We start from the raw sequence: 280,130 nt of genomic DNA on the forward strand, positions 1-280,130 counted from the left end.
TGACTCTGAATTACAGTTCAAATACCCTCTGATGTCTGGACACATCCACTATATCTGCATAAAAATCTCCTCCTTTACCCCAGTTTCTCTAACACTTATCCCCCTTCAATCTCTGCATTTTTTTTTAATGTGACTGGTTTTAACCTGGCAGGTACCCTTGATATAGTATCTTAAAGAAATTTTATTTTATTGTGCTATAGACTGAGGTTGCTAGTCCTCTTTTCCAGATCAAACCCCTTTCCTCTGGTGTAATTTGTCTCTCCAGATCCTTTTTCCAGAGCGTCATCGTGAAGGGGAACACTCCCCGCCAGTGTCACCTAGTGGTCAGGCAGGGGTGTGGCAAGTTGTATTCCACTAGGGAGTTCCCCTTTCTCACTATATCTCCACCCTGTGGTGGAGATATCCTTTTAGCGGCCTAGGCCTCTGGGCAGGTCATGCATGGCAAGGTCTTTAGAAGTCAGCAAAGGCTTGACAGCATCCCCTTTGGGTCCACATCTTGGCATCGGGACCCTTCTACCTTCAGAGTGGTCCTTGCCAAGGGATAGATTTCTGTTGTTGTCCCCTCTTTAGGGGTTGGTAGGGAAGCCCAGGCCAAACCTTTTCACCACATTCCCATCCAGGGCCCAATGGTAGGCGGCTGAGTGCTGCACCTTGATGTACTATGCAGCTGCTTCCTTGGCTCACTTCCTACCAGTGCTCTCTCTTCCCAAGGGGTAGAGTAAATAACTGAACACATACAAAGTTTCTGACCTTGCAGATGTCACCGGTGCTTCCTTTGCAGGCTTGGTCAGGTCAGTAGCACCATGCTTCAGGCAACAAGAGCCCCTGTAGTGCTCCTTCCCAGGAGCTCAGCACACAAGTCAGCTCACCTCCCCTGTCTGCTTGCCATGGAGCTGCTCTGCCTCCTCCTTTTTAAGATCCTCCAACAGCCTCTTCAGGCTTTGCAGTGGGGTGGGGCCAGGTGTGCCACAGCAGCTCCTTAACCCCTTCTTCTCCAGTGTGGGGTCTGGATACCCCATCCCGGTCATATACAAACATTTTTTTGTTAGGAAGGTTGTCTGCAGAGATTGATACACTCATGTGCAAAAAAAAAAAAAATGCAGCATACCAGTCCAATTTGTGTGAGTATTAACATTTGATAGATGTCCCTGGTTTGTTAAATATGTGTAATCGGAGCTTTCACTCCATTTAACAAAATCACCAGAAACAAATGTCCTGGGTAGTGAAAAGAAATTCACTCTGTAAATGCGAACACTCAGTTAAGCACAGAGATCTGATGATAAGATTAGTGCAGAACGGTTCTCTAAACAAATTGCTCACCCTTGTAATGATTCTCTTGTCTCTGATACTTACATGGCAAGGAACTGTAAACCTGTTACCCTGAAAAGTGAGTTTTGGGGTACAGCTACACTAACCTGCCTACTGCCCCCTTAATCTGTTCTTCCCGAAGTCAAAGTTCCCGGGGTTGCTAAGGAAATGCTAAAGGACATGGATATAACCTTCTGATAAAGTAATTGACACAGGCAATAATCCTTCCAGAACAAGGTATCTTTTTATTAAAGTAACTAATAATCCCTAATATCGTGTATCCTAAAAATCCTAAATAAGGCACAAAATTCCAGAGACACAAATCCCTTATTGCATGTTAAAGAGCACTTATACTACAATAGCACGAAGTTCAAATATATTAAGTGAAGCAATTTGTTGCAAGTGGCCAGTTTGCAACAAATGGCTGACAGCAGATTTTAAATTGCTTTAAAGTTTACATAGATAAAAAACAATTAAAACACACAGACACATTTCATGCACATACATATGAAATACTACAATAAACTAACCTAAACTGTACATATACTAAAATGATAACTAAAAGAATATTATTAAGCTTAATCTATAAATTTGTTGCTGCTTTCCTTTAAAAATCAAATGATTACTGCTGCTGTTCAGCGCCTGGTCAGTCAGTTCTGCTCCACTCCAGCTTTCTTTTCTCACTCTGCAGCCGTTTTTCTTTGGCTTCTCTTCCTGGCTTACCGGCTCTCCCTGCACGGCTCTCTGCCTCTCAGATGCAGCTTCTGGACTCCAAAAATGCTGCTGGCAGCTGGCCTTTTATGCTACGTTGTAGCTCTTTCTTTATATAGATTCCTATTCCTAGCTAGTTACCTCACTTACACATGCTCAGTCTTGACCATTACCTCAGAATTCTGATTGATAGGTCTGACCTTTAAAACAAGCTGTGACTGGTCTGAGTGGGTTCTGACCAGTTAGAGGCTTAGCTGAGGGACCTCTCTGTCACCTTACTGCACATGTTCAATACTTGCCAATCTTGCACATGCTCACTGATGTCCTTCACCTCAGAGCTGTGGTTCTGCTGAGCCACACCCACTTGGCTCTTTGCCGGGGCACTTTTTTAAAAGAAATCCTAAATTCTTACTGAGCGTGCTCAATGGTCTGCAGCATCCATCTCAGAGTGGAGTGATTTCTGCTCACTAAGAATAGAGATCAGAGATACAAAGTAGAGACTGGAGAGTTTTCTCTGGTAATAAACCCCTTGAAACTTCCTGAATAAATAAATAATTAAAAATAAGCAGCAGCATTTGTAACCAACTATTCTCCTGCAGTGTTGGAAACTGAAACAGAGCAGCATTGGGCTGGTATACAGTCACTAGAAAGTGAGACTAACTAAAGAAAGTCGCCAAATCCTGCCTTGTTTTAAGGCAAGTTTGCAATGTTCTTGTGGCCCAACGCTGCCCCAAAGCTTGCATACCTGGTGCCTAGACAGAGGGTCTCCACTTGTGTAGTGGCTTTGACACCATCCCCTCCCTACAGATAGTGTAGGGGCATGGCTGGAGGAAAGGGGTTATAATTGGGGTGTCTTTGTATCCTGTGCTACCAGAACAAGGCCTGGAGGCTGTGTGTAGCCAGTGAACAACAGAGCTGCCTGAAGACTGCTCTAATATGCACTGGTGCTGAGTGATTCCAAGATTGGGAGGTTCCAAGGTGGCCTTTGTGTCCTCCCGCAAAACTACGCCTAGTTCTCAGCCCCAGATAAGAACCTGGACCAGAAAATGAAAACAGAGAAGCACATCAGTCCACTTTCACTGTCAAGGCTGAGTCAAATGCAACAGGGAAACAGCAGAACTGGTGAAAACAATCAACGAGATTTTCAAATTCACCCTGGTAGGGTTTTTTATGATGATTAATTTTCTTAGAGAAACAGACAATGAAAAGTACAAATGTATACAATTTACAGCTTGTGTAAATTCCCAAATACTGCATGCTTCACAGGACCACCAAGAGAATTACATATCTATGCAATTTTACAACTCATTGAAATTGCAAGACCAGACAATCCTACATAGGCATAACGTGCTAGGGTGGTTGTACCAGTAACAAAATAGGGAAAGACATACATGAATAGGCAGAGGAGGGAAGGGGGGGGCAAGGTGGAATGGAAGTCTGGCATTCTTTGAAATATCTCAATGTTTTTTATGCAAATTTATCTAGAAACAGGAACCCTTTACAGTCCAAGAAATAAAAGTGAGATTCAGGTCCATTTGGTTGTGATAAGAATTTTTTTTCCAGTGTTGTTGCAGCTGTGTCGGTCCCAGGATATTAGAGAGACAAAGACCCGAAGAAGAGCTCTGTGTAGCTTGAAAGCTTGTCTCCTTCACCAACAGAAGTTGGTCCAATAAAAGATATTCCCTTCCCCACCTGGTCCCACTAAGAATTACTGTTGGCATGAGCAGTCTTACAAACGAGGGTGATGAATGTGTGTCATCTGCTTGATAGCCTCAGACTACTCACCACACAGAATCCCATGAGGGAGAGAGAGTCTCTGGGCGGAATGATTCAGACCCTGATTCCATTTGGTTTTGGATTTTCGGTTTTGGATTACCTTGCCAAATGCTCACCTCTTGCCACACCTCCAGAGGATAGGGGAGTTGCAAGAGAATTGTGGGAGGTGAGTTGCAATCACCTGCAGTAGTTTGATGCAAATCACAATCATATAGGGCATAGTCTTCTTGAGCACTGTGGGTGTAGAGCAAGGCATGGAAGACGAGAGGTAAAGAGATACAGAAGGCTCTGGAGAGGACACTCTATTTTAATAATCTGCAGTGACATGACTCAGTAGCAAGGCAAGAACTTCTTTCTTTAACTATCAGATGTGATTTTTAACTTTGAGGTTATCCCTATAATTGGCAGTTAAGTTTTGTTCTTTTCACTGTAGTGGAAGGTTCAGTACAGACACTCTGGTGTCATGGAGCTTGTGCTAAAATCACAAGGAACAAGCAGCAGGCGTGTCTCCGGGGGCAGAAACAACATGTCCAACAAGTCCCTTCTGAGGAAGTTGTTTCAAACTTTTGCCTTCCTTTCAGGTGAGGTTCTTCACCATCTGGCAGGACCATCCTCCAAAAGAAACCGCAAAGTCTGACCTAGATTGCTTATTACATGTTCAAGTAATAAAAGTTTTGGAGAAAGGCCCTGATAGCAAGCTCAGTCTTGTGATTCGTAAGAGATGTCACTGTCCTCACTCCAGTGCTTGCCTGTCCTTTTCTTCCTGTTCCTCTCAGCCATCACAATAGCTGCCACCACAGTAATGAACACTGTGAAGGTAATGACGAGAACCGTCACAGTCTCTGCGACGCAGAGCTGGGTGTCCACTGATGACAGGGACAGGTTTCTCAGGACTTGCGGCTCCATGCATGTCATGTTGTCGTAGTCATCCAAGATCAGCCGCTTGACACTGTGCAGCTTCGCAAAGACTCTCTGCAGGTCACAGTCGCAGATCCACGGGTTGTAGGAGAGCAAGATGTGTGTCCCAGGGGTCTGGATTGTTAGGAAGGTTTTGAATCGGATATGTTCAATTTCATTGTGCACCAAGTTAAGTACCGTTAGGCTGTTCAAGGATGTAAAGACCCCAGGAGAAATCGTCTTTATCCTGTTGCCCTCCAAGTTAAGAAACTCTAAATGCTGCAGCATGGAGAAGACCCCATTGTGGAGGTTCAAGAGGTGATTATTTTGAAGATGAAGCTGCCTCAAGCGGGTCAGACTCCGGAAGGCTCCCATTTCTATGGAGGAGATGTTGTTATTTTGGAAGCTGAGCTTCTGAAGGTTCTCAAAATGCTGGAAGTTCCTGTAATATAGTTCCTGGAGCCTATTATAGGACAAATTCAGCTCTCTGAGAGAGGTGAGCCCTGTGGAAAAACTGCTTCCAAGCACTGTAATCTCGTTTCTATGGATATCAAGCTTCTGGAGTCTCTCTAAAGAGCTAAATGCTCTCTCTCCAACTTCGGTGATGTAGTTCCCACTCAGAAGTAGAACTTGTAACTTCCACAGGGATCTCAGAACTTTGCTTGGAACAGAATACAGGTTACTGATGGACAAATCCAAGTGCTCAGTCTCAGGTGGGAAGATGAGGTTGTCAGTCACATTGACTCCAGAGCAGTTCACAAACTTGGCCCCCTCTTTGCAAAGGCAGATTTCCTGACATGGGTAATGAAATTCAGACTCGCCAAAGGAGAAGTGAATCCAAATCCAGATTAAAACGTGGACACGCATCTTCCGCCTCCTTGCATGTACTCTAGTGTAGCTGTACAAGAGGAATAAAAGATGTAAGCATATGTTACAACTATATGTAGCATATTGGGCATAATATAGGAAGGAAAGCACATATTTCAATGTTACAGGCTTCCACGTGGCTTCCATTGCCTTTACTAGGTTAAAACTATTACACCTCTGCCAGGGGTGTATAGACCCTGTTCTACCATGGCCCATGCAGGGGTTATCAGGTTGGCTGGCTATCTCCTCAGCTGCAGTTAATTTCTGGGCCAGCAACAGCTGGGGGATAAGAAGGCTGCAGATTAGAGGGGAGGGACAAACTGAGGGACTAGGAGAGAAAACTCCTTCAGCAGTAGACTGACAGGAAGCTGTCCAGCATGTTGGACTTCCAGTGAGGGAGAATCAGAGAATGTGAGTCTAGAAAAGGCCTACAGGAGAGGTGAGGTAGGAAGCAGCCCAGGAAAAAAGCAAGCAATGGTGAGGGGCTGGTCCCAGATGAGTAATGCAGGGTCCCTGGGCTAGAACCCAAGGGCATGGAAGAGTCTGGGTTCCATTACCATCTCCCACAAAGGTGATAGTAAAATGCCTTGAAGCAAAGGGGTCAGGACTCTGCAGGGCCCTGCAATTATCCACCCTTTGCTAGGACTCCTGGTCTATCAGACTTTTTATTGTCCCAAAAGGGGAGAGACAATACATGACTTGGCCAGAGAGCTGGAGTCAGAAATGGAAGCTACCTGGCACAGGGCCAAATAGCTGTTGGCATGGTGGGGGAAAACTGAGGCAAAGTCACTGCGACACTTCCCACAGCCAGGAGAGGGCGCTGGCTGGGAAAGGCACCCCTGGACAACATCTTTGACAGCTAGGTGAAAACAGCAGATGCTAATGGCTACATCAGATATTTCTCAAGATGGACAACACACAGTGGTCTTTCAAAGGATTCCATTTAAGCATTTATACTTAATGAAAGAGAAGGTGGGGGGAGGGGGAGAGAGATATTGTTCATTTTGGATTATACTTATGGTGATTTTCAATTATTTCTGTCTTATGCTATGCTTTTTGGTACATCTGAATTCATTTCTGGCTTAGATTTTTCCACAGATATTTGTAATAGTTACAACGACAACTAGAGTTGCCAACTTTCTAATCGCATAAAACTGAACACCCTTGCTCCACCCCTTCTCCAAAGCCCCACCCCCACTCACTCCATCCCCCCTCCCTCCATCGCTTGCTTTCCCCCACCCTCACTCACTTTCACTGGGCTGGGGTGGGAGGTTGGGGTCCGGGAGGGCTCCAGCTGGCGGTGTGGGCTCTGGGGTGGGGCCAGAAATGAGGGGTTCAGGGTGTGGGAGGGGGGCTCAGGGCTGGGGCAGGGGGCTGGGGTGTGGGAGGAAGTTCGGGGTGCAGACTCCAGCCAGGCAGCATTTACCTCAGGTGGCTCCCGGTCGGTGGGACAGCAGGGCTAAGGCAGGCTCCCTGCCTGCTCAGGCTCTGTGCAGCTCCCAGAGGCGGCCAGCATGTTCAGCTCCTAGGTGCAGAGGTGGCCAGGTGGCTCTGCATGGCGCATGCTGCCCACGCCCGCAGGCACAGCCCCCAAAGCACCCACTGGCCACGGTTCTCAGCCAACGGTTGCTGTGGAGCTGGCACTTGGGGCGGGGGAGCAGTGCGTGGAGATCCCTGATTGCCCCTGCACCTAGGAGCCACAGGGACATGTTGGCCACTTCCAGGAGTCACGCATAGCCAGAGCAGGCAGGGAGCCTGCCTTAGCCCCACTGCACCACTGATCAATGGTGCTGACTGGAGCCGCCAGGGTCCCTTTTCGACCGGGCGTTCCGGTTGAAAACTGGATGCTTGGCAACCCTAACAACAACAACATTGGTGTAAGAATCAGCAGGCCTAATGGGGTTAGCTGCACTATAACACACAAGGCAAATGTTGTAGACCAGAAATTCTCAAAACTTCGTTACAACATTTCCCAGTCACCATCACACAGAATGCATTTCCTTATATAACATTTCTCTGGGAACTGCAGCAACTATTGACATGGAAAACAACATCAGGAAAACATTTCATTTTATATATCATATATTTGTAGGTATGTCTTAACTAATGCACTTCACCAGCTGCAAACGAGACAAGCCAGCACCCTGTAAACAGCTGGCTTCTAGTTTGAGAAAAAATGTCTTAGACAATCATGAATTAGGCCTTTGAAAGAGCTCCAAGCTAGGGCCAGTAGCTGGGTAGTCAGAGCTCGAACCTGCAGATCATAGCTGGTACTCAGCACAGCAGACCTGGGGGTCAGTGCTGTCTTAGGGAACTGCGACTCCCAATCCCATTGCTTCTCACCCACTTGGCTACAAGGGTCTGGGAATACTGCTGTGGCAGTGTTTAACCCCAGGCAAGGAATGCCTTATGTCACTCAACCATGACCCTTTGAGCTAATTAGGGAGCAGCATAGACAAGCTCCAACAGTCACCTCTCCTTCTACCATGCTGCATTTACTGTCTTTGGATCCACAAGTCTTGAGATCTGGAATCATTGGAGTGGCCAGGGTCAGAAACACAGCTTTCTATGTAAGTCATATTGGGATCTCGGAGCAGGAACCATCACTACCTAAACAATTACTGGAGGTCTCTTACCTACTTATTGGAAAGAATGTACATTGTGGTCTTCTGCTTGCTAACATCAACAGAGCTTATCAGCCGAGCTACAGCTTCATCTACTTGAAGGGAAATAGGTTACTCAGCACTTAGCAAAGACATAATGGTTGCATTTAAATATTAAATGAAAAAATATCTGAACACCAGGGTGTAATCATGGTAATCCACCTTTCCACCTGCAGTTAAACCTGCAAGAGCTCCCCGCACCTCAGGAAACCCGTTTTTATTTTTCCTCCTCTCTCCTAGTTTTGTTAGGGGTGGGAAAACCTAAAGTTGTTTGGAGTTTCATCTAATTAAGCAGATCTTTTGCAAACTCTTTAGTGATACTTAGTACAAATATTTTCTCTCCCTCTTCTCCATTCTTGTCTTCTGACGACCTGGTAGGTTGGTTCTCAGGGTCCGAAAGGGGTTTTATTGGAGGTGTAAATGTAATCTTTATTGTACACTGTGCCAACTGTGTACTCCAAAGCAACACCCTGGAACCCCCATATTTACTAGTGTTATATAAATGCAACAAATCTTGTACAAAATATGATGTGTAGGGTGTCTACAAAATACACCTCTACCCCGATATAATGCGACCCGATATAACACGAATTCAGATATAACGCGGTAAAGTAGTGCTCTGGTGGGGTAGGGCTGTGCACACCAGCGGATCAAAGTAAGTTCGATATAATGCGGTAAGATTTTTTGGCTCCCGAGGACAGCGTTATATCGGGGTAGAGGTGTATGTTATGGGTGTCACATGGAAAAGTTATGGTTTGCTGAATATGATTACCCCATTTGTATGCATGTATCATTTTTGTATCTGAAATTATGAATATTGATTATGTACCTGCATTTCAAATGTGTTTGCTCCTGAGTAACACCCACAAGGTAGTTTACATCCAATCTAGCCAGCACATTGTGGATGAACCATTCAGGGTGATGGCCCATTAAAAAAACACAATAGGCTATGGAAGATTATCCCCAGCTGATGGGTTTTCCTGTGGATGCTTCAGCCAGTATATGGATAATGGCTGCTATGACTCATTGAAGCATGCAAGGGCATGTGACCAGATCATGTGATACTGGACTCCATCTTGTGCCTGTACTTTTCCACAAACTGTGCTGGGGACTTTGTTTGAAACAATGAAGTTCCTTTCACATGGAAAAAGCTATGAAAGGGGGAAGTGACATCATCACTTCGCCTCACTCCCCCTCCCCCAGCTCAACACCTGGAAAGACGTCTGGAAAACAAAAGACTTTAACTGGGAAGGTAGTCCCAGGCAGGAAAGAAGGAACGGAAGATTGGTGAACTGTTGTACCATCAGAGTGAGACACTGCTTGATTCAAATCCTGTCTAGTTTATGGAACTTAGATTGCAATTTTGTTTTATTTCTTAGGTAATCTACTTTGATTGCAGATTTCACAAAGCTGGGGGGAGAGGTAGATATGCTGGAGGGTAGGGATAGGGTCCAGAGTGACCTAAACAAATTAGAGATTGGGCCAAAAGAAATCTGATGAGGTTCAGCAAGGACAAGTGCAGAGTCCTGCACTTAGGACGGAAGAATCCCATGCACTGCTACAGGTTGGGGACCGACTGGCTAAGTGGGAGTTCTGCAGAAAAGGACCTGGGGATTACAGTGGATGAGAAGCTGGATATGAGTCAGCAGTTTGCCCTTGTTGCCAAGAAGACTAATGGCATATTGGGCTGCATTAGTAGGAGCATTGACAGCAGATCGAGGGAAGTGATTATTCCCCTCTATTCAGCACTGGTGAGGCCACATCTGGAGTATTGCATCCAGTTTTGGGCCCCGCACTACAGAAAGGATGTGGACAAATTGGAGACAGTCCAGCAGAGGGCAATGAAAATGATCAGGGGGCTGGGGCACGACTTACGAGGAGAAGCTGAGAGAACTGGGATTTTTTAGTCTGCAGAAGAGAAGAGTGAGGGGGGATTTGATAGCAGCCTTCAACTTCCTGAAGGGGGGTTCCAAAGAGGATGGAGCTCGGCTGTTCTCAGTGGTGGCAGATAACAGAACAAGGAGCAATGGTCTCAAGTTGCAGTGAGAGAGGTCTAGGTTGGATATTAGGAAAAACTATTTCACGAGGAGGGTGGTGAAGCACTGGAATGGGTTACCTAGAAAGGTGATAGAATCTCCATCCTTAGAGGTTTTTAAGGTCCGGTTTGACAAAGCCCTGGCTGGGATGATTTCGTTGGTGTTGGTCCTGCTTTGAGCAGGGGGTTGGACTAGATGACCTCCTGAGGTCTTTTCTAAGCCTAATCTTCTATGATTCTATGATCTGTACACTTATTACTTACAATCATTAAAAATCTATCTTTCTGTAGTTAATAAATCTGTTTTATATTTTTTACCTAAAACAATATGTTTGAAGTGCAAAGCGAAATCTGCTTAGGAACAGGGGCTGGTGCATAGTCCTCTCTACACTTGGGGAGGGGTGGACTGGGTAACAAACTTACACAAGTCAGGCTTTTGACCAGCGCAAGACGGTACAGCTCTGCGGTACACAGCTTAGCCAGTCGGTCCCCAATCTGTAGCGGTGCAGGGGAGCTGGGGGGAACTGGCAGGAGCCTCTCTATTGTTGGTTCATGAGTGGCTGGTGAAAGCATTCATGTAACTGCAGCTGGGGGTGTCCCTGCTTGTGTGGGGCTGTGTAAGTGCAAGACCTGGAGAGGACTGCAGTTGGTCACAGCCTCAAAGTGTGAGGGGGGGGCCAGATTGGTATGACAGAGGGCTTAGCGGTACCCCAGTTCCAGGTTGCACCCCGGGGAACTATGTCACACACACACCATTAAAGGGCCCTTTATGCTGCCAGCATGGCGTAAAGGGGCCTTAGTGCAAATGAGAATGTGCCCTCTAGAGTCCAGGGCTCAGCACTTCACAAAAGCTACAGTGAATTCACAGTGTTTCCAGACACACTAACAATCTGATGAAGAGCATTGATTCATCTGCTAGAATTTTCTAACTGAATAGCAGAGAAGATATATTTGGAAAGAAAGAGACAGATGTTAATGAAGGATTAGCACAATTAAGTTATTTTCATTCCCACTGCTGCTGAACCAGCATTTCACACAGAGAGGTGTCTGTTGTGTTTGGCACCGCTAGCAGATGGGACGCAACACTGTTATTCTGTTATCTTCTACGTCTCAGCCAGCTGTCTTCAGCAGGATTAAATGTACCTAACAAGTTTTGCAGTGGATGGGGTTCAGAGGAAGGATTCAAGAGGTCTTTCTTCCTAGTTGTGGAGATGTATTGTTTTCAATAACAGCGCTGCTATCTCCGTACCTTCCTAACAGCTATTGTTGATGTTTACGATTTGTTTACGGTAGTGCTCACAATGTGGGAAGTGCTTTCCAGACAGGCATTCAAAATAAGACAGTCACTATGCAGAAGAGCTCCCAATCTGGGGGTTATTACACTGTGGAATAGTCCCCCAAATGAAATAGCAGAAACCTCATTAGTTCAGCTATTTAAGACTTCACTGGAGAAGACACTAAAAATGTACTGGAGGATACAAGGCCCAGGAACACGGGAATGGGTATGGTAACCTCAGAGAAATTAGAAATGGAAACGTCCCATTTGGTTATTATCTATGGAAAAGCAGAAGGGGTGAGGATACTGCTTTTCTATTTCCATAACAATGAGGCTAAACAGAAGAGAAATGCAAGCAGGCTCTGTCTTCGTCATAATCAAATGATGTTCCCAACTCCGGTAAAGCAATATTTCACAGGCTGATTTCCACTGACTTGCACACTTTGTTTTTTAACTCTTAGAATCAGTTGCAATTGTTCTCTCCCCAGCTTTAAAGTAGCTCTTCTGCATCCTTCACTCTTTTCCACAAGAAAAGTCTGATCAGCCCAAAGCTACTAAAATCTGGAATGCCCCCATTTTGTGAAGTTGAAACTATGATGCTTGTTAGACACCTCTTCAGCTTGAGCTGTCTTTTAAAATAAAAGGCACAATTGTTTTCTTGGCTCTGGATTGCCAACATTTTTTGCAAATAGAAGCAGAAAGAATGGTGCATGCTGTGGGTATATTTACAGTGCAAGCCGTGACACTGTAAGGGACAGTCTCTAACTCTGGTCCCTTTCAGCATCTAGCACAATGGGGCTCCCAAGTAAGTCAGCGTCTCTAGGTATTCTGCAATGCAAATGAGCATCATCATAATAAATGTTCTGCAAATGTTGAAGTCTTGATGCCACCCTCATTGGATCAGAGGAGAACGTTTATAGGAAAGCAACCTATTTTCTCATGAAGCCAAAGGACCCCCATGCCTCACAGAAAATAATTCACCCGTATATGAATACTAAATAAATCTGTGTTGGTACCCTTGTTTTCCCCCAGCCAACATTCAAGGCTAGACATTACAAATAACTTTGTCATAAATAAAAACAAACACAAACACACTCGTTTTGCCTTTCCAATGCCTTCTGAGGAGTATGGCACCTGGTAACAGCAATTAACTAATTAGCTCCTGCTGGGTACAATAATAAATATAACCCCCCATTAGAGATAATAATCAGAATTATTAAATTTCATCTTCTGGATCTGAAATCTTTGCCTTGTAAGCCACATCCTTCACAGTTATGCAATGTGTTTTACCCCACATTGGTGCATGCTAGAAATTCAAAGAGTCCTTACCTTTCTAGTTGCCTGATACTCTGTCTGCTGTGCCTGTCAGGTGTCTTTCATCCAGCAGCAAGAGCTGATGGAAAAAACAGAGGGATGGTGGAAGTGTTGAATGCTGCTGTACTCAGAGACCTGTTGAAGTGTATGTGTGTGTGAGAGAAGGGTTTGGCTAGAAAGGAAAGTGTTAATAATTCAGACAGCTGGAGGCAGGAAACTAACAAAATGACGCTTGCCACCTGCCTCTCCCTGCAAACAGCTTTCATCTCCTCACCAAACAGGTGAGACCTTAATATACACAGAGCTTTCAGAACTTCCCAGCCATCTTCTCTTGCTCCACAGTGTACGTTTCCATATAACTTGTGTCAAGCAAGCAGCTCCTAGACTTCAATCTAATTCAAAAATATACGTATATCCCTTTCCTACTCTAATATATACCTTCCACAAGAGGAGTACAAGCCTGAACACCAGGCACAAAAAACACTCCCTGAGCCTTTTAAGCGTACAGATCACACCTCTATGTTATATACCATGGCCCTGATCCAAAGCCCACCGAAGTCAATGAGGTCTTTTCCACTGACTTCAGTGGCATTTGGATCAGCCCACAAGGGTGCAGGAGTGTATTAGGACATTAATTAGAAAATGCACATAGCAAAAGATTTTTGGCTAAATCCTGTCCCACCGCAAAATAACTGGGTGCAACTCCTGCCTTGATATGTTCTAAACATCTTACACTGGATGTTTTACTATTGAAAACCTTGCTTTGGAAATGTACCAAATGTGTAAAAATGGTAGGTTGTAGCCTTGGTATCATTCTGAACCTTTCGAGTAGACTCGACGATTGGCTTTGCAAAATAAGGGAACATAACAGTGGGAAGGCTAGCAAGTATCGGAGGAAATTGTGTCCACTCTAGCTCAGCAGTACATTTGTTTGAAGTTTGTGGAGCACGCTCTTTGAATAAGCTTGCAAATGACAAGATTGTATTCCATGCAGAGCACATTCATGGATGTGAGCTAATTGTTGAGGACCCAAGTCCCGCTCTGCCGTAAGCTTGATATATGGGGCATTACAACTAACTGGGAATCATTTCCCCCTTGCTCCAGGGAGAGATGCCCTGTGGAAACTGTATACCCAGGCACCATATATCCCCCTGGTGGACTGTCCCTGCTGTGCTGGCTGGTGCACTGGGAAGAAGAGCTAAGACACTTTCCACCCCCCAATATGGTAGTGGGATAAATAGCCTTGCAGACACTGCTTCCATGCTCTAATGCCTGCGATGTGGGTTGCTGACACAGGGGAATGAGGGGGAAACATATGAACCTATACTGGCATGTAGGATGGACCACAATCTAGTTGCAGAAGACATTAGGGATAGGATATCGAACTAGGGCTGTGCTTGGAGCTAATGTTATCTGCATAGCTGAGTTCCAGCTAGGGCTTTCTCTTGCTGGTAAATATTAGCTTATCTTCTAAAAAAGGGCTCTGTACACAAGGTACATTTGTGCGGTGTCTAAAGGCTGCTGAGCAAACAAACACCTGACAATGACAGGTGCCACATTTTGGGGACTGGCACTCAGTGTGTCTAGTTGACGCATAATGTGACCAAATACATTTTCCTTTGTTTCTACGGTATGGTTCCTAGTGCTCGCATGAAGGGCAGATATAAACCATCAATCTAGCAGTTATAAGCCATGTGCGGTGCTGAACTCTTGCTCTCACTGCAGTTCACGACCTTCACCACTCACTTGACTCAAAGAGGATAATTAGAAATCATCCTATCTGGTTTCAGAGGCTTACTTTCCTTACCTTCCTTTAGTTACACTCCTGTAATTCAAACACAATGGGCCACTGCTGTTCCTCCACTGAAGTCAGTAGGATTCCATCCGGGAAGACTTTGGTCCAATCGGTCTCATTGCACTGCCCTTAGTCTGCACATGCACAGATTGGTTCCTCTGGTTAGGATGTGTGGCTCCCTCAGTTACATATCTCAGTGCGCAGATTAAGAGCTCCAAGCATGTATCTGTGCTGGGCTGTGGGCCAGGCTGGATTATCTGGTGCATATATCCCGCCTTTCCACATGACACACATGGTCTCAAACCCAGGTCATAAGAACATAAGAACAGCCATACTGGGTCAGACCAAAGATCCATCTAGCCCAGGATCCTGTCTTCCGACAGTGTCCAATGCCAGGTGCCCCAGAGGGAATGAACAGAACAGGGAATCATCAAGTGACCCATCCCCTGTCACCCATTCCCAGCTTCTGGCAAACAGAGGCTAGGGACACCATCCCTGCCCATCCTTGCTATTAGCCATTGACAGACATATTCTCCATGAACTTATCTAGTTATTTTTTGAACCCTGGTATAGTCTTTGCCTTTACAACATCCTCTGGCAGAGAGTTCCATAGACTGACTGTGTGTTGTGTGAAAAAATACTTCTTTCTCTTTTGTTTGAAACCTGCTGCCAATTAATTTCATTTGGTGACCCCTAGTTTTTGTGTTATGAGAAAGAGGAAAGAACACTTCCTTATTGACTTTCTCCACACCAGTCATGATTTTATAGACCTCAATCATATCCTTCCTTAGTCATCTCTTTTCCAAGCTGAAAAGTCCCAGTTTTATTAATCTCTCCTCATACAGCAGCCGTTCCATACCCCTAATCATTTTGTTGCTCTTTTCTCTTGTTTTCCAATGTGCATTACTTTGCATTTATCAACATTGATTTTCATCTGCCATTTTGTTGCCCAGTCACCCAGTTTTGAGAGTTCCTTTTATAGCTCTTTGTAGTCTGCCTGGGACTTAAGTACCTTGAGTAGTTTTGTATGATCTGCAAAGTTTGCCACCTCATTGATTACCCCTTTTCCCAGATCATTTATTAATATGTTAAACAGCACGGTCCCAGTACAAACCCCTGGGGGACACCACCATTTATTTCTCTTGATCCTGAAAACTGACCATTTTTTCCTACCCTTTGTTTCCAATCTTTTAACCAGTTACTGATCCATGAGAGAACCTTCCCTCGTATCCCATGACAGCTTACTTTGCTTAAGAGCCTTTGGTGAGGGACCTTGTCAAAGGCTTCCTGAAAATCTAAATACACTATATCCACTGGGATAACCCTTGTCCTCAAAGAATTCTAGTATACTGGTGAGGCGTGATTTCCCTTTACAAAAACGATGTTGACTCTTCCCGAACAAATTATGTTAATCTATGTGTCTGACAATGTTATTCTTTATGATAGTTTCAACCTGTGTCCCCGGTACTGAAGTCATGCTGACCAGCCTGTAATTGCCGGGATTGCCTCTGGAGCCCTTTTTAAAAATTGCTGTCACATTAGCTATGTTCCAGTCATTTGGTACAGAAGCTGATTTAAATGATAGGTTACAGACTACAGTTAGTAGTTCTGCAATTTCACATCTGAGTTCCTTCAGAACTCTTGGGTGAATACCATCTGGTCCTGGTGACTTATTGCTGTTTAATTTATCAATTTGTTCCAAAACCTCCTCTAATTACACCTCAATCTGAAACAGTTCCTCAGATTTCTTACCTAAAAAAAATGGCTCAGGTTTGGGAATCTCCCGCACATCCTCAGCCATGAAGACTGATACAAAGAATTCATTGAGTTTCCCCACAATGGCCTTATCGTCCTTCAGTGCTTCTTTAGCATCTTGATCATCCAGTGGCACCACTGGTAGTTTAACAGGCTTCATGCTTCTGATATACTTCATTTTTTTTTGCTATTACTTTGAGTCTTTGGCTAACTGTTCTACAAATTCTTTTTTGGCCTTCCTCATTATATTTTTACACTTCATTTGCCAGAGTTTATGCTCTTTTCTATTTTCCTCACTAGGATTTAACTTCCACTTCCAGAGAGTTCCTGCAGGGGGGTCATCACACTCCAACCCTCCAACCAATGGCAAACTGGCATCATCTAGAACCAGGACTCCTTGAAACTCAGCTCAGATAGGAGGTTCTACCCCAGTACCCAATTGGTGGAAGGCCAGAGTGTTGCACTGGTCCATTCCCCCTGCTTAAGATAGAAGGAGGAACAAGAAGTTATCCATGAAATTTAGCTCCACCCTGCTTTGGACTGCTTAGCAGTGCTCACTTCCTGATCCTGACCTCATGGTTTCCTGACTTGTCCCTGATTCCTGGTATCTGACTCATGGCTTCTGATCTCTGGTTTGTCCCTTGATCTTAACCTCCTGGTATCTAACTCTCAGTTCATGATCTTGGCTCCTTACCTTCTGGTTCTAAACCCCAGCTGGCATGGGACCCCCCCTGCCCCTATGCTAAACACTAGGCCTGGCTGCCTGTGTCCTGGCCCTGACACACTGCTCAACAAAGAGATAGCAGAAATAGAAGATATGAACAATGGATATGATTAGCAGCATGGAAAGATCTCCACACATGGAGAGACCGAAAAGATTGGGGCCATTTAGTTTAGAGAGAAATAAAATAAGGGGATATGACAGAAGTAAACAAAATAATGAATAAGCTTTCAGATACTATGGTGATGAGCATGATGTAAGAACCAATATAGAAGAGAAGAAAAGAGAAGAGGAAAGGTAAATCTCACATACTTTATTACACACCAAATAGCCTATGGAACTCATTGCAACAAGATATTGTGGAGGACAAGAATTTTGCAGGATTACAAACTGAATTGTATAGAATAGCCATTTGCATAGATAAAAAATGTATGAGGGACAGAAACATTTATGCTTTAGGACCAGCCCCTAACTGACAGAAGTTAAGAAGCAATTTATAGGTAAGTTATTCCATAATTGTCCATTACATCGCTTTTTACACCTTATCATAGAATCATAGAATATCAGGGTTGGAAGGGACCTCAGGAGGTCATCCAGTCCAACCCCCTGCTCAAAGCAGGACCAATTCCCAACTAAATCATCCCAGCCAGGGCTTTGTCAAGCCTGACCTTAAAAACTTCTAAGGAAGGAGATTCCACCACCTCCCCTAGGTAACCCATTCCAGTGCTTCACCACCCTCCTAGTGAAAAAGTTTTTCCTAAAATCCAACCTAGACCTCCCCCACTGCAACTTGAGACCATTACTCCTTGTTCTGTCATCTGCTACCACTGAGAACAGTCTAGATCCATCCTCTTTGGAACCCCCTTTCAGGTAGTTGAAAGCAACTATCAAATCCCCCCTCATTTTTCTCATTTGCAGACTAAACAATCCCAGTTCCCTCAGCTTCTCCTCATAAGTCATGTGCCTACTTATACAGCCCAAAATGCCATTAGTCTTCTTAGCAACAAGGGCACATTGCTGACTCATATCCAGCTTCTTGTCCACTGTAACCCCCAGGTCCTTTTCTGCAGAACTGCTGCCTACCTACTCGGTCCCTAGTCAGTAACAGTACATGGGATTCTTCCGTCCTAAGTGCAGGACTCTGCACTTGTCCTTATTAAACCCCATCAGATTTCTTTTGGCCCAATCCTCTAATTTGTCTAGGTCCCTCTGTATCCTATCCCTACCCTCCAGCGTATCTACCACTCCTCCCAGTTTAGTGTCATCTGCAAACTTGCTGAGAGTGCAGTCCACGCCATCCTCCAGATCATTAATGAAGATATTGAACAAAACTGGCCCCAGGACCGACCCTTGGGGCACTCCGCTTGAAACCGGCTGCCAACTAGATATGGAGCCATTGATCACTACCCGTTGAGCCTGACGATCTAGCCAGCTTTCTATCCACCTTATCGTCCATTCATCCAGCCCATACGTCTTTAACTTTCTGGCAAGAATACTGTAGGAGACCATATCAAAAGCTTTGCTAAAGTCAAGGAATAACACATCCACTGCTTTCCCCTCATCCACAGACCCAGTTATCTCCCCATAGAAGGCAATTAGGTTAGTCAGGCATGACTTGCCCTTGGTGAATCCATGCTGACTGTTCCTGATCACTTTCCTCTCCTCTAAGTGCTTCAGAATTCATTCCTTGAGGACCTGCTCCCTGATTTTTCCAGGGACTGAGGTGAGGCTGACTGGCCTGTAGTTCCCCGGATCCTCCTTCTTCCCTTTTTTAAAGATGGGCACTACATTAGCCTTTTTCCAGTCATCCGGGACCTCCCCGATCATCATGAGTTTTCAAAGGTAATGGCCAATGGCTCTGCAATCACATCCGCCAACTACCTTCCGAAGTAGTATCTGGTGCTGGCCACTGTCAGAGAGAGGATACTGGCTTAGATGGACTTTGGGTCTGAGCTGGTCTAGCTATTCCTAACTTTCTATGCTAGCAAGAAGACTTGAAAATACAGGGCTAGATTCAGCTGTGGCACATGTCCACTGAAGTAAATGGAAGTGAGTCTGCTTATAAAATGGAATATGGCCCTTTCAGCTGACACAGAAGTTTCTTTTTTTAAATTTTACCTGTTTTCAGCCCATCTCTGCCCATCCACTCCTTCCAGGGCTGCTGCACTGCAGTTCTCAAACCCTGGTTTCTGGTTGCTCCCAACCTGTCTTGAGGCGGTGTTAAAGGTAGATCATATATTGACAAACTACCGTCTTTTTAATTTGCTGGTATTTTTCCCTTCTATTTAACTAATTTGCCTTTTTTTTTTAAATGGAAAAGGAAAAGATCCTGTTGCTGCAAGGTCCCGTTGTAACAGATGGCAATTTCCTGCAATATCCTGAATTAACCCTTTCCTGCAATATCCTGAATAAACCTTATTGAATTAATTTTAATAGCTTTGGGGTCCTTTGTATTAAAAGTGCAGTTGTTTGTGTGTTCTTGCAGGGTTGTATGTAACTTTTCTAAGGACGTGAGTAATGTAAATGTTAGGCGAGTCAAAGAACTTTTTGGACAATACATGTGAAGTGGGTTTCATAGGAGGTACTTGGGAGGCCTTTTTAAGCTATGCCCTGGGGAGAGACCCATTGTCTACTGACTACTTGCTCCTGGAAAGGAGCGACTAAACTTTTCATGCCATGTGCCAGTTCTGAGCTGAGGCTGTAATCATAGAATCTTAGAATACCAGGGTTGGAAGGGACCTCAGGAGGTCATCTAGTCCAACCCCCTGCTCAAAGCAGGACCAATTCCTTGACCCCAGGAGACCTCAGGGGGGAGCAGCATGGGTTGAAGTACTTACCTGCCAGAGTCCAGGTTGGGAACAATGGGGTAGGGGGAGGGGAGAATCTCTGGTAAGCTTATTAGCATGCAGGTAGGTTCTTTTATTATTTTAATATGTTTTCTCTGCAATGCTTATAGCATAAGAATAAATAGGCTTTGCTGTGTGGTAACTTAGAACTGGGTCATTTGTACTGTTCATCACCTGAGGGGAAAGGCAAAGCAGGTCTGCTTAGGCAGCGTGACTTTGCTGGTGAATTCACAATATAATCAGGGAGCTGTGCAACCTGGAAATACCCTGATCAGAAGGGAATGAGATGCTTGTCTCCACCCAAGGGAGGTGACAACCAGGGTACCCTGGCTCAATTCTAGTTGCCCTGAACCATGACGCCCAACAAGCAGGGATTTTAGAGGTACAAAAAGCAGGATATTAAAGTTTGAGTTCCCTTAGTGTCCACAACTTGAACACTTTGCACAAGGATATTAAAGCAGAACCGACAGAGAGTAACCAAGACAATGACATAGGCCAACAAGGGATCAGCTGAAAGAGTCTATTCCAAAAACCAGAGCTGGATCTCCTGGAGGACAGGACCATCTGCACAGAGACCATGTACCCTTGTTGTGGCCCCCACTGTGTGGCAGTGTGCTCCCACAAGAGCCGTGCTATGAGGGACTCCTGCTGGTGAGAGCCCTGGAGGTCCTTACTGGTCAGAAGAGATATTTAAAAGCAGATTGGAGTTTGGTAAATCCCATGGGGTAGGGAGGTGAGTGTGCCCCCAGGTGATGTTACAGCACTATCCTGCACTGCAGATGAGGCACAGACTGGGCACAACACCAGGTTATTCCCTAGCTTCATTCTCGGAAACTGCTGAGCCATTTTGACCAATCTTATAAAACACAACAGCCTATAGGTAGACACGTGACATGGAACATTCAAGCCTGGACAGTTAAAGCCTGGCAAAGTTATAAGCAACTTAAAATAGGGTCTCATCATGGGAAGTGTTGGACAGCCTTAATAAAGGTACAGCCAGTCTGCTTATCGTATATGTAACATTCTTTATATCACATGCAAAAATATGTTAAAATAACTTTATTAAGATCGCAAAGTCAAGCACTCAAACATTAGGAAGTACTAGAATTCATGTAGCCTCTACAACTTTAACTTGGCCTCTTTGTGTGTGGGTCGTTAATTACATGGTTCACATACTATTTTATCCAGAGGACCCCTGCCTCCTTCAGTGCCCAGGATGGATAACTGCTCTTTGAATGAGCAGCTCTTTGATGTATATATTTTTTTAAATCCTCATTGCTCAGTGTTTGGCCCCAGGCCTCATGTGGGACACACTATTCAAGCCATCCTTTGAGTACAGAATTATTAATTTCCTTAAAGCTTTTCTATGGTGCTCATCACTATAGTATCTGAGTACTACACAAATTAATGAACTTATCTTCACCACACCCCTGTGAGAGGAGTGTGTATTATCCCCATTTTATAACTGGGGAGCTGAGGCAGAGATGAAGGTCAAAAGTTTCTACTAATTTTGGATGGCCAATTTGAGACACCTAGGACCTGATTTTTCAGAGTACTTAGCATTATATAGCACTTTATATGTTCAAGCCACAGCTCCCATTGACTCCAGTTGCAGCTATGAATGTTCAGCACTTTTGGAAATCAGCCTCTGGCATATCAAATCAGAAACCCAGAAAATGAGGAAAACTCCATTGGTAACCATCTGTGAAAAGTTTGGTTGAAGTGACTCGCCCAGCATCACACAGGAACTCTGCAGCGTATGTAGCAGAATCCAGTTCTGCAGAGCAGCATTCAACTGCCTTAATCATGAGACCCTCCTTTTTTATTCCTGCCAACCCCTGTTTAATTCATTACCCACCTGCCAACTTCTGCAACAAATCAGGTAGATGCCCTATAGACAGCAGTCTCCTTCACAACACAACCCTGATTCACCTCCTGAGCTGGTCCACCCTGAGCACTGAACGAAGCAGGGGTCCTGTGGCAAAATTAGCAGGTGGGCATGTAAATAACTTCTGTGTCGTAACACCTATGCACAAGGGGGCTGAATTAAGGCTGCACAGGAAACCATAATCCTGGCATTTCTTGCTTGTAAGTGTTTGACTTTGCAACCAAAATTACGTTCTTTTAATGTAATTTTTTTGTGCAATATGTATATATATTGTATGAATGTCTGTACATACACAACTATTATAACACATATTATACACATAGAACCTATATACACACACATATTAGACTATCAGAGTACAAACTACATACATAGAAACTAATGTATTATAACATGCATAATGATTAAATATAGCATTTATAGTAAGAGAGCTTAAAGTTCTTGTGTGATATCATAGGATTTAAAGTAGCACAAACACTGTTCAATTCTACATTAGCCATATATTTAAAACGATCACTCAAACATACCATTTGACACAGAACAAATATATGGAATATATACGTATCTACTTAAAAACAAATTCCTTTTTTAATGAAGGAATATTATCTAAATAAAAACAGATTCATGATTCATATTTCTCAGATGAAGGAGCTGAAATGCACAATGACAAAATTCATAGAATCATAGAATATCAGGGTTGGAAGGGACCTCAGGAGGTCATCTAGTCCAACTCCCTGCTCAAAGCAGGACCAAGCAAGACTATAGTGTGCTATATATTCTATATGTACATTAGACAGTCACTGGTACAGTCTTAAATGTGCACTAAGAATGAAAAATATTACTTACTTCTCTCTGCATGGTTAGGAGACATTCATATCCTTTTCAATCAGTTCCGTGAACTATGGAAGGAACATTTCCCGGCTAGCAAAACAGACAGTAATTCCTATCAATCTGAATCTGAAATCCAGATTAAATTGAAATCCTCTCTCTGTGAGGATTAAGTGACCATTAAGTGCCTTGAAAATGGTGGTGTTTCAAATTCTGCTGCACAATGGATAATATCTGTATTTTAAATACCAACCAACAAACACTCGTCATTTCAATACTGTATTGAGATGCAGGTGATAATTTCCCGAACCAAAATCTATTCTCCTCCCTTGTAACATTCGATCTATCGGATAAATGTTATTGTAATCGGTTTTGTTTCTCTGGCTAAATCAACCCATGCACTCCACTCCCTGCCATTATAATTTTTCGATACCTGCAAAGGTGGCACCTGTGACTGTCCACCACCTCTCATCATGGAAACACTGACTCATGGTCAACATGTTAAAATAATAAATGGAGATATACCTATCTCATAGAACTGGAAGGGTCATTGAGTCCAGCCCCCTGCCTTCACTAGCAGGATCAAGTACTGATTTTGCCCCAGATTCCTAAATGGCCCCCTCAAGGATTGAATTTACAACCCTGGATTTAGCAGGCCAATGCTCAAACCACTGAGTTATCCCTCCTGCTGTAAGTCATGCACAGAAAGGAACATACATTATTAGGAACACAGAGATTGCCAGACTGGATCAGATCCAAGGTCCATCTAGCCCAGTGTCCTGTCACTAACAGTGGCCAGCATCAGCTGATTTGTAAGAACCCCACAGCAGGAGATGAGGGATAATCTGATTACAGCTGAAGCACCAGGTTTAATATCCCTTCCAAGATTTTTGCTGTCACTTGTTAAGACAACTCCTGATGTTCTTGATATGGGCAACTCTTTATCAGTATTCTACCACTTAGGAGTGCACTGGAGTTTAGTAGAGTGCAGGGGCCCAGCTACAGGCTGGTTGGGAGGCCAAATGTGAAAATAGAGGACATGCAGCAAAGGTAGTAACTTCCCAAGCAACAGATTAACAGAACAGGGCAGCCAGGCAAAGAGGAACCACAGAGCATTTGAACCATACCCTGAAAGATTCCTTGGCCAACCAAGGAGAAATAGGCAGGAGTTAGGGAATGGAGAGGTCCTGAGATGCCCCAAATATTACAAGAAAATGACAGGCCTGGGTCTGCATTTCAGTGATCCAGTCACTCACAGAGGCCTTGTTTACATCCGAGAGAAATGGCTTCAATCACCTTGCCAAGTACAGATGGAAAAATGGTATCTTTGGCTATCACCACCATCTAAGAAGTGAGGGTCGGAGATCCAGGAGAACCCCTCATTGTGACCCACTTGGACCAAGTGAGCAAATCCCATGAAAGAATAGCAGCAGGCACCCCAGCATCCTGCCCCCCAGATACTTTCCCTCACCCACCCAGCACCATTCAGTCCCTCTCTGTGAGGCACTGGGAGAGGGAGAGGGAGAGGGAGCTTGATAATAATATGGTTCCAAGAGAGGAATGCTAAGAAAAACAACAAATATTGCGGGATTTGTGACAAAAATCACGAGAGTTGCTACAGTACTTTACAGTGGTCTAGGGACTGACGATATAAGGTTTGAAAAGTGCTATGAAAATGTGAAATGGTCATTATTATTCGTCCATTTTTCTTATAAAATGTCCCAATTAAATAAGAGCAAACTGCAATTGCTCCTCTTTTCCAGAAGGTGGCAGTGCAGGTTTGGAGAAATGGTATATTCACGATGGTGACACTTATATTGGATGTGTGTCCCAAGTCTTAATTCAAGGGACAGCTATCGATTTGTTCTGGAATCGCTATGGGCATAATATAAACCTGACCTATATGTACAGCTATGGGCGATGGTTCACACAATAACAGGAACATTTTTGACTTGTCTTCATTGTTACCTCCCTCCCACCAAAGTGAATGCAGGCACTGGTGCAATTCCCTAATAAACTATCAATAGCAAACTTGCTTTTCTTTCTATAATAATGAAATCTGTTCAGCCCATACAGGAGGGGTGAAGCTGTACAACCCTGGGGAAGGTGCTAACATAACAGTAGGCTTGAAAGGATTAGATTTGTGTCGGTAAAGGTCGATTTCACTGTTGATTGTGCAAACTGACAAAAGAAATATTTCCCTTACTATTAATTGAAATTTACAAATAACCAAAGTACAAAAAATGCAGCTTGAGAACTTAGAGTCAAAATCCAGTTTTTAGACTTTTGAATTAGGCTTATTACAAATGGACCAGAAAATGAATAGTAAAAACAGGTATGATTTCTTTATTTAAGGATATTTATTTTGTATATTTTGACATTTGATGTTGACAATTTGTGCTTTAATGATTTATAAAGCATGAACTTTTTGAATCTCAGTTTCTACTGTCAATAAATAATTGTCTGATTCCCCCCCATATTTTCATGCAACTGTGAAAATGTAAATTGATACTAGAAAAATAAATGCTTAAAAATAAACATTGATGTCAATTATAAAAAAAAATTGAATTCTACAAGCCCACACAAGAATACTACCACTATGAAATGCCTTGAGTGCTGTGGATGGAAGATGCTAGAGAAGTATGAAGATAATTTGTTATATACCATTAATAAATAATCTATGTCTTGCCTTTGAGGCTCCAAATGGTAATGTGTGAAAAGCAAGGGAAACGCTACTAGGTAAATGATCATGTTAACAAGTACAGACATGAAAGATAAGCTAGAATCTCACAGGCCATTTCAGCCACAGCTGCAGTACATTTCTCAAAGACAGTTTGTATAGGAGTTTGTTCCTTCCCCCTCTTCTAGAAGTGCTACTCTGGAGTTTGTGACTTAGCACTTCTAGAAGAGGGGGAAGGAACAAAGTCACAAACCCCAGAATAGCACTTCTAGAGAAGGGGGAGAGAACAAACTTCTATACAAACTAGCTGAACTCAATAGGCACCTACTAAAGGAAAGGGCATGACGACTCTGCAGGGCGTGGGCTGAGTAATAGGAGGATTTGGGCAGGTGGGGGATCTGCAGCAATCTAGTGCACCAAACCCGTGTTTTACGGAAGCCTTGTTATGAAGCAGGAGTAGGGATTGGTCATCAGTCTCAGGAGAAATAGAGGGAGGCCATGAGAGATGCTAGTCCACGAGGTCCCCAATCCCAGAGATCCTCTTCAATGTTGTGCAGAGTGACAGGCCTACTGCCAGACCCACTCCACAGCAGGGGCAGGGGCAGGGCCAGGGCGCCAGATTTAGGGTGTTCACTGCACCAAGAGTACAAGGACTGAACGGAGGCTGCCCCTTGCACTAGCATGCCAGTTAGCGAAGATGCAAGGTGTGAGGCCTTTTTCGGCAGTCACGTTAGGAGAGCAGCAGCCAGGAGTCAAGAAGCAGAAAGTCACATCCCCACATTCCATCTAAGTTCCATTAAAACAATGTACTACCGGGCTGTTAAGAAGGCAATCCTGTCCTAATAGTACCCACCATCACCAGAGAAAGAAACAGATCTTAAGATGTTTGAAGAAAATTTTGATAACATTCTGTCTGGCAAGGATTCACATATTAACAGTTGTGATTGTGAAATCGACACTTCTTTATTGGTTTGCCTTTATGGTTCCTACTTCTCTATTGTTTATCTGTATGGTTTCAGTCTGATCCTTTGATTGTTTCTGTCTGTTACATAACTCATTTTGCAAGGTTTAAATCGGCTAAGGTGATGGGGTATGATTGGGTGAAGAATTGTTTCACAGTATGTTAGGATTGGTCAAAGAATTATTTTGCAATACTTCAGTAACACAGTTGGTTACGGTATAGCTAAGCAGGACTCAAGTTTCACTATATAAACTGGGGTCCAAAAGGAAGTTCTTTGGGAACCAACTCCAGGACACAGCCCAAGATCAGAACTGCCAGACCTCAACACCCTGTCAACTATATCTTGCAGAAGCTGGAGTCCCTGGAAAACCTGATCCTGACTGGCCACCATGAAAAGTTTTTCTGCCTTATTGGGAGTGATGATCATCGTATGCTTAGCATGTGCGTTCTGTTTTGGTAACTGTTAATAAATAGAGGTTAAGGATATTACCGTGTAAGGCTCTTTCACTGGTAAAAGGTCCTGTAAGCCCATAGAAGGTTACGCCTTGAGCCCTAGAAACAGGGTAAATGTGGGTGCCCTAGAGCGTGCAGGTAAAAAAGGAGGCCTCAGGGCACTTGCCTGCCCGACCCCAGCTCTTGTGCACCTGTTCAGCGGCTAGGCTGTGCTTGGCACAAGCATTACACATACCGGAAGCACGGATACATCTGCTAAGTCTGAGTTCAGGTTAGCCCCCTTTATTGCTAAGCATCCTACTTAAAGGCAGCAGAAATTTTCCCCATATCAAGTTGGAAAAAAAAAAAAAAAGGCGAAATCCTCGCGCCACTGAAGTCAATGGGAGTTTTGCCAATGACCTTCTGGGAGCCACGATCAGCCAAACCTGCGGACGCGGCAGGTAAACAAACCGGCCCGGCCTGCCTGGGGCTTTCCCTGCACAAGCGGTGGAACAAGTTTGGGAACCACTGGCATAGGGAAATGGAGTATTTTCATATGCAATTTAACTTGCTAGGGTTCATGGTTACATGGAAAAGTGCTTTTCTGTGCACAGTTCTAGACTCTGTTTTGTTTACTGGGCTCAGCCTGAGTTCAGTCTTGGACTGGAAAGTGGGACACCACACTCTGTCTCAACCAGGGATTGCTTTCCGAGCACACAAACTTGCTGTCGTGTGTGTTATGTCGTACAGAAACCTTGTACAATGGATCCATGACATGGCCTACAGGGCATTGAGCGGAGATCTCCAGCTTTGATTTACCATGAGGCCTTGGGGGCTGGGCGGGGGGCACTTGGAGTTAAAAATCTATTGGGTTCTGCTCCTAAAGACAAAAGCCAGTGCTTTCCTGCTAAGCCAGCCACACCCTTTTCATCTCCTTCCTCCCCTCGCCCGTGGACTGAGCTCCTTTAGTCTCATCTTCTAGTCCGAATAAAATGTACCAACACGAGCCTGTCAAGCTAACGCTCTACATGGCAGTGGACTGTATTACACGAAAACTGGCATCATTGAAACAGAAAAAGTTTCAATGGGGTGCCTGCTGCTATTCTTTCATGGGATTTGCAGTTCTTACTGTGTCCAGAGAAATCCATGCAGCGCCCTGCCCAAGTGTGCCAAAAGGCATCTGCTAATTGCAGACCACCCTAAGGAACAGACAAGCTTTTGTACATTTTCCCCCCAACTCAGAAAGGATTAAAGTCTTAGTCATTCCTTCCCGGCAGCTGGCTAATTAGCTACCAGTGTTACCCTAGTGCTGCAGCCGCTCGACTTGCTGAACCCCGCTCTGTCCTTTCTCTTCCCCCATCCACCCAAAGTCCAAGACCTCAGAATTAGATTGTTCTCATGCTACCTGGCAAATAGCTGCTCTGGAAATATGAAAGCAGATCCAGCCCCAGTCCCTGCAGCCTGAAGGAGGCAGCATTGCCCAGTTCAAAGGGTGCTTGCTGGACTGAGATTCAGGACAGCTAGGTTCTAGTCCAGGGGTCGGCAACCTTTCAGACGTGGTGTGCCAAGTCTTCATTTGTTCACTCTAATAAAGGTTTCACGTGCCAGAAATACATTTTAACGTTTTTAGAAGGTCTCTTTCTATAAGCCTATAATATATAACTAAACTATTGTTGTATGTAAAGTAAATAAGGTTTTTAAAATGTTTAAGAAGCTTCATTTAAAATTAAATTAAAATGCAGAGTCCCCCCCCCCCCCGGATCAGTGGCCGGACCCGGGCAGTGTGAGTGCCACTGAAAATCAGCTCGAGTGTCGCCTTTGGTACACATGCCATAGACTGCTTACTCCTGTTCTAGTTCCAACCCTAGCACAGATCTGCTGGGTGACCTGGGGCCAATCTCTTGCCCTCTCTCTGCCTATCTGTAAAGTGACAATAATAATAATGATGCCTTCCTTCAGAAAGCTCTTTGTGATGCGTAGATGTAAATCACGACATCAAAGCATGTGTGACTCTCAGTGAAAGCCAGGTCTTTTAGCCAGAGCTGGTTCCAACATGCTGTAAAATTCTGCTGATGTGGGGCTGGATCTGAGCCAGCCGCCTTGCTTTGATTGTGGCTAAATCAGAGCCCCTCTCACTCACAAACGGCTTCCCCCTGCTCGCGCTACTGATCGTTGCCATCCTGAGCTGTACTTCTGTTCAGTCCTTGTGCAGGGACCCTGCTGCTCAGCATGCTGGAAACGGGCATCACAACTGAAGAGGGAAACAGAAGAACTAGAATTGAAAGGGAAAAAAATCCAGATGGGCAGAGAAAAAGAACATAGATTAAAAAAACGAGAGGAAGGATGGAGTTTAGTGCAAACATGTAGGGCGATCTAGTTCAGAGAAGATTTCAGAGTGGTAGCGTGTTAGTCTATATCAGCAAAAAGAGCAGCACTGCTATGGGTACCTGCAGGCCCCACAGTATGCCAACATTTTTATGGCTGACTTAGAACAACGCTTCCTCAGCTCTTGTCCCCTAACGCCCCTACTCTACTTGCACGACATTGATGACATCTTCATCATCTGGACCCATGGAAAAGAAGTCCTTGAGGAATTCCACCAGGATTTCAACAATTTCCATCCCACCATCAACCTCAGCCTGGACCAGTCCACACCAGAGATCCACTTCCTGGACACTACAGTGCTAATAAGTGATGGTCACATAAACACCCCCCTATACCGGAAACCTACTGACCGCTATACTTACCTACATGCCTCCAGCTTTCATCCAGACCACATCACACGATCCACTGTCTACAGTCAAGTTCTAAGATACAACCACATTTGTTCCAATCCTTCGGACAGAGACAAACACCTACAAGATCTCTATCAAGCATTCTTACAACTACAATACCCACCTGCTGAAGTGATGAAACAGATTGACAGAGCCAGAAGACTACCCAGAAGTCACCTACTACAGGACAGGCCCAACAAAGAAAGTAACAGAACGCCACTAGCCGTCACCTTCAGCCCCCAACTAAAACCTCTCCAGCACATCATCAAGGATGTACAACTTATCCTGAAGGACGATCCCTCACTCTCACAGACCTTGGGAGACAGGCCAGTCCTCACTTACAGACAGCCCCCCAAGCTGAAGCAAATACTCACCAGCAACCACACATCACACAACAAAAACACTAACCCAGGAACCTATCCTTGCAACAAAGCCCATTGCCAACCCCGTCCACATAACTATTCAAGGGACACCATCATAGGACCTAATCACATTAGCCACACCATCAGGGGCTCGTTCACCTGCACATCTACCAATGTGATATATGCCATCATGTGCCAGCAATGCCCCTCTGCCATGTACATTTGCCAAACCAGACAGTCTCTACGCAAAAGAATAAATGGACACAAATCAGATGTCAAGAATTAAAACATTCAAAAACCAGTCGGAGAACACTTCAACCTCTCTGGACACTCAATTACAGACCTCAAAGTCGCAATTCTTCAACAACAACAAAAACTTCAAAAACAGACTCCAATGAGAAACTGCAGAACTGGAATTAATTTGCAAACTGGACACCATTAAATTAGGCTTGAATAAAGACTGGGAGTGGATGAGTCATTACACAAACTAAAAACTATTTCCCCATGCTAATTCCGCCCCCCTACTGTTACTCACATCTTCTTGTCAACTGTTTGAAATGGGCTATCCTGATTATCACTACAAAAGTTTTTTTCCTCCTGCTGATAATAGCCCACCTTAATTGATTTGTCTTGTTAGAGTTGGCATGGCAACCCCCATCTTTTCATGTTCTCTCTCTCTCTCTCTCTCTCTATATATATATATATATAAAATCTTCCTACTGTATTTCCCATTCAATGCATCTGATGAAGTGGGCTGTAGCCCACGAAAGCTTATGCCCAAATAAATTTGTTAGTCTCTAAGGTGCCACAAATACTCCTTGTTCTTTTTACAAAAGAGATTGTATGCCATTTTTTCTAGTCCATCAAATGATACTACAGGAGCTCAATGTATTTAGCTTATTGAACTGAGACTTGATCTCGGTCTGTAATTACCTACACTGAGAGATACAACCAGAGTCTTTGACCTAGCAGACAAAGACAGAATGGGAGCCAACAGCTGGGAGCTGAAATCAGCATAATTCCAATCGGAAATAAAATGCAGTTGATGGTCGGGAGGATAATTAACCATTGGAACAAATTGCTGAGGTATGTGACAAGTTTCCCATCACTTTAGGTCTTTCTAAAATATTTGCTCTAGTTCAACCAGATTGTAGGCTTGATGCAGGATTCACTGGCCTGTTTTGTACAGGAAGTCAGACTGGTTAATGGTATGGTCCGTTCTGGCTTCCTAATCTATGAAATACCATTAATCATCATGCTTAGCACACTGATGGGATTCAAATTTAAGAAACAGAGGTTTATAGTTTCAGGTCCAGGCTGCTCCATTGAATATTCAATTATATAGGCAAACACAGGGGTTTCCACGCAAAGCTTAACCGGTACCACCCCATTTAGGCACCAGTCCCCTGCTATCTGTGGCATCCCACATTCCCAGTATAAGAAGACCATTAATACTGTGGCAAAGCTCATTTTATCTGCAAATGGTAAGTGCCAAGTTTTCAGGGGTGACCCATGTACGCTGCTCCCATTTCTACCAGGCTCTGTGCTGTAGCAACCTCCCACCAGGCGTCACAGTCTCCCCTCCCTCCCTCCCTGGTTGCTTCAGGTGACTCCAGCCGTGCAAACTTGGGTTTTCCTTTGCCCCACTGTCACTGCCCTGCGTCAGGAGCCTTTGGCCTCCTCAAGGCAGCAGCAGTAAAGCAGAGGCCCCTAAGAAGCCAACTGCTGCTCCCAGGGCAATCTGTGAACATTCCTGTTCGCTTACACCCTGGAGTCTAGCTGGTGCCGGTGGAGTTTAGGGAGTAGAACTCCAGAATAGCAGGTGAGCAGCCATCTGTGATGAAGGGGACCATCTCCCTCAACCCCCTAATGGTCAGTGCACTGGCTAGTGGTTTAAGTCCTGGGATTGGCAATAGGGGAACCTGGACTTTCCCACTCTACTGGGTTCCACCCAAGCGCCCTGGGGCAGGCAGTTCAGTTGTATGACCTGGGCAAGGGGGCCAGCCAGCCTCCTTCCTTTGTGAACTCCCAAAATACTACAATAGTTTTATAATGGAGTCACAGTCTCCCCTTAGACACTCCAGTCTATCTTGTCTGCCAGGGAAGCTGAACTGTGTGATAAATGGTGGTGACTTCTAGCAAAAAATCACAATGGCTATAGTAAAGTAGTGGGAGACAGATATATTACCTCCTACCACATCCCTGCCTCTCCAGAAGTCCAGCAAAGGCCTGGCTAATGGCCCACAAAGCATCTTCTCAGGAGGGGGTCTGGAGGTTTCCTCCCCTACTCATGAGCAGATGCTCTGCTGTCCTTTCTGCACTGATTTGCAGCTGAGTTGAGGCAGACATCAGGATGGCATGGGGGTCCTATTGGATTCCTACAGGACCTACCAGTGCAGGTCTGCGCCCTTGCACTGACCATCCTTAGTGAGCTGCGATTGCCTTTTTAAGCTCCATCTCCACTGAGAACATGGAGGGCGGAGCCTCCTGTGATCAGAGCTGCTCCTTAACCTGCGCTCCTTGTGTGGGGTTTCTACGTCCCATCACACCATCCCTTGCCAGCTTGTCTGGGGTGAGGGAAAGCGACTCTTCTGACCAACTTAGCAAGACAGTTCAAGAGAACCCTACTGCCAGCTAAACATTATATAAAAAATGGAGTGCCCCCTCTCTCAGAGCAAGAGGCATATAGAAGTCCATTAATGGCTATTAGCCAGGAGGGGTAAGGAATGGTGTCCCTAGCCTCTGTTTGTCAGAGGGCAGGAGAGAGATCACTTGATCAGCACCTGTTAGGTTCACTCCCTCTGGTGCACCTGACATTGGTCACTGTCGGTAGACAGGATACTGGGCTGGATGGACCTTTGGTCTGACCCAGTTTGGCCGTTCTTATATTCTTATGTACCTGTGGGGAAAGAGGCTTGGAAATGCCCAACAAAAGAGGCAGGCCATTGTTTGTATTAACATTTGCAGTGTACTTTTCCTTAGAGAAGTTTCTGGTTCCAAAAACACACAGGTTGCTCCCTACTAGTGCAAAAGGTTGTTTTAATATCAGCCCACTATTACTGCTGATTAGAGCTGATCAAAATAGTTCTGAAAAGTGTGGGGGTGGAGAAATTTCATGGGAAAATATAGTTTTTAAAATTAATTTTTGGATGGAACATTTCAAATCAAATTCAGAGTTTTCAGTTCATTTTGCTTATTACAATTTGTAGTACTTTCAGAATTTTGGATTTTTGCTTTCTTTTCTTTTCCCATGCTAACTCTTCGAAAATCCTCCAACTTGGAAAAGTTGCATGGCAGCAAAAGGAAAAGTGGAATTCTGAAATTCTGCCACTCAATAACTGTTCAACCTTTTTAAAGGATGTAATAGGATTACTTCATGGCAGGAGCACCTCTTCATGGCCAGGTATGGCCTAACAGCTGTCTTTTACTCCCATGCCCCCTGCCAATGGTCACTCTATCGCAGTGGTTCCCAAACTGGGGTTCACGAACCCCTGGGGATTTGCAGAACGTTACAGGGGGTTCGCCAGAAAAATTTCACTAATGGCGGACAGAGGACCCTGGGCATTGCAGACAGCAGGTGGGACCCGGTTGCAGGGCAGACACCCTGAGCCCCAGAGAGAATGGGGCCAGGCAGTTGGGGCTGGCAGCCCAAGTCCCGGCGGTCAGCGCGGGAGCTGGCAGCCCGAACCCCAGGGAGAGCGGGGCCGGGCAGTTGAGGCCAGCAGCCCGAGCCCTGCCCCCGTCAGTGGGGAGCTGGCAGCCCGAACCCCATCGCTCCCCATGCAGGGCTGGCAGCCCGAGCCCCAGGGAGAGCAGGGCCGGGCAGTTGGGGCCAGCAGCCCGAGGCCTGCCCCTGTCAACGGGGGAGCCAGCAGTCCAAACCCCAGTGCTCCGCGCAGGGCTGGCAGCCCGAGCCCCAGGAAGAGCAGGGCCGGGCAATTGGGGCATCCATCACACTGAGGAAATTTAAACTTAATCCCTGAACATATTCATTTTTCGAAGGGGGTTCACGAGATTTCACAGTTTAGTGAAAGAGGTTCGCAGGCTGTTAAAGTTTGGGAACCACTGCTCTATCGCTACAGTGGTCCCTTTTCTGTAACTTGGCCTGCTAGTCAGGTCAATATATTTATATCCGCCCCTCTTGGGGTAACAAAGTTCAACAGTCGAAAGTCTAACACATAATTCCAAAGCCTTGTGTTCAGTCTCTTGCCCACTGGCCATCTGGGCTGACTGTCATCCCTCCCGGCTCTGAATTGTCCTTATCTTGCATCAGGAAAAAGAATTAGAATAAAAGAAGTAAATGATGGTGACGCACCTACTGCTGATGAAACGTTTTCTTCAAGAGACAGATTTCGGGTGAAATCCTTTATCCCTATAATGGATGCATTTGAAACCAATTTGAAAATTGCAATCATATAAGAAAATGTTGCAATTTTTTTTTTTCATTTTTGGTTGATTTAGATGCCTCAGAGAAACAGCTAAATGAAAGAGTAATGGTCCTAACGAAAAACTATCCTGAAGATGTTGATGTTAACCTCGCTGGGGAAATAAAGCACTTCCATGCCTATATGACGGAAAAATTAAGCATAAAATTACATCACTATCCAAGGTAAGATTCAGCTGGCATTCCCTAACGTAGAAACAATTTTGCGGCTTTTTTTTTTTTTTTTTTGAGTCTAATGGTAAGAAACTGCTCAGGAGAAAGGCCATTTTTGCAACTGAAATACATCAAGAATGAACTGCGGACAACAATGCTGCAAGAAAAGCTATCGTCAATGACTTTGCTCTCCAAAATCACAAAAGAAAACGTTTTAAATTTCAGTGTTAAAATTAATGTGATGTGCAAACAGACATACTGCAGATTGTACTGCTTCCATTAAGTAAGCTGCTCTGTGCAACTGTAACTGCTTTTGTGTTGTCGTAGATATAAAGTTTTCATATCTACTAATTAAGAAATCATAGACATAAAATATGTTCATTTGAAACTATTTTATAATGTAAACCAGGCATATTGCAAGACGTGTTTTAGTTAGACTATTATTCTATTTTTACAACTTTGCCTTTGTATATATGCAAATGTAAAGGTTTTGTGTTTATATATTCAATGTCCTTTCTGTGAAAATAATAAATTCATTTTTTTATGGTATGGAGCCTCTTACACTTGACATAATTTAGGGCCTCAGAATGTCATAATCCGGCCCGGGTGGGGTGGGAGGGAGTTCAGGTCTTGCTGCCCCACGCTCTGCTGGTGGCTGCTGCTCCCTGTCTCTGGGTGGCCAGTACCTCCCAAGCAGGGCCGCCCACGGGGGGGGGGGGGGCAAGTGGGGCAATTTGCCCCAGGCCCCGCAGGGGTCCCCATGAGAATATAGTATTCTATAGTATTGCAACTTTTTTTTTATGGAAGGGGCCCCCGAAATTGCTTTGTCCCAGGCTCCCTGAATCCTCTGGGTGGCCCTGCTCCCAAGCTGCAGATGGGAAGCTGAGTGGCAGGAGGTTAGCTTGTGTAGTCACAGGCGCCAACTTTCCCCCACCCCAGCCCCGCCCCCTCCCTGCCCCTATTGGATCCCTCCCCAAATCCCCACCCTGGCCCCGCCTCTTCCCCAAGCGCACCGTATTCCTCCTCCTCCCCCTCCCTTCCAGCGCTTGGAGGGAGGGGGAGAGGGATAGGATGCCGCGGCGCGCTCAGGGGAGGAGGTGGAGGTGAGCTGAGACGAGAGGGTGGGTCGGGGAGCTGCCAGTGGGTGCAGAGCACCCACCAATTTTTCCCCGTGGGTGCTCCAGCCCCGGAGCACCCACGGAGTTGGCGCCTATGTGTGTAATGATGGCTATGAGAAGAGACCCCGCTTCCTCAGGGCCACAGTGAAAGGGCCTCAGAATCTAGGTGTGCCCCCTCAGCAGCCCCCTCCTTTGCAGCTTCTGCCGTGGTTACTCTCCTGTGCTGACTGGCTTTCTGCTCTGCCTGCTGCTCTCAGATTGGCCGAGGCGTTCCCCAGCAGCTGTGGGAGCTCTCTGCGAATGCCCTGTGAAACCTTCATTGTATTTAAAGGGATAGTTAGCCACTGCAATTGGAAGAGGGCACCTGGAATGATGGGTCCCTGCTGGAGCCCCAGGACCATGTCCACGGTTGAGACAAAAAAATGCCAATTGGTTTGGGGGGGAATTTCCCCAAACCTTCATTTAAAAACAAATTTCCCATGAAATTTGTTCACGTTATCGGCCGAAAACAGAACCCATAAACCCAAAAATGTCTATTGCTTTGGGTTCCTCCTCTCTCTGCCTACCCCCTTTTCCAGTTGCAAAATGGAGACAGAAGAGGGAAAATGAAAAATTTCAAACGGAAAGGAAACGCTCTGGGAAAATCTGGATGTTTGAAGCAAAGGCCATTTTTCACAGGGACGTGAGGTTTTTCACATTGAAAAAATGCTGAAGGGCTCTTGGGTTCAGATCCCCCTTCTACCCCAGCCCCACATAACTAAGGTGACCAGATGTCCCATTTTTAAAGGGACAGTCCCGTTTTTGGGGACTTTTTCTTATATAGGCGCCTATTACCTGCCACTCCCCGTCCCATTTTTTCATAGTTGCTATCTGGTCACCCTACACATAACACCAACCACCAATACCCTGCATTGGGCGCCTCTCTGAGCTACGCCCTGCTGCTGCTGCCGCCAAGAGGGGCTATGTACTACCAGGCCACATCCCCTGCAGCTTAGGGAGCAAATGTGCTGACCCAGTGGCACAGCCAGCCTCTCGTCCTGATCACCTGCATTATGTCTAGGCAGCCATGCTGGCCATGTTCAGTTAATAATTCCCACTGCGCTGAGCCGTTTCCCTTCCCAAAATGACCAGCGCCCATTACTCACATACCAGGGACAGGGATGGGTCAAAAGAAAAGGATTCATGATGTGATCTGTAACTGTGAGCAGCATTAACCAGTGTGGAACAGCTCTCCCCATGGGATTTGACTTTCTTTCGAGCAATTTTAGGTGCAGAAGAGGGAATGGAACAGGTGCAGAGAAGGGCTACTAGGATGATCCGAGGAATGGAAAACCTGTCATATGAAAGGAGACTCAAAGAGCTTGGTTTGTTTAGCCTAACCAAAAGGAGGTTTAGGGGAAGATATGATTGCTCTCTATAAATATATCAGAGGGATAAATACCAGGGAGGGAGAGGAATTATTTAAGCTCAGTATCAATGTGGACACAAGAACAAATGGATATAAACTGGCCATCAAGGAAGTTTAAACTTGAAATTAGACAAAGGTTTCTAACCATCAGAGGAGTGAAGTTCTAGAATAGCCTTCCTAGGGGAGTAGTGGAGGCAGAAGACATATCTGGCTTCAAGACTAAGCTTGATAAGTTTATGGAGGGGATGGTACGATGGGATAGCCTAATTCTGGCAATTAATTGATCTTTGACTATTAGCGGTAAATATACCCAATGGCCTGTGATGGGATGTTAGATGGGGTGGGATCTGAGTTACTACAGAGAATTCTTTCCTGGGTGTCTGGCTGGTGAGTCTTGCCCACATGCTCAGGGTTTAGCAGATCGCCATATTTGGGGTCAGGAAGGAATTTTCCTCCAGGACAGATTGGCAGAGGCCCTGGGGTTTTTTTGCCTTCCTTTGCAGTGTGGGTCACGGGTCACTTGCTGGAGGATTCTCGGCACCTTTAAGTCTTTAAGCCTCAAGTTGAGGACTTCACTAGCTCAGACATAGGTCAGGGATTTGTTACAGGAGTGGGTGGGTGAGATTCTGTGACCTGCGTTGTGCAGGAGGTCAGACTACAAGATCATAATGGTCCCTTCTGACCTTAAAGTCTATGAGTCTATGAATGCATGCGTCTTGGTCATGTTCTTCTCTGTTTGCAAGGCATAAGCAGCTTACCCTAGCCCTGGAATCTGTAGCTGCTAAGAGGATTCCAGCAAACCCAGGAAGATAAATGTACTGTAAAGTAAACATGGGCCTAGGCTTCCATGCAAAAGCAGACTAATTCTGCACCTACTGCAGTGTGTAGAGAGGCAGTGGGAGTCAGGGGTGGCTGGAACAATACAGGCCATTGTGTGGGTCTGTGGGTTTGGAGTATCCTGCTTAAGGGAAAAGTAAACATTGGGCACTGTGACAGCCATCACTGCATTATGCAGGGCAGTGGAGGTGAGTGGTGGAAATGCAAACCAGTAGGGCAGGATGGAAGCCAAGTCTGCCAGCCAAGGGCACAAAAACAATCATAGTCCTGAAAGACCCTGCTGGGGGTCCCACTGGGATGGGGAGCTGGGATGGTGAGCACAGCCCCAGCAAATGCTGTCACAGCAAGTTCAGTGGCCTCCCTATGCTTTGTTAAGGTGAGGAACCCCATGGGGTACCAGAGGGAGAGGACACGTGCTCAGCAAGGGTGAAATCCTGAACTTCTGGAAATCAACAGTAAAACTCCCATTGACTTCAGTGGGGACAGGATTTCACCCCAACCTTCCTGTTGTCTCTGCAGGTGACTCTGCTGGTGGCAGAGCAATAGAGGGGAACGATGGGCTTGTGGTTCAGGAGATAGGAGCTCAGTTCTCAGCTCTGCTACACCTCTCTCTGTTGACCCCGGGGCAGTCACTCAATCTTACCGTGACAGACTGTGAACCCTGCACTCCCACTGGTGAGCCATTAACTCCCATGTGCATTCCTAGTCACTAAAATGGGATTCCTCCTGCAAGTGCTTCCCAGGGGAGTAAGGAGCTCACAACCTGGCCACCCGTAGCTTAGTTCTCCTGCTTCCTTTGCCTGGTCTACTTCAATCACAAAGTCTTTAGGGGCAGAGGCTCTCTGTGTTTCTGCAGTGCCAGCCCCCAGGGCCCCAGTCCCAGCTGGGTTCTCTAAATGCTACCGCAATATAAAGAATGATGAGCTATAGCTAGAGGGGTGAAACATGAGCACGGCTAGACAAAGAGGGGATCCCTGATACTGTGACTCCCATGAGGATTTGCGTTACCTTTGGGGGGGTGTTGGAGAGGGCTGTGAGAGCCGCACGGAGCGCTGCAGTGTGCTGTCGACAGTTCTGCTAGCAATAGGGACTTGGCAAGGAAAGCGAGAGCCTTTCTCCTTAACTTCCCACTTCCCTGCCTTGGAGAGCTGCCGTGCACGGGCTGCGTCCTGCCACCACCGGAATGGAATTTTTGTTGCTCATAGAACAATGGGAGCACCCACACTGAGGTGCACACTACACGAAAAGACAACTGTACAAATGGCAGCTTCTCACTCAGTTGCTCTCCCCTCATGGGGATTCTGTCATCTTTGCTGACTGTATCAGCTACAGTAAATGTTTAGTGGCTGTTACACCTGTTAGCCCTGCAGAGCTAACACTGCTGAGAGAGCGTCAGCTGGAGTCTCTTTTGGCTCATCGAGAGATCTGTAGAAAAATGCAGAAATAACCTCATTTGTTATAGGTTATTTCACCTTTTGGGCATCATAGAATACACTGGTCTACAATTTTTGAGAAGTCGTCTGCTTCAGAGATAAAATGTGCTATTTATTATGTATTTTGATGTGCTGAATTCAAATATGACAATTAAAACAACTGATTGGCTACTGTTTCTAAGATATTTAAGTTTTTACATTTTAGGTCTATGTATATTGTGTAGATAGTAGAGTTTTAATCATAAATTGTAAACCTAGGTCTTTTCATGTGTTTATGGTTGCTTTACATGATAATATTTCACCTGTTCTATTTATGTAACACTTAAAAATCAGCAAAAGGGTTATATAAATAAAATTTATTATGAAACAAAAAGGCAAAAAACTATTATGTACATAGTTTAGTCCTATTCAGTGTCTACTCGGCGCTTCTTGGCTTGTCTCTTGTATTCATTAAATGGAGCATCTCTTGTCACTGTCCAGCAATAGTCTGCAAGCATTGATAGGCACCATTTGCCCTGATAGCGTTTGTCCATTGTTGCAATGTCCTGGTGAAATCGCTCGCCGTGCTCGTCGCTCACTGCTCCGCAGTTCGGTGAGAAAAATCTAGATGAGAGTGCAAAAAATGTATCTCTAGTGACATGTTGCAACCAAGGCTTTTGTATGCCTTGAGGAGGTTTTCCACCAACAACCTGTAGTTGTCTGCCTTGTTGTTTCCGAGAAAATTTATTGCCACTAACTGGAAGGCTTTCCATGCCGTCTTTTCCTTGCCACGCAGTGCATGGTCAAATGCATCATCTCGAAGAAGTTCATGAATCTGAGGACCAACAAAGACACCTTCCTTTATCTTAGCTTCACTTAACCTTGGAAATTTTCCACGGAGGTACTTGAAAGCTGCTTGTGTTTTGTCAATGGCCTTGAGAAAGTTCTTCATCACACCCAGCTTGATGTGCAAGGGTGGTAACAAAATCTTCCTTGATTCAACAAGTGGTGGATTCTGAACACTTTTCCTCCCAGGCTCCAATGACTGTTGGAGTGGCCAATCTCTTGCACAACTATCCCATTCGTAGAGAAAACAGCAATACTTTGTGTATCCAGTCTGGAGACCAAGCAAGAGAGCAACAACCTTCAAATCGCCACAAAGCTGCCACTGATGTTGGTCATAGTTTATGCACCTCAAAAGTTGTTTCATGTTGTCATAGGTTTCCTTCATATGGATTGCATGACCAACTGGAATTGATGAAAACATCGCCATTATGCAGTAAAACAGCTTTAAGACTCATCTTCGATGAATCAACGAACAGTCTCCACTCACCTGGATCGTGAACGATGTTGAGGGCTGCCATCACACCATCATTGTTGTTGCAGGCTACAAGATCACCTTCCATGAAGAAGGATGGGACAAGATCCTTTTGATGGTCACGGAACATGGAAACCCTAACATCACCTGCCAGGAGATTCCACTGCTGTAGTCTGGAGCCCAACAGCTCTGCCTTACTCTTGGGTAGTTCCAAATCCCTGATAAGGTCATTCAGTTCACCTTGTGTTATGAGGTGTGGTTTAGAGGAGGAGGATGGGAGAAAATGTGGGTCCTGTGACATTTATGGTTCAGGACCAGAAGTTTCATCCTCTTCCTCGTCTGACTCAAGTGAGAAGGATTCTGGTGCATCAGGAACTGGCAGTCCTTCTCCGTGGGGTACTGGGCGGATAGCTGATGGAATGTTTGGATAATGCACAGTCCACTTTTTCCCAACTGGAGGCACCATGCAGAAGTAACAATTGCTGGTATCATCTGTTGGCTCTCTCCAAATCATTGGCACTGCAAAAGGCATAGATTTCCTTTTCCTGTTCAACCACTGGCGAAGATTTGTTGCACAAGTGTTGCAGCATATGTGTGGGGCCCACCTCTTGTCCTGATCTCCAATTTTGCAGCCAAAATAAAGGTGATAGGCTTTCTTAACCATAGTGGTTATACTGCGCTTTTGTGATGCAAAAGTCACTTCACCACAAACCTAGCAGAAGTTATCTGCACTGTTCACACAAGTACGAGGCATCTCTGCTCACTTTGGCTAAACAGAAATGTGTCCCTTTGCAAAATCAAACACTGACAAATAAGAGAGCACGGCACTGTATGATTTCTAGAGCTGATATAGGGCAATTTGTTCAGCAGAGTGATGTAAGCTTCGTTATGATTGCATCATCCATGACTTCTAGGAATAACACGATGCAATTCATATCATGTATGACGCAATACCAGCTTCAGATTGCATCATTCATTGTTTTGCTTAAAAAGCAAGTACTGTCCAAACCCAGGCATAGATTTATTCATAGATCCAGTCAACGATGTATTTTAGTCATTTCTGGTTTAAATTGAGATCCCCTCCCTTTATAACTCACTTATCCTCCGCCATTCCCAAGTCAAGGGTCATATATACTGACCCAATAGCATATCTTGAAAACTAGAGCCAATCAACAATTTTAAGCATCATTTTCGTTCTCAGTGACCCAGAATTAATACAGTTTGACTACATTTATTTCAGAAGCATTTTGGCTGTAGAGCAGTGATATCAGGGTTGGAAGAGACCTCAGGAGGTCATCTAGTCCAACTCCCTGCTCAAAGCAGGACCAACCCCAACTAAATCATCCCAGCCAGGGCTTTGTCAAGCCTGACCTTAAAAACCTCTAAGGATGGAGATTCCACCACCTCCCTAGGTAACCCATTCCAGTGCTTCACCACCCTCCTAGTGAAATAGTGTTTCCTAATATCCAACCTAGTCCTCCCCCACTGCAACATCTCTTTACCCTTAATGTTGCAGTCATTTCCAGAAGGATTCAATGTAACTCAGAGAGCAGGCTAGAAATGAACACAGCCCATTTGGAGCGCCATCTGTTTAGTTTATCGACAAGCCATTGGAGAGGTTATTATATATTATTATCTATTATTTGTACTGAGGCAGCGCCTAGGAGCAGTCATGGAGCTGGTCCCCATTGTGCTAGGCACTGTACTTACCCACACTCCAAAGTATAAGAGGTGACTTGATGGTGTTTCGATAGTTCCTGGGGAGAAGATACCGGGTGCTTAGGCTCTTTAGTTTAGCAGAGAAAGAGAACAAGAACCAATGGCTGGAAGATAAAAATCAGACAATTTCAAGTAGAAATAAGGCACACATTTTTAACAGTGATGGTGACTAGCCATTGGAACAGACTACCAAGAGAATTGGCAGATGGGATCTCTTGATTAATCTTCAAATCAGGCTCAGAAGATATGCTTTTGTGAAACACAAATTGGGCTTAATATCAAAGTAAGTGGGTGGCACTCTCTGGCCTGTGTTATGTGGGAGGTCAGACTCACTAAGGGTGTGTTTACACAGCAATATAAGCCCAGGATTTGAACTGAGTCTCAAGCCTAACCCTGCACACCCCTTTCTGTCTACACACAAATTGTGCTGACCCAGGACTTGGACTCAGGGTTCCAGGACCCCATGGAGATGGAGTGTCCGAGCTGGAGTTAAGCTAGAACCCAGGGTTCAAACCGTATTGCTTTGCAGTGTAGCCACAGCGCCACTGGACTTGTGCTCTGGGAGTTGGTCAAAAGCATCCCACACATCCATGGGCCAACTTTCTTTGTCCACCAGACTGTCAAATTTGGTAGACAATCAAATTTTCCCAGGCTGCACCATGAACAATGGGCTAGAGCGGCCAGAATTTGAGAGGGCATTCGGGAGTCTAGTGGTTGGACTTGGGCCTGCATGTAGACGCTGGAGCCCCAGGTTGGGACCCAATGTGCATCAATTCCTCACAAATGAGGATAGCTGCTCAAGCCCTAGGTTATCAAAGCCAGGGTCTGCTAACTCGAGTTCCACTAACCCTGGGCTTACATTGCACTCAAGCTCCATAGGACTCTTCTTCAGGTCAGGCTCCCAAACCCACACCTGAAGAGGAGCTCTGTGGCACTCAGACCTTGTCTCTCTCACCAACAGAAGCTAGTCCAATAAAATATATTCCCTTCCCCCACCTTGTCTCAGACATATTGACTGGCATTCCAATGTTATGCCCAAGGCCTCATATATTCCCCGGTCACAGAATTTGCTGCAGGATTCCCCCATTGCTGCAGAATCCCAGATGCGGAGATGCCCTTGGAAATACAAATGGAGTATGAACGGATGATGATGCCTGCTGCTGTAGGGAACAGTGCCGCAGCAGAGGTCTGGGGAGGAAGGGCCAGATGCTAGCAAAAAGCGAGTGGTGTAGGTGGAAGAGAGACTGGGCGCTCTCCAGTTGCCCAGATCTGAAGGCAGCGCCACCACCACCAGCAGGACGTAGGGCCCCAGTCCTTGGGTCTAGCCATGCTGTGCTACCACAGGAACCCGGGAAGGGGGCACAATAGCTTTACACTGCCTTTGCGATTCCCCCTGTCCTGAGAATAGCCAGCACAGAGCAGCCTGAGTTTGGCCCACAAGCAAAGGCATCGACTCCGTGGGTGCTCCGGGGCTGGAGCACCCACAGGGAAAAATTAGTGGGTGCTCTGCACTCATTGGCAGCCAAGCTCCCCCTGCCCCCTCCTTGCCTCCTTCTCCCCTGAGCGTGCCGCGTCCCCGCTCCTTCGCCTATCTCCCAGCGCTTCCTGCCTGACTGCCACCAAACAGCTGTTTGGCAGCGTTAGCAAGCTCCAGGGGGGGGGGGAGAGGAAGGAGTGGGAACATGGCGTGCTCAGGGGAAGAGGCGGGACCGGGGTGGGGATTTGGGGAAGGAGTTGGAATATTGGCAGTGAGGGGGCAGAGTTGGGGCGGGGACTTTGGGGAAGGGGTTGGAAGAGGTGGGGCAGGGGCGGGGCCTCATGGAAGGGGTGAAGTGGGGGCAGGGAAGGGTGGGGCAGGGGTGGGGCCTCATGGAAGGGGTGAAGTGGGGGTGGGGCTGGGGGCAGAGTGGGGGTCGAGCACCCAGGGGAAAGAGGGGAAGTCGGCGCCTATGCCCACAAGGAAATGTAGGGGTTGTTTACACAAACATTTAGTTAAGGACAAGCTGGAGTGTGAATCTTCCCTCTCCCCCCGCACAAGCCTGCTGTGAGCTAGCTGTCCGTGTGGACCCCGCTGGCCTGCCTTAACAGTTTGTTCATGCGCTTTCATCTAGTCCTCTTTGAAATGGGACTATAGCGATGTGCATTAACTCACTGTGCATGAGCATCAGCAGAGTCCAAGCTAGTGTGCGGCAGGCCAGGGAGGGGTAGCTGCACACCCCGGATTGCTGCAAACTAATTGTTTAGGTAGAATAATTGCTGATGCTCCCCCTGGAGCTGTTACAGCAGCGGGCAGTGTGCCCCTTTTCACTAGCCGCGCCCCTAGCCTGCGAGAATAGTACCCATGGCCCACATCCTGAGAGGTATTGAGACACTTAACTCCCATTGAAATCAGTGCAAGTTAGGTCCCTCAGCAGCTCGGAGGATTTGGGCCCACAGGTCCTAGTTCTACAGAAATGATCCTGGTTTTTCATATAATGTCCCAGGAGCATCTTTCAGGCCACTCGCTGTGTCCTGGTTTTACATTTCATCCATCAAAACATTTGGGTTTTTGTGGCAATAAAGTAGTCTGCAATCCTGTAATTACAGACTGTATCAGATTCCATGCACACATATGGTGAGAATTAAGGTTGCCCCTTAAAATTCTTTTAGTGTCGGGTTTTTTTGTATGTCATTTCCTAAAACAAACTTAAAAAAGCAAAACCAAATTCTATTATTTGCAACTGTAACAACATCCATTTTGTGATTCTACGGTAGGATTTGAACCCTTAGCACTGATCATTACTAATTGCATCAGCTGGTACCAGGGAATGGCTGATCCCCAGTGTGGACCAGTCACAAGAGGAGGGTGCAGAACTAGGGCCAGATTTCACGGCCATAAAAAACGTGTCACGGACCGTGAACTCTGGTCTTGTGTGTGCTTTTACCCTATACTATACAGATTTCATGGGGGAGACCAGCCTTTCTCAAATTGGGGGTCCTGACCCAAAAGGGAGTTGCAGGGGGGTCACAAGGTTATTTTAGGGGGGTTGCAGTATTGCCACCCTTATTTCTGCACTGTCTTTAGAGCTGGGTGGCCGGAGAGTAGCTGCTGTTGGCCAGACACCCAGCTCTGAAGGCAGCGCCCCGCTAGCAGCAACGCAGAAGTAAGGGTGGCAGTACTGCAACCCCCCCTACAATAACCTTGTGCCCCCTTCACAACTTCTTTTTGGGTCAGGACCCCTACAATTACAACACTGTGAAATTTCAGATTTAAATAGCTGAAATAATGAAATTTATTATTTTAAAAATCCTATCACAGTGAAATTGACCAAAATGGACCATGAATTTGGTAGGGCCCTATGCATAACACACTGAAATAGTGGGTACATATGTACGGCTAGCCTCATTTTCTAGAGATTCCCTAGGACAAACATTATGGTCTCTTTCTGAGAGGCAGTCCGGCTATCAGGGTGGTGTTTGCATCTACTACATTAAAGATGTGGACTGTAATCACAGCTTGTGTAACTTTGTATGGGGCCATGTATCCAGCTGATTGTAAAATAGCATTTGGACAAAGTGGAAATTTTCACACCAAAACTTTAGCTTTCATCACAATCTATTGGGATTTGTTGAAAAACTGAAAAGCAAAACATTTTTGGGTTTCAGGTTTTTTTAAATTGATTTTATTTCTTTATTTACATTAGGTTTTCAATTCTTTGGGGGCTGTCAAGGCTGAATCCCCACTCTGGCACTTTGAGTTCAGAAGGTGGGGGCCCACAAGGATTTTAAAAATTAATACTGGCCACTCCAGGCTTGTATTAAACTCCCAAGGTTACAGCTTTTCTCTGACCTTGGCTTGGTAGATGCTGTCACCACCCAAATGCAAAAAAAACCTTGAACCCAGGAAGGCGCACTTGGGAATTCCTTCCTGTGGGGTATCCTCAAGCCCTTTCACCCCCCTCCGGGGAAGAGCTGGGAAAGAAAACAAAGGAAATCAGCTGTTGCCACCAGCTAATTAAACAACATGCACAAACCTCTTAGGACACCAAAAATCCAATCCTGTTCTTCAAAAAGGTAAATTTTATTACAAACAAAAAGGAAGAAAATACATCTGGAACTTAGGCTTTTGCTAGATTTTAAAAGAGCAATTCCAAAAATTAAGCACCCAAAACAGCTTTTTTGGGGTTTCAGCTTAAAGGTTACAAGCACAGAGGAGTCCACAAGCCAATAAGAAAGAAAAGAAATAACCCTAATCGCATCTTTCTAAACATTTTTGATCTACTTACACATTTGGAGTTTCAGCTAAGTAGAGTTGAGGTATGATTTGATGTTTTTTTATACCAGGTTTTAAAGCTGCTTATAGCATTGCTGCTCTGTGTCCCTGAAGTCCAGAGAAAACAACAGACAAAAGGAAGTTTTTTTCCACAATTTTAAAAAGTTCTAGCCCTCCCATTGGCTCTTTTGGTCAGGTGACCACTCCTTTTCTTTCACCTGTGGGCTTGTTAACCCTTTATGGGTAAAGCAAGTAGAGAACCACTACTAAGAGGAATTTTATAGCTAACTGGCTGGCTGGGTGTCCATCAAAGAGAGATCCCTCCCCCCTTCATTTATCACAGGGGTGGGGGTGGGAGGGTTATGAATACCTGAAAATACGTGATTTTGTTTTGTTTTATCTGCAATTTTTAGTAGAAAATAAAATCCTTTTTGACCAACTCTAGATAGAAATCTTTGCTCAACAGTGAGGTGTGTGGGAGTGTCCAGAGTTACTAGCATCCATCAGTGGAAAAAGGGACTCTAAAAATCCTGGTCTCCTTGTGCAGCTCAAGTTTCCTTTGGCCAAAGCGTAGTTTGATGCCAGAACGCAGCAGGTGGAGGATGCTGCCGTTGCGTCATTTTGTCTGTGAGCTGTGTGTTATTGCTGGCTGGTGCTGGGTAGCGCTACAGAACTCTGGGGATGTTTTATAAGCTGTCAGAAATAAGATGTGCTGTGTGAAACAGAGAGAAAAGAGAGATTTTTTCAACAGGTTACAACATGGCCAAATCTGAATGGATTTTCATGAGGCTCTTCCCTGACTCCTGGAATATTCCTCTTCCAAATTTCAAAGGCCTGCTGCAAGCTATGGGTGCTCTTCAAAAAACGGTTGCAAGAAATTTTATTGTTGGGGAACCTTAATATAGGAACCCTGCTGTGTTCCAGTGGGGAGCCTGCCGAGGTCACTCAATTAGGGTGAACTGCAAAGAATGGGGCAGACAAACCCCAAAGCTGGTGGATAATTCAATACTTAGATTTACCAGGCCAGCACTAAACAGCTTCTGTTATATCTTACTGGTTACTCAGAAGTCCAAACAACACAGTTCCCTCAAAGTAACCCAGCCTCAGGCCTCCATCCAGGTACCCAAGTCAAATATGATGATTTCTGAAAATCTTATTCCATCATATAAAAGAAAAGGTTCTACCAATCCCAAAGGATCGGACATGTTACCTCCCAGGCTAATGAATATTCCAGATCTTACCCAAATACACACATGCATCCAACTCGTATTAACTAAACTAAAATGTATTTTAAAAAAAAGAAAAGAGAGAATGGTTAAAAGATCACTATACATACAGACATGACTTCAATACTTGAGGTTCAGACTCATAGCAGAGATGGTGAGCTTTGTAGTTGCAAAGAATTCTTTTAGATTTCAGTCCATAGGTTATAGTGCAATGTCTAATATCATATTCATGGCAGAGCAGTCAGCACTGGGATCCCAATCTTGTGGCTTACGCTTCCCCTGCACTGAAGCATTACGCAGATCTGAGATAACAGGATCAGGACCCAAAGATCTTTTATACAATTTCATGTCTTCTTTGACCAGTTGGAGTCCCTCGGGGAACAATAGGCCCTCATTTCCTAAGCATCATTGTTAATTATTCACACAGATGAATTAAGGCAATCTATCCATCAGGCAGTCTATCACCGGTACTTAGCTGTCTGAATTAACATAAGACAATAGCCTGTTCCTCCACCATTCACTATACATTTCAAAGAGAGATGAATGCAGTGTCGGAGAAAAACACAGTTCTCACTCTTTGGTTGGTTGCAGCAAAGTCAGATACTTTATTCTCAAGCAATTGCGTAGAGGGAGAGAGTGCACTAGGACACAGGGTCTCCCCCTCCTAGACAGGTCTTTCTCCAGGTAAACAATTGCAGCAAGCATTTATACCTTTTGTTACAGACAGCTGCATTTTGTTTATACATAGGTCATCCTGATAACTTATTTTTCTCACTTATTTAGACTCTAGTCTACATTCCATCTTATCTACACAAGATCGCAACAACTTCTCACACAGTTCTTTCCCAGTCGCCTCACACAATCCTCGCTTCTACAAATCTCGCGTTATTAGGCTAAGAGCTAGCCTGACTCTTGCTCCCAGAAGGACTGTTTGCATTGAAATCCCCTTCAAATCCCTGTCAGTTCTTGCTCTACTTCCACAGCAGAGATATCCCATGTTTACAATTCATTTAAATGTTAGGATGTTCTTTTGTTCTTTTGATACAGCATAGACAGGGACTGTTGATTACATTGTTGACCATTACCCATATACATGTAAATACACAAAAACACAAACATTACCTCCCCACATGTCTTTAAGGGTTGAATATGAGTCATTTATTTTGCAGGATGTTTAACCCTTTCTGGCCATGCGTCACACCTGCTTTCTCTAAAGCCAAGCCAGCTCCTAGGAACAGGGGTCTTAGACTTTGACAACTGGGATTTTAGCTTTAAAATGCGAGGAGTCAGAGAATAAATCCCTAAGGTCCTCAAGCCATCAGGCTGGCTCCCGACATTTTAATGGTATTAATATGTCAAGTGGGGAATGTGTCAAATGCATTTAAAGGGTGGGAAGTGATGAATGCCAATTAGAGACATATTACATGCCCCATCCAATGGCCAGGTTTGTAGACATCCCTTCAGTTTATTGATTTGATTTTCCTCCAAAGTATGGGCCAATGTCCCACTGAAATCAATGGAAGTATTTGTGTGAGTGAAGGGCAGGATTTGACCCCCACATCTAGCAATAAGGAGGATGTGTTATATGGGCATGATCGAAAGCCCATTAAGTCAATGGGAAGACTCCAGCTGCCTTCAATGGGCTATGATCTGGCCTCTGTTGTGGTACATGATTGGTATCTGCTGCTTGGTCAGTTGTTTTGCCTCTCAGGATGAGAGAAAGGTGAGGTCCAGCTGTGAGATTCTGGCCCCTGAAAGCCAAGAGAAGCAGAGTTCCTGATCAACGGAGAGAGACAGCAAAAGACCATCTGTTCCGTTATACAGCTGTCTACAGCATAAACGTCGGACACACTGGAATCTATAGTTATGAACAGGGTTGAATGACTGGTGAGTTGAAATAATACTGAACCCTTTGGCTCTTCCATACCACAAAGAGAGACTGCTATTCACACCCATACACACACATGGGCAAAGCTATGGGGTGCATGATGTAAGGTCCCAGCAGCTATGTACAATACAGCCCTGATTTATTCGCACTAGGCACATCCCTTGAGGGTGTACTATACTCCTCACTGTGCTTTGGCAGGGGGGAATCCCCCAGGCCGAGAGTATGGAAAAGGGATTGCCACATGGCTGGCTGGCTGACTGGCTTTCCAAAGGCTGTGCTGCCTGGTGAATATCCATGGAAAGTAAGCAGACTTGCATTCTCTTCCCTGTTCTGGGGCTAGGCACAGACTATAAAGCCGGCTGACCCTTGGCTCCATCTGGTATTTTCTTCACTCTGCTTTGGCACTGGGAGATCTGGCGCAAAGAGTTTCCAAAATTTGCTGGCCCTAATTTTCTAACCCAACTCCCCAGTTTTCTCAATACTTTGAGTGTGCCCTCTACCCCTGTCCAAAAATTGGGGTAGTTTTGAATATGGCCCTGATGTGGGAAAGCAGCCCTATTCAGTACAGCACTTAAGCACATGCTTAACTTTAGGCATGTATTAAGTGTCATTGACTCAAGCACGTGCTTACATGCTTTCCTGAATCGGGGCCTATATGAAATAAGATCCATCTCTTTTGGAACTCCATTTGCATTGCTGACATTTGGGCAAAACCTGTTCCTTGAGGCTGAATGCAGCAAAGCATCTAAACACCCACTCAACTTTGAGCACCTGCTTAAATCCCATTGAAATGAATGGGACTTAAAATTAAGCACATGATTAAGGGCTTTGCTGAATGCAGAAATGGATTGAACGCACCCCTGGCAGGAAAGAGAGTAGCTCTGGCTGGTCCAAAGGCACCCCAGAGAGAGCAGGATCTTATTAGATAGCTTGTATTTGAAAACCGATGTTTTTTGTTTATTTAGCCCTGTATGTACTGCTTACTTATTTGCGTTTCCAAGGACAGACAAAATGGTGATTGGAGGGATTGTGCTTTGGAGGGATTGTTCCTTTCATAGTTATCTTTGGCTTTGTTTCCTCCCCTGCTAGCATGGCTTTACATCTCATAAATCCAGCAGTTAGCCTTTGCTCTTTGTACAAGCAGAGAGCTTCCCACATCTCCTAGGAGTGATTTGAGTCACTTGTTATTGATGTTAACTTGTCCTAGGAGTTTGCATATCCTTCACGTAGCAGATTTCAAAGAAACTATGGCAGCGAAGGAACTATGACTTTTCCTGTTCAATATTGATAAGTGTATCTTTTAATTTCACCAAGGGTCAAAATTGTCTGAGATGTCGATGGAGGAGATGAGCTTTTTAATATCCCTGAGTCCTCCCTGCTGGTGCCTGCTGGAGGTTGGGCTGATGAGAGAATGGGCAGAGATGGAGCCTTTCAGGAAGCCTTCATTTATTTAAGCTGGTACAAGAATAATGTCCACTGGTCTCAGCTGGTACTGAGAACTGATACCTAATATAATACAGCCAGTGAACTGTAGAGCTTGTCGCAGCTGTAGCTGAAGGGGGAGGGGAGAAGGATGGAAGCAGACATTTTGCCTGTAATTGACTTCTGGAGACAATGCTAAAGCACTCTGCTGTCACATTGAATCAGAGAAATGAACTGCAATTGTCATTCCCTTCTTTCCAAAAGGAAAAAGTGCTAGCTTCTTGGATCTAGACTTCTTCTTCTGAGGTCACTGCCATAAGAAAGATGAATGGAGTTGTTTAATTGCTCCAGTTCTTCAAAGTCATCCTTCAATCAAGCCTGGAAGGGTTGTGTTCTGTACTGGAGCCTTCCATCACCTTTTCACATTTACATAATCAGGCTGTTTTTTCTAAAATACTACTACTAATAATACAAAATTTGATATCATTGAAGAACTCAGTGTCAGAATATTAGCCTACATATAGCAATACCACAATGATATACCTGAGATAGATCGATGATATTTTCATCCTTCTGGACAGATGGCTTAAACTCTTTCATAGATTTCCACCACAACTTTAACAACCACCACCCATCCAGTAAACTCTCTCTAGAACACTCCCACATCAGCATCAATTCCTAGACACCACAATCCGCTTCAGCAATGGAACCCTACAAACAACTATATACAAGAAACGCACACATCCCCACACCTACCTTCATAGATCCAGTTACCACCCCAAACACACCAAGAAATCTGTTATCTACAGCCAGGCACTCAAATACCACAGAATATGCTCTGAGGAGAAGGGCAAGGATACACACCTTAACACACTTAAATCTGCCTTCACCAAACAAGGACACTCCATCAGAGAAGTAGATCACATCATGAAATGGGCCACACAAATACCCTGAGGGTATGTCTACACTATGAAATTAGGTCAATTTTATAGAAGTCGATTTTTAGAAATCGATTTTATACAGTCAATTGTATATGTCCCCACTAAGCGCATTAAGTTGGTGGAGTGTGTCCTCACTACCGTGGCTATTATTGACTCATGGAGCGGTGCACTGTGGGTAGCTATCCCACAGTTCCCACAGTCTCCGCTGCCCATTGGAATTCTGGGTTAAGCTCCCAATGCTGATGAGGCAAAAACATTGTCACGGGTGGTTTTGAGTACATGTCGTCAGTCTCCCCACCCTTCCTCCCTCCGTGAAAGCAATGGCAGACAATCATTTCACGCCTTTTTTCCTGGGTTACACATGCAGAGGCCATAGCATGGCAAGCATGGAACCCGCTTAGCTCACCGCTGCTGTTGCGAGCATTGTAAACACCTTGCGCATTATACTGCAGTATGTGCAAAACCTGGCTAAGAGACGCAGCACGAGGATGATTGTGAGGATCCTGAAATCACGGAATGTGGCAATTGGGACATCATAGTGGCAGTGGGTCTGGTTGATACAGTGGAACACCGATTCTGGGTCCGGCAAACAAGCACAGACTGGTGGGACCGCATAGTGTTGCAGGTATGGGATGATTCCCAGTGGCTGAGAAACTTTTGCATGCATAAGGCCACTTTCCTGGAACTCTGTGAGTTGCTTTTCCCCACCCCGAAGCGCAGGAATACCGAGATGAGAGCTGCACTGACAGTTGAGAAGCGAATGGCGATAGCCTTGTGGAAGCTTGCAACGCCTGACTGCTACCGGTCAGTCGAGAATCAATTTGGAGTGGGCAAATCTACTGTGGGGACTGCTGTGATTCGAGTAGCCAACGCAATCACTGACGTTCTGCTATCTACAGTTTTGACTTTGGGAAATGTGCAGGTCATGTGGATGGCTTTGCTGCAATGGGATTCCCTAACTGTGGTGGGGCAATAGACGGAACCCATATCCCCATCTTGGCACTGGACCACCTTGCCAACCAGTACATAAACCACAAGGGGTACTTCTCAATGGTGCTGCAAGCACTGGTGGATCACAAGGGCTGTTTCACCATGGGATGGCCAGGAAAGGTCCATGACGCTCACATCTTTAGGAACTCCGGGCTGTTTGAGCAGCTGCAAGAAGGGACTTACGTCCCAGACCAGAAAATTACTACTGGGGATGTTGAAATGCCAAGAGTTATCCTTGGAGACCCAGCCTACCCCTTGCTCCCATGACTCATGAAGCCATACACAGGCATCCTGGACAGTAGTAAGGAGCAGTTCAACTATAGTCTGAGCAAGTGCAGAATGGTGGTAGAATGTGCCTTTGAACGTTTAAAAGCTCGCTGGTGCTGTTTGCTGACTAGATTAGACCTCAGCACAACCAATATTCACATTGTTATACTGCTTGCTGTGTGTTCCATAATATCTGTGAGAGTAAGGGGGAGACGTTTATGGTGGGGTGGGAGGTTGAGGCAAATCACCTGGCTGCCAATTTTGAACAGCCAGACACAAGGGCGATTAGAAGAGCACAGGTAGGAGCGCTGCGCATCAGAGAAGCTTTGAAAACCAGTTTCATAACTGGCCAGGCTACGGTGTGACAGTTGTGTGTGTTTCTCCTTGATGCAAACCTGCCCCCTTTGTTGATTTTGATTCCCTGTAAGCCAACCACCCTCCCCACTTCTATCACAGCTGGCAAAGGAAATAAAGTCACTATTGTTTTGAAAACATGCATTCTTTCTTTATTAATTAAAAAAAAAAGGAAGATAACTGATAAGGTAGCCCGGGTGGGGTGGGAGAGGAGGGGAGGAGGGAAGGACCAGGCCACATTGCTTATTGTACCCACACTACAAATCAAAACTGTTTGAATGACAGCCTTCTGTTGCTTGGGCCATCCTCTGGAGTGGAGTGAGGAGGATATGGAACTTGGGGAGGAGGGCAGGCGATTGTACAGTGGATACAGCGGCGGTCTGTGCTCCTGCTGGCTTTCCTGCAGCTCCCCCAGACGCCAGAGCATGTCCGTTTTCTCCCCCATTTGCCTCAGCACTGCATCCTGCCTCTTCTCATCATGCTCACTTAATGCTTTCCTGGACTCTGCCACTGAATGCCTTCATGAATTCAGCTATGCCCTATCAGTGCGGGAGGACTGCATGAGCTCGGAAAACATGTCATTGTGAGTGCGTTTTTTTGGCCTTTTAATCTGCGATAATCTCAGGGATGGAGATGATAGGGGGAGTGTAGAAACATTTGCACATGCGAGGGGATAAAAAGGGAGAGTAAAATTTAAGATGATACATTTCTGAGAACAAAAGGGAGACTCTTTCACAGTGAATCAAGCAATTCACAGCAGACAGCACATGTGCTTTAGGTACAAGGTCTCATTTTGCCTTTTATATTGAGCATCTGCCGGTATGGTGACACATCACACACGGCTGGGCAACAGAATTCGGTTTTCAGGCAGCCATGGTAAGCCAAAGTGTATGTGGGTTTGGCTTCTAACGCCTTGATAACATGTGGGAATGTTTTCAAACTGCAGCGCCCGCCTTTCCCATAGCAAGCAATGCCGGTTGGGATTGCCATTTAAAAGGAGGGACTGCGGTTTTCAGGTGGATGTGCAGCACACACCTCCCTCCACCCTTCCACGTGGCTATTTGGGATGATCCCTTCACCCCTCCCCCCACCGTGTGGCTATTCTCAGGGATGAGCCCTTTTAGCCAAGCGCAAACAGCCCAGCATGAATGGGGTACTTTTACTGTTCCCTTACAAAAATTCCCCTATTTCAACCAGGTGACCATGAATGATATCACTCTCCTGAGGCTAACACAGAAAGATAAAGACCGAATGTTGCTTGAATGTGACCAAAACCCAGAACCATTCGCTGCCATGCTTTGTGCTGCAATGATTCCAGACTACTTGCTACTGGCTTGGTGTGGTAAAGTGTCCTACCGGGGAGGATGAAATAAGGCAGCCCACTCCAGAAACCTTCTGCAAAGGCTTTCAGAGTACCTCCAGGAGAGCTTCATGGAGATGTCCCTGGAGGATTCCTGCTCCATCCCCATACACGTTAACAGACTTTTCAGTAGCTGTACTGGCCACGAATGCATCCTAAGTCTTCAGGGCAAATCAAACAATAAACACTATTGCTTTTAAACCCTATACTGTAGTTACAAATGTGCACTCACCAGAGGTGCCTTCTCCGCCTTCAGGGTCGGGGATCCTGCCTTGGGAGGATATCGGCTCCCGAGTGATGAACAGGTCCTGGCTGCTGGGAAGAACGGATTCACCACTTGCCTGCTGCATTCTCCTCCTCCTCCTCCTCTTCCTCAATCACAAAATCCTCTGTGTTTGTGAGACTCCCCCCTTGCAGGTGTCCACAGACAGTGGTGGGGTAGTGGTAGGTTCCCCCCGAGAATGCCATGCAGCTGATCATAGAAGCGGTATGTATGGGGCTCTGATCCAGAGTGACCGTTTGCCTCCTTTGCCTTTTGGTAGGCTTGACTGAGCTCCTTGACTTTCACGCGGCACTGCCATGTGTTCCTGTTGTAGCCTCTGTCCATCATGCCCTGTGCGATTTTGACTGGAGTTCTGCCTGCACAGGTTCTTCTCCCCATACAGCAATCAGATCCAGTGTCTCCCGTTCGGTCCAGGCTGGAGCTCGTTTGCGATTCTGGGGGGACTGCATGGTCACCTGTGCTGCCGAGCTCGCCACGCAGACCAAACAGGAAATGAAATTCAAAAGTTCCCAGGGCTTTTCCTGTGTACCTGGCTAGTGCATCGGAGTTAAAAGTGCTGTCCAGAGCGGTCACATTGGAGCACTCTGGGATAGCTCCCAAAGGCCAATAACGTCGATTTGCGTCCACACTACCCCAAATTCGACCCAGCAAGGTCGATTTTAGCGCTACTCCCCTCGCCGGGAAGGAGTACAGAAGTTGATTTTAAGAGCCCTTTAGGTCGATGGAACGGGGTTGCTTGTGTAGACGCATTGCTTATAAAATCGACCTAATGCGGCTAAATTTGACCTAACCCTGTAGTGTAGACCAGGGCTGAGACAACCTACTCCAATGCAGGAAAAAACCTCCCTTCAACTGCACACCCCTAGTTGTCACCTACCACTCTATACTGGAACCCATATGGGGGTCTCATTAAACAGTTACAACCCATGCTCAACGGGAATCACATCCTGAAAAAATCTTTCCCAACCCCCCTCTTCTGGCCTTCAAACAACCCCACCCCACCTCAGCATCAGACGCAAGCTCCCACAGACCAGGACCCACCAACTCAAAGTGGTGCCAGACCCTGCCAGAACAAGAGCTACAAAATCTGTAGACATAGCTCCACTTCTGTGATGAGCAATACCCCCCCACAACACACCTTTCAAGATCCTTTGGCCCTAAACAGGTCTATCACAACATGCCGCATACCTCACCCAATGCACTAAATGCCCCAATAACAACTATATGGGTGAAACCAGACAATCACTGCGCTCTTGAATGAGCTCACCCAGAAAAGCAATAAAAGACAAAGTGATCACTCCATATCTGACTTCTCAGTCCTCGTTCTTAAAGGAAACCTTCACAACACTTTCAAAAGACGAGCCTGGGAGTTTAAATTCATAATGTTGGTAGACACTAAAAAGTCACAGTCTTAATAAAGACATTGGATTTAGGGCTTATTACAACAATCTGTAACCCTCTAACCTCCTCCTATTTTTGTCCTATGACTGTAGAGGTTTTAACAAACCACTTCACCTTGAATAGCCTCTTAGAATATGTGCTAACTACTTATGCTAAACAATCTGTTCCACCTGTGATACTAGGAGTACCTTTCCAAGACCTGAAGAAAAGTGCTGTGTAGCTTGAAAGCTTGTCTCTTTTGCCAACAGAAGTTGGGCCAATAAAAAATATTACCTCACCCTCTTTGTCTCTCATGCATACGTCAGGCACTCAGCCCTGTTCTAGTTGAGAACCACTGATGTAACTGAATTAAGCAGTAGAAAATTTCCCAGAATATGGAACAGTGGCCGAGATTTTTGAAAGTGACTAATGGTTTTGGGTGGCTCAGTTTTTGGCTAGCCAACTCGAAACCCCTTAAAAGGGCTGGACTTTCAGAGAAGTGCTCAGCCCTCTCCTCAGAAAATCAGGCCCCTTTAAAATCACTCAAGTTGGGCACCAAAAACAGAGCCACCCAAAACCATGAGTCACTTCGCAAAATGTTGGTCAGTTTTCTTTCTCCCTGCCCCTCTCCCCCAGTCCCCCTTGCATGTATCAGCCAATGTCTCTTTTTAAAGAGACCAGAGTAGTTACTAATGAACCAGGAGACTGCGTGCTAGGTGTCACATGGGTCTCCTACAGGCACCCCCCTATTCATTGCATGATTTGTTTAAAGTCGAGAACACAGACGTGCACATAACTGCATTCCTGCCATTGCATCAAACACTGCTCTGATAAAACAACGCTCCTCTGCCAGCTGGTTCGCTAGGCCCAACAGAGAACTGAACTTTGGGTGGGGTCTAGACTTGGGGTCTCTATTGGAATTCATGACAACTTGGCTGGAGTCTAATGCCAGACCCCCTCTGTCATCCTTGTGCTCTTTTTCCTCTTCCTCTCCAATGGCTTTGCCAGGCAGCCAGATCTAATGTTCCTCACTCATAACCCCCAGATTCTCAGTGATGGACACCATCTTCCTTTCACCCTTTGGCTCTGGCACTCTGCCCTGTAAGGAGAGGTAACACAGCAATGGCTGCACATGCTCGTGTCACTCCCTCACACACTGGGGCACTGCGTGCCACACTCAAACCACAGCTGACCTTCTGCTCTCTGGCCCCATCTCCTCACTATGTGGCAATGGGAAGTGGAAATCCACCTGGCCGTCCCAGTCCTGCACCTAATGGCTAGCTGTTAGGCACTGATCCATTCTGTTTTCATATTATGCACATTTCAGGGTTTCTATTAATTATTAATAATTACTATGATTGCTCCTAACCCAGAGGGATCCAGCAATAATTCATTTAATTGATTTCCATGAACAAAGCCAGGGAGGAACAGCTTTTCTGTTTAATGGGCACCATGTTTTATTCATGTGTCTGCCTGGAAATATGAGAGTTGGTCAGGTGCACGGTAGGGAGTGGGTGATTGTTTTGCCGATGCCTTCGGCATGGAAAGCCCCTGCCCGGCTGATTCAGAATGAGCAATTAGCCAGCCCGCCCCATGAAGGAAATGCCCTTGGTGAGAGCGCCAAGCCAAGCCATATGTTCAGTGTCTAGCTTATTAGATTTGATTGGAAGCCCAGTAGAATTGATGCTTTGAGGCCTAGAAGAGTGGGGCCTCAGGGCAGAAGACACTCAGCACATCTTGTGGAAAAACCAGCTTGTGGGAAATCTCACACTGTAGGGCTGTGAATCAAATTAGAGAGTCCATGGGAGCAGTGTTATCCCATAGCTACTGCCTTGTCCTTGTCCAGCACCCCCACAGCTCAGGCCACTGCCTGTACCCAGGAAACACTCCTCAGATGGAAGGATTATAGATCTGTCAGAGTGAATTTGTCCTGCTGGGACCGAGGAGTCAATTTCTCATATCCTAGAGGAAGACTGGATAGTTCTGGGGATGGAAGCCTGATGTACAGCTGCAGGCCAGTGTTTAGTTTTCCCAGGTTTCTGGGTGAGGGCTTGAGTTGGTTCTGTTTTGTAACGTTGAGAGGCACCCCTAGACATTGAGCCCTGCCCTTATTGCTGCTGACACATGGCATAAGAGTTACAGAAATACAGACTTCTAGAGTGTGGCATTTCCATCCATGTCACAGTTACAGACCCAATCTGATGTCAACAAAAGGAGGGTTGTAACATTGGTTTGGGGTTGCTGCTGGTAAAAGACCATAAGTAATACAATTCAGCGGTAAGCTTTTCACCCTGCCCTTTTGTCTTTCTCTTGTACTGAGGGCAAATAACTCAGTGTGGCCTGAAGTACAGATGCAGCCCCGGTATTCAGAAGAGATATGCTCACATACCCAGTAGAGAGGAGACTTTTATGGCCAAAGTTTTCAAACATGACAAGTGATTTTGGGGCATCCAACTTGAGACACAGTTTTTCGGGGCAGGGACCCTCTTTTTGTGACCTCTTTGTACTGTTCCTAGCACAATGGGTCCTTCTTGGCCTGTGACTAGTCTTCCTAGAGGCTAATGCAATAATGATAATAAATCATAACTGTGAGTGCTGTGACCCATCTTCTGAAAATGAAGCTCCTTTAAGGTGTCTAGTTTGGCAGGCAAAACCAGACACACCCAAAAATCCCTAGTCACTTTAAAAAAATCTCGTCTTTATGTCTATACTGTATGGTCAGAACTGATGTTTGTATAGCCTTAAATTTTTTCACTTGCACACTATGAAAACTTACAATTTATGATTGATATAGATAGGAGTCTAATCTCTAGAGTTGATTAGAAAACAGAGGGTTTGTTCGTTTGTTTTAAAAAAAATTCAGTGTTTCAAAAAAGGTTTTAGTTGAAAACAAAACATTTTTGCTTTTGGATTTTTCACAGAAATCAGACACGTTCTTCAGAAACGGTTGTTTTGTCGAAAAGCCAATTTTCCATTGAAAAACAATTTTAATGAAAAATTTCATCTTACCCTATTGATCTCCCTTTTGTTCCCACACACATCTCTTCTGAATGTGAACAACTAAAGTGGGCTGGGAACTGGAATTTCTGTTCCATGGGAAATTCTGACATTTCAAAATTTGTTTTAATTATGAATTGGTATGAAAAGCTAAAATTTAGAAATTGCCTGCAGACCAATAATTCCAAGATACTTTAATTCAGAACCATGAAAATATTTCATTTCAATACAGACTTATGTAATTGTTCCATTCTGGAAAACCTTGCGTAACTCGAATTTTGGGCAAGTCGGAAATGTATACTCGTATGTTACGCAAAAAATTCCGCAACTCGAAAATCCTATTTCTGGATTATGGAACTTTTTCTGTAAGTGCGAATTTGCATAAGTTGTGTCTTGTGTAACCAAGGGAGCATCTGTAGTGTCAAAACATTATAAATATAATATTTATATTATATTAAATATGCATTTTAAAGATTAAACTAATCAAATTGAAACAATAAAGGCTGAACAATTTATTTATCAAAATGAGAGAGTTGAAATGATTCATTTTTGACTCTTTCCCCATAGAAAGTTTCATCAAAGTCAACATATTCCCATGAAAACTTTCTATTTCAATGCAAGTGTTTTTTCTGATGGAAATCTGTTCCATCAAACGTTTGGAGCAGCTCTATTAAAACTATTCTCATTCATGTTATTGGGAGTGGCTTGTAGTCACTGAGGTGCACACCTGAACTCTACTGGCCCACATAAGCACATTGGTGGTCTGCTGAGGAGCTCTTTGGGGAATGCAGGGCAATTAATGGCAGTGGAAACATTTGCTGGCTGCGTCTGCAGACTCAGGCATACTGCAAGCCTTCTAGCTGCTGCAGTCCCCCTCTGTGGGGTTGGAGGAGGCTAATGGAGGCATGTATTTCCAGATCAACTAGCTCCATCTGCAACACCCTCTACAGGTTGCATTCTCTGTGGCAAGCAGAGGATGCAGGCCACCTGAGTGGGCTCTCTGCACCCATTCCCCCAACTCCCCAGCACTTCTCTACACTCTCGGTCCACATCAAGGAAAGGCATCTTTTCTGCTGCTTTCTGACCAACTGCTGCCAACCGGGGGCAAGGAGGGGTGGCAGGATTTGCTGTCCAAAAGAATAGTGCCCATGTTCCACAAAATGTACTAAGGCACTGCATGATTCCAGTGATTCATTTCTCTCATTAACAGTACTGGAAGCAAGTTAATGGTCTCATTTCCCAGCTGATAACCCCGCTGATTTGTCAATGCTTTAATTACCCCATACATTCTCAGCTGCACCATTCTAAGCTTGTGTGACATCTGACTCGGATACCCCATGACCAGGGTGGGGATGGGCTAAGAAACACCAGCGGCACCTATGGAAGACATACTGCTTGAGCAGATTTGGCCTAGATTGTGCTGAGCTCTGTGCAAAAGTCAGAGAGGGCACAAGGGACTTCCTTTCTGTGACGTACCAGGGCACAATCCAGACGAATGAGAGGCTGTCATCCCGGCCCTCTAATCTGGCGTGCCCTTTACAATGCCTTGTTGCTGTAGCCTAGACTGCTCACAAACAGCCTCCAACATGCAAGTCACTCCCAGCTACATCTGTCTGCACATGCACTAGTCAGCCAGCCCCATCTTGGCTCTTACCAGCCTGGGTTATACTGCAGGGTGACCCCAGCACTCTCCCAGTCTTAGATTTGCATGTACTGTACTGCCCAGCCCTCTCCTGGAGAGTATACATTTATTTAAAGCCTGTTATTTGATCCATAGAAATAATATGCACACAACTTGCCGCCTCAAATGGAGTTTCCCAGACACTCCAATTTAAACACACTGGATTAGATAAAGCAATAAAACAAGTTTAACAACTACTAAGAGAGAGATTTTAAGTGAGTACAAGTCATAAGGCACAAAAGTCAGAAATAGTTACATGAAAAATAAAGATAAAACACAACTGGTGCCTAACTTAACAAACTATATTAGATTCAAGCAAAGTTCTCTCACCACATGCCCTCAGCAGTTTTACTGACCAAACTATCTAGGTCAGAGCCCCTTCTCCCAGAATCCAATGATGGCTTTGTTTGTTGCTTCAGGTGTATAGGCTGTGATGAGCAGAGGCGGGGTGGGGGGCAGGGTCCTCTCTCCTTTTTATAATTTCAGTCCCTCTCTTGAAAACATTTCCAGCTCAGGTTCAGAGACAAAGAGTCAATGGGGAAGGATGTTCCCTACTGCTTTTCCTCACCTTTTTCAACTTCCTTTGTCTCCCTTTTCTGCCTGAGGACTCTGTTCACTGCTTAAACGCAAGTTAAGTGGCACATGCATTCCTTTGTTTAAGGCAAACCTGTTTGGCACATGTGTTAATAACACCACACAATGGAATCTTATAACTTCACATATAATGTTGCCACACATATTTTACCAGGATAATAATGACTAGCAAATTATGAGTTTTTCAAATGACACCTCCTTTGGGCAAAGAGTATTACAATAGTGTGTAGGGTGTGGACACAGAGGTACACACTTTCCCACCCACCCAGGGCCAGGCAGAATCCAGGCCTTGCACTCCTGTACCATAGGAATCTAGCCCAGAGAATGGTCCAAGATTGCTGTCCCATGTGCTGGGAGAACCACATAGGACAACGGAGTGAGGCAAACAAAGAGTGTATGTATGGGCTGTGCTCTGCAAGCCAGTATTGCAGGCCTGCATCCCCTCAGCACTCCGAGGGATTGTGCAGCTGTCTTGGGCACGGCATGCCCAACAATGAGCCTGGCCCTGTGTGCGCCCTGCTTCCCACCCTGGGGAGTGGCTCAAAGCCACAGACCTCATTTTTGTTTCCTCCTATTTTTCCTTGGAGGAAGGGAGAGGCTCTAAGCTCCTCCAAAAGCTCAGGGTCCCGTTCCTTTTTCACTCCCTCCCTTTCTCCAGGCCCAGGCGTGTGACTGGGGTGATGGTGGGGAATGGGTTATTTGTATTACATGTAGCCCTGAGAGCCCAGGGTGCTGGTGTGATACAAACACAATGAGCGACAGCCCTGCCCCAAGATATTACAGTATCAATAGTCCGTGGGTGGCCAGGGTATAGAGCAGTGAAGGGATTTGCCCAAGGTCTGTGGCAGAGGGTAAACCAGACCTCCCAAGTCACAGTCCAGAGCGCTATTCACTGGTTTATGCTGCCTTTCATCTGCAGATCGAAACCCAAAAGTGCAAGTGCTGTCTGTGAGTGGGGCACTAAGCATGATTGGGAGTCTCCAGGACACCCCCTTTTCCTACATGCACTGGGTCCTGAGTCACTCTCACTGTCTGGCCAGTGGTGCTGTGGGCTGTGAATTCTGGGCTGAGCCAGGGGGTGCAAGAAACAGGTAGGGCACAAGGAGAGGGCCCATCTATCCCCCAAGGACCAGGCAGAATCTCGGCCTTGCACTACTGGTAGACAAGGACCATGGGAATCCAGCACAGAGAGTAGCTCAGGATTGACAAGGGAAAAGCCTTCTGATTATAAGGCTAATGAAGTAATGGAATAGATTCCTGGGGGAGGTTGTGGAGTCCCTGTCATAGAATATCAGGGTTAGAAGGGACCTCAGGAGGTCATCTAGTCCAACCCCCTGCTCAAAGCAGGACCAATCCTGACAGATTTTTGCCCCAGATCCCTAAATGGCCTCCTCAAGGATTGAACTCACAACCCCGGGTTTAGCAGGCCAATGCTCAAACCACTGAGCTATCCCTCCCCCCGTCATTGGAAGGTGTTTTAGAACAGGTTGCACAGACAGCTGCCTGGGATGGTCTAGGCTTGCTTGGTCCTGCCTCAGGGCAGGGACTAGACTTGATGACCTCTCGAGGTCCCTTCCAGCCCTACAGTTCTATGAAGCCTTGCAGATAACCTAGTCTGGAACACAGTGGGTGGATCAGGAAGGCTGAACAGCAGAGACAGTGGCCAGCAGTAGCATGGTGGGGGCCAGCATAGGCCTCGCTGGGCCCTGGATGCTCCACTGTGGTACAGGATAGAAGAGCACCATTGCCTCTCTATCCGTACTTCCTGCTCCCTCACAATGGGCGGCAGAGCCTTCTCACCCATCCCAACCCTGCTGTCTTTCTGCCCCTTCCTATAGCAGGGACATGCTGCCAACACCTTAATGGGCTCCCCTGCGAGTTTTTCCCTGAAGCCTGCAATGACGCCCTGTTCGTGAGGTGCTTGTGCTGGCTGAGAGGGAGGTAAAGAACAGAGGAAATTTATTCATTAAACCAAAATGCTTTCAGGACCGTAACCAAAGCAGCACCCACTGGGCAATCAACCTCCTGTTCAGAGCGCTGCCTGTGCTCCTAGAAAACACACAGTTCTGCAGGGCAGGAGAGGTTGTGTGCATGTGTGTGTGCGCGTGTGTGTGCGCGCGCACAGCCTTGCATAATGGGGTTTCAATCCTGCTTTGGACTGTTGGTGTCACTGCTGTCCAAACAGACTCTTGCTGAATAGTGTCTTACTCTGTGAATAGTTCCAGTGAAGTCAATGGGTCCCTTGTGCAGAGTGGGGCCATCCAGCATGAGGGTATCAGGACCTGGCCCCTACTAAATAATAATCCTCACAGCACAGCGATTGCTCAACGTGTATCAGTTCAAAGAGGGGGCAAAGAAAGGCTCAGAGGTGCCCACCCTGGGAATGATTTGAGAACAGCTGCCACTCAGGGTACGTCTACCCTGCAATTAAAATCCCACAACTGGCCTGTGCCAGAGGGCTCGGGCTAAGCGGCTGTTTAATTGCAGTGTGAAATTTGGGCTGGGGATGCAGCCAAGCTCTGGGAGCCTCCCATCTTGCAGGGGCCTATAGTTCGGGCTGCAGTCCAAGCCTGACCAGCTACACTGTAATTAAAACAGACCTAAGTCAGATCAAGGCTGCTGGGGGGGAGGGGGAAGTGGGGCAATTTGCCCCAGGCCCCACAGGGGCCCCCACGAGAATATAGTATTCTATAGTATTGCAACTTTTTTTTTTTATGGAAGGGGCCCCAGAAATTGCTTTGCCCCAGGTCCCCTGAATCCTCTGGGCGGCCCTGAGTCAGACGGCAATGGCCAGCTGCCGGTTTTTCATTGCAGTGTAGACATACCCTCAGTGCAGTCTGATTTGTTCCAGAGACAAGAAATTTGCTCTTAACTCATAACTCATCTCTGCTGTAGCTGAATGTGGAGAAGGAGGCAAAGATACCACAACCAGAGACGCCACAGCCCCCCTCCAGCTGAGAAAACATTTCCCGCAGGCAGCTCCAATCCATAACTGTATGGTCAATAAAGATGCATGCAGAACAACTATAGCTTCCATCTCTGTAATAGACACAGCGAGTGTCTAGCGAGACTAGTGGAACCACAATGGCCAATTCTGCTGCCCACATTTTTTTCACCAGTATCTTGGGGTGAGGCAGATTTCAGGTCACAGCTTCTTTTGTGTTCATGCCTTTGTCATAGAGTCACTTAAATTCGGAGCACAGACCAGCTGAGCTTCTTTATTACAGTGTAGCCTGGAGAGAAGTAAACAAAGTTACTGAGGAAGCAAAGCAGTCTCAATATTGTGATAGAAACGTGCATTACGGTGGTCTCTGCTGAGTTCCTTCCCTGAGATTTCAATGGGAAAAGGCCAAAAATAAATAGAAACGGACCCTAACTGAACAAATCACTAGCTTTTCCCCCTGCCTGGGGCACTGTAAAATTAATGCAGATGCAGCTAGTGCCGCTCCATTATGAGCATGCCTGCCCATATTTTCTCCTACTGTCTTGGCAATAGAGTTCATTTGTTTCACTAGAATGTGCATTGGCCCCAGACACTTTACTAATACGTGGAAGCCCCCTCCTTTGCCTGACTACCTCGCTTTTCCTCAGTATCCTGACATACATAATGTTACAAGCCTAACCACCATCAGTCATAGAATCATAGACTATCAGGGTTGGAAGGGACCTCAAGAGGTCATCTAGTCCAACCCCCTGCTCAAAGCAGGACCAATTCCCAACTTAATCACAAGTCCCCACCTAAGACAAAAGCATATGCAAGCCCACCCAGAAATTAGCATTGTGTGGGAGGAAGGCTCCGCTGGATATTGTTTGACCGGATGAGTTTGTGTGTGATGGAGAGACAGATTGAAGTGGGGAGAGAGAGAGGAAGCCAAGCAGACACTGCCGGGAAGTACAGTAACGTGGCCCCGAGATGAAGCTAAGTGGAAAAAGTGTTTTGGCTGGAAAGGCAAGCATGGAACACCCAGCAAACAACTATTCCATTCCTACTGTGGTCAGCGAAACAGGACTTTGCAATCTTGTTTATATGCAAGGAATGTACATCCACTAAATGCCTAACACCAGTTAGTCATCCTAACTGGAACAATCTAGGAGAGTCTGAATTTCTGGCTAGCCACTCACGTCAAAAGGGGTAACGAGAACTTTGCTGCTTGCTTTAAAAGAGCTACTGCAACCATAAGGAAGGCTGAATTATGCACCCCTCACTGCCCCATTCTTGACCACCTCCACCTCATTCCTTCTCCTGGGAGAGAATGAAAGCAATGGCAGCACTGCTTTACCAGGAGGGGATGCTCCCATTTACACCTGTCACTTCCTCATCCTGGGCTACTATGCGTGCCAGTCCATCCCCAGGACAAATTAGAGAAGCCAGAAGGTGGCTCTAAATTGTGCTAGCTGCCAGTAGCCATAGATCACCATTATTGCAGCTGGGGTTTTCTGAGCACTGGGCAGCTCTGGTTACACCCCATTTCTAGCCTTCTATGCAGCTGCAGGGAGGTGCTACAGCTGCTCAGTTGGTGCCTGAGGGTCCCCCTTGTACTGCAGTGATGCTCCTCTGACCAGCTAAGCCAACTTTGTGGCTTCTCTGAGATGGAACAGTGTTAAGCTCTCCTAATGCAGAAGAGAATCTGCCCCATTGTAGGGAGAACTTTTCATCGAAGAAATTTACGAACAGGAACTCTTCACTCCCCATCTCTATTTTACCAGGGCCCAGAGAGCTTTAGTGATCTGCTCAAGAGCCCACAGGGCATATGAGTTTGGTACCTAAATACTTGTGAGGATTGGGGCCACAGTTCCTGTGACCTAGACAGCCCTTCCTAATACTAAAACTTAAACTAGGTTTGGTTCAATGTGAAATCCTTTACCACATGTTCCCACTAACATTGCTGAACAAATTCTCAGGCCAGGACTTGCTCCCAGAGTCCAAAGGCTGTTTCTTTTGTCTTCTTAGGCAAAGGGGAGAGAGAGAGAGATGGATAGGGAGCGAGAACTTGGGGTGTTTGTGCCCCTCACTTTTATAGTTCAGTCATCCTTTGAAATGCATTTTTCTGAGGGTTACCCCTACATAAAGTTCAGTCCCGCTGTGCAGATGGAGACAAGGTATCATGTGGTGAATGAGGTTCCATGCTGTTGTTTACTAAGATGCGTCTGTTTGTTTCTGCCCCTCTTCCCTGCCAAAGAATGGTCATGTGGCAGGTGCTTGCCCATCAGCTTTGATGACACCTGGCTAGAGGCGTCAGCTTGTCCTTTGTCTTTGAGAAACAGGTTTACCCCCTTCCCAGACTTGTCTGGTAAACACACACCAGTCATTATTTCAGCTTATGTTATTATATACATCTCACCATGGTATTACTGATCAACAAGCTATTAAGTTTTCAGCTGAAAACTTACGAGGCATATTTTATACAAAGATTATTACAAAGGTGTGGAGTGTGTGAACATGGGTGCGTTCAGTCAGTTGACACAGTTATGTTAACACTTCCTGAGACAGGCAAAACAGGAATGTTGGCATCCTTTCGTCTGTGAGAGACGGTGGGAATTGCAGCCTGTGATGTAGATGGTTTGCAATGTCTCATGTGACTGACTAGTCCAATCCCAGATTTGCATGATCTTTGGCAGTTATTGCAAATGTTGGTTGGGAGCTGCTTGCTTAGGCAAAACTAAAGTTGAAAAATTTGACTGGAATCATCCAAGAATGAGAACACTTGTAGAGCTGTCCATCCCTGGTGCTAGTTCAGATTGATCCTTGCTACAGATGTCCTGTTTACAGCTTTCACTAGAAAAAAACAGCCCAATATGCTCCCTCAACAGTCCTTTGATTGAAGGTGCTTGGTCCTTTTTACGTCTGGAAGATATGCACTGATGATTGATTGCAAGCTGTCATCCAAAGAGTTTGTATTCGTTTCTAAGAAAAAGATGCACAAGTTAAAGCATCCTGTAGTAACCTGTGAATTTTGTGCTCATACATTCAGCATTATCCGGTGCTCTGGGACTCAAATGGGTTTTTACAGGGCTGGATTGTATATGGGTATTAGTGAATGGGGGAACAGTTAGTATATGGGCTTGTGAGTAAGGCAGTGGACCGAGACTCAATTCTTGGCCCTGCCACAGACTTTGTGAGAGACCTTGGGCAAGTCACTTGAAATCAATAGCAATTAAAAGGCCTAAATACCCTTGTGGATCTGCACCTTAATCTCACCTGTAAAATGGGGAAAGTAATATACTTCCTTTTTGCCAATCTGTATTACCTTGCAATGATTTCAGATGAGTTGTGCCTGCCATGCAACAGATGGATCCTCTAATAGTCTGAGTTCATCTGGAGTGCCTCACATTCCTTCCTAGTTTTTATTAACCAGAACCTTTGATTATCAGTCTTCACCAACTTGCTGTCCTCTTCCAAATCATGAATAGACACAAACACCATTGATCCAGTTCCCACAAAGTCTGGGCCCATAATCACACCACTGCTCTCCCCTTCTGCTGGCATTTACATTGTCTGCCCCATGGAAGAGAGAGAACACGTGGTAAAACCACATTGGCTCGCTAAACTGAGTTGAACAAAAGGACATGGTGGCAAGGTCAGTGCAGTGTGCCAGAGGCGATCAAAGCAATGCATTTGGTGTTACTGACTCATGACTCATTGTAGCCTTGACCTGAGAATGTCATCACCAGTACAAAGTCATCAGTGATGCAAGAGTCCACAGTGAAACTTCAGGCTCCCAACAAAGTACTTCCACAGCCCACATTCTCTATTGGCGTGTTGGGCACTTCAGGGGGTCTCTAACACCTTAGGATGACTGTGCATCATCTGTTCCTGTGTCTGATCTTCGAACATACAAATGGTGTGATGGCACACCAGTCTCAGCACTCTTTACCTCATTGTTATGTCCCTGGTGTACACACAGAGAAGTTAGAGTATTTGGAGGTTTTTAATCTTTCCGGAAGGTAGCAATGTAACTCTCCCTTACTTCTTAGAATCCAGAACCCTAACGCACAAGACCCAGAAAGCACAGTAAGACAAAACAGGCTGCTTCCTCAGGCAGAGAGGCACAACTCATCTCACCTTGCTCTAGGGTGGATCTTTGCAGACTGACTGCTAAGGACACAGATTGGAGGCTTCCATCAGAGGCCCCTAGCCTGAAGGCAGGACCAGGAAACCTATGGCATTTAAAGTGATAGCTTGTCCTTTTAACACAGTTTTCAATGCCCCACACTCACCATGAATTCTTACTCTGTTCACAGATCCAGGCATTGGGAGGAGGGGTATGATCACACCTTCTTTTGTAACAGATCTGTGCTCCAGTCACGTATATTCAGCTACCTATGATGCGAATAACAAACATATATGCACATTAACACGCATATCCATACGCACACCTATGTGTGTTATAGGCAGAGCTGGGAGCACCACCTATATTAAGATTATCCAACACTTTCCATGTCAAGACGTTATTTCTCAGTTGCTTATAATTGTCCCAGATTTTACCCATTCAAGCTGAAGTTTTCCATGCCTGGGGTATGCCTCAGGGTGATTGTTTGGGAAAGCTTCAGCCAAAACCGTTCAAGTTAGGGAAAAAATACATTGTTTCGGCCGTTAAAAAAGAGAGTCTTACAGCAGTTTTGTTTCAAAGCTGTAGCGCCCCCATGCTTTGGAGCTGGAGCTTGAAATGTGGCAGCGGCGTGGGGAATAGGGGTCACCCTGGTGTTGGGCATGTGCCTGATGCTGTCCCTGTGACATATGCCCGAATTGGACCAAGCTATAGGTCTGGGGAGAGGGGGTGTGTGGAGGGAAGTTTGCACAGGTTCAATAGGGGCTTTTAAAATGTGGCAGCATTATTCTCCACAGACTATATCTGCACTGGGCATGCTCCAGCCCAGGGGTTGCTGGGACTGAGCCGGATTTTCTCTGCAATTGCTCCTACTGCCTCTGTGTGTGTGTGTGTGTGTGTGTGTTGGGGGGAGGGGGGGATACTGGGACACTGGAAACTTAAACTGAGAAGAGGGGACTGTCTTTCCTGTGCTGTCAATGCCCCCTTGCTGCTGCTAAGGCACGAGGAGGTTAATGCCTTAGGACCGAGCTGGACAGGCAGTGAGAGATGGTGCAGGAGCCATGAGAGGTGGTGGTATAGTGAGAGGTGGTGCAGAGCCTTGGAACTGCAGGGGGCAGCCCTTCCCCTAGGTGCTGGAGATGGACCTGCCTGTGTGCACCCCATAGATGCCGGAACTTTGCTAATCCCTGACAAATTCGAGTGCAGGGCAGCAGAGAGGGAAGTGTGGAAAGCTGTGTGCGAAAGGGATATTTGTTCACCCGATGTTCACACTGGCTGGAGGGGAAACTCGAGGCAAATTGCTACTGCTGCCCAAGATATTGGAGGGTAGGTGTTTTACTTGTTATTTGTACAACTACATTATTGGTTGATTGTTGCTGTGTTTTACCAAATTAACATGGTCTGCCCTCCCCATCCCCTCTCCTCAATAAAAATGTACTTTTTCAAACAGACTCCGTGCTGGCAAGAGGAGATGTATTGCCTGTTAAGCAGAACCTCTAGATATCTGATACCAGGCCCTCTTTGCTGCTACTACCACCACCTGGCAGAAGGGTTAAATATAGATACACATCTATGTCTATATTAAGATTAATATATATTATTTGTATATATTCACTTTATAGATCACTTTTGTACAAAATAGAACATAGATATACACATACACAAGCAAATATATGATGCTCTAGCAATATTTTGTTACAGTAAGAGAGTTCATCTCCATTGTCTAGTTCCATTTGCACTACAAAAAAGGGGTGTATAAAGTGAAACATAAAGGGTGGCATGAATTAGGCATGGGCTGGACTACTTTTTGATAACAGGGAGTGGTGCTCAAGGGCTGGATCAGCAGCTGTTTCCCCCTGGACAAAGTCATTTATTCTCCCTCATCAACATCACCTCGTGTTAGGAATTCATTGTAAAAATTTCAACCAACCAGAACAACGAGTCTTCTGCCAGAATTCGTAAGAAAGAAAAAAACAAGTTTGTAATTGCCTCTGGCAGCCATTTGTCCAATGTTTATTTTAGATAAACGGCGTTTGCGCTGCCATCACTCACCAAATGCTGCAGCTTATTAAATGTTAGCCAGTTTACTTATGCAAACAAGGAAAAGGCTGTTTGTATTACTGTTGTCTACATTTTGTGAATAAGTTTAAGCCCCCTAGACTGCTGCTTTATCATAGAGATAGTGAGAGATATTACATTAGTATAATATCTGGATATACCAGCTGTGTACAGCTCTCTTAAGAAGTCTTCTATGTTCTCTTTGAATGGAGATTTTTTCACCGTCTATAAAAGGCTCGCTTGTCCCTAGTTGTGTCTCACCTCCACATAGGGGAAGTGGATTTAAAAAAAATACAAGTTTAAACAAGGGTCAGCCAATCACTATAAAAGAAAAATGACAATTCAAGGAGAAGTCAGCTGTACAAAGAACCTTCCATTTTCATTCAGGCAAATACCGTCCCTTTTTGGGGCTTTCTGACTGGCTGAAGGTGATGTATAATGCATAATATTATTCCTGAGGGGAATCACAAGAGCTACATGCTTAAAATGACTAGTCAACATCCTGAGAATTTCCAAGACCAGAGTAGATGGCAAACTCACAGCAACAGAGTGTGCTACTTTTTTCCTCTTGAAATTTGCTAGAGAAAAATCTATTTCTCTGTTGGTATAGGCCACAGATCTTATTGATCACGTGATGAACACTTTTGATATAAAAACAAAGTAGAGAGTTTAAAAGTTGGATGGAACATCACTGAAAAAGTAGGTTCTGAAACATACCAACGGGCCTGCTTGGAGCCATCTAGATGATGTGGTGATTAATATCAACAGCTGCTACCATACCACCTATATTAGTGCTCCCAACCCAGCTAGTGGTGGACCATTGGAGGCGATGGTGGGAATTTAGGGGAAAAAATCCTAGTGTAGCCAAAACCAAATGTAGCAGACACCTGGAGCATATAGTGCTCTAGGGACTGATACTATTGTGTGGATCCTGCTCTGTTTAGCATTTCCTGCAACATAGTGGGCACCCACAACTCTTTGTGAGTTTAGTGGGAACTAAAGGCACTTGGCATCTTGAAGGAGGTGTTCAGGATCTCACAGGACCAGGCCCTTCAAGATGAAAACCAACATAGTGAATTTGTTTCGATATCAGTTAGCTCTTTGGGGCAGGGACTGTGTTTGTGCAGTGCCTAGCACAGGGGTTGGCAACGTTCAGCACCCTGGCGGGCCGGGCCAATTTTATTTACCTGCTGACGCAGCAGGTTCAGCCGATCGCGGCCCCCACTGGCCGTGGTTCACCATCCCAGGCCAATGGGGGCGGTGAGAAGCTGCGGCCAGCACATCGCTGGCGAGCCACGTGCCAAACGTTGCCGACACCTGGCCTAGCACAAGGAGGCCCTGATCTTGGTTGGTCCCTAGGCACTAATACAATAAACATAATTAATACTAGACAAGAAATCTGTTCAGTGCACGGGGCAACATGTGCTGTGCTCAGTGGCTATAACAGGGCCATGTTCACAACAGAGTTTTTCAGCCAGAAATCTAATTGCAAAGAATTAATGAACTGAAAGGAAAGGGCTATTTTTTCCTTCATCCAACCTTCCCATACATCTTGCTATATGTCTGTGCTGGGAGATTCCTTCAAAAAGAAAAAAAATAGTAAATTTTAAAAGGAAGTTAAACACTGCAGCAATGGGACGCAAAGCAAACTCTAGCATTCGTCTAGGCATTCCTAGTGAGCCCCATTCAGATAGGAACGGTGTCAGTTGGAATCTCTGCAAATGAAATCCTCTAGGCAAATTGTTCACAAAAACTAAAGTAGCTTACTTGACTGCCAGAGACATTAACATGAAGGAGGCAGGAGGCCTGCTTGCAAAGTGTTGTTTTTCCAGCTTTAACTGAATAATGCTGTGCCCGCCAATGAGAGGAGTGACTCACCATTTACAAAGCATCTTCTTCAATTGTCATGGGACATGTGTGCTGCATGCAGGGCCATCCTTAGGCATATGCAGCATACGCGGCTGCATAGGGCACCCAAAAATTTGGGGCACCCCGGGTTCTTAGTGTCCACCCTCCTGCCTCTTCCTATTCCTGTTGTGACCCTTCCTGCAGTCTCCCCCCCCCAGTGGCTGCTGCAGCCTGGTGAGTTGAAGTGTTCTCCTACAGGTTTTTGTATATTGCCATTCCTGATATCTGACTTGTGTCCATTTATCCTTTTACGTAGTAACTGTCCAGTTTGGCCAATGTACATAGCAGAGGGGCATTGCTGGCACATATTACATTGGTGGAATTGCAGGTGAATGAACCGGTGATGTTGTGGCTGATCTGGTTAGGTCCTATGATGGTGTCACTGGTGTAAATATGTGGGCAGAGTTGGCATCGAGGTTTGTTGCAGGGATTGGTTCCTGAGTTAGAGTTACTATGGTGCGGTGTGTGGTTGCTGGTGAGAATATGCTTAAAGTTGGCAGGTTGTCTGTGGGCGAGGACTGGCCTGCCTCCCAAGGTCTGTGAAAGTGAGGGATCGTTGTTCAGGATGGATTGTAGATCACTGATGATGCGTTGGAGAGGTTTTACCTGAGGACTGTAGGTGATGGCCAGTGGAGTTCTGTTGGTTTCTTTCTTGGGCTTGTCTTGCAGCAGGAGGCTTCTGGGTACATGTTTAACTCTGTTGATTTGTTTCCTTATTTCCTTGTGTGGGTATCGTACTTTTGAGAATGCTTGGTGAAGATCTTGTAGGTGTTGATCTCTGTCTGAGGGGTTGGAGCAAATGCGGTTGAACCTCAGCACTTGGCTGTAGACGATGGATCATGTGGTGTGTCCGGGATGGAAGCTGGAGGCATGAAGGTAGGCATAGCGGTCGTTTGGTTTTTGGTATAGGGTGGTGTTAATGTGATCGTCACTTATTTGTACCATGGTGTCTAGGAAGTGGACCTCCCATGTAGATTGGTCCAGGCTGAGGATGATGGTAGGGTGGAAGCTGTTGAAATCATGGTGGAATTCTTCTAGAGTCTCCTTCCCATGGGTCCAGATGATGAAGATGTCATCAATGTAGCGTAGGTAGAGAAGGGGCGTGAGTGGATGAGAGCTGAGGAAGCATTATTCCAGGTCAGCCATAAAAATGTTGGCATACTGTTGGGCCATGCGGGTGCCCATAGTGGTGCCACTGGTCTGGAGGTATATATTGTCACCAAATTTGAAATAATTGTCCGTGAGGATAAAGTCACAGAGCTCAGCAACCAGTTGTGCTGTGGCATCATCAGGGATACTGTTCCTGACAGCTTGTAGTCCACCTGCGTGTGGGATGTTTGTGTAGAGAGCCTCCACATCCATGGTGGCTAGGTGCAAGGAGATCTTTAAATTCACAACTCCTTTCAGGAGATCATGAAGAATGTAATTATAGTGCAAGGAGTATTTTAGGAGTCAGATGTAAATTGTGAGCACTCTCTTAACTGAAGTGGCAAGGATGTTGAATATTTATCAAAGGCACCTTTTCTTTCAAGTATCTCTTGGGTGTTTCAGCTAAGTGGGGGTTAATAAAAGCAAACAGATACCCAAGAAGTGTTAAAGAGTCTGAAACTTTCTCAGACAATCAGGTTTCGCTTGCGTCCATCTGATGTGATTGTCCCACCAGTTTTCTAGACGTACATAGAGACTTCCTGGGAAAAGATTTTCCACTTAAAATCAGAATTAGGGATTCAATTAAGGAAATCATCTGCAAACACTTGGAAGGTGGTAAGGTGATAGGGAACAGCCAGCATGGATTTGTAAAGAACAAATCATGTCAAACCAATCTGATAGCTTTCTTTGATAGGATAACGAGTCTTGTGGATAAGGGAGAAGCGGTGGATGTGGTATACCTAGACTTCAGTAAGGCATTTGATAGGGTCTCGCATGATATTCTTATTGATAGTCTAGTGTCAAGGCTGGATCCCCACTTTGAACTTTAGGGTACAAATGTAGGGGCCTGCATGAAAACTTCTAAGCTTAACTACCAGCTTAGCTCTGGTTCGGCTGCCACCATTTCAATGGATTCCATTCCTGGGAAACCTTGAAAAACCTTCACCAAATCCCTGGTGAATACAAATCCAAACCCCTTGGATCTTAAAACAAGGAGAAATTAACCATTCCCCTCCTTCCTCCCACCAACTCCTGGTGAATCAAGATCCAAACCCCTTGGATCTTGAACAAGGAAAAATCAATCAGGTTCTTAAAAAGAAGGTTTTTAATTAAAGAAAAAGGTAAAAATCATCTCTGTAAAATCAATATGGAAATTAACCTTACAGGGTAATCAAACTTAAAGAGCTCAGAGGACTCCCCTCTAGTCTCAGGTTCAAAGTACAGCAAACAAAGATAAACACTCTGGTAAAAGGTACATTTACAAGTTGAGAAAAACAAAGGAAAACTAACACGCCTTGCCTGGCTATTTACTTACAAGTTTGAAATAGGAGAGACTTGTTTAGAAAGATGTGGAGAACCTGGATTGATGTCTGGTCCCTCTCAGTCCCGAGAACGAACACTCTCCCAAACAAAGAACACAAACAACAGCCTTCCCCCCCCCCCCCCAAGATTTGAAAGTATCTTGTCCCCTTATTGATCCTTTAGGTCAGATGCCAGCCAGGTTACCTGAGCTTCTTAACCCTTTACAGGGAAAAGGATTTTGGAGTCTCTGGCCAGGAGGGGTTTTATAGTACTGTACACAGGACAGCTATTACCCTTCCCTTTATAGTTATGACAACTAGGCAAATACAATTTAGATGGGGCTACTATAAGGTGGGTGCATAACTAGCTGGATAACCGTACTCAGAGAGTTGTTATTAATGGTTCCCAATCCTGCTGGAAAGGCATAATGAGTGGGGTTCCGCAGGGGTCTGGTTTGAGACCGGCTCTGTTCAATATCTTCATCAACGACTTAGATATTAGCATAGAAAGTACGCTTATTAACTTTGCGGATGATACCAAACTGGGAGGGATTGCAACTGCTTTGGAGGACAGGGTCATAATTCAAAATGATCTGGACAAATTGGAGAAATGGTCTGAGTTAAACAGGATGAAGTTTAACAAAGACAAATGCAAAGTGCTCCACTTAGGAAGAAAAAAAATCAGTTTCACACATACAGAATGGGAAGAGACTGTCTAGGAAGGAGTATGGCAGAAAGGGATCTAGGGGTTATAGTGGACCACAAGCTGAATATGAGTCAACAGTGTGATGCTGTTGCAAAAAAAGCAAACATGATTCTGGGATGTATTAACAGGTGTGTTGTGAGCAAGACACGAGAAGTCATTCTTCCACTCTACTCTGCTCTGGTTAGGCCTCAGCTGAAGTATTGTGTCCAGTTCTGGGCACCACATTTCAAAAAAGATGTGGAGAAATTGGAAAGGGTCCAGAGAAGAGCAACAAGAATGATTAAAGGTCTTGAGAACATGACCTATGAAGGAAGACTGAAGGAACTGGGTTTGTTTAGTTTGGAAAAGAGAAGACTGAGAGGGGACATGATAGCAGTTTTCAGATATCTAAAAGGGTGTCATAAGGAGGAGGGAGAAAACTTGTTCACGTTAGCCTCTAAGGATAGAACAAGAAGCAATGGGCTTAAACTGCAGCAAGGGAGGTCTAGGTTGGACATTAGGAAAAAGTTCCTAACTGTCAGGGTGGTTAAACACTGGAATAAATTGCCTAGGGAGGTTGTGGAATCTCCATCTCTGGAGATATTTAAGAGTAGGTTAGATAAATGTCTATCAGGGATGGTCTAGACAGTATTTGGTCCTGCCATGCGGGCAGGGGACTGGACTCAATGACCTCTCGAGGTCCCTTCCAGTCCTAGAATCTATGAATTTCATGCCAAAGCTTAGAAAATATCAGCATCTAATGTACAACAGTAGAATCACTTCTCCTTTCAATGTTTTGTTTTGTTTTTGTTTTTTTTAAGTCAGGCCTTATTTATGTACCACAGAGAAACAAAAGAAGGTCATGTCCCCTTTCCTTTTCCCTTTGCGGGTCACCTATGTGCACTTCTTCCTCTCCACAGTGTTTTGGTATATTTCTGTTTTCAAGAAAGATACAGGGGAAGATTAGCGCAAGACTTGCCCTCGAGTACATCTGGACATGCAGTTCGCTGCATTGATTAGGAATTCTGAAGCTAACAATGAGCTCAATGACTTATTTTAGCCCTAAATGAAAGGAAGAGAGCTGGGGGGAAACAAACAAGTTGTTCCTGCCCTGTAGTGTTTTTGTGCCCGTAAATTGACTCTGTGCCATCTGCATTGGTTAACTGATCCACATCCCAACTCAAGCAAACAATTTGTTCTCCATAACATATTTTGAATAATAATAATAATAAAGACTTCTACATGAATGTATGCCTGGGGGGTACTTTAAAATGTCACAGTATATAAGGCTTCCCTTGAAATCTGTGCATTTTGCAATGTGGAGGCTCAACAATACACAGAATATATGGGCATTCCTAGCCCCTGGAGTCACTTTCAAACATATCAAAAGATTTCTCCTGCTTAACTGATGTGATTGGAAAAGCAAAATATGCATTAAACCAATTCCTCCCCCCCCCCCTAAAAGAAAGGACTGGGGGTTACTTTTTCATTTTAAAAAGAATAGAAAGCTAAGCAGCAAATAGGGCTGTCTGAGCCAGCCCTGACAACCCATCAGACTATAGAGAAATCCAGCAGAAATGGGGGGAGGGGAGCTGGAAGGACTCCTGTCATAAGAGGGCTAGTGCTTAGCTGCAAATACAGTTGACAGCTTGCTTTCTCTGCTCTTAGAACACTGCAGACAGAATCAATTAGGCTGGCTCCCAGAGGCATGCTTGTAGATGAACCGGGACTTGTCTAAGGTCATTTGGGACCCTCCTGACCTTTCTTCCTGACTGAATAATTGCTAGTCTGAGTCAGAATCCCCCAGCAGTCCTGTGATATTTCAGATAAGCTCAGGTGGGTTTGGAGATGGGGGCTTTGTGTTTATTTTAGCAATTGTGTAGCTGGACAGGAGCATTGGAGCCTGTCAGCACAAACTGATGGTTCACAGAGAGCTCACTGCTGCTGTAAAGATGTAATCCTGCACATCTTGGATTTAAAGCATTCCTAGATTGGAGGCGGGGGGGGGGGGGGGAAGGGCTGCAGAATGAATGTCCCATCTTGTGAAATACAGAGTGAAACAAAGGGGTCATATTTTGTTCTCAGTTACACCTGTGGAAAAACCAGAAGTCAAAGGAGTTAGTCTGAACTTATACTGGTAGCATCTGGTCCAAGGTTTTTGCCCTGAAGGTCTCGTCTACATTACCTGCTGGATCGACGCGCAGCGATCGATCCAGCAGGGGTCGATTTATCGCATCTAGACACGATAAATTGATCGCCGAGCACACTCTCCCATCGACTTTGGTACTCCACCAGGGCGAGAGATGCAGGCGGAGTCGACGGGAGACCATCAGCCGTCGATTTACCACAGTGAAGACACCAAGTACATCGACTTCAGCTACATTATTCACAGAGCTGAAGTTGTGTAACTTGGATTGATTTCCCCCCCCCCCCCCCCCCAGTGTAGATGAGGTCTATTTAGTCATCTGATAGTGATCTTGAGTTATTTGGCTTTGTTGCTATTGACTCCCTCCCTTGCGAAAGAACTGCTTTGGGCAAGTTAATCATATTCCAACAAACAGTAAAGGAAATTCCTGAAATACATAACAGTTCCACAAATGCCTCATCATTTATCCACCTGTTTTTCTTGACTTCTGTATATAGATTTCACACTTTCTTTTAGCACCATTTTTTTTTTTTTTTAAAAACAGCCATCGAAATAAGGAGGCAAAATTGAAGCAAAAAATAATCCTGCAGGCATGGAATAGAAAGTGAACGGCTAATTTTGGATCGTGTGAGCAGATGAAGGGGGAAGTCACAGAGAACACTCTGTTGCCTGCCCCTTCCCATTTACAGGAGTTAGGGCTGTGAGTTTAGACAGCTGAAAGTCCTCCCAGCTGCAATACTACTACATTAGGAGAGAAGGGGTCTCTCCCAACAGCATGCTGTGAACGCCCTTGCCCGATGATGCCTGAGACCATTGGCTTGAAATGATACCGTAGATCAAACATGGATCAGACCTATATGTTGATCCAGGGGAAGAGGAGAAGCCTTATAGTGCTTAGAAAAACTACGGGAGCAGCGGGATCAGTGCTATTGGTTTGCTAGTCCCCCAACATAGCCACCAGGATTCTGTCAATCAGGGCTTTCTATGCCTCCTTTCCAGGTGATGGCCATTTCCCCCATTTTAGTGTAGAAATACAATCTTTGTGATGAGTAGATGCCAGAGAGCATTTAATCCCCAGCAACCTCAGTTCTTCCTTTGTCAGTATGCTCTATGGAACATACGTCTTCTTCCCAGGGCCTGTGAACCTTTGACTGCATGTGCAAATAGAAAGATCTTTTGAAGTGCACCCACTGTATGTGGAAGGCAAATACAATTAATGTGACAGCATACACGGAAACCTTCCCCTCCTGCAGTCATGACAAATCCACCACCTGGCATTTTTTGTCCAAAAGGATTTTCCATTTACTACCGGACCATCAGAAAGTCGAGCGTTTGTCTCTCTCGATTTAATGTTTACAATGTTGCATGTGAGATTTGCAAATGCAACTAGAAAATTTGGAGGGTCACTCTAAATAAAGCAAAATGCCTGGAGTAGAACCTGAGGTTTTCACTGTATTTTGTGGAAACCTGCAGAATTACTGATACACATAGTAACCTACAGCAGCCATGTGGAAATCCTTTAAAGACTGGCCATTGACACGGCCAGTTTCATAAGTCAGGAGTATGCTGGGCAAGAGGAGGGAAGGCGCATAAGAGCAGGAAGCTGCCCCTCCTGAAACAAAAACAACCAAATCAAACTCCAAAAAACAAGGCCAAACCAGAACAGTTAAATAGATCATTGAAATTACTGAAGAGAACAATGGATGGTAACTGGAACCCTCTACAGGGCTACAGCTCGATGTACTCTGCAACAGTTCCGGGAAGTGCTAGTGATGCACCCGCATTCAAAGTGAAAAAGAGACTAGGTGCAGAAGGTACTAACCCAGCTGCCATACAAACAGTTTTCATATTTCAGGGAATAGGCCACAATTGTGTAGCAATTGGCCTGCCAAAATGCTTAACCCCAGATCACCTCTAGAGAGACAGTAACTCAGTTTCCAAGTCTATAGCTTGTCTGGGCTCTCTCAAGTCTGCACGTGGCAGACTGGTGGAGCTGAGCCAGGCTCTGTGTCACAACATACTACCCAAGCGGTATGTTCCCCTGATGAGTGACACACTGCAGCAGAGCACAGCAGAGCCCCCTTTGGCTCCTGCCTTTGCTAGGTCCACAGTCACTCTGAGACCATGGGGTTAGTAACCACTGGTGCAGTTTATTTACAGGCTTGTTCTCACCATGTACAGTTGGCCCTTCACCATCTGCAGGGGGGAAAGAAGAGCTACTTCCACTCCCTGCCTTTTCCCTTTCTTTCCGCTCCCCCTTTGGCTTCCTTTCCTGAGGCTTTTATACAGTCCCAGGCTAATTAGGCAGCAACTGTCTCTGCTTCCCCAAGTAGGGCCAGGTTATCCCCAGCCAGCTCTAATCTATCCTCCTAAATGGGAGCTGGTGAGCCAGGAGGCTGAATCAGCAACCCTTTGCCCAGCACCCTGTCACACATACACTAACTGCAACATTTTCTTGTCATGCCACCACTGGCTCAGCAGGCATCCAGGTGTTGTCGCTTATGGAAACAATCTGTTGGCCTGGGTTACTGTGGACTCCAATAGCAGCCCCCCCCACCCCCTGTCCATCTCATACCTGCTGCACAGATCATCCCCTTCTGCGGAAAAATATCCCTGATGGGCTTGTGTGTACGCCAAGAAACAAAGTCCGGGAAGGTCCTGAAAATCCTTCCTTCAGGGGGCAAGAGATTTTGCCTCCCTTTTGGGAGAAGGAGGGGGATCTTTGGAGTAAGATATGCTAAACTTGACCATCCTCATGGAAGCCCAGTGATCTGCACCAGGTTGAGGGCTCCCAGCCCCCCTCCAGATACCAAGCAAAATAGCCCCAGCTCAGAGAGGCTCAGCCCAAACTTTAGCATGGTCGGGGGCTGTATTTCCATTGGAACTGGGTCCCAGTGCCGTGAGTCAAGGGGATGAAATGCATCCCTGTGGTGCACCCCAAGCCCCCCTCCCAGCACCTCTCCACATACCCTGGACTCTGTGGAGAGGGGGAAAAATGGTGCCGCAGAGGGCTACAACCCCACCCCTTCTGCATGGCCTAGGCATGGAGGATCCCTGCGTGCAGAACTCTAAGGTAACCAGGCCCTCACCATGCACTACTGCATATCTTCATATCATGGCAACTGTGACTTCTTTTCACTGGGAGTCCAGTTCATAACATAAGAATGGCCATACTGTGTCAGACCAAAGGTCCATCTAGCCCAGTATCCTGTCTACCAACAGTGGCCAATACCAAGTGCCCCAGAGGGAATGAACAGAACAGGGAATCATCAAGTGATCCAGTTCCTGTTGCCCATTCCCAGCTTCTGGCAAACAGAGGCTAGGGACAACATGCCTGCCCATCCTGGCTAATACCCATTGATGGATCTGTCCTCCATGAATTTATTTAGTTCTTTTTTGAACCCTGTTATAGTGTTTTCTGAACCTTTTCCAATTCTAATATATCTTTTTTGAGATGGGGCGACCACATCTGCACACAGTATTCAAGATGCGGGCATACCATGGATTTATATAGAGGCAATATGATATTTTTGGTCTTAAAATTCACAATGAACTAAGAGCAGTCTAACTGTAACCCAGCCTGAAGTGGATCTTACTAATGTTTACTGATGCTCAAATCATCACAGGAATCCCTAAAAGCCGTGCAGTATCTCCGCCTATGGAGCCAAGCTGCATTAAACAGGTAGACACTGGAATCGATTCTGACAGTTTTATAGTGCTTCTTTCACTGGCCCTGACAGAATGTGTATTCAAGAGCTTTTAGACCTGTCAAACACACTTACCAGGGCAGTGCTAATACAGCGTTTCAAAGTACAGTGGTACCAATGACACAGCAAGCCTGCTCCTTTCACACTGACTGGGGAACCAGCACAGGGCTAAGTAAAAAAACAGCAATGCAGATCAGGTTTTCAGGCGGTTGGGAGAAAAATGCAGTGCCACCCTCTGCTCAGCCTGGGGTTTAGGACCAGATTCTGCACTCTTGGGGCTTGTCTATGTAACCCTTCTGCCCCCTGAGTTGGCAGCAACAAGGGCCGGGTTCAGTATCTAGGGGTTCCGTTTCAATAATGCAATGCAACACTGGCTTGAGCCCCCACCCAGTGACTTGGGACAATTACATACCACCCCCCGGGTGCCTCTAGAAGGCAATACTTCCCCTCTCGCAAGCACGGAGTCTGAATGTAGCAAAAAGCCTTTTAATAAAGGAGGGAAACAATCCGGCATTATGTTGGGTAAACACCACAAACAGGATTCATAACACAAACCATGAGCAAAAGACCCACCTCCAAGTAAGTTTGGCAGTTTCCTTTTCCCCTCAGGGTCTTAAGTCCAATCACCCCAAAGTCCAACAACCCAAAAGTCTCTGTCCCTGGTCAGTGCCGCCCCAGTGTTCAAAAGTTTATCTGCAGTTTTACACCCCCCCAGCCTGGGTGAAAATGGGGGGGAGCACACAGGGTGTTAAGGGGTACCTTACATGGTCCAGGGCCGACTGCCCTGCCTCTCCGTGGAGTTCTGCTGCAGCCTTCACCATGAACGGCTCCGCTCCACTAGCCGTTCCTCCAGCCATCCCGTGAGCTGCTCCAGCCGTCCCTGCAAACTGCTCTGCTCCGCTTGCTGTTCTGTGGGCCACTCCAACCATCCCACAAACTGCTCCGCACTGCCAGCCGCTCCACTCCACCAGCCGTCGCATGAACCGCTCTAGCTGTCCCTGCAAACTGCTCAGCTCCACTTCGCGTTCCGCTCCAACCATCCCACAAAGTGCTCCTCTCTGCCAGCCGCTTAGCAATATATCTTCAGACTCCCCCACTAGTTAACACAGCACTCAGTGATCTCAGCTCAATAGTTTTAGCTCTGTTAGTGATTTCAGCTTGTAGTAGGAGAGCCCCAGTGCTGGTACACCATTGGCCCAAAGTGAATTCAGCTCAGCAGTCTCTAGCTAGACTCTTAATGGAATCAAAATGAGCTCTGCTATTCACCAGTGGAGAGAGGAGGCTGTGCAATTGGTGTTCCAGGCCCTCAAAAGGGACCCATACCATCAGGTACACATGCCTTTCCCCAACCTCTCTCTAGTCCCTGGGTTTTGGAACCCATATCCTTTGTCTAGTGAGTGCTACTTAGTTGATGGTGAAACCCTCTGTCATAAAACAGTTTCATTGTCCTTGATTCACATAATCAGGGTAACACTTTATTCCTCCTGCCCCAATAACAGAAACTGGGGATCACACAGTAGCCAAAGTGACCATTTGGGGGTGCCCAGGGCTCATGCTAGGCAGGGTGGGTGTGCCTATGCAAACAAGATCAGCCCCTGAAGTTCTTTTCCACGCTCGCCACAGTTCACCACCAGATGTCAGGGTAGAGCTCATCCTGACTCTGCTTACATCTATATAAGGAGATTTGTGCATGGCAAGCTGGGGTGCAAGTTTACTGCTCTAAATATTGCACAGTGTACTTTGGTCTACCCCTCTTTCAAAGTGGGGTAGATCTGAGTGCACTATGGAATGGTTAGTGAGTGGCAGCAGGTTCCACCTGGCCTGTTAGTGCACAGTGGGTTAGCAAACTGTAGATTTACACCCATGGAATCATAGAATATCAGGGTTAAAAGGGACCTCAGGAGGTCATTTAGTCCAGCCCCCCTGCTCAAAGCAGGACCAATGCCCAGACAGATTTTTGCCCCAGATCCCTAAATGCCCCCCTCAAAGATTGAACTCACACCCCTGGGTTTAGCAGGCCAATGCTCAAACCACTGAGCTATCCCTCCCCCAATCCCACACCCTACCTTGCTGTGCTGTATAGACAAACCCTTGCTCCCAATCAGTAGTAGCTTCCTGCAGAAGTAGCCCCGTTGATTTTAATGGAATGGCTCATGGAGCAAAATGTAAGTGTGGCCCAGATCTCCCCATTTACACATTGATTCAGCAAACCACTTGCACACTTGCTTACCATCAGACGTGTGTTACAGTCCTATTGAAACCTATGGTACTTAAGCGTGAGGCTTAGTGCCTTTCTGAATAGGGATGCTTGACTGAATTGGGGCCCTAGGATATCAGCCATGGATCCAATTCTGCCCTTGATTACACAGGTGCAACTTCCACCCAGTCCAATGTTTAAAGTAGTCCAAGCCAAATATGCAGTTGTCCAGTAAGTAGCGGTCACTCAACTGGGTTAAAAATCAACATCCTTCAATATTAGGGGGTGATGGAGTGCACTATAGAACACCTTGGATATTGCTCCCTGATCCAGGCCACTGCAGATGGAAGGTGCACTTACCTGGCCAGTAACCACTCAATTCTCAGCATGCAGGCAATTCAGGCACAAAAGTTTTGTTGACAGTTTAAGTCATAGTAGCTTCAGAGTCATGGAAGAACATCAGGAGATGCACAAGAGATTAGTCACTCTCTACCTGCAGCCTATCTGCAAATGTAGTAGGAGCCTCCTGGTATCTAGCCCCTTGTACTTTTGAAGCTTATATTAAAAAAAACCCACACATGATTGGGAGCTCTTAGCATCACTGCCTGCAGTACGGTGCACGGAAAGAAGTGTTTCATGAAGTGCAATCGGTGGACGCTGGATCTGCATCCATGACTCAGGAGAAAATGCATGTGAAAGGATTTTGGTGACATTTCAAAGGCATTTCACCAGAAATAAAGCAATAAAGAGAAAAAGAAAACCATCCCTGGTGCTGGGGATGTCTGTGAAGCCTGCCGTGGAAATAGAAGCCAACAGTTCTCAGTGATGGACAGAAGAAGAGCTCCCTGAGATGGGAGTGGGAAGGGTAGGAACTGGGCAGAGGGACCTGCTTCCTGATTTCTCATCTCCCACCCACCTTCTCTCTCTAATATCCTGGGAATGACATTGTTACAGCTACACAGAACATAACATCTATTTGAGTTACAGAGCATGCAAGCAGCCAGGCCGACTCCCCTCAGCACTGCACAGATGCTCCGCAAAGGCCTGGCAAGTTCTGACAGCGCAGACCGTAGGCTGCATGGGGTTTGCTTATGGAGAAAAACACCCTGCATTTCTCAGAGCTTGGCTCCACTACACAAATACACAAGGCACTGGGCGTGAAAAGAAAACATGCTGCAAACACGCACAACGAGATGGGACATTCCGGAGCAAGTCTAACATTGTGGCCTCAATTCCCTCTCACCGATTTCACTGTCATTCTTTCTATTTAATTGAACAAAAGTACTGGGCTGTCTGTTTATTCACTCGGCAGGAAAGCTCACTGGAAATAAGTCCCATTTTCTGGAGAAACCTTGGTAAATGCACAACATGACAGTTTCATGTTAGGGCAAATCCACAGCCAACTAGAAGTCCATGAGTAAAGCAAGCACCGCTTGGAAATTCACAGGAACAGCATCATCTAAACCTTGGTTCTAAGGCCCTAATCCAATGCCTGAGTCAATGGAAAGACTCCTGCTAAGTTAGGTGACCATTGGATCAGACCCTCCTCGGAAGGACTCTCCCAACTCGGACACCTCCTTTTGCTCCAAAACATCAACCCCAGCAACCAACAATGTTATCCTGAAACAAGTCAATTTAAGAAAATAAAATCTAATAGATCAAAACCAACCCCCCATCCAGAACCAGATTGAAGAATCAGGGGGCCCTGTGTACTATGGAAATTGCTCCCCACCTTCCTTAAAGTGCCCCTGCCCCCACAAACCCCACCCCACTCAGACCCCTGAATGCCCCTCCCACCCCACAACACCCCAGCTACTCTCCACTGGCCTCCACTTATTCTGACAGCCTCCACGTACATCCCAGCAGCCTTGACAAACATCCCACTCACAGCAACACCCTACACCTGACCCCACTAGCTCCACCCCCAACATTCCCCCACTCACCCCAAACATCCTGTCCCCCAAATCCACTGCCCCCAACACCCCCATACTCTCCCCCACATTTTGCACTCACCTCAACCCTTCCACACTCCTCACTCACCCCAGAGCCCACCAAAAACTCACCCTCAGCCCCTCACCCACTGCCCCTCTGACCTTCCAGGCCACCCCGGCTCAATACTCTGCTCCCATCCCTGGCTAGGGTGGCTCCTCCCGACCCCAGCTCCACTCACTCCTATCACCTGACTTGCACTCTCACACAGCCCCACACCATTCGGGTTTGCCTGGCCACACCTCTGTCAAAAATGAGTGTCATTACAGTCTGGCGCATGGGGTTGCAGCACCACTCCGTTTTGTTTTTTTCAGGTGGATAATTTAGGTCTGCCTCAATCCCAAACAGAATTTTTAACCCCAAAATTGGAGAAGGCCAGAAACTCTATGAAGCCCACTAGGGACTTTGCTATTGCAGTCAATTTAATCTTGGGGGAGCTCAGATACCATGGCGATGGAGAGCAGTATATGGGCAGGTCTTCACTACCCCCCAGATTGGTGGGTAGTGATCGATTTATCACGTCTAGTGTAGACGTGATAAATCGATCCCTGGTCGCTCTGCCATTGACTCCAGAACTCCACCACTGCCGAGAGGCGGAAGCGGAGTCGACGGGGGAGTGGCGGCAGTTGACCCCGCGCCGTGAGGACACGAGGTAAGTCGATCTAAGATAGCGTAGCTGAAGTCGACGTATTCTCGTAGCTGAAGTTGCGTATCTTAGATCGATTTCCGCCCCCCCCCCCAGTGTAGCCCAGGGCATTGGTAGCCACTGGAGGTGGTAGCATGAACCACACACTACAGCACAATGGAGTAGAGGAGACAGACAGCTCCTAGAATGGCCAGATGCCCACAGGTTTTTATTGACCGAGTACAGGACAAACTCCTAGCACTGGGGTTGTCCCTTAAAATTGGGCCACAGGGCATTGAGTATTTCCTACATCATCCAAACATTTCAGGACAGGCAGCCAATCAGATCTCCTGATTTGCTGACCATTCCTAAGCCCAAAGGTGTGGCTTCTGTTGTGTCACATGTTACTGGAACTAGTGTGGAGAAAGTGGAGATGGAAACATGCTGGAAAGTTTCAGCATTTTAAAACAAGTGTATTTTTAGCAGCAGATGGGTGGTGCTGAGGTCCAAAGGTGCTGTTTTCACACCTCCATCCTCAGGACTGCTGTGTCCTAGAGATGGGTGTCAAGGTTGCCCATGCATCTCAAGTGAGTGGGTGAAAGGTGACAACATCAGTATGATCTAGAATGTGCCATAACACTATATAGAGAAGCTCCCCGACTTATGCAAATGTTCTGTTCTGGAACGCCTTGCATAAGTCAAATTTTCCATAAGTTGGGAACGTATCAATTACACGCAAAAAAAAAAAAAAAAAAAAGCTTACAGAACTAACGGAACTTTTTCCATAAATCCGGATTTCCGCAAGTCGGGTTTGCGCAACCTGGGGAGCATCTGTAAAACCACTGTGGCCAGCAAGCTCAGTGTGGACTCAAAGAAAAGGGATTAACTCAGACTGTTAGACTGAACCGTCTACAGCCAAGGCCTAAGGTACAACCGCATTTACGCCAATCCCTCAGACAGAAACAAACACCTACAGGATCTCTATCAAGAGTTCTTAAAACTACAATGCCACCTGCTGAAGTGAAGAAACAGATTGACAGAGCCAGAAGGGTACCCAGGAGTTACCTACTACAGGACAGGCCCAACAAAGAAAGTAACAGAATGCCACTAGCCGTCACCTACAGTCCTCAACTAAAACCTCTCCAGCACATCATCAAGGATCTACAACCTATCCTGAAGGATGATCCCTCACTCTCACAGACCTTGGGAGACAGGCCAGTCCTCGCTTACAGACAGCCCCCCAACCTGAAGCAAATACGCACCAGCAACTACACACCACACAACAAAAACACTAACCCAGGAACCAATCCCTGCAACAAACTCTGTTGCCAACTCTGTCCGCATATCTATTCAAGGGACATCATCTTAGGACCTAACCACATCAGCCACACCATCAGGGTCTCGTTCACCTGCACATCTACCAATGTGACATATGCCATCATGTGCCAGCAATGCCCCTCTGCCATGTACACTGGCCAAATTGGACAGTCTCTACGCAAAAAAATAAATGGACACAAATCAGACATCAAGAATTGTAACAGTCAAAAACCAGTAGGAGAACACTTCAATCTCCTCGGACACTCAATTACAGACTTAAAAGTGGCCATTCTTCAACAAAAAAAACCCTTCAAAAACAGACTTCAATGAGAAACTGCAGAACTGAAATTAATTGCAAATCAAATTAGGCCTGAATTAAGACTGGGAGTGGCTGGGTCACTACAAAAAGTAATTTTCCCTCTGTTGATATTCACCCCTTCTTGTCAACTGTTGGGAATAGGCCACTTCCACCTTGATTGAATTGGCCTCGTTAGCACTGACCCCCCACTTGGTAAGGCAACTCCCATCTTTTCATGTGCTGTAATATATATATACTGCTTTCTGTATTTTTCACTCCATACATCTGATGATGTGGGTTTTAGCCCACGAAAGCTTATGCCCAAATACATTTGTTAGTCTCCAAGGTGCCACAAGGACTCCTTGTTGTTTGAACCGTGATGATTTTCCAAGCTCTGTGATGAGGGCATAAGCTGCCATGGTAATGAACGTGATGTTTCTTGAAACAGAAGGGATGATCACTGGACACTTGATATTGACAATTCCCCTCCTGGATGGGGACTTCTGTGATCAGCTGCTACCAGCAGGAACTAAGACCAGAAATCCGTTTTGCCATTTGGATTCTAAGAGTTATTTGCCTGTGAACTTTGGGAGGGTATTCCCAGGCCCCAGAGGAATCAGACCAGCCCAATGAACCATGGAGTACATTGATAGTCATTGGCACCAAGTCTGTCAGGTTCAAAGCAACCTTTAGGTTCATTTGAAAAATATACCCATCACTTTCTGTCCATAAATTTTGTGTAGTGTAGCTATGCCATGTTAAAGAGATGCCACATTTCATCCCAGAGGTGGTTTCCTTCATGGCTGGGTAATGCAAACCCCCTTGTCTACTTCGTCATTTTCACTAAACACTTTGAGATCCCTTGGTTAAGACCCTACTCAAAATGCATGACTGTCACCGCTAACATCATTTAAAATGCTCTCATTTTGTCCATGGACCTGTGAGGAACCCACATACTGGTAGAGGGCGTACAGTACTGATACACCCTTCGTTCAGTTACTCTTTCATTGCCACATGATGTCTCCCCTTTCACATAGAACCCTTTATCCTTCAAAGTGAATGCAAAAGGTATTAATATTGTTTATAGTACAGTAGTGTCTAAAGGTCCCAACCAAGTTGGGACTTTATTGTGCTAGGGATTGTACACATATAATTGTACAGGGAAAGCTTGCTCTGAAGAGCCTACAGTCTAAATAGGCAGGAAAGGAGTAGTGTCATTTTACAGCTGGAGAAATGATGGCACAGAGATTGAAGGCCAGATTTTTGAAGAACCTTTACTCCTGTTGGAAAATCAACAGGACTTGTCCAAGGTCACAGAACCAGGAACTCTTCTTGTACAGCTGGTTGGGAATTTCCTGCTGAAACATTCTTCCTCCTCTCCTCAAAAATACTGATTTGCTGAAACTGAAACAGTTTGCAAAATGGCATCAGCTTTGATGAAACACCCGACTTGAAACGTGTTGGGTTAAAAAAGTTTCAAGAGAGTCCAAAACATCCCATTTTGTTTTTTCTGAGTCAAAATGACTTTGTTTTGAAATTTTAGTGAAATTGCACTAAGGTTTTTTAAAAAGTCTAAATCTAAACAAAACTTTTTGACCCTGTCCCAGGGCACATCACTCACCACGGACTGGTGCCTCCTGCTGGTACTGTGGGGATTAGGTCAAGGCTGACACCTCCCCTGTCCACGGTTCACACACCATCACTACTGACGCCTGCAGCCTGCTTCGCAGCCTCAGGAACTGCAGCATCCTTTGTGGCTCAGCCCTCTGGCTGTGTTACTCTCCATGTTCTCCCCTTCTGGAGGTGGGGTGGGGTTAACACCTCAATAGTCCTAGGCAGTCTTCCTGCTCACTGCCTCAGTGACACTCGCCCAGTGGCTGGTAGGAGGACTCAGGCCCACCCTCTACTCTATCTTCCAGTCCAGGGACCCTCAGTTCAGCCGTCTGGGCCGTCTCTCTCTGGCCTCACTAATCTATCTCTGGGCTGCATCCTACTACTGGTTCCCCTTTTCTTCCCGGGCCTACCAGTTCCCAAAGCCTCCTCCCTCTTCCCAGGGAGTGACTGCAGTCTCCACTCACTCCTCCCTTTTTCCTGCAGCCCCTTCTGCTTTCAGGTCCTGGGCTTTATAGGCTCTCCTATTCCTGCCCAGGTAAGCCTTCTTAATTAACCCACCTGGCCTGCATTAAACTTAGCAGGGTGATGGTGGGGTAGACACTCCCAAACAAACAAAAATTTGGTTTGTGAATTTTTTGAGATTTCAACTTTTTGTCCCAGTTCAGGAGGGACAAATTTTTTGAAATTTCTTGTGGGACAGGAAGACCATTTCTCAACCAGCTCTTAACTGCCAGGCCATCCTTCCTGTCTGTAAGGCATGACACCTTCAAGGGAAAAGGAACGTACTCCTCCATTTCCCCTTGTTATAAAAGGCTACCGTTACTAGTAATGTGCGACTATCAGCATAAGCATATGTGACTATCTTGAAAAAACCATGTATGCCGACTTGGAATTTTTCTTTTCCTATGTATATTGATTGTGTTTAAAAATGTATTTCATTTCCCCTTGGGTTGTCATCCCCCCCACACTGCCTCTCCATGTCCAGATGACATCCTATGGCGTTACCCCTGGCCCTCTGCTGCTGTTCAAATGTAACCCAAATGGACATCCGGTGGGCGCTCTTTCCCCCTCTAATGGCTGCTCCGCATGGAGGTTTGAGTCTGACACAGGCTTAGCTCACAGAGCTCAGTATTTTAGCTCAGGCAAGTTCATGCTTTTAGTTCCAAAGGTTCAGTCCGTGCAGATGAAGACCAATTACAGAGTGGTGGCCTGACCAGGGATTTGAACTTCACTGGCCCTCTGAATCTCAGCATGAGCTTCCTGGCCAGTGGGAAAATAAACCCGTAGAGGCCCTTGGTCTTAGATCCAGAGATGTTGGGTTTAATTCCCACTGTCAATGACCCAGACCTGAGCATCTCCTTACACAAGAGCTGTTCCTTCCAGGCTGGAAGGTGCTATGATGTCCCTGTGGCACTAGCTGAGTTGGCAGGAAGACTAATGATTACTGGCTCCAAAGGGCTGTAAAGCATAGGGCTGGCTCCAGGCACCAGCCCAGCAAGCAGGTGCTTGGGGCAGCTAAGGGGAAGGGGTGGCACGTCAGGCTGTTCGGCGGCAATTTGGAGGGGGTCCCTCTCAGAGGGAAGCACCTGCCACTGAATTACCACTGAAGAAGAAAGCAGCGTGGTGGTGCTGCCGATTGCAATCGTGGCTTTTTTTTTTTCCCCCTCCTGCAGTTTGGGGCAGCAAAACCCCTGGAGCCGGTCCTGCCAAAGCACGTGATCTAGGCAATGTGTTTCACTGCACCAGGGGATCAAGAGGCAAGACAATTTCCCTTTCACTGGAGCCCCTTGTGCTAAAGGACACAGAACTTCTGCCGTCCATACATTTGAGCCTCACCATTTCTTTGCTTAAATGTTTCATTGTTTGTTTGTTTGCTTCTTCCCGAGTGTTTGTTAGATACTTTGCTGCTAGACTTTGGCCTCTGTGGAACATTTCAGCTTATTGATTTTGCGCAGGGTGATGTGTAAATTGTAACATGCGGCATTGACACAAGGCATGGGCAGCTTTTTTGCTTCTATTACAGTTCACACTTCACTCCCAGCCCTGCGCTGTCCCCAGGAGGAATTTTCCTGTTGAAAGGCAGCAGCAAGCATAGAGATGAAAGCCTTCCTCATGCAAACTTTCTACAGCAGTGGCCTTCTTTAGAAGAACAAAGACCAGGGCAAAGATCAGCAGAGGTGGAGCCGATCTCTATAAGTGGAGGGACCTGTAGGCTGTGCCAAGTAGTTGTGGCATGTTACAGAGTTAAATAACAATATGTAAATGGCCAAAAATAAAATGGCAAATGCCTGCTAATGGGAGAAGCTGGAAAGCACAAATAAGGTGAACTAGAGTGCCTGGCAATGGAAAAGGAGCTTTTGCATAGCAGGCATTATGGAAACATGGTGGAATGCAATAAATAAATATCAAATCAATGGGATGCTACAATCCCTGGCGTTCAACTACACAGGGAGGGCCACATTGGGCCTGTAACACTGTCTAAAAAATTCCATAAAATCCAATGAAGTCACATTCCGAGTGGGGGGAGGGATAGTTCAGTGGTTTGAGCATTGGCCTGCTAAACCCAGGGTTGTGAGTTCAATCCTTGAGGGGGCCACTTAGGGATCTGGGGCAAAATCAGTACTTGGTCCTGCTAGTGAAGGCAGGGGGCTGGACTCAATGACCTTTCAGGGTCCCTTCCAGTTCTATGAGATAGGTATAGCTCCATATATTATACAGAGGATATGGATATAAATCCCATAATATAAGAATGGGGCTCTTAGGGAAAAAATACAGAGCACTCAGTATCTTCAACAGGCAACAACATTTAATGAAGCATTAATAATGGGAGACTAGTTATCCCCATATGAACTACCACAAGATTTGGTGTAACAATTATGACAAAGTTCCTGCTCTATCTTGGTAGGTCCCACACTTATTGGCAGATTTTCTTGCCTCAGAGATTCACCATGTGGGTTGGGGAACAGCCCAGAGACCTTCCCCTCTGGAAGAACCCACAGTCCAGGTCAATGGGAGGTTTGGGGGAACCCAGGCCCACCCTCTACTCCGGGTTCCAGCCCAGAGCTCTGTGGACTGCAGCTGTCTATAGTGCCTCCTGTAACAGCTGCATGATAGCTACAACTCCCTAGGCTACTTCCCCATGGCCTCCTCCAAACACCTTCCTTATTCTCACCACAGGACCTTCCTCCTGGTGTCTGATAACGCTTGTGCTCCTCAGTCCTCCAGCAGCACACCCTCTCCACTCCTTGCACCTCTTGCTCCCAGCTCCTCACACTCACACCACAAACTGAAGTGAGCTCCTTTTAAAACCCAGGTGCCCTGATTAGCCTGCCTTAATTGATTCTAGCAGCTGCTTCTTAATTGGCTCCAGGTGTCCTAATTAGCCTGCCTGCCTTAACTGGTTCTAGCAGGTTCCTGATTACTCTAGTGCAGCCCCTGCTCTGGTCACTCAGGGAACAGAAAACTACTCATCCAGTGACCAGTATATTTGCCCTCTACCAGACTCCTGTACCCCACTGGTCTGGGTCTGTCACACAATGTATTGCTTCTTCTTGGAAAATCTAGTCCTAGAGCATGCAAAAGGTGAGGCTACACAAGCAGAAATGTGTCTTATATGGCATGTAAGAGTTGGCTCAAAAAGTACCTATAGTTGAGTTGCAAACAGTAACCCTAAAATAGTTAAGTTCAACAATCCTCCTTGTGGGAAAAGTATCAAAAACTAGCACTGAAAGCAAAAAGTTGGCATAAATCATTCCCCGCATGGCCAAGAAGCACCACCAAACTGGAACTAGTATTGTTTAATGTGCTTATTCAAGATCTGGAAAAGGTAGTAACATTTGCAGGCATGAATTATTTTGTTTAGTGATGACTATGAAGGCTTTCAGACTGGTGAATGGGCAGCATGAGGGTACAATACAAGAAGATACACAACTGAAGGAATGATCTGATCTACTCATACATTACTGGGTTTTAAATTAACTGTTACCACACTGGGGAAAGATGAGTGTCGCTGTGGACAGCTTAATTAAAAAAACTTGTTCTGTGTGCACCAGCGGTCAAAAAAGCAAATGAAATGTTATCATGTATATAGTGAAAGGGATTAAAAAATAAAACAGCAAATATGATATTGCCACTTATAAAACAACAGCACTCCCTCGAATGAAGCATTTTCTTCAGTTCTGGTCACCACATCTAAAACATGCTATTGCAGAACGAGAAGGAGTCCAGAGATGGGTCACTAAAATGGACAGAAGCCTGGAAAGCTGCCTTCTGTATGAGAGATTGAAAAAGCTGGTGAGTTTAGACTAGAGATATTATAGAAAGGGGGCATGATAGCAACAGAGAAAATAATGAATGTGAGGAAAAGGTCAATCAACCGTTCCTATTTACTAGTCCCCTTATAGAAGCACAAGCTGACTCAATGAAAAGGGGAAAAAAACTAATGTAACAGTGATAAAAGGAAATACATTTTTACACAGCCCATAGTTAACCTATGGAACTCATTGCCACATGATATCACTGACATAAAAAGCTTAGAAGGATTCAAAAAGATGGGAAAGTGAGGCACAGAGTGATCTGGACTAAGATTTTCAAAAATAGGCATAAAGATAGGCTGCTAAGCCCTGATTTAGCCTCCTAAATAAGGGGGTTGTTTTTCAAAAGCACCTTTGCAAATCTGCTTATTTAGGAGCCTAACTTGAGACTTCTATTTTTGACTTAAACCTCAGTCTAAGTGACTTGCCCCAGGTCACACAGGACTTTGTGACAATCTGCTGAAGCCCTCCATGCTCTTAACCACAAGAGCATCTTTCCTCCTCAAACTCACCCCCTCCTGGGGGTTTGACTGCATTAGTAGCTCAGTTAACAATAACAGTGTTAAACCCCAGCCTGAGCTCTCACCCCAGGATGGGCTGTTCCAATGATCATCTCTGACCCTCAGAAGTTCCAGCCTTCTTATATCCTGGTGGAGCTGATTCAAGCCGGCTGATTGCATGACTCAGCATCAGTTTCATTGTGTCTTTATACAGGGTTGAGGCCCTCGGTAACAGGATGACTTAGCACCAGAGCTCTGCATCCCAGAGTCTGCCACCCTCTTACACTCACTATGTGGATATATCAGGCCAGCACGGGAGGGGCAGGCAGGGCCGGCTCTGGCTTTTTTGCCGCCCCAGGCAAAAAAGCCTCCCACTGCCCCCCGGTGGGGAGCACGGCAGGGGAGGGCGCCGAGCCCGGCCGCAGCTCCGCTCTCCCCGGCCGGCCAGAGGGCCACGGGGAGAGCGGCGAGCCCGGCCGGGGCCCCGCTCTCCCTGGCCGGCCAGAGCATTGCGGGAGGGCGGCCCCGCTCTTCCCGGACGGCCGGAGTGCCGGGGTGGGGGCGGCGAGCTCGGCCGCAGCCCTGCTCTCCCCGGCGGCTGGAGCGCTGGGAGGAGGGAGGAGAGCCCGGCCGCGGCCCCGCTCTACCCAGGTGAGCGCCACCCCACTCCAGGTGCCGCCCCAAGCACGTGCTTGGAGGGCTGGTGCCTGGAGCTGGCCCTGGGGGCAGGTTTCCTTGATGTGCATGGGCTGATGCTCAGCTGTCAAAGTGAACTATAGCTTCGTGTGCATCGAGGAGAGACAAGGGATTCTGTTGCTTCGATCACCAAGACTCTGGTGTAGTCCCCTCTGGCTGAAGTACGCTGTGTTTGTATGCAACAAGCCACCTGCTAAAGAATAACTAAACAGGTCCTGTTGGCTTATAGCAGCTTTGGAAACCTGGTTGGCCATTCAGTTCCCTGCTACATTGAGGGTGTTGTGCATCTCTCTGTCTCTCAAGCAGCTCCACAAGCAAAGCTTACTTAGATGATCCATGCAGGAGAACTGCTGGATAGCCACATATACTCTGTCACCTTGTAGATCACAGCTGGGACTTGGGGGGACATATAAGAAGAGTAGATATATAGGCCACAGATAGGGGAATAAAGTGACCAAGAAGAACCAGCCCCTTTGTGACTAGCATGAATTCTGAATGATATGTGGCTGATCCATGAAACTGGCCCCAATAAAACCCTGTGGGGATGCTAGGCTAATCCTTCTCATTCAGAAACAATGGGAGACACGCTGCTGTACCCCCTACCAGAGAAGTGTGAAATGCTTCCATGTCTTGGTTCCAACTGAGAATCTCCCTCGTGTTGCAAAATTATCTTCTATTGCCAATGCTGTTAAAGCATGGCAGAAACTAAAGCAGCCAAGCAGCTGTTCTGGGCTGTAGAATGAAGAGAAGCAGAGGATGGGTTTCCCACCCCCGCTGGAAGCCTTGGTGGGGTGCATGGACTGGCGCAGATAGTGGCTCTGATGTTATTGAAGAGCTACCTAGGAGAGCGTGAGGGATGCAGGCTGGGGAGGCTAGCGTCACATTTCCAGGCCTTTGTTCATTTTTTTTAACGTCTGAATAATAAAGATCTGTTCTGCTTCATGGCCTGTGACTCAGAACCCCTCTCTATAATGTATGAGATGCTTCACTGTTGTCGGCAAACATCAGGCTGAGTTTTTACAAAATATTTATCCTGACCTTCACTGCCTAGCTCAGTGCTGTTGGAGACATCTGCTCCCTGTCTCCAAAGCTGTTGTCTGGGGACCAGCGTGTCCTGCCACTTCACTGCACAGCAGCGCCGGCCTCGCCCTGCAGTGGATGTGATCACTTCCAGCCCAGACGCAAAGACTCTCTCTCCATCCTTGCTGCAGCACAAGGGTATTGAAACTCAACCTTCCTTTTCTCTTTTTGCTTCTGACTGGGGCTGGGGAGGACGATTTCGAAATGGGAGAGCAAAATACTGTCAAGTCTTTCACCTTCCCTCCACTCCTAAGAACAGATGCACCCCACTAAAGCTATGCCAAAGGATAGATGTGCTAAATCCATTAAATAACCAGAACCACAGCAGATGAGAGTTAGAGGTTACAGGTACTGGAGTTAGGAATGGCCATTAAGCCAATCCCTGGCTAAGAGAGCAGGACACACACCATTGATCCTGTTCTTCCCGTCCTCCAGGGACTAGACTTTGCATGGGAGCTGAAAGGTCCCTCACCGACAGGGCCGGACTAAGGCAGGGGCTTTAGGGGCTGCAGTCCAGGGCCCCAGCTCAAGCGGGGGCCCTGCAAAAATAAATCACAGGCAGCGATCTCCAGGCCACTAAAAGGGGCGCTCAGGCAGGCTGCCTGCATGCCGTGGGCCTGGGCCACTCCCGGAAGTGGCTGGCAGATCTCTGCGGCCCCTGGCCGGGGGCAGGGGGGAAGGTGGCTCTGCATGCTGCCTCCGCCCCCAGCACTGTCCCTGCAGCTCCTATTGGCTTGGAACCAACTAATGGGAGCTACGAGGGTGGCACCTGCAGGCGTGGGCAGCGCACGGAGACCCACTGCCCCCCAGGGGCCACAGAGATGTGCTAGCAGCCAGCCGCTTCCGGGAGTGGCGTGGGGCTATGGCAGGCAGGCAGGCAGGCAGCTGTCGCTGGCTGGGAGCTGCCTGTGGTAAGTGCCTCCTGGTCGGAGCCTGCGCCTTGCACCCCTCCTGCACCCCAACCCCCTGCCCCAGGTCAGCATCCTCCTCTTGCACCCAAACTCCTTCCCAAAACCGCACCCCCTCCTACATCCCAATCCCCTCCCCCAGCCCCCTCCTGCACCCAAACTCCCTCACAGATCCCACACCCCCTCCTACACCCCAATCCCATACCCCAGCCCCCTCCTGCACCAAACTCCCTCCCAGGATACATTGTATACAGGGGCCCCACAAAGTCTAGTAGCCCCGGGCCCACAGGAGAGTTAATCCGGCTCCGCTCACAGACAGCCCCTTTTTGCTGCAATACCTCAAGCACGGCTGGGTGAGTTAAGGACATGTCCTTAGCTCCAGAATATCTCTATTGGATTAGCTAATACTAGCTGACTTCAACAGCTAAACCCCCTCCTTTGGAGCCCGTTGCTTTTTGTGGATCTGAATCTGAAATGCCCAGTTTTCCTCTCTCCTCTAAAAGGGAGTGGGGCGGGAGGAGGAGCAGAAGAACAATCCTTACACTTCCCAATTGCCCCCTGGGGTCCACCTCTCTCACACTGGTTTTAACCCCTTCCTTTCAAACTCCCACATTTCAGCCAAAATCAAGGATTCAAATTCAAATCAAATTCACAGCCAGAGGGGTCACTGTTGCACACTCCACATCGCTCCCTTCCCCTGATGTGCTCTTACTGCATAAACTACTCATAGCCTCGTGAGCAAAAATACACACACTGCATCTAGTCTGTCCTGTGTAGGTGTAACACCGACGGGCAGGATCGAATCTTGGACCTCCGGAGCTAAATGCATGAACCTCTACTGCATGAGCTAAAAGCCACCTGACCCTTAGCTAAGGCTGTTGCTGACTCATTAATCTCTAAGTAGTCTCGGTGCCACTAGAGGGGACAGAGCACCACACCCAGGAGGTGTGTGGGTTACATAGGTTCTTACACTGCACCCATCATTGTGGTGTTTGGGCACTTAATCGGTGTCACCTGTATGACAGGACAGAGCGCTGGCTACCAGGCTGTCTCCATACCAGGAGTGAGACCTTGTCATTGGTATGGTGGTGAATGTCAGCTGACACACAGTTTTAAGAGACACCTCACAAAAATCAGCTTCCCCAATATTTCACTTTCAGGAACTTCAGTTTGTTGAACATTTAGAAGCTCCCCAGTCTGAAGAGCCTGTCATGATCTTGAGTGAGTGCAAACTTCAGTGAATCTTGGGAGATGCTTTTCCCCCATTCTTGTGCTATTAGTTGCATTACGATAGTCCCAGTCTCTAGCTCAGTGTGCTAGGCACAGTACAAAGGCACCAGGAAGGATAATCCTTCCCTGAGAAGTTTATAATCTAACTGAACAGACAACCACTGGGAAAGGAAACAAGTCAGAGTCAGGACTGGAATCCATGTCTCTTGAATCCCAAGTCAGAACTTTCCTTCCTCCCTTGTAAGTGTGCTACTGGATGTCATCAAATTATGCTGCTTCCCCAGTGGGGAGCTCCCATAGCAAGAGCATCCTACAACTGGTTCTTCGTCAGCATCGTCCCATTTCCCACTCTCCCCAGCCTTTCACCAGCACCATCCCTCAGTGGAGAATGCATCACACACCAGGGGCAGCAGGATGAATATGGGAAGATGGGACACCCCCCAGTAGTGGTGGCTGGAGGAAGATCCTTCACTGGTGCAAATTCTCCTAGCTACGTTGTCTTCACTTGAGTACCAGGCAGGGTACTGCACCTTTGTTCCTGCAGGAACCAAGGCAGCCTGAATGCCTCTGCGTACACTGGGCAGGAGAAGGGACTGCTACACCATTTACAATGGGGAAGCATGAGCTTCCCCTAGCACTCTCCCAGGACCACTAGGTTGTGTGGAGGTGCAGGAATTAGGTCCATTGTGAAAAGTGCTCAGCGTCAGACCTCAAAGGAATGATGCTGATATACACCAGCTGAGGCGCTGTCCTTCTATCAGAATACCTTTGTCATTGAGGTATACTCAATGACCCAGATGATAAAGGACAATCAAGTGATCTCCCATCAATTGTTGAGTATGGGCCATCCACCCTGATGGAATTGGCATCGTTAGCACTACAAAAAGTAATTTTTACTCTGTTGACATTCACACCTTCTTGTCAACTGTTGGGAATGGGACACACCCACCCTGACTGAATCATTGACCCCCGCACTTGGTAAGGCAACTCCCATCTTTTCTTGTGCTGTATATTTATGCCTGCCTACTGTAATGTTCACTCCATACATCCGAAGAAGTGCTCATAGCCCACGAAAACTTATGCTCTAATAAATTTGTTAATCTTTAAGGTGCCACAAGACTCCTCGTTGTTGTTTTTCTTATCACAGCTAACAAAAGCAAGAATTCACCAAATCCTAGTTTCTAGGTTAGGCTGGCACTTCTTAACTCACTACTGTATGGCTTCTGGGATAAAGAGCAGCAGCCAGTCATCAGGAGTACACGGCTGGAGAATGAATTATGTAAGCTCCAGACTCTTTGGAGAGTCCTTTCTGGGAAGGGGAGGGGAGTGGTGGAGCAGTTTGGCTACAGAAGGCTTATGTAAAGATTATGGTTTTTATTCAATAGATCTCAAAAGGAAAAAAAAAGCAGATTTTAGCTTTTGTTCACTGAGATGCTGGCCAGTTTAGTTCTATGATGTATCGGGTTAAGGTATTGCAGAGGTAAGGTCTATAGGAGACCTGGGGGTGTCTTAGTGATGGGCAATTTTAATTAGTGCCGGGGAAAAACTCTCATATGAAGACTGGAATCATTACTTTAGAGAGGAGACAAATAAAAGGAAACATGATTAAAGTGTGCAAAATAATCAACAGTCTGGAGAAGGCTCTATGCATCCGAAGAAGTGAGGTTTTTACTCACGAAAGCTTATGCCCAAATAAATCTGTTAGTCTTTAAGGTGCCACCAGACTCCTTGTTGAGTCTGGAGAAGGGCGGTCAGGAATTTCTATTCACCCTGCCTGGAACAAGATGATGCAGGTACCAAAATGGCTAATCTCATTCAGGGGTGTATTAACAGGAGTGGTGTATGTACAACACGGGAGGTAACTGTCCCACTCTACCCTGTACTGGTGCGGCCAATTCTGGCACCACCCTTAAGGAAAGATGTTGGTAAAGTAGGGAGAGGAGATCAGAGGAGAGCAACAAAAATCAGAATCATAGAATATCAGGGTTGGAAGGGACCTCAGGAGGTCATCTAGTCCAACCCCCTGCTCAAAACAGGACCAATCCCCAACTAAATTATCCCAGCCGGGGCTTTGTCAAGCATGACCTTAAAAACCTCCAAGGAAGGAGATTCCACCACCTCCCTAGGTAACTCATTCCAGTGCTTTACCACCCTCCTAGTGAAAAAGTTTTTCCTAATATCCAATCTAGACCTCCCCCAACTGATGAAAAATGATGAAAGGTTTAGAAAACCTGACCTTGGGAAAAGGTTAAAAGAATGGGCATGCTTAGTCTTGAGAAAAAAAAGTCTAAAGAAGGGACATGGTAACAGTCTTCAAATATGTTAAGGGGTGTGATAAAGAGGACAGTGATCGGTTGTTCTTCCTGTCCACTGAAGGTAGGTCAAGATCAAGAAGTAATGGGCTTAATCTGCAGCAAGGGAAATTTAGGGTAGGTATTAGGAAAAACTTTCCAACTATAAGTCCAGAGCTCAACTATACTAGGCTTCCAAGGGAGGTTGTGGAATGCCAATCAGAGGAGCTTTTCAAGAACAGGTCGAACAAACACCTGTCAGGGATGGTCTAGGTTTACCTGGTCCTGTCACAGCTAGGGGAGCTGGAGTAGATGACCTCTTGAGGTTCCTTCCAGCCTGACATTTCTATGATTTTATAACTATAGCAAGGCACCAGCCTTTGCTATAGTTAAGGTTAAGACCAGCTTTCTGGTTAAAGCTCAACTTTTCTACATATTCTAAAACAGGGGTAGGCAACCTATGGCACGTGTACCAAAGGCGGCATGTGAGCTGATTTTCAGTGGCACTCACACTGCCCGGGTCCTGGCTACCGGTCCAGGGAGCTCTGCATTTCAATTTAGTTTTAAATGAAGCTTTTAAAACATTTTTAAAACCTTATTTACTTTACATACAACAATCGTTTTATATATTATAATATATAATAATAATATATTATAGATTTATAGAAAGAGACCTTCTAAAAACGTTAAAATGTATTACTGGCACGCAAAACCTTATATTAGAGTGAATAAAAGAAGACTCGGCACACCACTTCTGAAAGGTTGCCGACCTCTGTTCTAAAATCTGCAGTTACTTGGATTACCATAAAATTTGTTGCACATCATGGAGACGCAGGGTAGGGTTAACTGGTCCAAATTCAGGTCATTTAACGAAGGGGTTTCTGACCGAAACAAAACAAAACAGAGTTTCTTACAGTTGATGGATTCCACCCAATTTTTTTTTTTTTTTTTGCCCAGATCTGGAAATCAAACCATGGCTCTTCTCCTGGCACAGGGGTGTCTATTGCTGACCTTATACCCCAGCTAGTGACTGGCTTCTGTTGCCCCTTTACTGGAGCAACTAAACATGGTTTTGGCAAGTTAGACACGTGTCTAATGCTCACAAGCTAAATGGAGTACACTGAGCATGCACAGACAGAAGAGGGTTTCTAGTCAGTTTTCACTCTGTTCCCGATTAACTTTTCTCAGCTGTTCAGGCGAAACCATTTCTTCTAGGCAGTATTGACTCCCCTCACTAATGGCTGGATCCTGCTCCCTTTGAAGTCAATTGCAAAACTCCTTTTAACATGTAGTTTGTAGGATCAAGGACCCAGCCCCCCTCCTGCAGTGAGCTCTGTGTGGGCCTGTGCAGAACTGACTGCAGGATCAGGGCCAAAGGCCTGATCCAAAGATAACTTAAGTTAATGGAAAGACTCCCATTTACTTCATTGGGGGGTGGGGGTTGGAACAGACTGTTAGTTATTAGCACTATATTGTGGGCCTCTTGGAATTCACTTCTACAGGCAATGGGTAGATGCTAAAATGTCAGTGTATCTCCGCCTTGTTTGCAAACTCCTGCTGCCCAGTGATCTCTCATGGACTGTTACTTCACTAGGGATCTCTTTAATAAGGCAAAACTTCACTTCCCAGCTTGTTGCCTTTGAAACTTAATGTTATGAAAATATTCAACATGAACTTTATTATTTTTTTTTAAAAAGCACCTAAAAGAAATACCCAAGATTAATAGGAACCTAAATTGGAACCACATTGATTCATAGAGGTAACAAATACTATTCCTGAGGGCATTCTGCACCAAAAAATTAAAAATTCTGCACACAGTATTTTAAAATTCTGCAAATTTTATTTGCCAAATAAATGTAGAGGCTCCAGCATAGCATTGGGAAGCACAGGCCACTGGCTGCACAGAGGTGGGAGACCACTGTGCAACTCCCCCCGGAACACAGACTCAGCGTGAGGCTGCACTCAACCCTGACACAGTGCAAGGACCCAGCCTGCCCCAGAAACACCCCAGGGCCCTGCCCCTCCATGCCACGTGCACCAGGTGTGGGCAGGCAGGAGCTTAGTGAGGGGGGAATCCAGGTGTGGGTTCAGAGGGTTCGGTGTGGGGCAATCTGGGTGCAGGCAGCTCAGTGGGGGATCCAGGTGGGGGGATCTGGATGCACAGGGGCTTGATGGGGGTTCTGGGTGCAATGGTGATGGTACTGTGCAGGGGGGTCCAGGTAAAGGTGGTTGGGACTCAGTGGGGGGCTCTGGGTGTGCGGGGGATAGAGCTCAGCAGGGGGATCTGGATGTGGGGAGCTCAGTGAGGAGCTACAGCTGGGGGAGAAATCTGGGTGTGAAAGTCATTTTTCTGCAGGGAAGCAAAGAAATCTGCAGGGGACATCAATTCTGCCCATGCACCGTGGCACAGAATTCCCCCAGAAGTAAAACACGGAATTAATATGAAAGCTCTCTGGGAAAGTGCTGCAGTTCCATGTACTGCTATGTGTCTTTCTTAGGCTATGTCTACACTGAACACCTTACAACGGTGCGGCTGTGCCACAACAGCCACGCCCACGCTGTTGTAAGGTACGCAATGTAGCTGCTCTTTGTTGACAGTAGAGAGAGCTCTCCTGACAAAATAAAACCATCCCCAAAGACGGGCAGTAGCTTCATTGGTGGAAGAGCACCTCCCACCAACAAAGCACTGTCTACATCAACACTTTTCATTGTTAAAACTTTTGTCGTTCAGGGGTCTGTTTTCCCCCCACGCCCCTGCATGACAAAAGTTTTAATGATGAAAGTGCAGTGTAGACATAGCCTTAATGGTAGGTGGGTAAGAGCACCAACCCTGTTAAATGTTTGATTGCCCAGTTTATTAAGCTTTCTGAAACAGTGGCCTATGCAAAGTCAGCTGACAATGTACCACCTTTATTCCTCGAGGCTCGGATTGTCCAGGGTTCTAAACCGGCATACTCCACTGACTTCTAATCATGCTCCAGCAGAAGTTTTCAACATATTGGCCCGCAAAAGCAGCAGAAAAAAATTCAAAGACCACTTCCAGCATACAGTTAGTGCCTGCAGGAATGATTACAAAGAGATCTCAGTACCGAGCTAGTTACCTACTGAGTTTATAAACGCAACAATGTAGAGGTGCCGTAATTACCACAATAAGATTCTGTGGAGTCAACACTGCCTAGACAAAAGAAGATTTAGCCTGACCAAAGAAGTAAGCTTGTTAAAGAGATCAGGAAACTAGTGACGTTGACTTGGCTGGAGCAAAGCCAGTTTATATACACACACCACATGAGGACCTGGCCCCTTGACTCCAATGGCACTTTGCCCATTTACACCAGGTGGGGATCTGGACAACACACTTCTATTTCCCCCCCCCCCCCAGATTTATTTATTTAAATCCAAAGGGAACCAACTGTATGGTAATAGAGTTTTCAAGCCCCACCACAGCTGAACATGTTGGGGCATGGGGTGAGTCCCACATGCATCGGTCCAAACATGTTAGGGATCCCTGCTGCAGAGCAGCGGGGGCAGAGGGTCTATAGTAGTGATTCTGCAGGCACCATGCCCAGGGGCCTCAGAAATTCCTTGGACAGGAAACTGCACTAGAGACATGGTAGCTCCCCCTACCCAGGCACTCATTTGGAGCAGACTGGTGCCTGGGTGGAGCTGGAATGTCTCGCCCTTAGCTTGGGTAGTGATGGGATCCTGTGGGTTTGTTCCCCTCCTTGCCTGGGGTTTCTCTCCCCAGTCTCAGGCTACATCTACACTACAGGGGGGAGTCGATTTAAGATACGCAAATTCAGCTACGTGAATAGCGTAGCTGAATTTGACGTATCACAGCCGACTTACCCCGCTGTGAGGACGGCGGCAAAATCGACCTCTGCGGCTTCCCATCGACGGCACTTACTCCCACCTCCGCTGGTGGAGTAAGAGCGTCGATTCGGGGATCGATTGTCGCGTCCCAACGGGACACGATAAATCGATCCCCGGGAGGTCGATTTCTACCCACCGATTCAGGCAGGTAGTGTAGACCCAGCCTCAGATCCCAGGCCAGCTCCCATTGCAATCATTGGAGAGGCTTCCACTGACTTCACTGGGACATGAATCAGGCACTAAGGCCTTCTCCCTGGCACCCAGTTTTTGGGGATCTTCATCCTCAATTGTCCTGCATTTCCCCCCTCCCCCTGCTCCTCACCTCATCACTAAATTACCTGCCCCACTCGAGGTCTGCACCCTCCAGAGTCAGTTCTCACAGCCCCTCCCAATCATCCCTTAGCTGAGCTAGTTACTCAGGTCTCCCCAGAGATGACCCCCTTCCTTCAGCCCCCTGTTCTTCCCTGTTGCTTTGCCCTGGAGCAGACCATGGAATCATGGTCCTCTTCACAGAGGCTCCTCACAGCTGTAAGCTCTAGAGAAGCTCTGTACTCAGATGATCCCTGAATCCCTCTAGCTGGCCTGATCCTGCCTTCCCTACACGTGGGGCTGTCCTAGTGGGTTCCAGCCCCCTCTATCACCCGCAACTCCCCACCACTAAAGGCCCCCACAGGTCAAGGGAATTTGCTGCTTAGGCTGCTCCCAGCTCCCCGTTCCCTCCTCATCTGGCTCTTTGGTTCTGGCAGCTGCAGATGAGAGTGCCATGCTCGGGTGCAGAAGAGTGTCACACACACCTTTATCCAGCTGCTGGGGAATCTGATGAAGGACTGGAGGATCTAAGTACAGTTCCTCTGCAGACTGTTCCCTGTGCAAAGTGCTTTGTGCCTTAGAGTGTGGCCCTATCATCTGCTGCCGACGCCACTTGTCACCATCAGCGAGTCTGCCACCAGGTAGGAGTCACCTAGGAAAGCCCCAGGCTGCAGGCCTGGGAAGGCCTATTAGGTACTTGGTTGCAGGGGGCAGCAACGGGTAGGCAGAGGCAGCAGGTCCAAACCCCTTTGCCTGTGATGAGGGGCTGATACGCTGCAGTCTGCCCAGGGAGTGGGGCTAAGTGAGGACTGGCAGTAGCCAAAACCAAGGCAAAGTGGGGATAGTGGGTGGGGAGTTCCCCTGGGTGGGGAGACCCTGAGACTGAGGGGTTACTGCCAGAGGGGCAGCACCCCAGAGAAAGGGGCACTGGGTCCTGGGAGGGACACAGGGGCCAGCGGTAAGGTGGATCACCGGCCTGCAGAGGGTGCTCCGGAAGCTGGATAAGCTACTTCCCAGAAGTCACCAGCAGGAGGCGCCGCAGGGGTGAGTCCCTCACCTTTACACACCCCCAGGGATGCTCACTGAGACGCAAGGAGGAGAAAGAAGAACAAGCAAGGCCCTGAGAGATCTCCAAGCAAAACTCCAAGATTTTGCCATCTACTGAGAGCTGCTCCCTGAGTATCTGGCTGGACACTTAAGCCCAGATACCCAAAGCTTGCCTGAGTTCCTCATTATGTTGCTGAGCCTCAGACTTTGTGTGTTTGCATATGTTTACAAATACAGTAAGCACCACTAGATGGTTCACAAGCTATTTAAAGGGATACTACCTTATTCCTATACAGTAACATGCTCAATATCGGACAAAAATTAGATCTGGGGAACTGCTGATGGCTCAGGAGAGCAGTGCGGAGCACTATCACAGTATGAATCTGCCCGCGGTCAGTGGTGATTCGTCTCAGCTGGTGGCTGGTTGGCCTACGTCATTTAGCTCTGTGACTACAGGACTGGTTTCCACATCACAATTGCAACTGTTGTTGTAAGCAAAGAGGGCAGGGCCAAACACCCCCTGCAGCCATCCACAAAGCTACCTCAATAGCCACCTTCCAACTCTCCTTTGCTACAATACCTCCACAAATACTCCGTGGTTATTGAGTCCAGTCACACTGCTGGATATTGTCTCATTGCTTCCTCGTACTCGGTGTCTGTATCCATGTCTTGTCTTATACAGGGACTGTCTTTTTGTTCTGTATTTGTACAGTGGCTATAGAGTCCTGCTCCAGGACTGGGGCTCCTAGGGGCAATGGTAATACAAACCATTTCCCACAAAAAGTCACTGTGGTTTAATGCAATCTGCACCATCAGCCACCCTAGACCTTGTGCAATTGTCTCTACTTGCTTAAAAAAAAATTAAGGCAAGGCTCTCGCACTGTTTGGAAGAGGATGGTGATCACAAGTCTTCCACATGCCTGACTGGTCAACAAGCCAATGATTTTTGCCTAGGGGGGACAGATGGGGGTGGGGAAATCTGCTCATTGGTAGAAAGGCAAGCCTGAGCTCTCTATTCAGCCTCAAGACCAAGTTTTAACTCAGGATTACAGACTTGGTGAAATGACGCTCTTCTGGTTGCCAAAGTGAAGCCAACAATGCCAGAGACCCAATTAGGTAGTGACAGAGGGAGTTCTCATGGCTTCTTGTGCCAAATGGCTGTTCACAGCTAGAGTTTCTGTTACAAGCAAACATATTTTAGCTTTACATCAGTGACAAACCCATCAGGGGCAGGGCAAATCCTCTAATGAGGGGATGTGCAATGGGATTGCATGTACATCACTAATTCATTTGACATATTTTAGCTACTTACATGAACTTGATCATTAAGATGGAGGATGTATATGACTAAGGAATGACAAGATTGAAACTGGCCTTCTGTTAGAGAGCTCAGTCTTGTGTATTTTTACTAGAATACTAGAAATTAGAAATAAATTCAGGATGCAAGATGCACATTCCATAAAAGAACAGGAGTACTCGTGGCACCTTAGAGACTAACAAATTTATTAGAGCATAAGCTTTCCTGGGCTACAGCCCACTTCTTCGGATGCATATAGAGTGGAACATATATTGAGGAGATATATATACACACATACAGAGAGCATGAACAGGTGGGAGTTGTCTTACCAACTCTGAGAGGCCAATTAAGTAAGAGAAAAAAACTTTTGAAGTGATAATCAAGCTAGCCCAGTACAGACAGTTTGATAAGAAGTGTGAGAATACTTACAAGGGGAGATAGATTCAATGTTTGTAATGGCTCAGCCATTCCCAGTCCTTATTCAATCCTGAGTTGATTGTATCTAGTTTGCATATCAATTCCAGCTCAGCAGTCTCTCGTTGGAGTCTGTTTTTGAAGTTTTTCTATTTTAAGACTGCTGAGCTGGAATTGATATGCAAACTAGATACAATCAACTCAGGATTGTATAAGCAGGGCCGGCTCCAAGCACCAGCTTACCAAGCAGGTGCTTGGGGCAGCCGTTTCTGAGAGGGGCAGCATGTCCAGCTGTTCGGCAGCAATTCGGCGGACGGTCCCTCACTCCTGCTTGGAGCGAAGGACCTCCCGCCGAATTGCCGCCGCAGATCGCAATCCTGATTGCGGCTTTTGTTTGTTTGTTTGTTTGGCTGCTTGGGGCGGCCAAAACCCTGGAGCCGGCCCTGTGTATAAGGACTGGGAATGGTTGAGCCATTACAAACGTTGAATCTATCTCCCCTTGTAAGTACTCTCACACTTCTTATCAAACTGTCTGTACTGGGCTAGCTTGATTATCACTTCAAAAGTTTTTTTCTCTTACTTAATTGGCCTCTCAGAATTGGTAAGACAACTCCCACCTGTTCATGCTCTCTGTATGTGTGTATATATATCTCCTCAATATATGTTCCACTCTTTATGCATCCGAAGAAGTGGGCTGTAGTCCACGAAAGCTTATGCTCTAATAAATTTGTTAGTCTCTAAGGTGCCACAAGTACTCCTGTTCTTTTTGCGGATACAGACTAACACGGCTGCTACTCTGAAATCTGATTCCATAAAAGAAGGTTCAGGAATCAATAATTCACTGGTTAGCAATATTTGTGCACTACCAGGGAGACTTTCAACAGCACAAATGGTGAGGAGGCACCTAAATCCTTTGAAAAACTCCCCCGTAAGAGAATCATGGTTAAACTCCAGGTTAACCCAGTGTAGACTCCCCATTAGAGGGGCTTTTGAACTTAGTTGCTCGTGAGAGGCAGAGGGAAAAAGCCTGAGCCCCAGTGAAAAATTCTATAGTCGCTTGAAGGCGGGCCAGTTCCGCTTTCAGTTACACTGAACGTATGCTGGGGTGAGCGATAGCCAAACTGAGACTTGAATTATGCGATCATGCGTAGTGGAGCAGTGGAAAGGGTTGTGCTTTTATGCAGATGCACAAATGTTGAAATCCTGGCTAACGGGCACTTCAAATGCGATACTGTGGCCAAAAGGGCTACATGCACTTACTGTCTTATGCTGCTACTCTCTGCACCTTCATGCTGCACATTAAAGAAAATTGTTTGCCTTCACACCTTTGGGACATCCATCCCTCTGACTGGTGACTTTAGCTCTGGTTATGGCCCTGGTGAGACTGACACTGGAATACAGAGCACAGTTCTAATGTCCCCAGTTCAAAGAGAATGTTGAAAAAGTGGAGGGGGTACAAAGAAGAGCCCCAAAAATTATTCTAGGACTGAAAAAATGTATGGCAGTGAGAGACTAAGGAGTTCAATCTGCGTAGCTTATCAAAAAGATCAAGAAGGGACTTGATTACGGTGTATAACGGGGTGGGCAAACTTTTTGGTCTGAGGGCTGCATTGGGTTTTGTAAATTGTATTGAGGGTCGGTTAGGGGAGGGGGTCATGGCCCGGCCCCCACCTCCTATCTGCCCCCCCGGGACTTCTGCCAGATCCAACCCCCACTGTTCCCTGATGGCCCCTCTGGGACCCCTGCCCCATCCACACACACCCCGCTCCCTGTCCCCTGACTGCCCCGGAACCCCTGCCCCTAACTGCCCCTTGCTGCCCCATCCAACCCCCGGCTCCTTCCTGATTGCCCCCCCCCCCGGGACTCCTGCCTCCATTCAACCCTGTTTCCCCTCCAACCACCATCCACACCCCCGTCCCCTGACCACCACCCCAAACTCCCCTGCCCTCTATCCAACCCCCCCTGCTCCCTTACAGAGCTGCCTGGAGCACCAGTGGCTGGCGGTGCTACAGCCATGCTGCCTGGCTGGAGCCAGGCCACTCCACCACTGCCGCCACCATGCAGCACAGAGCACCGGGTCTGCCCGAGCTCTGCAGCTGCACTGTCCCAGGAGCTCACAGCCCCGCCGCCCAGAACATTGCGCCAGCAATGAAGCAAGCGAGCTGAGACTGCGGGGGAGGGGGGACAGCAGAGGAGGGGCCGAGGGCTAGCCTCCCAGGCCAGGAGCTCAGGAGCCGGGCAGGACAGTCCCGTGGGGCAGATGTGGCCCACGGGCCATAGTTTGCCCACCCCTGGTGTATAAGCATCTTCACAGGGAGAGAACACTGGAAATGAAAAGGCTCTTTAATCCAATGGAGAAAAGCAGAACTAGAACCAATGGGTGGAAGTCAAAGCCTCACAAATTTAAGTTAGAAACAAGGCCTGCATTTTCAAATAGTACAGATGATTAACCATTGGAACAAGCTACCAAGGGAAGCACTCTCTTGCTGGCTTCAAGACTGGACACTTTTTCGGAAGATATTGCTTAGGTCAAACACAAGCTATTGAGAGCAAAACAAGAGTAATTGTTTTGGGAGAAAATTCCTGATCAGCTCTAGTAATTAGATGTCTGCAGACTCCCATTTGCTCCAGCAATTAATTGCCCCTGTGCACAACTGTAGGCTGGGTTTAAAAAAAAAATCAGGCCGCTGACATCTTATTCCTAAGCTTAGTGTGCATGGTTGTTTTTCCTCCTTTGTGCACATACACTAGTTTACGATTGGAGGGTTGCCCATGAGGTCTGAGCTGCTGACTCTCAGTTTTTAATCAGCAATAAGCTAAAGATAATTTAAGCACTGGTTTGGGGAAGAAGTGTTTGTAATGACTTAGCAGCCTGACACGTCGGACCAATTCTGTGGGTAGAAATTCCAGAAGTGGTGTGGCCTAGCAGGTAGGGCATCAGCCTGGGACCCAGGAACTATGGGTTCTATTTCCCACTGACCTACTCTATGACCTAGGATGCATCACTTCTCTATTCCTTTCCCACCTCTTGTCTATTTAGTCCGGGGAAGTCCTCTGAAGCAAGCACTCTCTCACTATTTGTTTGTACAGTGTCTAGCACTACAGAGACCTGATGTTTCAAGTCAAATCCAATGGACAAATTTCTTTACAAGTCTTCACCCATGCACAGGTATTTCCCCTGCTCCTATTGAAGCCAATGATAAAATTACACTGGTAATGTTTAAACGAAAAAAATCAACCCCCTCATCACATGTGTGGAATGGTGTGGCTACAGGATCAGGGCCCTAATGACACAAAAGGACAAGAAGTGAAAGTCGAACTTCACTGTGGTTGTTTATAATAAATAACAAGAGCAGAAGTCAAGGAAGCGAATCACAGAAGTGCTAAGAGCCAAAACCTTTTATTGAAATAAAAAAGATGTAAGGTTAATGCAAAATCAAGGCTGATCACACAGAAAGAATGTTCTTTTATGGTAGGTTTCTGACAACAGGTAGCCATAATTTCTGATCCTTTGAGTAGTCTATTTTTCTTGTTCCAAAGGACATTACTTGAATACCTTGGGAAGATAAGATATGTTTTTCTCTGCTGGAGTAGCATAAAAATATATCTGTTGGCTCATATTATATACATATGTATTGGTTGTATTTCTTCTGTGGGAAAATATCACTATGTCAAGTATTTTAAATTAAGTATCATTATACTTATTTTCTTTATCGTATTGCAAACTTCTCTGTACAGTAATCTGACTCTTCCTCTGAACTAGACAAGTCCTCTACTTATTTGCAATCTTTTTAGGCACAGATACAACATATGGCTTATATGCCAGTCTGCTCCTAATTTTTTATAATTAAGTACCTACACATGAGCTCCTGTGGTTTTGAATAGTCTTAGTGGTTTAGATCCACTTTCAGACAGAATATATGGCAGGTACTCTGAGAATCAAAACCAACCAACTTGGGCATATCATACAGAAGACAACAAAACGACACTCAGTGAAATTTACTACAATACCTAAAGCTCTAATCTGTGGAATCAGTTACTGATAATGTCTCTTATGAATGTTGCAGTCTGGCTGTGAAAGGACCCACATAATATGAGAATATAGGTCAGTTGTTTGCAGACTTAGTGGAATGTGACTTTAGAGCTATGTTTGGAAAAGCAGCAGCTCGGGTATTCGTTCATGGCAGTTACTTTCTGACGAGCGTGATTGGTTTCATGGTCAACCACGTCATATGGAAATGTGGGGTTTTTTTAAAAGCAAACTGTCACAAACCAAAAAGCTTTGGCAAACCCAGCAGGAAGAGATTCATTACAATCTGTGCACAGTTAGTGAAATTCCACATCTTGCCTTTTTTACAGTGGTGTGGCTTCACCAAAACAATATCTACACTGTTGAACCTCTGAGCTCAATGACAGAAACAAAAATGTCCTAAATTGTAGAGACTGATAAAATGTGTTTAAACCGATGAAACCACACCAATGTAAAAAAAACCAACCCAACAATCTTACGTAACAGTAGAACTAAAAATTAGTGTAGTGCAATAGAAAACTCTTTTCATCAAAGTGCAAGACTTGTTATGTCAATGTCACATCTTCAACACGGTTGTCTTTGTTCAAGTTAAATAGTAGTTTTCTACAGCAAAACATTAATTCTGTATTCAATTTAAAAGACTGCTACAAAAGAAAGAGATGAGGCTGGGTCAAGATATTTCCAAGCCAATTTTCCTTTGTAGCTGGATGTCTTTGCCTTTCTGCAATGGATAACCCTACCAGGGAAACATGAAAGAAAACAGATAGGGCCCTGACATTTGGAAACTCCCAACTGATGAAGCAAAGAACACAAAAAACTCTTAGCCATTCCAAGATAATCTCACAAATGAGACTTTGTGTACATAGCTCAAGCCCTGACTATTTTTACAAATGCATTACAGAGGGGTTGTGAAGAATTAAAAGTTGTTTCCCCCTGCCACGGCCTCTCTAGTAGACTGTTGTAGGTGGAACATCAATGCTCAGATCGGTAATATCTTTGTGAAAATTAAACTCTACCATGTAAAGTTCCTTCTCACTCCTGGCCAAGCCCTCTCTGTCACAATCACTACCATGTGAGGTTGATAAAAATAGCCAGAAAAAAATAGCTGCTTGTTTTCCATAACTTTAACACAGCTTTTTCTCCATATGGTCTGAATAATCCAGGTTTGGGCAATCTAATCGTCCACTCTTAGAGATAAAAGCCACTGCTGGAGGGTTTAGAATGATTTTGAAGCAGTTCTGTGCAGGAATGCAGCTCGTCTGAGGAAGCAGGGTTTCTGTTGGGCAGGAGGCAGTCTCGGGGGTATCCCACATTAGCGTTGGTCAAAACACAATCATTTTCGGGCTGAGGGAAGACAGAGAGAAAACGTTTAGGGATTCTGGAGGATTTAATGTTTTAAACACTGAAGGTAAAGATGGGAAAAGTGTCATCTGGGACCTGGGAGAGACAGGTTCAATTTCTAAAAGATCTGTTCTAGGGATTATTTTGGGGCAGTTCTCTGCCTTGGGCTATCTAGATGGTCAGATGAGATGGTCACAATGGTCCCTTCTGGTCTTGGAATCTGAATCGATGAATCTAGGAATTCCCTGGTCTGCCACAGACTACATGTATGACCTGGGGTAAGTCAATTGCTGTCCCTGTGCCTCACTGGGGTGCAACAAGGAGAATCCATTCTTGGCCATAGTCCTGGCCTGTCTTGGACGATCCAGTGGAAGGGGAAGGGGAAAGTCTCAACTGGTCTCTGTCACCCAGGGCCAGTCCTTGAAGATAGGGAAGAAGCATGGGATGGAGCCACAGCTGAGGACGGGTCAAAATGCCACTCGCTGGCCTAACCACCTCTCCACCTCTCATGTAGGGGAGGGGCTTTGCCCCATACCACCCGGCTCTAGTTACTGCTTCTCCATTGGCAGAAGTGTGCCCTACCCTTGCCCACTGCTGCGGGGGGAGGGGAGGGGAGGGAGGATGAGGGAGGGCTGTTCAGAACCTGATTGGCTCTCAGCTCCCAAATGGCTAACCAATGGGGAGGCAGTGAGTGGAGCTGGTGGCATGGGGCAGAGTGGAGCCTGTGTTGATGGGGAAGCAGCACAGCATGAGGCAGTGGCTTTAATCACTGCTCTCCCAAGGCTTGTGGTGTGACCCTGCAGAAGTCATTTTAGTCTCTCTGTGCTTCAGTTTGTAAAACACAATCATCATTTTTGGGCTGAGGGAAGACAGGTGGGGGGATAGCTCAGTGGTTTGAGCATTGGCCTGCTAAACCCACCATTGTGAGTTCAATCCTTGAGGGGCCCATTTTGGGATCTGGCGCGAAAATCTGTCTGGGGATTGGCCCTGCTTTGAGCAGGGGCCTGGACTAGATGACCTCCTGAGGTCCCTTCCAACCCTGATATTCTATGAAACAGGGGCACATGAGGCAACTTGTATGTAAGAGCATGAGGCACTCAGATACTACAGGTGAGTACCACTGACAGATAACTGGCCTATAGGAGCAGAGGTGAAAGTAAGCTGATCCAGTCCAGTACGGTGTACCGGCAAGAGCCAGTATGCTGTGCCGGGCTGGACCAGCTTCCATGGTGGTGATTTAAAGGGTTCAGGGCTCCAGCCGCTGTGGGGAGCCCCGGGCCCTTTAAATCCCCACCAGAGCTCCAGCAGCCAGGCTCCTGCGGTGATTTAAAGGGCCCGGAGCTCCATGGCGGCTGGAGCCCCGGGCCCTTTAATTTTCCCCGGGGCTCCCAGCCACCTCTGCAGCTGGTAGCTCCGGGGTGATTTAAAGGCTCTGGGGCTCCCAGCCAGAGCCCCAGGGCCTTTAAATCTGGAAAGGCCCTGCCTCTTCTGGTTGAGACCACGCCTCTTCCAGTTGAGGCCACGCCCCCGCTCAGGACTCCGGCGTACCGGTAAGTCCTTTAAGTTACTTTCACCCCTGTATAGGAGGCATTGTTCTAAAGGCACTCTGACATCTTTGCTGCAAAATCAGTCCTTCACCTTTGTTTTGCCAGAGCAATACCAACGGGCATATTGCAACAATCACTCTTTCAGCATTTCTGTCCATAAATACAGAGGTGAGGATTTTGCCGCACACTGTGTGCCGTGATCCCTATGGAAACTTGAGCCAGGAATGTTCACCTGTTAAGGACAGGAATCCATGCAGCATGTTCTCCATTCTTTTGTTCTTCAATTCATCATAGGAGAAAGGGTTAGCAAAGGCCCATTTTTCACCGCAGGGCACCACAATTCAATAGGACACTCTGGCAGGCTAACTCAATGCGTGTGTATTTGCAGACTAAAGGAGAAGCCTAGAGTTTCAAAAAGGGCTAGTGATTTCAGTTGCCCATCTTGAGACTCCTTAAAGGGGCCAACTGTTAGACACTGCTGGACTCCCACCCTCTGAAGAGTGGGCCCCTGTCAGGTACCTCCGGTTGGACACCTGAAAAGTGAGAAACCTCACCCCACTACTCACTTTTGAAAATGCTTGGCCAATGGGGCAGGTCCTCCTCTGATGCCCACTTGACATTGGTGTAAGTCAATGGACTACAGTGGAGTTGCTCCTGATTTACAATGGTGTAAATGGGAGGAGAGTTAGTCCCCAAATTAATAAAATCACCACTAGATGAGGCGCTGAAACAAGTGACAGATTCAGGAAATCTTTAGCTCCAATGTAAAAGAGCTGCTTACCTTATGGATATTATCCTGGCGTAATAACGGCATGTGTGTCCCGTAAGAGTGCATGGAGGCTTCCCGTTGTTCATGGATATTCACAAAGTGATCCAAGGCTGAATTTGGACACAGGTACTGGGACACCGAAGGGGTCAGCTGCTTTGCAGAAATGATCTGATATGAGGAAGGGGGGACAAAACCCGAATACGGAGTCATCTCTTCTTGGGATGCTTCTCTATCTCCTATCTCCATGCTGGACAGCCCGTTCAGGTAAAAATGAATGGTGGACACTCCTGTGTTTGGCACCTGAGCTGGGCAGAGCTGGGAGCTCAGCTCCTGTTCGACACCATAGCTATCGGTCTGTGCTGGGAGCCCCTTGGGTGGCTGATTTGTAGGCCTGTAGCTATAGCCCTGCCATGTGTTACCCCCTAGGGCTGGCTGGTTGGATGAGTCATGGCTGCACAGCCCATTCACTAACAAGTGCTGGTTGTGTTTTTGTTTCAGCTGCGGCTCTGTGTGCGCCTGGATCCGGTTTTGTTGGATGCAGGGCTGGCTTTGCTGCAGGAGTGGTTGATGTGCTCCCTGCACTGCGTGGAGGTTGCTCTCCAGCTGCTGCCTGTGTTGCTTATGTTGGTAAGGGATTTCTATGGGTTGATGGAGATGGTTTGATCCAGGAGGTCTGACCCATTGTGGACTCTGCTGCTGATGACCAAGAGGTGACTGTACAAACTGAGACAGGCCAAGCTCAGCTGTTCCTGCTGGTGGCCTCCACTGCAGGCTGCTAGGCTGCTGCTTCTCCTCAGCAGCCTGCTTCACCAGCGAGGGTCTCGGCTGACTGAGAACTGAGGGCCACGGCTGGCTGCTCTGCTGGTTTTGGGTCACAATATGCTGCTGCATTTGCTGAGGGAGATGCAAGATCAGCGACTGCTGGTTTTGTGGCGGGGGCTGAGGTGAGCACTGGGATCCTTTCTCTGGCATCTGAGATGGATACACCACTGGGTCTTTGCTTGGATTCTGGCCTGGGTCAGACGAGGAACAGGCCTGCTGCTCCCCAGTGGGCTCATCCTCACCTTTGTTTACAAGCGAACCATGAATATAGGAAAGGATTTCATTGTTTGTTAATAGATCGTTCAGAGACGGACTATAATCCAAGTCCATTTCTACCCTCACCATCCTCTCATCCAGCAGCAAGAGCTCCAGATCCTCCGCATTCAGCCCTAGACCCTCCAAAGCACTAAACAGCTCAGTATTTGAACAGTTTTCATCACTGCTAATCGAGAGAGAATCCAGTGTGGTCAACACTGGGTCCCCTTGCCTCAAATCATCTAGCTCCTGCTTGGGACCATTTTCCCCAGAGGACAATGGATTAGCAACCGCATTCCAGTTCTCTCCTCCAGTCCCAAATAAGCCAGATTCTCCCAGGTGGCTGAAGAGATTGCTGCTGAAGGAATGTTTGGGAGTAGAAGCTGGGTGGGAGACATAAACAGCCTCATCTTGCCTCATCCTGGCTCCCAGGAGAGAGTTTGGGTCTACATTGTCCTTCTGGGACCTCCCCCCTTTACTGTGAGAATTCTTTTTGGATCTGTTGTTTTTCCCTTTGCTGTGGAAAGGGTCAGGGAAGCCAGGAAGCGGGTAGGGCATTTGATATAACAGTGCCTCTCCTGTAGCAAAGGTAAAAGGAAGATGCATAGAACGCTTCCGAAGGTGCTCCCCTCCTTCTTCATCTCTGCACAGAACAAAGACAAGATTGGTTATGGACACATACCCACAAGGAGACCTAGAATGACTCAGCTCACAGGTTAATATTGCCTCGCTGATTCCCCCTAGCGCTCACATAGTCACTGGTATCAAAGATCTTTTTTGGAAGCTTGCACCTTATATTTGGGATGAGGGAGGGGAACCTAGGCGAGTGACCTCCATGCACAAAAGGTAAAGGAGATATTAAATAGTCTGAAGTCTTCCTCACGTATAACTCTTTCAGAAGGCTGCACTCATACAAAACTGGATTTTAACATTGCTAAGAGAAAGGAATGTAGTTCAAAATCAACTTTCCATTAAACACAGACCAGCGCCCCATTTCTGATAGTTACGTTGCAAAGAGTAACAAAATCCAGCCTGCCAAAGTTCTCCATCACTGCCTACTCAAAGTTTCTTCTTCTGAAGCAGCTGGTGCTGGCCACTGTCAGAGACAGGATATTGGATTAGATGGACCATTGGTCTGACCCAGTCAGGCCATTCCTATGCTCCTGGAAAACCTTGACTTTAATTTTGGAATCTGATGCAGAACTAACATAGGGTTCTTAAAATAGGGGAGTTGCATTTGGTTCTCTGGTGCATGTATAAAGTCAGGTAGCTTCACCGGGTTTATATTTCATCCTGGACAAAATAGAAACGGAAACTCCAGACGGAATGAAGAATGACACTAACTAAGACTTGAAAAAAGAACCCAATAGCATTTATCAGCTGTTTTGTGTGAAGGTAAGGTCTCGCTGAGGGATATTCCCAGATGGTAGAGGGATGTTCTATGCTAGGGACTGTGCATCAACAGCAAGCTCACATATGTCTAACTGATGATATAAGTGATATCAGGGTATCAGTCATAATCTTGTGCCATTGAAGTCAATGGGAGTTTTGCCAGGGAGTTCATTGATGGAGGTTCAAGCATTTACCTCCCTAAAATGCAGCCTGTGATCAAAGCAAAGGCTGAGGGCAAACCCTCTGCAGTTGTGTTGGTGGTGTTTTCATGACTTCTGAAGGGAAGATAGGGAATCTCCCTGCACCCCCTCATTCCTGCAGGTGGTTCCCATACATGGGAGAAATCCCAGTGAAGTTGGAGACCACACACAAGAGTCAGGACTATTTGTAGGAGAAAAGGTTTCCAGGATCAGCCAGAGAGAGTATCGTTGGCTTGGCTTAATAACTGGCCTGTTGTCGCACAATGCAGCTCAAGTGCGGCACATAGTGTGGGACATCCTGCATCTGGCCCCAATTTTTAAGGCTGTCCTGCAACCCCACGCTGCCATTACACAATATCAATTCAGCCGCTTGGCAAGTTTTCCTGGTTCCAAGCTGCACGGCTTGGTGCTTGATATCACCACACCTTATGCTCCTCCAGGTGACTGTGCTGCCCATGGGCCGAGGAAGAGGCAGCCAAGCGAGTGCACCGCACCTCTCTGAGCTGCTCCTTAGTCACCTACTTCCCCAAGCAGTTGGGCCTGGAGCTGCCTGTTCTGGAGCTGGGCTGGCCAGCCTTTTCCAGGGGCTCACACTGCAGACTCACGCAGGGGGCGGCACATTTCCAGCACAGCTTTGGGGAAACCATCCACAGCTGCAAGGAGGTAGCATGCAGGCACATCTGCTCCACTGGGGAGGTGAGTCCCCTGTCTGAACTCTTCCCTGCAGCAAGGGGTAAAGCCCCATCCAGTTCCCTGCATGGAGCCACCCAAGCCCCTTTTCTGTGGGCTGCTGTGATGGGGTGACTGTCCCACACTGGACAGTTTGGGGTTAATCAGGCAGCTGCATGAAAAGCAGCCAATAGGAAAGGGGCTGTGAGGAGCAGCCAATCAGGGTTGGGCAGGCCCATATGAGAAGAGCTGCAGGGCAGAGCAAGTTCAGTAGCTGACTGGAGCTTGATGAGGGAACACCAGGCTCCTGGCCAGGCAGAAGGGAAATAGCACCCTGGACAGAGCAGTGCTGCTAGCAGTGACTGGGGATGGGGGAGCTAAAGATGGTGCCTGGTTGGCTGCAGGATTCACAGGCTGGGGCCCTGAGGCAAGGGCGACGAGGGTGCTGGGGGCCGTGGGGAAGTGGCCCAGGAAAAGGAACGGAGGAGTCAGAGGGGACACAGCAAGTGGTGGCCATCTTCAGGGTCCCTGAGCCGGGACCCAGAGTAGTGAGCAGGCCTGGCCCCCCCTCCCCCTCACCTGCCACAGAGGAAGTGGCCAGACAACTGGTTGCAGTTGCCACTGAGGGAAGTGGCCGGACAGCAGACTGCAGTTCCCCCGGAACAGGGGAGAACAGAGCGTGACATGGCCATAGGGATGTGGCATGAAGAAGATGCCATGGTTCTGGGAGTGACGTGGGTCCTGGAGCAGAAGTGACGGCAGTGAGACTAATAATGAGCTAGCAGAGCTAATCCCCAGGACAGCCAGCAGGAGGCGCCGTGAGTGAACACCGTCACAGCTGCAAACTTGGATCTTGAAAACTGGAGTTGCAACGCTGCTCTCCCTGGGTCTGGTGAGCTAACTGCACAGTTCAGAGTGTAATAGTAAATGACGGGTTAACCCCAACATTACTTATTGTTTTATTGCATTATTTTAAAAGTGTCTTTAACATTTTGCTCTAGCAAAACCTGTGACATTCCTGGTTGAAGGTAAAACAGCTACTGCTGAAGACCAGCCTCTAAAAGACACAAGCTTTCATAATTCCCACCTTAGCATCTGCAGCATGCTTGTAGTACACAGAATCATGTTGTATGTCAGTATAAGAAGTTTCTGGCTATTTGCATGAGCGTATGTATTTTTTTAAAACAAAAACAGTGTGTTCAATAAAAAAATGTGATATCCCTCACTCCAGCGGCTGAGGATTGAGAAAGATGCAGGGGAGCAGCCGGGGTATGCGATCCTCTCTTGCCATAAGTAAGCGGCCAGAGGAGATGAGGTAGCCCTAGTGAAGGCCAGAGGGGACTGTGGAATTTCAGAGCCCCGATTCTGCTCCAACAGTGCAGTAAATCATGAGCTCCCCCCTCTAGCCAGTATACTAGTGTGAAACTGTTGTGACATCAGAATCAAACCCAGAATATTTTCTCGTTCTTTAGAATAATACAGTGTTTTTTGTCCCTGGGTCCTATCCCAAGCAATGGGTGAGTTTCAAAGTATTTGTATATTTTGTGGCCTAGTGGCTTGAGCGCTAGACTAGAACTCAGGAGCCCTGGTTTCTAGTCCCGGTTCTGCTGGGTGACATTGGGCAAGTCACCTCACTGCTCTATGCCTCGGTTTCACCATCTGTAAAGTGGAGATAGTGACTTTTGTAAAGCACTTTAAGATCGACTGATGATAAGAGCTAGGCATTATTATTACATTGTTCTCCTTCTGAGAGAAGCAACAAGCAAGACAGCGTACTAGGAAGATGAAGCAAGTGACCTGCCCTACTCTATCACAGCTTCCTTACTAACTGTGACTCAGAGCCTGACAGGCTCTAGAACCCAGGAGAGGTGAGACCCATTCCAGGCCTGTACCCCGGCACTTACACAAGCGGCCTTTGCGTGGCGATGATGTAATCAGGTTTGCCATTCTTGTAGACGAGTCTAGCGTTGGATTGGACCCACTTCCAACGATTTTCTTTTGTCAGGAGACGGAACACGGTCAGACCGCTCTCGCCCGTTTTTATCACTGGAAAAGAGATGCCAAGACAATGCAGGGAGCGACACCCGGTCTGCAGAGGTGGATCCGGGGATGCAGAGCCCTGGTGTCGCGAGGTACTGCGATTTCTGCAGGACCGAAGTGCCCTGGAGCACATGAGCCCTTCAATACAGACTGGCCCAGCTGTGCCCATCCAATCTGGTCCAATGCCACTCAAGGACAATTCCTCATTTTTCTCATTCATGACACCTATGCTAGTAATATTTGCATGTGTGTTTGTTTATTTGCGGACACTGTGGTGTTAAGTTATCTGGGAAGGGAGGGGGCAGAACAATTAGCTCTTTAAAGGAGTAGGGCCAGATCCTCAGCTGGAGTAAATAGGCAGTTCTGATTTACACCACCTGACTATCTGGCCCATGTTCTTTATAAAAGCCATGTTAGAAAAATGATAGCCATTTAAGAGGTTATGTCAGACAAGACCCAGAGGTAATTTTACCCCCCCAAGCCAAATTAGAATGCCCACACGTGTGGGGCTGGGACCTGAGAGAAGGGGCAGATAAGGGTCACACTAACTGTGTCTTGTTTTAATGAGGCCATTTAAACAATTAACCCTTTCTATGTGGCTGCTTTTACAGAATACCCCTTCTTGCTATGGCTAAACTGTGCAGGGGTTTCTTACTTGACTCCCTTTCTGTTACATGCAACGTGTTTTGGGTCAGATCCATCAGAGACAGACCTGTAGCGTGAGCATGACATGTTGCACCGAGAAAGGACCCCTGAAGGGGCTCAAGTCACTTGGTGATGCTGGGTGAAATAACTGAACCAAGCTGGCTTTGGGGTCAGGAACCTGAAGTGGAAATTGTGTCCAAGATCGCTGCGGTTCAGTCTGTGGATCGCCTCATGGGCTCCTGATCAGACAAGCAGGAGGCAAAGCTATGATTTGTCCAACAGATTCACAGTCCTTAACATCAACACTGTCCCTTCAGAAATCCTTCATTCAGTAATTAATCAGGCATTGCTCATGCCTTTACGAAGGCCAGGTCGTATTGCCTGCCCTCCTGACGTGGGACTAGGGTTCCAGCACCACTGGGCTGGGGAAATAGAGATGCTCCTCTCCGCTCCATGGGGGAGGGTGAACCCTGAGCACCAGCGGACACTGGAGCTCCTCATGCCAGCTCTTACCCTCCAAAGAGCTGAGCATGTGCCCAGCACCCTCAATGCCCTTCTGAGCGCCTCACTGGGTCAGGTCCTGCTAATGGGCCGAGAATTGTCTGTAGGAACCCCAAACCCATCATGTGCAATGGAGAAGTTCCTGGGCCAGACTGGGCCCAGCCCTGTGTGGGTTCACAATGGGACAAGGAAGGATCCAGGCACCACCCCCATCGGCTCCTGCCTCATGCAGGGATGAGCCAAAGAGTAACCCAGCAGTCATGTTCGCCAGAGCCTTGGCGGCACTGTGCAGCCCCGCAGTAGCCCCAGTGCATCCCCCCTTGCAGTCTGCGTTTGTAGGAAACCTCTGCAAGAAGGGAAGGCGGAGACATGGCCTGCACTCCTGGATGTGGTTATCTCCTACCAGTTCTTTCTGGGGGATGTTCTGAGCCCCCCGTACCAAGCCCAAGTAACAGGGCTTCGCAGGTGGCATTCCCGTGGTGACCGCTCCCATGTGACTGTGTACATGGACTACAGCAGCGGGCTCCAGGAATGGAATTTAAAGGGGAAGCTACCAGATTTCTGTTCCCCTGAAGCCCTTAGGACTGGTTTGCCAGCCAGGGTGCCCACAGCCTTGCACAGGGACGCAGAAGGGATGGACAGGGCTAAGAGGGTTACCTGCTGTGATGCTGCCAGGGCGATCCCTGAAAGGGAGCAGGGTGAGGGCAGAGCTGGCCAGGTCAGGGGGCAGCGCCTGCAGGTGGCAGAGCGTGTGCTGCTGTGGAGACCCTGGCAGGAGTTCTGGTTAAGTCAGACAGAGTCCCTCCAGCACACCAGTAGCTGCAAGAGCCAGACTCTTGTATAATGCACAACACGGCACAAAGAGGGGCTCGTCGGCTGGACGTCCACCTCCATGCTGACAGGGGTGGCAGAGTGAGCAAGCCAGAATAGGGCCCGGTCCCCAGGGTCACATACTCCATAGCAAACTGAGCTGGTGGCTCCTGCCATGATCCCCAGGAATCTGAGGAGCACGCTGTGGGGGGGAAGGTTGGGATGGGGGGAGGGAGATTTTTAACACTCTTACTTCGGACGTGATTCTCGGCACAGTGCAGCATGTCAGCGGCGTGGATGAACTGGTACCCGGTGCCGCGCACCTGCAGCTCCGCGTCCGTATAGCCCAGCACAATCTTCCCTCTGTGGGAGAAGAGCAGAGCACCGCGATTGCAGGGAGAGGCCAGCGGCCCGACCTTAAAAAATCCATCCACTGGGGAAAAGGTTTCTAGCAACACTCCACTCCCAGCTTATTTACAGGGCTGCAATGGGGACATCGCCTCATCCGCGGGGCAGACGGTCAGTAAGAGCCCCCCCTGAAAGGGGTCCCCCAGAGCCTGGATCTGGGCTCACAGGAGATAACAGCATTGCTCCCTCCCTCCCTGGAGCAGGTGGGTGAAGAATGGTTTTCCTCTGCGCTCTGTCTTCTACCACCCCACCCATGTGCCAGAGCAGAGAGTAGGGTTAGCAGGCATCCAGTTTTCGACTGGAACACCCAGTCGAAAAGGGACCCCAACGGCTCTGGTCAGCGCTGCTGATCCGACAGTTAAAAGTCCGGTCGGTGGCACAGCGGGGCTAAGGCAGGCTCCCAGCCTGACTCCGCATGGCTCCTGGAAGCGGTGGCATATCTCCTCTCTGGCTCCTAGGTGCAGGGGTGGCCAGGGGGCTCCGTGCGCTGCCCCAGCCCCAAGTGCTGGCCCCACAGCTCCCATTGGCCGGGAACTGGACCAATGGGAGCTGCGGGACAGTGGCTGTGGACGGGGCAGTGTGCAGAACTGCCTGGCTGCAACTATGCCTAGGATCCGAAGGGGGGACATGCCATCTGAGGTAAGTGCCACCCGGAGCCTGCATTCCTAACCCCCTCCTGTGCCCCAACCCTGAACCCCCACCCGCCCACTGAACCCCGCCGAAGAGAGGCCTAGCTAGGCCTCCTCAGCTGACTGTGTTCATAGAGTCATAGAATCACAAACTATCAGGGTTGGAAGGGACCTCAGGAGGTCATCTAGCCCAACCCCCTGCTCAAAGCAGGACCAATCCCCAACTAAATCATCCCAGCTAGGGCTTTGTCAAGCTTGACCTTAAAAACCTCTAAAGAAGGAGATTCCAACACTTTCCTAGGTAACCCATTCCAGTGCTTCACCACCCTCCTAGTGAAAAAGCTTTTCCTAATATCCAATCTAACACTCCCCCAATGCAACTTGAGACCATTACTCCTTGTTCTGTCATCTGCTACCGCTGAGAACAGTCTAGATCCATCCTCTTCGGAACCCCCTTTCAGGTAGTTGAAAGCAGCTATCAAATCCCCCCTCATTCTTCTCTTCTGGAGACTAAACAATCCCAGTTCCCTCAACTTCTCCTCATAAATCATGTGCTCCAGCCCCCTAATCATTTTTGTTGCCCTCTGCTGGACTCTTTCCAATTTTTCCACATCCTTCTTGTAGTGTGGGGACCAAAACTGAACACAGTACTCCAGATGAGGCCTCACCAATGCCAAATAGAGGGGAATGATCACATCCCTCGATCTGCTGGCAATGCTCCTACTTATACAGCCCAAAATGCCATTAGCCTTCTTGGCAACAAGGGCACATTGTTGACTCATATCCAGCTTCTTGTCCACTGTAACCTCTAGGTCCTTTTCTGCAGAACTGCTGCCTAGCCACTCCGTCCCTAGTCCGGGATTCATGCATGGGATTCTTCCGTCCTAAGTGCAGCACTCTGCACTTGTCCTTGTTGAACCTCATGAGATTTCTTTTGGCCCAATCCTCTAATTTGTCTAGGTCCCTCTGTATCCTATCCCTACCCTCCAGCGGATCTACCATCCTCCCAGTTTAGTGTCATCTGCAAACTTGCTGAGAGTGCAGTCCACGCCATCCTCCAGATCATTAATGAAGATATTGAACAAAACCAGCCCCAGGACCGACCCTTGGGGCACTCCGCTTGATACCGGCTGCCATCTAGACATGGAGCCATTGATCACTACCCGTTGAGCCCGACAATCTAGCCAGCTTTCTATCCACCTTATAGTCCATTCATCCAGCCCATACTTCTTTAACTTGCCAGCAAGAATCAAAAGCTTTGCTAAAGTAAAGGAATAACACATCCACTGCTTTCCCCTCATCCACAGAGCTAGTTATCTCATCATAGAAGGTAATTAGGTTAGTCAGGCATGACTTGCCCTTGGTGAATCCAGGCTGACTGTTCCCGATCACTTTCCTCTCCTCTAAGTGCTTCAGAATTGATTCCTTGAGGACCTGCTCCCATGATTTTTCCAGGGACTGAGGTGAGGCTGACTTGCCTGTAGTTCCCCAGATCCTCCTCCTTCCCTTTTTTAAAGATGGGCACTACATTAGCCTTTTTCCAGTCATCCGGGACCTCCCCCAAACGCCATGAGTTTTCAAAGATGATGGCCAATGGCTTTGCAATCACATCCGCTAACTCCTTTAGCACCCTCGGATTGCAGTGCATCCGGCCCTATTGACTTGTGCTTGTCCAGCTTTTCTAAATAGTCCTGAACTACTTCTTTCTTCTTTCTCCACAGAGGGCTGGTCACCTCCTCCCCATAGTATGCTGCTCAGTGCAGTAGTCTGGGAACTGACCTTGTTCGTGAAGACAGAGGCAAAAAAAGCATTTAGTACATTAGCTTTTTTCACATCCTCTGTCACTAGGTTGCCTCCCTCATTCAGTAAGGGGCCCACACTTTCCCTGACCTTCTTCTTGTTGCTAACATACCTGAAGAAACCCTTCTCGTTACTCTTAACATCTCTTGCTAGCTGCAACTCCAAATGTGATTTGGCCTTCCTGATTTCACTCCTGCATGTCTGAGCAATATTTTTATACTCCTCCCTGGTCATTTGTCCAATCTTCCACTTCTTGTAAGCTTCTTTTTTCTGTTTAAGATCAGCAAGGATTTCACTGTTAAGCCAAGCTGGTCGCCTGCCATATTTACTATTCTTTCTACACATCGGGATGGTTTGTTCCTGCAACCTCAATAAGGATTCTTTAAAATCCAGCCAGCTCTCCTGGTCTCCTTTCTCCCTCATGTTATTCTCCCAGGACTCTCTCATTTTTACCATATAATTATAAAATAAATCAACGGGAATATAAATATTGTACTTCATTTCAGTGTATAGTATATAGAGCAGTATAAAAAAGTCATTGTCTGTATGAAATTTTAGTTTGTACTGACTTAGCTGGTGCGTTTTCTGTGGCCTGTTGTAAAACTAGGCAAATGTCTAGATGAGGCTCCCTGGAAGACTTCTGCATACCCCCAGGGGTACATATACCTCTGGTTGAGAACCACTGACATAGGACAGTTAGTATGATAGATGGAGAGATACCTGTCTCATATAACTGGAAGGGACCCCGAAAGGTCATCAAGTCCAGCCTCCTACCTTCACTAGCAGGAGCAAGTACTGATTTTGTTCTAGATCCCTAAGTGGCCCCCTCAAGGATTGAACTCATAATCCTGGGTTTAACAGGCCAATACACAAACCACTGAGCTATCCCTAGTCCAGCTAGTACTTCAGTCATGAGTGACATAAATTGGGGGATAGTTCTCATCTCAAGTGAGGGTGGATGAAGGGCCAAATCACATAGGCCTATGTCCTGAAGTGTATTTAGGCACCTACCACTCACTGATTTCAATGAGCACTAGACACAAAAATATCTTGGAGGGAGGAGGGATAGCTCAGTGGTTTAAGCATTGGCCTGCTAAACCCAGGGTGGTGAGTTCAATCCTTGAAGGGGCCATTTAGGGAACTGGGGCAAAAATCTGTCTGGGGATTGGTCCTGCTTTGAGCAGGGGGTTGGACTAGATGACCTCCTGAGGTCCCTTCCAACCCTGATATTCTATGTGGGCCATAGTCATCATACAACTGCTGGTTCCTGCTTTAAGAACTGTAGTGCTGCAGGTTCAGGTTAGGGTGCATTTGCAGAGAAGTCTAGCCAGCCACTTGCTATCTGTGCCTGACTCTAACCCATGGGACCAGCCTTTTACATCTATTAGCAAGGATATTGACTACTACAGTTAGCCAAAAAATGAACTACTGGTTTTGAAAATGTTGTTTCCATGCTGAAGGATTCTAAATGGACCCCCTCCTTTTTATTTTTAAACTATTTTTTAATTTTTCCACCCACCCAACTGGGTTTAATCAAAAACATTCCTGACCTGGTTAACAATACTTTTCATTTATCAAAAATCGTGTTCCCAGTAACTGAAAATCCTGAATAGCCATTTGGATAACAATTTCAGCGTGATGATAAACAGTACCCTGCCCCAGAAAAACCGTCATCTTCCTCCCCAAAACCCTTTTTGTTAAAAAGAATTTCAACTAGCTGTATTAACCACATCTTAAAAAATAAACATAAACTGTTCCTAAGTCATTATTATTAATTTATTTGCAGTTCAGTAGCTCCTCAGAAATCCCATCATGGACCAGGACCCCCCTGTGCTAGGAGCTCCACAAACACGGAACACACAGACAGCGCCTGCCTCTGCAACATGCATCTATCTGACTAACATGAGTCTTGCTTGCAAGAGTATTTGGGGAAAATCTTGTTTAACAGCACATGCCAACATGATCCGTCCCAACTTCTGTACTTACTTGGCATCACACGCCACGGGGGTGAAGTCCAGTTTGTGCTTGGTTCTGAAGATCATGTTTTTGGTTCTGATCTCCAGGATGGAGGGGGGCTGCAAGGGAGTGGAGATGGCAAAGAGAGCCAGCTGGGGAGGCAGCGGGGACCCATCCTCAGACCTTTTATTCTGGCCGGGGAGAAATTTCAACCTGCCCTGAAGATTTAAAGCCTTGAAAAGAAAAATTAGGAGTCACTTCTGGACCCTGAATTGGGCTGTTAACGTCAGCAATGAAAGGCCTGTTTAAAGCAAATGCAGCACTTGTTAATAAGTAAATGCAGCTGAACAAGCCAGGCCAAGGGGAAGAAGAGAAAAGCCAGCGAACACTGCATCATCGGGGGCTGTGTGCTATTCAGAGGTGCTGCTGGAGCACACAGTGATAAAAATCCCCTGGCACTGAGTCTGGACCCCTCCTCCCTCGCAGGGCCTCAGACCCTGAAAGTCTATACTGCAATTTAATAGCCCTGCAGCCTGAGTCAGCGCTGCTGTGTAGCTGTACTCGGTGGCAACAATCATAGAATATCAGGGTTGGAAAGGACCTCAGGAGATTATCAAGTCCAACCCCCTGCTCAGGGCAGGGTAGGACCAACCCCAAGCAGATTTTTGCCCCAGATCCCTAAATGGCCCCCTCAAGGATTGAACTCACCACCCTGGGTTTAGCAGGCCAGTGCTCAAACCACTGAGCTATCCCCCCAGTGCCATAAACCAGGTTAGAACCATGCTGTAAGGTCAGGATGCAGGTAGGACCTGTTCTTGTGATCTCTATTCATGTGAGCTCACAAACAAAATTACAGTAGAGACAGCTTCAGTAGTGGCAGGACACAACCCATCCCACCCAAAACCTTACAAGTCAGGAACCGAGAAGTAAAGAGGAAAGACTTATGAATTCCCTTCCCCCTTCCTACTGCCTGCAGCATTGTTGCTAACACACTCCAGTTCTCCCATCTCCAAACACACACCCAAAAGCAATCCGTTCCCCACCTTCATCGAATGTTCATCCAATGCAAACCCAGAGGGAGCAGCCATGCTGCTGAGCTGTTTCTGACAGGTGTGAGAGACAGGGATGGGCCTCAGTTAGTTCCCTGACTGCATATTTTATTGTCCTGGAAAAATTACTGGAAATAAAAACAGGAAGTGACATTACCAGGCAGCTGGCAGGAAGTGCCACCACTCACTTCCCATTTCCGCGACTTAACGTCTTCAACCACACATGTAGGATTTCAATAACTGTTGTTTTTTTAAATGATGTTTTTTTACTCTGTTGAGTCATTTGATTTTACTGTAGTGTCCCAATACCTATTAGGGTTTTTTTTTTAAATGTCATGAATATAAAGGAAAGGGTAGCATAAAATCCCTCCTTGGCAGCTGTACTAAATCACTTAACCTGTAAGGGGTTAAGAAGCTCAAATAACCTAGTTGGCAGCTGACCAGAAGGACCAATGAGGAAAGAAGACACTTTCAAATCGGGGGGTGGGGGCGAAGGATTTGTTTGTGGCTCTCTTCATTTGTTCCCTCTCCTGACAGAGGGAGAGACCAAGCAGGTACAGCATCTCCTGAAAACATACCTGGAATGATCCATCTAAAATTACAGAAATTGTAAGTAGGGCAAGGAAATGCATTAGGTTATCGTTTGTTTTGGCTTGTGAATTTTCCTATGCTACAGAGGTAGTTTTATTCCTGTTTTTGTAACTGTGAAGCTAGTCCAGAGGGGAATCCTCTGTGTTTTAAATCTTTTTATTACCCTGTAAAGTTACCTTCCATCCTGGTTTTGCAGGTGTGATTATTTTACTTTTTTCTTTATAATAAAGTTCTTCTTTTAAGAACCTGATTGATTTTAGTGTCCTAAAGATAAAGGGTCTGGTCTGTACTCACATTGCTAAGGCAGTTAGTTGGTATATTATTCTCAAGCCTTTCCAAGAAAGGCTTTTGGGGGAAATAGGGATTCCAAGTGACCTCCAATAATTTTTGTGTAAATCACTTGGTGGTGGCAGGAATACCATCCAAGGGCAAGTAAGGAATTTGTGCCTTGGGGAAGTTTTTAACCTAAGCTGGTAGAATATAAGCTTAGGGTGTCTTTCATGTGGGTCCCCACATCTGTACCCCAGAGTTCAGAGTGTGGGGGGGAACCCTGACAGCAGCCCATATTAATGTGCTCGTTAAAATGAAATCAATTCTGAATATAAAAACCAAACCATCACCACGTGCAATTACTCAGAATCTGTGCATGTGATTTTCATTTTCCCCCTAGTGGCAACAGTTAAAAATACTTGGTTAATTTCGTTCAACAGCAGATTCTGTTGTGTACTAACTTTCACTCAAATAGTTTATTTTGTGAGGTAATCCCCAAGAAGCAGTTGCGAAGCAACATCATCTATTCCCCAAGGACAGTAACTATTATACACAGAGTGTAGCTGTGTCTAAACCCAGCAGGTCCCAGAGCCAAATGGTTATACTGCAGCTTTATAATCCCACAGCCTGAGACCCATAAGCCCTGGAGGGTTGAGTTGTAGTGTCGACATACCCTTAGAAAAAGGTGCGATTTCAGCTCCTCATCTCCTTTTGCCCACTTCTCTCTCTTTTTTAGCCTTCCTTGGCAATGACAGTGTTTGTGCTGCAGCAGATTTGTTATCAAACTAAAATTTGATAGGTTTGCCTTGATGCCCATATATTCTCTTATGATTAAATGTCAAATTCTCGTACAGACAAATACTCCTGCTGTACAACTGATCCTCATGGGATGACTCCTAGAGTAGCAGCCATGTGGCCAAATCACTAATCTGAGCGTGTGCTAGATTTCTTGTAATAGGAGGGCAAAGGGAAGTGAGACTATGCAGTGAAAAGTCACCAAAGGGGGTGAGGTTTTTTTTCCTCTCTCTTAGTCCCTCTGTATCTCTTTGTTTCTAATGAATGAGCAGACAGGCCTCTGTAGAGACACAGGGGAAAATTTGCTGTTGCTTTCTTACAGGGCCTGATTTGAAGACCACTGGAGGAAATCCAGGGCCGGCACTTCCATTTAGGCGACCTAGGTGGTCGCCTAAGGCAGCAGGATTTGGGGGGGGCAGCATTTTGCCGCCCTCCGCAGCAATTCTGCGGCGGGGGGTCCTTCTGCGCTCCAGGTCTTTGGCAGCAATTCTGCGGCGGGTCCTTCACTCGCTCCGGGACCCGCCGCAGAATTGCCGCTAAAGATCGGGAGTGCGGAAGGACCCCCCGCCTAGGGCGGCAAAAACCCTGGCGCCGCTCCTGAGGAAATCAGAAACCCTCCATTGCCTTCAGTGGACTTTGAGTCAGGCCCATCTCGACTTTCCTGAGTAGAACCATGCTCCTCACTGCTGTTCTGTGCTCGCAGAGCCCTGGTGTTGCAAGTGTGAGTTCACTGATCTGGTGTGTCCCTGCAGTGCTGTTGCTAATCTCCTGCTTTGTTGTAACCCCTTAGCAGTCACGTGGTCTGTTCTTTGAGGAGGAAAGTTCGCACAGCTTCCTATCTGCACTTCCTCCCTTTCACACATGCCCCCTCTGGCTGGCTAACACACACACCCAACCAAAGCGTTGACATCCTTAAAGCCCGTCCTGGTGGAAATAAATGGGACCCGCGCTGCGGTGATCTTGCATTGTCAGAAAATACTGCTCTAAAATAAAGGCCTCAGCCATGCCTCCCTGTAGCTGAAAATCCAGGCCATCTAATGTAAACATTGCAGGGCTGGCTCCAAAGGTGGCTTCACCAAACAGATTGCTTGTCACACACTAGGCACCCAAACCTTTCTACCAGGCACCTTGTTGAGGACAGGGGGTTAGGCACTGCGTGCTGGCTGGGAAAAAAAGCCATTCCAGGCTCAGGAATAGCGCATACACACACGCCCCTGGCCACAGCAGTCTGGTTTACTGGGAGAATAGGGATAAGGGAACCCCAGGAAAAAGCCACACCCACGAGATGCAACTATCACCCCAATGGAGCTCGGCGTATTATTATTGCAATTGAATCCAGTGCTGGTGAACTGTGCCGGACTAACATTGGTGTTTGACATCCACTCTCTACAGAGCAGATGGCGCAAGCTAACCCAGCCTTTCACTAATAAGTCTCAGGCCACTAGGGGTTAAGAGGATAGCACAGTCACCATCTCTGGCTTCCACTTAGCCACAAGCTGTGAGGTTGACTTTTCACACCTGCCTGCGGGCTGAAGCCACAGTGTGAAGTGCATTTAGACATCACACAGCAATGAGGCATGGATGACTTTTGGTCACTACCAACAGCAGCTGCATTTGAATTGGTGACCAAGCAGTGAAAGGCTTCTCAACCTATTACCAGTCCCCTGAGCCAACCAGCCCTCTTAGCATTTTGCATGAGGCATTCACCATCCTTCACACTTTCGCCCCCAGGCAGTTTCACCTAGAGCCAGACCCTCATGCAGAACTGACCCCGAGTGGTGCTTTTTGTGTGCAAAGTCCTTGCTTTGGCAAATCTCCTACTGACCACTTAAAAAGCTTAGAGGTGATCTGAAAACATAACAGTAATGGAGTTTGTGCACTTGATAGAAGCTTTATGTTGTAATAATAAGGCCTGGCAGGGGAAAAAAAGCTTTATTTTCCTGGAAGTGAGTCTAAAGCATCTTTGTTTTTGTGACAGATATTTAACTCTGATGCCTGGCAAACAGATTGGAGAAAAGCACGGTTGTTAAAGAGTCTGTCCTTCTGCTCCTTCCATTAAGGGTTGAGTCAGTTCCCAATCTGCATTTCTGGGTCCTCCCCAGGAGAACTCAGGCACTGTGGGAACATCAGACCTTGTTTTCCATTTTGCAAGTCACTTTTAAAATCACCATCCCAGAATGCTACTGAAAACTGAACTTTAACACGAGCAAATTCTCCTGTCAGAATCCAGACAAACCCCTCAATTTAGGAGACAATGGTCCTTACCCTGATGTGTGGTGAATCACACTATGTACTATTTGGGGGGAGGGGAAGCAGGGCCAAAGGGGAAGTTAAGCCAGTTTACACCCTCCACTCCAGATCCAGGGGTCAGCCAAGGATGGGGCCAGTCACTGGATGCCTCGCTTTGAGCTGCTGTCTGTGCCCCGTAACGGCCATTCCAATAGCTGCAGATCCCCAGGGTGAATAGATGGGAGATCCACTGGTGTTCGGCAGCTTTGCCCTGATAGATCAGGGGCCACAATCTGCCCCCAATGAAATTAGAAGTGGAAGTATTGCACTTTAGCTGCTACACTAGCCTTGTTCTTAAATTGTCCCACCGTAGGTGCAGCTCCATTGGTGGTAGCATAGCGGAAGAGCTAGTGTGTACAGAGGACACTGTCTGACCCTGTTCTGAACACTTCTAGAGGATGAGGTGCTCAAAATGCCAGTGGTCTGTCTATTCTAGTGCTCCTGCTGGCAGAGATGTGCTGGAAGTGGAAGGGGGACTGAAGAACAAGGCTGGAGAAGGCCTTTGTTCCAGATAGTCAAGGACTGCAACAGAACAGAACAGAAACAACCTCCTGGTTCTGGTAGGCAGATGCAGCCCTGGCAGAGCTGTGCTAAGGGACTGTACGGGACCCCTTCTGCAACCAATGGGGGGTGAGGATATTCAAGGAGCAGTCCTGCACTGACACACTAATGAGGAGCTGCTGATGCAAGTTCTTACTCACCAGGAATCCAGATGAATTATCCAGGAGGCAGCGGAATCGGCACACAAAGCTCCTTTCGAGGAAAGAAGAGTTCTCAGGAGGCAGCTGGCCGGGCTTGTAAGTGATAACGGAGGAGCTGATACTTTTTTCACCTAAAGGATGCGGGATAAAGGAGAGCCCAAATTAACACATACGGAAGTGTGGAGACTCCCTACGAGGCTGGAACGGTGACAACATGCATCAGCAGCTGTATCTATCAAAGGTATTGCAAAAAAAAAAACCATCTCCTCTTGATGGACACACTTGGTTCCTTCTGTCTAATTAAACGCCCCATACAAAAACCTGCAAGTACATGAAGAACCGGACATTTCAAAGTGAAAAGTCAGGAAAGTTCCAATGGCCTGCTCCGGGTGCAGCCCTGAGTTACAAGATCTCTCTATTGTTAACACAGGACTTCTGCCTTATTCAGTGCACAAGCTGGACACTGCATAGACAATGAGGCAGCTGTGAACTGAAACAATGAAGGATTTGCCGTCTGGGAGACCTGCACATTACTGCAGCTGAGGCTTGAACCGAGTGGGGTCTGTAGGCAGCAGCTCTAATGGACGATCTGTCTCCCCCATTGGCCAGGGCCAAACTCCTCTTGACAGCATCTGCCCAGGACTAACAGGAATACAACAGCATTTTTAAAGCAACTATCTTCTGGAAGCAGTGAAGAGTCAAAGGACACTCCCAATGGCCTTTGGGTGGTACCAGAACTGGCTGGCCAGCCAGCAGGCTCTATGGACGGTGCCAACTCCCTTTCTTTAGTCTCCTGCACCTACCATCAGGCGATGGTTCACTCTCAGGAGTGGGAGGCGGGTTAAGGGCCCAGTGAAGGTTACGCCTGAATTCCTGCTGGTCCTCGGTGTGGATCAGCTCAAACACGCTCTGGTGCATGACATCTGTCTGGAAGGAAGCAGAGTGATAGGTGAGTCCAACTGTCCATCCCGGGCATCTGCAGCTACCACACAGCTGGGGACAGCCTGGCCTCTCGCCATCGGAACTGCCACACAAACAATGGACCAGATTTCACCACCCTCACTCCCCGGGTCAGTTCCAGGGCCTGCAAAGAATCTCACCCTATTGAGATCAATGGGGCTCCCTATGGAGTAAGGTACCATATCCCGGGCCTGAGCCCGCTCTGTTGATGTCAGTGGGAGCTGGGTCAGGCCAGGGTGGGTAAAGGTGGCTGCAGGGTGCAGGGAATGATTTTGATCTGTTTTATGGGGTCATTCTTTATTGGGCTAAATTCTGCATCTCGCACCTCCATGGCATAGTGAGCAGCCCCTGCAAAGGCAATGGAGCTACCTGTTGGACCCAGAACTCCGCAATGGACCCAATTCTGCCACCCTTACTCACCGTGGGGAAGGACCTGGTTCTTCAGTGGGACCATTTGGGGCATAAGAGTGAGTCAGTGTGGAAGAAACTGATTCAAGTATCAGCGGTGCAGAATCGAGTCTAATCTGCTCAAAGAATCCCAAGAAAACAGATCACCATGATTAATTCTGCCTTTACCCTGTCATCACTTAAAGGGTGAGATTGTGGCTCTGGACTCCACTACACAGGTGTGCAGTCACAAGCTACCCCAGTGTCATTAATATGCAGTGTGTTTGCTGGCAAGATGAAGCATGTTTAAGCAGAAAAAACAAGCAATGCTGGACCAATAAGGTAGCTCTGATAAGAACAAAGGCCAAAAAAGGTTTGTAATGAAGTCACACGTCATAAAGATCTGACCTCATTTCCCTGCATGAGGCAGAAGAACAAACAAACATGATTTACAAAGAGCAGATCAGAATAATAAAATCAGAAACACTGCCCTCACTGGCGTTTTGACACGCTGTCATTCACTAGAATTTGCTGCAACTTGCCAACTAAGTTAATCCTCAAGATCTTCACATTTAAAATAATAAGACAACTTCTGAATGATGAAATATAAATAAGGTTTAGAATGCTAGAGCCTCATACTGGAGTCATTTAGCTAAGTCCCATGAACATTATAGAAGCTTTGTACTGGTTATATTTCAGTTTATTATAATTTTTTTTAAATGCATATTGAAAGAAACATTCTTAAAGCAATTTGACACCTCTGCAGCTGATTTATGCATATGCTGTACAGTACTTAGATTATTTTGATACCAGTAGTACTGAATTGATTACTTAGAAAAAAATTTCAAACTAAGAAAAACTGCACTAAATCTGTTCCATTGCCTGCAATAATGCAGAGCTATTAATAGATGTCAACTTCACTTATTTTTGAAATTCATAAAGAAAAAATTGCAGATACTGTCAGAAACTAGAGTTCACTTTGCCATGAAGGATACAGCTGAGGACTGGGAGTCAAGAAATCTGAGTTCTAATCCTGGCTTTGCTACTGTGAGTCCTTGGGCAAATCACTTTACTTCTTTGGCTCAGTTTCTCCAGCCGCAAAATTGAGCTAATAATGCTTACTTTGCGATATATAGAGAATGAGAAGCACTATATATAAGTGCTTTATTTGACTTCCCTACATGTTAAGGCAGGCAAGTCAATATCTATTCCCCACACACAGTTACTGCAATTGCATGCACGCCTCAGGTATCTGTGCACAGCAAAGACCAGTGCTGGAGATTTGGATGTGCAATTACAGGATCCAATCCTGTGTTTAAGGCTATTAAATATGTAAATTAGTTGAGCAGTTGCATTTATTTTACTCATGCAGTTGTGATCTGGCCCTGTTTGAAAATCTGGCCCTCCACATTTAAGTGCCCATTTAAGAGGGGCTGTCACCACTTGGGAACTATTTCAAATCAGTCATTTGATAATAAATAAATCTTATTTATCACTGAGATTTGAGATGGTTTTTCAGTGCTGCTTTTGGTAATCCTGAAAAGCAATTTGTGTTTAGAAAAATCCCTCTCTTGCCTGATCCTGCACAGAAGTTCAGACGCTGAATTCGTGACACTGCTAGCTTTTAAATGATACACTCATTAAAACATGTCAATTTTGGTTTTAAGAACAAGCAACTTGGCTTAGTCAATTAAAATCTTCCGACCATGTTAGGAAAGGGACCTTCTGAGGTATCCGTGGTAATGCTGGGGCCTGCGGCCCTGACTCCAGAGATTCTCCTACTATAGCCTGAAGGCACAGTCCAGTGGTGGCTGGAGGTCAACTTGTCCTGCATGGTCTCAGTAAGGTCTTCCATGACAAGCCTGCCAATATTTACCTATCTAGATATTTATAAGGCTTCCATGCCCATGGCATTTGAATACCTCTCAGTTACTGACATATTTATCCTCACAACACCCCTGTGAGGTAGATGGGGAACTGAACTCAGGTTTCCTGTGCCTCAGGTCAGTGCTTTAAATCACAAAAGACCATCCAAAAGAGCTTTGGCCTTCTATCGGTTTGACGAAACATACAAGGCAGATGGAGCCAGCAGGGAGCACAGTGCTGGATGCCACAGCTGAGGAAAGGAAGAAGTCTCCATGCTGGCATTCCTTGCAGGTGAAGAAATCAGCTGTGAGGCTAGCCTGCCAACCTGATAGCATGAGGATCTACACAAGATCCCATCAAATGGATCTGGCAAAGCAGAGGAGAAAAGTCCTACTGTGTGATTAGAAGATTATGGGTTCGCTGCAGGATTCCCTATTTTCCTGGCAAAGGGAATATTCCCTCTTTAAGGCTATCCCAGTTAAACTGATTGAAACTATAGTAAAGAACAGAATTATCACAGACACTTAAATTAACATGATTTGAGGGGGAAGAGTCACCATAGTTTTTGTAAAGGGAAATCATGCCTCACCAATCTACTAGAATTCTTTGAGGGGGTCAACAAGCATGTGGACAAGGGGGATCCAGTGGATATAGTGTACTTAGATTTTAAGAAAGCTTTTGACAAGGTCCCTCACCAAAGACTCTTAAGCAAACTAAGTAGTCATGGGATATGAAGGAAGGTTCTGTCATGGATTGGTAATTGGTTAAAAGATAGGAAACAAAGGGTAGGAATAAATGGTCAGTTTTCAGAATGGAGAGAGGTAAACAGTAGTGTCCCCCAGGGATCTGTACTGGGCCCAGTGCTATTCAACATATTCATAAATGATCTGGAAAAGGGGTAAATAGTGAGGTGGCAAAATTTGCAGATGATACAAAACTACTCAAGATAATTAAATCCAAAGCAGACTGAAGAGCTACACAAAACTCTCAAAAATCTCACAAAACTGGGTGACTGTGCAACAAAATGGCAGATGAAAATCAATTTTGATAAATGCAAATAGGAAAATATAATCCCAACTACTGATATAAAATGATGGGGTCTAAATTAGCTGTTACCACTCAAGAAAGATCTTGGAGTCATTCTGGATATTTCTCTGAAAACATCCACTCAATGTGCAGCGGCCGTCAAAAAAGTGAACGAATGTTGGGAATCATTAAGAAAGGGATAGATCATAAGACAGAAAATATCGCATTGCTTCTATATAAATCCATCATACGCCCACATCTTGAATACTGCGTGCAGATGTGGTTGCCCTATCACAAAAAAGATATATTGGAATTGGAAAGTAAATAAAGAAGTGTTATTTCCTCCTTCTCATAACACAAGAACTAGGGGCCACCTAATGAAATCAATAGGCAGCAGGTTTAAAACAAATAAAAATAAATATTTCTTCACACAACGCACACTCAGTCTGTGAAACTCTTTGCCAGAAGATGTTTGTGAAGGCCAAGATCATAACAGGGTTCAAAAAAGAACAAGATAAATTCATGAAGGATAGGTCCATCAATGGCTATTAGCCAGGATGGGCAAATGGTGTCCCTAACCTCTGTTTGCCAGAACTGGAAATGGGCAACAGGGGATGGATCACTTGATGATTCCCTGTTCTGTTCATTCCCTCTGGGGCACTTGGCATTGGCCTTTGTTGGAAGACAGGATACTGAGCTAGATGGACCTTTGGTCTGACCCAGTATGGCCATTCTTATGTTCTGACAAAACATTTTGAAGAAAACAGAAGTTTTTCCATTTTTTGTCAGAACAGTTTTTGCAAAATGTTTCCAGGTTTCACTGAAAAACCTGAAACCCATTGGCTGTCAGCTATTTCCCAGGTGAAAGGATATGTTCTACCAGCTAAACCAAAAAAGAAAGTCAAAGGCCAAAGAGAAACCATGTTAAAAAGTGATGGAACATCCTACTAACCTGGTGAAATCCAAGATAGTCTTGAATCGTGTGCGAGGAATAAAATATCAACCCTTCAGACGTCACCACCAGCACAAAGCCATTAAGAGCCTAGGAGAGAGGGGGACAGAGTGAGCACCAGAACTTAGCTCCCAACCCAATACCACTGCATGTGGATGGAAACCAAGAGAGTCGAGAGGTCAGGTTACCCTATGACAGCTTTCTGATGGTCAGCTGCTAGTGGGGATAAGAAAGTAGTGAGGGTAGGACAACAGCGTAGACAGTTGTGAGAGACTGTCAACTGGCCGTGTCCTGGACGCACCATGGTAGGAGTGGGCCTGGAGGAGGACAGGCTAGTTTGGGGAAGGCGTTCCATGCATGAGGGGAGGCTTGGCAGAAAGTGGGGAGGTGCTGCTGGGGAAGCAGACAAGTGAGCAATACAGGCTGGCATGGCAGGCAGGGCTGGAGCAGTGAAGCATTACATTTTCAGTTGACACAGGGCATGCATGAGGGGATAACGGACAGGCTGGCACATGGGAGTGGACAGCGAGTGAAGGGTCCGTTTGTAAAGCATCGTCTTAAAGATGGCAGCTGAAGCCACGTATGAGGGCCAGATCACCTAGAGACAGGGTGCACCAGGGGAGCAGCAACGGGCTACGCACAGAGCCCTGAGGGACCCACCCAAAGTGACTGCTGTTCCATTAAAGAAGGTTTGATTGATCTAGTCAAACAACATGCGAGTGGACAGACACATTCAGTTACAAAACCACTGAGCTAGCTCAGCACTGGCTCGATGGACTGTGGCTTCCCTTCGCCAGTGCTGAGAGATCAGAGAGACTGCAAAGAACTGCTCAGTGTATACAGACAGATGTGACATCCTATTACCTCTCTTTCTCCAAAATATCTCCCTGGACTGCCTGCTGGCTACCTCTGCTTTCACTTAGTGCACAGACACGGTGTGCAACAGCAACACATAGAAACAGGCAGTTAGGGGAAGTCTTTCCAATGTCATCTTCTCTGCTACAATTACCCTGAACTGTTCCTCCTAGACCTACCTCTCCGTGCTATAGGTGAGGGGAAAGCATCACTCATTTTGCACAGTTCATAACTTTGAAAGTCAGTTCTTACCACACAGAAACTGTAAATCATGCTTGAAAGTAAATACCGTGGGCCAGACCCTCCAACCACCTCCAATCAGTTGCTTTGCACTGACCTAAAGGGGCTGTTGGGGATTCTCCAGGTGGTGATAAACTAGGACATTCAGACCTCCAACATGCAGGGCACAGCTGAACGTCTCCTGATCCCTGATTGGTGGAATGGTCTCTAGAGAACGTTACTGTGGACGTAACTTAGAGCAGCTCTTAGGCTGCTGTAAGTTACACCAGGGTTGAACCAGCAGGAGGAGCAGAAAGGTGGCTTAGTTCCACTCCTCTCAGGTCCTGATCCCAGCATTGTTCTTATGGCCCCATATGTTTAACGCCTAATACTGGGATAATTACTTCGCCTAAAAGAGACAGTATTTGTGATACTGTCAGGAGGGAGGAGAGATTGTAAACCAGTTTGTATTCCCCTTTAACACTAGTTTAACAAAAAAAATAATAAATCTCTAAAATAAGTACACATTTGATTTACACACAGCACGTTGAAGCTATTTCAGTCCTGGGGGAATTCTGTGCCACTGCGCATGCAGAATTCATGTCCCCCTGCAGATTTCTTTTCTTCCCCGCAGAAAATTATGGGGAAACAAAAGGGAAGCCGCAAGAGCAGTCACATGTCAGCGTGGTTTCTGGTGCCCGGAGCAGCCGGCGGAGAGTTAAATCTCCATGGGGGTGGGGCAAGGTTGGGGATGCCCATGGGTGCATTTTGGAGTAACAGGGGGGCATAGCCTCCTCAGACAGAGGCGAGGCATGCAGGGGGAAATGTGGGGTTATGTGCCACTGTCCCCATCCCCATTTCTGTGAGTGCAGAGCTGCCCGGGTGAAGGAGGGGTCTGCTACAGCTAGCTGACTCTGCCACTGGATACTGTCTCCTGGTCCTAGTGCTGGTTTTCTCCCCTTTGTGCACTGGGAGCATTTCTGTTTTCTGTACAATGGGGAGTGTCTACGGTGGGTCAGGGCAAGGAGGGAGGACATGGGAAAGAGGCAGTGGGGAAGGAAGGGGGGATAGGATAGGGCAGGGGGAGGTGGATGGGGAGGGGAGGAAGAGGGAATGGGGGAGTGGCAGAGGGGAACGGGATAGGATAGAAGTAGGAGCCCAACATGCGGTGTCCTCTCAGCCACCCTCACAAGCCCTCTGCACCCAGACCCCCACCCCACTGAGCCCCAATCAGCTGCACCTGGATCCTACCCCACAGGCCCCACTCCCCCGGCACCCAGACCCCCTGCTGAGCCCCAACCACCTTCACCCGTAACCCCCCATCCAGATCCCTCACAGAACCCTCTCACCCCACCCCTGGATCCCTGACACTAAGCCCCTCCACACTTGGATCCTGCTGGACTGAGCCTGCATGTCCCACACCTGGTGCGCCTGGCACAGGGAAGCAGAGCCTCAAGGTGTTTCAGGGGCAGGCCTGGCCCTTGAGCTGTGTCAGGGTCAGGTGCAGCCTCACCATCAAGTCCCTGTCCGGAGGGGGGGAGGAGGTGGCAGGGGCCTGCAGGGTGATCTCCACCCTGCTACTAACAGAGGTAAGAGCTACTTTGCAGGACATTTGTTCTCATCATTTCTACCAACAGCACAACACACAATTTAGTCAGTTTGCTATGCTGGGGGGAAAACCACGTTTTCAGTAAATACAGGTGATGCTAAAGCAGCCTCTGTCTTCTGCTACATCACAAAGTCAAGCCCCTGCGATGCTGCGCTGTCACTTTACAGTACACGTGCAGTCAGCTGCACACACCAGATATTTAACACCAAATATCATTCCCCTAACAGCGGATTGCCACCTCTCTATTAGACAGCAAATACACAACCAGTTTTTGTAGGGGTGGTTCCACCCGTGCTCAGTGTTTGATGGACCTGACCCAAAGCCAAATGACGTCAGTCAAGAGACTTCTATTGACTTCACTGAGCTTTGGATCAGGGGATATATGCCTAATGCTTAGAAGATGGCACACACATCCCAGCTCCCTAAATTTACTCCCCGCCTCAGAAAAATGTACACAGTGGACTGGAACATCACCCAAAATGGACCCAACTATTCCCTCAATATAAAGCATCTAAATATAGTCCTAATCTGCTGATCCTATTAGAGCAACATGGCGCTAAGAAATTTTATTTCTTTTAATATTTGAACCTCTCGGTCAGTTTCCCTATAGTTTTGGTTGGGGCCGATACATTTTAGCAGGCTGTGAACCTGAACAGCATGTTTTATTTACAGTGGGTTGAATCCTGAGGGTTGTTTTCTCAGGTTTTGCTCGATTTTTATTTAATCTTTCCTCAGACTAATTCCCTCCGAGCACAAAGATTGATATGAAGTCAGTGGAAGTATACACTGAAAAATGGCTGCAGGATTCAACCCACCGTTATTTATTTTTATTTCCTACATATTTCAAGTAGGCTCGTCACCAAACCGTCTTGGTGCCATTTACACAATTTAATTTTGAAAGTACAGTACTTTCCCCTTCCACTTTCTTAAAGGCCAGACACAGAAGAGTAGCCAGGACATCAGTCAATTGGCCTTGTGCTCTTAAATGCCTTAAGAATGTGGGAAAAATCTCCCCTGGGGGTCCTGAAGCAGAGCTGAGTCTAATAAGACTGGGATTGTGCATCACTTTAACGATAGGAGCATAGATGAACTCAGCTCAGAGGGAAGTCATAGCATCTGCCAGGAAGCATCACCTGCACTATTTTCCTCTTGGGCTCTACACTTAGATAATGCCCTGTTGCTACCATGACACATCTCACCACTCTCTAAAATCTCCCGGAAAGATCTGAGCAGAGCCAACTTAAAGCAATTCCATCCAGTCCCAGTATTCCACCGGTGTAAGGCAAGATATCAGAGGTCCTCGTTCTAGACCCAGACATAAAAACAACCATATCGGGTCAGACCAAAGGTCCATCTAGCCCAGTATCCTGTCTACTGACAGTGGCCAATGCCAGGTGCCTCAGAGGGAGTGGATCTAACAGGCAATGATCAAGTGATCTCTCTCCTGCCATCCATCTCCATCCTCTGACAAATAGAGGCTAGGGACACCATTCCTTACCCATCCTGGCTAATAGCAATTAATGGACTTAACCACCATGAATTTATCCAGTTCTCTTTTAAATGCTGTTATAGTCCTAGCCTTCACAACCTCCTCAGGTAAGGAGTTCCACAAGTTGACTGTGCGCTGCGTGAAGAACTTCCTTGTATTTGTTTTAAACCTGCTGCCTATTAATTTCATTTGGTGACCCCTAGTTCTTGTATTATGGGAATAAGTAAATAACTTTTCCTAATCCACTTTCTCCACATCACTCATGATTTTATATACCTCTATCATATCCCCCCTTAGTCTCCTCTTTTCCAAGCTGAAGAGTCCTAGCCTCTTTAAGCTCTCCTCATATGGGACCCGTTCCAAACCCCTAGGACTCATTCCAAACCCCTACAGACAGGACTGTGGCCAGATGTCTACAAGCAACGCAGATTGAAATTTGGTTCTGCTCTAAAAAGTGACTTGGTAAATATGACCCCCTTTCTCAATTGGCCTGGTTCTGGTTTGTATTATTCACATTCATATCCACTTACTTTAGTCAATCACATTTTTACTGATTTAAAATCTTGTTAGCCCTGCAGAGCCAACATAGTTGTGACTAAGTCAAGTTCTATAACTGCTTATGCATCAGCAACAAATGCCTTGCTAAGTTCCCATCAGTCACACTTATGAAAGGCTACTGGAGACATGGCAGTTGCAGGGCCAGATTAACTCTCCTGTGGGGCTGGGGCTACTAGATTTTGTGGGGCCCCTTGGGGTTTGGAGTGGGGGAGTGGGCTCAAGGCTGGGGCAAGGGATTGGGGTGCAGGAGGGGGTGCACCTCCAGCTGGGGGAGTGGGCTCTGGGGTAGAGTCAGGGATAGGACAGGGGGTTGGGGTGCAGCAGGAGGTTTGGGTACAGGCTCTGGGTGGGAGTTTGGGTGCAGGAGGGGGCTCAGGGCTGAGATGGGGTTGGGGTGCAGGTGGGGGTGCGAGATCTGGGAGGGAGTTTGGGTGCAGGAGGAGTCTCCGGGCTGGGGTAGGGGTTCAGGAGGGGTGTGAGGTGCAGGCTCCAGCCAGGAGGAGTTTACCTCATGTGGCCTCTGGTCAGTGGCACAGCAGGGCTAAGGCAGGATCCCTGCTGGCTCCACGCTGCTCTGCTCCCTGAGGTGGCTGGCATGTCTGGCCTCTTGGCAGAGGGACCAGGCCGCTCCGCACGGTGCAAGATGCCTGTGCTCACAGGTGCTGCTGGCACAGCTCCCATTGGCTGTGGTACCCAGCCAATGGGAGCTGGCGCTGGGGGCGGAGGCAGCACGCAGAGATTCCCTGAACGCCCCTCGTTGGGGCACATTGGTGAGCCAGCGCTCACAACTCCAGCCCTGGGTGGGGGATGACACCGAGGCTCGGGGACCGGTGTCCGGCCCGCGGTGTGGAGGCTTGCCTCAGGCTGGATGAAAAGAAGCAGCAGACTGCCTCCAGCCTGCGGTCCTGCAGGAGCCCCCTTAGCCTGAGGCCCTGGGCTGCAGCCCCTAAAGCTCCTGCATTAATCCGGTCCTGGGCAGTTGCCTGGGTATCACTGAAGATGTAGTGAGACTGGCAGAGCCATTAGTATCAGCCAGAAAGAAAGAACCCACCCTATCTCAGAGCCCAGGTTGAGGTTGCAGGGCTGGGGGACAGACAAACGTATCTTTTTTACTTGTAACCTGAATACATTTCAGCCGGAGTGTGCTAAGAGGCAATAACATACAACTCCACGGAAACATTCTTACACTGTAGAGAGAAGAAACATAAGGGATAGCTCAGTGGTTTGAGCATTGGTCTGCTAAACCCAGGGTTGTGAGTGCAATCCTTGGGGGGACCACTTAGGGATCTGGAGCAAAATCAGTACATGGTCCTTCTAGTGAAGGCAGGGGCTGGACTCGATGACTTTTTGGGGTCCCTTCCAGCTCTATGAGATAGGTATATTTCCATATATTTATACTTCCGGGCCTCAGCCTGCAGGCCCTAGCAGCCAGCCAGGAGCTCTCTCTACTTCTCCTGGTCTCTGCTTGCAGCACTGCTTTGTCCCAAATGCTGGCGCTCCTTCCTCCTGCTAGGAGCCTGGTCTTCTCCCCTGAAGCTCCAGTCAGCTACTTAACTCTGTTCAGCCCTGCAGCCCTTCTTATATGAGCCTACCGGGCCATGATTGGCTACTCCTCTCAGCCCCTTTCTAATTGGCTGCCTCCAGTGCAGCCTCCCTAGGGCTGCTTTTAACCCCTTTTTCTGCCTGTGAGGGGCAGCTGCCCCATCACATCGCCTTTTAACAGATACAAGTACTGAAGCCTTTCCAATGCTGGCAGAGCTGCGCTGACCTAGCAAACACAGAAGGTGCCTTCTGTTGTGTTTTGTCACAGTTATGAACCTATTCTGTCTAGTCTCTTAACTCTATCCTAATTAGAGCTGATCAAACATCAGGAAATTCAGATGTTTCCATGACTGTTTTCATCCTGAATCGAGACAATAACTTGTTTTGTTTTGACATTTCTGATTGAAGTGAAATATTGACATTCCTGAGTTCAACACTGAACTATGTCTGAATTGTCACAGTGCCTCAAGGGAGCTGAAGTTTAGGTTCCTCACGCTCCCCATTTTCCCGTATGGACTGCATCTCCCATGATAAACTGTGGCCCTGATGTCCACATGAGGCACAGAGCACTTTAAGCCAGAGGTGCATCAGGGTGAAGGGTAAATCAACCAAGACAACTCAAGCAGACACAGATTAATATTCAACTGACCTGAAATGAAGTGTTTCAATTTGGTTCTCAAAAAGCTAGAATGTCTCAATTTGAGATAAAGAAATATTTATTTTGGGCCAGGTGTTTTTTTTTAATTAACAAAAAGCAAAGTTTTCTGGGGGCAAATTTCAATTTTGTGGCAACCAAGTTTTTAGCAACTTCAATAATTAATCTATTAATAATTTGCCAAATACACAATATCAGACAGCTGAATATTTTCAGCTTGTATTTTACATATTCCGATTAAGATGCTCATACTCCTCTCTCTTGTAGGCAGACAGCAGTAGAGATAGACTTAAGTGCACTGATACCAGAATTATTTCCTTCTCTCCCTCCCTCCCGAGAGATATCTCACAAGCTCCCAAAGCCCAAACATGGCATATAATGGGGGACAAAGGCCCAAAATAGAAGCATAAAAAAGAATTATTAGTATGAACTAGGGCTGTCGATTAATCACAGTTAGCTCACGTGATTAACTCAAAAAAATTAACTGTGATTAAAAAAATTAATTGCTATTAATAGCACTGTTAAACAATAGAATTCCAATTGAAATTCATTAAATATTTTTGGATGTTTTTCTACATTTTCAAATATATTGATTTCTATTACAACACAGTATACAAAGTGTACAGTGCTCACTTTATATTGTTATTTTTTATTACAAATATTTGCACTGTAAAAATGATGAACAAAAGAAATAGTATTTTTCAATTCACCTCATACAAGTACTGTAGTGCAATGTCTTTATCGTGAAAGTGTAACTTACAAATGTAGATTTTTTTTGTTACATAACTGCACTCAAAAACAAAACAATGTAAAACTTTAGAGCCTACAAGTCCACTTAGTCCTACTTCTTGTTCAGCTAATTGCTAAGACAAACAAGTTTGTTTACATTTACAGGAGATAATGCTGACTGCTTCTTATTTACAATATCACCTGAAAGTGAGATTGGGCATTCACATGGCACTTTTGTAGCTGGCGTTGCAAGGTATATACATGCCAGATATGCTAAACATCCGTAAGCCCCTTCATGCTTCGGCCACCATTCCAGAGGACATGCTTCCATGCTGATGATGCTCGTTTAAAAAAAATGCATTAATTAAATTTGTGACTGAACTCCTTGGGGAAGAATTGTATGTCTCCTGTTCTGTTTTACCCACATTCTGCCATAAATTTCATGTTACAAAAGTCTTAGATGATGACCCAGCATATGTTCATTTTAAGAACACTTTCATAGCAGATTTGACAAAACGCAAAGAAGGTACCAATGTTAGATTTCTAAGGATAAATACAGCACTCAACCCAAGGTTTAAGAATCTGAAGTGCCTTCCAAAATCTTAGAGGGATGAGGTGTGGAGCATGCTTTCAGATGTCTTAAAAGAGCAACACTCCGATGCAGAAACTACAGAACCTGAACCTCTAAAAAAGAAAATCAACCTTCTGCTGGTGGCATCTGACTCAGATGATGAAAATGAACATGCATCCGTCTGCTCTTCTTTGGATCGTTATTGAGCAGAACCTGTCATCAGCATGGACGCATGTCTCCTGGAATGGTGGCTGAAGCATAAAGGGACATATGAATCTTCAGCACATCTGGCACGTAAATATTTTGTGATGCTGGCTACAACAGTGCCATGTGAATGCCTGTTCTCACTTTCAGGTGACATTGTAAACAAGATGTGAGCAGCATTATCTCCTGCAAATTGTAACCGAACTTGTTTGTCTGAGCGATTGGCTGAAGTAGGACTGAGTGGATTTGTAGGTTTAAAGTTTTACATTGTTTTATTTTTGAATGCACTTATTTTATGTACATAATTCTACATTTGTAAGTTCAACTTTCATTATAAAAAGATTGCACTGCAGTACTTGTATTAGATGAATTGAAATATACTATTTCTTTTGTTTTTTACAGTGCAAATATTTGTAATAAAAAAATTAAGTGAGCACCGTACACTTTGTATTCGGTGTTGTAACTCAAATTAATATATTTGAAAATGTAGAAAACATCCAAAATATTTAAATAAATGGTATTCTATTAGTGTTAGTGCGATTAATTGCGATATATTTTTTTAATCGCACAATGAATCACAATTAATTTTTTTAATTGCTTGACAGCCCTAGTGGAAGCAGATGAAAGTAATCCAGGATCAGTTCTTTAGCCTGAACATTCTCATTTGTGATCCCTGTTCTGTAATTCAGCCTTTCTGATGGGACTAAATCGAAAGTAATGAGATCACAGCAGGCCTGCGTAGAATGGCCAGAAATATTTGTCTAGAACAACAGACACCCGCTTATTTATGAGGGACATTGTGGTGGGGCAACTGCCCCACCCCCTGAGAAAAGGGCTGGAACAGGCCTTTGAAGCTGTGCAGGCTGGCAGCCAATCAACAAAGGCCGGTGGGGAGCCAATCATGGCAGGGCAGAGGCAGCCAATCAGGGCCGGGTGAGGCTCTATATAAAGGCTGCCTAGCAGGCAGAGAGGCAGTCTCTCCTTGGCTGGCAAGGGAGAAGGACCAGCTCCTGAGGATGGAGCTAGCACCTCAGACAGAGCAGTGCTGGACAGGCTCGGGGAAACTAGAGAACGCTCCAGCCCTGTTACCTGCCAGGCTGTGGCCCCTGCTACGAAGGGCCGAAGAGGTGCACAGGGCCAAAGAGGAAGTGGCCCAGAGAAGTAAAGCAGACAGGAGGGGAACGAAGGAGGGCAGAAGGAGGCTGCTGCTAGAGGCTCACTGGGTCAGGACCCAGAGTAGCAGGTGGGCCTGGGTCCCACTCTTCCCCCCCTTATACTGCACCTGGCCACAAAAGATGGTGGCCAATACAGACTGCAACTTGCCCCTGAGCTAAGGGTCTAGACTCTGGGTTGTGGCTGGCCATGGAGGCAGGTGCGAGTCCCAAAGACTGCTGTTAATCCCTCTCCCCCCGCCCCCCCCCGGAAGTCTGGGGTAGAGGGCACTGCTGGAGGGCAGTGTCCTGAAGAGGACGCCGCCGAGCTGAGAGCAACTCGGGTCCCAGAGCAGAGCAGAATGGACAGCGGACAAGACACCGCACTGAGGGCGCTCTGCAGTGGACAGAGCTAATTCCCGGAGCAACCAGTGGGAGGCGCCAGTGGTGGTGAGTCTTGACCCCACCACAGGCACTCAAGAAGTACTCACACACACTCCATGCCCCCAGTTCCTCTATGTGGAGGACTGGGAAGAGTTGCTCTTACATCCGGTGTGGTCAGGAAAGTAAAACCAACAAGCCTGTGTATTTAAATGGCAAGATCCAAGAGATTATTCAGGCAAAATGGATCACCCTCAGAAAATGAAAATCCAGCCCAAAGGAACAGAAGCTAGGTAAAATATAAGACAAAAGTTCGCAGATTCTAAGGCCAGAAGGGACAATTGTGATCATCTAATCTGACCTTTTGTACAACCCAGGCCAGAGAACTGCCCCAAAATAATTCCTAGGGCAGATCATTTAGAAAAACATCCAGTCTTGATTTTAAAATTGTCAGAGGTAGATTGTTCCAATAGTTAATTACGCTCACCGTTAAAAGTTTACACCTGATTTCCTTTGCTGGATTGTGTTAGACCTTTCTCTGCTAGACTGAAGAGATCCATTATTAAATATTTGTTCTCCATGTAGGTACTTACAGACTGGAATCAAGTCACCCCTTCTCTTTGCTAAGATAGACACAAAAGCTTAATCTCTTTATCACTACAAAGGCATGTCTTTTAATCTTTTAATCATTCTTAAGGATACAATTCTGTCATGGAGGTCATGGATTCCGGAAATTTCTGGGACTTCTTCTGGGTAAGGGCTGGAGCAGCGGACTGGAAGTCAGCCCCAGGGATACGGCGCAGCGGCCGCCAGAACAGAGTGGCGATTGGGGTTGGGTCAGCTCCCCTGGGACTAGAGCAGGAGCGGTCAGCCCCTGCCGCAGTAGCAGTGGCAGGGCTGGAGCAGCTGCAAGCCCCGGGAGTGCTCTGTTTGTCCCCACTGCCCCAGAATATTTTTAGTAAAAATCAGGGGCAGGCTGCAGACTTCTGTTAATTTTTGTTTATTCCCTGCAACCTGTCCCTGACTTTTACTAAAGATACCTGTGACAGAATCCTAACCTTAATCATTCTCCTGAATCATTTTCTGAAACCTCTCCAATTTATCATCATCCTTCCTGAATTGTTTGCACCAGAACTAGTGCCAAATGCAGAGATAAAATAACCTCTCCACTCCTACTTGAGATTCCCCTGATTATACATCCCAGGATCACATTCGCTCTTTTTGGCCCCAGAGTCACACAAACTTTATATGAGGAGAGACCGAAATGATTGGGACTGTTCAGTTTAGACAGCAGATAAATACAAGTGGTCAGGCATATAAAATAATGAATGGAATAAGAAAGAGGGCAAATTGTGTACTCCTATTTACCTTCTCTCTTCATACAAGAAGAAGGGGACTTTCATCAACTGAAAAGCAGTACATCAGAAATGTCATTGAAAGAAGATGCACAATACATACTTAACCTGTGGAACTCATGGCCGCAAGGTTTCGTTGATGTTAAGGGCTTATTAGGATTCAAGAACATATACACAGTGACAGAGAGAAAATAAGAAATTATAAGGGCTATAAAACCTCCTGATCCAGGGTGTAAGCAGCCTCTAAAATACAGGCAATAGGAAAAATTAATAATTTTCTACTATGGTGCTTTCTTTTGCATCATCTGGTACTACATGCTACATAAAGCATTTTGGAACAGGATTTTTATATATAAGCCAGAAGAGCTAATTTTACAGGATTCCGTTGGGGAGCATGTATAAGCAAACAACAATACACACACATAAGAGCTATAGCCACCTACCCACATGTCCCTATGAATACAACTGTCTATTTTGTATAGAGCTATCTACAATATCAAATGCCATATAGTAAAATATGTATACTCATTCAGGCACATTCTAAACCCAAACATAGTGATACTAACTAGATGAGTGGTATGTTCTGTTTTTATCAAATAAACACTTAAGTTCTTTCGCCTGTGCGGAATACAGAGCACTAAGAATTCCCAGCACAGCTAATGCAGCCACCAATATAAAATTTTAGATGCATTTTTAATGGTACACAACTTTCAGACTTTACGGTTCAAAGGCTTTCCACCCTCTTCTAGACTTCAGTGACAGGAAAATCAATAGTAAAAGGGGAATGTCTGTATTCCCAAGCAGGAATTTGCATTGGCTTGTATATTTTTAGCCAGTCCCCCACCTCTTTTCTTCAGGGGAGACTAAATTCAAACCTTCTCAGTAGTCTTTGCTTGTGTTGGTCTGAGGAGGTCCCCATGTTGCCTTCAGGGCAGCACAGCTGGATATTAAATAAAAGATGGGAGGCAGTTCAGAAATGAGGCACTGTCTTTAATGAGCATCTGCCAGAAGCAACACTTCTTTCATCACAAACCTTTCTGCAGTGCAGTTTCCTGAGTTGGGCTCTATGTATTGCTAGGGATTTTGAACAGTCATTGGCTGGTTCAAAGGGCGGCTAGCTCTAAGTTAACATCTTCTCAGAGTCCAAGCAGAAGTTGAGGTGGAAGATCAACACCACTGATCTTGTATCTCCATGGCACACTAGATGTGTGTGTTAAGATATGCACTACTTCAATCAGGAATTATTTAGGGAAGTGCTCTGTTTTATACTCTGTTTTAGACTAGATGATCACAATGGTTCCTTCAGATCTATGAATATAGCTATTTGTCTGAATTCACGGTAGCCTTAGGATTTTACTGGTTTCAGAGTAGCAGCCGTGTTAGTCTGTATCCGCAAAAAGAACAGGAGTACTTGTGGCACCTTAGAGACTAACAAATTTATTAGAGCATAAGCTTTCGTGGGCTACAGCCACTTCTGGAACTCCTGCATTTGCTTAAGCAGATAACAGTTGTCAGTTCTGAGAGGATACTTGCTAACATCAGCATCTGAATATCCCTGTGATGTTCCATGACATGTAGCTGTCATGACTGTCTGTGATCTCAGTTCTGGGACACGATGACCTATTGAGCTTGCAAATTATGTGACCTATATTGGCTCCTGATTTAGGCCCTAATACGGGGCAATATTACACCCTTCTCTGTTAATACCCACAGGGCTGTCTCAAAGAAATCTGCAAGGTTGGGGTGCTCTCTTCCAAGCCCTGGATATCTGCAGAGAAGAGACGCTCTATGCTGCAGAGGTGCTTTCTGCATTATGCTGTTCTCTGAGGCTCCCCTCCAACCTGGAAGCATGGTTTCTGTCATTGACTATTCCAGCTGCCCTTGCTTTATATTCCCACTGCAGAGCAAAGGGACAGCCAGGAACAGGAGTCAATACGCCCAGTGGCAAAGCCATGGGGATTTCCGCCAGCATCCAAGAGGAGCACCCTGAGTTAAGAGGCAGCTATTTCTTGTCTCTGCCCGCACCACACTGACGCCAACCACCCCAGTCAGCCTTGGGTACGTCCAGAGACTGCTGAGCAACACATGAGCAGGCCTTGTTGGCCTGGATCCCCGTAACAGGGTCCCGCTCCACACAGTCTCCCTCCCTGCAGAAACTACACAGGCTCCTCCAGGTGTGCACTCAGCGACCTTTTATTTGTAGTTCCCTCCACCAATGTCACCAGAGTCCCCCTGCAACAGTCTGTTTACAATGTTAAGTGAGCTTTTGGCCCAGGCACTAGTACCTGAGGGGAAACAGAGGTCTCCTTACTCTGAGCCCTCTGTGTGACTTGCCCCAGCTAGCCCGGTTCCCCCTCGCTCTCCCTGCGCTCCCCTCCTGTGCCTCTTATCAGCCCTCAGCTGCTGGGGCCACATGAGTTATTATCTCGCCCAGACCACCAGCCTGATTAGATCATTACCCTCAGTCAGCTTTCCCGGGGGCACTAATTGATCTAAGTGATCAGAGTGCAGGCTCACCTGCTCACTCCCTGCACTCTGACACACTCCTTCTTCCTGCTGCTTTGGAGACTTTGCCACTAGTACCAGCTCCTCACCTTGTCTCACTGTGATAGGGAGCATGGAACCATCAGGAGTAATTTGGGGAAAGAAAAGAAAAGTACAGCATGGTCTGGGGCAAGAACCCTGCCCTGGGCATCAGGAACAGTGGTTTCTAGTCCGAGCTCTGCAAGTCTGGGCAGAGCTCCTCCCTCTATCTCAGTTTTTCCATCGGAGAAGCAATCACTTCTGTGCACTGTGTGAAGAGTCCTGTCTAAGAGGTAGGGGTATACACTCAGTGTTAGCCTGGCTGTGGCATTCTGAAGGATTAGCGGGAAAAGCCCTGTCTCGTGTAACTAAGACACCGTGCCTTTTGGCCATCTCATTTGTTTCCCTTTTTGAATGTGGCTGTGGCTTTAGTGACCGCAATCCCTGTCAAGTCAGGCCGTACTTCCAGAAATGACGACAGGTCCCGCTGGGGCACGCTTGGTAGACTCCACTTACATCATCATCATCACAAGGCTTTGTGTGATGATGGCCAGGGACTGCAGTCTGGCTCAAAGGAGTGAGGGAGGGCGGCAGAGCACAAAAATCTCGGTCAGAAAGTAGTGCATCAGCCAGCACTTGCCAGCGTTTCCCTGTCCCTCAGACAGCATTAGGCTCGGGGGCACCCACTTCCAAATCTGCACCTGCAAAGCTAAACTGCGACTGGACCAAGCGTGCAGCTCCAAAACCCCATGATCTCAGTCACATTAATATCCAGAAGTGTGTGTGAACACCAAATCCCATAACCCGGGACAGAGGCAGCTAGAACCAGGGTTAGCTATTCTCCGATACCTGAGATGTCATGCATTCGGTATTCCGAGACTGCAAAAGAACGAGCAGAAATCCACAGCAATTATTAAGAGGCATCATCGTGTCAAGTCTGATTCAGTCCTGTGCAGAAATCCTACTGTATTAAAAGGTTCTCAGGCTTGCCCCAGAAGTTTTAATAAACCAATAATATTGGTTCTGTCACTTTAACCACTGCTGGCAATTCGAAGCCTTGACAGCCAACCCTGGACTGCCTTCCCAATTCACTAATGTATAGATGTCTGAAGTAATTAGAGTCTGGTGTGCATTCTTAGCCAAGTTCAGCTATTGTTGCTGCCAATTCCCTTTTCATTGTCCAGATCTCATTCTCCCCCCCCCGCCCGCCCCGCTTTATTCTAGACACAAATGGTCTCTCTATTTTCAGAGCAGATCTCACTGTGTGGGAATCTACTGCAGAGGTTAATTAATGCCACCGAATGCACTACTTTTAACCCTTAGAGCAGGCTCCCGGCAGAAACATTTCTATACGATGACAACAATGATCATTTTTTCCAATGTTTCAATTGTCTGTTGTTAACCACACTGATTGCAGATTGGTTTCATTTCTGGTGAGCAAGATATTAGCCCCACTCGTGTTCTACATTTCACAGTAATACAATGGAACAGTGATGCATTTTAACAAATAATTGCACCCCCTGTTTTAATACACAGAGGCTAGGGGCCTTATTCTCATTGATGCTAAAACCTCTTTTCACTACTCTGTCAGTGGCCTGGTCTATACTACCCGCCTGAATCGGCGGGTAGAAATCGACCTCTCGGGGATCGATTTATCGCGTCCCGTCGGGACGCGACAATCGATCCCCGAATCGGCGCTCTAACTCCACCAGCGGAGGTGGTAGTAAGCGCCGCCGACAAAAAGCGGCAGAAGTCGATTTTGCCGCCGTCCTCACAACGGGGTAAGTCGGCTGTAATACGTCGAATTCAGCTACGCTATTCACGTAGCTGAATTTGCGTATCTTAAATCGACTCCCCGCTGTAGTGTAGATGTACCCAGTAGAAAGGGGTCTCAAAGAGGGTTTAAGTCACACTAAGTTTAAGCTCTTTTACGTTACTCAAGTGCTGTTGGGGGGGGCAGGAGGGTATGTCTACAAGCTAGGGGTGACAGTCCTAGCTCACACAGACATACACACGCTACCTCTCATTGAGCTAGCATGCTAAAAATAGTAGCGGAGCCAGGGTAGCACAGGCAGCGGCGTCACGGGCTAGTACATGCCTGCCCAGTGTCCGTGGGTATGAACTTGGTGTGGCTAGTCCTGGTGCTCCCCTGGCTCTGCAATTAATGAGTCTGCTTTACAGCCTTAGCTAACAACCAGTTGGCTTCAACTCATGCAGCGGAAGCTCACGAACTAAGCCCCAGGTTTGATGCTGCCCGTGTCAGTGTTACAAGTGGGGGGCTCGTGCAGGATTTCAACTAGGAAGTCTCCAAAGCTCAGGATGCGCTTCCTCAGCTAGGGACAGCATGTAGCCAACACACCTTCTGGGTGTGGTGTTCTGTCCCATCTAGTGGTACCTGGACCACTAATGAGTCTGCTCTAGTCAGTTAGCTTTTAGCTCATGCAGTAGAGGCTTATGCACTCAGCTCCAGAGGCCCCAGGTTTGATCCCGCCCGTGTCAGCATTATACTAGGACTCACAGCGCTAGTTCATATCCTGTAGACATAGGCTCAGTGAAAATGTGAGTCACACCTGCTTTGTTCTTAGAACGTGAGGTTTGAAAGGTTAGAGCTCCGTAATTAGAACATAAGAACGGCCGTACCGGGTCAGAGGTCCATCTAGCCCAGTATCCTGTCTACTGACAGTGGCCAATGCCAGGTGCCCCAGAGGGAGTGAACCTAACAGGCAATGATCAAGTGATCTCTCTCCTGCCGTCCATCTCCATCCTCTGACGGACAGAGGCTAGGGACACCATTCCTTACCCATCCTGGCTAATAGCCATTAATGGACTTAACCACCATGAAATTATCTAGTTCTCTTTTAAACGCTGTTATAGTCCTAGCCTTCACAACCTCCTCAGGTAAGGAGTTCTACAAGTTGACTGTGTGTTGCATAAAGAAGAACTTCCTTGTATTTGTTTTAAACCTGCTGCCTATTAATTTCATTTGGTGACCCCTAGTTCTTGTATTATGGGAATAAGTAAATAACTTTTCCTTATCCACTTTCTCCACATCACTCATGATTTTATATACCTCTATCATATCCCCCCTTAGTCTCCTCTTTTCCAAGCTGAAGAGTCCTAGCTTCTTTAATCTCTCCTCATATGGGACCCATTCCAAACCCCTAATCATTTTAGTTGCCCTTTTCTGAACCTTTTGAATTTGATATCAGGAGATGAGCGAATAAAAACCAGAAAGGATATACACAGGAGTTTTGGGGACAGATTTCAGAAGTGATTTCGGCACCTCAAGATGCAGAAAGGCACCTCGGTGGATTTTCAAGTGGCACCTAACTAAGTTAGGCACTTAGGCATTCTGAAACTCTTAACAGATACCTCTCTACAGCTTTGAGTACCCAAACACCATTAGCAATCCAGCCCTTCGAGGATAATGTTTTCAAAAGCACCTATGTGACCCCAGTGCCTAAATCCCATTGACTTTCAGCAGAGGGACATAATGCGCTTTTGAAAATTTTACCCTTAATGAAGGAGGGGGGTGTTTGAATTTTTAAACCCATATTATCTTACAAAGGAGTTTAAAAATAAAGCTTGAAATTACACGGCTTTTGTTTAAGAGCCTGAGGTGCTAGTTACTATGAAACCCGGAGGATGTACACAATATATATTATTAAGCCAAGGCAAAAACTACAGTGACAGCTGACAGCACACATCAGCAGTTTGGGGTTAAATATAGTATAAATGTGGTATAATTATTCCAAAAACATGTATTGTAAATCCAAGAAATGTAGAGGTTAAATTATAAGAAATTCACAACCTGCTTAGGCATGGAAATGTTCACCCAAACAACCTTAACTCAGCCCTGTAGTGACAACATCCAACAACTGTATTTTTATGATTGGGAAGAAGGTAGGCGAGGCAATGTCTTGTATGGGACCAACTTCCGTTGGTGAGCAAGACAAGCTTCTGAGCTTACACAGAGCTCTTCTTCAGATCAATGTGCTCTCTGGAAGCTCAAAAGCCTCTCTCTCAGACCAACAGAAGTTGGTCCCCAAAAAGATTTTGCCTCACCCACCTTGTCTCTCAAATATCTTGGGACCAACATGACTACAACACTGCAAACAATGTTTATGAATCAGGCACATTAGTGTTTGTGGTCACAGTTTAGGTGAAATTTTAAAAGACATACAAAATGTTTCTTTTCTCTCACAGGGTCACTACAGAGCAGAGTTAAGGTGACCTAACTGCACACACCTTCATACAGAGTCTGTGATAAAGGTAGGCATTGAATCTAGAGCTCAGGAATGCCTGGCCAGTGCCTTAACTTCAAGACCACTGTGATTCTCTGATTAATCAAACCTGTTCTGCAAAAAGCAATTGCCTGTAGGCATTTCTGTTCTCACACTTTTGAGCAAAGGCACACAAAAGTTTAATATAAAGCTGTCAAGGCTCCTTCCCCACTCTGAACTTTAGGGTACAGATGTGGGGGCCTGCATGAAAACTTCTAAGCTTAACTACCAGCTTAGATCTGGTCCGCTGCCACCACTCCCAATGTGCTAATTCCCTTCCTTGGGTAGCCTTGAGAGACTCTTCACCAATTCCCTGGTGAATACAGATCCAAACCCCTTGGATCTTAAAACAAGGAGAAATTAACCCCCCCCCTCCTTTCTCCCACCAACTCCTGGTGGATCAAGATCCAACCCCCTTGGATCTAAAAACAAGGGGAAAAAATCAACCAGGTTCTTAAAAAGAAGGCTTTTAATTAAAGAAAAAGGTCAACATCATCTCTGTAAAATTAGGATGGAAAATAACTTTACAGGGTAATCAAACTTAAAGAGTTCAGAGGACCCCCCTCTAGCCTTAGGTTCAAAGTTACAGCAAACAGAGGTAAACACCCTAGCAAAAAGTACATTTACAAGTTGAGAAAACAAAGATAAACTAACACGCCTTGCCTGGCTGTACTTCCAAGTTTGAAATATGAGAGACTTGTTCAGAAAGATTTGGAGAGCATGGATTGATGTCTGGTCCCTCTTAGTCCCAAGAGCGAACTTCCCCCAAAACAGAGAGCACAAACAAAAGCCTTCCCCCCACCAAGATTTGAAAGTATCTTGTCCCCTTATTGGGCCTTTGGGTCAGGAGTCAGCCAGGTGACCTGAGCTTCTTAACCCTTTACAGGTAAAAGGATTTTGGAGTCTCTGGCCAGGAGGGATTTTATAGTATTGTACGCAGGAGGGCTGTTACCCTTCCCTTTATAGTTACGACAAAAGCAAAAGCCAGAAAGCTTTGAAAATAAAGAAGTGTTTTTAGTTAATATTGTTTAAAGGGCTGGTGTTGCCATGTAATTCAGAGATGCTTCCTTAGTTCTTAAACCAGAGCTGATTACTTGTGGCTGAATGGGGACCAAAAGGAAGGAACATCCTTTCTGAAGAAAGAAACTTCTGGTTTGGGGATAATCTGCAACTAGTTTGCAAACTAGTCTGCCTACCAAGGAGCAGCAAACGCCTGTATGATCTCAGAGGCAAGGCCCTCTTAAAAATACTGTGATGTACTGAAGATCATTTTTATGCAATCACAGCACTATTTGAGGAATAAATAAGGCTCTTGTGACCTCACTGCAGCAACAACCTTTCACCATAGAAGTGAATTGTTCTATTCGCTAGAGCTTGGAATGCATGGCTCAAAGACATCCAAGGAGAACTCAGCATCCAGGATATTTGATCAGACCAAAAACAGCTACTGATTTATCTTAACAACATAATAGACTAGAAGCATTCGTTACATTTCCCCTTGATGCCTGGGTAAAGTTCAGGGTCACAAATGGCAATATCAGACTGCTATATGGATGGCATTCAATCAAATGTAGGATTCCCCCACCCCTATTTAAAATTGTCACAGATATTGTATCCAGCACAGAAGCCTGTACGAACAGTCAGCATAGATAACTCTCAACCTCTGATTCTAAGGTGGGTTCCAGATCAGGGTCAAAGTCAAGGGTCAGAGTCCAAGTCAGGAGACAAAGTCTAAGTTAAGCTGAGATCAAAGCCAGAAATTCAGGCGCAAGGAGCAGGAACAGTCGTGGCAGATACAGAAGATTCACACTGTGAGGGGGGATTTGATAGCAGCCTGAAGGGGGGTTCCGAAGAGAATGGATCTAGGCTGTTCTCAGTGGTTCCAGATGACAAAACAAGGAGCAATGGTCTCAAGTTGCAGTTGGGGAGGTCTAGGTTGGATATTAGGAAAAACTATTTCACTAGTGGGGTGGTGAAGCACTGGAATGGGTTACCTAGGGAGGTGGTGGAATCTCCATCCTTAGAGGTTTTTAAGGCCCAGCTTAACAAAGCCCTGGCTGGGATGATTTAGTTGGGAATTGGTCCTGCTTTGAGCAGGGGGTTGGACGAGATGACCTCCTGAGGTCTCTTCCAACCCTAATCTTCTATGATTCTATGTTGCCTGGACACTTCCTGGAATGCCCCTTAAGTTTATAAGGGCAGGGAGCCAATCAGGAGCCATGGGGCTGCCGTCTGTCAAACGCCTTGAGGCAGAACTTCCCATGGTCTGTGTCCACGGCGGGTCATGAGAAGTGGAGCTCAACCTGGTTACAGCTGCTGCTGGCTGGCAGCCTGGAAGCTCTGCAGGCCTGGGTTCTAGACTTGGGGAGCTGTATGATGACTGCTTTACGCTACATAATGGCCAGAGAAACTAGCTGGCAGACACAAAAGCAGTGTCAGCAGGTACTGCAGCACTGGGATGGGGCCCCTCCCCACAACACCCTTTGGACTCAGCTGTGTTGCACTGACCACCCCTACCCCAGGGCTGTAGGTCCCGAACTGCACCCCTTGTCTTTCTGAGAGGGCAGGAAGAGGAATTCCTTGGATGTGTCAGAGCCAGAGAGCAAAACAAAGAACAGACCCAACAGATGCTACAGCAGGGGCCTTTGGCCAGTGGCCATTCACAAACCCACACTCATCTGCTATCCCCCTTCCCCTACCCTCTGTCTGTCTTGGCTTCTGAGATTGCAGGGGCTTTTTGCTTGGTCCGTACAGCGCCTTGCACACTGGGGCCTCTTCTTGTGCTACTGGCAAAAATGAAGGACAGCCCTGGAAGACTACATTGCAGGGATGTCTTGCTGACCACACAGCTACCCGTTCTAGGGCTTGGCCTATACACAGAGACCAATACACCGGAGGCCTCATTTGATAGCAGTTTAGTTGAAGTGGTTCAGCACTGTGTTCGGACACTTCTAAATTGATTGAAAGCTGGCTCATGGGTGCACAATTTACAGGCACATACTAAGCAGACAGATCCAGTTTTAGACCAATATAAGAGTCCACAAACAAAACTGACACTGGTTTAACTAAACTGATTTAATTTCAGAGTGTTATGTTTAGACAAGCCCTGGCTCCTATTTTGGCATTAGACTTGGTACTGGTCCCGCTCTCTGCGATTCCTGGACCTGGCTGGGTTTCTAATCTGTCTGAGGGAGACTGCTCGACAGTCCAGGGACCCGACCCCTCCCCTCCCAGCCTGGGAGGACGTTGCAACTGTCTCCTGGCCTCGACTGTCCACAGAGTGGCTGCTAAGCGCCCCTTCCCCTTGCATCACCCTCAGACCATGTGAGGCAGTGAAGAGGCTGGAATCCCACGTGTAGAAATCCTGCTCTGAATTGATCGCCAGTTAACTAGTGTCTGAAGGTTTTATGCAGCAGTTCTGACTTTCCTCCTCCTGCCAGAATCTTCACAAAGCCCCAACGAGCAGGGCTGTTCCCAGGGATGGATGGGCAGGGGAAGCCCCTGAATGCTCCACCCAGTAATAGTTGAACATTTCTTGCCTGGGGGGCAGGGGAGGGAAATCACTTTTCTAGCTCCTGGCAGCTCATCAGGTGGGATTGGCTGCCTCCGGGAGAGCAGACCAGTCTCTGTGGAACAGACAAAGGGCCCAATCCTCATGTACTACAGCCAAGTTTTATACCTCTCCCCTGAACCTGAGGTGAGCTGCATGCCGAACTGGCAATTGATACAGTCTAGCACAGCCTTAATCTCTTGGCAGCGCTTCTTGCAAGTTTTCCAACACACTTCCAAGCCCCATGCTTTCAAACTGACTTCCAGGTGTAATGCAGGGTGGTGGTTTTGTCCTATAAAACCTTATTTAGCCCAGCTCTTGGCTACCTTAGAGGCAGCTCTGTCTTAGAGCATCCCAGCTGTTGAGATGGAGCACAAACTGAGCATCCCCAGGTATGTACATGGCAGGGGGGGGGGGGAGGGAGAGCCGGCCCTTGAGTAGGGCGAATTGGGGCGACCGCTCTGGGGGGCCCCGCACTTCAACATCACGGTGTCAGATGGGGTGAGGACAGCAGCTGTCTGCCTTGAGCAGAGCAGGCAGAGGCAGCCAGCAAGCAGGAGGCAGCGTGGTGTGTATGGAACCGTCTCCCCCAGTGGTTTATACCATTTGGCATAGCTGGGAGGGGGAGGGGGACTCAGCAGGCCTGGGTCAGGGGTTTCTGGTTGCTGCACAGACAGGTGGGCTCCCCTGTGGCACCTGCACACAGATGGTGCGGCCCCCGCCTTGTCCCTGGGCTCTTGGGCCCCTGCTGGGCCCGGGGCAACACTGGCAGGAGGATGCTGCGCATGCAGCTCCCCCGCCCCGTGTTCCCGCCCTGGACCTGCCCTTATTCGAATGCGGAGGCCAGGGAGTGTGGGGTCCAGGCCCAGACAGGCACCCCCGACTACCAGTGGGTTCACCTTGCTCCAGGTAAGCCTCCTCGGCCCACGCCCCGCAGAGCAGCTGGAGCCCCATCGCCCCCACCAGCTCCCCCGGGGGAGACCCAGTGCACCCCCTGCCCTATTGGGGGCCCATACAGGCTGATTTGTCCCAGGCTCTGCACCCCCCAAGGACAGCCCTGCATGGGGGCCCATGGCAGAGTATTCTCAGTGGTGGGCTCTTGGTTTCTCCATTGGTCCAGCAGAGCCAGAGAGTTCGCTGACCTTCAGGACATAACACAAAGCCATCTTGTTACGGAGGTTTCTGCCTGGGAAATTTGGAGAGGGAAATTTCTACATAGCTTGTCAATTTCTTTATAGTTGAGATCATTACATCAATGCAGTTTGCTTTAATTTCTGTAAGTTTCTAGGGTGTGTGTGAAATAAGAACATTTTATATTAAAAACCTGGCATGAGTGGGAATTATGTGGAGGGAGAACAGACCATGAAGGGCCACATTCTGCTTTCAGTTGTTTGACAGCGGGTTTAAGCAAAGAATTTGTCCCGTAACATTGAAAAGTCAGTGAATACTTATAGCAGTGGGATTACAATGAAAAGGCCCAGAAATTAGCAGTGGTGGGCAAAGCACAGGTGCACGTACAGTGCTTCATAGGTAAGGCCAGAAGGGATCACTGTGATCGGCTAGTCTGACCTCCTGTACGACAGAGCAGAGAACTTCCCCACAGTACGTTCTAGTCCAAACCGGAATTATCTTTTAGAAAAAACTTCCAATCTTGATTTTAAAAAAATGACCAGTGATTGAGAATCTACCACAAGCCCTGAAGTTGTTCCCAGGGTTAATAACCCTGACTGTTAAAAAATCATGCCTTATTTCCCATCTGAATTGATTTGGCTTCAATTTCCAATTGGATCATGTTCGATCAAAAAGCCCATTATTAAATATGTGTTCCTCATGTAGGTACTTTAGCCTGTGATCAAGTCACCCTTTAACCTTCTCTTGTTAATCTAAAGGGATAGACTCAAGGAGATCATGCACGATAAAGCATAGCCAGCTTTGTATGAGGGCGTCCATGGGTTCCCCTCCCTGTTCAACAAGGAAAGCCTTTTCTGCCAGGAGCCCCCTGGTCTGGACACGGGCTGCTGCTCCTCTTGGCCCTGCTGCAGATAGCAATCGCTAGGGTGCAGAGCTTTCTCTCCAGCCTCTGTCGTCTTCATGGCTGCACAGAGAGCTCTTCACTGAAGCCATAGGGCAAAATGACAGCAGCTTCAGGTACGTGCCTAGTACCTTCTGCAATAGAGCTTCTCCTTTCAACCTTCTCCTCCATCATCCAAGAAGGAGGGGAGATCCTTCCCCATGCATGCAGTTCACTCCACTGGTTAGGCACCAGGCAGGCGGCCTGGCCACCACGGGAGGTACCAGGACTATGGCAGAGCACTGAAGAAAAATGCAGGCAGGTGCCGGGGAGCAGAGTCTCCATCCCAGCTCTCATCTGTCTCCTGAGCTCCGTGTTTGTGGAGTCTCAGTGTGAGAAGGGCAGTAGGGAACGCTCTTCCACTGTCAAAGTGGCCTTGTCCCACGCCCATCCCTCTCCCTTCACTGCGCATAGCTGGGAGTTCACTGCCAGTGTGTGTCCAGCTCCCTGAGGGAAGGATCAGTCAGGAACATACTCCTCCAGCTGCTCCAGTCCAAGTCTATGTAGAGGGGGCATTGCTGAAGAAGAAGGGGGGGCGGCATTCCCGGGGGGCAAGCTTTGTTACTCGCAGCAGCACTGGGGGCAGAGCAGAGGATGGCTGGGTGCTCTCTGTGAGCTTTGAAGCACTCCTGAAGACCGTAGAATTGGCGTCTTCCCCGTCTCTTGCCTCTGATAAAATGGAGGCCATGAGCAGAACTGCCAAATGAAACGCAGGAGGTTGGCTGAAAAATGGCATTTTTGTAGATGGGGTGAGTTTTGTTCCTCATTCTGCCATGCCATGTTTCTAACAGCTGTTAGCGTCTCCTCCTCCTCCACAGGAGTCAGGAGGGAGCAGGGCTAGACTCCCCCAGTGCCGAAGGGGCTTTCCAGCCTGTAGAGTTCTGCCTGACTATACACTACTCTTGGTGCAGCCTTTCAGTTATCATCACAGCAGCTCACTTAGCTTGGCAAGCAAATCGCGGCAGAGGAACAGCAGGGAAAGAAACAGCTTTGAGGAGGGAAGGCAGGTAAAAAGGAGTTTTCCTTCAGGGAAAACTGCCCCCCAGGGAGCAGAATGTCCTAAAGCACAGTGGGTGGCTCCCTGTGCATAGCAGCCCTGCTGCCTCTGGGCCACTAATGAAGGGCCCCACGCACTGGTGAGCAGCAGACAGATACAGAAGAGGCAACGTTACTCTTATGGCTGCGAAGGCTGCTTGTTGACAAGCCCAATGTGCAGGTGTTCAGACCTTTGCAAATTACTTCTTGTAATTTTCTTGTACATTTTGGAGATTCTAGAGGTGGGGTGAGCATTATTTGGCTACACTAGCTAGGAGATTTTAGAGCGAGGATCATTAACATTTACCTTAAAAAAAACCTCAACTTTAGATTGAGGACTCAGTGAGGAATTCTGGCTTAAATACAGCATTTCAGTATGTGATCTCCCCTAACAAGGAAAGATTCACATTCCACAAACATATTTACATAGGGCCTTTCAACAAAAGGATCCTAAAGTGCTTTAAAAACAACTGGCAAATTCCAATCCCTACCTAGGAATCTGAAGCTCAACCTGCATTGGTGGTGCTGTTTTTCTGCTGCAAGGGGTCTTGGCAGTACAAGGAGGACACCTATGTGCTGGGGGTGGGGATAGGGGAGAAGGTTAGGCTGAAAATAGTGGGTTACAAACACACAGCTCAGATCTGCTGACTGAAAAAACTTTGCATGGAGAGAAGATGACAGAGGGCCATGGCTACTACCCCCACCCATAGGTTGTAGCAATGATACTGCATCCTATTTCGAGGTTAGCATCTCCCTCTCCTCCCCCTGCACCCCATGGGCTTATTTCATGCAAAGCGTTTTGCTTAGGATCATGCTTTGGCTCCACGCAGTAGACATACCAGAATGATTTCTCCAATGGTTAAAATGCAGAAACCTCTGTGATTGGATGAAACAGCTATTGTAGGTGGCCAGTCAGCATGCAGCAATTAATAGAATGCTTTGTTTATTGGAATGTGCCATCCCAGTTGCTTTTTTACGTCTGTTTTTTCTTGTCTGTACATGACCGCGATACATTTCAGCAAGTAGCCCCAACTTGGACCTCATCTCCATACTCCAAGCCTAAAGTGGGCTAGGCTGTAGGAGGACACACTGCAAAGAGTATTTGATCACAGTTTTCTGAGGGACTATCAGGTGCGGATTCATGTTATGTGTCTTTGGCAGGGAGAGTTGGAGTCTTACTTGCGCTGTGTCAGTTTGCAAACTGACATTTATATATTCTGCATGTAACTGTAGACCAGGTCAAAAAAAAAATTTCACTACATTTTCTTTCCCTTTCCATTTGTCAGAGATTGCCAACACCTGTATATACACTTCAAAGTTTCAGATTTTGAAGAAGTCAGACCATACTTTTAGCAGTAGAGCTGGCCCATTTACAAATCCAAAGAAACAAGGGGAATAAGTATTCCTCGCTCATTCCAAAAAACAACACACTGATTACTCAGCAATAACTCACTTTGACCAAGTTTCTAAAAACGTTCTTAGTTTTCTTCATCCACATCCATTCAGCAGAGCTTCTTTTTTTGTTTTATGACACCATATTTAATTGTGTTCTCCTGTTACTCAGAGGGAGGAGGTTACTTACCTGTAACTGGAGGTTCTTCAAGATGTGTGGCCCCTATCTGGATTCCACTATGCATTATGCATGCGCGCCTTGTGACTGGAGTTGGAGAATTTGAAAGTACTGTCCTTTGGTCCATGCATGTGCCCAACTCACCTCTTGCTTCCATCTGAGGCAATAAAGCATGGGACGGAGCAACCGCATCTCGAATTTGACAGATCTACCAGAGGGATAGGAGGGTGGGAAGTGGACCACACTTCTCGAAGACCCTCCAGTTACAGGTAAGTAACCTCTTCAAGTGATGGTCTCTATTGTATTCCACTGGGGGTGACTGACAAGCAGTACCTAAGTTGCAGGAGGATGCAAGAATGGAGGGCGAGAGGGTCGTGTGAAGAACCACCATGCCAAAGGATGCGTGTGCCACCGAGTCCTGCGCTCAGGCATAGTGTGTGGCGAAGGTGTGGGCAGAACTCCACATGGCTGCTCCATGTATGCCTATGAGAGGCACGTCCTGAAGGGAGGCTCTGATCGTAGCTTGAATTCTAGTGGAATAAGCCTGTACCCCCATGGAGGGTGGGGGAATAGGTTCAACAGCTGGTAGCAGAGTTTAATGCAGCTAGAAATCCATTTGGAGATTCTCTGGGTGGAGGTGGCCTGTCCTCAGAGTCTCTCTGCTACCGCAATAAACAGTCTAGGGGACTTTGATTGGCCTTCTACCTGCAGAGAACAAAAACCAGAGCTCGGATGTTGAGGGAATGAAGGCAATGTTCTTCTACAGATGCATGTGGATTCAGGGAGAAAACAGGTAAGTGAATGAATTAATGTCAAACTGGGAGATCACCTTAGGTATGAATTTTGGGTGTAGTTGTAAGGAAACGTTATCCTTGTGGAAAGCTGCAAATGGTGGCTCTGCCCTCATAGCTCTAAGTTCCCTGACCCTTCTTGCTGAAGTAATAGCCATGAGAAAGGTGACCACTGGCTCAAAGGGAATCTTCATTAATACCAAGAGTACCAGACTCAGGTCCCATTGAGGTGTAATTATTTGGAGAGGTGGGAAGGTTGAGAAGGCCTTTCAAAAAAAAAATCTAGCAATTAGCGGGTGTGTAAAAACAGAGTAACCTTGCACAGGAGGATGGAACGTGGTGATCACTGCTAGGTGCTATGTCAAAGTGCTGAGGGTGAGCCCCAATGTCTGTAAGGATAGAATGTGACTACGACTAGGGGACTCTGTTACTTCTGGTAAAGCCTCTTTATGTCGTGCCCAAGATGAAAAACGTCTCCACTTAGCACAGTAACATTATCTAGGAGAATTTTTCTACTGTTAGGGAGAATGCCTTGTACTGCAGGGGAACATGCCCGTTCTGTAGGTGATACCCACCCAAATGCCATGCCCTGAAGTCGACTGGATGTGGATTGTGGTGCTTGATCTCACCATTGTACTTGGTCAAAAGGTCAGGAAAGTTTGGGCTGTGGTTCTCGGTGGGTGGGATGACATGCGCAGGAGATTGGGGAACCAGAATTGAATTGTCTGGGCCACAAGGAGGCAAATCAAAATGACCGTCGCCTTGTTTCAATAGATTTTGTGGAGCACTCAGGATAGGAGCAATAGAGGGGGGGAAGGCGTAGTTGAGCTGGTCTGACCAGGAGAGGAGGGCATCGCCCTGGGAGTGGTAATCAGGGGCTTTCCTGGAGAAGTATGTGGTGCACTTGCTGTTTGTTTGAGAAGCAAAATCGGTCCCTAGTTGGGATCCCTCATTGTGTGAAGATATCATGTAGCACTGCATCCTGAAGTTCCCATTTATGATCAATTGCAAAGTATCTGCTGAGTAACCACATTCTGCATTCCTGGAAGAGAGGTTACAGATAGGGTGCACTGATCGCTGATGCACCAGTTCAAGAGATTGATCATTTCTGCACATAGAGCGACGGATCTCACTCCTCCTTCTTTTTTCATATTAAAGATCGTTTTGGTGGTGTTCATCATGATCAAGTGGATGAGTGGAAGAAAGGATTCACACACAAATCTTATTGCTCAAAGTTCTAGGATATTGACGTGCAGCCTGGTTTCTTGAGGTGGCCACATCCCTTGTGTCACACGGGTTGTCTGTATATGCTCCCCAGCCTAACAGGGATGCAGCAGTGATGTTAGTTTTGTCTGGGGGAAGAGGGAAGAAAGGGGACTCCAATGCACACGCGATGTGGGTCTGTCCACTATAGGAGGGATGACACTACTGTGCTTGGGACTATCAGCATGAAGTTCATAGTGACAGTTCGGTGAGTACATGGACTGAAGCCGTGTCTTTAGACAGCAACGGTGAAGTCTTGAGAAGGAGAAGGAGACTGGAAAAGGGCAAATGTAGTGCCCATCTATAAAAAAGGGAAATAAGGACAACCAAGGGAATTACAGACCAGTTACCTTAACTTCTGTATCCGGGAAGATAATGGAGCAAATAGTTAAGCAATTAATTTGCAAACACCTAGAAGATAATAAGGTGATAAGTAACAGCATGGATTTGTCAAGAACAAATCATGTCAAACTGACCTGATAGCTTTCTTTGACAGTGTAACAAGCCTTGTGAATGGGGGTAAGCAGTAGATGTGGTATATCTTGACTTTAGTAAGGCTTTTGATACTGTCTCACATGACCCTCTCATAAACAAACTAGGGAAATACAACCTAGATGGAGGGACTATAAGGTGGGTACATAACTGGTTGGAAAATCATTCCCAGAGATTAGTTATCAGTGGTTCACAGTCACTTGCTGAAAGATTCTCTGTATCTTGAAGTCTTTAAACCATGATTTGAGGACTTCAATGGCTCAGACACAGGTCTGATACAAGATTGAGTGGGTGAGATTCAGTGGCCTGCGTTGTGCAGGAGGTCAGACTAGATGATCATAATGGTCCCTTCTGACCTTAAAGTCTATGATTCTATGCTGGAAGGGCATAATGAGTGGGGTCCCGCAGGAATCGGTTCTCGGTCCGGTTCTGTTCAATATCTTCATCAATGATTTAGATAATGGCATAGAGAGAACACTTATAAAGTTTGCAGACGATACCAAACTAGGAGGGGTTGCAAGTGCTTTGGAGGATAGGATTAAAATTCAAAATGATCTGGACAAACTGGAGAAATGGTCTGAAGTAAATAGGATGAAATTCAATAAGGACAAATGCAAAGTACTTCACTGAATCAGTTGCACACATACATAATGGGAAATGACTGCCTCGGAAGGAGTACTGCGGAAAGGGATGTTAGTCATAGTGGATCACAAGCTAGATATGAGTCAACAGTGTAACACTGTTTCAAAAAAGCGAACATCATTCTATGATGTCTCAGCAAGAATGTTGTAAGCAAGACACGAGAAGTAAACTGCATTAGCTTCCAGTTCATTTCTTAGTGCAATTCCAGGTGTTGGATTTGATCATTAAAGCTCTTGGTTTTGCCTGGAGCGTGCTGGTCTCTGTGATGGTGCATAGTAGCAGTATAGTATTGGCGAGTCTTCCCCCGGTTCCAATTCATGGGAAGAGGTGGACTCTGGTTCGAATGGTGGTACCGTCGGAGCCAACGGACTGGCATATAACAATCGAGGAAAGCATGAGAATCTGTACTGCAGGCATAGCCCGTGGCGGGGATGTGAGTTCTCTGGAAGTGGATGGACCTGAAGGAGGAGACTGGATCCAGACAGGCTTCCTGAGATGCAGTCATGGATCTGCATCTGCCTAGTGTAAGGGGCATTTTCTCTTTTCTGTTTGCTGGTACCGGTGTTGATGTCTTTCCTGGTGTGGGAAGTTCTCGTGTCTTGCGGGGTGCTGGAGATGGCAATACTGCTTCGCTCCCAGAACCATTGGATCCCATTGTTTATGGGTCTTCTTCTCAAGCCTGTGGGACTTAGAACATGCTGTGTCCCCTTGGGCCTATCTGGTGCAGGGAATGTCCAGTTTCTTGGAATTTGAGGAAGAAGACAGTCTCATGCTTATGGGTGTGCTTCCTAATCTCCTGACTAGGCCCCACTATGGGGTCTCTGGGGATGGTTCCGCCAGCACCAGAGTCAGACGTAGCAGTGGGAGGCACACTCCTTGCTGAATCAGGCCGATGTCTGAGGTAGTTCCCAGCCTGGGTTCAATGCAGTCTCATGGCCATCTCCATGAGATACTTGCAAAGACAAAGTGCTGAGCCTTCTCAGGTATCGCTGGGGAAGGACTGGCAAATACTGCACCTAGCTGCAATGTGAGCTTCTCCCACCCAAGCAATAGAGGCAGCATGGTCACAGATCACTGAGAAGGATCACTGAGAAGGATCACAGGCAAGAGGTGCAGAGTTTGAAGCCTGAAGTCCTGGGCATAGTCTGGTACTTGAACAGGGATACGGGGTGGGGAGTAATGGGGAAAGTCCCAGAAATCTATTAAACTGTTAAAAACTAGAAAAGAAGTAAAGCTATGTTAACTAATAAAACTATTTACAATCGTAATTAGAACTGTATCAGAGAGGAGGACCCAGAAGCTTTGAATCCGGACCATGTGGCGGCAAGGAGAACTGGAGATGTGGCGAGTCAGGACACATGCACAGACCAACAAACACTACTTCCAAATTCTCCAACTTCAGGAGCATGCATAACCCACAGTGGAATACAATAGGGACCGTCATTCAAAGAAGAACACTGGGTTTTGTCTTAAAAAAAAAAAAAACTGTGCGCCTGTATCCCCTGGTTGTCAGCAGGCGGGCGGGATTGAACCAAGGACTGTGGAACTTAGTGCATAAGCCTCTATCACATGAGCTAAAAGCCAACTGGCTGTTAGCTAAGGGTGTAGATCAGACTCATTAATTGCGTTTTCTCTCTCTAAGTGGTCTTGGTGCCACTACATGGGACAGAACACCACACCCAGAAGGTGTGTGGGTCAAACAGATATTTATGGCAGCTTGAAATGATCTAAGTCAACTGGGTGGGGAGGGAATAGCTCAGTGGTTTGAGCATTGGCCTGCTTAAACCCAGGGTTATGAGTTCAATCCTTGAAGGGACCACTTAGGGATCTGGGGCAAAATCAGTACTTGGTCCTGCTAGTGAAGGCAGGGGGCTGGACTCTATGACCTTTCAGGGTCCCTTCCAGCTCTCTGAGATATATATACATATTTTAACTCCCATGGAAGTGAGTGGGAAGGATTGAGTCCTAAATGGCAAATTGTAAATGACTCTTTACTACCTTGTATACGTGTTCAGACAGGATGTAATACTCCACCAATGCTTCCATTTTACACCAGTGTAGTCACTAGACTACAAAAGGTGCAAAGCAGCGGAGAATCAAGCTCTGTATCTTTACACTATGCTCTACTGTGAGGTGTTAAATAAGAGGTTGGACTGATCTCTGCAGGCTGGAATAATAAGGCAAACGGGGGCTGCATGGTCTTTTTTTTTTGTCAGTCACATTTTGAACCAAATATTTGTCCGTTTCTAACACAGAGGCCCCCGTGAGGGTAAATGCACAGGAGTCAAGGTGGAAGAGGAGAGAGAGAAAGTGCCCAAATAAGCCTTGCAAACAGACTTGATTGTAGAGAGAATGCCTGAAGCACCAACCTGTAACAGCAGTTCACCCTCTGGCATGATTCTGTCAGCCAGTCCCAAGGTCCTCCCATTGTCATGGTCACCATTCCTTTCTGCTCCCGCTTTGGAGCAGTGACTCTTCAGGGAAACTGCAATGAAGCAAAGTAAAGAGATGTTAGTGCTGAAATAATGTTTACAAAATCACTGCTGGGAATGTCAGATTCTTTTACCTCGAACAATTTGTTCTCAGTTTGGCTTAGGTGCTGCGTCTTCGAAGGAAGCCTGTGCTGTTTGCCAGCTGCTTGCTTTGCTGTTCAGAGTGTTTATGGTAGAGGCCTACCATGAAAGCAAGAGGCACTTAACATGCCCTGTGCAAACAGCAGCTAAAGCCTTGCCATAGGCCACTAGAGAGAAGTGTCCAAACAGTACATATCACACATGTGACATTTACCACGGACTTCAAACAGTCACTATTTTTAAAGGCACGTTTGCTTTCTGTTGGTTTGCAATTGTAGAAATTTGTCCTTTGGCTAAAAAGGGCTTAGCTGAGGTTTCCCCCAGCCCAACTCTGGTCTCTGTTTAGAGGGATCCATTGCTTCTCTTGGGAAAGGGAGTGGGGGAAGAAAAAAAAAAAAGCCGAGGATGACCCCAGAGTCCAGCAATGCTTCTCTCAATAAGAGAGGCTCATGTACAAAGCAGCATGAAAGCAACTTCTGGACACATAATGGCAGTTCCATGTGCCTATGTGGTCACGGCACTAGCAGTCTGACTCCTTAGCAAACAGCTTATTATTTTTGTGCTCTGCAATACTTTAATGGGCCATGTCCTCACCTGTGTAAATCAATGTAACTCTACTGAGGTCAGAGCCGTGCTGATTTACACCTTCTGGAGAGTTGGTCCTTTTGAGCATGTGGAGGGTGTAATGTTCACAAATCCATCTAGTAATTTCGTATTTCAGGGTTTGCCCTGTATTGTCCAAACTAATTTGGCTACAATAGTGAGGATGTGACTCAGAGAAGGGAAAATGTAGTTAAGAAACTAATGAACCAAAAGGACGGATGGGCATGTGTAGATCAATCTCTAATAATTTTTATATGACTTTACATTGTGCCTCTTCATATAACCTTGTGGTGGGTCTACCCACGTGTAACCTCTGTTTTCATGGAACTTTGTATCAAAGCCTCATTTAGAAACTTTGCATTGCCCTTGGTATAATATTATAGCCCCTAAGGATAGAATAAGATAGAAGAAAAATTTCTTTTTGCTAGCAGTAGAACAAGAGCTCTCCCCCCCCCCACACTCTTAATCAATTGCCCTGTTGAATAAATGAGGTGTGAATGAGCAAGGCATGGAAGGCAGCACCTCCAGACAGCCTCAACTGTTGGAGAGGGGCTGGGAGCCAGACCCAAGGACAATAAAAGGTGTCAAGTGGGCTCATTAAAGACAAGCAGACATACTGAGGGCCTCGGGGGTTAGAAGCAAGCTCCTTCTTTTGAAAACACCCTCTTTGCAGCATTGGGACAACACTCAAAAGAAAGCAGCACAAAGGACCAATGGACACAGACACAGAGTTTAAATCTGGTATAAATTTGCATAAGAAAAAAGCTACTATAAAAGTGAGGTGTCTTGCAGAGAACCCCGGGTCTCGTCTTGTCAACATGGGAGCATCGATCCGAATCGGCAGAAGCCCGGCTCCACCCCCTCCCCCATCTAACTCACCTGGCCAGTGAAGTTAAGGGGAGCAACTAATTGGTAATAACAAGACGGAATGGGTTTGTGTGTGTGTGTGTGAGTGTAAGTGTAATATATTATATGCATATAATACAGTGTTAATGAATACATGTATTACTAATAAATGTGGCGTTCTGCCTTATTCCCCCTGAAAAGATCCTGTGCAGTACTTTAAGTACAACACATGCATATATGCACACCCACAAAAGATAGAAGTGTACAGTCACAGAAAAGACAAGTCTATAATGGTACTTGCTTTGGAGGGTCTCCTAATGATTTACAATAATATGGCTCTGCAACCATGAGAAGATACTGCAAATAAAGTGACAGGATTTTATCTTAGCTCAGGGGTTGACAACCTTTCAGAAGTGGTGTGATGAGTCTTCATTTATTCACTCTCATTTAAGGTTTCGCGTGCCAGTAATACATTTTAACGTTTTTAGAAGGTCTCTTTCTACAAGTCTATAGTATATTACTAAACTGTTGTTGTATGTAAAGTAAATACGGTTTTTAAAATGTTTAAGAAGCTTCATTTAAAATTAAATTAAAATGCAGAGCCCCCCGGACTGGTGGCCAGGACTCGAGCAGTGTGAGTGCCGCTGAAAATCAGCTCACGTGCCGCCTTTGGCACGCGTGCCATAGGTTGCCTACCCAATGGCACGCGTGCCAAAGGCGGCACGTGATGGGTAACTGCTCCACAAATTAGATTGAAGTCTATAAATTGGTTTCAGCCATTCCTAATCAGCATCCAGTCTTCTTGGTCTAAGTAAAAGATTCCAGGTGCTTGATACAACAGACATACCAGTGTGCAGTCCAAACCAATGAGTAGCTGTGTCACCCCAGCCCTGTAACCTGGGCTGCCCTTTACTATTGCTTTGCTGCTGTAGCCTCCAGCCTGGACTGCTCACAAAGAGCCTCCAGCATGTAAGTCACTCCCGGCTGCATCTGTGTGTTCTCTGCAGCCAGCCAGACACACCTCAGCTCTTACCAGCTTTAAAGATTACCGCAGGATGACCCCAACCCACGCCCCGATTTTCTTCAGAAACATATGTCCTGTACTGCCCAGCCCTCTCTTGGATAATACAAATATACTGAGTCCATTATTCCTTTGGAGGAATAATATGCACACGACTTGTTACCTCAGTGGAGCCACCCAGACACTTCAACTTGAACACACTGGATTAGATAAAACAATAAAAAACAAGTGTATTAACTACAGAGAGAGAGTTTAAGTGTGCAAGTAATGAGGCCTAAAAGTCAGAAATGGTTATAGGAAAATAAAGGCAACAGCTGACTGCTCTGAATCTAATAGTTTGCTAGGAGTTCGCACCACATGCTTTCAGGAGTCTCACTGAGCAGTCTCTTTATCTCAGGACCCCACCCCCAGACTCTAACGGCTGCTTCCTTTGTCTTTGTAGTGAATGCGCCGGGCAGGAAGAGAGAAGTCTCTGTCCCTTCTTTTTGATAGTTCTGGCCCCCCTTTCAGAAGCATATCCAGCTGGGAGCAAGGCAACAGGCAGCCTGTGTGGAAGGAAACTCCATGTGGTTTCTTTCCTAAGATTGAAGGGTTGTCTTCATGTACAGTGGTGTAGCTGTAGTAGTGGCTTCACTAAACCACTACACCAACGGGAGAGCTTCTTCCAACAGTGCAGTTAATCCACCTCCTCCAGAGGCAGTAGCTATGTTGGTGGGAGAAGCACTCTCATTGACATAGCACTGTCTACACCGGGGGTTAGGTGGGTGTAACTACGTCACTCAGGGATGTGGATTTTTCACACCCCGAGCGATGTAGATATACCAATATAGGTCTCAAGTATCAGATGGGTAGCCGTGTTAGTCTGAATCTGTAAAAACCAAATGAGGGTCCTGTGACACCTTTGAGACTAACAGAAGTATTGGGAGCATAAGCTTTCGTGGGTAAGAACCTCACTTCTTCAGATGCAAGTCATGCAAGTCAAGCTTTCCCACGAAAGCTTATGCTCCCAATACTTCTGTTAGTCTCAAAGGTGCCACAGGACCCTCTGTTGCTCAATATAGGTCTGTAGACCTAGCCATAGATTTTGCCTCTGCCCCCTTTCCTGCCAATGAATGGCCATTTAGCAGGTAATGGTCCATCAACTCTCTTTACACTTGCTGAGGCATCAGCTTGCCCTTTGTCTCTGAGAAACTGAGGTCACTCTCCAGACTGGTCAGGAGAACATACTTTTAATCATAATTTCAGCCGGTGCTTAGAGCTTGACATATAGTGAAGATTAGCATTTTAACTCTCCCTGTGACGTTGCACTCCATATGTTTTATGGAAATATGCTTATGAGTGTAAATATGATGTAATTGGATTATGCTTTATGCAAAAGGTCTCCTGTAAGGTATCATAACAAAGGTTATAACCTACTGAATATATTCCTCCTATTTGTATGCATGTATCATTCTTGTATCTGAAGCTAGAAATATGAAGTATAACTCTGAGGTCCTATTGTAATTATGCAAAGTGTGGGCCATTAATGGTGGTTTAGAATCTTGATGGCTCCCATTGACTAGGACAATTGGTTGTAAATGGTTTATTTACCTGCAAGCCTTCCTGTGTACATGTGGGCTAACCCAGGAAGAATGGAAGATGGGGGTCTCATAGGACATGTGACCATGTCACATGATACTGGAATCCATCTTAATCCTGATACTTTTCCATTTAGAAGGAGGGGTGGGGACCCAGAGAGACAAAAGATTCCCACCTTGTGACAAAGCTATAAAAGGGGGTGGAGCAGGACAAAGGGGGCTGCCAGTCATGAGAAAACCCCTGCTTACCACCTGAGATGTCTACTGGAACTAACAAGGACTGTACCAGGGATAAGGACTGGGCCTAGACTAGGAAAGAGTCTAACATAAGAACATAAGAAAGGCCATACCGGGTCAGACCAAAGGTCCATCTAGCCCAGTATCCTGTCTACCGACAGTGGCCAATGCCAGGTGCCCCAGAGGGAGTGAACCTAACAGGCAATTATCAAGTGATCTCTCTCCTGCCATCCATCTCCATCCTCTGACAAACAGAGGCTAGGGACACCATTCCTTACCCGTCCTGGCTAATAGCCATTAATGGACTTAGCCACCATGAATTTATCCAGTTCTCTTTTAAACTCTGTTATAGTCCTAGCCTTCACAACCTTCTCAGGTAAGGAGTTCCACAAGTTGACTGTGCGCTGCGTGAAGAAGAACTTCCTTTTATTTGTTTTAAGATAAAAACAAATAAATAATAGTCTGTGAAAGAAGTTTATTGGAACATCTCTGAGAGTGAGATATTACCTGTAATCAGTTTCTTAGTGTATTAGGCTTAGACTTGCGTGTTTTGCTTTATTTTGCTTGATGACTTACTTTGTTCTGTTTGTTATTACTTGAAACCACTTAAATCCTACTTTTTGTACTTAATAAAATCACTTTCGTTTATAAATAAACCCAGAGTGTTTACTACCTGGAGGAACAAACAGCTGTGCATCTCTCTCTATCAGTGTTATAGAGGGTGGACAATTTATGAATTTACCCTGTATAAGCTTTATACAGAGTAAAACAGATTTATTTGGGGTTTGGATCCCATTGGGAACTGGTTTCAGAGTATGCAAGGCACTGCATTTAGCCGTATGGAGTGGAAATCCATCAACCTCATGAAAAAACTCGTACAGATACAGACAGACATCATCTTCCTTTCCAAATGCAAGCAGATGGACATCATACCAAAAGGACTAAAGGTAAAAAATCCATTACAATCTACATATCACACAGACTATGCTGAGAGACTGTGTCACACACTCTCAAAGAAACTGCGAAACCACCTGATCAGCATCCTGTACAGCAGACAGGTGAAGATTAACAATGAGCTCTCAGAACTGGATACTCTCATAAGAAACCAACCTTCCACACAAACTTCCTCATGGATAGACTTTACAAAAACTAGACAAGCCATTTACAAGACAAACTTTGCCTCTCTACAAAGGAAAAAGGACACTAAACTATCTAAACTGCTACATGCCACAAGCAGCCACAACAGTAGTTCCCTTAACCCACCCAGCAATATTGTTAATCTTTCCAGTTATACTCTTAGCCCAGCAGAAGAGTCTGTCCTATCTCGGGGCCTCTCCTTTTGTCCCTCCAGACCCATGAATATGATACAGTTCTGCGGTGACCTAGAATCCTACTTTCGACGTCTCCGACTCAAAGAATATTTCCAACATACCTCTGAACAGCATACTAACCCACAGAATCCTCCCTACCAGCACTACAAAAGAAAGGATTCTGCGTGGACTCCTCCGGACGGTCGAAACAACAGACTGGATTTCTACATAGATTGCTTCCGTCGATGTGCAAAGGCTGAAATTGTGGAAAAGCAACATCACTTGCCACATAACCTCAGCCATGCAGAACACAACGCCATCTACAGCCTCAGAAACAACCCTGACATCATAATCAAAAAGGCTGACAAAGGAGGTGCTGTCGTCATCATGAATAAATTGGAATATGACCAGGAGGCTGCTAGACAGCTCTCTAACACCACATTCTACAGGCCATTATCCTCTGATCCCACTGAGGATTACCTAAAGAAACTACACCATCTGCTAAAAAAACTCCCTGACAAAGCACAGGAACAAATCTGTACAGACACATGCCTAGAACCCCGACCAGGGGTATTCTATTTGCTACCCAAGATCCATAAACCTGGATATCCTGGATGCCCCATCATCTCAGGCATTGGCACCCTAACATCAGGCTTGTCTGGTTATGTAGACTCGCTCCTCAGACCCTACGCTACCAGCACTCCCAGCTATCTTCGAGACACCACTGACTTCCTGAGGAAACTACAATCCATCGGTGATCTTCCAGAAAACACCATCCTGGCCACTATGGACGTAGAAGCCCTCTACACCAATATTCCACACAAAGATGGACTACAAGCTATCAGGAACAGTATCCCTGATAATGTCACAGCTAACCTGGTGGCTGAACTTTGTGATTTTGTCCTCACCCACAACTATTTCACATTTGGGGACAATATATACCTTCAAGTCAGCGGCACTGCTATGGGTACCCGCATGGCCCCACAATATGCCAACATTTTTATGGCTGACTTAGAACAACGCTTCCTTAGCTCTCGTCCCCTAACGCCCCTACTCTACTTGCGCTACATTGATGACATCTTCATCATCTGGACCCATGGAAAAGAAGCCCTTGAGGAATTTCACCATGATTTCAATAATTTCCATCCCACCATCAACCTCAGCCTAGATCAATCCACACAAGCGGTCCATTTCCTGGACACTACTGTGCTAATAAGCAATGGTCACATAAATACCACCCTATACCGGAAACCTACTGACCGCTACACTTACCTACATGCCTCCAGCTTCCATCCAGGACACAGCACACGATCCATTGTCTACAGCCAAGCTCTAAGATATAACCGCATTTGCTCCAATCCCTCGGATAGAGACAAGCACCTACAAGATCTCTATCAAGCATTCTTAAAACTACAATACCCACCTGCTGAAGTGAAAAAAGATTGACAGAGCCAGACGAGTACCCAGAAGTCACCTCCTACAAGACAGGCCCAACAAAGAAAATAACAGAACACCACTAGCTGTCACCTTCAGCCCCCAACTAAAACCTCTCCAGCGCATCATCAGAGATCTACAACCTATCCTGAAAGATTATCCTTTACTCTCACAGATCTTGGGAGACAGACCTGTCCTCGCTTACAGACAACCCCCCAACCTAAAGCAAATACTCACCAGCAACCACACATCACTGAACAAAACCACTAACCCAGGAACCTATCCTTGTAACAAACCCCGATGCCAACTCTGTCCACATATCTATTCAAGTGACATCATCATAGGACCTAATCACATCAGCCATACCATCAGGGGCTCGTTCACCTGCACATCTACCAATGTGATATATGCCATCATGTGCCAGCAATGCCCCTCTGCCATGTACATTGGCCAAACCGGACAGTCTCTACGCAAAAGAATTAATGGACACAAATCTGACATCAGGAATCAAAATACTCAAAAACCAGTGGGAGAACACTTTAACCTGTCTGGTCATTCAGTGACAGACCTGCGGGTGGCTATATTACAACAGAAAAACTTCAAAAACAGACTCCAACGAGAGACTGCTGAGCTAGAATTGATATGCAAACTAGACACAATCAACTCCGGTTTGAATAAGGACTGGGAATGGCTGAGCCATTACAAACATTGAATCTATCTCCCCTTGTAAGTATTCTCACACTTCTTATCAAACTGTCTGTACTGGGCTAGCTTGATTATCACTTCAAAAGTTTTTTTTCTCTTAATTAATTGGCCTCTCAGAGTTGGTAAGACAACTCCCACCTGTTCATGCTCTCTGTATGTGTGTATATATATCTCCTCAATATATGTTCCATTCTATATGCATCCGAAGAAGTGGGCTGTAGTCCACGAAAGCTTATGCTCTAATAAATTTGTTAGTCTCTAAGGTGCCACAAGTACTCCTGTTCTTCTTTTTATTGGGAACTGGGTGTCTGGGTGCTGGAGAAAAGTAACCTGCTGAGCTGTTTTTGGTTAAAGTCTGCAGCTTTGGGGTGTGGAGCAGGCCCTGAGTCTGTGTTGCTGCAGGCTAGTGTGTCTGGCTCAACAAGGCAGGGTTCTGGAGTCCCAAGCTGCCAGGGAAAACGGGCTCAGAGGTAATTTCAGCTCATCAGGTGACAGTCCCAAGGGGGTCTCTGTGACTGAACCTGTCACAACACCATTCCTACTGAAGGGGGAAAAGGCTAGAGAGATCAAAGGCTAGGAACAAAGCATGTGGGCCATATGTACACAATGGGGGATCTCTATTCTGGGAAACTGTGACTCCAACAAAGATTTTGGGGTTGTGGTAGATAATCAGGTGAACAAGAGTGCCCAGTGAGACATTGTGGCCAAGAGGCCTAATCATAGAAAAACTAGAACTGGAAGGGACCTTGAGAGATCATCAAGTCCAGTCCCCTGCCTTCACGGCAGGACCAAGCACCATCTAGATCATCCCTGATAGATGTCTATCCAACCTGCTCTTAAATATCTCCAGTGATGGGGATTGCACAATCTCCCTAGGCAATTTATTCCAGTGTTTCACCACCCTGACCGTTAGGAATTTTTTCCTAATGTCCAACCTAAACCTCCCTTGCTGCAATTTAAGTCCATTGCTTCTTGTCCTATCATGAGAGGCCAAGGAGAACAATTTTTCTCCCTCCTCCTTGTAACACCCTTTTAGATACTTGAAAACTGCTATCATGTCCCCCCTCAGTTTTCTCTTTTCTAAACTAAACAAGCCCAATTCTTTCAGTCTTCCCTCATAGCCCAAGTTTTCTAGGCCTTTTATAATTTTTGTTGCTCTTCTCTGGACCTTCTCCAATTTTTCTACATCTTTCCTGAAATGTGGTACCCAGAACTGGACACAATACTCCAATTGAGGCCTAATCAATGCAGGGTAGAGGGATAGAATGACCTCTCGTGTCTTGCTCACAACACTCCTGTTAATGCACCCCAGAAGCATGTTTGCTTGTTTTGCAATGGTGTCACACTGTTGACTCATATTTAGCTTGTGGTCCACTATGACCCCTATATCCCTTTCTGCAGTACTCCTTCCTAGACAATCACTACCCATTCTGTATGTGTGAAATTGATTGTTCCTTCCTAAGTGGAGTACTTTGCATTTGTCCTTATTAAACTTCATCCTATTTACCTCAGCCCGTTTCTCTAGTTTGTCCAGATCATTTTGAATTATGACCCTATCCTCCAAAGCACTTGTTTATTGATAATAAGGTCATGTGAAACCGTATCAAATGCTTTACTAAAGTCTAGGTCTAGTCACGTCCGCTGCTTCTCCCTTATCCCCAAGGCTTGATATCCTATCAAAGAAAGCTATCAGATTGGTTTGACATGATTTGTTCTTTACAAATCCATGCTGGCTGTTACCTATCACTATTATCTTACAGATGTTTGCAGATGAATTCCTTAATTACTTGCTCCATTATCTTCCCTGGCACAGAAGTTAAACTGACTGGTCTATAGTTTCCTGGGTTGTTCTTATTTCTCTTTTTATAGATGGGCACTGTATTTGCCCTTTTCTGGTCTTCTGGTATCTCTCCCGACTTCCAGGACTTTTCAAAGATGATAGAGGAGGTATCTGAGCCTCTAGCTATCAGCTCTTCGAGTATTCTAGGATGCATTTCATCAGGCCCTAGTGAATCACTGGATGCATAAACAGGGGAATCTCAAGTGGGAGAAGAGAAGTTATTTGACCTCTGTATTTGGCACTGATGTGACCGCTGTTGCAATACTGGGTCCAGGTCTAGTGTCCTCAATTCAAGAAGAATGTTGATAAAGTAGAAACGGTTCATAGAAAGCCACAAGAATGATGGAAGGATTAGAAAACATACCATAGGCTCAAGGAGCTCAGTCTATTTAGCTTAACAAAGAGAAGGTTAAAGGGTGACTTGATCACAGCCTGTAAGTACCTACATGGGGAACAAATACTTAATGGGCTCTTCAGTCTAGCAGAGAAAGATAAAAATAATCCAATGGCTGGAATATGAAGCTAAACAAAATTCAGACTGGAAATAAGGTGTGAATTTTTAACAGTGTAATTAACCACTGCAACAATTTGCCAAGGGTTGTGGTGGATTCTAAATCAAGGATGGGTGTTTTTCTAAGATATCTGCTCTAGGAAGCTCTCTGTGTTATACAGGAGGTCAGACTAGATGATCACAGTGGTCCCTTACTGGCCTTGGAATCAATGAATCAGGAGCAGACTGGCTCACAGAGCAAAAACCTGTAGATGAGCCCATGGGAGAGACTATAGTTGTAAACAAAGGGAACCAGAGAATGCAGCAAAATTGATATGAGGCCAGGGTATTCCAGCTCTTATCCTGGACCGCCCAGGGTCGGGGGGGGGGAGGGGCAAGTGGGACAATTTGCCCTAGGCCGTGGGCCCTGCAGGGACCCCTATGAGAATGTCGGAGGCTCCCCCCGCCTCCGCCTTCCCCCATCCCCCGGCGCCTCAGCACGCCGCGTCCAGGAGCAGTCCTGGACAGCGCTGCAGTGGCGTGGCTCCAGCGGGGCCTCAGCTCCCCCCACTCAGAGTCATGTGGTAAGGGGGCGGGGCTGCGAGCTGCGGCCGAGCGGCGGGAGCTCAGGTCCCACTGGAGCCGCGCCGCTGCACCACTGTCCAGGGCCGCTCCTGGATGCGGCGCGCTGAGGATCCGGGAGAGGGGGGAGGTGGGGGTAAGTGGCATGGTAAGGGGGCTGGGGCCAGGAGCGTTGGATAAGGGGCAGGGAGTCCCAGGGACACTCAGGGGACAGGGAGGGGGCAGAGGTTTGGGGGGGCGGTCAGGGGACAGGGAACGGGGGGTTGGATTGTGGGCGTTCTGGGGGTCTGTCAGGACTCGGCGGGGGTGTGTGGGGATAGGGGTCGGGGCAGTCAGGGGACAGGGAGCAGGGGGGGTTTGTGGGGGATGGGGTCCCAGGGGGTGGTTGGGGGGGCCTCAGGGGAGTGGTCAGGGGACAAGGAGCAGGATGGGTCGGGGATTCTGAGGGGGGCAGGAAGTGAGTGGGGGTCGGATAGGGGGCAGGGCCAGGCTGTTTGGGGAGGCACAGCCTTCCCTACCCTAAAGCTCATCAGCAATTTGAGGCTTGCAGACAGCTATCTAACACAAAGAGCCAAGCTGTTATCTTTTCCCTTAGGGCTACCATCCCTTTCTCTTCTCAAATGCCAAATTATAGTCTACATTGAATTTCAGTGCCATAGGGAGATTCATGTCAGGGGAGGGTAGCTTCATTTAAGTTTAGCCACTTTAGATTAACAGTGATAGAGCCAAGAAAGCCATAGGGGAGGGATCACATGAGAAGAGCAATATCCTACACCACCTACCTCCTTCCCAACCCTACCAGTGGAGACACCCCTCCCCTGCATTCCCCGAGGCTCCAGAGGGGTTAATTCAGTGGTTCTCAAACTTTTGTACGGGTGACCCCTTTCACATAGCAAACATCTGAGTGCGACCCCCCCCTTATAAATTAAAACCACTTTTTTATATATTTAACACTATTATAAATGCTGGAGGCAAAGCAGGGTTTGAGGTGGAGGCTGACAGCTCGCAACCCCCAGTAATAATCTCGTGACCCCCTGAGAGGTCCTGACCCCCAGTTTGAAACCCCCTGGGTTAATTTAATTTTAGCACCCTGTGTCCATTCACATGCATTTGCTATTATGAGCATTTCAGTTTTCACAACATAGGCTCATCCCAGATTCTGGAACAAGCTCAAATGCTCAGTTCGGGGAGTATGTACATAAGCTATACTAAAGACAAACCCACAGTAACCGTCTCCAGTTTGTGAGGGACCCCATGGAGCCAGTCTCTAAGAAATAGATAAATTCATGGACGTTAAATCCAGTAATGGCTATTAGCCAGGATAGGTAAGGAATGGTGTCCCTAGCCTCTGTTTGTCAGAGGGTGGAGATGGATGGCAGGAGAGAGATCACTTGATCATTACCTGTTAGGTTCACTCCCTCTGGGGCACCTGGCATTGGCCACTGTCGGTAGACAGGATACTGGGCTGGATGGACCTTTGGTCTGACCCAGTATGGCCGTTCTTCTGTTCTAACCTAAATGAACCCAAAGTTATGGAGACAGATATGAGTCAAGGAAGCCAGCAGAGTATCAGAAACGTGGAAAAATCTCTGACTGGATGGGCTCTGGCGTTTGGTCACAAGCTGAGGTGGTTCAAAAGTTTTGGATTTTTTTAAGCAGAATTTTTTTTATTGTTTCTTTAAACAATCAAATACAGCAAGCAGCAAATATTTGGCCACACACTTCTGAAACCCCAAACCACGTTCAGGTTTTGGCAGACTAATTTCAGCTTTTCAATTAAAAAAACACAACAAATTTTGAAGGAAAGCAGACATTGTCCGTGATTTTTTCTGCTTTTTAAAAACCCCTAGTTTTCAATCCAAAAAAAGTTTTGATGGAAAATATTTGTCCAATCCTTTTAATGAGCTTTAGTGCCTTTTAGTACTAGCTGATGCTGAGAACCAGTGATACCTTGTAAAGGTGACTTGAAAAGAAGTTCTCAAAACTGGGTTTGTTCTGAAGTGCGGAAGGTTTTTAAATGTTTATTTTTCCCAGGGCCGCCTGGGGGGGAGGGGGACAATTTGCCCAAGGCCCCGCAGGGGCCCCCATGAGAATATAGTATTCTATAGTACTGCAACTTTTGTTTATCGAAGGGGCCCCTGAAATTGCTTTGCCCCAGGCCCCCTGAATCCTCTGGGCAGCCCTGCTCTACAGCCTTAGCTAACTGCCAGGTGGCTTTTAGCTCATGCAGTAGAGGCTCAAGCACTAAGCTCCAGAGGTCCCAGGTTCGATCCCGACAACCGGGGTCTGTTGGCATTACACAAGCGCACAGCACTTTGAAAGATCAGAACACTTCGATTCAGGATTTACAAACTGCAACGTTTGGTGCCTACGTTTGAAAATGCAGGCCTTTGATTTCATCAACTAAGAGAATTAAAGGGAGGGTCTGTTTGCCACAGCACTACTCTGACCTTGACCGAACAATATGTTCTTACAGAAAAGATTGAAAACCTCAAAAACACAGCTAAGGAGGTCCTGTTCTTTACTACTGAGATCTTAGACCAGCCCTCCTGTCTGTTCAGTCTTTGTCTCTCTATAAATAGCCTTCTGCAGCCCCCTGGGTCACTAAATCAGCAGAACTGTCACACCATATCAAGCCTACAGAGTGAAGACAAGCTAGAGAACTGATAATGGCATCCTCCACACCACAGCTTTACTTTGGCCTATCCTGTCTAAGCGCTGTTACTTTATGAAGGAAAACACTTTATTACTTGAAACACAGCGACCTTTCAGACAAGGCACTTGGCTACACAAACTAAATTCAGCATGATGTCAGGAGCTTCTGTTGACCTGTTACTAGCAATAACCATACCACCAGTGGAAGATTTTTTTGGTGGGGGAAAAAGTGGGTAGCCTGGATTTAAATGGAGAAATTGGTTCCCTCCTATAGTTTTGGGTTTTTTTGGAGGGGGGGGGTCCATTAGCCTCTGTGTCTGCATTTGGGACTGGCTGATATTTGTCATCACCAGCAAAAGCAGAAGGGAGAACACTTAAATGCAAGACATTTTGCATGGGTGCCACTTATTTCCTCCCCCCCCCCATCAAAAAGCAGCTTCTACGGGCGACTTGCTGCCATTTTGCAAAGCCACCAACACCACCACACATCTTGTACTGCACACGTGGCATTTCCTTCCAGCAAAAAGCACCACCCGCCAGCGGACGAGGGAGAATGTCTCTGATTGGCATGTAGGATGGATTTGCAGGACATAGCATGCATTTCTCTTTTTACACCTCCGCTCACAACTAGTTTGATGCTGCCCTCACTGTTTTCATTATCCTGCTGCAAATGGGGAGAGGACTTTGGAAGCAAGACTGAGACCTGCTACAAATACGAAAAACATGGGATTGTGTAACACCGACAGACCCCGGGCGTCGGTAGGCAGGATTGAACCTGGGGCCTCTGCAACTAAATACCTCTATTGCATGAGCTAAAAGCCAACTGGCTCTTGGCTAAGATTGTAGAGAAGACTCATTACTCTCTCCCTCTAAGTGTTCTCGGTGCAGGGCCGGCTCCAGGCACCAGCGGAGGAAGCACGTGCCTGGGGCGGCATTCCGACCATTCTTGGGGCGGCACACTCCGGGCGGCTTTTTTTTTTTTTTTTGCTTCAGCAATTTGGGCAGCTTTTTTTGTTGCTTGGGGCAGCAAAAATGGTAGAGCCGGCTCTGTCTCGGTGCCACTAGATGGGACAGAACACCAGACCCGGGAGGTGTGTGGGTTACAATTGCACCCTGGGTATGGTGGGTCTTAGCTCGATCGAGAGGTAAAAACTACATCTGTGCCATGTAAATGAGCACTAGGGCTGGCTCTGACAATGCTGCTAAACCTCCAGAAGGCCCGCAGGGCATAGGGACTTGTGAAGTTGACTGATCATACTCCAGGGCTATGGAGCTGAGAACAAGGTAGTGCCCTCCTGCTACTGAGGCTCACTGGGGATTGCAGCTAGACCCCCAAGGGAAAAGAGGAAAGTTTGGTTAAGGAGGGTTTTTTACAGTGTGCTTTGTGGAAGTCAGACCCTGCTTAAGTCTGACCTGCTCAGCAAACATCTGCCACAGCTGGATTCCTGTCATCAAGCATGCTTGATCTCTTCATCCTGGGCCTAAAAGCTGTTCTGTCCCAGAGGCTGGCAGCTGTCTTGGTGGGTCATGGGGAGAGGTGTGGGCGCTGATGCTGCTGGGTCCAGTGCCTCCCCCCACCCATTGGCCATGAAGATCCAGAGCAAGGTCCTGCAGGCTGGAAGCCAGTCGATGGACTGGAGCCCCAGGGTGATGTGACTGCAGTGGCTTGTCTTGCTGAGGAGAGGGCTGCAGCATTCTGCACCAGCTGGAGTCTCAACATTTCATCCACATTAAGTCTCAGGTACAGCTAGTCCAAGCTGGAGTGAAAGGCACAGATCTGAGGCCAGATCACTAGCTGGGAGCAGAGAGCAGTGTGCTTTAGCAAGCTGCAGGGGGAAGGAGGCTTAGCCTGAATGGCCAAGCAGCAGCAGAGATAAGTGACGAGTCTTTGCATTTGGGGCAGATGCCTTCAATGGATGAGGAGGACGGGTGCCAGTTCCTTCTTTGAGACAGCTTCACTCAGTCTTGCCTGGACTGAGTTGGAGGCAGCTGCTCTTCAGATCTGCGGCAAGCACGGGTGCCATGCTACTAGCACAGTGCTCGCTGCACCTGGAGAAGCGGAGCTGGACAGCTGACTGGCCATGGAGCCAGAGTCGCTACACCACCTCTCCGGGCAGCATCATGTCAGGGAGAGGAGGCAGCAGGAATCTAGACTCTGTGGGAGAAGAATGATTGCAGCTGTGCTGTCTGTTCCAGCTCTGCCATGACAGCTGGTCACCATGTGGTGAGCAATGGAGGTTACTGGAAACATACTCATTCACCGGTACAAGTGAGAGCCATGAATGGGATTTCTGTTGGGAAGAAGGGGAGCTCCTTACAGGCATGCTCAATACCTCCTGCCCAACAGAGCTGAAGATATCCAGGGCTCCTACGGTCCCAAGGTCTTTCCTTACCCAGGAAAAGGCCAGTCCTTTGCACAGGGCCAAAAGGAAGCACAAGGAAGGAGATTGTAGTGACCTAACATAGCTGAATGGCAGGAGATTAGCTAGAGAGCCAAGAGACCTGGGTTCTATTCCCAGTTCTGCCACTTACCTCTAATGTGATTACACTTTCCTCTGAAGCAGCTGGTGCTGGCAAGGTCAGAGACAGAACACTGGGCGAGATGGACCTTTGGTCTGATCCACTCTGGCAATGCCTATATTGTTATGAATTGCAGGGCTGAAAAAGAGGCCCCTCCTCCCTGCACAGCCTCAAGGAGTTGCTCCAGTGAGCAACGTCAGGGGCCCTGTCATCTTTGGGTTATTTCAAACACCCCTGCAGTCAGCAGCAGTTTCACCCCTCTCATTGTGCAGAGGTAGTTTGAGATGGGGGAAGGTTCTTGCCCCCAGTTGCCAGATACGGTAAGGGTCCATACACTAGGTGTGGGGACGAGATAGTGGGGGGAAAAGAGCTTTCTGCCTAAGAGACCACTTCTCTTGGTGCTCAGCCAGGATGGTGTCAGCTCTGGGATGGGCAATGAGGGATGCACGGTGCATATTGGAGGGGGGTGCGGTGTGCAAGGTTTTCTGTAATAGTGACCTGAACTAGAGGTGGAAGCTGGGCAGCTTCTCTGCATAATCTGAAACTGACATTCTAAGAATGGTTTCTCCTTCATAAAGCAGTTACAGTCTCTTAATAGGGTTTCAACTCCAGGATTTCTTGGTGGAAATTCTCTAGTCAGATAGCTAGTGATTCTGACTCCATTTCAAATAGGTGGAACTTCCCAGAGGTGTTTTACGTATGTTAGGTGTACAGACATGTTGACGAGGCACTGCTATAATATCTGCATACAGGTCATTCTTTATCAACCTTGTCAGGGATTTAAATCTGACCAGCTATTCTGAAAGCCCAGTCTGCTAACTTCTACTTCTAGAAGTCAGAAAATTGTTATAAACGAGAGGTCTTCTTCATGCATCAAACAATCCACAAGAGGTAAGGTTCTGGCCCAGATTTTAAAGTCTCTACTCTCTAGCTTTGGTGGAGGGAGCTCAATGTGGTAGTGTATGAGACGGTCTAACTTAAGTGTGAGTGTTCAAGTTGAGGGGTTTTCGTTTATACATGTTTGATTTTAGAACTGTGCTATGCAAGCTCCAAGCTTGAAAAGCTATTTCACATGACAGCAAACTGACACCTCACTCGCTATCAAATTTGCTGTTGAACTCCTGAACCTTCAGAGCTTTAGACCTGAGAATTCTCGGTACCAAAAATCTGGTATTAACATTTTTGAGAGGATATCTCCCCACCCCCCACCCCCAGCCCCTTTACTTCCCAGACACACACATGCAGCTCCTCCCCCACTGCCACCAGGTCATCTCATGGGCCTACCATTCAGCAACATTTCTAAGACAGTAAGAATGAAAACAAAGGGCCTATTCTGAACTCTGGTTTTACCAGAGTATCTCCATGCACTCCAGATTTAGACCAGCAGAAGAACAATCAGAATTGGTCCAGATGTCTGCTTTTTTCCCTTCAAGATAACAGATGGGTCACACCAGTCCAGAGCGGTCTGAATAATTCTGATTAAAGGGGAGAGGATACTAAAGTTCTGAGCCCAAACTGCCAGCAAGGAATCCTGTCATTCAGATTATCTGCCTTAAACAGCCCTGCAGGGATGGTTCAAAGGGGATCACCGTTAATCATGCCCTTCACCTCAGAAGCCAAGTACTGCAGTGCTAACAGATACAGGGGATCAGTCTCTCTCCAAGAGACCAGGAATGAGCGCAAGATGGCAAAACGTTAACTTCTATTTTGAAAGCTTTTAAATCCTGGAGTGTATTTATTTCAGAGCATTGTCGGCGAGGACAAAGCAACCCACCCACCTCAAGGTTTGGGCTGCCTAACTCCAGCCAAATGCATTCCCACCAGCTGGACTTTCCACCAGTTTCTTCAGCCTCCTCAGAGCGTGGCCAGGAGAAGGGGCTCTACTATTTGTATTATGATAGCATCTACAGGTCTTAAATGAGATCAGGGTCCCATTATACTGGCCACTGCATTGACACAAAGGGTCCAACTCTGTGTGCTGGCTCTGATTGAGCTAGTGTGTTAAAAATAGCAATGAAGTCCTGCTGGTCATGCCAGCATGAGGCATTAGCTGCCCTCATTCAGTCCCCTCTGAGATGTTAGATACAAGTTATCCACCAGTACAAGGGGGGGAAATGGAACACTAACTATCACTTGGTGACCTGTCCTAAGCTGGAGAAGTTTACAAAAGAAAAAGAAAGCGTTGACAAAAGTGACCCCCAACCCTGGGGAACATTATTGGGGGGGGGCGGGGCTGGGGGATAAAACGTGAAAAATTTTCAGTTTTCAAAAACCTAAATGGAAGCTTCCATTTGAAATGAAACAAAATATTAATTTTAAAATTTCCTTTAAGTTTTGAACAGAAAGGGAAATCTTTTGTGGGAAACATCATTGCAATGGAATACCATTTTTCCTCAGGAAGGTTTTCTGGTTCATAAATGTTGACCAGCTCCGCTGGACAAATCCACTGGCGCTGGGATGGGTATGTTTCCTCTCCTTGCAATGACATGGGCTGTCCACACCCCAAGAAGGGCCAGCAGTGCTTGGATTGCAATTACAGAACAGTAATCTTATCTTTTATACCCGGCAACTCAACATCCGCATTGGAAAAGCTGCCACAACAATGTCTAGACTGAACAAGAGGGTATGGCAAAACAACAAACTGACAGACCATACAGAGATCTGTGTGTATCGTGTGTGTTTATCAGCACACTTTTGTATGGGAGCGAGACATGGACCTTATACTCTCATCAGGAAAAGAGGCTCAACAACAGCTTTCATATGCATTGCCTTTGTCGAATCTTTGGAATCTCCTGGTGGGACAGAATCACCAACACTAAGGTGCTCAAATGGGCCAACATACCCAGCATGCAAACACTCCTCAAACAGAGATGCCTCCGCTGGCTTGGGCATGTGTGCCGAATGAATGATAGACATCCTCTATGGTGAATTAGCATCTGGAAAAAGACCCAAAGGATGCCCAAAATTTTGTTTCAAGGATGTGTGCAAGCAAGACCTCAAAGAAATGGACATGGATGTGTACGAACAGGAAGATCACACTCAAGACCGCAGCCTTTGGAAACAAGAGCTTAACAAAGGTCTCTGGAGTTCCCAGAGGAAGCAGTCCAGCTTAGCAGAGGAGAAACGAGCATGCAGAAGGCAGAGACCAAAGGGTCAAAACATCACCTTTAAATGTGGCAGATGCTGCAGAGATTGTCTCTCTCGAGTGGGTCTCTTCAGCCACATTCACCGCTGCCATAAAACCAACTGAGTAAATTCTTTACCTTTCAGGGGCACATACTCATTGTCTCTCGAGACTGAAGGATGCCTACTACTTATACCAGGCAAACTGGTTGAAACTATAGTGAAAAACAGAAGTATCAGATACATAGATAATATGATTTATTGGTGAAGAGGCACAGCTTTTGTAAAGGGAAGTCATGCTTCACCAATCTATTAGAATTCTTTGAGGAGGTCAAACATGTGGACAAGGATGATCCAGTGGATCTAGTGCGCTCAGACTTTCAGAAAGCCTTTGACATTGGTGAGGCCTCATCTGGAGTACTGTGTCCAGTTTTGGGCCCCACAAGAAGGATGTGGAAAAATTGCAAAGAGTCCAGCAGAGGGCAACAAAAATGATTAGGGGGCTGGAACACATGAGTTATGAGGAGAGGCTGAGGGAACTGGGATTGTTTAGTCTGCAGAAGAGAAGAATGAGGGATGATTTGATAGCTGCTTTCAACTACCTGAAAGGGGGTTCCAAAGAGGATGGATCTAGGCTGTTCTCAGTGGTACCTGATGACAGAACAAGGAGTAATGGTCTCAAGTTGCAGTTGGGGAGGTTTAGGTTGGATATTAGGGAAAAAAATTTCACTAGGAGGGTGGTGAAGCACTGGAATGGGTTACCTAGGGAGGTGGTGGAATCTCCTTCCTTAGAGGTTTTTAAGGTCAGGCTTGACAAAGCCCTGGCTGGGATGATTTAGTTGGGAATTGGTCCTGCTTTGAGCAGGGGGTTGGACTAGATGACCTCCTGAGGTCCCTTCCAACCCTGATATTCTATGATTCTATGATAAGGTCCCTCACCAAAGGCTCTTAAGCAAAGTAAGCAGGTCATGGGATAGAGGGAAGGTCCTCTCATGGATCAGTAACTGGTTTAGAGACAAGAAACAAAGGGTAAGAACAAGTGGTCAGTTTTCAGAATTGAGAGTGATAAATAGCCAGATCCCGCAGGGATCTGTACTGTGACAACTGCAGTCTAACATTCATAAATGATCAGGGGAAGGAAGGATAAACAGTGACGTGGCAAAGTTTGCAGAGAATACTAAATTACTCAAGATAGGTAAGTCCAAAGCTCACTGTGGAGAGAAATTCAAGGGTGATAAATGTGAAGTAATGCACATTGTAAAACATAATCCCAACTATACATACAAAATGATGGGATTTATATTAGCTGTTACCAGGCAATGCTCAATATGCAGCGATGGTCAAAAAAGATCCGAGAGAATGTTGGGAACCATTAGAAAAAGGATAGATAATAAGACTGTAAATATCATAATGTCACCCATATAAATCCATTGTATGCCCGCACCTTGAATACTGCAGGAAGTTCTGGTTGCCCCATCTCAAAAAAGACATTCAGATTAGAATTATTGAAAAGGGCAACAACAGCTTCCATATGAGGAGAGATCAAAGGGATTCGGATTCTTCATCTTAGAAGAGAGACGACATGATAGAGGTCTACAAAATCATGACTGGTGCAGAGAAAGTGAATAAGGAAGTGTTATGTGAGGGGGTAAATAATAGGCAGCAGGTTTAAAACCACCATAAGAAAGTACTTCTTCACACAACACACAGTCAACTTGTGGAGCTCTTGGTCTTAACAACATCCCCTAGCAAAAAGGAACTGGATAAGTTCATGGAGAATAGGTCCATCAATGGCTATTAGCCAGAATGGGCAGGGATGCAACCCCATGCTCTGGCTGTCCCTAAGCCTCTGACTGCCAGATGCTGAGACTGGATGACAGGGAATGGATCACTCAATGAGTGCCCTGTTCTGTTCATTCCCTCTGAAGCACCTGTCGTTGGCCAATGTTGGAAGACAGATACTGGGCTACAAGGATCATTGGTCTGACCCACTATGGTTGTTCTTATGAGCTTCATCCTGGTATTGTTTCCACACCCTACAGTGGAGATGGCATATCCAGGCAAAGCCAATATATTTTATATTGAAGTAAAACCATGTCCATGTGGAAAGGTCTAAACAAAAGACAAGATACTGAACTGGGAACCAAGAAGCTGGCTTCAGCCAGTTCCAATAACACAGTGTTCCCTTCTTGAGTTGTGCTATATCATATGTACTGAAGATACATCCGCAGCATGGAAAAGTAATTTCGATAAAGGGCCATGCTTAGTACAGCCAGAACTTCCCAGATATTACATGTGGCCATCCAGTTTAGATCTCAGAGAATGAGGCTAGTGGAAGAAGTAAAGATCAACTTTCTTTTTTGTAATAGTTGGAACAAAAATCTTTCAATGAGACTTTTGCAGTTGTCCCATCTTTTCCCCAAAAAGTCTGCTTGCTGGCTAGAACATACTGGGCCAGATCCTCAACTGGGGCAAGTCACCAGAGTTCTACTTTCATCAGACATGCTGATTTACACTAGCTGAGAATACGGTCCATAAGATTTAATCACTTCTTAGCAGATACACACAGAATCTATGACAGGGCTATTCAATTTATATAACTTGGCATACACCTGCTGCTTTACTTCCAGTTGAAGATGGTTGAATCAATAAGAAAAACAAAGCTTCCTCTATAAAGCCAGAGAATCCTAGGTCCAGTTAAATTATCTGATTCTGCATGCATCATCTGGTGGAACCCACTGAGTTTAGTATTTTGCCTGTGTTCATTTCTAATGAAAATGCCTGCATGATTTAATATACATATTTTAGAAGAGTAAGGCAAGTTGCAAGAGCATTTTTAAAACATCAACATGAACATCAATTCAGTACATAATTATGTATTTCTTTGCACCTTTAGTTGCAGTGGGGGAGGCTTAGGTTGGATATCAGGAAACACTATTTCACTAGGAGGGTGGTGAAGCACTGGAATGGGTTACCTAGGGAGGTGGTAGAATCTCCTTCCTTAGTGGTTTTTAAGGCCCGGCTTGACAAAGCCCTGGCTGGGATGATTTAGTTGGGGATTGGTCCTGCTTTGAGCAGGGGGTTGGACTAGATGACCTCCTGAGGTCCCTTCCAACCCTGATATTCTATGATTCTTGGGCACATGTTGTATTATCTACATAACATTGAATATTGTATTATTCACAGATAGTTACTCCACTTCTTGGACAACTAATGCACTGAACTCTGACGATCATTATTTTTATAAGAAAAAAATTAGGTAGACCTGATATTCTCAATAATAGAACACTTGAAGCGCAACTAGCTTATTGTTTTGTATGTATGCAAGCAGGAACGCAAAATGCTAAGGATGTGCACAAGTGAAATATGTAAAGATTTGCTAAAACAAAACAGCAAAATTAACTCTTATCCAGCTTTCTAAAATGCATATCATTTTATTTTGCATCTCTATCACATGCCGCGTCCATTTTCCAGCAGCCTGCAACTATCTCCTGAAAACAATACAAATTACATTCTCCTTGATCAGCCATAATTAATAATTTAGGTTTTTTTACTCAGTGTTTCCCCCAATAGCCTCCACATCTATTGGTGTGTTAATCTAAAGCTTGCACTGACGCAAATTTCATTCAATAAATGAATTATTAATCACTTGTCTGAATGATGTCTGTATATATCCCAAGTTCTGCTAATGTGTATTTTGTTAATAATGAATGATCATATTTAAATGTATAATTGCACTTTTAAATAATGATGTTTAGACTGTATATTACTCTCTATTGTAAGTTTCTTTAATGACACATTTTAAATGGGTCTATTTATGCAAAATTTAGCAATGAGTATTAAGAAGTACAGATGGTGAATCTAACCCATTCAGAAGTAGAATGAGGAAACTTCACAAACATCTAGAAATATCTGCCATTTATTTCTGAAAGGTATAGCAGGGTATGGTTATTTATGATTATTATTTCTACTCCAATAGCACCTGGGAGCCCCACTCACAGAGCAGGACCACATTGCGCTAGGCACTGTACATTTACTGGTAGTGCCTAGAAGGCCCACTCATGGGCCAGGACTCCGTTGTAGTAGACACCATACAAACAGTAGGATTGCTTTTGGGATGTGACATGTTATGCCTTTTAGCTAGGCTTTAAAAGATGACTTAGCTCCCCCCTTAGGTTCCTTTGACAACCTCAGCCTGTACACCCAAAGCCAAATCCATCCGTGGAGTAACCCCACAGATAGAAACATTTCACCCATGGTTTATAGATTGTAAGATCTAATCTTCAGCAGGAATGCTAGCAGTACTGGGAGTGGCTGAATGATCCTACTGTGATGCTGCGACATGAACCTTTACTTACATAGCAGGTTACAAGACCTTGGTGATCATATATTTAGCTGACTCCTTGCCTATCCAGCACCAAAGGTTTCCAAGAAACAGAATAGCAGCACTCTGCTGAGATGGGAGCTGTGCAGTTCCCAGGTGTCTCCATGCAGAGACTCAGAGAAAATAAGCAGCTCCCTTGTCCAGTAAGGCACATCTAAGTTGCTTAGGTTCAGGGCACACAGGCACTACAGGATGCAAAACTGTCCCCAAACTCTGCTTCTTAGCCACTCCCATCAAGTTCCTGATCAGCTGGCACAAATGAGCAACATCTGGAGACCCATTCATCAATGGCTGAAAGTTACAAGAATCTGTAGGGAGGGGGAGGCAAGTTTTCTTATCTCCTCCCAATAAAGGATTTTCACCCCCTCAATGACCAGCCTGGTGAGGGTACACACTGTATACCACCCCAATCGGAGTTGCATGTCAAAAACATGCATCTTTCCGTGCTTTAAGCCTTTAGCTAAGGGCTTTTCCTCCTTTGAATGTCTGAGCTATTGCCCTCTCTTACATCTGTTAGCAATACCACAGACAGAGCAACTCCATTTGCACAGCCTACATGTGAGCAAGCAAATCAGATAACCGCACACAGAAGTGTGGGCTTTGCAAGAAGGATTACCTGTGTGTGTCTACCTAGATCTTGGAAAGTCCTGTTTGGATAAGTCATGAGAAACCACTCTGTGTTCTACAATGCAGCCTAAAATTAGAAGAAAAATACCACTGCTCCTCCGTGAATCAGAAATGAAGAAACTCTGGATCCAAAGGCACTACAATGCATATGGAAAGACATTAGTATCCAACAGACTGATTGTGATTATAAATGGATTATAACTGTGCATCCATTGCACAGAACCTGCACCAGCTACGGCCTGGCAGAAGATGTTGTGGCTAGAAGAAACTCTGAAGTACGTTTAGAAGCGAGAGTTCTCGGCATGTCAGTTAGAACCCCACAGCGCCTCATGTTGATAGTTAAGGCTGGTGATACTTTGTGGAGTACTTTTCATAGCAGCAGGTCAATTAGCGTCCTCTGGTACACACACTAGAGCAGAGTCCATCTGATTGTCTGACAAACTGGGATATACACATGATTAATAATGCAGTGTACGTCTATACACTGGCAGGATGAATTTAAATGAGACTTGACTAATTAGCACTGCAGGGGCTGGGAGGTGGGGCAATTTCTATGGAAGGCTCACAGCTGGAAAACCTCTGTCCCCTTGTGGGCCTTCCAGACCCTGAGAATTTTTGCCTTCAGGGCATGGTGCACAGACCTTATTTTTTGCTCCAGGGAAACGATGGGCAGCAGATGGTGTCCCAAACAACTTTTCTTGTCACAGCGCTGCATTGGTATTAACCCCTACATGCCTGGAACAATCTGCTACAGGAAACAGGTCCACTCCCCCTAAGCCAAAAGGAGGAACAGGAAGTTTGTACAACTGGGCGCCATCTTGTTTTGGCCTGTTCACCAAGTGCGACCTGCTCTTGTCTCATGACAATGACATCCTGATTCCCTGACTCAAGGTTTCTGACCTCAGCTCTTGACCTCCTGGTGCTAAACCCCGGCTGGTTTGCGGATCCAGCCCCTTACCCTAATGTTAACCACTAGGCCTGGCTGCCTAACTCACTGAGCAGGTAGCTCTAGTAAAACCTGTATATGTTCAGCATGGGCATCCTATTACAAAACTCACTTTCCATTACTTAGGGGTCATCAGAAGAGGATAGAGACAACAGTGGTCCTTCATAATCTAAAAGTTTTCTCTGGGCCAGTGAAAATAATCAATTCATGTTAAAATATCTGTGGAGTTCCAACATTTGTATTCACCACAGTTCTCAGTTATGTAGCAAAATGAAGTATTTTCTGTATCATCAACTATGGGCAGCTTTTGCAAGTATGCAGCTGCATCTGCAGAAACAGAACTACATATTCAGCACATGCAAAGGTGTCCCATATACCAAATTTTCATAGCTTGAAAACAAACAAACAAACCCACTGTCACTTGTAGTATAATAATGACTACAAGAACTGAATCTATGTAATTGTAACCGGGATAGCACTGCATGGAGAGAATGCATCACAAAACAAGATATTCAGTCCAAGGTATTTTAATCAAGGAAAATCAAATTTTAAATACCAGGCAATAAAAATCACTGTACCAAGATACCAACTGTTTGGGCAATATCCTATTTGTACTTCTGTACGCAATACAAATGATCACAAGACTATTTGCAACATAGTCCATTTACTTTCTAGGGTTTAAAGGTTTGCCATTGACTGCAGCAGAGCCAGGATTTTACCCTATATGTATTAATACCTATTACATACACAGACAAATCCTGAAGGCCTTACTCCATTTTTACCTAAGCAAGATTCCCATTGAATCAAATCCTGATGTTTTCATTCAGTCCTTACTCAATGTAAGTGTGCGGGACTCACCCCTGCGGCACCTCCTGCTAGTCATCTTCGACCCAGGAGCGCCCTCTGTCAGCTGGTGATCCGCTACCACTGCTGGCCCCCATGTCCCTCCCAGGACCCCAGTGCCCCTTTAACTGTGTGCTGCCCCCTGGCAGTACCCCCACAGTTCTGGGTCTCCCCCTCCCAGGGGACCCCCACCCACTATCCCCACTTTGCCTCAGTCTCGGCTGCTGCCCAGTCTCCATCTAGCCCCCACGCACTGCAGTATAAACCACTCATCATAGGCAAAGGGGTTTGGACCTGCTGCCTTTGGCTACCCGTGGGCTGCCCCTGCAACTCAGTATCTAATAGGCCTTACCAGGCCTGCAGCCTGGGGCTTTCCCAGGCCAGAGCTCCCCGGCTCCCTTGGCCTTTCCCCAGCCCTGCTCCGCTCCACTCCACTCCAGATACCTGGTTAGGCTCCCTGCAGCCAGGCCCTTCTCTTTCTGAACACAGAGAGAAACTGTTGAGCTCCTGGCTCCCAGCCTCTTATATAGGGCCAGCTGAGGCCTGATTTGGGCATGGCCCAGCTGCGGCTGCTTCCCCAATCAGCCTAGTAGCTGCTTTCCCTGCCACAGCCCTCTCCCAGGGCTGTTTTAAGCCCTTCAGAGCAGGAGCAGGGTAACCATCTCGCTACACTCAAATTCCCACTGAAGTTAACAGAAGTTGCCCAAGCAATGGCAAACCATTTACCTGCTTGAAGTGAGGCATGTGTTTAAGTGCTTTGTTGTATCAGTGTCAGATTGTTTGGCACCTTTCAGGATTGAGCTCCTAACCTCCCTTCCTCGTAGTGTGAGTGGATCTCTTTTTCCTAGCCGGTTGGTATTCTGACTGCATGACCTTCTGTAGATCTCCAGTCAGGGAATGCCTGATGCTTTCATGTCTTGGTATTCTAAAAATCTATTTCCCTGATGACTGGGGTTCAGATAGCTGATGAGAACAAACTCCGTGATACAGGACCCTATGAGATTCTTGGTGTCATTCTCAGGGGCCTGATTGCCCTTGAGAACCAGCCAAGGATGAACACAGATTTCTCCCTAATGAAGAAGGCTGCCACACAACACAATCCAGGAAATGGCAAGCACAAGAAACAGGAAGTAGAGGGAGTCATGAATTACTCTTTAGAACATATACCTTCCTTTCCGATTTACACATAGATAATGGAATCATCACTCCTGGAAATGCATGAACGCCACTCCCTCTCCTGAGTCTGAGACGTTTTCCATCATATGCTGTGTGCTGGTTTCTTTGTTTGTTCCATTTACACCTGAAATTCTCTCTCACAGGGTAAAATGCATACAGAGGGAGTTTTCAACTTCAGTCAATAAATTGTGCCTCTGTTTTACAGTATGTGATGAAGATGGAATATTTTGGTTCACCATCTGGATTTAAGTTTAAGATGAATGCAATGCTGGAATTGGGTTAATTTTTAATTTCTTAATTAAAACCCAAAAGATCATTTTATCAATGCTTGGTAAGCAGAATGAAATAAATAGTTTTGCTCTCTTTTGAGCAGAGATGCTAGTCAAAGTCTTGGGGCCCTGAGGCTATTCCTGTGAGGAGGAGAAACTGGTGACAGGCAGGTATTTCTCTGAAATAATCTTGTTTGTTTGCAGGGTTATGTACATTCCTTGTTTCTCCAACTGCAGGACCACCCAAGAACAAAAGGAGCAGTTTCTTAGCTTACTACCCCAATCCTCTTTAGCCAACAGACCCTAAAGCTCCCTCTCTAGCTTTTTCCCAGGGTCACACCTTGCTAAATGGCGACTGTTTGGCTTTCCTACCTCTCTCCTGGTTCTGTGTTGAGTTTTGTGTGTCCTCTCTCCCCTTCTTCTCCTGCACCACCCCAACACCTGGTCACAATATCCAGTGGACGCCACCCACCCAGATGGTGCTAGTTTCTGGACAGGTCCTTAAGTGAAGGGTGTGTTCACACATCAGTCTGGAGGAGGTTTTAAACTCAATACATAAGGTTTAACCCAGCTCATTACAGCTTAGAAGTTGAAAGAGCATATACAGCTAACTCATGAGTACCCATTATTAGCCTTTAAAAGTTAACATTTTATAAACAAAAGATGCAAACGGATTATTAATTTAAATCCCAATCTTGAAACCCTTACTCATAAAAGTAGCTCTTATTGCAGAAGTCAATAAGACTGCTTATTGTCAGCAGCAGCAGCAACTGCATTGGAAGCCTATATTCAAGATGTATTGAGGAAGAGTCAGTTGGTGAGAGAAGGGAGTTTTGTAGATTGTGTGTTTCTTAAATCTGCTTAAGAATCATTCCATGTCTGCTCCATTTTAACTGTGGATATTCGAAAGCCTCACTTTGCTGAACAGAAGTTTGATTTTGTTTGGTTAGGCAAGGAGAAAAGAACAAAAATCTTCCCAGATCATTACATATATAGTAATAGCTGTTCACATTTGTACCAGAGTTAAGGAGTTAAATATAACTAAATTACATTTAATATTAATCCCAGAGATGCCATCCAGGTTTCGAGATTAAACACTTAAAAAAACCCCAATAGCCTCATGTCTTCATTTTAAGACAGCATGCATGAAGTACAAATTGTTTAGCTTCATTATCTTTTACTACGAAATAAATGCTTTCATGGGAAAAGCAGAAGCTGGGATCAAGACTGCCATATTCTAAACATGCTTCATTCAGTTCAAACTTACATGCGGCATAAACTGAGAGGTTATCTTGCTGCTATCTGATGAGATACCGTCTAGCTGGTACCCATTTAAGGCCAGATGTTTATAATGGGAAACATAATATTTTCTAGTCTTCTCCCAAAATACTTTTCTGTTAAATGAAGACTGCATAATACAGGATTCATTTGTACTGCTCAGACACATGTAAGGCTATGGAGATAGATCCCAGTTCTAATGAACCAACTCTCAGCCCCAAACCTGCAACCACTTTAGGAAGCGAGTAAAGATCGCACATGTGCTCATGGACAGATTTTCAACTGTTCGCACCCACACCAGGGGTCAAAATTTTAGATGAACTCTTTTCTCCTTTAGTCACCTACATAAGGGTTAGGTGCAGGGTGGATATAAAAAAAAATGTTTTTAAATTTAAATCAGATGTTTATTTAAATTAAATACTTTTTTTTTTAAAGTAAGCCTATTTAAAATTAAGTTTATAATTATTACACTCAATTAAATAAAAAAAAGCCCCAATATTATGCAATACATGCTTACTACCAAGTTTTAAGGAAGTCAAAGCATAGAACTGGTGGAAGTCACTGGCTAAGCACCTGGAACCAGAGTTTGTTGAATGCTAATCCAGCTTTCCGCCACAGTAGCCTCTTCTGCAAGTGCCGAGAGAATATTTTCTTTATTTCAGTTTATTTTCAAGTAGGTCAGTTCAATAACTAGTTCCTTCAAAGCTAAGAAGCCAACTGGGAGTTGAAAAAGCAGGAAAGCTTGTTTTCCTCTTCCAATCAAGGAATAAAAACTTAGTTCTAAAAATCTCAAAAGGACATTGTGACCAGAAACAATCAGTTCAATTCACTAACTACAGATGATACTTCTTTGTTTAATAAATCAGTTAGTTTCCAATGCAAAATGAATTCTTCGCATTGGTCTTCACTGTTGAGGATGTGAGGGAGATTCCCAAACCTAAGCCATTCTTTTTGGGTGACAGATCTGAGGAACTGCCCCAAATTGAGATGACATTAGAGGAGGTTTTTGAACAAATTGATAAATTAAACAATAATAAGTCTCCAGGACCTGATAGTATTCACCCAAGAGTTCTGAAGGAACTCAAATGTGAAATTGCAGGACTACTATCATCTGTAACCTATCATTTAAATCATCTTCTGTATCAAATGACTGGAGGATAGCTAATGTGACGCCAATATTTAAAAAGTGTTCCAGAGGTGACCCTGGCAATTACAGGCCATTAAGCCTCACTTCAAGTATCGGGCAAATTGGTTGAAACTATCATAAAGAAGAAAATTGTAAGACACATAGATGAACATAATTTGTTGAGGAAGAGTCAACCTGGTTTTTGTAAAGGGAAATCATGCCTCACTAATCTACCAGAATTCTTTGATGGGGTCAACAAGCATGTGGACAAGGGTGAACCAGTGAATATAGTGTATTTAGATTTTCAGAAAGCCTTTGACAAGGTCCCTCACCAAAGGCTCTTAAGCAAAATAAGCAGTCATGGGATAAGAGGGAAGGTTCTCTCATGGATTGGTGACTGGTTAAAAGATAGGAAACAAAGGATAGGAATAAATGGTCAGTTTTCAGAATGGAGAGAGGTAAATAGTAGTGTCCCCCAGGGATCTGTATTGGGCCCAGTCCTATTTAACATATTCATAAATGATCTGGAAAAAGGGGTAAACAATAAGGTGGCAAAATTTGCAGATGATACAAAACTATTCAAGATAGTTAAGTCCCAGGCAGACTGTGAAGAGCTACAAAAGGATCTCACAAAACTGGGTGACTGGGCAACAAAATGGCAAATGAAATTTAATGTTGATAAATGCAAAGTAATGCACATTGGAAAACATAATCCTAACTATATATATACAATGATGGGATCTAAATTAGCTGTTACCACTCAAGAAAGAGATCTCAGAGTCACTGTGGATAGTTCTCTGAAATCATCCACTCAATGTGCAGCAGCAGTCAAAAAAGCAAACAGCATGCTGGGAATCATCAAGGAATAGATAATAAGACAGAAAATATCATATTGCCTCTATATAAATCCATGGTACGCCCACCCCTTGAATACTTCAGGCAGATGTGGTCGCCCCATCTCAGAAAAGATATATTGGAATTGGAAAAGGTTCAGAAAAGAGCAACAAAAATAATTAGGGGTATAGAATGGCTTCCGTATGTGAGGAGAGATTAATAAGACTGGGACTTTTCAGCTTGGAAAGTAAATAAGGAAGTGTTATTTACTCCTTCTCATAATACAAGAACAAGGGGCCACAAAATGAAATTAATGGGTAGCAGGTTTAAAACAAACACAAGAAAGTATTTTTTCATGCAATAAACTGTCAATCTCTGGAACTCCTTGCCAGAGGGTGTGGTGAAGGCCATACTATAACAGGGTTCAAAAGGGAGCTAGATAGATTCATGGAAGATAGGTCCATCAATGGGAATTAGCCAGGATGGGCAGGAATGGTGTCTCTGTTTGCCAGAAGCTGGGATTGGGTGACAGGGCATGGATCACTGGATGATAACCTGTCTGTTCATTCCCTTTGGGGCACCTGCCATTGGCCACTGTCAGAGGACAGGATACTGGGCTTGATGGCCCTTTGGTCTGACCCAGTATGGCCGTTCTTATGTACTAATTTCTTCAGCTCCCCGACTCCCCTGCAGACTGTCAGCCTGCTTCTGCAGGTTTTCTGGGGCTTAGCTCTCCAGCCATTTCACACTACAAAACCCCTTCCAGGGTTCAACAAACTGAGACAGAAGAACTTCCTTGCCCTTCAGGGCCAAATATAAATAAAAGACTTTCTTGCCCTTTTGGCCTAATTCCCTCTCCAGGACTGGGTCAGCAGGGTTCCCTGTGAACTCCTGCCACGGATTCTGGCCAGCAATGAGACTTGGCCCAGCCTGGTTCCTTTAGTTGTGGCCCAAAGAATATCCTTCCTCACTCCACTAGCTCCAGCCAGGAACTGACTTGGCAATAGCAGGCACCTCTTTTCATTTTAGCCTGCTGGGCTTTGATTGGCTGTTGATGGTCCCCAACCCCTCTAGCTACTGGAGGACCAGATCTCACTGGTTTCCAAAACGGCTGCTCCTAAGATGTCTTTCTAGGCAACCGGGAGGTCTAATTATTCACTGCTCTTTTCCTCTCTGAGAACTGTTTCCTGGGGCAGGCTGCAGCAGACCAGTGGGGCCTCCAACAGGGGCTGTGAAGGCCTGGTAGCCCTCTCACATTATAGATATAGTATATCCTCCTGGTTCGCAAAAAGCAGCACTAAATCAACTGTCAAGGCTATATATAGTTGCAAATCAACATGTTTTAATGGTTACCAACCAATGAGAATCAACCTTTCTTTAGGAAAATAACTAAAAAGTACAAATACAACACAAGATTAAAATCAGTGATTTACATTGCTTTGATTTCAGTCAATCCACACTGGCTAGATGCTGAACCATCAGTAACTCCCATTGCAATACCTAACAGCCAGAGTTTCAAAAGAACTCAATACACAGTGTGCAAAGCTTTTTGAAAACCCTAGCTACTTAAATGGAAACTGAGTATTTTCTAGAACCAATAACAACATAGTCAGCCCTCTCTAAGCCTTTCTATTGGACCTATCAGCATAGTCTGGTTTTGAAACACATCTTCTACAGAATTATAATAATTTACTCTTAAATATTCAGTTTGGGAACATCAGAACTACTGCCCATTAACATATCAGTGCTTAATGAACCAGGGAACTTTTCCTGGTATTTAGTAAAAGTCGCTTGAAATAAAGAGGAACCTTTGTCCATCTGAAAGGTGAAACAAAGCCACTAGTATTACAGCTAGAAGGGACAGATATGTGGCATGAGTTCTTACAGGTGGGTTCATACTTTAGTACTTATTTGGAGGATTCTCTCTCGCCAAAGAAATCTACTTTAAAAACACACCCTGTTTTTTTCAGCAATAAGTGGCCATGATGGACTTGGAACATGGCCCTTCCGCACCTGTAGGTAAACAGGACAATCCAAGTCTATCAACAAAAACCTGGCTTCCTTGCTTGGTGAGATGCGTGTGAAGGGAATATTTGATAATTTCCTCTTTAAGGGGCAGAGTCCCAGGGGACACCCTGGTCTGCCAGGGACTGGGACCAAATCCCCCGAGAGCCCAGATCTACTGCAGAGACGCAAGACTTCTGTGGACTCACTGTCTTGCCTGTGGAAAGCATACCCTGCTGCTCCAATGGACCAAGAGGGACACACCACAAAAGGAACCTCAAAGACTTTTCCTCTTCCTGATCCCAGCCTGGAGGTTTTACTGAAAGAGGGATGATACTGGCTTCTCTCAGGCACAATCCTACTGACCGCAGTGAGCGTTGGCTTGAATGAGAATGGAGACCCTGATTTTGCAAATCTTTCAACTTCCAGTGGGTCTGAAGCATGTGCTTTACTGTAGTAGGTCCTTAGTAAAGAATAATGCATCTGGCCCAACTATTTTTAGTGTTATCATGAGATCTAATTTCCTTTCTGTGTATTCTAAATACATCATATGTAATGGAGATCTGTTCCACATACTATACAAATAACAGGGTTCACAATAAAAAGGAATGTATTCCACATAACAAATCATGGGCCAGACAAGTTTTCCAGAATACTGTCAAAGTGTATTCATACAAGCAAATTGTAGTAGGTATTTCATCAAAGACTGGACTGTGTACTGAAGTTATGACAATGCCCACCGATTAAGATGCCCATTTGGGAATTAAAATGGACCTTATTATATATGAGTTCTACAATCAATGGACAGCTCCTTTTCATTGCTCCTTTGGCCAGGAATAATCATGTAATTTACCAGACAGTTTGGGGAAAACAAAGAAAACAGCTACTTAAAAAAATAAATAAAGGAATGACTGGGTTAGATTCTCCATAGGTAAATCTTGCAAGGAGGGAGAAGAGCTTGAAAACCCTCTGTAAACAAGCAACATTTACTGAGCCCACTGTGCAGAGGGCGTGTGGTGTCAAGTGAAAGAATGGGAAAGGATTACGCGGTGAACAGTATGCCATGCACAATCAGATTAATCTGTCAGTATTCATTTGGAATTAGACATTGTACAAACCTCAACACTGGCGCTAGGCTGACAGAGAACAAGACAGATGTGATGAAAAGGGAGGATCTGGGACAGCAGAAAACAAGTGCTGCATTCTTCTTGTCATTTGCTGGTGTGCAAAGGAGCCCGGACGGCCACATAACTCTGAGGTGCCGTACAACGACTTTGTTGGTAGGACAGATACAGTGTGATCAGCATAGGAAACAACTGGCTGTAACAAAGGCTGGTTAGAGCGTTCTAGCTGAGCAATGAATTGCAGTGGGAGGGGGAGGAGGAAGGAGGAAGGTCTGTTCCTTGGGGGTTAAATTCTATACTGGGAACGTTATGGATGAGACCAGCCCCTCCCACAGGGAAGCAGCCAGAAGAGGAGACACCCCCATACCAGACCAATAACAGCAAGAACTCTGATGGGATCCAAACAGGTCTCTTTCCCTTCCTTCTGTAGGGCACTGGGGCCGTTGTGCTGCAAGGGATCATGGTAATTAGATCCCTATGTCTGGGAAACGTTTCTATTCTCATTCAAGCGCCAGTACTATGTTGATAGGTAAAAAATAATTTGTAGGGCTCTTAATGGGCTAACTGGATTTTCATAGACACGGGGTCAAATCTGCTCTTGGCAACCCCAGTGAGGACTGAAAGGCTTTGGCCTAACTGAAGTCATTGGTCTTAACACAGGTGTTTCAGTAAAATGTGGTGGCCTGTGTTATGCATGAGGTCAGAGCAGGTGACCCTCTGGTTGCGTCAAACTATGTGAAACTATGAAGGCGGCAAACTGTACAGACATAACCAAGGGCCCATCGCTGTGCAAATGCTGGAGGCACGGAGAGTTAAGCAGGAGCCCAAACTTACAGCAGAGCTGATCACGCATACATGGTAGAAGAGGAGTGTAAAGCATTTGTCTCTTCAAGAGGGATTGTCCTGTGGGGATTCTGCTATTGAAAAGCAAAAGTGGAGGAAGAGGAAGAATGGTTGAAACTATCAAGGGTCTAATCCTGCCTTAGGAGTTGGCTCAGCCCATAAGACTACATCCCTCACACTCATTTTCTTCTGGTCTTACCAGCAAATAACTTTGCCTCTCGCCTGTACAGGAAGTGGAAAGGCTCAAGGATTCTCTTTTCTTCCGGCACAGTAGCGAAGTCTCAGACATGCAAATATTTCATGGTGATAAACTGAAATTCAGACGCCAATCTGGGTTCAAGGAGAGGCCATGCTCCTCCTGCTTCACTGCCTTGGCTTCTGCATCAAGATGGTGAGACTGGGACTTAGCTCAACAGAGAATTTTCAAACAGTTCAATCGAGAAGCCTTGTGATGGGGCTGCAGTGGAAAGTTGAGTCTAAAGCACCTACCTCCTCTCCCCAAGTATAAAGTAGCCTTGGCAGCCTTCCAGCCTGTGCCCCCTCTGGAGATTACCTCAGATCGAGCAGTTAGCCAGTTTCCCAGCAGGAAGAAATCCTTTTGCTGGCTACACCTGCCCAGAGCGAGACACAGGGCCCCCTGGCTGGGGAAGATTTCATCATTTCTTTGCAGCACAACCCATTCCATGTCCCTGCCACTCAGATACCAGCTCCGAGATGCCAGCTCCGATTACCAGGCACTCTCATTGATATCCTGAGAGGTTGGGAGAGAACCTGAAAAAAAAAACTCTGTATTGGCAAGAGAGCAATTTGGTGGGAGCAGAGGTGACAAAAACCACAGGAGCGTCAGAAGAAAGAAAGAAAGAGCTCCAAGTTGATTGTATTAGAAATTGGTTGATTAAAAATCACCACATTTTCTAGCAAAGAGCCTTTTATCCCACAGCGTCCAGATCAGATGGCGACAGATGCAAAGAAACAGGAAAGCAGGGAAGGCTCTAGGTTAACAGCGCTGCCATTGAAATGGGTGCCTTTGGTTGGTGATCTAAAAAGCAGCCCTCATTAACAGAAATGTCAGGGTTGTCCATGCTGCTGCTTTATGTTCTTCCTTCCAGGGGAGGGCCAGGCGATAGGAAGAGCCATTGGCAAAGGGGCGGCTGGGGCTCTGTTTCACCCTCTTTCACTGGCTCACTCAGCTGCTTTGTCTAAAGTTTACTTAAGAGAGATTGGCAAACCAATTATGTTGTATAAGCTTCCCTGGCTGGATTCTACTCACGCAAGGGGCCGGCTACTCTTTAAATGTCCCTCTAATGCTGCAGCTAATTTGCTACACAAAAAAGAAAGGGGTGAGGACGGGGGAGAAGGGCCCAACATCCAGCCAAAATAAACGAGGTTATTGTTGTGAAACGCAGACAATGGGGCCGGGGGAAGGCTCAGCTGCTGTAATGATGTGGCAGACCAGCAGGACTTTGGAATGGGGCCAGCCTTTCTCAGTTGCAGCTACTTAATGATGTGGTTTTAAGACAAGCCATTCACATGTCCTTCTGCGGGTGGGCATATGGGGATTTGCTAGCTGCTCCATGCAGCACGCCACTGTTTTTAAATGCTGCCAACTCCATGGTCTCTTTGCCCTTGAAATATTAACACAGCTGGGCCTAAATCGTCCAAAGGGGCTTGTAGTTCTGGATGTCCGGCGTGGGGCTCAGCTAAACAAACTAGTGCTCAGCACTTCCTGAAACATCAACTCCTTGAAGGGGGTCTACCATTATGCCCCCAAGAACTAAATACTTTGGGAAATTTAACCCATAGATTTTACATGTAGGGCCCCATCTTTCCTCTGCAGCCCTGGCTGGAGGGAACGAGAAGCAAGTGAGGAAGGAGCAGAAGGGAGCAGGCTGCCTCCATGCAATCATTCCCCCCTTCTGATGACCCTCTGCTGGGGCCTGTAGAGGTCTGGATCTATCGCTGGAGAAGGCACAGGGAGAGGCCAGCCAAACTTTCATGACTTTGGCAGGTAAGTTAATGTGGAGCCTGTAAAGAGATTTTTTTCTCTCCTCTGCTGGATGCTGTCCATCTTACAGAGAACAGGAGCAGGATGTGGGGTATACACAGCAGGGGATTTCCTAGCAGTGCAGATCCTCCAGGAATGACACTTGGGAAGCTAGAAAACAGTGTGGAGGCATAGAACCTCTGCAGATCCCCTGCAAGCCATATGGATCTCTTGTGGAATGGGAAATCCAAGCTCCACCTCCGAATGCCCCTGCTAGAAAAGGCAATTAATTCCACGAATGGAAACTCAGCCTCCTCTATCCTATAAGGGAGAGATCCACGCCAGGGACAACAGACCAACACAGGGGACAACAGATCTGAACCGGGGACAACAGATCCCTGAAACCCAATCTAGTACAGGAATTCAGTGCCTCTAGCTCAATGCAGCTGAAAATACCCCTCGTTTGTCTGATGAGATGGCAAGATGAACTCCTATCCTAGGAGAGCACTGTAGGTGCCTGGTCTGTAGAAATTCCTTGCCTGTCAACCTACAGCAACTGCTGCTGCTTCCTTTTCCTTGAGAGAGAAAGTGGCTGCTGGGTGTGTTTCAAGGAGCAAACTAATGAGAGACAAGCATGGGCATAAGGAATTGCTGAGCTAGAAAACTACACTTAGCCCAGCTGAGGGAACGTAGCACTGAGATGCAGAGAAAACGCCCAGAGATGGTGTTTGGCTGGATACAGAGAGAACCAGTGGAAGAATAAACAAGTTGTTATTCAGCTGTAAGTGTCTGCATTCTCTCACTTTCTCCTTCCAGCTCCTATTTTCCTTTACTCCAACTATTTTTCTTTCTTTGCCTTCTGTATATTTTCCTCTCTCTCACTGTCTTGGCCCCTGAGAAGGGGTGGGGAATGGCCAAACAGAACAGCTGGCAACAGTCCTAGATACCAGTCCTGCCCACTTCCTCCTGATTCTTCGTTCCTTCCCCATCTTCACTCCTTTCCTCTCATGTGCAGTCCTCCACCCAGAACTCAAAAACAGCTGCATGGATTTTGTTCAAACTTTCCAGAATAATTCACTTTTGATCTGAGATCGAGCATGAAAAAAATGTTAGCTCCAGGGACACTTGCAAGAGTTATAAATGCCTCAAAGTAAGTGTTTAAAAATAGAATGCCCAATTCAAGTTGAACTGTAACCTCTCTACATTTTAAATCTTGGGCTCAGGGGACCACACGCAAACCAGCATTCACTTTCCTGTTTCATACTGTAAGGACTAGCAATCATCAATTTAAAAAAAAGATATATTGCTCAGTCAGGCAATGTGATTTTGCCCTCTTCACAAATACTGAGTCACACAGGCACAATCTCAAGTAACGCCGCTGTAATTCAACTCATGGTAGTAAGATCAGGAGTTAGGTGCAATCAGTGACAAAACTCTGCAATCCTGCCTGAAAAGAAATGTACTGATGATCAAATTCCATTTCTCTCCACAGGGTTGCAAGGTACACAAGTACAATGGTAAGCTGAGGAGGAAGGGGGAGAAAAAAGGCAGCACCTTATGGGATAATAATAGAGGTTTGTCACAACATATAAAACCTCCACAACAAGTCCACTGTCTCTTTGCTGGAGCACAATGCTGCTAAAAGATGGTTGAACCAATTAGAAAGATTATGCTGGGAAAGGAAAAGACTATCACCAGAGAATCCCTCACTATGAAAAAATTTGAAGGTAATTCCACCACCACCTAGGAAGGTGGTGGTGGAATTACCTAGGGAGGTGGTGGAATCTCCATCCTTAGAAGTTTTTAAGACCCGGCTTGACAAAGCCCTGGCTGGGATGATTTAGTTGGGGTTGGTCCTGCTTTGAGCAGGGGGTTGGACTAGATAACCTCCTGAGGTCTCTTCCAACCCTAATCTTCTATGATTCTATGAAGTTTCTATGAAGTCTAAGACACAAGTGTTAAGCACATTCAGAGTCATCCCCAGAATCCTCCAAGATATGCAGATGCTCCAAATATGAAAGAATGGGCCAGGCATTTCTCTTGAGAATTGCTTTATGTAGCAAAAAGTAGATGTTCAGCAGCGTGCTAGATTATCATGTAAATTTATTCTATCCATAATCAGGGACTTAGCCAGCCTAGAAATACCAAAAGTAGCCTTTTTCCCACAGACCTTGGTTCTCTTTCTTCCAAGAGCTGCAGGCTGGCATGCAAGTTAAAAAAGGTTCTCGAAACTGTTTTTCAAACATACAGAACAGATCAGGTCTCATTCTGTTTGAGTTCTAGGTGTTGGTCAGGTCTCCCCAGGACGCTACCCCTAGACATAAATTATGAGGACCTCACCCTCACTGAGTCTATCTCCCTCTGACTAGTAAGTGACTGGTAAACTTCAAGCACTGCATGTAAGTGTTCAGTGAGATCAGTCAATCTGGTGCCTGCTACTCACTGTACCGGCTCCTAGAATGATTAGTGCAGACTGCAGCTACCTCTTTGGCTTTGCTATTCATTTTATTCCGTCTTGGGTGAGCGATCTAGGGGATTTGCTATACAGTTGCTGGTTCCTCAGTTGACACTGGCAGTTTGCATGTTCTGTTCCCATGTGTGTAGCAGTCTTGTTTTCTGTACCTGTGCCTTTAGGGTAATTCTCCACTTACTCCACCATTCAATTCTAGAGTTGGTAGCTCCTCTCCTGTTGTATTTCCAAGTGTACAGTTGTGTTTTCAAGGGATTTAACTCACTCTATCTATTGTTTTTTTTTTCTTTGGAAAAGTGCTGGCACCTGCTCTGCCCCAGAGGGCAGCTTTTGGGTTCTCCCACAGGACAATCACTGCTACTTCTCCACTTTTTTGCAAGAAATCTCTAGGAAAGATTAGAAATGTACCTCTCCCACCAGAGAGCTAATAAGCTGCTTTATTACACAGCTGCGAGCAGCGGCACCGGAGGCAGCAAACAGGGCGGCTAACAGGGGAGTTTGAGAGGGAGTTTGCAGGGGGAGGTAAAGGGGGAGGCAGGAGGGTGGGGTGTGGTGTGTGCTCTGTTTCCCCAGGTGCTGTGGGCAGAGACTGCAGCAGCCATGAGCCAAGCAGCAGCAGCAGACAGAATGCAGATGGCTGCATGTGGAAGCTGTGGTATGTATATAGTCCTAGCAGGAGACCTGGAACAGAGGTATGTGTGTATGAAGTGTCGCCTTATAGCGTTACTGGAGGAAAAGGTTAAGGGGCTGGAGATGCAGGTAGAGACCCTGGTGGAGTTTAGGCGGGGGTTTGAGCAGCTGATGGAGGATAGGCAAGGCGGGGCTGAAGGGGAAGGCTCTAGGGTGCAGAAGGAGGCAGTAGTAGATGACAGCAAGAGGGGAATGGAAGCGGGAGATCAAGGGAAGTGGAAGCATGTGACTGTGAGAAGCAGGCCAAGGAAAAGGAGGGCCAGTGAGGGGGGAATAGAACTCAGGAATAGGTTTGAGTGTTTGGATAACGAGGTAGAGGGGCAGCAGTTGGTGACTGAAGCTGGGAGGGTGAGGAAGAAGAGAAGAGCGGCTAGTCCGAGAGAGAGGGGGGAGGAGTTGATGGAGACAGCACCAATTATGGGCCACCAGAGGATAGAGGAAGGAATAAGGGGGAGCATAAGAGAAGATAGAAGCAGACACAGGTCAGGACTAGAGGGATCGGAGACTAGATTACTAGATCGCACTGTTGCCAGGCGACGGCAGGTGTATGTAATTGGAGACTCTTTACTGAGGAGATTGGACAGGCCTGTGACCAGGGCGGACCCGGAGAACAGAAGGGTGTGCTGTCTACCGGGCGCAAAGATACGCGATGTGGACCTGCGGTTGAAAAGGATCCTAAAAGGAGCAGGTAAGAACCCCTTGATAATCCTTCATGTAGGAACGAATGACACGGCTAGGTTCTCGTTAGAGAGAATCAAGGGAGATTATGCCAGGCTGGGGAAGACGCTCAAGGAGATAGAGGCTCAGGTTATCTTTAGTGGGATTCTGCCTGTTCCGAGGGAAGGGCAGCAAAGGGCTGATAGGATTGTGAGGATAAATAGTTGGCTAAGGGAGTGGTGCTATAAGGAGGGCTTTGGGATGTATGGCCACTGGGAGGCTTTCGGGGACAGGCACCTGTTCTCGCGGGATGGGCTTCACCTGAGTAGGGAAGGAAATAGACTTCTGGGAGGGAGGCTGGCTCATCTTATCAAAAGAGCTTTAAACTAGGAAGTTTGGGGAGATGGTTGGGAGATGCACAGTTAATCTCCACGCCAGTTTCCAGTATTGAAAGGATGAGTGTAATAAGAGGAGACATAGCCGGGGAGATGAGATTGGACATAGGAAGGACAGGGGGGACGAACACAAAGAGGCCCGCAACATACAGTGATACTAATGGGAGGCAGGCTAAACGACATACATTAGGGTGTTTGTACACCAATGCGAGAAGCCTAGGTAATAAAATGGGGGAATTGGAGCTCTTGGTCCAAGAACTGAAACCGGACATCGTAGGAATAACTGAAACGTGGTGGAATGGCAGTCACGACTGGAACGCAGGTATGGAGGGGTATGCGCTGTTTAGGAAAGACCGGGATAAAGGTAAAGGTGGGGGGGTGGCATTGTATGTCAATAGTGAATTAAGCTGTAAAGAAATAATAGTGGATGGAATAGATAACACGGAGTCCGTCTGGGCGATACTCAAGCTGGGTAAAAGGACTACTAGAGCCTCTCCGGGGATAGTGCTTGGGGTGTGCTATAGACCGCCGGGATCGACCCAGGATATGGATAAGGAACTGTTTAATGTGTTAAGGGAGGTAAATACTAATAGAAACTGTGTAATTATGGGGGACTTTAACTTCCCGGATATAGATTGGGGAACAAACGCTAGTAGCAATAATAGGGCTCAGATGTTCCTAGATGTGCTTGCTGATCAATTCCTTTATCAAGTGGTAGCTGAGCCGACGAGGGGGGAGGCCATTTTAGATTTGATTCTGGTAAGTAGTGAGGACCTTGTTGAGGAAGTGGTAGTGGGGGACAACTTGGGCTCCAGTGATCATGAGCTAATTCGGTTTAAACTAAATGGAAGGACTACCAGAATTAAGTCCAAGACTAGGGTTTATAATTTTAAAAAGGCCAATTTTAACAAATTAAGGGGACTGGTAAGGGAAGTGGATTGGGCAAACGTATTAAGGGATCTAAAGGCAGAAGAAGCCTGGGATTACTTTAAGTTAAAGATGCATGAGCTGTCGGAGGCCTGTATCCCCAAAAAGGGAAAAAGATTACTAAGCAAGAGATTTAGACCGAGCTGGATGAGCGACCGACTGAAAGGGGCGATTAGGAAAAAACAGAAAGCGTACAAAGAGTGGAAGAGGGGAGGGATCAGTAAGGAAACTTACCTTAGTGAAGTCAGAGAATGTAGAGATAGAGTGAGAAAGGCCAAAGGCCGGGAAGAGTTGGACTTAGCGAGGGGAATTAAAAGCAATAGTAAGAAGTTTTACAGCCATATAAATAGGAAGAAAGCAAAGAAAGAAGAAGTGGGACCGCTGAAGACTATAGCCGGAGAGGAGATTAAAGATAATCTAGGCATGGCGCAATATCTCAATGAATATTTTGCATCGGTGTTTAATGAGGCCAATGAAGGTATTAGGGATGCTAGCACCGTTATAGAGGGGCATACAGGATGGGGGATTACCGCATCCGAGGTAGAAACAAAACTAGTACGCCTTAATGGGACTAAGTCGGGTGGACCGGACGATCTTCATCCGAGAATATTGAAGGAATTGGCGCGGGAAATAGCAGGCCCATTAGCGACTATATTTAATGAATCTGTAAACTCGGGGGTGGTCCCGTTAGACTGGAGAATAGCCAATGTGGTTCCTATTTTCAAGAAAGGGAAAAAAAGTGACCCGGGTAACTATAGGCCTGTTAGTTTAACATCAGTAGTGTGCAAGATGCTGGAGAACATTCTGAAAGAGAAACTAGTTGAGGACCTTGAGGCTAATGGCAAATGCGATAAATTACAGCATGGTTTTACGAAGGGCAGATCGTGCCAAACGAATCTGATCTCCTTCTTTGAGAAAGTAACTGACTTATTAGATAAAGGAAATGCGGTGGACCTAATATACCTGGATTTCAGTAAAGCGTTTGATACAGTACCCCATGAGGAATTATTGGTTAAAATGAAAAACATGGGGATCGATATGAAAATCCAGAGGTGGATAAGGAATTGGTTAATGGGGAGAATGCAGCGGGTCGTATTAAAGGGTGAATTGTCGGGTTGGAGGGAGGTTACTAGTGGAGTGCCTCAGGGTTCGGTTTTGGGACCCATTTTATTTAATCTATTTATAACTGACCTCGGGACCGATTGCAAGAGTGGGCTGATAAAGTTTGCGGATGATACGAAGGTGGGAGGAGTTGCAAACTCGGAGGAGGATAGGGATATTCTGCAGGGAGACTTGAATGAGCTTGTGAATTGGAGTGTCAGACATAGGATGAAATTTAATAGTGAAAAGTGTAAGGTGATGCACTTGGGGATGACTAATAAAAATTTTAGTTACAAGATGGGGACGCATTGGTTAGAAGTAACGGAAGAGGAGAAGGACCTAGGGGTCCTTGTGGACCGCAGGATGACTATGAGTCGACAATGTGACGTGGCGGTGAAAAAAGCCAATGCGGTCTTGGGATGTATTAGGCGAGGTATATCTAGTAGGGATAGGGAGGTCCTGCTTCCGTTGTATAAGGCGCTGGTGAGACCTCATTTGGAGTACTGTGTGCAGTTCTGGTCTCCAATGTTTAAAAAAGATGAACTCAAACTGGAACGGGTGCAGAGAAGGGCGACTAAGATGATCAGAGGAATGGAAAACCTGTCGTATGAAAAGAGATTAGAGGAGCTTGGGTTGTTTAGTCTGACAAAGCGAAGGCTGAGGGGGGATATGATTGCTATCTTCAAATATATCAGAGGGGTTAATATAAGGGAGGGAGAAGAATTATTCCAGCTTAGTACTAATGTGGACACGAGAACGAATGGATACAAACTGGCCGGGGGGAAGTTCAGGCTTGAAATTAGACGAAGGTTTCTGACCGTCAGAGGGGTGAAATATTGGAACGGCCTTCCGAGGGAAACGGTGGGGGCGACGGACCTGTCTGGTTTTAAGATTAAGTTGGATAAGTTTATGGAGGGAATGGTTTAATGGTAAAACATAGTAGCCAAGGAAAACCAAGCAATGGTACATTAATAGCATAATCGCCAACAAGGGTTAGGCTAGAGACTCTTGCCTATATGCTCGGGGTATTACTGATCGCCATATTTGGGGTCGGGAAGGAATTTTCCTCCAGGGTAGATTGGCTGAGCCTCTGGAGGTTTTTCGCCTTCCTCCGCAGCATCGGGCAGGGATCACTAGCAGGAGGGTCTCAGCCGATTGAAGTCACTAAAACACAGGATTGGGGACTTCAACGGCAGAGTCCAGGGAAGGGTATTGCGGCCTGCAGCATGCAGGGGGTCAGACCAGATGATCATAATGGTCCCTTCTGACCTTAAAGTCTATGAGTCTATGAGTCTATTGAACATACAGTTGAGGGGCTCCATGCACTGCTAGGAGGATGGAGAAGTGGTGTTCTGTCACTGATTTGGGATCCTGAAGGAGTTTTGTTGGTTCTTTCCAGTTTTTGGGTCCCAGCATTTCTAGCTCCATTTCAGTTTGGGGAGCGAGAGCTGCTGAGGAACAAGCCACCCATTTGAACCAAGCTCAGAAAACAATGCAAATTACTATTCAATCGTTTCATTAAAGGACTGACACTTTCTCTTTACTTTAGAGCCTTCCCTTCCCCAAGGGAGGAGCCCAATTGCCTTCCCCTGGCTGCCAACCCTCTTCTCCCACACAATACACGCTCACTGCCTCTCATTTAGGAGAAGGAACTTTGCATAGAGATGTCCCGTGGCCCAGACAACCATCACCGCCAAATGCTGCTCCCATTTACACTTGAACATCCATCCTACTGGCTATAAGCGAATACAGCCCAATGAGTTATGGGATGAGTCTTTCCGGGAGAAAGAACAGAGTTTCTTGGGTGGTTGGGTAGAGTGTAGAAGAGAAGCTCATTGGCTGGGTCCGAGGATAGTTCAGTGTTACAGTTCTGACATAAATGTAAATGGTTACTATTAAGATACATGCTAGTAGCACCCAAAGGTCTCAGCTATGATCAGGGTCCGATTGTGCTAGGTGCTGTACAAACACAGATAAGAGACAGTCCCAGCCTTGGAGAAATCACAATCTAAAAGAGAGACAAAGGACTTGAGGTTGGGAAAGATACAAGCAAATCGTTACAGAGAAGCACTGACCCGCCCCTAATTCAGATCTCATCCCTCTACCCATACAAAACATTTCTCCCTGCTATTTTCTCCACTGCACTGACTCCCACAGAAAAATTCAGAGCAGTGGTCCAGGTAGCCATTGGATGTAAGCAGGAAAGGAGTCCAGTAGATCAGTGTGATTTACACCCATCTGGTATTCTTTGGGGATGCAGAACAAAGAATGTCGGCCATACTCACACAACGGGGGGTTCTATCCTGGGAAGCAGTTACTCTAAAAAAGAGTTAGGGATCGTGGCGGATAATCAGCTGATCATGAACTCCCAGTGTGATGCTGCAGGCAAAAGAGCTAATGCAATCATGGGATGTATAAACAGGGGAATCTTGGTTAGGTTATTTTACCTCTATATTTGGCACTGGTGTAACCGCTGCTGGAAAACTGGGTCTGTTTCTGTACTGAGACAAACAACTTACATATCACCTTGCATGTTTCATGTAGAAGAGCGCTGGAGAATGTTATTGCTGAGATGCTATTAAGACAGCTATGTTTTTACAGTCGGTCAGTGTTTCGGTCCTTGGAGCTCCGGTGTTATCAGCACTAGCACAGAACACAGCCTGCTAATTCAGCAGACCTCAGTGTTACTCATAGAGAAAGGTGACGAAAGCACTCAGCCAGGTTTATTGCCCTCAAGTCCTAACGACTCACACAACTTGCACAATTACATTAACACATGAGTGACCCGTGGCAAGGACAGTTCAGTTAGTAGCAGGAGTCCCTGCTGTCCCCTCGGCCATACAAAGGGTTAAGGCGAGATACCCCGACATTTATACTGAGACAAACAACTTACATACCACCTTGCATGTTTCATGACATCTGTTTGTTACCTCCCCTTGTTCCTGATATCTCAGACACAATATCCCTATTCATTGTTCTGTTAACCTTATCTTGTACTAGATTGGGGTTTATCTGTGCTAGCCTTCTGAAATATATTTACAGAAATATCTAGTGCCTAGTACACTAGCAGCAACTTTGCCAAGGTCATGTACTGGACAGTGAACTTGTGAGTATCTGATTTAATACATGGCTTGACTTTGGTTCACAACCTTTGGTTCAGATCTGAGGTCCTGCACCAAGCCCAGTGCTCCAGGCTATCTCTCTCAACTTCACCCCAGTTCAAGAGGAATGTTGATAAATTGGAGGGGGTTCAGAGAAGAGCTGCAAGAATTATTAAAGAATTAGAAAACCTGATTTATAGTAATAGATTCAAGGAGCTCAATCTATTTAGTTTAACAAAGAGAAGGCTAACAGGTGACTTCATTAGAGTCTATAAGTACCTCTAGGGGGAAGAAATATTTAATAATGAGCTCTTCAATTTAGCAAAAAAAAAAAAAAAAATCGAACACAATCCAATGGCTGGAAGTTAAAGCTAGACAAATTCAGACTGGACACAAGGCATACATTTTTAAACAGTGAGAGTAAATTAACCACTGGAACAACTTACCAAAGGGTCGTGGTGGATTCTCCATCACTGACCATTTGTTAATCAAGACTGGATGTTCTTCTAAAATATCTGCTCCAGGAACTATGCTGAAAGGAACAAGGCCACTGGAGCAGCTGGAGATGGTGGGGTCTGAGGTGCTACTTCTTTGTACGTGTCAGAACCTGGTGGGTGGCAATCTTGACATGTTGGTGTCTGGAGACCTGGTTTTGGGGGAAGAGGGAAATGTCAAAGAAAAAGGAGTCAAAACAGTCACCAAGTGAGAGGATAGGAAGGTGCAGATGAGGATTTCAGCAGAAGTGGAGTCATGGCTGCTGTTTCAGTACTACAGCAATGGGGACCAGAAAGATGACTAGATAGACAGAGTGACTCCAGTGCTGCTAACAGCTATGTGGCTGAGATTAGAATCTGGCCCAGGGTGACCAAGAAGAAGAAGACAGATGAAAGCAGAGACCAGAACAGAAGCCGTAGAGGAGTCTTGGGGCAGGGTAGAGTCACTGCCAAAGACAGAGAGTTCTGATAGGTAGGAGTGGAGCTGTGGAAGGAGATGCTAAGATGCTTTTGTAGCTATGGGTCTAGTCCAGGAGGCTGGAGCATCCCATAGTGTCAAAGGCTGAAATGAGATAGAAGACGGCGAGAGTAAAGTAGCAGAGAGGTGGCAGAGGTAACTGAGCTGCTGATGTCCAGAGCAAGAAAAGGGAGACAGTTCCACACCATTGGGAGGGATGAATGTCAGGAGAAGAGGCAGTTTTCTTACAGGAAGACATAATTGCAAGGATCCTGGGAGCCAAGGGTCAGGGAGAAGATGAAGGAACGAAAATGAGACCCAAAGATTTGTATATATGGCTGACAAGGTGCCACCACAAATTAGGACAATTTTAGCCTAAAAGGAAGCCACGAAGTCCTTGAACCAAGCCAGGGCAAGGCTGGGAAGGGAGGGCCAGAGAGTGTCCAGAGCAAAGAACCAAGAGTCAAGATTGGGAATGGAGGAGAAAGGAGAAGCTACAGCTGAGTGACACCAGGAGAAGAGCAAAAACCAGCGTGAACACCAGGAGCTCACTCCGCTGACATGCGACTCGTGTCCCACTAAATGTTACCCTATAGTGGGGCTAGACTAGAACACAACAAACAAAACTAGCCCCTTGGTAATTCTCTGACCTGACAGTACAAGAGAATTGCATCCTAACTGGGACTAATGTTATTGGAACACACTGATAATAGGATATCAGGGTTAGAAGGGACCTCAGGAGGTCATCTAGTCCAACCCCCTGCTCAGAACAGGACCAATCCCCAGTCAGATTTTTGCCTCAGATCCCTAAGTGGTCCCCTCAAGAATTGAACTCACAACCCTGGGTTTAGCAGGCCAATGCTCAAACCACTGAGCTATCCCTCCCCCTCTGATTGGGCTGTGATGGAAAGCCTATGTCACCGCAGATAACACAAACGATGCTCTAATGGTGGCTTCTCCCAGACAATGTTTTCCAAAAATGTCAAACATCATAAAGAGCACATAACTTCTATACTAACCTCTCCATCAAGTCCTGCTTATTACAAGATTTTAGGTTCCAGGAGAAAGCTGTGAAGGTAGCACACGTGGTACATGTTAGCGAAGTGAAAGGCATGTTACACATCTGCTTTTCAGCTGCAGGATGTCACTTTGGGCTTGTCTCTAAGGAGGGTTAGTGCACAGCAAGCTGGAGGGAAAATCTACTATGTTCTACCCTGACATGCACTAACTGGCCATGTGGATTCTGCTACCATGCACTAAAAGTTCTGTAGTAAGTCAAAGTGCACTGGGCAACTGTTAGTGCATGGTAGCAGGGTCCACACAGCCAATTAGTGTGCGGCAGGCTAGCATGCTGTAGATTAACAACTCTGCTTGCTGCACACTAACTCTCCACATAGACAGGCTCTTAGGCTCTGCCATACCAGCAGCACAACCCCCACTTCCAGCCCTTCTATTTTGGACAAACAGTTCCAATTTACCAGTTGCGCACTTTGAAGTTGGGATATGCCCAGCTTAAATTTGCCTGTGCAACCTTAATTCGGCTCCCTTGTGCACGTGCGTTATGATACAGTCTTTAATTTCATGATCACATACTGTTTTTTCACAGGACTCCTGCTTCATTCAATGCACAGGATGGATGGTGCTCACTCAATGAGAGGCGATTGAATGGTTTGTTTTATCCCCATTATCCAATGTTCGGCCTCGGGCCTTTTTTCTTTCATGCTATTCAAACCCTACTCTCAAGACAAAATTATTAATTTCTCGTGGACTTTCTATAATGTGCATCACTATAGCATCTGAATGCTTCACAAACAGTCATTTAATTAACACCACTGTGAAATGGGGGAGGGTCTTATTATCCCCTTTTTGAAGAGGGAAACTCAGGTACAAAGCGATGAAAGACAAAAGTATCTGCTAATTTTGGGTGCCAATTGGAGACACCAATTTTCCAGGGCAGCATTCAACTGTCTTAACCCCAAGACCATCCTTGCTCTTCCTGCAAGCCCCTGCCTCATTCATTACACACCTTCCAACTTCAGCAACAAAAAAGGAAGAGATTATGAGTTAATTATGTGCATTATTATAGCACCTAGGAGCCCTAGTCATGGACAAGGACCCCACCGTGCTAGGCACTGCCCCCCAAAACTTATAATCTAAGTATTAGACAAGAGACAATAGTTGGATACAGACAGACAGGAAACGATGAGACAATATTGGTCGGCAGGACAGGCAGTGGCCTCAGCACACCAGCTGTCAATTTTTTTGTAGACATGAGGGCAGAGTAGAGTTTTGAGGAACCTACAGACAACAGTCTCCTTCATTGCACACCTTGATTCGTCCCCTGAGCAGAACCATCCTGTGCACTGAATGAGGCAGGGAAAAACAGGATGGAATTCAAGACTGCACTATAACAGATACTGGGGGACAAATTAAAGTTGCAGAGGCAAACTTAATCCTGACATTTCCTGACTTTTGAGGGCATTGATATTCCATCACATTGACACCCACATGGGTCCTGCCACACAGACCTCTGCCACTTGAGCTAAAGGAGTACCAGACCTGATCACAGCGGTAGGCTGTCATCCCCTCTGGGAATCAGCACTAGAGAGGGGGGAGACGCTTTGCCACTGGTTTCCGAAATATATCTCCCAACAGCAGAGGAATGGTGAAACTCAAGGATTTTGTGTTCCAGCCCAAGCTCTGGAGAGGTGTGTGCTCCAGTGGGCACAGACTCTTCTGCCCACTTCCCCCACACTTACCCTTTCCATTCCATCTTTAAGTCTCTTAGGGAGCTTTGTCATATTTTATCACCCTCCACCAGCTAAAAGTTGTTCTGATTTCCTAGCCTGTTTTTCCCCCTTCCTATTTGCAGCATTAGGCTATTACTCCCTGTTTTGCAATTAAAAGACAATTAAACAAGCACTGTCTTTTATTTCCTTTACTAGTAGATTTTTCATGGGAAGGGGACGGGGGAGATGCATTGTAGCGGGGTGGTCATCCTGCTCCTGCCCTGAGGGGGTTAAAGCAGTCCCGGAGAGAGCTGTGGTAGAGAAAAGCCAGGCTGATTGGGGGAAGCAGCCACAGCTGGGGCCACGCCCCAATCAGGCCACAGCTAGCCCTATAAGAGGGCTGAGGGCCAGAGGCTAAAAAATACTCTCTCTCTCTAGCTGTAGAGAGAGAAGGACTTGGCTGCCTGGGAAGCTGAGGAGCGTACCTAGGGTGGAGCAGTGCTGGGGTAGGGCACAGGGAGCTGGGGAGCTCCAGCCTAGCAAAGACCCAGGCTAGCAAAGCCCCAGGCTGCAGGCTGAGTTAAGGGCCCAAAAAGGGTACTGGGGCTGCAGAGGGACAGAGGCAGCTGGTCCAACCCCCCTTGCCAATGATGAGTGGCCATTACAGACTGCAGTCTGCCCCAGTAAGTGGGGCTAGATGATGACTCGCAGAAGCCACTGAGGCAAGGTGGGGATAGAGGAGTGGGGGTTTCCCCTGGGAGGGGAGACCCAGACTGTGGGTTGCTGTGGTGGGCAGAACTGTGGGTAAAGGGCACTGGGGTCGGGGAGGGACACGGGGGCCAGAGGCAGGCTAGACATCAGCCGGCAGAGGGCACTCCGGAGCTGGAAAAGAGCTAATTCCCTGGACAACCAGCAGGAGGCGTTGCGCCGGTGAGTCATCACCGCGCCGGTGAGTTGTCGCCCTGCCACATGCACGCTTCACCTTGGAATCCGGCTCTCCCTAACTCTTTTCTAGCGTATTGGAAACAGCCGTACAGAAAGGCTGAGCCCTCGCCAAACAAAAGCTACAATAAATTTTAGCTTTTTGTTTTTAAATACTCTTTTATGGGTGGCGGTGATAGGGCAGTTCCGTAATTTATGGTCAGTGGCTCCCCACAAATTGCAAGCAGCAAGCCCCAGAGCTCTTGAAACTAGTGAGAGCCTGTTGAAAATGAAAGCCCTGTATAATGCTGAACAGTTTTTTTTAGAAAAAGGAAATCTCTGTTTTTGTTGCATGGAAATAAAGCTCAATTTGTTACCCAATGGAAGCGGCTCGGCATCTGTAACGAGCCACAGGGCATAGTTATTAGCTGATGTATGATCCAGGAGGAAAACCCAGTGCTCACACTGAGTTTGCATGTCTATATGTGCACAAAATGTGAATTACACCGTGTATGAATTTTTATTAGACTCAAGTTGTATGTGCAGCATCATACTTGTAACAGGCTGGCTCATCCCTTAAGGGCTGGAGGGTCTGGGGCTAGCCAACCCCGAGTACAAAAGAGGCATGCCGGGGTTGGATCAGTTAATTCTCTGTGAAGGGCAGCAGGTGGCTGTAGCGAAGGGGAAAGCCCAGGAAGCTGCAGGGAAAGAGAAAGGTCCTACAGACAAGACCCTGATGCTAGGGGGTTAGAAGCCAAAACCTGAGTCTCCAGCCAGGCAGGGCCTGGGGGTGGCCAGTCAAAGAAGGAAAGGCCCTGGGCAGGAAGGCCAGGGAGCAGGGTGAATTAGAGACTGCTGGGAATAAGCAAGCTCCAGTAGAAAGCCCTTGGAGGTGGGGTTTCCCTCCTGAGCCTGTAGGCAGGAAAGGCCTGGGAGTGACCCAGCAAGAGGGGAAAACTGATGGACTGTGTTTGGGGACTTGGAGTTTTATTCTGGAACTTTATTTCTGTGAATAAACTCGGCCCCTGAGAAGCGGTGGGGAATGGCCAAAAAAGGCCTGGGTGGCGTTTGTTTAAGAAGCCCTTTGAGGGAGAAAATCACTGCAGAGGCACCCTGGCCATGAGGGGGCACCCAGGAGGCAGCAGACCTCTCCTCCCCCACACTTCAGTACTTTTCTAAAGAGACTGCTCCAGATCTGATCCCGGTTCATCCACCCATTCTGCAGGCAGAGCTTTGCACCAGGAGAGGAAATGTACACGGATGCTGTCCCTATTGCTTTGGGCGTGGGGGGATAGGAGGCCTACGTAAAAGGGTTGACACCCGTCCGGTTTTCACCCAGACAGTCCAGGTGTCAGCTTATATGTCTGGGTGCCATTTGACAAGCCCTGATGTCTGTTTTTTTTTTATCTAAGGGGGAAGAGCTGGAGAAAGGGGTGGGGCCTCAAGGGAAGAGCTGGAGCGAGGGGTGGGGCCTCGGGGGTCCTGTTACCAGCCATTAGAAACATAGCAACCCTACTACGTGACCATCTGAAACCAACTGTTTCAGTGGCAGTGCGTGATACAGTCTTGCGTATACCAATCCAGGTGATCTCCAAGTAGTCAGAGAAGGTACCGAGATTACGTATGTGATCCTCGAAGACCTGTGTGTATTTCACGGCTTCAACACGATCCTCAGATAAATACTGGATATTGTACCTCAGATAAATGCTGGATATTGCGCAGAGTTAGAAAAGAGAGTGAAAGATGAACAACTAGTCTAAGGTCTGAGTATGCTGGTGCTTCGGTGCTGCCAAAGACCCAGTGAGATTTCACTATGGAGCAATTTCTGACAAGGATGTGATCAATTTCTTTCATGGCATGTCCACTCCAACTCCAACAATGGTTACTGTGGCACCTAAAACCAGGCGCTCATAACAGACAAGCCCTCAGTGGCACACAAGGTCAGAAGCCGAGTGGTGCTGGCATTTGGAAACCCATCACAGTTTCATACCCAGTTTGATGCAGCACTGAAATCTCCAAGCACTAGCAGCGTGTCATGTGGCAGAGTAGAATGGATTTTTGCTGCTAGCTGGTGGCCAATATACCCAACAGCCCAGTAATGTACATGTATAATGAAGAGATAGTTATGGTGTCCTTTTCTGCAGCTGATGCATAGTCTGTTGGCATGAAGGCCACAACGACAAGATGGCAATTAAGCCAAGCACAAAATAAGCATGGAGAAAGGGGGTTCCATATGGTTAAAGTCTGTTCTAGAGGCTGTTTCATGACAAGTGCCACACCTCTAGTCTGGTGGGGACCACCAAAGTGGAGGAAGGTTGCTCCTTCCACAGCAACAGGATTGCTTTGCAAGCCTCTGCAATGCCAGCGATTACGATCTTGTAGCAAGCAAGTTCTTTGACAAGAGCTGTCTTGCAGCCAGTGCTGTTCAGTGTGAACACATTCCCTATGGCGAGACGGAACGTGACTAAGGTCTGGTTTGGACTTCCCAGAAGTTGGCGTTATCAGGGCTGTGCTTTCCCTGAGAGGGGTTTAGGTCACACCCGTCCTGCGTGTGCAGAACATTTCCATCCTCTAGGAGTTGGCAGTAGCAGGGGCGCTACTGGTGCTGTTGTCCTGGGCAGGGCTGATTGCCCCTTCATTTCATTTTTCTTCCTTAGGACTGGGGAGGTGCAGTGGGTGTCTTGTTTTTGGACCATCCCCCTCCCCAGGAACTCTTCTGACAGATGCTGTTGGTTCCTTAGGGCCTGGATAGCCTTTTCAAAGATCTAGCTGTTCTCCTCCCTGTGCAGTCCACACATCCACAGTCACAGCTCATCCACAGTCACCACCGTTGGGGAACTTGGCCCACAGTGACTGGATCCATTGTTGGCCATGACTCCTTACCCTGAGCAGGGACCCTTATTGAGTGCCACCAACAGGGGCCAGTCAGATCCAAGGCTCACATGGGGAGTGACGACCACATCCTGAAGCAGAGCAGCTTATGCTACTACTAACCACTCCCTTGCTGTATAGAACCCCCTTAAATGTACAGACAGCGTTTTGCTACACACTATTGATTTCAATGGGAATAGGGCTAGATCCAAAGTCAAAAACTAGCATCCACAGTCTTCGGCCAAGATCAGACGTTGAAGAGACCCAAATCAAAGAGCACAAGAAAAACACAAGGGTAGGGAGCTTAATGTCACATTATCTCATTTAATATAAATAACATTACTTGTAAGAGTCTGTATGTAAGTGTACATAATCTAGACTAATAGTAAAAGTAGGTAATACTGGGCTTGTATGGGTCAGCGTACGTTTGACGTGCATTGAGGTAAGCTAAGAGAAGCTTAATGCTTATGAAAATATGGAAACTAGAAATGTTTCACTGCACAAGGTAGTCTCGGTATGATCTTTAGGACGAGCGCATAAAACCAGAGTACAAGAGTCTTCACAAACAAACCACACTGCAGTTGAGCTGAATCTGACCAGAGCTAATGAATAACGCTGGAAAACTCTTTAAATATGGATTCTTTAAGTTGCTGAAAAGTACTTGCTGCAGCAATGTCCAAAGCTAACTGTTTAATACAAAACATTGTAAAGGCTACAGGACTAATTAAGAAACACATCTCTAGGTTTGTGGTAGCACTTTCAACTCTAAGGATCTGTGTTTCCTTAATGCTGATTTAATCTGACTAAGCCAGTCACATAACCAAGGATGCTGCCTCAAACTAAGCTGGTGCCTTTATGGAGGGAGGTATAGTCCTAAAACCCAGGTGCTCTTCAAAGTACACTATTTTATGCTTAGCATTTTGAATGCTAGCAGCTAAAAAAACAAATTAAATTCCAGTACGGGGGGACACAAAAATATATTAGGAACCTTAAGCAAGGCATTTTATGTTTTTTTGTTTGTTTGTTTGTTTGTTTGTTTGTTTTTTTTAAATGCAAATATAGAGAGGCCAATATGCCCAAATGCACCAGGAATGTAAAAACTGGGATTCATAGATTCTAGGACTGGAAGGGACCTCGAGAGGTCATCGAGTCCAGTCCCCTGCCCGCATGGCAGGACCAAATACTGTCTAGACCATCCCTGATAGACATTTATCTAACCTACTCTTAAATATCTCCAGAGATGGAGATTCCACAACCTCCCTAGGCAATTTGTTCCAGTGTTTAACCACCCTGACAGTTAGGAACTTTTTCCTAATGTCCAACCTAAACCTCCCTTGCTGCAGTTTAAGCCCATTGCTTCTTGTTCTGTCCTTAGAGGCTAAGATGAACAAGTTTTCTCCCTCCTCCTTATGACACCCTTTTAGATATCTGAAAACTGCTATCATGTCCCCTCTCAGTCTTCTCTTTTCCAAACTAAACAAACCCAAATTCTTTCAGCCTTCCTTCATAGGTCATGTTCTCTAGACCTTTAATCATTCTTGTTGCTCTTCTCTGTACCTTCTCCAATTTCTTCACATCTTTCTTGAAGTGCGGTGCCCAGAACTGGACACAATACTCCAAGTGAGGCCTAACCAGAGCAGAGTAGAGCGAAGAATGACTTCTCGTGTCTTGCTCACAACACACCTGTTAATACATCCCAGAATCATGTTTGCTTTTTTTGCAACAGCATCACACTGTTGACTCATATTTAGCTTGTGGTCCACTATAACCCTAGACAGGGCCCCCCAGAGGATTCAGGGGCCCTGGGGCAAAGCGGGGGAGCTGCGGCGCTTGTACTCACCCGGCGGTGGTCCGGGTCTTCGGCGACATTTCGGCGGCGGGGGGGGCCTTCAGTCGCTCCGCATCTTCAGCAGCACTGAAGGATCCCCTGCTGCCGAAGACCCGAACCGCCGCCAGGCCAGGGCTTGTGGGGCCCCTGTGGGACCCGGGGCCTGGGGCAAATTGCCCCACTTGCCCCCCCCCCGCCCGGGCAGCCCTGCCCCTAGGTCCCTTTCTGCCATACTTCTTCCTAGACAGTCTCTTCCCATTCTGTATGTCTGAAACCGATTGTTCCTTCCTAAGTGGAGCACTTTGCATTTGTCTTTATTAAACTTCATCCTGTTTACCTCACTCCATTTCTCCAATTTGTCCAGATCATTTTGAATTATTTCAGAAATGTAAAATGAACAGGTAATTATGCAAGTTTCTGGGTGTCTATAACCCATGAAGTGTACACTATCCCCATGACATAGACTGTTGTCTTCTCCTTCCGAATTCAATTTCTGCAGTATCTTGGCAGAATTTCTTTTGAAATTCTTAGACAAGGAGTGTCTAAGCATTGTAAACTTAAGTTTTGATTCTTTGTGACAAGACCAGCCATTTTAAGGCTAAAGGTTTAAAGGGTGGCTCCCATGCCTCCATTTTATAAATTCTTTAAGCTGTGATTTTTAAATTATTAATGCTTCAAGAGAATGCAAAGCCCGCACTGCACCACTGATTTTCAGCAGACATCATCAGCTCACTGTCAAAACAAGCAATTTTTCTGCAATATGAAAACCTTTACATAACACAACCCAAACCAAGTTATATTTCTCTGAATCTGTTACCATTATTTCAGAGAGTCAGAGGATTATAATAGAGGTGGAAAACCTCAGAAGATCTGAATTTCTTCTACAATGCTGCTGCTAAAAATTGTTGCATTTGATATGTTCAGTGCAATGAGGGCTCACATATAGGAACTATTTAATAATGAAAATGTGAAGTTAAAAATAAAATAGAAATAGTTATCAACTCAATGTCAACTGATTTGGCACTGCAGAGTAAAATACCTGCTTTCTAATAACATCAGCTTTTCATTTCACCAGCCTGCCCATTCTTATAAGCACTGTATCATGTTTAAAGCAGATTTATAACAGAGCAACACTAAATGGAATTCAAATAAAAATTCTTGCAAATGTTTCTATAGTAAGTCAAATGAGTATCGTTTTCAAACTGATGCTGTTTGTATAGAAAAAGTCTAACCAAAGTCTAAATATAAAAACAGCCATACTGGGTCACACCAATGGTCCATCTAGCCCAGTATTCTATCTTCCCACAGTGGCCAATGTTACATGCTTCAGAGGGAAAAAAAACCAACCAGGGCAATTATCAAGCGATCCATCCTCCGTTGGATGCTGCTCCGACAGCATCTGGCAGTCAGAGTTTGAGGGACAAGAATGGAATATATATTAATGTTATATTACAATGGCATGATAGATGAATTCTTTAACATATTTTAAAAGATCTTTAATTCGATTGTAACAATATCAAATGACATTACCTCCCCCACCTTGACTCTCTCATATCCTGGGGCCAACACAGCTAGGACAACACTGCTCAATTAGATGCATCCTGAGCACTGAGATCTGGTATTATTAGTCTGATATCTAGGCTTCATAATCGATTTGATTCCTCTCGCTCCAGTATATGTATTCTGCATGGGAACAGATTCTGCTCCCTCCGAGCTCTTCGGCTCAAGAGATAAAAATTAGTACTGTAAAGTAAGAAGGGGACAAGCCCAGTTTGGAGACTATTGCAGCAGGAGATGTCATTATACTGCAAGAAACAGGGAGCGCTTCTCTCGCCAAAATTAAATCAAACTAAAACACATCCGCTACTGGAGCTAACTGATTTTAGACAAGATTCCACGTGCCATGTTTCAAATAAAAGGCTGAATACAGAACAGAGATATAAAAGATCTGATGGAAGAGACTTGCTTGGTCTTCTGGGACTTCTGCTTTCCAATGCAGGAAAAAGTAGCACCAGATAAGCATGAAGCAACGCCTCAGTTTCAGAGGCTTTTTACCGTCCCAGTGGCTTCCCTTAATATAAGTGTGATGTGGCAGATCCACATTACGCTGTGTTGGTGGTTAAAAAACGTTTTAATGTCTGCAGGTGTGGGGACGAGTGAAAGATGCCGGCAACATGCTGGAATCAGATTCTCACAATAACCACTCCCTTATGCAATGAAAAGATCTTCCTCTGCCGGCATGTTAACACACAGGGTGAGATTTCCCTGCAGCACGCACCTTGCTGGTTCTGTTGCAGAGCTGAAGGGAACATGGTATTGTGATGGGTTGGGTCACAGAAACCCCCTTTGGGACTGCCACCTGATGTGCTTTGACTACCTCTGAGTCTTCCCTGCCAGCTTAGGACTTCAGCACCCTGCCTGGTTTGAGCCAGACAAGTTTGCCTGCTACAAACCCAGACCCAGGTCTGAATCACGTACCCCAAAAGCTGCAGGCTTAACTGAAAACAGCTTAAAAAGTGTTCCAGTCTCCAACACTCAGATCCCCAGCTCCCAGTGGGGTCCAAACCCCAAATAAATCCGTTTTATCCTGTATAAAACTTATACAGGGTAAACTCATAAATTGTTCATCCTCTATAACACTGATAGAGAGATATGCACAGCTGTCGTCCCCCCGCCCCCAGGTATTAATACATACTCTGGGTTAATTAATAAGTAAAAAGTTATTTTATTAAATACAAAAAGTAGGATTTAAATGGTTCCAAGTAATAATAGACAGAAGAAAATGAATTACCAAGCAAAATAAAATAAAACACGCAAGTCTATGCCTAATACAGTAAGAAAACCGAATACAGATAAAATCTCACCCTCAGAGATGTCTCAATAAGCTTCTATCACAGACTGGATGCCTTCCTAGTCTGGGCACAATTCTTTCCCCTGGTACAGCCCTTGTTCCAGCTTAGGTGGTAGCCAGGGGATTTCTCACGACTGTAGCCCTTTTTGTTCTGTTCCACTCACTTATATATCTTTTGCATAAGGCGGGAATCCTTTGCCCCTCTCTGGGTTCCCACCCTCCTTCTCAATGGAAAAGCACCAGTTTAAAAATGAAGAACAGGAGTACTTGTGGCACCTTAGAGACTAACAAATTTATTAGAGCATAAGCTTTCGTGGACTACAGCCCACTTCTTCGGATGCATATAGAAGAAGTGGGCTGTAGTCCACGAAAGCTTATGCTCTAATAAATTTGTTAGTCTCTAAGGTGCCACAAGTACTCCTGTTCTTCTTTTTGCGGATACAGACTAACACGGCTGCTACTCTGAAACCAGTTTAAAAATGGATTCCAGTTCAGGTGACATGATCACGTCACTGCAAAACTTCATTACCCACTTGCCAGCACACACGTATACAGGAGACTTACAAGTAAAACACAGCCATCTGCAGACAATTGTCCTGGTTAATGGGAGCCATCAAGATTCCAAACCACCATTAATGGCCCACACTTTGCATAATTACAATAGGCCCACAGAGTTATATTTCATATTTCTAGTTTCAGATATAAGAATGATACATTTATACAAATAGGATGACCACACTCAGTAGATTATAAACTTTGTAATGATACAAGAGACCTTTTGCATGAAGCATATTCCAGTTACATTATATTCACACTCATTAGCATATTTTCATAAAATCATATAGGGTGCAACGTCACAGGTGTATTTAATGGGAAAGGGCCCACTCCAGTCTCCCACCCTCCCCCCAGTTTGCTCTTACTGTTGAAGAAGTTCTTGGCCCTGAGATAGCTGACGCTGAGGCGCAGGATGGAGAGTTTATCCAGGGTAGAGATAACCTCCTCAGGGAAAGGCAACAAGCTAGCCAGCCGCTCCAGCTCCGAGTTCAACCGATCCCTATGGCGCTTGGAGGGGTTCGACTTCACACCTTCTGGGGGCGGCGGCTTCACTCTGCCAGGGGGAGGAGCAAAGGGAGGCACATCACAAACACACCTGTGCCCAGGGAGAGAGTGGTCCTCTGCAGAGTTCTCCAGCACATAGCAAGGGTGAGAGAGGGAGCTATGAGGACTGGCTGCCGACCTCTACTCTTGATTTCTTAACAGAATGGGAGCTCTTACTTCAACCCCTTATTTATTCCTGCTATTAATACGCTTCTAGCACCGTGCACGCTGATCCCCAGATGAATAACATATGGCCCCTGCCCGGAGCGCTTACAATTAACCCCTTTGCCTCAAAACAAGAATGAACTGCAGCTGTTCTTCATGATCCCAGTCAAAGACCTGCCAAGGGCAGAGGGAGGGCAGGGACTTCAGCAGATGTTACTGAGCATGCTCAGTCTGTGTGAGCACACTCAGTACAAGCCAGGCAGCAACTGGGGATGGGGGGCACATGATCTTGCATGCACCCCTCTACACACACACATCGCTTCTGATTCCAGTTGTTCCTGCCATCATGCTACCAGACTTCCCAACCCTAACAATGGCCTTTGTCAGTCAGTTGCCTTTCATTTACCTATGCAAAGGGCCATGCCACGTTTTCCAAGGACATTTACCTGTTTCATTTTAAACAAACGAATCCAGGTTCAAGAGGACACTTGCTCAATGCATGAGGTTGGGTGCCCTGCTTGCTTGCCTCCTAAATCTACTCTAGAAGTTTTATGATTTGAACCTCTTCCCTTCCATATTTTAGCCTGCTCTTGTGGCTGCAAGGAAGCAAGTGTGAGAATGTCACAGACTTTAACCAGGCAATCCTGGGTCACGGAGTTCCAGCCATTCAGAGTTTATACTGGTCAAAAAGGCTTCATATTTTTAATGTATTTTAAAGATTTCTACCCAGCACTTTAACCAAACTTTTTAACTGAGTATTCAAATTGACCATTCATCCCAATGAACAGATGCAAATCAACAGGCAAACCATTTGTGCCTGTTAAATTAATAATTAGCTCATACTACATGACAATCAGCCCTTTATTTTAACTGCACTGCCATTTTAGTAAATTGTGGCTCTTGCACCTATTCCCTAACCATGAAGAAAAGCAAAAAATGAAAATAGTTTTGGATGGTGCACATCTGGGTAGAAAGCACAGACCTGAAGTTCATTTTAACCTTCTGAAGATGTACCACATTATTTTATCAATAGTAATAAAATAATTCAGTGTGAACACTAGAAAAAGCAAGGGAGAAACCAAAACCCACACACTCCAGTTATAAAAAGAACATTTGTCTTTTTTTAAAAAGTCTATAAAATAACTAAGGCACCTCTTTTAATTCCAAATATCTGCCATGGTCACTTCTTTTAGGGCATGTTCACAGGATCTGAACTGGTCTAGCCAAGCAAGGGGGCACCATAATTAATCTTTGGGAAGGTTATCAACTAAAACTAGGTCAGCCAGTGAAAGGACAACTATTGTTCACGAGTATCTTTTTCAAATGGAGGCTACTGATGATTTAAACAGAGTTCTTTATCAGAACATGCCCCATGTGAAGTCTTTGAAACCTTTATATAGAACTTCCCAGACCAACGGCGGATGACAGCTCTAGCCTATCTCGTATTGAAGAAGCGGCATATGGTGCAATAGCCATGCACTGACCATCCCCCTGATGCAAATGCAGGCAGACCATAGATGGTGCATATGTTTTCAACAAATATCCTGCATAGGTTCTCATGAAAAGGGTTTTTTTTTTTTTAAGGAAGGGAGGGAGTTCATTGGCACCATTTTACCAAGGCAATTTCACCTTGCTGGCATTGCATCACAGCGGCTTACTAGCCTCAAACTTTGGCTTTTCCTCCTTGGCAAGGAGGAACATCCGCAGCTGGGAAATACACAGAGAAATCTAGTTTCAACCGCTGCCCAGCGGAAATCCGTAGCAGCGGAGCTAGGGAGCGAGGGAATGAACGAAGGGTTTCAAGAAGAAAAAAGAGAGAGAGAGAGAGAGAAGTCGGCTTGTGAACGCTGCATTGGGGGGGGGGGGGGGGGGCTGGGGAGGGGGGGGTGGGGGGGGGGGGGAACTCTGCAGGAGTGGGAGCGCTGGGGGCAGGCACTGGGGGCAGAGACCTTTGGCAGGCGGTTGGACTCATTCTCCCCGCGAACCCAACACTTGCTCTGTCAAGTTTTGGGAGCTAAAAGGGCAAAGTGCCGCCTGCGGAGCAATACCACCTGTCCCTGTCCCCCATCCCCGCACGTGCACCCCGGCTCCAGACACCCACCGCCCCCCTCCCCTTGCGCTGCTGCCCCTGAGGCAGAGCTCCCCGCCAGGGGGCCAAGCCAGCGCGGCAGGTTCGAGCCCTCCGCCGCTCCTCACTTACGTCCTCTGCACCGGCTTCCTCCTCTTGCGCCCCGCGTACATTGTCCCGGCTCCTCGGGGGCCGCCTGCCGGCTCAGCGCAGGAGCAGCGGGGGACCAGGCCACTCGGGGCAGCAGCCGGCCGCGCCTGGCTCAGCGCGCTGCGCCCAGGGCGCACCGGGGCCGTGCCAGCCGGGGGCGCATCTTCTCCACGCCCGGCTGCTGCTGAGCTCCGAGCCGCTGGCCCGCGGGCAAGGCAGCCCTAGCTCCGGGGCACCGCAGCCGCTTCTGGCCGGGCCGGGACTTCGGGGCTGCTCATCGCTGGGCAGGGCGCAGTCACGACCGCTGCCGCCGGGCTGCAAAGCTCCCTCGCCAACCAGCCAGCCCCGCTTCTGCCGCTGCTCCAGGCAGCCCAGCCTGGCGCCCCCCTCCCGGCGGCTAGCGCACCCAGCCGCCGCAGCAGCGCCTTAGGCGACCCCCGGTAGGCCAATGGGAGCGAGGGGAGAGCCGGACGCCGGGCATCTCCTGGGAACCGGGCTGCGCCTCCCTCTCCGCTGGGCGGGAGAGGAGGAGGAGGGATGAAGGCGGCTCTGGCTGAGTGAAGCCTTCAGGCTTGGCTGCTGTGGGCGCAGACGGGTCGAGGTCGGAGCAGGTGCCTTGCTGCGCTGGGGCTGCGGGGGTAAGAGCAAAGCCCCAGCGCAACCAGGCTAGGAGAGGAGACTGGCTTGCCACTGAAAGGCCCTGGAAGGGCTGGTTGCCACCTGAGCCCCGGCCACACACACTTGTGCCAGGCGAGAGCTGGAAAAAAGGCAAACCAGCCAACTGCAAATAATGCCCCTGGCTGAGCGCTGTGTTAGGACTGAATGCAAGACTGCTTTTTCATAGCCACAGGGACCACTGTGACCAGCTCGTCTGACCTCCGGCATGGCACAGCCCACAGACCTGCCCCAACATCATTCCTCCAACAGTCTTGATTTAACAATTGTCAGTGATGAAGAAGCCACCACAGCTCTGGTCAGCTCGTGCAGCAGTTAATTACTCTCACTGTTAAAAATGTAGACATTACTTCCAGTCCAAATTTGTCCAGCTTCAACTTCCAGACCTTGGATCATGTTAGACCCTTCTCTGCTAAGTTGGAGAGCCCATTAGCCAATATTTGTTCCCCATGGAGCTAGTTATTGACTGATCAAGTCACTCCTCCACCACCTCTTGCTAAACTAAATAGATTGAACTCCTTGAATTTGTCACCGGAAGGCAGGTTTTCTAAGCCTTGTGGCTCTTTTCTGAACCCTCTCCACACCAGATCTGGACTAAGTATTCCAGCAGCCATATATAGAGGTAAAATAACCTCTCTACTCCTACTCAAGATTCCTTAATTTATTCACCCCAGGCTTGCATTAGCCCTTTTGGCCAGAGTATTGCACTGGACTGTCATGTTCAATTATCCGCCCATATGTTTTTTCAGAGTCCCTGCTTCCCAGGATAGAGACCCCCATCCTGTAAGTACGGCCGACATTCTTTTCCCCTAGATGTATACATTTACACAGAGTGGTGTTAAAACACATGTTGTTTGCGTGCGCCCAGTTGGCCAAGCTGTCCAGATGGCTCTGTATTAGAGACTTCTTCTCTTCATTGCTTGAACTGAAAGCACAGTCCTTCGTTGCTTGTGCAAAAGGACCCAGCTTGAAAGTCCCAGGAATTTTTTGGTTTTCAAGACATTTCACAAAATATTATTTTGAAAAATTGATTTTTTTCTCATTTCCCCTCTCTCCACCTTTTCACCACTGAGTGCAATAAACTTAATAATATCCAGGCAATATCCCTCCAACTTTTTCCTTCTTCCTCTCTAACTTTTCAAACCTTCTCCAACTTTGGAAAAGTTTCAAGGGAGCAAAAGGAAAAAACAAACCTCTGGCGCTTTAAAAAACATTCCTAACTTTTGCAAATCATGCAGCCTTGATCCAGCCCCCTTGTACATAATTTTTCCACAAGACCCCAGACTCCACAGTTTGGGAGCTGAATTAAGGTTGCCTGGGCTTTTGCATACTTAATTTTGAAACCTGACTAACATTCTTTGTATGTAGTCCTTGTCTGTAATTTGTGTATATATTCATTTTTGGGACAAGCACCCAGAGACTGGTGTCGGTGCTTATGATCCAACTGAAACAGAAAAATAAAGGAAAAAATGCATTGCAAAAACATTTTGAACATCCTCATAGACTCAGACTCATAGACTTTAAGGTCAGAAGGGACCATTATGATCATCTGGTCTGACCCCCTGCATGCTGCAGGCCATAAAACCGTCCCTACCCCTTCCCTGGACTCTGCTGTTGAAGTCCCCAATCCTGTTTTAAGTGACTTCAATCGGCAGAGACCCTCCTGCTAGAGATCCCTGCCCCATGATGCGGAGGAAGGCGAAAAACCTCCAGAGGCTCAGCCAATCTGCCCTGGAGGAAAATTCCTTCCCGACCCCAAATATGGCGATCAGTAAGACCCCGAGCATATAGGCAAGAGTCTCCAGCCTGACCCCTGTCAGCCATTATACTATTTACTATTTACCTACCATTGCTTGGTTTTCCTTGACTACTATGTTTTACCATTAAACCATTCCCTCCATAAACTTATCTAACTTAATCTTAAAACCAGACAGGTCCGTCGCCCCCACCGTTTCCCTCCTGTAATGGAACAAACCCATTGATGGTCTGTCATCTTTGTGACGTGCCCTTATGAACGACATGCTTGATCCAAAGTGCATCAAAGTCAGTAGAGAGACTTCCAATGACTTTAGCAGGTTTTGGATCATCATTCTATTCCAGAACCCCACTTTGAACAGCATTTATTTATTTATGCAAGCACTAAAGATTCCATCCACGTCCCAGACCACACCTGTACAGACATCAGCACCTTAGAGCTACTGCTCCTTTCCACCTTTTCCCCACCCTCCCTTTCTGAAGGAGAAACTGCACCAATAGCAAGCAAATCCCATGGCTGGCAGAGATGTTCATGCTAGGAGCGGTGACTCCCCCACAGACCGGCCGTGTCAATTCTGCAGCTTCATCTGGCTTGACAATGAATCCCTGTTCAGAGTATCTCCCTCAATATTTTGATCATCTGGAGCAAAAATCTTTCTGGTGTCACTTCCCTGGTGCTTGAATTCAATTTACAGCTTTCTCTAGGGACTGACCACATTTGAAAACTGTGCCTTTAAAAAAGAAAACCAATAATGCCTTAAACATCTCAACAAATCACATTTTGCTCTCTAAATCCTTCCCCTTAAGAGGGGAAATATTTAGTTTTGCGACAAACATAAAACATTATGTGATATACTATACCTTGTGGTAACTTGCTAAATTGTCTGACTTCGCCTTTACATCATTTCCCACCTCTCAGTATCATCAGAAGCGCAATCTGGTAAGGACAGTTGAGGAGTGAAGTGTTTAGAATCAAATAATTGTAGAGATAAGACCAAGGGTACGTCTACACTACCCGCCAGATCGGCGGATAGTGATCGATCTATTGGGGATCGATTTATCACGTCTAGTGTAGACACGATAAAATCGATCCCCGATCACTCTGCCGTCGACTCCGGAACTCCACTGCGGCGAGAGGCAGAAGCGGAGTCAACGGGGGAGCGGCAGCGGTCGACTCACCGCCATCCTCACGGCCAGGTAAATCGACCTAAGATATGCCGACTTCAGCTATGCTATTTGCGTAGCTGAAGTTGCGTATCTTAGGTTAACCCTCCCCCCCAGTGTAGTCCTAGCCCAAGAAAGCCACACTGTTTAGATTCCAGTGCATTGTAGTGCTGGATAACGAGAACAGATACTAGGGACTGTGTTTAGTAGAACCTGTGCCATAGTGTTCAGTGTCTTCAGGGGCGGCTCCAGGCACCAGCACACCAAGCGCCCGTCTGGGGTGGCAAGCCGTGGGGGGTAGCCTGCCAGTTGCTGTGAGGGCAGCAGTCAGGCTGCCTTCGGTGGCATTCCTGCAGGAGGTCCGCCGATCCTGCAGCTTTGGCGGCGGGTACGCTGAAGATGCGGGACCGGCGGACCTCCCGCAGCATGCCGCCGAAAGCTGTCTGACTGCCACGCTTGGGGCGGCAAAATACATAGAGCTGCCCCTGAGTGTCTTTAAAGAGGGGCCACATGGAGCTGAGACAGAGAAATGGACAATGTCTGCAACTCTGCATGTTCTCTCTCCTCTGTGCAGACAAACCCGCCCATCAACGTGCTCAGGCTTCGCTGTGTAACTTGGGTGCTCGCAAATCCAAAAGCGAGAGGCTCGCTCTAGTGAGCACGTTCTAGCAGGTGCTCTGGGCAAGAACTGAGTGGACAGTCCACCCTTAACTACACCTTCACTTCACCTCTTTTATATTGCATAAACCCTGTAATTCTCCCTGGGAATAACTACATGACCACTGGACTGAGGGGAGGGCCAGGCCTGATAAGAAAAATCAGACAAAAGAACTTGGTTCCAGCATGGAGCTTCCATTCCAAGGAATGTGTCAGCTCCACGTGGGGCAACTAGTGCGGCCACAAACTCGTGTCACCAGTGTCCTGTCTCGAGGACTTGCTACAACACTTCACTGAAATGAGTCCCTGCTGAAATACAAATGCTTCAGGGCTTTCCAGCTGGATCACAAAGTACTTGACAAGCATTAATGGACTCAGCCTCACAGCACCAGAGCAGCTGTGGTGAGGACCCTGCCTCCAAAGCTCCCCCTCATGGCAGGAGGTGGCCCTACAGCACCGCACCTTGACTTGTCTCCTGGCTCTCCCAGTAACTCTCCACAGAATAAACTATTTAAAACAAGATTCCCCTTCTGGGATCTAATTTGCTGGAGTCTTTATGCAGATTCCAGTGGCCCTCCCGGCCTAAACCCTTCCCTCTTGGTCCAGTGACCCCACAGCACTCCTTCTAGGGTGTGTGCTGTGTTTCTCCCTGGTCCCAGCCAGGCCAGAAACAAAGTCTTTCAAGAAAGAGAACTCAAAACGGAACCTGCACAATAACAGCCCTTCCTCCCAGGCATCACTGCTGGGTGCAGTCTTCCAGCCTCCCTCCACAACCTGGTCATACCACCTCAGGCCTTGCTTCACTGGTGTCTCAGGAGCCGCCCTACTTCCCTGGCTCAAACCTCTGCATCACCCAAAATCTCCCTTGTCTACCCCAGAAGTCTGATTGGTCACATGGCCCACCAGTCACAGGACCATCCTTTTCCACACCTGGGGAGAGGAGAGCTCACTATGTCATTGGTGAGGCTGCGATCCATACCCTGAAAGGGACAGCCACCTTGTGACAGCAACCTTCTAGCGCAGTGCTGCCCAACCTTACGACATCTAAGTACCACTTTTTGTGGGCCAAACAGATTCTACATAGTTTAATAAAATTTAAAGTAGGGCTGTCTATTAATCCCAGATAACTCATGCGATTAACTAAAAAAAAATAATTGTGATTAAGAAAATTAATTGCGATTAAATCGCACTGTTAAATAATAGAATATTAATTGAAATGTATTAAATATTTTCTACATTTTCAAATATATTGATTTCAATTACAACACAGAATACAAAGTGTATATTGCTCACTTTATATTATTTTTATTACAAATATTTGCACTGTTAATAGAATACCAATTGAAAATTATTAAATATTTTGGGTTTTTCTATATTTTCATATATATTGTATTCTGTGTTGTAATTGAAATCAAAGTGTATATTATTTTTATTACAAATATTTGCACTGTAAATATGATAAACAAAAGCAATAGAATTTTTCAATTCACCTCAGACAAGTACTGAAGTGCAATCTCTTTATTGTGAAAGTGCAACTTATAAATGTAGAATTTTTTTGTTACATAACTGCTCTCAAAAACAAAACATGCTTCCATGCTGATGACACTCATTAAAAAAATAAGCATTAATTAAATTTGGGGGAGAATTGTATGTCTCTTGTTCGGTTTTACCCTCATTCAGGAGTGAGAGTCAGGAGACCAGGCCCCAGCTCCTCGAAGATGCCGAGTGCCTGCCGCTTTCATTGAAGGGTCGTCTCTGTTTTAGCTTTGATGCCACAGGCATGAAAAATCCCGCAGCATCTCCTTAGCAATGGACAAAGTGGTCTGCTTGTTGCAGCATCTCCAAGTAGAAAAAGGTCCTAGAAAGACCCTTTCCTGGAAAACTATGACCCAGGGATAGGATGGTACTGCAAGATTCACTCCCTCTTCTACTCGAGCCCTGTGTTCTGCTGGGAACTGTGGGCATTTGACACAAAGGACTCAAGTTCCACCCACTTGTCTCAGAAATGGTTCACAATGCTGCCATCATAGGCAAGGGTGCACTGTATGGGGTGCAGGGCTTGCTCGCTTTGGAGACTCTGAGGTAGACAAGGTGGGCATGGCCTTTGGAAAAGGGTGTGTGTTCAGGGCTAGTCAGTATATTCTCCTTCAGAAAGAGCAAGGTATTTTTCACTCACATCTTTTCCACCCCAGTCATATACAGAGACCCAGTAGATGCTGGTGCCAGTCCAGGGTCCTTGCTCCTGGGGGAACTTGAAGAACGTGTGAGTTGTGCGGTGCAGCTGTGATATGGGTGTGCTATTAATATCTCACTGACACTGCATGTGCATTGGGACCTGTAAGCACTGGGAAATGGACTTTCATTATGGGCACCCATTTATGTCATGCCTGTGAATCGCTTGATGTGTGTTATGAGTATGGAGATGAAACTTATTGACGCTACTGTGCCACTTGAATGCAACCACACGCTGCGTTTCTAACAGCACATGCCCAAGTGAACGCTCCACTCCAGAGCTGGCAGGGTAGAACTAACCGTGTGCAAGAAGTACTATTAAACAGGATTCCGAGTAGCAGCTCTTGAGTACCTCCACATACCCATCGCAGGTGCACTTCTCTGTGCCATCTCCAACTGCTGCCAGTTCTGGGATTTAATTTCTCCTGTCATTCTGGACTGTAGTCCCATTCCTAACTCCCATTCCCTACTGAGACATGCTTCTGTGGATACCCTTGGCCGTGCCTACTCCAGCACCCGAGACCTGTCAAAGCTGATCTGACTATCAGTCCGACAACCCATCATCTGCAGTTGGCTCTTCAGGCACCAGAGCGGAGGGTGTTATGACAGCTTTTAGGTTAACACTGCCCCTTTCCTATACAGAATTCCTACCTTCTCTGAAACTGCCCCTACTGGTTGCTAGTGTGACAAAGCTTCCTCTCCACCTCAGTGGAGGCTGGAGTATTCCTCTTTTCCCTCAGGATTTTCCCCACACCCCTGCATTTACTGTCCACACCCTCTCGACCTCCCAGTCTCTGGTAGCCCCTCTGGGCGTGGTGGCAACAGACCAGACACCCAGTTCAGTCTCTCCCCTCTGGCAGTGTCTCTTCCCTCAGACCTCTGGGGCCCGGAAGGGCCGTCCACCCTGTTGGGCAGGGATCTCCCGTTCTTCGCCTCTGTAACTGTGTGGCTTCTCTCCTAATGCTTGTCAGAGTCTGCGCTGCCCAGCTCTCCAGTAGTTCACCTTCTTCCCTCAGCTCCTATCGCACACCTCTATCTGGCTGGAGGGGAGGCTTTTAACAGGTTCTGTCAGGCCCTTGGTTGCCCCAAGTGTCCTAATTAACTTAGAGTAACCCCTGTTCAGCTACCAAGGGAAAAGGGACCCATTTATCCTGGGGCTAATATATCTGCCTTCCAAGGAAACATCTGTACACGCTCGTGCGCCACATCCTTCATTTCCTCACCCTCGTGTCCTGCCCCGATACGAAGTGGCAGGACCTACTACCACCTCTTGAGGGTGAGGCATCCTGGTGGGCCAGCCAATCTTCCACCTAGTCCCATGGCCCACCAGGGTATTAGTTGGTGGCTCCTCCACGGAGCCATGAGCACGGGCATATACTTGGCGCAGTTCAGCCCCATCCCTGACACCTGCCCCTTTTGCAGCATGAGGGAGATCCTGGTGCACGTGTACCTGTAGTGTGCCAGGTTGCAGCCCCTATTCCGGCTCCTCCCGGACATCCTTTTATGTTTCTGGCTGCACTTTTCCTCTCACCTTTTCCTATACTCACACCCTATCAATGGCCCCACACAGTCATGGGACCTCCTTGTCAACCCCCTCCTGGCGATGGCCAAATGGGCCATCTACAAGACCAGTGAGAGGAGGTTGGCTGAGGGGGTTTCCTGCAACTGTGGGACCTATTTCTGATCCTGCCTTCACTCACGTATCCAAGCAGAGTTCCTTTGGGCAGCATCCACTGGCTCCCTTGCCACCTTCGAGGAGCAGTGGGCACTGTCTGGGGTTCTCTGCTCTGTGTCTCCTTCAGGTTCCCTTTGTTTGACCTTCACACCTGTCCCTGTTATATTTTTTGTTGTCCCCCATAATATTCTGAATTCCTGGACCTTGTGGATTCTCCCCACCGGCTGGGGGAAGGTCCTTTAGCAGTGGGCCGGCTTGCACCCGCCCACTTCCCGGGACCCAATATTAGCACTCTCCTGTAGCCATCTGGCCTGACCCTGTCACACTAGTTACGTGGGCAATTCACACACTTCTGATGGCAGAAGAGGGGATAACTTTCCTACCTGGAGTAATTTATTGTTGGTCCATCTTTTTCTTCCCAAAATTTTTATTCCAAGGGGATATCCAGTTCCAGTCAGTCCTTTGCCTCATTACTGAGATGGGCACCAAGAAAGCCAAGTCGTGGCAGTCAGGGTAGCTTCAGTTTGTGGACTCTGGTCCACTAGAATCATATTGAGAGATTTCATATAAGGCACCGAAGAGCTGCCATAAGGTGACTTCTAGCCAGCATGAACCTGGGTTGGATGAGAATAACAAACTCGCTGAGAACTGCTGGGTGCCCCTGTCTCAGCTCCCTGGCCCACCCCTGCTGTCTATTCGTACGTGAACCGTTCAAGACAGAACTAGTGAGTGCCAGTGGAGATTCCTGTGCAAGCTGAGCCGGGCAGGCAATTTGGTGAACTTCCCCCTGCATCATCCTGGACGAGAGTGTTCTGCTCTTGCCCGATCGTGTGGCTGAGATGTAGACTTTCTATGGAAACCAAGCAGTCAGGGACCGTACTACTCTTATAAGAAGATGGCTCTGTTTTGCCAGGCTCTGCCAGAGGTGCACTGTTTTCTGCCAGCACATCTCAGGAAGACTTTCCTTCTCTCTGAAATTGGCTGCTGGGCTCTTAATCCCTCAAGGATCTCTCAGCACCTGACTTTGGCTGCAGCCCAGCTGTCGTAGCTCAGAGCTCTGCAATAGAAACAGTGGTGTAAATATTCTTTCTGTCCCTTTGGACTGGAAGTTGCCAAGATCTGCTTTCTGCTCTAGGAAACTCTTGCTTTCCACTAGCAGCCAGAGATCTCTGCTATACAGAGATGGGGATTAAATATGGGTTGCTAGAGAGAATCTCTGTCCTGTTAAGATATTTTTATTTGCATCCCGGTCAAATTTCCCTACATGTAGTCAGAAAGGCAGGAAGGTTAAGCACACGGCAAATGCATTCCCATAGCCAATAAATCAGAGATTTAAGAGCGCCTTCCTAAGGAACTTGGCAAAATGAAAGTTGACCATGACTTTTAAGACAGTGAGGACATGCTCCAAAGGTCACACACACTCATGCAATGACTGTTCCTGCAGCAAGATTGACTTGAAAGCATTCTGGAGGAATTCTGTTTATGGTCAATTAGCTCAGTTGAATGCTCCCAGACGTTCAACAGATGACTGTAGAAATATACCCTCGAAGCCCTATGTTGTAGATCACAATGAACTAGAGGTAAGACAAACACCATGAGTATGTGTAGCAGATGTTTGGCCTGATAGGTACAGGCCCGGATGACAAATGGAGGAGCTAGTTTGTGTCTCTTCCCCCAGCACTCTGTGTGGTCCTTAATTTCCAGCACTCCATACTTGTGTTCATCTGCACATGTGTACATGGGGCACACGATCCCGGCATTTGGCTTCCCTTGGACCCCCTGGCTCCCTAGTCACAGCTGCTCCTGAGTCTGGCAGGGTGGCAACAATAACACACCATCATGCTGTATCAATGGCTGGAGGAAGGGCAATGTGTGCCCACCCTCTCCCTGCCATGTCTCTGCCACCTTTTCCTGCTGCATCCTGGACTCCGAGGGGCCTTCACAGGGTCTTGGAGAGGAGGGTTGGGGGTCAGCAATGACTATGCTGGCACCACCCTCCATGCTGGAGTGAGGAAGTCCATCCTTCATCCTTATCATACCCAGATATGGGGAGTGAAAGGAGAGGGGATGGTCTTATCTCATTGAAGCTACACAGCACGAAGGCAGAGTCAGAGTGTAACATACTCATCACAAGGGGTGGGAAGGCTGTAACGTAGAAGGAAAAGCTACCAAGAGAAGACGGCAGCTCTGCATATGCCTTTTTGTATCCTGCTCCCTCATTGCAGCCTTGCATCTCCATCGCTTCATCCTTTATGGTCTGCCAAAGGACGCTCTTGACCTGGCCCCTTCACGCACAACAAATCTGTTCCTTGTGTGTATCCAGAGTCATAGCTGTTGACTGGATTGATGTAGCTTAAATCTCTATTACGTTTTACTCTTGTTAGCATTTGAAAAATGAACACAGCTATGGGAGAGGGGATTGGATTCTTTGGGGCTGTGCATGATCAATGGACTTGCAAACTAAGGGCTTGTCTCCACTTACTGGGGGACCGACGCGTGGCGATCGATCCACCGGGGGTCGATTTAGTGGATCTAATGAAGACCCACTAAATGGACTGCTGATAGCTCTCCAGTCAACTCCAGTACTCCACCAGAATGAGAAGCATAAGATAAGTTGATGGGAGAGTTTCTTTAGTAAGGCATTTGATACGGTCTCGCATGATATTCTTATCGATAAACTAGGCAAATACAATTTAGATGGGGCTACTATAAGGTGGGTGCATAACTGGCTGGATAACCATACTCAGAGAGTTGTTATTAATGGTTCCCAATCCTGCTGGAAAGGCATAACGAGTGGGGTACCGCAGGGGTCTGTTTTGGGACCAGCTCTGTTCAATATCTTCATCAACGACTTAGATATTGGCATAGAAAGTATGCTTATTAAGTTTGCGGATGATACCAAACTGGGAGGGATTGCAACTGCTTTGGAGGACAGGGTCATAATTCAAAATGATCTGGACAAATTGGAGAAATGGTCTGAGTTAAACAGGATGAAGTCTAACAAAGACAAATGCAAAGTGCTCCACTTAGGGGAAAAAAAATCAGTTTCACACATACAGAATGGGAAGAGACTGTCTAGGAAGGAGTACGGCAGAAAGGGATCTAGGGATTATAGTAGACCACAAGCTAAATATGAGTCAACAGTGTGATGTTGTTGCAAAAAAAGGAAACATGATTCTGGGATATATTAACAGGTGTGTTGTGAGCAAGACACAAGAAGTCATTCTTCCGCTCTACTCTGCGCTGGTTAGGCCTCAGCTGGAGTATTGTGTCCAGTTCTGGGCACCACATTTCAAGAAAGATGTGGAGAAATTGGACAAGGTACAGAGAAGAGCAACAAGAATGATTAAAGGTCTAGAGAACATGACCTATGAAGGAAGGCTGAAAGAATTTGGGTTTGTTTAGTTTGGAAAAGAGAAGACTGAGAGGGGACATGATAGCATTTTTCAGATATCATAAGGAGGAGGGAGAAAACTTGTTCATCTTAGCCTCTAAGGACAGAACAAGAAGCAATGGGCTTAAACTGCAGCAAGGGAGGTTTAGGTTGGACATTAGGAAAAAGTTCCTAACTGTCAGGGTGATTAAACACTGGAATAAATTGCCTAGGGAGGTTGTGGAATCTCCATCTCTGGAGATATTTAAGAGTAGGTTAGATAAATGTCTATCAGGGATGGTCTAGACAGTATTTGGTCCTGCCATGCGGGCAGGGGACTGGACTCTATGACCTCTCGAGGTCCCTTCCAGTCCTTGAATCTATGAATCTACCCAGCATGGTGTAGACACCGCAAAAAGTTGACCTACCGTATGTCGACTCCAGCTACATTATTCACGTAGCTGGAGTTGTGTCGACTTAGCCCCATAGTGTAGACCTGCCCTAAGACTCTGAACCTACACTGAACAACATGAGGGCAGACCCCCATGGCTTAGTCTATACGGCAAAGTTTTGCTGGCATAACTATGCGAGCTAGGAGTGTGGGGGGAAAAAAAATCACACATCCCAACTGACATAGCTAGGGCAGCAAAAGCCTTAGAGTAGATGCAGAGATACCAGCAAAAGAGTCGATTCCTGACATAGCTTATGTCATTTGCGGAGGGGGTTTAACTCTGCTGGCAAAAGAACTCCTTGCGTCAGTATAGCCCGTGTCTCTTCTAGGGGCTTTTTAGGCATAACTCTACTGATATACCTATGCCAGCAAAGCCTTTGTAGTGTAGACAAGCCCTTAGAGTCAGTAAGGCTCAGGGCGGGCAGACGTGCCTGACCACATAGAGTTGTTTGCAGGATCTAAGTCCCAATCAGCAAATCTGTATCAAACACGGAGCCCCCAAATGCCAGTTTTGCAGGGTCTCTTTTCAAAGTATAATGGCACTTGAACATGTAATAGATGTGGTTCTATTTCAGTACTTGGTGTAGTAAATGGTTTCTTGCTAACTGGACTCATTGGATATTAACAAAACAAGCAGCTCCTTGGAATCACAGCTCAGTCTCTCTGGCATTTCTCAATCATGCACCTCTCTTGTGAATGCTTTGAACCAACAATCAATAAAAAGCAAAGTGCATTTTAATGTATAACAAAGTAGGTTCACTTTAACTACATTTTTTCTCCAAATTCATAACATACAAGGTCACCATGAAGCATAAAATAATCAAAGTGTACCCAACATTATATATGAATATACATAATATATAGAGAGCAAGTCATAAGTAACAGAGCTAGGCACTAGATACACTGAAAAGTCTCTTCTCTGAACCCTGATCAACAGTACATCTCTTTCTGACTGCACATGTGTGCTGCAAAAGGGTGATGAACAGAGCTTTTAATTAAAACAGCTATTGTCTTCATTGCAACTCCTACAGAATTTAGGATTCTATTCTTCTCTTAGGTTTGCACCACACAGTTTTTGTATCAGTATAATTATGTCAACTAGGGGGCTGATTTTTATATGAATGAGTTACACCAGCCCAACCCCTGCTGTTGATGAAGTTAAAAATGTGCTCAGACCGGTATAACTACACCCACAGTAGGGGCATTCTATTACTTTAACTAGACTGGCATAGTTGGTGGCACAACTATTATGTATAGACAAAGCCATGGGGTGTACAAGGAGGGAAGGGTTTTAAGAAGTGCTTAGTATGAAACTATGTTAATGCAAACTAGGTATCTTTTAGTTGGCACCAGCAGGGTCTACCTGGGGCAGTTAGAGGGCAAGACTTTACAGCATGCTACAAAGCACATCCCCATAGTCCGGACTGCCCTAACTCTTCGCCTGTTGGCTTCAACAGGAGCAGAGTTTGGCCACCGCTGAGTGCTTTGGCAAAGCCGACGTCATTCTATTAGTAGTAAAGGGAGGTAGGCACACACACCGCGGTGGGAGGGAGTCAGACCGTTGACACAGCTTTGATCTGCCAAGGGGAGGGTGAATTTAGGAACTGTAAGTAAACTCAAAGTTGCTTTTTCAGCTGAAAACTTGCACTTGGTGCTGCCTACTATTCGGATGCAGATTATAGGCACCTTTATTATAACGGAAAACTGCATCTTTTTTTTTTTTTTTTTTTAAACTCTGCTTAGTTTTTGTAGTTCACAAGATCTTTCATTTTATTGGAAAACCCCTTTGGCCCTGTAGGCCTTTGAAATCAAACTAAATTACAGATGCCTATTTCTTTTTAGTTTTGGCTTTATTAAGGGCCCAAAGTTGTCATTGTCTTGAGTGGGAATTGATACCTGAAAGATCAGGCTTTAAATTATTCATTCAAATCACAGACATTCTATACCATTAACCAAGCCTTCTTGATATCTGTTTATAATGAGGGCAGAAACATTTAAAATTACTGTACTAAAGAAAGCAGGAGTATTGTTTGAGGCTGATGTAGACTTTGCATTACTAGCACTGGGCTTTCGATGAATAAATGTACATGCACTAGAGCTGATTGGAAAAAAGTGCTTTTTCCCTATGAAACACTTCAACTTTTTGGTGTAAAAATCAACTCCCCAAATATTTCCATTTAGAAATACCACAGTGGTGTCTCCTGGGAACTGTAGTTCTGGTACCTTGTGTTCCCATTCTCCTCTACAGGCCTCGCTCCCTAGTTGGACTACATCACCCAGGATACATCATGGGAGTCTCATGGCCATGGTGCATCATGGGCAATAAAGTCTGTCTGGGGGGCACAGCCCACAGAGGAGAATGAGGACATGAGTCACCCAAATTGCAACTCCCATAAGGTACTGCTGAATAAAATATTTCAATTTTTGGCCAAAATCAGAAAACTTTTCATTTGTTTGGCATTTGGTTATTCAATGAAAAATCAAAAATTTCCATGGAAAGCAGACACTTTCAATGTAAAACTGCATTTTGTCAAAACCCCAATTTTCCATCAAAAAACAGTTTGACAGAAAATTTTCGACCAGCCCAAACATACACAAAACTTCCCAATATTTTTTCCACTTAACTGACAGTAGTTGGGTCTTTGTGGCTCCATTTCAATACAGAGGACTTGATTGAGCAAAGCACTTAAGTTCTTTTCTAAAGAGAGATGGAGCTAAGCACATGCTGAAGTTAATTAGGTGCTTCAGTCGTATTGAGGTCAGTCAAACACATGCTTAACTTTAGCATGTGGGTAATTTGTTTGGTGAACTGGGGCCAGAAAAAGGACAACAGATATGTACTGGGGCACAGATAACTTTGCTCGGGGGCAGAACCCTGGTGGAGGCACTAATGTATAAAGTTTTGTGAAAGTTCAGAAATTTGATATAATGGATAATCAAGGACATGACAAAAATATAAATAAACTGTTGAACTATGTGACACCTGGCTTTAAGATCCAATATTTCATAACTAGAAAAGGGCAAGGGGGGAATAAACAAAAAACTCCCTTGGCGGGTCATTGAAAATAAGTTTGGAGTGGGTAAAATCTTCCTGAGCTGAGTGATCAAAAAGATACATACTCAATCCCTGATTGTAGATTGCTCTGTATGAATCACCTGGTTGAGTTCAACTGGAATCCCAGAGGGATACGTTACAAATGCATACAGTGTTCAATATGGTATTTTCTCTGCATGCCCAAATAGGGGTTAAGGCGATATGCTCAAGTATCCTGAAGGCAGATAGGGAGAGACAAATAAAACACATATTAGTATACAAACAAGATTGTTGCCAGGCAATGGCACATTCCTACATTGATAATGCCACATCAAAGCATTACACATTATATATTTATACCCAATGACTAGATAGGGCATTGAAGCAGCCACATGGAGCAATGGCTCTAAGTCAACTATATTCCAATCAGGTTCAGAGATTTGGCATCAGCCAGCCACTGTATAGAACATTGCACACCAGCAAATACCACATTGGGCCAAATCCTTCTCCTATTTACTTTTCAATGGGCTTGCGTGGGGGAAACCAGGAGAATCTGGCCCAGTGTCCTTATATATGAGCTGAGCCAAATTCTGGGCTGAACTACATCTTGTGCAACTCGACCAAAGTCATTGCCATTGCATAAAATATAATGTAACACAATTTGCAGCATACCCTATCTATTGACTCTCATGGCTTTTGATAAACAAGTCAGCACAGTACATAGAAAAGTTACCATATGCCTTGGCTATATTTATGTGGAGAAAACAACTGTGTGGCCAATACATGTAAAGCAGTGGTTCTCAAACTGTGGGTCGCGACCCCATTTTAATGGGGTCGCCAGGGCTGGCTTAGAATGCTGGGGCCTTGGGCTGAAGCCTGAGTCCCACTGCCCCGGGCCAAAGCCAAAGCCCAAGGGCTTCAGCTCTGGCCGGCAGGGCTCAAGTTACAGGCCCCGCCTGGGCTGAAGCTCTTGGGCTGAAGCTTTGAACCCCCACCACCACCTGGAGCATTGGGGCTTGGGCTTTGGCCCCCACACCCAGGGCAGTGGGGCTCGGGTGGCCTCAGGCTTTGGTCCCCATTCCTGGGGATCTATAGTAATTTTTGTTGTCAGAAGAGGGTCATGGTGCAGTGAAGTTTGAGAACCCCTGAAAAGTAAAATAAGTCAGTACAAGGCATACAGGCATCTTTGTTAGCACGGATACCCTTGGGTTGATTTCAGTCATTTGGTCATGTACAGTCACTCGAGAGGTAGATGCTGCTTGGATTTAGAAGTGCCCCCATTCCATATCCAGATCATATCACGCACAACTTCCCAATGGACAAGAGCACATGCGCAAATAATGTTTGCAAAGACTGCAACCATATCTTCGCCCCCTTGAATTAGAACTCTGGGCCTTAGTGTTCAAGCAGGAGATCGGACAGCAGCCTTATAGAATTTCTATTGCAACATCTCAGACATTTTTCTTACATCTGTGTCCTTTGTCTTGTTAATTACCTGACCTGGAAAACTCATGGGAAACTCCAAATACTTGTTCCCAGTTTTTTAAAGCTTATGATGGCTCAGTTACTTTAGTGCCTAATCCAGTTATTGGTGCTTAATTCTCCTTGGCTCTGCTCAGAAGATCGAGCAGAAGACAACTGGTTGAGAGGGGCATAGTTTCTTCAGTAGAAAATGCATGTGTTCAAGTTCGTCTCTGTGGAATCCACAGTAGAGTGTCTCAGGAATGTGTGTGTGTTCACTTAGAAAAAGCCACCAGCAGCAACAATTATAATAATATCGAAATATTCACACATCAGTAGGGGAAAAAAAGGCTTGCCGATCCAAGGCCATGAAATCAGTCCATAGCTGGGAGCAGGGTCTTTTCCTTCTCTATTGCTACATTCCCTCTCAGTACTTGGGGAAACACACACTGTCTTTAGTAATTGTAGGAGTAAATTCCATGGAGGCATTCTCTTCGTTTTGGTGACACTGCTGAGCAGAAAAAGAAGAGATGAGTTAGAATCGCAATCAGGCAAGGAAAAAAGGAGGAGCAGTGTCAGCATCTCAGCAGAGCGATGGAAGGGGAAGATTAATATATTCCAAGGCCAGAAGGATCACTGTGATCATCTAGTCTGACCTCCTGTATAGCAAATGCCAGAGACTTTCCCCAAAATAATTCCTAGAGCAGAACTTTTAGAAAAACATCCCATCTCAATTTTAAAATGGTCAGCGATGGAGGATCCAACCATTTGGAATTAACCAATTGTTCCAGTGGTTAATTACTCTCACCATTAACAATTTACACCTTATTTCCAGTCTGAATTTGTCTTAGCTTCAACTTCCAGACATTGGATTGTGTTAGACCTTTCTCTGCTAGACTGAAGAGCACATCATCAAATATTTGTTCCTCGTGTAGGTACTTATAGACTGTGATCAAGTCACCCCTTAACCTTCTCTTCGTTCTGCTAAATAGATTGAGCTCCTTGAGTCTATCACTATAAGGTATAGTTTCTAATCCTTTAAAATCATTCTCATGGCTCTTCTCTACACCCTCTCTAATTTACCAACATCTTTCTTGAATTGTGAGTGCCAGAACTGGACACAGTATTCAGCAGCAGTTGCACTAGTTCCAAATATAGAGGTAAAATAACCTCTCTACTCCTACTCAAGATTTCCCCTTTTGTTCACCCCAGGATCACATTAGCTCCATTGGCTACAACATCACACTGAGAGCTCATGTTTAGCTGTTTATCTATCACAGCCCTAAATCTTTTTCAGAGTCACTGCTTCCCAGGACAGGGTCCCCCATCCTGTAAGCATGGCCTACATTCTTTGTCTGTAGAAGATAACCCTGAAGCCGGATATGCAGACTGGTAACAGCTGGCTCCAGATCTGAGAAAATATATTTATCTTCTTTGGTTGGAAATACATATTAGAATACAGTTGTCCTCTGGACTTGAAGCCGTGTCTGCCACAATCTAGGTGAATGCTCTAACAACTAAGCTGTTTTCTAGTGGGTTTCTCTTAATTGTTCCTGTTGGAGCTGTCCTATTTTGTATAAATCATTAAATATTCCTGGGCCTGCAGAAAGATAGACTCAGTCTTGTGGTGAAGGCACTCAATGGGGGTGTAGGTGATCCAGGTTCAAGTCCCTGATCTAAGACTTGAACCTGGAATTCCCACATCACAGGTGGGTCCTTCACTTTGACCAGAAATTTAATCCTGGGCCTGAGAAACCTTCCCATCAAAACTGATGTGTCATTTCCATGACAAGTTTCAGTTCTGATGAATCAGCATTTTCTGATGAGGGTGGGGGCGGGGAATGGGGGTGGTATTATTAAAAAAATCCCAACCACCTCTATTTCAGGTGTTCAATTTGGGACACCAGAAATGGCTGTGATTTTTAGGAAGTACTGAGCACCCATCTTGTGAAAGATGCCCCTTTAAGGGGTCTCAGGTTAGGTGCCCACAAAAATTAGGCATCTAAAATCACTAGCCACTTCTCAAAATTTGGCTTGTAGGCCAGAAATAGCTTGTACTATTGGTTCAAGGATCGTTATTATAATGGACTTTTCAAATAGTGCTTTGAACACAGACTGTGTAAGGGGTTGTGAAGAAGAATTTGCTGAAATGGCATTGTTAAGATAAAAAGTGGGCTTGTTTACATTTTTAAAGCCATTTTTATAGAACAATGGCCTTCAAGAAATACTGATATCCCAGACATCTTCCTTCCTCAATGGGTTGAAAGCTTTTGGCTCTCAGTTGCAAGTATTCAAAATCCATCTGCATTGTGTCTGTATAACTACAATAATTACAAAACCAAACCTTATATAACGTTCATGTCTCAGCTTGTCACTTAACATGCACAGCTCGGTTGTTCTTGTGTCTGTCAGTTTTCACACCTTCACATATGCCCCCCTCCCTCACCTTGAGCTGAATATTGTAAGTGAAGAGCTGTTGCTGACTCTTCATCTGCCTATCTGTTAATGACACGGGAGGAAAATTTGGTTCCAACTGGTAGAAAGGTCCCCTCAACCCAGCTTCCATGGGAGGAGTCACTGAGGAACCCAGAATGGGTTCCTTAGGTCTTTGGAAGTTACACATTTTTGGATTGCTCTCACCATGACAGGGCATGGTATTTTGTTGCTGGGGAAGAGATGTCACATGAGCGGCTTTAGGAAACGCAACATCATTTTCAAAGGATAAGCCACTGTTTTCATATTCCCATGAAGCTAACACGACATCACTAGATAACATACTACATGATGAGGACTTCAATGAGCTTTCAAGAATATTGTCCATTTGCTGGTTTTCCACCCGGGAGCGAACGTGACACCAGCTACTTGGCTCCAAGGAGCTGGCCAGTGGAAATCCATTGTGTTGAATTTGAGTTGGCCTGCAATGAGCTTGAGGATACATCCTTGCTTGCATCAGCTGCTGTTGCTGTGTTGACAACTGTTTGTTCTGAAGCATCTGCTGCTGCTCTTTATTGTAAAAATGTGGCACTAAGTGAGGTCCATGTGAAGAGGTATGTTGGGGAAAGGAATGGCTTCCAGACAGGTGGCCAGCTTCTAATGGACTAGATTTTTGCTCAAGAGAACCAGATATTTCATTCTGTAGAGCTTGCACTGGAGATACCTGCATTATGCTGAATTCTTGCATGCCCTGATCATTGTTATGAGCAGGCTGTGATGAGGAAATCCATGGATTTGTTACTTGTGATCCATAAAGATTCAGTTGGTTATTTGCCAGTAGAGTTGGTGACTCTATCTCCATTGGTTTGATTCCCAGCTGATTTGGAGTGGCAGATTTCCAAACATCTAACGAGCGACCTCTTGGAGAATTATTCTGATTGAAAGTGATGACTGGATTCATTGAAACCAATGGGTCTGGCCACTGACTCTCTTGCGAATTCATTTTTAATGGAGCTGGATGATTTGAGTCAAGCAGAGTTGAGCTCCGATGTATCTGATTTTTAGGAATAACATTCCCCCAGGAAACTGGAGCAGGAGCCTTTGGCTGAAATACCTGTGCAGGATTTGTTAGATTAATTCCCGTAGTTCGCTGGTTATTGAAGGAATTTAGTATATTCCCACTTAGCAAATTTGCTTGATCAAAACGTGCTTGCTTTTCTGGTTTAGAAGTGATATCCTGGGACATATTGGTGACTAAAGGACCCTGAGGATCATGGTCTAGTGAATTTTGCTGTGAAGTATACATTGGATTTTGGAATCCACATGGTGTAGCGGCTGCTGAATTAGCCCCCCAGAAATGGTGACAATTCACCAGAGGATTGCTTTGCTGATTGCATTTCCTATTATTGACAAGCTGGTTTTGAAGTCTGTTTAGCTCAGTGCTTTGTGGAATTTGTTCCAGAGGAATTTGTTGAATAAGGGCCTGAGATGAAGCCGTCACATCATACCGTGGGAACCCCAGATTCTTTCCATTATCTTTTTTAAACAATATCTCCTCCACACAGGAGGTCACCTTGTCATTCAGCCTCTCCTGGAAACCCGGGGCCGCTGGCTTCTTGGTGTCCATGTTGCACAAGATCTCCTCCCATTGCTTTAATTGCACATCATCCATTTCCTGGCTCTGCAGAGTCTTAGAGATGTCCCCATCCACATTGCTCTTTTCAAAGGGTGTTTCAATGACGACTAGGAGTGAGTCATTCTCTTTGACAGCTCTCTTATTTCCATCATCAAGCCATGGCTCTTCCGGTATGTCGACAATATCCGCCAGGGAGAACTGTGGCACATTATCGGCGTGGGAGACGTATATGGATTCGTCTTGGTTCATCATGGCCCCTAGGAGCGAGTTGGGATCTATTGAGCCCTGCTCCAGGGGGGTCTCTCTCTTTGCCTTTGAAACCTTCTTGGTGTGCAAGTAGTCCAGGAACCCAGGCGGACTGTTTTCATACAGGACTGCTTCACCCGTGGCAAAGTGAAAAGGTAGCTGCAGGCTCCGCTTGCACAAATGCTCCTCTCCTTCTTCATTCCTGCAGGTATATGAATGGGACATTAAGAAGTGGGTGACAGGACAATGAAATACATAGGGCTGGGCCAAAAACAGCTGCTAGAGAGCGAGACGAGAGCCAACAAGTTGGCATCGGTTTGGGTGTTTTATCTATTTAAAACCCTACAATTGGGGGGCGGTTGTTTGTTTTGGGGGGATGGGGTTGGACAAGTTGCTTTGTTTTCTGGCTTGCTCTGAAATGGGAAATGCTCCCAACTCGGATAAATGGAGCCAGAGATTGTGCCGAGAGTCAGTGTGACTTACGTAGCTCTGCTGAAAGGCTATTTTTCATAGGTTTTGGTTTTATAGATGTTAAGACCAGAAGGGACCATTATGATCAGCTAGTCTGACCTGCAGAACACTGGACAGTTTGTCAGCCTCTGATCTAGAGACCTGCCCCAGATCTGAACACCCCTGAACTTTGGGGAAATTTGGATGCCATCTTTGAGGCTTGGGACCAGGTACAATTTCAACACAGCTGCATTGCAGCATGGCAAGTGATTTTGTCCATGCCCTGAGGAAATAGGTGCTGTGGGATGAAATCCTGACTTGAGTGAACTCAGTAAGAGTTTTGTCATTGACTTCAATGGGGCCAGGATTTCACCCTTGCCATCTGCAGGGACACTTACGACAGGGCCCGCTGCCTGGAAATGATGCAGTCCGGTTGGCCTCCTTTATACACCAGTCTCGCATTTGCTTGGACCCAGAGCCAGCCTGCTTTCTTCGTCAGTAGCCTGAAAACGGTGATTCCGCTCTCTCCGGTTTTCATAACTAGGGCAAACAGAAGAAGGTAGCAAGATAAGCTCAGCAAAATGCAGCAAGAAATAGCCCTCAGCCTGCTCCTGTCTATTACATCTAGAAAAAAATTACCAACAGAGATCTGCAGAACCATTTCACGGTCCAACTCACAAACCATGCAGGCAAAACCTTTACAGTGAGATTGCCAAGTAAGGCCAGGGCATAGCTATACAAAGTGAATAATGTTAAAGGAAATCCTTACTGGCCCTGGGTTCATTGCCTGGGATCAGCACTGGGCTATAAAACCTCAGGTTTCAGGGTTTAAACCAACCTATAACTACTAGGGATGAGAATGAGACCTTCATGGGGCAGATTACCACACACAACTGCCTATTAGAAGCTCAGAAGATCTGGTGCTGGCCAAGATACTGGGCTACATGCACTTCGGGGGTTATCCAGTCTGGCTATTCCTATGTTCCTATGAATTTTCAGTGACTTTGACACTGACAAAGTCAGTGACTTTGAGACATTTGAGTCTTGGTGGTGTGACATGTTTGTCCATTAGCTTTTCATATCTGGAGGGCTGCGGTCAAATCAAACCTGGATTACAAATGAGTGATTTCAGAAGGTTTGGTCAGATTCCTAGTGGATGTCTGTCTACATCACAGAAACACAGCACAGCTTAACAAAATGGGCAATTTCTGGATAGGACAAGGTTAGGACTAAACTAACATGGGCTGCTGCAAGTCAGAATTCAGAGCTTGTCTTCATGTGGAAATTTACCAGTATAACTCTACCAGTATAATTATACCACTATAGTTATGCCAGTATAGCTACCTGGCTTAGCTCATACTCAGAGGCACTCTATGGGAAGTTATACTTGTATAGGAGGAGGTTAGTTATTGTAAGGGGAGGTTTTTCAAGATGTGCGGTCCCTATCTGGATTCCACACATGGGCATGCATTTGTGTCATGTGCCTGGGTCTGGAATTTTTTCTAAGTAGTGTCTGTTGACCTGCACATGTGCAGTACCTTCCCTTGTGCTCCCAACCAAGGGCATAAGGTCGATGCCTCTCCAGTTCCTCCTCTTACCACAATGCAAGTGAGTCTGCAGCAGAGGGTAAGGAAGGTGGGTAGTGGAATACAGATAGGGACTGCACATCTTGAAGAACTTCAAGTTACAGTAAGTAACCTCTTCTTCATCTTCTTTTTCAAGGGTGGGTCCCTACCTGTATTCTACAGGTGGGTGTCGTGCAAGCAGCAAGCAGTGCGGAGGTGGGTGCGAAGAAGCTGCTAGCAGAGCTGTTTGTAACAGCCATTCCTACTGCGGCATCCAGAGTACCACTTGAGTCAGGGCGTAGTGAGCCATAAACATGTGGACCGATCACCGAATTGTGGCTTTGCAAATGTCCTGCAATGGGATATCTGATAAGGATGCCATGGAGGCTGCTTGTGTTTGCATGGTGTGAGCTATAACACCCTCAGGAGGGGAAGGTTTGCTATCTCACAGTAGTCAATACTCATCCTGAGACCCACTTAGAAATTCTCTGTGAGGCTATAGCTTGGCCCCTTGACCTTTTCACTATGGCGACAAAGAGCCTCAGAGATTTTCTAATGGGTTTGATTCTCTGCAGGTAGAAGACTGGGTCGCATCTGATGTTGAGGGAGTGCAGTTTCCTGTCCCCAGGAGAAGCATGAGGTTTTGGAAAAAATGCAGGTAAGTGAATTGATTGGTTGATATGGAATTTGGAAACAATTCAGGGAGGAATTTGGGGTGTAGCTGGAGGGAGACTCTCTCTTTATGGAATACTGTGTAACAGTGATTTCCCTACTCCCCCCCTGAATTTCCCCAAACCCCGCCCCCCAGGTTTGTGAACTAGTTACATGCCAATTTAGTGACTGTTTGGAAATTTGAATTGAAATTGAAACATTAATACACACTTTAAAACCATATACAGTGTATGATAAAATATGTGTAGCTGAATAAGTATAATAGATTTTAAAAGTATGAACATAGTCTAGCTTCCTTATACAGCTGGTGTTTTTTATGACAATGTCAGTGTATTCATTTCGGTGATGTTGGCCAACCTAATAATTTCAAATGATGATTTGTAAGCAAAGTCTAAATGAGCTCTCCCTGACAGCTAGTGATGAGCTGGGGCTGGGGGGAAAGGCTTCAGGACCAGATTGTATCTCCCCTTGTAAGTATTCTCACACTTCTTATCAAACTGTCTGTACTGGGCTATCTTGATTATCACTTCAAAAGTTTTTTTTCCTCTTACTTAATTGGTCTCTCAGAATTGGTAAGACAACTCCCACCTGTTTATGCTCTCTGTATGTGTGTATATATATATCTCCTCAATATTTATTCCACTCTGTATGCATCCAAAGAAGTGGTCTGTAGTCCACGAAAGCTTATGCTCTAATAAATTTGTTAGTCTCTAAGGTGCCACAAGTACTCCTGTTCTATTCACACCTAATCTACCTAGGTATCCAGCAAACAGAGCTGTGTTGCCCAAGTGATAGATTTTGGCTGGGTTTGGGTTACAAATCACTTGAATTGCGGGGGGGAGGGGGAATGAAATGTTGTTGTTCTCATTGTATGAGTAAAAGGCAGTAGAACTGTACTTAGCCTGTGCTGATTGAGGGCATCAAGAGAGAGGATGGGGACCTGTCCCTCTCCACTGTTTAAAGACTGAGCTGATTAGGCTCCATAGATAGTCTTTTGTTTTGTTAAGTGACCACTGCAGCTGAAATCACTGATAATCAGGTCTAAGTGCTTAGTCCTGCTGTGGGGACAGTGTTTCTGTGGAAGAGACAGCCCAGACTGCACTAGCAGCGAGGTCCCCCCACTGAGAGCTCAGCTGAAATCACTGAGAGCTGGGTGGAACCTCAAGAGATCAACTCGCAGAGGTCACAGTGGCAGCAGAAGGTGACTGCGCAGGGCCATTGGCAACAGAGTGGTGGAGTGAACGGTGGCACAACAAACAGCAGTGGCCAGAGTGAACAGTGACCAGCTGGAGGAACGAGCAAAGTGCCTTCTTGCCCCCACCTGAGAGGTGAACTCATGTGAAAGCACCTCTGAACTCAGTCTCCACTGACCAAGAACAACACCGGTGAGTGGGGTGCGGTGAAGGGAAAAGTGAGGGACACATTAAATAAACATCTGTTTGTTGGACCATATTTTAGTGACTTTGCTCCAGAATACTAGATTTGTGACTGGGAATGGAAACTTATATAAATATGTTTCCTAGTAGGCCAAGATTTTTAAAATGCATTATTTGCCAAGGTTGTTATCTCTCATCGTTGCTATCTTGAGAGGTCATTATGTTGGGGAGTTTCTGTACTAAACATTTTTATTATTATAATTAATTTTTACATAAGAATGGTCATACTGGGTCATATAGCCCAGTATACTGTCTTCCGACAGTGACCAAGGCCAGGTGCTGCAGAGGGAATGAACATAACAGGGAATCATCAAGTGATCATCCCCTGTTGCCCATTTCCAACTTCTGGCAAACAGGCTACGGACACTCAGAGCACGGTGTTGCATCCCTCCCCATCCTGGCTACTAGCCACTGATGGACCTATTCTCCAGGAATTTATTTAGTTCTTTTTTTAATCCTGTTATAGTTTTGGAATTCACAGCATCCCCTGGCAAAGAGTTCCACGGGTTGACTGTATGTTGTGTGAAGAAGTACTTTCTTTTGTTTTTTTAAAACCTGCTGCCTATTAATTTCGTTGGGTGACTGCTAGTTCTTGGGTTATGTGAAGGATTAAATAACATTTCCTTATTCACTTTCTTCACACCAGTCAAGATTTTATAGACCTCTATCATATCCCCCCTTAGTCGTCTCTTTTCTAAGCTGAAAATTCCCAGTCATTTTAATCTCTCCTCCTGTTTCATACCCCTAATCATTTTAGTTGCCCATCTCTGTACCTTTTCCAATTCCAATATATCTTTTTTGGGATGGGGTGACCAGATCTGCACACAGAATTCAAGGTGTGCATGTATTATGGATTTATATAGAGGCAATATAATATTTTCTGGCTTATTATCTATTCCTTTCTTAATGATTCCCAACATTCTGTTTGCTTTTTTGACTGCCACTGCACATTGAGTGGATGTTTTCAGAGAACTATCCACAATGACTCCAAGATCTCTTTCTTGAGTATTAACAGCTAATTCAGACTCCATCATTCTGTATGTATAGTTGAGATTGTTTTCCAATGTGCATTACTTTGCATTTATCAACATTGAATTTCATCTGCCATTTTGTTGCCCAGTCACCCAGTTTTGTGAGACCCCTTTGTAACTCTTCGCAGTCTGCCTGGGACTTAACTATCTTGAATAGTTTTGTATTATCTGCAGATTTTGCCACCTCACTGTTTACCCATTTTTCCAGATCATTTATGAATATGTTGAACAGTAATGGTCCCAGTACCGAGCCCTCAGGGATACCACTATTTATCTCTCTCCATTCTGAAAACATAATTTATTCCTACCCTTTGTTTCCCATCTTTTAACCAATTACTGATCCATGAGAGGACTTCCCTCTTATCCCATGATGGCTTACTTTTCAAAAGTCAATTTAAATTAAATACATTTTTTTTAATTTATATTTTTTTAGAAATCTAGACCTGTTATGTGTTTTACTGTAACTTGCATAATCCTTATGTTAAATTTGCATTATCCTAACAAAACACTTACTTTATTCATATCTCTTTTATATGTTGCAGGTCAAAGTGAAAATGAAAAGACAAAAAACTATACAACAATTTTTCCACTCAAAGGCCTCAAAAACCAACCAAGGTGAAGAACACATCAAGAACCAAGAATATATCAACATGTCATCTGAAGGTTCAAGTGGTATATCTACATCCGACCAGCCCGAAGCACAAATACAGCTACCTACTGAAGAAACAGTGTCTCCAAAACCTAAAGGCAGTTTCCGATGTTTGTCGGTCAAAGTGTTCCCATTTATTGAAGTTACTAAAGATGGCTACGGGTGCACCTCTTGCAAAAAAGTTTACGAAGAAGGAAAGCTTCCCAATAGTATAACTGGTAAAAGTGGAGGAGCTTGGTTTGTCAAACCGATCAGCAAAGCCAATGCTGACAAACTACGTGAAAAGGCAGCAAAACACCCGGCCTCTGGAGTGCATCAACATGCAGAAAGCCTTACAAGCCCACTTTCAAAGCCAATTTTAGAAGTACTTAATGAGGCTGTTAAGAATGCTGGAGACACAACACAGTTAATGCAAACAAACATGGCTGTGGCATCCTACTTTCTATTTAAGCAAGAGATACGACACAGTACAAACTGGAGGCCAATGTTAAGTTTGTTGTCACTTGTTCATCCTGAAGTTGAACACTGGTTCTGAACAAGACCAGCGAATGCTCACTATCTTTCTGCAAGAAACTCAACTGACTGGTATGTGGTGCAACAGTGAAAGATTCAACAGTTGAAAAAGTGAAGAACTCTCTCACCACATTCAAAAAATTTGCATACATGGCTGATGAATGCACTGATGCAAATGGGCATCAAGTATTAAGTCATTGTGTACGTTATCTTGATGTCAGGAGTAGACCAGTAGATGCATTTCTAGATGTTCAAGTTATAGAAGACACATTGGCTGCATCTGTGACAACCCACATCTTAGAAGAGTTAAATGCTTGTCAATTGGACCCCAAACAAATGGCTGCTTGTGCATTTGATGGAGCTGCAAACTTCTCTGGAAGACATGGTGGAGTACTAGCTTTGCTCAGAGAAAAGTGTAACCCTAATCTCTCCTATACACACTGCAGAGGCCATGTATTCCTGAAGGAAAACATTGCCAGGGAAGACTGGAGCCTCCTGGATGACTGCGACGATGATTATGAGAACTTCAGCAAGAGACTGGAACGGTGTGTGAAATCAGCTGAGCATGAAAGACCAAAAAGAGCTAGTGGAAGAATCTCGGAGAATACAAAGACCTTATTGGAGAAGAGGAGGAAAATGAAAAGAAATGGCAGTGACAGGCTTGAGTATTCCCTTCTCTGCAAGCTCATATGAATGAAGCTGAAGGAAGACTTCGAGAAATTTCGAACCAAAAAGCTCCTAAAGGCTGTTGAAGATTGTAAAAGTCTCAAAAAATGCAAACAGGAACTGGAGTTGTATAGGTCATCATTATCGGCTTTGAAGAACAAGGATGGAGAATCAGTAACCGATCAAACAGAGATGGAGGCAATCTGCAGTGATTTTTATACCCAGCTCTTTGCATCCCATATAGACGTCCCAATGCCATCACTTCAACAAACCAATGAACACATACTCCCAGTTCTCATCAGCGAAGTCCATCACACAGTCCAGCAAATGAAAGAGGGGAAGGCTCCAGGCAAGGATGGTCTGACAGCAGAAGTGCTTAAGGCGGGAGGTCAGGAACTCTGGAAAGCTCTCGCCCAAAGGTTCAGCCATTACCTGGAAATCCAGAAGATACCATCCAGTTGGAAAGAGTCCAATACCATCTTGCTGCATAAGAAAGGCGATCGAGAAAATCTAAAGAACTATCTCCCGATCTGCCTGCTTTTGCATGTCTATAAATTGTTCACCAAAATAATAACAAATCGACTGTCGCGAAACCTGGATGAACAGCAACCTAGAGAGCAGGCCAGTTTTTGAAGAAATTACAAAATGATAGACCACATCTATACCCCAATGGAACATTAGCCTCATCCTGTCAACCCTCACAGGCCTGCCCTTCAAACCCATAGCAACATGTGCCATGACCCACCTGTCCATGAAAGTGACATTCTTAGTAGACATCCCTTCAGCTAGAAGGGTCAATGAACTCACTGCCATGATGGCACACTCACCTTGCACTGCAGTGGTTTCCCCAGGAATTGAAATTGAGGGGGGGTGTTCGAATTTACAGGGGTGTGTGTGTCAGGGCCGATGAGGGGTGAGACTGTGAGGGTGAAGGTGGACTGTATATGGCACCAAATAAAAACTAAAAAAATGTTTCATGACCATTTTATTAGATTTAACTCATGTTTTAAAATCATCACACAAATTAAAGTTGGCTACTCAAGCCTTCTATGAAGCACTACGTCTACATCCTTCTTGGTTTCTTGTTATAATTTTGCACAATTCTGTTAATGAACTTCTTGAATGCAATGCGTTCATCTTTGGTGGCCTCTCGTGTGTCCAGTACTTCCATTCCTTCAATTGATAGGCTCATTAGTTCATTCTCATGATCAGGCAGAAGGCGACTTCTTTCAGAACACAAAATTCTATTCAATGATGAAAAAGAACGCTCAGCTGTAGCTGTTGTGACTGGGAGTAGCAAGAGATGAATTCCTACTTCTTTCATCCCAGGAAACAGAACACAAAGATTGGGTCGAGCCACTAGTGATGATAAAAAAGAAGTTGAAGTCAAATCTTAATTCATTCGTCATATCATATTCCACTCTGTGTTCAAATTCTCTATTCTGTCCTGATCACATGGCAGCCCCATTGCTGGTAGTGCCTCACTCCACTCAACTGTTGGTGTTTTATAGGACAGGCATCTGTAAAAGCTACATAGAAGTTGAGTAGAATCTAGAAGTCACTGTTGTAGATTTTTAAGAATCAAGTCTGTAAAGCGACAAAGAGTCCTGTGGCACCTTATAGATTAACAGAAGTATTGGAGCATAAGCTTTCGTGGGTGAATAAGTCTGTTAAGACAACTGAAAAAGTACACAAACACTTCTTGCCTTCTTCACTTAAGGATTCAATATAAATGCCTTCATTAGTCAACTTCTGGACTGAAGTCTTTGCTTCTTCCAGTACCTTTTCAATGGATAGCTCTCTGATTGATCCAAATGTAGCTTCTATTGCTGGACAAAGATCTACTACTGTTGTAGCAGATGCCTGGATGGCATTGTTTAATGACCCAAGTGGTTTCAATAGTAGACTTACGAGAGAGAGAGAATGGCAATAGTCTTCTCTGAATGTAGTAGCAAAAGTAATCCATCAGCCTCACTACTTAGATCCATCCCATCTTGGTAGATACTTTCCAAAGCCAGTAATAACGTCTGGAGTAATTTTAAGACAACAGCCAAGGATCACTCATGAGAAAGCCAGTGGGTTTTCCCAGGTTGGACTAATTTGAACTTCAGTCCCAGTGTATCTTCTATATTTTCTAAGATATTCAGTCTTTTTGGACTCTTGCTGAAAAAAGCCCTGATGTTAGGGCAAGGAGATAGTCGAGGATAACTGGAATGCCTACTGTGCCAAGGGACTGGTGGTGGTGATCCATCCAACTTGAGAAATTAAGCCATTTAGCCTTGGTAGCACGCTTTGGTTAAATCTTTTCTGCTTTTTAAGGATCTCCTGGACCAAGGCAGAGCATGAGCATTCTATTTCCAATGCCCATCCAAACAACAGGTGGTGAGGTGGAATGAGTTCAGGTTGGGTTAGGAGATCTTGGAATGGGTAGATCATGATGGGCGGGCGTGTGGACGGCCTTAGCAGATCCATAAACTAGAATTGTCTGGGCGAATAGGGAGCTAGGAGGAGGCTCCATCTTGGCAAATCTTCTGAAGAAATTGCAGTCTGAGGGGAATGGGGGAAAGGTGTATCTGAGGTCACCGGTTTAGGGGAGCAGGAGAGCGGTCCCCTGAGAGTCACTGCCTCTGGCTCCCCTGGAGTAATACATGGGAAGTTTTCTGTTCGTCTACATGCAAAGAGTACCCCATAAGGTAGTACCTCACCGCGTAAAGATGTTAGCCAGAACTGTGTCATTTATTTCCCATTCATGGTCTTTGGAGAGACTTCTGCTTAGTCTGTCCTCTAGGAAGTTCTGAGTGCCAGGGAGGTAAGTGGCCGTACGGTAACTTGATTTCTGACACACCAGTTCCCCCATCTGACTGCCTCCAGACAGAGGGAATGAGATCTCGCTCCTCCCTGTTTGTTTATATTGTCTGATAGGATTTACACAGGGATTTGCACAGGCTAGGCAGACTGCTCTGAGTTCCAGTGAGTTTATATGCAGTCTGGCCCTCCTGTGGTGTTCATGTGTCCTGGGCTGTGTGAGGATACAAATGAGTGCCCAATCCTGTAATGGAGATGTCCGTCACAATGGTGGCTCTCAGTATAGAAGGAGTGAAACTGGTCACCACCACAACACTATTTGGGTTTGACCACCAAGCAAGAGAGGCGAGCAATCCTGAGGGAACGGTGACTGGGGAGGTGATGTGGTCCCTGGTCAGCTGGTAGGTCAAGTGGAGCCAAGCTTATAGGCCCCGCAAGCAGAGCCTGATGAAAGGTGTCACAGAGGTATATGAGGCTATATGGCTCTAGAGGGAAAGGCACCAATGAATCATACTTCGGGGCTTGTGGGTAATGTGGGAAATCAGGCTGCTCATAATGCAAAACTTTTCCATGGGAAGGAAAGCTCATGCCAAGATCGAGTCCAGCCTTGCTCCTATGACATGTATTGTTTGTATGGGTGACAAAGTGGACTTGTCTTCGTTTATGCACGTAAGGTGGCAAGGAGGCACCAAAGAGTCTCTATTGCAAAGACAACCACTTGTCAGGATTGTCCCACCAGAAGCCAGTTGTCCAACTGTGGGAACACCGTATGTCACTGGTGTCGCATTTAGGCTGCTACTAACATGAACACCTTTGTGAAGACCCTGGGTGCTGTTGCAAGACCAAAGGGGAAGGCACTTTATTGGTAGTGCTGCTGGCCAATCCTGAACCATAATAACCTCCTGTGCGATGGGTCAATGTCCACATGGAAATATGCGTCTGAACCACACTCCCTCCTGAAGGCCATGATGTCAGTGTAATCATCCTGAATTTCATCTTCCTGATAATGATATTCAGCTGTCAAAGGTCCAGGATGAGGAAATATAGGGAGTAGAATCCTCTTCCCTGGTATTGAGGTGGGATACTATCTATTGCGCCCCAGTGTAATATAGAGTCTATCTCTTGTTGAGGAATCAATTGGTTGGAGGGGTCTCCCAGAGGTGGGGGGGAGGCAGGTGGGAGGTTTGTGAGGAGGGAAGGAAAGGAACTCTATGGAGTATCCATGATAGATAATCTCTAGAATCCAACTGTCCATGGTGATCTTGCTCCAACTGTGGGTGAAAAAAGAAAGGTGGTCTCCAAAGATGATGGATGGCACCTTAGGCGGCATCGGTGGTGGTATGCAGGTCTTGACCTGTATGTCAAAAGTGTAATTTGGCCTGCGGTTGGAAGTAAGTGGAGAATGTGGAGGATGTGGCACCACAGGGGTACTCAATAGGTGGCCCACAGGCCAAATCTGGACCACTAAAAGCTTTTGAATAGACCCCAAAATCTTTTTATTTACTTATCATTGTTATTTTTTAAAATTATTATTTTCTCTGGAGTCTGGACCTTGACTATACCTTGACCAAGAAATCTGGACCTTGACAAAAAATAATTGACTACCCCCCCGTGGTAGGGGTTGGAGCCTGGAAAAGGGTTCTCTGAGATCTGGGTCACTGGCGATGAGGTTCAGGTGGATGCTGGTAGTATGAGGAAGGAAGCTGTGGTCTGAAGGGCTGTTATGGATGTTTTCTCCTGGGGACTAGACTGCAAATTCACAGGGACTTCAGGGTGGAACTCGAGTCATTCAGGGAATGCAGAGACTCATCTGTCTTTTCATTGAACAGATTGGCCTCATCAAAAGAGAGGTCCTGAATAGTATTTTGGACCTCTCTAGGAAGCCTGATGATTGGAGCCAAGAGTCTCTATGAATGACCAGACCTGTGGCCAAGGACCGGGATGCAGTATCAGCTGCATCCACCATAACCTGGAGAGCCACCTTTGCCACCAGTAACTGTATGATCTCATTTTGAATTGTTTTTTCAAGGTAGTGGTGTGTGTACATTTCTTGGGTAGTGACTCTTCTTAGATGCTCCTGGAGTACAGCATCAAACTCAGCCATCAGTTCCACAATTTTAAGGAAGTTTCCATTGTTTGGCACATACAGCTGATCTGAAGTGCCACGCAGTGCTAGATTTTGGGTAGCAAGTATTCTCACAATGGCAATGGGCCTTTTCAGAACATTTAGCCAGTAAAGAGACTCTGATGCATCTTCTCTTGATGCTGATCATCTATGGTGGCCTTTAACCTTAGTCTCATCTCAAGCTCTTTCCACCTATGGAATGCTCTCTGGTGATTTGCTGCCTTCTCATGGCATGCCAGATTTCTAGCAGATTTTTCCAGTTCTTTGTTCCTGTAGAACCCAATGTGGCTGGAACATTAGACTGGAAGAGTTTGCAACAAAAACAGTATGCAGCATTCTGGGTTTTTGAGTAGATAAGCCATGGCCTCTCCCCTTTGTCACCATTGGGGATTTCACACCAGTAATGTGTTGGATGGAAACGTCTATTTTCATTGTCTTTGGGGAACATGAAATTTTTCACTTGCTGTGGCCCATGCAGTACAAGGAAGTCCCTCAGGCTACTGCTCAAGTGGGTCCTCAGTCCTGGATCATCCTTTGTTCCTGTAGTACCCAATGTGGCTGGAACATTAGACTGGAAGAGTTAGCAACAAAAACAGTATTCTTTCACTCACGACTGCTGTTCTGTGCCAGTTATAGTGGCTCTCAACACTCAATTGAAGGGGACAAATAAGCAGGCTGGTAGCAGGGCCTGAGTGAGGGAAGATATCAGCGTCTTAAGGGCCTAACTGGCTCCTACTACTTCAGTTGACCACCTGTTTTTCTCAAGTGGGTTCAGGGAAGCAGCAGGAAACAGGAAGCTCCCTGAGAATCTGGTGTTAATCAGTCCAGGCTCCTGGGGGTGCTAGAGACGTACATAAGAGGCTCCTCCTCCTCTCTCTCCCTGCAGCTCCTGCTGCTTTCTGTTATTCCCTCTCTCCTTTTCTCCTGCCTGCCTGTTATGTCTCTTGTGCCCTCCTTCCTCCAGCACAGCACTCCACCATCTCTGTGCATCTAGAGCAGAGAGATTACATATGCACCAGCAGCAGACACAATTTTCTACACTCTGAGTCCTAGTGGCGCCCCCCTCCCCCAGTCTGGCACCTGAGGTGGCCGCCTCAGTTTGCCTCATGGTAAGGCCAGCCCTGACAACAATCTTAAGAAAATCTATTATGATAGGAAATGCGTGGAAGCATTCAGGAAACTGAAAACACAACTATGCCGGGCACCTGTGTTCTTCAGCCCTGATTTTTCTCAGGAATTCATACTACACACAGATGCCTCGAATGTTGGTCTCAGTGCCATCCTCTCACAAGACTTTGAAGGAGAAAAGCACCTGGTCCTGTACCTAAGTAGGAACCTATTCCCTAGGGAAAAGTCGTACTCAGTTATTGACAAGGAAGTATTAACTTTCCAATGGGCAGTTAATTGGTATTACTTGTTGTGTAGCCCCTTTTCCCTGATCACTGATTATGCGCCCCTATGCTGGATCCAGACAACGGGGGATATGAACCCTCCTATGATGAAATGGTAGCTTGCACTACAACACTATAGTTTCCGAGTACAACACTGAGCGGTAAAGGACCACACAAACCCCAATTTCTTTTCACGGGAGATTGGCGATGGAGACAACCCAACCCCAAATGGCCTTCCCATATTGAGGGGTGAGGCATGTGAAGGGACACACCATCACTCGGATATGAAGGAAACTAACGAGTTCTTATGGGCCGGTTCCATGGTAACAAGATGCACCTTCAAGACTTGTTCAGCCTGGAGGAGGAGGAGCTTAAAAGGGGGAATTTACCATAGGAAGGGGCAGTGATCAGGAATAAGGCTGCTCCACCCAAAGACTGCTGGTCCTAGCCAAGGAGGGAACAGCCACAAGATGCACCACTCCCGAAGCCGCCCTGACTGACAGCAAAGCAATATGCCCCAGGAAGAGTGGTAGAAGGCAAACCCTGTGAAGGAGCAATAGAAGCAATAGACTCTAGGATTTTAACCCCTTAGAGCTGAATATCCAGGGGCTGTCTGAGAGACTGGCCCTCTTTCCAGGCAGATCCTCCTCTTTTGCAAGGGGAAGGAAAAAGGAGGAGCCAACCCTCTGCCCATGTGCGGTTGCCTCAGAGAATCCCCCAAGTGCCGCCAACTGGGGGAGAAAAGAAGGCAAACAACAGACAGTGGGACCGGGGGGAGGGGGAGGAGAGTGGCCAGGGAGCCCTGCTACCACACAGGGCAGTACAAAACAATGCCTCTCAGCTCACTGCAGGGTGGGGGTACTCAATGCTGGAGCAGGCCAAACCATTCTAGCCGGTCCCAGGATGACCTCATTTATTGGATGGGATGGTTCCTGTGGCTGTAAGATGTCCAGGAGATGGTGTTGGGGCCCCTAGGCCTCCTCCGGTGGGATTTGCAAGTCATCGGCCACCCTTTGGACTAGATCTTGAAGAGAGGGTGGCAACTGGATGACCACGTCGTCCAGTCACGAGGAGGCTCCGGTCAGAACTGGAAGTACCGGCACTGTTTCTTCCTCCTCATACACGGATGGAACTGGTTGATGAGAGGGGGAAGAATGGTAGGACCCTTGTGAAAGTTCTGGGCATCTGCTATGAGAATCCCAGGGGCCCCAGTACAGCCAGAAGAAGGGATTTATCGGTTGTGGTGATACCCAAGGGAAATGACCAGGTGTCCCTGGGCAGGGGGGTGTCGTAGTCAAGAGGATCGGGGTGCTGTGGCTGTCTGTCTAGGCTCCTGCACCTTCCTGGAGATATCGGTGGAGCTATTGCCTCTGACTCCTCCGAGTCTGAAGATGGTTCCATCAGAAATGGTGGTGCTGTCGGTACTGAGATGCTCCTGTCCGATGGATTGGGATGGGGTCTCTCCTGTGACAGCAACAACAGTTTGGCCTCCCAGCTAAGAACTTCCCTGAGAACTGCAGGGTCCGACAGAAGTGGAGACTGTGGGTGGGGGAGAAAGACATCCTCTGGTGTCAGAAAATTCTCTGTACGCCCAGAGTCTGCGGAGTTCCCACTAAGGCACCAGAGGGACCCGCTTTATCCATCAGAGCTGGCCACTCTCTGAATTGCCGAGGCAGTACCAATGGTACATCTGGACCTGCACTCATGGATGGGATTGGCCTGTCTTTCTGACCCGGTACTGTGCTCACTGTTGGGACTGATGGATCCCTTTTCTTCTTTGCCTTATCCTCCAGCGCAGGGGGCTTTGGCGCCAGTTCCATGGGATCTGTATACGACGTCTCACCTGACCAGGCATGGCTTGGGGAGCAAACATGTTCCTTGTGGGCAGTCCACTGCGGGGATCTGCCCTTATGCCCATGAGTGTGTTTCTTACTCACATGGGGAGCCCTGTGTCCTGAGTCCTTGGGCTTTGGTGCCAGTGGTTCTGCTCCATGGCTCGTGCTTGGAGGGGCATTGCTGGTCAGCTGAAGCCAAAGTATAGGGAGGTCCCTCTGGCCGAGATCAAAGCAGGGCCTCAAAGCTTCTTCCATTACGTGCTTCTTCAGCCTGAGTCCTTCCTTGGGCCTCTCTGGTTCTGGGCAGGAAGGACACTTCTCAAACCTATGCGCCTCACCCAGACAGTAGAGTCACCGTTGATCATCGCTGACAGAAAAAGAGCGGAGGCAGGAGATGCAGTTCTTGAAGCCCAGGAACCTGGGCATAGTCCCCAAGACAAAGACAGTCCCCGACTAGGGGGAGGGGTTTACTAAGCTGTTCTAAACTATATGACATACAACTAAGATTTCTAAACTACAGGATAATTATTTGCAGCCAACATGTACCATAACTCTTCTTGAGATTGCAAGAGCGAAGGAGGACAGGATTCTGACTCAGGCCATGCGGCCATAAGAGGGAACTGGAGAGGTATCGACCCGCACTGCCCCCTATACCTTCGGTTGGGAAGCACGAGGGAAGATACTGTGCATATGCAGGTCATTGGACACTGCCTGGAAAAACTTCCAGACTCAGTCGCGTGGCGCGCACCCACATGTGGAATACACAAAGGGACTAGCATACAAAGAACTATAATTATGCTGGTATAATTATGCCAGTAATTTTCCCTGAGTAAACCAGACCTGCATAAAATAGGACAATACAATCATGTTAGCTGAGTTGGGATCTTTGATCTTACAACTCGGCCCCAAACTCACTTTTCACATGATTCTCTGCACAGTGCATCATGTCTGCGGCATGGACAAACTGGTACCCGGAGCCTCTCATGCAGAGCTCAGTTTCTGTGTATCCCAGCACAACTTTACCTCTGTAACATAAAACAAACAAAAAAAGAAATGGAATTCATGGAACTTTTAGGACCAAGGATGAATGCAGAACACAGCTATGTGGGTCCACTAGCTAGGGCTTAACCTAATCTGTGCAGTTATCTGATAACAGGGAAAACTATGGTGGGCTTATCTATCCCTCCATCTGAGTGGAGAGGCATTTTCCATTCTGTGAAAAATTCTGGGATTTTAAAAATGTTTCAGTCGCCAGCAGGGTAAAACAAACCAAAGAAAAATCAACTCAATTTTTTTTGCAGAATGACTGCCCCAGCTGGTATTTACAGGTATTTCAGAATGACTGCCCCTTGGTATTCTTCCCTTTTCCTCCCTTGGTATTCTATTATTAATTGAATTGGCTCGTTAGCACGGATCCCCCCACTTGGTAAGGCAACTCCCATCTTTTCATGTGCTGTGTATTTATACCTGCTACTTTATTTTCCACGCCATGCATCTGATGAAGTGGGTTTAGCCCACGAAAGCTTATGCCCAAATACATTTGTTAGTCTCTAAGGTGCCACAAGGACCCCTCGTTGTTTTTGCCCCAGCTGGGAAACTAGGCAACCTGCCTATCCAAGGAGCCATCCTGCTGGGCTGCCCCGGTCCTCAGGGAGCTGCCCTTGACAGGAAACCAGCCTCCTAACTCCTCGGGGAACCTGGGAGCAGGGGCCTGCCCAGCCAGCTACCCCAGACTGGGGATCCTGGAAGCCTGGGCTGTCAAGGAACTGCCAGCATCTGAGCCTGGGTTTCTAGCCAATCAGTTCCCATTCAGCCCAGCGGGCTGGCTGTTGAAGAGCAGGACATCTGAGCTGGTATGAACCAGGTTTTGGATTGAACCCTGGCTGGGTCCATTGAAATTTTGTCAAGTTCCTGTAGAATGTTTTGATTTCAACAAATCAACATTTTCCAGCAGAAGAATGTTCCAGCCAAAAAGTCCCATCCAACTCTGCTCACTTCACGGAAAAACAGTTGGGAAGAGTCATCTTCAGTACGTTCTCCCTGCACCTCTGTCTTTAGACCAATGGTGCGCAAACTTTCCCAGTTGTGTCCCCTTACCAGTAATGGAATCTGCCTGTGCTTCCCCCCACCCATTACTGCACAGCCAAGGCTCCCTCAGCAGAGGAGCTTGGGCTGAAGGCAGAGCCTGGGGCGGAACTGGGGATAGGGGAGGAGCTGGTCTGGGATGGGGAGGGAATGACAGCAGAGCTGGAATGGGGGTGGAGCTGGGGTTGAGGGTGGAGTGGAACTGTGGGCGGATCTGGCCTGGAGGCATGGTGCTCCCTCCCCAATCCCTATGGGGGCTGGCCCGGGGCTGGAGACAGAGCAGGACTGGGGGTTGAACAGGGTTGGGGGAGGAGCAAGGCTGGGGGTGGAGTTGGTCTGGGAGCAGAGCGGGGACAGAAGCATGGCGCTCCCTCCCTGGCTACCTGTACGGGCTGGCCCACCACATACCCCCCCGAATGTTCCTCCCTAGGGGGCGCTCCCCACAGTTTGGGGACCACTGCTTTAAAGATGTTTCTGGATGTTCTCTAAGCTGAGCATTTGTAGCAAGATGCCTTCTACATGGAAGGACAAGGTAGAAGAGCAATAATAATTGTAAAGTAAAAGTAATGCTCTTAAATAACCGTGACTGGGTTTTCAAAGGAACCCGAGATAGCTGCCCAACTCCGACTGCATTTCAGTGGCAGCTGGGCATTGTAACAGGGTGGCCAGCCCCTTTAACAGCCAGAGGCCTGGAGCTGGCCAGGCCCATACAATTAGCCCTGCCTTCCACAGCTGGGATGGGGCGTGGGGTTTCATTAGTGGAACCAGCAGGGTTTGGAGGAGCTGATTCTTCGATAAGGAGCAGCAGGAAGCAGGGGGTCCCATGTCTGCACGCTTGCTTAGCTTGCTTACTCACAGAGGGAAAGAATATGAGTGAGGCTGAGAGAGAGATTTCAGCAGATGCCTGCCAAGGCAGGGAATGGCTGCTGGGTGGAAATAGGCTCCAGCAGGAAACCCAGAGGAAGCAGGTGGGAACTGAGAGACTACAGTGGGAAATGGGAAAGATTACAGAGGCTGCTGAGCATAAGCAGCCTCTGGGTGGGGACCCTGAGTCTTTAAAGGAAAGACGAGGCAGAGAAGGTCTGGCGGGAAAGACTAGGAGTGGGAACATGTGGAAGATTTGAGAACTCTGTTTTGGGAGTCTAGGGAGAACTGCTGAACTTGAGAAGAGTTTTTCTGATAATTTGAGTTATAGGCCCAGAACTGAAGAAAAGGGAAACCGAGGCAGGGATGCTGCAGAATGACCGCAGGCCATGAGCAAGCTCTTAGGAGGCAGCTGGCCCATGGACAGGCACCTAACTTCTTTATGTTGCTGTGATAATCCCAGCCTATGCCGATAGCTGGAAATCTGTTTTGAGACACAGTGGGTTTTAACCTGATGATGTCCCTTTGAATGTCATTATGTTTAATGCAGGTTATTTGTAATGCAACGGGACAAAGTTTGCATAGGAGATTTTCTTTTCTCTATTCATTTAATCTGGCATTTGGCCAGGGTTACAATCTACTGTTTTCTCTGTTTCTACAACAGCAGTACTAGCAGCTACAGCATGATGTCTGCCTATATCCTCAGCAAACTTAACGAGAGCTGTGAGCATGTGGCATCTTGGCCCCGACTCTGTGCCATACCTTGAATCACAGGCCACGGGGGTAAAGTCCAGCTTGTGTTTTGTTTGGAAGATGAAGGTCTTGGTTCGAAGCTCCAGGATAGAAAGTGGTTGGAGCGGAGTTGCGATGGCAAACAGAGCCAGCTGGGGAGGCCTGAGGGTCCCATCTTCTGTTCTCTTTTGCTGCCCATGGAGGAATTTCAAACGGCCGTGGAAATTCAAGGCCTTTGGGGAAGAAGGAAAAAGTGGGGATGACAAAGATATATACTAGTGACATGGATCATTCATATCAAAATCTCTCCATTCAACTCCCCACCACTGTAGCATCTGGGCACCACACAGACATTACTGAATATATCCCTCGTGAGCTGGGGAAAATTATCCCTGTTTCACAGATAAGACAAGACACTGCCATTATCCCTACTGGGCACGTGAGAAACAGAGGCACAGTGAGATTTGCTCCAGGGCACACAGAGAGTTGAACATGGTTCTTCTGAGGTTTAGGGCAGGGCCTTGGCCACCAGGCCATCCTTCCTCTTACTGTCTCATCTCAAAATCCCAATGTCCAGAGAAAGCTTGAGCCTGGCAGAGTTCTGTGGACTCCCCACACGTGGCATGAATGGGGAAATATCCCAATACTCCCCATCAACTCTGGTCAGGTTTGCACCACCCCACAGCAGAAACTAGCACCTACTCGAGAAGCCAGGCTCAGAGTCTGTTCCCGGGGGTGTGGCTGTCATGGGACAAGTGCAGCAAGGGAGCAAGACCTAGATCCTCAAAGGCATTTAAGCACCTAGCTCCCATTGAGAGGTAGGTGCCTAAATCTCTCTGGGGATCCGAGCCCCAATGCCTTGCTGGCTGGATTACCAGGAATCCCGAGGAGTTGTCCAACAAGCAACGGAAGCGACAGATGAAGCTTCTTTCTAAGAAGGAGGAATTCTCAGGTGGCAGGTGCTGGGGGTCATCCATGGTGGTGGTGCTGCTGTCTACATGAGGCATGGCTGGGAAACCAAATCAAAACAAGAGAGAATGTATTCATCTGGTTTGAAATCACTTCAGAACATTCCTGTTATGCTGAGTCCTTAATGTCCACCAGGCCTGGAGGAAAGGCTTGGACAATGCTATTTGGAATGAACGAGCCTCTTGGAGCCTGTTCTCCTCTCCATACACATGCAGCGATCCCGTTCATCTTCTCAGAAGACATTCGAGCACATTGGAAGCTGAGCAGACCCCTAATTATAGCACTGTGTGAGAGTCAGTTGGCATTCCCAGCACAAGTGCTTCTTTTCTGGGGTCTGTCCCTTGGCTTTAGAGGGATGATCTGGCATCAAGCTTACCAGGCACTGTCTCCGTCCAGAACAGAATAAGGTGCTGTAATTGATTAAATTGGAAATTAATTCAGCCCTTTTAAAGTTTCATGCCTGTGAATAATGTATCATGCATATACACAGATGCACCCTAAGGCCCTGATTCTCCAAAGACTGAGACACATGCTTAGCTTTCTATATTGTTTGTAACCACTGAAGTCAGCATGCACGTGCTTAAGTCTTTGCAGGATGGGGGCCTACAGGCTATCATCTAAGCTCGGGTAGGTGGATGCCAGCCAATGAAGGCAAGAGAGTTGTTTTCTCTTACATCAGCTCTAGACATCCAGTGGACTGCTTATGTGCTTATGTGAATCCAGAAGCTTCAAATTAGGTGGTGAAATCTGTCAGAAGAAATTAGCAGCCCATAATATGGTCTGATAATTTTTTCCTGTTTCAAAAATAAATAAATAAATAAATAAAATGGCCAAACATACATGATTACAGTCAGTCCCAGGGCTAGTGCCGCAAGCATTTTTAGCAGGCATCTCAAACAGTATTTAGTGACTAATTCATCAGTGTTGTAATAAACATGGCTTTAAAGGCAGACAGGGAGCAATTCCTGCCTCACAGGCATATACCACATAGACTAGAGTGATGCCAATGACGGAGAACACATATTCACTGTTGGTCTCTCTTTTTTGTTACTAAAGAGAGCTTCAATTCTAAAAAGCCCCCTGGGAGTAAATTCTCTCATGGTCTTGATCTACACAAGCATAGGAAATGCAGAGTAAGGCCAGGCCAGCATTAGATATTTGTCAGTACAGTAATGAGGGTTAGCAGGTGATTTTTTTATGACATATCTACACTGACAAAAGTCCTAGTGTAAATACAATAAAAACTATATCAGCAAATGCACACTTTAGCTGGTATAAGCTGCATCGACATGAGAAGGGTTTGTCAATATAGTTATACCAGTATGGCTACATCAGCAAGCCTTTTCTACTGTCTTAGGGCATGTCTACACCCCAGCTCGAAGGGTGCTTCCAAGGGTGTGTAGTCACCTGAGTATGTACCCAGGGTGGGGTAGGTTTGTACTCAGGTGGTATGCACGAGCCCTTGCCTGTGCCACCCTGGCCACACTGCTATTTTCCAGCAGAGTTGGCACACGTCTGTGTACCCACATGGGGAAGTGCCCTCCCACCTGCTGTGTAGATGTACCCTGCGCGCTAGTTCCTCATTCTGTTGAGCCATTTGAGGTGCAATGATGAGCCTGTTGAACATGATTCACCTTGGGCATTGCTGCCCCATCTCAAACCTTCCCTTTGGCTGGAAGGGTCATTCTGAAAGATGTAGCCAGGTGACTTGAGTTTCATCTGAGTCCTTCAGGTTTTCAGCCTGAATATGGCCTAGGACTCTGTTGGTCTTTTCTATGGATGATCTCCTAGGGATGGACAGGGCTCAGGCATTGTCAGCTCTTAGCCAGCCTTCACCCTGTTGCCCAAGAAGCATTGTTGGCTCTTTTGAAGGCTCTGGAAGGGCTAGGCAGGAGAACATTCCCTGCCACTATGAGGACTCGGGCACTGATGCACCTCGGTCCTTCCGATTCTCTGCCTGTGCAGACCATGGACTGTCACGCTTTAGTCTAATTTTGGTTGCTGGGTTTAGTGTACAGGTGCTGGTGTTGGCCTGTGACATACAGGAAGTCACACTAGATGGTGCTCTGTTCTGAGCTTAAACGCTATGATTCGGTGTTGTGGTGAGTCTTCCCCGTAGGAGCTGCCAGAGGTGGAGATGTGCAATGGTTCCTTTGGCTCACAGGGATCTATGCTGCCGTCCCTGCTTGCTCGGTGTACGGGGGTCTGCTTGGAAAGGCCGTGAGATGTTCTGGGTGGGCGGCAGTGCCACCATCGTGCTGATGGAAAGTCAATCTTATGCATCAGATCTAGGTGCTGCCTCATGATTTTTTCAAGGTTTTCTTGGGACAGAGACTCCCACTGATTCTGATGGGCACTGGTCAGGCATGGAGCCAAAGAGATATTATACCCTGGCTCTTACCCCTCTCTTCTCAGAGCCATATGTGGAGGTCTAGCTTCCCATTCTGTGGGAGGCCATGAATGGAAACCCTGCACCACCCTGAGAAGGGAAGAGTGGGTTTGGCTCTCTCTCGAGAGATTTTGTTTCCATTTTAAACAAGCTGGTAGATCCAGCTTAGACACACTGGCGTGAGTTTATTGGCTCCTCCATTCCTTGACCTTTCTAACTGGTCTGGCTCTCCATAGCCCATCGAAACAGATTTGATTCTCCCACTAAGAATAAGTTTTCTTCAGAACAGCATCCTGCTCAAAGCAGTCACAAATTGCATTGCCAGCTCTCCCCCCGCCTCGCCTTTCATAGGCTGGGCTCTAATGTAAGGCCAGGGTTCCCAATGGGATTGCAGGGATTGCTTTACACCCCTTCTTTGCTTTAGCACTTTAGGCTTGTCAGTCTCCATGGGGCTTTTCCTGTAGAGCTCATTGAGGCAGTAGTCACGGCTCTCACTGCACAAACAGTCTTGTGTTCCCTCAGCCCTGGTCACTCACCGGCTGTGCCTCGCTCCGGTTCCTTGTATGGAGGCAGGTTTAGGGACCAATGCAGCTGGCACTGGAACATGGCTCGATCGTCCGTGTGGATCAGCTCAAACACACTCTGGTAGATGATGTCTGACTGAAAAGAAATCAAAGGGAATGCGCCATTGAATGCCCACTCAGCTGGGAGACACATGGAGCAAGAACTGAAAGGCACAACTAATTCATCGCAGCAGCACTGCTCTGCAGCCCATATCCCTGCCTGTGGCTCTACACCTGTGCATGGTCTGGCTTCCTCAGCTCTGCCAGACTGATTAAGTGTCGCAGGCCGACCCTTTGACAACTGCCACGGAGACAAGTGTACAGCAAAGCGGTTAAATCAGTCACATGTTTGAGTCATTCAGACTAGCTGGAGAATGAAGGCTCTGAAAGTGGGGCTATAATCTTATGACTTGTTTTACTGTGGCATTCAAAGCCAGAGGCCCCCTGGCTGGGAAGCATTGCCACCAGAAAGGAGAAAACAGCCTCCTGGACCTCGTACAAGGAACACGTGGACTGAATCAATCCGTCAGGCTATGCAAAATATAAAACGACTTTCAAAACAGTGTGCCTGAGGATTTCCTCCCATGCCTCCTGGAAATCAAACAGACTCTTTCATTTAATGCACCTCTCCCCTTCTCCCACTGCTTAGGCCATGGTGGAGGGCATTCATGAAGTTCAGTTTGGGTGGCTTTTAGGGTTAATTCTTTGATGCTGAATTAAAAAGTAACAGTTTCAGCTGAAAGCCAACTGTTAGCAACAGAAAAATAGAAATAAACATTACAAACACTATCTGATTTCCCTGCTGGCACCATGTTCAATGTTTGGTCCATAGTCTCTTCCCAGGCCACCTGCTGTACAAGACCTGTGCACAGCAATCTTTAAAACTACCTATAAGCCTAGGCCACCAAGTGCCTTTTCAGGTTGAGCCTCTCCCGGGGTCAGGAGTGTTAAGATCCAGGATTCTGTTCCAAACTGTTTGCTATGTGAAGTGTTCCATATGCACGGGCTAATGGGAGCAGCATGCCCCAACTGGTTTGGATTTGTTCCCTCCATCAAAAGGCAAGACAGACAAGTTTAAACATTTTTAAATGACCCGTACGCTGGTTGTACAGCAAGGAGCTGTGCTAAACGTTCACAGCCAAATGAGAAAAGTACAAGAGGGAACAATTTGAAATTGCTGGGGGTGGAGTTCAAAACTCTTGTAAGGCCCATCCTGGATCCTCCGTTCCACAACGCTGCTCCCATTTGACAGATGTAGGGCCAGGAGCCTTCCTCAAATTCTGGCTACACAATTGATCTTCTTGTGTGTCTCCTTGGGCTGGGGATAGAGGGGACAAAAATGATCTCCTATGCCCTCCCCCTTTTAGGGGATAACTGGCTGGCCTGTACCTCCTAACCCCTCGGTCTTCAGGGGTTGGCAAAGAGACGCTTGTCCCTTCCCACCCACCAATCCATGGGAAGGCTCTTTGGGGAAAGAGGGCACCAGCTGGAGTACAGGGAATGCCCCACTCTTGCTATTAACAACCCTGCATTGAGCCTCTCAGAGTGGTCTGAGGTCTTTTCAGAGTTGCCCTGTGTGGGGCTAGGAAAGGGACGCAACAAGAGAAACTCAACTCTGGTTCAGCTGAGGAGTCTGACATGTCAGGGAAAACATAACTCAAAGAGATGGCAGAATCCCCACACTAGCTCCGCCGCCCCGGGAACACGGGAAGTGCTTTGGAGCTGGTGCTGGATACGAAGAGGCTGTAACTCTGCAGTGTGCGGCATGGCTCCGCATTACCAAGTAACAGCAGTGACTTCCCTGCAGCAGGTTCTGTAGCTGCCTGTCACTGCCAGGATGGGCTCCTGTTCTCAGCCCAGCCACCTCGCACTGCAGCTGTATCCCGTATGCTGCAGCCAGACAGGAGATTAAAACCAATGATGCTCTTGTGTTTTTAAAAAAGAGCACTGCCAAGACCTTGATAGAAAGTTGTGCAATGTTTTTTTATTCTTGGTGACTAACAGCAGCCCACTGGAAGCTTTGATAAAAAAAAAAATCCTTTTCTTGCCACATGTGCTGTTGCCAGGAGGTAAGGTTTGATATTCCCTGGCAAGGCCTTCTTCAAAATTTTTACCTTTTGGGATAAAACTCTGCACCGTGGCGATGGCTTCACAACATTCTGATGCTGTCACATTCCACCATGGGCCATTTTAGACCTGTTGTTAACAGGATCTTACACTAGATCTGAATTTGTCCCCAACAATAAGAGGATATCCCGTAAGATATGGGCTTGCTGCAGAAATTTCTGGGAGTTATGCAGGAGGTCAGACTAGGTGATCATTCTGGCCTAAAACTATGCTGACCATATACTTATGTGACTATACTACTTATATAGTCGCATTACTGTAGTATCTGAGCACCTCACAATATTTACCAGGCTCCATGTAAGCAGTGTATCTGGTGTTTTGGCTTGCTGGCTTGTATTTAAAGACCCTTCGGATGTCTTACAAATGTGGGACAAGTTCATTAAAACTAAGATGACCTCACTTTCCCCCCTGGCTTTAATTTCTAATTAAAAATCATGTAAACTTGCTACTATGTCTTTAGCATTCAAAGCATGATACTGTGCCAAACTTCGAAACAAACAGAATGGGAAGAAACTGGATTTAATGTAAACAGAACCTAATCATGCTAAATGTTAGCGACAAGAGATAGGGCAGAGAATAAGTAGAAGTGTGCCATTCTTCAACCCCTAAAGTGCTACCTGATAGCTATTTTTGACATAAATGCAAATCAAGGAAGGAAACGCTTTGGAGAATAAAATGAAGTGAGGTAGGTTGTTAATACACTGCATCTAATGCTACGAATAGTCAATAAAATTACAGTTGATTGTTTGGTTCTGTGGAGGGGACTGTGTTCAGAGCTGGCAACATTTTTTGCAATAACTTTTTCCCGAGAAAAATGCAGATGTGGCAACATGGAAACATTCTGTGAATTCATGTCGATTTCAACAAATTAATTACTGAAAAAAATGGAATGTTTTGTTTCAACATTTTCTAAACAAAAGGTTTCAACTTTTTGGTTCAAAAGTTCCTTTAATTTTCATTTTAAAAAAACACTGTAAAAATGTTGTAAATGGTTGGAATCCAAACAAAACATTTTTATTTTGTCAAATGAAATGTTTCATTTTCACCCACAACAATATTTTTTCCAAATTGATTTCCTGAAAATTTTGAAAAATGTTGGGTTTGGTTTGACCCAAAACAATTGTTTTTTTGTGACTGTATGTGTGTGGGTGAGAAAGAGAACTGCTAACAAACAAACATTTGTCTACCTCTGTTTATGGTGGGAAACGTAATAGGCACTAAGATGGGAGCTGACATTTCAGCTCTTGGCATTTCACAAACTACAGAAAAAAAGAAAAAAATCCTACTGAGGTTGTTGCCTTTTTCCAGATGAGATGAAGCAGAAGGTTTATTTCAGAAACCAACACGGTGAAAAAATATGTTACCTTTGGATAGTGCTTTTATAATCACACTGTGGCAGGAAACAAAATATATTTTTCACAAGAAGGAATTGTGTAAAGAGAATATACATGTATACTCCATACAATTTCTAACTTTAAGGCTTCATTGTACACCCTTATTTCTGTCCCTTTGTGCATATGTGTTACGACACCGTCTTTAATGACATAAGCATGTTGTTTTTCTCAAATCATGCCCTGAGGGAAATCCTGGCCCCATTGAAGTCAATGGGAGTTTTGCTACAGACTAGGTAACACAGCTGCATTCGGGTTTGAAATGCTGCCTCCCTTAACTGCAATTCTGGAGATGGCTGAGTTCACCATGAAGCCTATTAGCTGGGCTACAAACACACCAGCAAATGTTCATTATTACTCTGCTTTACTTAACAGACCTGCTTTGCTGGTGCCCTACATCTGGCCTAGGTCATTTCCACCAGTGCAAAGCATGCACACTCACTTTGCACAGGAAAACGATGAATCTGGCACAATGCGCAGCAAGGGAAGTGCAGTTTAATGCTATAATTACATACTTTGAAACTCTATAGCAGTGATACTCAGATCGCAGTGGTTCCGGAGCCAAATTAGCGATCATTATCCAAAAGAACCACAGTACTGTGAACTCATCGTTTTATTTACTATAGTACTATATATTCCTATTTAATCAGTATGAGAGGGAAATATTTACACACACACACACACACACACACACACACACACACACACACACACATTTATTTTAGGGCTGCCAAGCGATTAAAAAAATTAATCATGATTAATTACACTGTTAAACAATAATAGAATATCATTTATTTAAATATTTTTGGATGTTTTTCTACATTTTCAAATATGTTGATTTCTATTACAACACAGAATACAAAGTGTACAGTGGTCACTTTATATTTATTATTGATTACAAGTATTTGCACTGTAAAAAAACCAAAAGAAATAGTATATTTCAATTCACATCATACAAGTACTGTAGTGCAATCTCTCAGGGCC

At 46.2% G+C, this 280,130-nt stretch overlaps 3 protein-coding genes across 5 annotated transcripts in view; all 3 read right to left on the bottom strand.

Annotated features, from left to right (window-relative positions):
- Window positions 1–4,494: 4,494 nt before the first annotated feature.
- Window positions 4,495–5,559, bottom strand: LOC117885007 (leucine-rich repeat-containing protein 15-like). Its single transcript, XM_034786072.1, has one exon. The coding sequence runs from the start codon at window positions 5,557–5,559 to the stop codon at window positions 4,495–4,497; it is 1,065 nt and encodes a 354-aa protein (XP_034641963.1).
- A 106,861-nt stretch (window positions 5,560–112,420) lies between these two features.
- Window positions 112,421–232,820, bottom strand: LOC117885063 (aryl hydrocarbon receptor-like). The gene is made up of 11 exons (XM_034786169.1): window positions 232,079–232,820; window positions 229,536–229,723; window positions 170,539–170,654; window positions 138,632–138,721; window positions 134,244–134,367; window positions 133,441–133,571; window positions 127,776–127,978; window positions 123,206–123,315; window positions 120,861–121,002; window positions 115,631–117,338; window positions 112,421–113,305 (listed from the first exon to the last, which is right to left on the bottom strand). The coding sequence occupies exons 1-11, from the start codon at window positions 232,117–232,119 to the stop codon at window positions 113,150–113,152; spliced, it is 3,009 nt and encodes a 1,002-aa protein (XP_034642060.1). The 5' UTR covers window positions 232,120–232,820; the 3' UTR covers window positions 112,421–113,149.
- A 15,326-nt stretch (window positions 232,821–248,146) lies between these two features.
- Window positions 248,147–280,130, bottom strand: part of LOC117885124 (aryl hydrocarbon receptor-like) — a 132,296-nt gene continuing 100,312 nt past the window's right edge. The window contains exons 5-11 of one of the 3 annotated variants that reach the window (XM_034786293.1): window positions 275,602–275,725; window positions 272,583–272,716; window positions 271,738–271,940; window positions 268,942–269,051; window positions 253,737–253,878; window positions 251,352–253,090; window positions 248,147–249,084 (exon numbers count right to left, since the gene is read on the bottom strand). In XM_034786293.1, coding sequence (XP_034642184.1) covers window positions 249,029–249,084; window positions 251,352–253,090; window positions 253,737–253,878; window positions 268,942–269,051; window positions 271,738–271,940; window positions 272,583–272,716; window positions 275,602–275,725 — 2,508 coding nt within the window. In that variant the 3' untranslated portion in view covers window positions 248,147–249,028. Of the gene's footprint in view, window positions 249,085–251,019; window positions 253,091–253,736; window positions 253,879–268,941; window positions 269,052–271,737; window positions 271,941–272,582; window positions 272,717–275,601; window positions 275,726–280,130 lie in introns of all 3 variants that reach the window. The other 2 variants (XM_034786291.1, XM_034786292.1) reach the window with 2 other exon arrangements.

This window comes from Trachemys scripta, chromosome 11 (assembly GCF_013100865.1).
Source record: "Trachemys scripta elegans isolate TJP31775 chromosome 11, CAS_Tse_1.0, whole genome shotgun sequence".
NCBI classification, from domain to species: domain Eukaryota; kingdom Metazoa; phylum Chordata; order Testudines; family Emydidae; genus Trachemys; species Trachemys scripta.

Bases quoted from the DNA above. Each gene is read 5' to 3' on its own strand.
- LOC117885063 (XM_034786169.1), bottom strand. From the start codon at position 232,119: ATGTACGCGGGGCGCAAGAGGAGGAAGCCGGTGCAGAGGAC. The intron at 138,722-170,538 runs GTTGGTGCTTCA...CCTCTCTCCTAG, and splicing joins AGGGTGAACTGCTGTTACAG to GCTCTTAATGGCTTTGTGCT. The intron at 127,979-133,440 runs GTGAGTAAGAAC...TTTCTTTTCAAG, and splicing joins ATAATTCATCTGGATTCCTG to GCTTTAAATCTTCAGGGCAG.
- LOC117885007 (XM_034786072.1), bottom strand. From the start codon at position 5,559: ATGCGTGTCCACGTTTTAATCTGGATTTGGATTCACTTCTCCTTTGGC.